This window comes from Oncorhynchus tshawytscha, linkage group LG21 (assembly GCF_018296145.1).
Source record: "Oncorhynchus tshawytscha isolate Ot180627B linkage group LG21, Otsh_v2.0, whole genome shotgun sequence".
NCBI classification, from domain to species: domain Eukaryota; kingdom Metazoa; phylum Chordata; class Actinopteri; order Salmoniformes; family Salmonidae; genus Oncorhynchus; species Oncorhynchus tshawytscha.
In genome coordinates, this window is record NC_056449.1 from 13,931,408 (window position 1) to 14,219,765 (window position 288,358).

At 42.4% G+C, this 288,358-nt stretch overlaps 11 protein-coding genes across 25 annotated transcripts; 6 read left to right on the forward strand and 5 right to left on the reverse strand.

Moving 5' to 3' along the window:
- Window positions 1-52,144: 52,144 nt before the first annotated feature.
- Window positions 52,145-56,400, reverse strand: LOC112220999 (protein rtoA-like). The gene is made up of 3 exons (XM_042303129.1): window positions 56,330-56,400; window positions 56,069-56,126; window positions 52,145-54,063 (listed from the first exon to the last, which is right to left on the reverse strand). Exons 2-3 carry the CDS (start codon window positions 56,115-56,117, stop codon window positions 52,856-52,858), a joined length of 1,257 nt encoding a protein of 418 aa, XP_042159063.1. The 5' UTR covers window positions 56,118-56,126; window positions 56,330-56,400; the 3' UTR covers window positions 52,145-52,855.
- Window positions 56,401-89,012: 32,612 nt separating this feature from the next.
- LOC112221000 (polycomb group RING finger protein 3) lies at window positions 89,013-132,735 on the reverse strand. 3 transcript variants are annotated; one of them, XM_042303131.1, is made up of 11 exons: window positions 132,621-132,735; window positions 118,829-118,962; window positions 116,529-116,632; window positions 114,635-114,752; window positions 114,037-114,133; window positions 110,013-110,068; window positions 109,551-109,658; window positions 104,792-104,880; window positions 97,582-97,719; window positions 95,530-95,610; window positions 89,013-94,188 (listed from the first exon to the last, which is right to left on the reverse strand). In XM_042303131.1, exons 3-11 carry the CDS (start codon window positions 116,541-116,543, stop codon window positions 94,141-94,143), a joined length of 750 nt encoding a protein of 249 aa, XP_042159065.1. In that variant the 5' UTR covers window positions 116,544-116,632; window positions 118,829-118,962; window positions 132,621-132,735; the 3' UTR covers window positions 89,013-94,140. The 3 variants fall into 3 exon arrangements, with proteins under 3 accessions (XP_042159065.1, XP_042159064.1, XP_024238803.1); XM_042303130.1 differs by lacking the exon at window positions 118,829-118,962 and adding an exon at window positions 123,451-123,623; XM_024383035.2 differs by lacking the exon at window positions 118,829-118,962.
- Window positions 132,736-135,820: 3,085 nt separating this feature from the next.
- Window positions 135,821-147,278, forward strand: LOC112221004 (solute carrier family 49 member A3). 3 transcript variants are annotated; one of them, XM_024383043.2, is made up of 11 exons: window positions 136,032-136,169; window positions 136,819-136,895; window positions 141,363-141,521; window positions 142,115-142,331; window positions 142,790-142,866; window positions 142,991-143,128; window positions 144,898-145,014; window positions 145,146-145,298; window positions 145,461-145,618; window positions 145,721-145,830; window positions 146,422-147,278. In XM_024383043.2, exons 3-11 carry the CDS (start codon window positions 141,408-141,410, stop codon window positions 146,655-146,657), a joined length of 1,320 nt encoding a protein of 439 aa, XP_024238811.1. In that variant the 5' UTR covers window positions 136,032-136,169; window positions 136,819-136,895; window positions 141,363-141,407; the 3' UTR covers window positions 146,658-147,278. The 3 variants fall into 3 exon arrangements, with proteins under 3 accessions (XP_024238809.1, XP_024238810.1, XP_024238811.1); XM_024383041.2 differs by lacking the exon at window positions 136,819-136,895 and having other exon boundaries at window positions 135,821-136,169; XM_024383042.2 differs by lacking the exons at window positions 136,819-136,895; window positions 141,363-141,521 and having other exon boundaries at window positions 135,821-136,169.
- A 61-nt stretch (window positions 147,279-147,339) lies between these two features.
- Window positions 147,340-160,307, reverse strand: LOC112221003 (nuclear cap-binding protein subunit 1). 3 transcript variants are annotated; one of them, XR_002948964.2, is made up of 23 exons: window positions 160,130-160,299; window positions 158,783-158,871; window positions 158,572-158,672; window positions 158,310-158,466; window positions 158,083-158,190; window positions 155,332-155,453; window positions 155,021-155,090; window positions 154,549-154,764; window positions 154,331-154,428; window positions 154,128-154,191; window positions 153,930-154,040; window positions 153,556-153,683; window positions 153,386-153,460; window positions 153,143-153,246; window positions 152,693-152,815; window positions 152,499-152,601; window positions 152,184-152,277; window positions 149,373-149,476; window positions 149,080-149,197; window positions 148,548-148,691; window positions 148,255-148,368; window positions 147,963-148,169; window positions 147,340-147,401 (listed from the first exon to the last, which is right to left on the reverse strand). XR_002948964.2 is itself a non-coding variant. In XM_024383039.2 (22 exons), exons 1-22 carry the CDS (start codon window positions 160,161-160,163, stop codon window positions 148,056-148,058), a joined length of 2,391 nt encoding a protein of 796 aa, XP_024238807.1. In that variant the 5' UTR covers window positions 160,164-160,307; the 3' UTR covers window positions 147,340-148,055. The 3 variants fall into 3 exon arrangements, 2 of the variants coding, with proteins under 2 accessions (XP_024238807.1, XP_024238808.1); XM_024383039.2 differs by having other exon boundaries at window positions 147,340-148,169; window positions 160,130-160,307; XM_024383040.2 differs by having other exon boundaries at window positions 147,340-148,169; window positions 148,548-148,688.
- A 19-nt stretch (window positions 160,308-160,326) lies between these two features.
- Window positions 160,327-163,655, forward strand: LOC112221006 (thiosulfate sulfurtransferase/rhodanese-like domain-containing protein 2). 2 transcript variants are annotated; one of them, XM_024383044.2, is made up of 9 exons: window positions 160,327-160,779; window positions 160,881-161,173; window positions 161,279-161,387; window positions 161,481-161,603; window positions 162,232-162,337; window positions 162,459-162,574; window positions 162,689-162,847; window positions 162,962-163,100; window positions 163,276-163,655. In XM_024383044.2, exons 1-9 carry the CDS (start codon window positions 160,642-160,644, stop codon window positions 163,500-163,502), a joined length of 1,410 nt encoding a protein of 469 aa, XP_024238812.1. In that variant the 5' UTR covers window positions 160,327-160,641; the 3' UTR covers window positions 163,503-163,655. The 2 variants fall into 2 exon arrangements, with proteins under 2 accessions (XP_024238812.1, XP_024238813.1); XM_024383045.2 differs by having other exon boundaries at window positions 160,327-160,768.
- Window positions 163,656-165,616: 1,961 nt separating this feature from the next.
- On the forward strand, window positions 165,617-200,518 carry LOC112221007 (protein transport protein Sec24B-like). 4 transcript variants are annotated; one of them, XM_042303134.1, is made up of 25 exons: window positions 165,619-165,850; window positions 165,971-166,081; window positions 166,794-167,465; window positions 167,605-167,763; window positions 175,173-175,295; window positions 177,225-177,308; window positions 177,532-177,659; window positions 178,210-178,394; window positions 178,675-178,777; window positions 179,383-179,509; window positions 179,615-179,724; window positions 179,837-179,949; window positions 186,364-186,482; window positions 186,777-186,832; window positions 187,076-187,282; window positions 189,682-189,805; window positions 189,943-190,101; window positions 191,903-192,076; window positions 192,313-192,423; window positions 192,510-192,685; window positions 195,146-195,283; window positions 198,033-198,137; window positions 198,430-198,522; window positions 199,031-199,134; window positions 199,614-200,518. In XM_042303134.1, exons 2-25 carry the CDS (start codon window positions 165,988-165,990, stop codon window positions 199,726-199,728), a joined length of 3,579 nt encoding a protein of 1,192 aa, XP_042159068.1. In that variant the 5' UTR covers window positions 165,619-165,850; window positions 165,971-165,987; the 3' UTR covers window positions 199,729-200,518. The 4 variants fall into 4 exon arrangements, 3 of the variants coding, with proteins under 3 accessions (XP_042159068.1, XP_042159067.1, XP_042159069.1); XR_006079565.1 differs by having other exon boundaries at window positions 165,617-166,081; window positions 198,430-198,616; XM_042303133.1 differs by having other exon boundaries at window positions 165,619-166,081.
- A 10,000-nt stretch (window positions 200,519-210,518) lies between these two features.
- LOC112221008 (homeodomain-only protein) lies at window positions 210,519-221,796 on the forward strand. 2 transcript variants are annotated; one of them, XR_002948965.2, is made up of 3 exons: window positions 210,519-210,635; window positions 210,914-211,203; window positions 221,476-221,796. XR_002948965.2 is itself a non-coding variant. In XM_024383048.2 (2 exons), the coding sequence occupies exons 1-2, from the start codon at window positions 211,054-211,056 to the stop codon at window positions 221,551-221,553; spliced, it is 228 nt and encodes a 75-aa protein (XP_024238816.1). In that variant the 5' UTR covers window positions 210,785-211,053; the 3' UTR covers window positions 221,554-221,796. The 2 variants fall into 2 exon arrangements, 1 of the variants encoding a protein (XP_024238816.1); XM_024383048.2 differs by lacking the exon at window positions 210,519-210,635 and having other exon boundaries at window positions 210,785-211,203.
- An 11,048-nt stretch (window positions 221,797-232,844) lies between these two features.
- On the reverse strand, window positions 232,845-237,890 carry arl9 (ADP-ribosylation factor-like 9). The gene is made up of 4 exons (XM_024383049.2): window positions 237,481-237,890; window positions 234,991-235,159; window positions 234,564-234,739; window positions 232,845-234,240 (listed from the first exon to the last, which is right to left on the reverse strand). Exons 1-4 carry the CDS (start codon window positions 237,700-237,702, stop codon window positions 234,061-234,063), a joined length of 747 nt encoding a protein of 248 aa, XP_024238817.1. The 5' UTR covers window positions 237,703-237,890; the 3' UTR covers window positions 232,845-234,060.
- Window positions 237,891-238,609: 719 nt separating this feature from the next.
- Window positions 238,610-245,995, reverse strand: LOC112221010 (signal recognition particle subunit SRP72). Its single transcript, XM_024383050.2, has 19 exons — window positions 245,745-245,995; window positions 244,682-244,802; window positions 244,409-244,532; window positions 244,127-244,270; window positions 243,881-243,992; window positions 243,719-243,750; window positions 243,469-243,593; window positions 243,303-243,360; window positions 243,032-243,163; window positions 242,371-242,499; window positions 242,191-242,263; window positions 241,686-241,750; window positions 241,483-241,578; window positions 241,249-241,352; window positions 241,045-241,122; window positions 240,651-240,788; window positions 240,513-240,550; window positions 239,777-239,936; window positions 238,610-239,596 (listed from the first exon to the last, which is right to left on the reverse strand). Exons 1-19 carry the CDS (start codon window positions 245,842-245,844, stop codon window positions 239,404-239,406), a joined length of 2,022 nt encoding a protein of 673 aa, XP_024238818.1. The 5' UTR covers window positions 245,845-245,995; the 3' UTR covers window positions 238,610-239,403.
- A 59-nt stretch (window positions 245,996-246,054) lies between these two features.
- Window positions 246,055-250,135, forward strand: LOC112221012 (leptin receptor overlapping transcript-like 1). Of its 2 annotated transcripts, XM_024383055.2 has the most exons (5): window positions 246,055-246,194; window positions 247,073-247,148; window positions 247,298-247,484; window positions 247,838-247,950; window positions 249,359-250,135. In XM_024383055.2, coding segments are annotated over exons 1-5 (393 nt in total). In that variant the 5' UTR covers window positions 246,055-246,178; the 3' UTR covers window positions 249,360-250,135. The 2 variants fall into 2 exon arrangements, with proteins under 2 accessions (XP_024238823.1, XP_024238822.1); XM_024383054.2 differs by having other exon boundaries at window positions 247,838-250,135.
- On the forward strand, window positions 249,410-256,154 carry LOC112221011 (hyaluronan mediated motility receptor). Of its 3 annotated transcripts, none has more exons than XM_024383051.2 (9): window positions 249,410-249,499; window positions 251,157-251,308; window positions 251,694-251,851; window positions 252,514-252,573; window positions 252,991-253,184; window positions 253,956-254,156; window positions 254,252-254,404; window positions 254,641-254,743; window positions 255,518-256,154. In XM_024383051.2, the coding sequence occupies exons 2-9, from the start codon at window positions 251,212-251,214 to the stop codon at window positions 255,554-255,556; spliced, it is 1,005 nt and encodes a 334-aa protein (XP_024238819.1). In that variant the 5' UTR covers window positions 249,410-249,499; window positions 251,157-251,211; the 3' UTR covers window positions 255,557-256,154. The 3 variants fall into 3 exon arrangements, with proteins under 3 accessions (XP_024238819.1, XP_024238820.1, XP_024238821.1); XM_024383052.2 differs by having other exon boundaries at window positions 251,697-251,851; XM_024383053.2 differs by lacking the exon at window positions 252,514-252,573.
- The last annotated feature ends 32,204 nt before the right edge of the window (window positions 256,155-288,358 follow it).

Genomic DNA, 288,358 nt, shown 5'->3' on the forward strand with positions numbered 1-288,358 from the left:
TGAGGAGTTAAACTTGGCCTTCCAAACATTCCAACATTTCTGCAACTACCTCCCCCTAACAAGCAACGTTTGAAATCTGATCTACCCTCTTGTTGCTATGAGTTAGTGACTCTTATCGTGGTGTGAAATGTACCATGTACAATTGTACATGCCTTTCCCTTGTACACTTTTCCTGAATACAAGAACGTCTGTCCAACACTCAACAACTTCCAGCTATAGTAGCAGTGTACACAGAACACACTGCAACACTACTCCCATAATGTACCCCCTTTCACAGAGGCCAGAGGCTAATGCATAGGGATAGCTCTCATGATCTTTACAGTATACAAACAAATACTATAGGCTTATCCAAACGTTGCTGTTTGTCATTCTACTGTACTAGTCTGGTACTGTGTGACATCAGGGCTAAGTTTGCTACTGTGTGACATCAGGGCTAAGTCTGCTACTGTGTGACATCAGGGCTAAGTCTGCTACTGTGTGACATCAGGGCTAAGTCTGCGTCTGTGTGACATCAGGGCTAAGTCTGCTACTGTGTGACATCAGGGCTAAGTCTGCCACTGTGTGACATCAGGGCTAAGTCTGCTACTGTGTGACATCAGAGCTAAGTCTGCTACTGTGTGACATCAGGGCTAAGTCTGCCACTGTGTGACATCAGGGCTAAGTCTGCCACTGTGTGACATCAGGGCTAAGTCTGCCACTGTGTGACATCAGGGCTAAGTCTGCCACTGTGTGACATCAGGGCTACTGTGTGTCTGCCACTGTGTGACATCAGGGCTAAGTCTGCCACTGTGTGACATCAGGGCTAAGTCTGCCACTGTGTGACATCAGGGCTAAGTCTGCCACTGTGTGACATCAGGGCTAAGTCTGCCACTGTGTGACATCAGGGCTAAGTCTGCCACTGTGCTAAGTCTGCCACTGTGCTACTAGTTTTTATTTTGGTATTATTGTAACGATCTGGGTGTCGTGGGTGTGAAGTCAGGCGCAGGAAACAAAGAGTTCAAGGTAGTGCTCTTTAATTCTCACACGGCGAACATAGGCCACCCCACGAAACACTGGGCGCTAAAAAACAAATGCCCCAAACACGGGGACTAAAACAGTCCAGCAAAAACCCACGAACAGGAACAAACACGTTCGACTCAACATACACAAATGTTACACAAACAATCCCGCACAAAGAAACAGGCTGACTAATAAAGCCCAACTAATCACCACAATGCATAACAGGTGTAACCAATAAACACACAAGGAGGGGGAGGAAAGGATCAGTGGCAGCTAGTAGGCCGGCGACGACGACCGCCAAGCGCCACCCGAACGGGAAGGGGAGCCACCTTCGGTAGGAGTTGTGACAATTATTTTACATGTACCATGGTATCAGTTGTCTTCACTTGTCACCTCTAGAGAAATAGTGCATTGATTGTGGCCCCTGGAAAATAAACCGATTAAATAAGCACATTTGATATGTAGCACATTTACCACAGTGTAGCCAAACTCCACATTTCCTGTTATTTTTAGTGTTAGCACAAAATAATATCATACCCCAATAATAGCTAAGAGGATTCAGTCTTATTTATCTTGGTAATGCGGTGAAAAAATGCCTTATTGGACAGAGAGAACACAAAGCATCCCCTGCAAGTGTCTGATTTTTTTGAAAGTTTAGATGAATCTCGCAGTGCACTCGTCTCGTTTGTACCTTGACACCCGGATTCAACCTGTTTTTCTGTAGATTAAATCGCAGTGTGTTGCTTGGGGGGGGGGCTTTGATTGATTCTTGTTTCACAAACACAACACACCCAACCCATCAAAACACATGGGAGATCTGAGCATTTGCATAGATATATTTCTTCACATACATACTGTGAAATAAAATGGCTGATTCATAATATTTATATGTCTTTGTCAAAGGATAACTTTGTACTTAAACGCACAGAGGAACAGAATTTCAGACAGTAATTAGTTTACTTACGTCAATTAAAGCTAGAATCCTTCATTTAAACAACAACAAATAGCTTAGGGACTGAGATCACCTGATGCAGTGCAAACCTGATGCATGCATAGTACACTCAAAGCACTTTTACATGCCACTTGAACACTATTGGTTTCCAGTGCACTCTATCTTTAAAACCTTACAATAGAGAGTGAGATCACCAGAGCCGTGACGCAGGAAGGAGGACAGCCTATGGCGTTCTAGTCTCCCAGGTGGACACTGGCGAAAGCAGATCTTTAAACATTTATGTGACACACACACACATGCTCGCTGTAAATCACCTTAAAACAAGGCTGAAGGATAAACGAGCTGTCAGACCAAGCCATCACACTCAATAAATCATACCACAATTTACTATTTATCCCACTTCAAAACAGAACGCTATCAAGATTATCTGCAGAAAAGACACCATACCTCTAGCGAAAACTTGGTGGCCTCTACAGGTTTTACAGTAGATCTCTATATCCCAATATTCTTGAAACATATAAATATTACACTGTAATAGGCACATCAGGAGAACTTACAAAACAAGGTGTAATGCAAAATGTATAGAGCCTTCCTCTCAGGGTGACTTCACAAAACTCCTGGTGTGATCATATCTATAATTTTTCAGGCCCTGGGTAAAAAACGAATTCATTTTATTTGAATGAAGCGAGCATAGCTGTCTCAGCCATACTGATTAGTTTCCAAATAAATTATCCCTTTTTGGGGGACAATAATCCAGACTCTTACAAGAAATCCAGCAGCGACCTCCTACGAGCCATCAAACAGGCAAAGCGTCAATACACGACAAAGATCGACTCCTACTGTGCTGGCTCTGACGCTCGTCGGATGTTGCAGGGCTTGTAAACTATCATAGACTACAAAATTATTATTCAATTACTATCACCCCATGGCACTCACATCTGTAGCCATGAAATGTTTTGCAAGGCTGGTCATGGCACACATCAACACCATCATCCCAGACACCCTAGATGCCATCTCTATTGCACTTTACACTGCCCTCTCCCACCTGGACAAGAGGAACACCTATGTGAGAATTATGTTCATTGACTACAACTCAGTGTTCCAGGGACTGAACATCTCCCTCTGCAACTGGATCCTGGATTTCCTGACGGATCTCCCCCAGATGGTGAGGGTCGGCAACAACACATTAGCCAACCTGACCCTAAACACGGGGGCCCCACAGGGGTGTGTGCTTAGTCCCTTTCTGTACTCCCTGTTCACCCACGACTATGTGGCCGCGCACGACTCCTATACCATCATTAACTTTGCTGACGACACTGCGGGTGTAGGCCTGATCACCGACAACGATGAGACCGCCTGTAGGGAGGAGGTCAGCGACCTGGCAGTGTGGTGTCAGGACAACAACCTCTCCCTCAACGTCAGCAAGACAAAGGAGCTGATCGTGGACTATAGAAAACAGAGAGCCGAGCAAGCCCCCATCCACATCGATGGAGCGGGTCGAGAGATTCAAGTTCCATGGTCCACACACATCAACAAAGTCGTGAAGAGGTCACAACAACGACTCTTCCCCTGCACCATTGAGAGAATCTTGACTGGATGTACCAACTGCTTGGCATCTGACTGCAAGGCGCTACAGAGGCTAGTGCGTACGGCCCAGTACATCACTTGGGCCGAGCTCCCTGCCATCAAGGACCTCTATACCAGGCGGTGTCAGAGGAAGGCCCAAAAAATTATCAGACTCCAGCCACCCAAGTAATAGACTGTCCTTTCTGCTATTGCATGCTAACTGCTAATGATGCACCAAGTCTAGAACCAACAGGACCCTAAACAGCTTCTACCCCCAAGCCATAAGACTCCTTAGTAGTTCACCAAATAGCTACATGGACAATCTGCATTGACCATCTTTGCCCTTTTTTGACTCATCACATACGCTACTGCTACTGTTTATTATTTATCCTGTTGCCTAGTCACTTTACTCCTACCTATATGCACATACCTTATCTACCTCAATTACCTCGTACCCTTGCACATCTACTCGGTGCTGGTACCCTGTGCGTATAGCCAAGTTATCATTACTCATTGTGTATTTATTCTTCGTGTTAATATTTTTCTATATTTTCCTCTCTGCATTGTAGCAAAGGGCCCATTAAGAAAGCATTTTTCTGTTAGTCTACACTTGTTGCTTACGAAGCACGTGACAAATAGCATTTGATTTGAATCTCTCTGCATCTGCCTCCAGGCTCTGAGCGATCGCCACTTCCAATGCACCATGGTTAGCTGTCATTGCAGACATTACATGATTTGATTACAATAGGAAAAGATCTGCATGATGTGAGGTGTGCTGAACCACCGAAAGTCCAACTGTGACAAAACCTGTCGACATACTGTACCTCCGACAAGACTCCACAATCTCATTAATTTACCATCTCTGTGCTCCATGGCGATTTGAGATATTCAAGTTTTCTTGTCTGACAGCTGACAATGTTTCTCCCTTCAATGAAGAAAGGAATTCCCTGTGCAGGAGAAACAGTTTTTGTTTGCAGAAAAGTGAGAGATGAAATGTGTTACTCATGTTTCAGGGCTGAGAAAACATGCTTGGTGATCTGGTAGTTTTTAAACATCATTACCACATTAATCAACATTATTAATATATCACAACATACAGTGCATTCGGAAAGTATTCAGACCCCTTGACTTTTTCCACATTTTGTTACATTACAGCCTTATTCTAAAATGCATTAAATAAAAAAAATTCCCTCATCTATCTAAACACAAAACCCCAGAAATGACAAAGCAAAAACAGTTTTTTAGATGCACAGTTGACAGTGCATGTCAGAGCAAAAACCAAGCCATGAGGTCGAAAGAATTGTCAGTAGAGCTCCAAGACAGGATTGTGTCGAAGCACAGATCTGGGGAAGGGTACAAAAAATGGCCTCCATCATTCTTAAATGGAAGAAGTTTGGAACCACCAAGACTCTCCCTAGAGCTGGCCGCCTGGCTAAACTGGGCAATCTGGGGAGAAGCACATTGGTCAGGGAGGTGACCAAGAACCCAATGGTCATTCTGACAGAGCGCCAGAGTTCCTCTGTGGAAATGGGAGAATCTTCCAGAAGGATAATCATCTCTGCAGCACTCCACCAATCAGGCCTTTATGGTAAAAGGCACATGACAGTCCGCTTGGAGTTTGCCAAAAGGCACCTAAAGGACTCTCAGACCATGAGAAACAAGATTCTCTGGTCTGATGAAACCAGTATTGAACTCTTTGGCCTGAATGCCAAGCGTCACGGATTAAGGAAACCTGGCATCATCGCTATGGTGAAGCATGGTGGTGGCTACATCATGCTGTGGGGATGTTTTTCAGCGGCAGGGACTGGGAGACTTGTCAGGCTTGATGGAAAGATGAATGGAGCAAAGTACAGAGAGATCCTTGATGAAAACCTGCTCCAGAGTGCTCAGGACCTCAGACTGGGGTGAAGGTTCAACTTCCCAACAGGACAACGACCCTAAGCACACAGCCAAGACAACGCAGGAGTGGCTTCGGGACATTTCTCTGAATGTCCTTGAGTTGCCCAGCCAGAGCCCGGACTTGAACCCAATTGAACTTCTCTGGAGAGACCTGAAAATAGCAGTGCAGCGATGCTCCCATTCAACCTGACAGAGCTTGAGAGGATCTGCGGAGAAGAATGGAAGAAACTCCCCAAATACAGGTGTGCCAAGATGTAGCGTCAAACCCAAAAAGACTTGAGGCTGTAATCATTGCCAAAGGTGCTTCAACAAAGTACTGAGTAAAGGGTCTGAATACTTAAGTAAATGTTTTTTAAGTTTTTTAAAAAGCTGTTTTTGCTTTGTCATTATGGGGTATTGTGTGTAGATTGATGAGGAAAAGCTGTAACGTAACAAAATGTGGAAAAGGTCAAGGGGTCTGAATACTTTCCGAATGCACTGTATAACTTCCATTTTTAGCATTTTTGAGGTGAATTGATGGTGAGAAACAAGCCCTCAGACTCAGAATGATTGTGCATGCTAACACCACACTAACAAGCAGAGACACACAAAAGGGTCACTCAATTCCTTGCCACAAAATACGACTGCACAGCTTGAACGACTCTTTACTTATTGAACAATCCATTGAACCATGCTGTTGAATATGTCATCTTCAAGGAACAAAATAATAAACCAAACAAAAAAACTATACGTTTTGAATGAATTAATATGGTAAGAAAGGTGCAGTCTAATTCATTGGATAGAATTTCCAGTGCCATGGAATGGTGTTTGGCTGTGTAGTCAGACATGTTGGCCTAGTTACACAAGCTTGACGGTTCATCATATCCCAGAGGAAAGAGTGTGAATAAATTATTTACCAGCTACGCGACTGGAACGGTGCAAGAAGCCGTGCATTCTATGAATCTAAATCCTTACATCCCACTGGGCACAGAAGTCAGTTCAACGTCTAGTTTTTAAAATATATTTGGTTGAGTTGTCAATGAATGTGAATTCAATGTGAAATTAACAAAAAATGTCACCATTTCGTTGGATTTAGATTAAAAGTTAGGTAAAAAAAAGAGACGAAATTCACTTACGTTGATGACTTTTATCAAATTCAATCAGTTTTTCATGTTGATTCAAGGTCATCACATTGAATGTTTTTGTTGAAATGACATGGAAACAACATTGATTCAAGTAGTTTTTGCCCATTGGGATTTCCCTTCTCTATCCAACCCCCACAGTGTTTACTGACCCTATATCACTTTGAATGTCAATATTTCCTTGGCGCAAGACTGATCTGCAAGTAGGGCACCCAAAAAGTGACTGCTGTATAACTCATGCCTTCCCAGCAGAATACCACCCACTCCTCTTTGGCAATGATTACATTTCTGCACTCCAAAAAAAGGGACACTTCAAAAGCCAATAAGCTCTCATCTTATCCACTGGTCACACAAGTTGTCAGTAAAGTCGTTGTTGCTCTGCAAGACTTTTAACAAGTATAACCCTTGTTACTTGTGCATTTTATGTAGTTGGCAAAGAAACTTCTACAAGTTTTTTGGAAAAAATAAGATGCTTTGAAATGCTAATGTGAACTGCTTTAATCAACCGACTGTTGGATTTAAATTTCTCCACCAAAACACACCCTACCAGAGAGCAAAGAGATCTACTCACAATTTAAACTGATATGAAGGAATTTATTAAACACATGATAAAAAGCCATGTTACAGTGGCCACTTCCAACCAACAAGGGACCATGCTGCTTTTGCAGTTGACTACCCATGGTGCCTTAAAGGAAATGTAATTATTTATTTGGATCGTAACAGGATAATTTAAAGGGGGAAATTAATTATGGGTACAACCTTTGGTTCGGTGCATCAATTTGTTTCCCGTTATATTATTTAAGCCATCCCCACAGCGCAACGTTCAAACCACTGTCGGGAGGATAAGATTGAGAAACAGTCACATTTACATTTGACCATTTAAAAGTTGATCTGTGATAAACGATTAGAATAAGCACCTTATTCTAAACCTTTCTCATAATGTATTTTTGGTAGGTAATATAATCTCTTTCTCTCTGCCTCTGCCTCTGCCTCTGTCTCTGTCTCTCTCTCTCTCTGCCTTTGTCTCTCTCTCTCTGTCTCTGTCTCTCTCTCTCTGTCTCTGTCTCTCTCTCTCGAACGTTCTCTCTCTCTAACGCTCTCTCTCTAACGTTCTCTCTAACGTTCTCTCTCTCTAACATTCTCTCTCACTGTTCTTTTCATTTGTGAGTCTCCCTTTTCTGTGACTTTGGCTAAGAACACATTTATGATACATACAACTTTATGTTCCTAGAACCCTGGCAGTTCTAACCATGCTGGATCGGTTAAAGTGAGGAATCTAATGAATGACTGTCTAACAGTCCTTCAGACTGCATTGGGAACAGCACTATATGAATTTATTGTACATGATATCCAACCCTAATGCAGGCATTATTAACTGAGCACAGAGCAACAGATGCTGTTAAGTCCCTGGGACTGCAGAGCAGAAAGATTGTGCGCTTACTGTAGTTGAAAAGCATGTTGGTCTCCTGCTGTTGTCCAGGTCTGCATGTCTTTGATGGGGAGGATTATCGGTGAGGCGAGCAAGGCAGTGGAACATGAAGGACAGCAGTACATCAATCTTTCCTGTCTTTTATCCCCTGAAACAACGCCTGGGGGAGGCCACACAATGTGAGATGGGTACTAAACAGGTAGTACTCTGAAGTTGAGGGGTAGCCTATGTTTGGCAGTCCTTCATTAACCTCACCTTGACACCAGCCAAACCTTCATACACGTTGAGTGGTCTGACATTCACACATGACATTCACATATGGCTGCCAACCTTTCTGATTGTGTTCTTTGTTGCCCTAGAATGGTTGTCCCTGTAAAGGTAAATAACTAATGCACGAAAGGTCAACTGAGAAGTTAATCATTCCCATTTGTAGATGGGAAAAAGGTTAATAAACATAAACTGCAGGAGGAAACCCAAGTGAAAGAAGCCAAAAGGAACATCCCCTAGCAATAGTAATAGGCAACTGGCCAATTAGTTAAATGATGTGATCTTCCTAGAGTTCACAGCTTACTTTCATTGATTCATTTACATGAGGCACACACTTTTTAAATTATGCTTTGGAATGTTGGGGGGGGTACGGCTGAGGGTGGTGATAATGATCTTACATTTGTCCACTGGGTTGAATGGTCCTGATCCTTTTTGAATCCATCTAGTTTTATTCCAGAGATCCTATTGATTTACCCCACACATCATGTATTTCATCAATTTAATGCATCACAAGCTTTCATGGTGTGCTAGACTATAAGGCTGGTGACAGTTACTGATGTCCTCCTGTTGGATCAATGAATAAGGCCTGAGTCTCTGCCAAGTCTTCCACTGGCACAGCATAGCAGATTCCACATCCACATCATCTGAGAGATAGTTGTTTAAAGATTTAAGAACCACAACATCTTGTAGGCTGTTGCATGAACATACCAACATGTACAGCTGTCTATTCAATTCATAACAGCTACTGGCCAAATTGTACTTCAAGTGTGCACTTTGTTCTTACATAACCCAAACAAATTCCATGCAACAGCATGGTATCAGTCCAAACTCAACACAGGGATCACTAAGGGCCAGTCTGCCAGGTGTTTGTTTCACTGCCAACAAGCTGCACCTGACAGAACAAGCCTACATACAGGTTGAATGCTGAGCCAGTGCCCAACAGGAACTTGGTGGGTTTAAAAAAAAATTCAATCAAACTGTCTGCATTTGACAACGAGTGGAGTTGGTCCATGGATCCACCAAAGAGGTCTGGGACAGGGTACACAAGGCCCTCACTGCTGGTAGGGCCTGTGTGCGCTGGGTGTGTAATTGCGCTTGGCAGGAATGCGGGTTCTGTCAGCCGAAGAGATTCTCATGTAATGTGCTGCCAGCTTCAGGAGACAACAGGAAGAGATGATGGCAAAGTAGGTGGTCTTCTCACACTGAGGTATCTTTATACTGTACTTTGTCTTGATGGCTGACATAGCTTCTGGAATTGCACATCCTGGCAGAAACCTCAACATTTGAGTCATCTGACATTTCTTCTCCTAGAAGAAGGAAAGGAAATAAAACTGATGAGTGCTAATCAGATTAAATGTAAACAGGAAGTAAACCAAAAAGAGAAAATACAAATACAAGAAATACAAGATATAAACTGAAATGCTGGGACTTGATCTAATTACTGTACAGTATGCAACACATTTTCCTATTCTGGGCATGTCGGCTTCGTAGTGATTACTGCAGGGCTGTAATGCCATAACAGGTAGACACTTCTCGCCTCTATCTGACACCTAAACAGGAAAGCTACAGCACTGGCCACGGTCCCTGTCATCATGTAGCCTGCGGACAGGGTGCCTCACCAATAAGATGCCTGGCGGATAACAAGTGAGGATGTGTGGGGGTGGAGGTGGGGGGTGGAGGGAGATGTGGAGAGGAAGGGGACATATTCTAGACCTGCAGTAGCAGAGGTCTGGACATCTAGTCATTGTCAAGGCAGAGTTTTTGTATTCGTCACAGAAACCAGAAATGTAACCAATGCAGTAAGATGGCGTGAGGAAAAGAGGACACAGAATCCATAGGCAAGCGAGTAAACTCCCACTGCCATCAATACTTGCTAACATGCAATCATTGGAAAATAAAATTGATGACATACAATTACGATTATCCCACCAACGGGACATTGAGAACTGTAATATCTTATGTTTCACCAAGTCGTGGCTGAACGACGACATGGATAATACAGAGCTGGAGGGATTTTCAATGCACCGGCAGAACAGAGACGCTACGTCTGGTAAGACGAGGGGTGGGGGTGTGTGTCTTTATGTCAATAACAGCTGATGTGCGATGTCTAATATTAAAGAAGTCTCGAGGTATTGCTAGCCTGAGGTAGAATACCTTATGATAAGCTGTAGACCACACTAACTACCAAGAGAGTTCTCATCTATATTATTCGTAGCCATTAATTTACCGCCACAGACCGATGCTGGCACTAAGATCGCACCAACTCTATAAGGCCAAAAGCAAACAAGAAAATGCTCACTCAGAAGAGGCGCTCCTAGTGGCCAGAGACTTTAAAATCAGTTTTAACAACAAAAAAATACCAGCATGTCGCATGTGCAACCAGAGGAAGAAAAACTCTAGACCAGGCTATTCCATGCGAGAAATTGTCAAGAAACTGAAAATCTCGTACAATGCTGTATACTACTCCCTTCACAGAACAGCGCAAACTGGCTCTAACCAGAATAGAAAGAGGAGTGCAAGGCCCCGGTGCACAACTGAGCAGGACAAATACATTAGAGTGTCTCGTTTGAGAAACAAGCCTGAAGAGTTCCTCTGTCCAGTGTCTGTGTTCTTTTGCCCATCTTAATCTTTTATTTTTATTGGCCAGTCTGAGATATGGCTTTATCTTTGCAGCTTTGCCTAGAAGGCCAGCAGGTAGTGTATGTGAGAATGCTGTTCATTGACTACAGCTTGTGTTCAACACCATAATGCCCACGAAGCTCATCACTAAGCTAAGGACACTGGGACTAAACACCTCCCTCTGCAACTGGATCCTGGACTTCCTGACGGGCCGCCCCCAGGTGGTAAGGGTAGGAAACAACACTTCTGCCACGCTGATCCTCAACACTGGGGCCCCTCAGGGGTGTGTGCTTAGTCCCCTCCTGTACTCTCTGCTCATCCTTGACTGAGTGGCCAAATACGACTCCAACACCATCATTAAGTTGGCTGATGACACAACAGTGGTAGGCCTGATCACAGACAGCCTACAGGGAGGAGGTCAGAGAACTGGACAACAACCTCTCCCTCAATGTGAGCAAGACAAAGCAGTTGATCGTAGACTACAGGAAAAGGCGGGCCAAACAGGCCCCTTTAACATCAACGGGGCTGTAGTGGAGCGGGTCCAGAGTTCCTTGGTGTCCACATCACCATCGATCTATTATGGTCCAAACACACCAATACAGTCATGAAGAGGACATGACAAAACCTTTTCCCCCTCAGGACACTAAAAAGCTTTGGCATGGGTCCCCAGATCCTCAAAGTTCTACAGCTGCACCTTCGAGAGCATCTTGACCAGTTGCATTACCGCCTGGTATGGCAACTGCTCGGCATCTGACCGTAAGGCGCTACAGAGGGTAGTGTATACGGCCAAGCTTCCTGCAATCCATGATCTATATAATATGCGGTGTCAGCCCATAAAATTGTCAGAGACTCCAGTCACCCAAGCCATAGACTGTTTTCTCTGCTACCGCACGGCAAGTGGTACCGGAGCGCCAAGTCTAAGACCAAAAGGCTCCTTAACAGCTTCTACCCCCAAGCCATAAGACTGCTGAACAACTAAACAAATTGACCCCACCCCCCCATTTGTTTTGTACACTGCTGCTACTAGCTGTTTATTATGTATGCAATGTCACTTCACCCCTACCTACATGTACAAATTACCTCTAGCCTGTACCCCCGCACACTGACTCAGTACCGCTACCCCCTGCATATAGCCTCGTTGTTGTTATTTTATTGTGTTACTTTTAATATTTTTTACTTTTGTTTATTTGGTAAATATATTAACTCTTCTTGAACTGCACTGTTCGTTAAGGGTGTTTAAGTAAGCATGTATTGTGTGAAAAGTATACACATATAGTTCATTTAAATCATTATTTGTCACATACACGTGTTTAGTATATGTTATTGCAGGTGTAGCGAAATGCGTGTGTTTCTAGCTCTAACAGTGCAGTAAAATCTAACAGTAATATCTAACAATTTCACAACAACAATTTTTTTAATAGCCTCACCAAAGGGTGAAAAGTAGTCCATTTTTATTTTCTTCTCTCTCCTGGGCCAACTTCTTGGGACCTGTCATTGCAGTGTTCCCAGAAAACTTTTGCTCAGAAGCAGACATCCACAATGGATTGATTGAAGAACTCTGCTCCTCAATTTAAATTCAGCTGTCATGCGGTGTGACGGATAACAGCAGCACTTAAAGGCCAAGCTCACCTTCTATTCCTCCTCCTCAGTATCTCTCATCGTCTGCTAGGCATTAGTCTGCCAAACAGTCTTTTTTTCTAACACCACACTGATTCTACATTGACAACAGCCAGACTGTATCTGTTTTATTGAAGATGATTTGAAATACTAATGCACACATCATTTTAATGTATGTTCTGTCATAAAATGCCTGATGCACATCCAATAGACTAGACTGGTAAATAATGATCTTTATAACACCTCAGTGGTTGTTCTTTTGAGGGGTTCCACATCATGAAGAAAATAGTAGATCCAGTAAGTTTGATGAAATCATACTGTGAACGATAAATATGGGTTGTTAGACTGGATACAAGGGGTCATGGTGCTGAGTACGACGAAGTAAATGGAATTAGGCAGTAACAGCATAGCAAATAACTCAAACATAGATTTGTTACTTTTTTTCTAATTTGGCAGACAGAGTCTACAGGCCATGAGTAACTTGTTCAAAAAGAATGTCACCGATTTGGCCTATAGGTGGCACTGTTATAAGCAGTCTCACTTAAAGCCTCATATCCGCTAGCCCATTCGACCTAAAACCATTGTATGTAGGTGTCTTTCCTCATGCTAAAGAAATTTGCCTCAAGGACCCATAAGGTCTGTCAGGATAGATTTTCCTCCATCTTGGCAATTTGGGAAAACTTTAGAAAAATGTATTCTCATGAACCATAAGTCAAAATAACACCCGTACCTGATGTAGGCCCATGGTACATTTCTTAACATAGTTTGAGAAAAGCTAAGGGATTGGTTAAGAGATGGCTGAGTTATAGATATATCAGGAAATCTGATTTTACGTGTCCATTTGAATCCTTTGTAAATCCACTCCACAACGTCCTATCAACTTGAACCTTTTAAGGGTCATCACAGACGTTACTATGATGAACAATGTTAAGTTTGGCATTGATATCAGAAAAAAAGGAAACTATTAAGAATTACCTTTTTTTAAACTATGTAACGCTTAAAATAATCATAAAAAATCTCCTCATGGACTAAAAGTCAGATTCACTCAAAATGTGGTCTTTGTACTCATCATAATAGTCCCTAAAGAGTTTGAGAAAATAACGTTGATGCATTCAAAGATGGCCATACTATACCATAGATGAATATTAGCACGTATGCTAATATGCTAAAATGTGCAAAAAAATACTTATAGTATACTTCTTAGTATACTTCTCATGAACCATAGAACCAAATGACACCATTTGGAATGCAGGTCCATGGTATATGTCTGAACTTAATTTGATAAAATCGAAGGGATCGGTCAAAAGATGGAGTTATTGACAAATCAAAAGTCAGATTTTCTGTGTCCATTGAAACCACTGTAAATCCACTCCAAAGTGCCCTATAAACTTGAAACTTGACATTGCTATTATGGTCATAGCGCATAGTCATAGCGCATGGTCATAGCGCTGATAGCTCTATCACGCTTAACTTCACTTGAGTCATCTTTGTGGTATTGAGAAATAAACATGGTAATGCTTTCACTGATTGCACATAAAGGAAGATAGTACCTACATGATAGACTGCTTGCTTTGTTATCCAACTGATCTTGTGTCCTTTCTGTCATCCTGTGAACCCCAATCATTGCTGCTCGAAGCTATATTTTTTATCTTCTGTTTTAGTTTGTATAAGCAATATTTACTGATACACTTTGTGGGTTGTATTATTGAAAAGAGAAAGGATTCTCTTCTTCATCTATCCCTCTCAAAATTGCTTTGTTTTATTGCATTTTTGGGAAATATGGTAATATAGAATTCATATTCATAATATAAAGTTCAACTCCCTGTTGTAATAATCTTTGTTCAAAATAGTAATGTAATCAACATTCGGACCTGACAAGATACAGTATTATACCCCTAACTTCCAAAATGAGTTGCAGTTTTGTGTTACCAAAAAACAATGTATTCAAGTACATCTATCCCTGTACTAAAAACACATGGGGATTTCTGGAGAGTAAGTGCGATATATATTTTAGGATAGAGCAATGCTTTAAATAAATAGGGTTGTTGAAATGACACAATGTATCGATGATTGAACTAGGACTTGCGTTGAATGAATGGCAGAGAACACAGAGTTCAATATACTAAATAGAGGTGATATCATACATCTTTTTAACCTGTGAATGTTGATACTTTCACTCTGACTTCAGAGAACACTATGTTTACATGCAGTCTTGCCCTTGAATCAGCCCAGATAACAGGGGAAAACATCTGCTCTAACAGAGAGAGAGCGAGAGAATGGAACCTGAGACACTTGGAGAGGCTGTACAGGTGTATGAGAACTGAGAGGGAATTCTCCCTGAAGACACCATGCCACCTTTAAAGTCCGGTGATGGTTTGATAGAAGCACCCAGGGATTCACTGCTGCTCACTGAGCCCAGACATGTCTACTACCCTTTAAGCTAATCTACATGTACCTACCCTTTAAGCTAATGCTAATCATAGCACACTCACCCATCTGCAAAAAGGAGACAGCAATGATATTGGACTATAATTGCAGAAAGACAGTAGTGTACTAGAGGCTACTGAGCCATCACCCTGGCCTGTTTTTCAGTGCATTAATGCCTCACCATCTCGGGGAAGGGACAAAATAATCCAATCAACTCGGTTTCACGGATTTCATTTAGCACTAATTGCCTATCCAGTGACAAGAGGTCATGCGGTGTGTTAGCAGCTAGCCAAGGGCACTACGCTACACCTTCGTAATGGCTGGATTCCCAGTGGGCTCGGCAGTGTGACCTCACCTCGGAGTGTACGCTGCCGCCATTCCACTTCGCTGAGTGCAGCCTACAGCATGTCAAAGAGTGTTATCGCACAACACACTACCCGTCTAGCACCGCTTGCCATCTGCCATTGGGTGTTTAGACACGCATGGTTGTTTGTTGTGTACCTCCGAGCGTTGCCCAACCTGTTACGTGTCTCTATTTTAAAGGTATTTACTTTGTTTCTCTGGTTTCCCCCCAAAGAGATATCACCTCTGATCTACTCTACTCTGATCAAGACTGAAGCCGGATGAAAAAAATGGGGAGTTGGGAGGAATTCTCAACGCACTTCTTGTAACATACTGTATGACTCACCCCTTTGAGACATCATTTTTTATATGCTTCTATTGGGGCCCTCCGGAGCATTTGAAATTATTAAAGTCATGGGAGGATGAATGAAAACTCTTGTTTGCAGGAACTAACTGTACAGATTAGCGTTGATACAACCGCTTTGGTTCTTAGTGGCACTTTTATTCGTATAATTATTAAGTGCGTTGTGTTCTTCTTCCTCTTTGTCCGACAGGCATTTTCATCCTAGAAACACAGGCGTGTTGGACATGGAGGAACGTTACAGGTGCTGCTCGGAGGGCAGTGATTGGGGACATTACCCTGTCTTTTTTGAACATTTGAGTCATTGAGCAGACGGTCTTATCCAGAGCCACTTCCAGTTAGTGCATTCATCTTAAGATAGCTAGGTGGGGCAACCACATAACAACAGGCATAGAAAGTACATTTTCCCTCAATATCGTAGCTATCAGTAGAGTCAGTAGTCGGAGGTGGGGGGGTCAAGGTGAGGAGGAAGATTCATTGAAATACTGTTTGATACTTTTTGATGGCACAATACAATTGTCCAGACTGGAGAGGACAAGTGCCTGGATTAGGACCTGCGCTGCTTCCTGTGTGAGGTAGGGTCGTAATCTAAGGATGTTGTAGAGCATGAACTTGCAGGAGCGGGTCACTGCTTTGATGTTTGCAGAGAATGACAGGGTGTTGTCCAGGGTCACATACGAAGAGCGGTGAGCCATTGTCAGGAAATGAGCTTATCAAAGTGTCAAGCTCTTTGAGGAACTCCCCAAGGGCACCTGGTGGGCAATAGATGACAATAATGTTAAGCTTGAGTGGAAAAGTGACAGTGACAGCATGGAATTCAAATGAGGAGATGGACAGGTGAGAGAGGGAGAAAATAGAAAATCTCCACTTAGGAGAAATGTGTAGACCAGTGCCACCACCGCGACAACCAGATGCTCTCGGACTATGAGAGAAAACATAGTCAGATGAAGAAAGAGTAGCTGGAGTAGCAGTGTTCTCTGGGGTGATCCGTGTCTCCGTCAGGGCCAAACAGTCAAAGGACTGAAGGGCAGCATAGGCTGAGATGAACTTGGTGTTCTTCGACGCAGATCGGCAGTTCCAAAAACAGCAGGGTACACAAAACCGCCACTGACACGATCGCCGCTTACAGCTGCTACTGAGAAACCAGGGGAGACTGAAGAACTAACTCTAATTAATGATGGCCTAGCAGAGGTGGAGAGCACACCTGCCTGTGCAAATTGCTGTTGCCTAAGAGAGGAGAAACCACTCCCCCTCGAATACATCCACTGATTACCAAAACAAGTCACAAATTTACATGCCCCTTGATCCTGGATGATGTGTCAACAACTATCTGCAAATGATGAACAGTCAGCAGTTTACACACTAAGTAGACCACAGGGAAGAGGTAGCACTTAAAGTAGATGGCTGTAGTTAGCAAAAAGACAGTACTAAACCGATAAAGACAAAAAAACTATACTTATCACTCCTGGAGATATCAGGAGTCCTCTAGCTATAGAATGAAGCATGTTAAATGGGTGTCCTGACTCTCTGTGGTCACTAAAGATCCCATGGCACTTATCATAGAGTAGGTGTGTTAACCCCGGTGTCCTGGCTAAATTTCCAATCTGGCCCTCATACCGTCATGGTCACCTAATCATCCCCAGCTTCCAATTGGCTCCTTCATCCTCCCTCCTCTCCCCTGTAACTATTCCCCAGGGCGTTGCTTTAATTTAAAATGTATTCTCCGTCAGTTTACCTGGTAAAATAAGGGTTCAATGAAACTGAATATGGTGTTTAAAGCATATGCTTATTTCACAGTCTACAGAAAAGAGAACAAGTGAAGGGGAACGCTGTCTGCAATGCGCATGTACACAGATAAACTAGATTCTTCTAAATATATTTAATTGTGAACGAAATCCTGAATGAACAGCAAGTCTCCCCCAATCAGAGTAACAATACTGTATTGTGCAGCTTCCAAGGAGCTAGCAAGGTGATATTATAGTAGCTCACATTTAAAGACATAAGCAAGCAATAAACTGGATTATTGCCATAGCAGTTACAGTATGTGATCATATACAGTGGGTAACATAAGTATTCACCCCCATTGGATTTCTTCACATTTTATTGTTACAAATATGGATTAAAATGGATTTAATTGTCTTTTTTTTGTCATTGAGCTACACAAAATACTCCAGAAAAATTCTATTTGATTAGATAAGTATTCACCACCCTGGTTCAAGACATTAGAAACACCGTTAGCAGTGATTACAGTGATTCTTTTGTCAGTCTCTGAGAGCTTAACACATGGATTGTGCAATATTTGCCCATTCATCTTTTCAAAATTCTTCAATCGCTGTCAAGTTGTTGGTGATCATCGGACAGCAATTGTCAAGTCTTGCCAAAAATGTTCAAGCAGGTTTAAAATTATAACTTGGACACTCAGGAACATTCACTATCTCCTTGGTAACCAACTCCAGTGTAGATTTGGCCTTGCGTTTCAGGTTATTTCCTGCTGAAAGGTACATTCCTCTCCCAGATTTTCCTCTAGGATTTTGCATGTGCTTAGCTTCATCCCTTTTCTTTTGATCCTGAAAAACTTCAAAGTCTTTGCCGATGTCAACCATGTGCAGCCACCACCCTGCTTGAAAATAAGGAGGCAGTTACTCAGTCATGTGCTGTGTTGGAATTTCACCAAACAGAAGGCTTTGCATTTAGGCCAAAAAGTGCATTCATTTGCCGTGTTCTTTTTTCCTTTCAGTATTACTTTAGTACCTTGTTGCATGCAGGATGCATGTTTTGGAATATTTTTATTCAAAATGTTTATTCTTCGGTTCACTTTGTCATTTAGGTCATTACAATGTTGCTGATCCATCCTCAGTTTACTCCCATCACAGCCATTGAACTCTCTTTTAAAATCACCAATGGTCTCATGGGGACATCCCTGAGCAGTTTCCTTCCTGTTCTGCAGCTCAGTTCAGAAGGATGACTGTATCTTTGATGTGTCTGGGTGGTTTAATACATAATCCACAGCATAATTATTAACTTGGCCATGCTTAATAAAGAGATATTCAATGTCTGATCTGTTATTGTTAACCATCTAACAATCACTGCCATTCTTTACGAGCCTTTCGAAAACCTCCCTGGCCTTTGTGGTTGAATCTCTGCTTGAAATTCAATACATGAATAGAGGACTTTACAGATGTTGTATGTATGGGGGACAGAAGAAGGGGCAGTCATAAAAAATTATGTAAACCCCTATTATTTCACACAGAGTGAGTCCATGTAAATTATCATGTGATTTGTTAAGCCACATTTTTCTCCTGAACTAATTTAGGCTTACCTAAACAAAGGGTGGGAATACTTACAGTTGAAGTCGGAAGTTTACATACACCTTAGCCAAATACATTTAAACTCCGTTTTTCACAATTCATGACATTTAAACCTAGTAATAATTCCCTGTCTTAGGTCAGTTATTATCATCACTTTATTTTAAGAATGTGAAATGTCAGAATATGTCATCACATTCCCAGTGGGTCAGAAGTTTACATACACTGTAACGATCGTTGTTGGAAGGATGGTCGGACCAAGATGCAGCGTGGGGTAGGTTATTCAATTTTATTTATGATAACCGGCACAAAACAAGAAAGAGTAACAAACAAAACGTACAGCTTTGTATGGCTAAAAAGCTACAATACAAAATCAAGATCCCACACACAACAGGTGGAAAAAGGCTGCCTAAATATGATCCCCAATCAGAGACAACGATAGACAGCTGCTTCTGATTGGGAACCATACCAGGCCAACATGGACATAGAAAAACTAGAGTACCCACCCTAGTCACACCACAACCTAACCAAATAGAGAATAAAAGGCTCTCTAAGTTCAGCGTGTGACATACACTCAATTAGTATTTGGTAGCATTGCCTTTAAATTGTTTAACTTGGGTCAAATGTTTCAGGTAGCCTTCCACAAGCTTCCCACAATAAGTTGGGTGAATTTTGTCCCATTCCTCCTGACAGAGCTGGTGTAACTGAGTCAGGTTTGTAGGTTTCCTTTATTTATAGGATTGAGGTCAGGGCTATGTGATGGCCACTCCAGTACCTTGACTTTGTTGTTCTTAAGCCATTTTGCCACAACTTTGGAAGTATGCTTGGGGTCATTGTCCACTTGGAAGACCCATTTGCATCCAAGCTTTAACTTCCTGACTGATGTCTTGAGATGTTGCTTCAATATATCCACATAATTTTAGTTTCTCATGATACCATCTATTTTGTGAAATGCACCAGTCCCTCCTACAGCAAAGCACCCCCACAACATGATGCTGCCACCCCTGTGCTTCACGGTTGGGATGGTGTTCTTCGGCTTGCAAGCCTCCCCCTTTTTCCTCCAAACTTAACGATGGTCATCAAATCAAATCAAATTTATTTATATAGCCCTTCATACATCAGCTGATATCTCAAAGTGCTGTACAGAAACCCAGCCTAAAACCCCAAACAGCAAGCAATGCAGGTGTAGAAGCACGGTGGCTAGGAAAAACTCCCTAGAAAGGCCAAAACCTAGGAAGAAACCTAGAGAGGAACCAGGCTATGTGGGGTGGCCAGTCGTCTTCTGGCTGTGCCGGGTGGAGATTATAACAGAACATGGCCAAGATGTTCAAATGTTCATAAATGACCAGCATGGTCGTATAATAATAAGGCAGAACAGTTGAAACTGGAGCAGCAGCACAGTCAGGTGGACTGGGGACAGCAAGGAGTCATCATGTCAGGTAGTCCTGGGGCATGGTCCTAGGGCTCAGGTCCTCCGAGAGAGAGAAAGAAAGAGAGAATTAGAGAGGGCATATGTGGGGTGGCCAGTCCTCTTCTGGCTGTGCCGGGTGGAGATTATAACAGAACATGGCCAAGATGTTCAAATGTTCATAAATGACCAGCATGGTCGAATAATAATAAGGCAGAACAGTTGAAACTGGAGCAGCAGCACGGCCAGGTGGACTGGGGACAGCAAGGAGTCATCATGTCAGGTAGTCCTGGGGCATGGTCCTAGGGCTCAGGTCCCCCGAGAGAGAGAGAGAAAGAGAGAATTAGAGAACGCACACTTAGATTCACACAGGACACCGAATAGGACAGGAGAGGTACTCCAGGTATAACAAACTGACCCTAGCCTCCCGACACATAAACTACTGCAGCATAAATACTGGAGGCTGAGACAGGAGGGGTCAGGAGACACTGTGGCCCCATCCGAGGACACCCCCGGACAGGGCCAAACAGGAAGGATATAACCCCACCCACTTTGCCAAAGCACAGCCCCCACACCACTAGAGGGATATCTTCAACCACCATCCTGAGACAAGGCTGAGTATAGCCCACAAAGATCTCCGCCACGGCACAACCCAAGGGGGGCGCCAACCCAGACAGGATGACCACATTATGGCCAAACAGTTCTATTTTTGTTTCATCAGACCAGAGGACATTGCTCCAAAAAGTACGATTTTTGTCCCCATGTTCAGTTGCAAACCGTAGTCTGACTTTTTTATGGGCGGTTTTGGAGCAGTGGCTTCTTCTTGCTGATTGGCCTTTCAGGTTAAGTCAATACAGGACTCGTTTTACTGTGGATATAGATACTTTTGTACCTGTTTCCTCCAGCATCTTCACAAGGTCCTTTGCTGTTGTTCTGGGATTGATTTGTACTTTTTGCACCAAAGTACGTTCATCTGTAGGAGACAGAACGCATCCCCATCCTGAGCGGTAGCGGCTGCATGGTCCCTTGGTGTTTATTATTGCGTACTCTTGTTTGTATAGATGAACATGGCACCTTCAGACATTTGAAAATTGCTCCCAAGGATGAAGCAGACTTGTTAGAGGTCTACTATTTTTTTCTGAGGTCTTGGCTGATTACTTTTGATTTTCACATGATGTCAAGCAAAGAGACAAGAGTTTGAAGGTAGGCCTTGAAAAACATCCACAGGTATATCTTCAATTGACTCAAATGATGTCAATTAGCCAATCAGAAGCTTCTAAAGCCATGACATCATTTTGGGGAATTTTCCAAGCTGTTTAAAGGCACAGTCAACTTAGTGTATGTAAACTTCTGACCCACTGGAATTGTGATACAGTGAATTATAAGTTAAATACCCTAGTCTGTAAACCATTTTTGGAAAAATGACTTGTCATGCACAAAGTAGATGTGCCAAAACTTGCCAAAACTACGACTTGCCAAAACTATAGTTTGTTAACAAGAAATTTGTGGAGTGTTTGAAAAATGAGTTTTAATGACTCCAACCTAAGTGTATGTAAACTTCCGACTTCAACTGTACTCATGCAACAGCTATATTTGAGTTTATTCATTTGTAGAACTTTATTTTCACTTGGACATTATGGAGAATTTTGTGTTGATTAATGATTTTTTTTAAATAACAACTACTACTTTGTAAAGCAACAAAATGGGGTGAATAATTATGATACCCATTGTATACAGACCAATTTAGTCCTTCGAGTTAAAAACAGTTGGGGGGAAATGCCATATAACGAAATCTGGTGTATTTGAATAATGTCTTACAGTACTTAACACAATACTGCTCGTTATTATCAAAAATTACCTGGACCAACATGGGCTAAGTGTTCCTGTAAAAGCCCACAAAAGTATGCCACAAACACGCTGTGGCATCCAAAACAGCAACAGTGTGTTTTGACACACTGAAGCCTGGCAGGAAAACTAAGAGGAATCACTGAGCGGATGTGGCGGTCTCAGGGAGTCCAGGTGAAGAAACAGCATGACAGATAGGTGTATTACAGTTATGAATTCACTGAGGATTCAACAACAATGGCACGAGGGGGAAAAATGCAGGATGTAGACGGAGAAGAAGAGAAATGGGACAAATGGGAGTTGATTAGACGTAAAATTGTGATGGATGGGGGTGTAGGTCAGAGGTCATTGTGATGGATGGTCAAAATGTTCTAAGATAGAGGATTCACACCGAGGGTATACATTACTACTAGGACAATAGGACACTTAAGCGAGTACACATGAGTCAACAGTTGAGTCTTTTTTATGAAATTACAACCTGATGAGCTTGTATCTGTGAATTCAACTTCAATTGTGCTGCGTTTGTGTGTCCGTTTACAGCGTGCAGCGGAGGGGAAGACACATGATTTAGTCCTTGCTAAGCGACCAAAAGGTTGCAGTTTGGCTTCGGTTTTTAAAGCTTGACAATTAATAACCAAAAAACAAAACCTGCAACAAAACAGCATGCACAGGAGAAACATGTGTAGGCCTGTTAGAACAACATTTGATCAACTACAAGATATTTTGAGTGCACCGTACAGCCATGCTGCATTCAACCTCACCATTGTTCCATACAGTGCAAACAAATAGTTCATTTTTTGTTATTTGGAGTTATTAAATACTTTGTGATTTCTCTCGTCTTTTATTTTGATATACTAAAATGCTATATACAGCATCCTATGTACATAAGTGGACATTATAAAGGGCCATATCTTTCCAAATAAAACAATGGCCAGTCTGGCCTGCGAATTTGTTGTGTTTCTTCAATATGCGCTGAGTTTGACACCCCTGCTCTATAGTCGACCACGCTTACCCCTTCAAAGTAGGAGGATACGTATGCAAATAAAGCAAGACTGGTCATTGTTCAGAATAATCCGATCAAATTGTGATGTCGTGATCTGGGCCAAAAAATTCATCCCACCTTAACAGGCTCTTGCACAAAAAGGTAATCATCATAATTTTCAAAATGTCATATGTCATATAAAAAAATGGCATGAAAAATGGAAAAATCACATTTTTGACTGCACTGCCCCTTTATGAGTCCTGATTCAAGATAAACTACCACAATTAAGAGCTCAAACTTGATAATGATCTGGAATTATGTGTTTATTTAAATCAATATTTTTTTTATTTTTTAAGTGGACTATATGAAGTGTGGGCACAGACTTTTTGAATTTGATTGAGCTTGGGGTTTTGACTATCCCCTTGACAGGGGACTAGACTTGAGAGTATTCATGTGCCATAGCTGTCAACTTTCACACCGTGGCTTTTCGCTTTCGCTCTGAGATGCTAGGCAAACCAATCAAAGCTACTGTCTGTCTGCGAGTTTGCAAAATCACCATCAAGGTCAGACTTGGACTCTGCAAGGTGTCGAGAGCATTCCACAGGGATGCTGGCCCATGTTGACTCCAATGCTTCCCACGGTTTTGTTAAGTTGGTTGAATCTCCTTTGGGTGGTGGACCATTCTTGATACACACAGGAAACTGTTGAGTCTGAAAAACCCAGCAGCATTGTTGTTCTTGGCACAAACCGGTGTGCCTGGCACCTACTACCACACCCCGATCAAAGGCACTTAAATATTTTGTCGTGTCCATTTACCCTCTGAATGGCACACATACACAATACATGTCTCAAGGCTTAAAAATCATGTTTTAACCTGTCTCCTCCCTTTCATCTACACTGATTAAATTGGATTTAAGAAGTGACATCAATAAGGGATCACAGCTTTCGCCAAGATCGACTTGGTCAGTCTATGTCATGGAAAGAGCAGGTGTTCTTAATGTTTTGTACACTCAGTGTATGTTCTACCTCTGTGCTTATAGACCTAAATGCAGTATTGTTAACTATTAGGCAAACAAAAGAGCTTGGTGATAAAATGCTAGCTTGGGTGATTTCCCGGTTGCTTGGAACCTACTGTACCAGTCAAAAGTTTAACAGGTGTCTTCTAAAAAGTTAATTTGTGGAAATTCTTTCCTTCTTAATGCGTTTGAGCCAATCAGTTGTGTTGTGACAAGGTACACAGAAAGCAGCCCTAAATTGTAAACGACCAAGTCCATAATAGGGCAAGAACAGCTCAAAAAGGAACTTTAAGACATGAAGGTCAGTCAAAAGTTCTCAAGTGCAGTCACAAAAACCAACAAGCGCTATGATGAAACTGGCTCTCATGAGGACCGCCACAGGAAAGGAAGACCCAGAGTTACATCTGCTGCAGAGGATAAGTTCACTAGAGTTAACTCCACCTCAGATTGCAGCCCAAATAAATGCTTCACAGAGTTCAAGTAACAGACACATCTCAGCATCAACTGTTCAGAGGAGAATGCGTGAATCAGGCCTTCATGGTCGTAATTGCTGCAAAGAAACCACTACTAAAGGACACCAATAAGAAGAAGAGACTTGCTTGGGCCAAGAAACACAAGCAATGGACATTAGACTTTGGTCTGATGAGTCCAAAAGAAGGAGAGTGATGGAGTGCTGCATCAGATGACCTGGCCTCCACAATCACCGACCTCAACCCAATTGAGATGGTTTGGGATGAGTTGGACCGCAGAGTGTAGGAAAAGCAACCAACAAGTACTCAGCATATGTGGGAACTCCTTCAAGACTGTTTGAAAAGCATTCCAGGTGAAGCTGGTTGAGAGAATGCCAAGAGTGTGCAAAGCTGTCATTAAGGTAAAGGGTGGCTACTTTGAAGAATGGAAAATATATTATGATTTGTTTAACACTCTTTTGGTTACTACGTGATTCCATATGTGTTATTTCATAGTGTTGATGTCTTCACTATTATTCTACAATGTAGAAAATAGTTAAAATAAAGGAAAACCCTTGAATGGAGGAGGAGTAGGAGTGTCCAAACTTTTGACTGGTACTGTATAAGCTGAGAGTCACTATTTCAACTTGATCTATGTCTCTATTATGTTGTCCTTCCTCATTGCACGGCCCATATTTCTTCAAATTGTCTCATTGAGACCCTTTGAGTAATGTGACACCTTGAGACACACACACACACACACAACTCTTCCGAACATTAGCTATCGATAATTCACAAAATTATCTATGAGGGGCAGCTGGGTCCTGACGGCTACATCACTTAGCATACAGTCTAGTGACCCATGTCACGCACCAATGACATGTCTCCCTGGTTGAGTCCTGCACGTGTTTCCGCAAAAGACACACACATCTGCATTGTACAGAGGCCGTATTTAGAGGACACATAGAACATTGAAGCTTCTCGTTCCTGTTCTAGAGGCTAACGCAAAAGGGATTAAAGCTCTTATCGATATCTTAACCGCTCTTACCCTTCCTCCAAGGTGACATCAGAGAGAAGGACAGGAAATTATCTGTTGTGAAAATGGAAGTGTACCCCTCAAGCTTAGCAAATAACGTTATGAAAGAAATAGGGAATACTGTATGTTTGTTAATATTCAGCAGTATTCTATTGAGAACTTTTTACACAAAGGTGGCCTCTTATGACTTAGCGCAATCCTCTTCAGAGGCCACTGTTCTGTCGTCTCAGAAAAGCATGACAACCACAGCTGAATGGTTTACTGGAAATATGTGCTTGGGTCATATGCTCACATTCAACCTGCAAAGAATAGTGAAAAGAAGTTGAATGGCTTGCACAAGTTTGTTATTCATCAGTGGGATTCATAAGAGCACTCAGACCCTTTGAAATGTGTTGCATCTGAAAACTGCGGAACATTTGCTTATCCCTGATAGAAGTGCTGAACAATGCCAGTCCTCAGTCAAGACCAGACTGGTTGCAAAAGCACTTCGCTAAGCTGGGATTCTTATTATTGTGCCTGCAATAGTAACAAAAGCCAACAACACTGTAGATATTTTCATACTGTACATAGATGCTGTTTACATTTGACTTCTCACATGAAATAAGTGAAATAAATGGTATTCTCATCACACGTTTTTTTAATGGTCCACTGCATCTTTTTTATCACAATATAAAACATTTCTGGGAAACAATTAAGTACTTACTGTGATGGTTTCAATTGAAATAGTAAACAAAAAATAAACAAAAATAGTTTCTTAGCAAAGGGCAATTTCTCAAGCATGCATTTTGCTTGGACTATCTGGGAGTTGTCTGAGTGGGGAGGGGAAACTGAAAAGTAGCTGTTATTGGCAGAGAGGTTTGGAATTCTCTTTCTTATTGGTCTATTAACTAATTTACCGCATGGTGATGTCACCATGGAAAGCCAAGGTAGTATTTTCAAACAGTTCTTACACTAAAACGGCATTATCATAATTTTCACAATTTCACAGTATTATTCCAACATCATGGTGTGGAAATGTATATAAAACATTTATGGTAAAGCCCTAAGTTCAAAAACAAGGCAAGAAGTTTGCATTTGCTTTGTGAGTCACATAGACATCTGCAACACTTTTATGGAAATATAGTCTTTGTTCTCCTGCAGGACACAAGCCATGACAAAACACAATGAGTGGCATTTCTGCTTTGTCCATGATATTTACAAAGAGCCAGATAAACACTGTGGCATAACCTATCAGACCCCGTTTCAAATAAAAAACAGTTTCAATTGAATTACCACAGAGGGAATAGTGCCATGCTAAAACTCATTTAATTGTGCTCTTTATTTGTTTTCGCTTGCTCACTCTCTTGTCACATTTTCAATGGCTTTGGCAGTTTCACATGGACCGGCTCATGAGAACGACAGGCATGAAATAATGGAAACACCGCAGAACGTTCAAACAGCTGCCGAGCTGCACCTGGGTGTCTCTTGTTATTGGCAATCTTAATTTGAGGTAGAAACCCATGGGTGGAAATACGTCTGGAATACCCTGATCTGGAATATGTCTCCTGTCTCTTTTGCTAGCACAGTTTGTTTTACCCATACATTATGACGAATCACTGCCTGCAGTAAGCCTTGGCAGTTGTTTGTTTCAGGCAAAGACAAATCATTAAGGTCTTGGTGTCACGCCCTGACCTTAGAGAGCCTTTTAATGTCTCTATTTGGTTTGGTCAGGGTGTGATTTGGGGTGGGCAATCTAGGTTTTGTTTTCTATGATTTTGTGTTTCTATGTTTTGGCCGGGTATGATTCAGGGACAGCTGTCTATCGTTGTCTCTGATTGGGAACCATACTAAGGTAGCCCTTTTCCCTCCTTTCTGTGTGGGAAGTTGACTTTGTTTATGGCACATAGCCTTTTGTTTGTTTTTGTAGTGTTTATTGTTTTGCTCGGCGTCTTTTCAAATAAAAAGAAAATGTACGCTCACCACGCTGCGCCTTGGTCGAGTTCTTTCAACGGCCGTGACACTTGGTAATAACGGCTTTGTAACTCTTAGTTGGTATGTCTGGAAGTCAGAACAACCATGGATATAAATGTACTGAATCATCGAATGAGAAAGCGTCCATTTTGACTGTTGATATTCAAAGGCAGGATGATAGGCTAATGGTTAACAGCCCAACTATTTCTCCTCATCAATTTCCTATCCCATGCTACCCGTGGAGATTATAACACATTATATTGATTTGTTTCTCAGGGCTCTGAAATTGGTTTGAATAACAATGAGGAGAAGACCGTTCAGCAGCACCTGAATTTGACCTTTGCTGATAGATTCATCTTGTCAATAATACTAAGAGCAGTTTTAAATTCTTCAGGATGGTTGGCCTCAAATTTTCCAAAATGTTTGAAGACTGAGGGAAGTGAAGATTCACAGCATACTGCTCTTATTCACTTTGGTCAAAGTTAACTCTGTGTGACAAAAATATGTTTATTGGGATGTTCTGGTCTGTAGGAGACTGGAACATGAAATAGAGCAGGTAATTTGAGGTGACAGCTACATCTGGACTGGAAAGAAACAGTTTCCTCAGGGAAATGTGATAAGTAAATCATTAGGATGGGTGCTGATGAACTTCAATAATTCATACTTGTTATGGGGACTGAAACTCTTCACCAGTGGGATCTACATTTCAGAAATTTACCCAACAAAATAGTCTTAAATCATTGGTAAACAGAGATATTTATATAAGATGGATAGTTAAACAAGAAACTAAGATTGTGGTTCAGTATTTTCAGAGATTCTAGGCAACTTGTCGGTTCAGGGTCAAGGGCCTGAGTATTGTGACCCCTTTAGTGCAAGTCACTTAGAATATGTTACTGAACGAATACAAGCTAGCAACTTACAATTGTGTTATGAAGTGTAATTGGGTTATTTGTATTTATATTTATTATGGCTCCCAAGGCAGCCGCTACTCTTCCTGGGGTCCAGCAAAATTAAGGCAGTTATACAATTTTAAAAACATTACAATACATTAATTACAGATTTCACAACACACCAAGTGTGGTGCCCTCAGGCCCCTACTCCACTCCCAGATATCTAAAACACAAAATCCCTGTGTATATGTGTGTATAGTGCGTATGTTATCATGTGTGTGTATGCATGTGTCTGTGCCCATGTTTTTGTTGCTTCACAGTCCCTTTATTTTTTTATTTCACCTTTATTTAACCAGGTAGGCTAGTTGAGAACAAGTTCTCATTTGCAACTACGACCTGGCCAAGATAAGGCATAGCAATTCGACACATACAACAACACAGAGTTACACATGGAATAAACAAAACATAGTCAATAATACAGTAGAACAAAAGAAAACAAAAAGTATACATACAGTGAGTGCAAATGAGGTAAGATAATGGAGTTAAGGCAATAAATAGGCCATGGTGGCGAAGTAATTACAATATAGCAATTAAACACTGGAATGGTAGATGTGCAGAAGATGAATGTGCAAGTAGAGATAATGGGGTGCAAAGGAGCAAGATAAATAAATGAATAAATACTGTATGGGGATGAGGTAGGTAGATAGCCCATCTGTAAACAGCCCATCTATGTACAGGTGCAGTGATCTGTGAGCTGCTCTGACAGCTGGCGCTTAAAGCTAGTGAGGGAGATATGAGTCTCCAGCTTCAGAGATTTTTACAATTTGTTCCAGTCATTGGCAGCAGAGAACTGGAAGGAAAGACGACCAAAGGAGGAATTGGCTTTGGGGGTGACCAGTGAGGTACACCTGCTGGAGCACGTGCTACGAGTGGGTGCTGCTATGGTGACCAGTGAGCTGAGATAAGGCGGGGCCTTACCTAGCAGAGACTTGTAGATAACCTGTAGTGGGTTTGGCGACGAGTATGAAGCGAGGGCCAACCAACGAGAGCGTACAGGTCACAATGGTTGGGTAGTGTATGGGGCTTTGGTTTCAAAACGGGTGGCACTGTGATAACAAACTGGATGCAGTCTGAGTAGAGTGTTGGAGGCTATTTTATAGATGACACCACCGAAGTCGAGGATCGGTAGGATGGTCAGTTTTACGAGGGTATGTTTGGCAGCATGAGTGAAGGATGCTTTGTTGTGATATAGGAAGCCGGATCTAGATTTAATTTTGGATTGGAGATGCTTAATGTGAGTCTGGAGGGAGAGTTTACAGTCTCACCAGACACCTAGGTATTTGTAGTTGTCCACGTATTCTAAGTCAGAGCCGTCCAGAATACTGATGCTGGACGGGCGAGCAGGTGCGGGCAGTGATCGGTTAAATAGCAAGCATTTAGTTTAACTTGCGTTTAAGAGCAGTTGGAGGCCACAGAAGGAGAGTTGTATGGCATTGAAGCTTGTCTGGAGGTAAGCTAACACAGTGTCCAAAGAGGGGCCAGAAGTATACCGAATGGTGTCGTCTGCGTAGAGGTGTACCAGACAATCACCAGCCGCAAGAGCGACATCATTGATGTATACAGAGAAGAGAGTCGGCCCGAGGATTGAACCCTGTGGCACCCCCATAGAGACTGCCAGAGGTCTGGACAACAGGCCCTCCGATTTGACACACTGAACTCTGTCTGAGAAGTAGTTGGTAAACCAGGCGAGGCAATCATTTGAGAAACCAAGGCTGTCGAGTCTGCCAATAAGAATGTGGTGATTGACAGAGTCGAAAGCCTTGGCCAGGTTGATGAATACGGCTGCACAGTAATGTCTCTTATCGATGGCGGTTATGATGTTGTTTAGAACCTTGAGTGTGGCTGAGGTGCACCCATGACCAGCTCTGAAACCAGATTGCATAGCGGAGAAGGTACAGTGGGATTCGAAATGGTCAGTAATCTGTTTGTTAACTTGGCTTTCGAAGACCTTAGAAAGACAGGGTAGGATAGATATAGGTCTGTAGCAGTTTGGGTCTAGAGTGTCACCCCCTTTGAAGAGGGGGATGACCTCGGCAGCTTTCCAATCTTTGGGAATATCAGACGATACGAAAGAGAGGTTGAACAGGCTAGTAATAGGGGTTGCAACAATTTCAGCAGATAATTTTACAAAGAGAGGGTCCAGATTGTCTAGCCCGGCTGATTTGTAGGGGTCCAGATTTTGTAGCTCTTTCAGAACATCAGCTATCTGGATTTGGGTAAAGGAGAAATGGTGGGGGCTTTGGCAAGTTGCTGTGGAGGGTGCCGGGCAGTTGACCGGGGTAGAGGTAGCCAGGTAGAAAGCATGGCCAGCCGTAGAGAAATGCTTATTGAAATTCTCAATTATAGTGGATTTATTGATTGGTGGTGACAGTGTTTCCTAGCTTCAGAGCAGTGGGCAGCTGGGAGGAGATGCTCTTATTCTCCATGGACTTTACTGTGTCCCAGAACCTTTTGGAGTTAGTACTACAGGATGCAAATTTCTGTTTGAAAAAGCTAGCCTTAGCTTTCCTAACTGCCTGTGTATATTTGTTCCTAACTTCGATGCTAATGCAGAACGCCACAGGATGTTTTTGTGCTGGTCAAGGGCAGACAGGTCTGGAGTGAACCAAGGACTATATATATTCCTAGTTCTACATTTTTTGAATGGGCCATGCTTATTTAAGATGGTGAGGAAGGCACTTTTAAAGAATAGCCAGGCATCATCTACTGACGGGATGAGGTCAATGTCATTCCAGGATAACCCGGCCAGGTCAATTAGAAAGGCCTGCTCGCAGAAGTGTTTTAGGGAGTGTTTGACAGTGATGTGGGGTGGTTGTTTGGTCGCAGACCCATTACGGATGCAGGCAATGAGGCAGTGATCGCTGAGATCTTGATTGAAAACAGCAGAGGTGTATTTGGAGGGCGAGTTAGTTAGGATGACATCGATGAGGGTGTCCGTGTTTACGGATTTGGAGTTGTACCTGGTAGGTTCATTGATAATTTGTGTGAGATTGAGGGCATCAAGCTTGGATTGTAGGATGGCCGGGGTGTTAAGCATGTCCCAGTTTAGGTCACCTAGTAGCACAAGCTCAGAAGATAGATGGGGGGCAATCAATTCACATATGGTATCGAGGGCACAGCTGGGGGCAGAGGGAGGTCTATAGCAAGGGGCAACAGTGAGAGACTAGTTTCTGGAAAGGTGAATTTTTAGAAGTAGAATCACGAATTGTTTGGGTACAGACTTGAATAGTAATACAGAACTCTGCAGGCTATCTTTGCAGTAGATTGCAACACCGCCCCCTTTGGCAGTTCTATCTTGGCGGAAAATGTTATAGTTAGCGATGGAGATTAAGGTTTTTGATGGTTTTCCTAAGCCAGAATTCAGACACGACTAAGACAACCGGGTTGGCAGAGTGTGCTAAAGCAGTGAGTAAAACAAACTTAGAGAGTAGACTTCTAATGTTAACATGCATGAAACCATGACTTTTACGGTTACAGAAGTCAACAAATGAGAGCACCTGGGGAGTGGGAGTGGAGCTAGGCACTGCAGGACCTGGATTAACCTCTACATCACCAGAGGAACAGAGGAGAAGTAGGATAAGGGTACGGTTAAATGCTATAAGAACTGACCGTCTAGCACGTTCGGAACAGAGAGTAAAAGGAGCAGGTTTCTGGGTACGACAGCGTAGATTCAATGCATAGTGTACAGACAAAGGTAAAGTAGGATGTGAGTACATTGGAGGTAAACCTAGGCATTGAGTAATGAAGATAGAGATTTTGTCTCTAGAGAGGTTTAAACCAGGTGATGTCATCCAAACGAGCTTCAATGCCATACAACACTCCTTCCGTGGCCTCCAACTGCTCTTAAACGCAAGTAAAACCAAATGCATGCTTTTCAACCATTCACTGCCTGCACCCGCACGCCTGACTAGCATCACCACCCTGGATGGTTCCGACCTAGAATATGTGTACATCTATAAGTATCTAGGTGTCTGGCTATACTGTAAACTCTACTTCCAGACTCACATCAAACATCTCCAATCTAAAATCAAATCTAGAGTAGGCTTTCTATTCCGCAAAACAAAGCCTCCTTCACTCACGCCGCCAAACTTACCCTAGTAAAACTGACTATCCTACCGATCCTCGACTTCGGCGATGTCATCTACAAAATAGCTTCCAATACTCTACGATGGCAACACCCACCCGTAGCACGCGCTCCAGCAGGTGTATCTCACTGATCATCCCTAAAGCCAACACCTCATTTGGCCGCCTTTCCTACCAGTTCTCTGCTGCCTGTGACTGGAACGAATTGCAAAAATCGCTGAAGTTGGAGACTTTTATCTCCCTCACCAACTTTAAACATCTGCTATCTGAGCAGCTAAACGAACGCTGCAGCTGTACATAGTCCATCGGTAAATAGCCCACCCAATTTACCTACCTCATCCCCATACTGTTTTTATTTATTTACTTTTCTGCTCTTTTGCACACCAGTGTGTTTACCTGCACATGACCATCGGATCATTTATCACTCCAGTGTTAATCTGCAAAATTGTAATTATTCGCCTACCTCCTCTTACCTTTTGCACACAATGTATATAGACTCTTTTTTTCTACTGTGTTATTGACTTGTTTTTTGTTTACTCCATGTGTAACTCTGTGTTGTTGTCTGTTCACACTGCTATGCTTTATCTTGGCCAGGTCGCAGTTGTAAATGAGAACTTGTTCTCAACTAGCCTACCTGGTTAAATAAAGGTTAAATAAAATAAAAAATAAAATTGCATATGTAGGAGGTGGAACATCATGGTTGGTTAAGAAATATTGAGCAGGGCTAGAGGCTCTACAGTGAAATAAGACAGTAATCACTAACCAGGACAGTAATGGACGAGGCATATTGATATTAGAGAGAGGCATGCGTAGCCAAGTGAACATATGGGTCCAGTGAGTGGTTGGGCTGACTGGGAATATGGCGATTCAGACAGTTAGCAGGCCGATGCTAACACGCTAACAGTTAGTAGGCCAGGGCTAAACAAGCTAGCAGTTAGCAGACCGGGTTAGCAAGCAAGCAGTTAGCAGGGGCTAGCAGTTAGCAGACAGGGGCAGGCAAGCTAGCAGTTAGTAGAGCAAAGCTAGCAATTTAGCCTTTGGGTGACGTCGCGATGGGGGTAAGTCTGTTTTTGCCTCTTCGTGCGGTGACGTCGATAGACCAGTCGTGGAGTTAGTAGGGTTCCAAGTAGCTCTAGGTAGCTAGCAGGCCTTGCAGGTTAGCAGAATGGGCCTTCAGTGGGCGTAGTGCCTGAGGGGCCTGTTGAATCCTCGGGCAGATTATGTCGGTATTCCAGTCGTAGAGGATCGGCAGGGTTCCGTGCCCCGTACCGGCAGTAGAAGGGGTCCGGATATTGTAGCCCAGGAGTGGGCTTCGGTGGTAGCACAGGAGCCCTGGAGAGAAATAGGTCCGTTATGCTCTGGTTTGAGTCATGTTGTTCGAACTGGAGAAGAGCTTTCCGAGATAAAGGTTTGCTGATGACCGCTAGCAATGGTTTGCTAACTGATAGCTGGTAGGTAGTTAGCTGGCTAGCTTCAGTTGAGGGATTCCAGATCCGAAGTAAATAGAAATCCATGCCACATTGGGTGAGGTGGGTTGCAGGAGAGTATTTAGAAGTTGAGGTTTAGGAAAATATTTTTAAAAAGATATGTGAAGAAAAAGATGTAAAAGATATATACAAGGGACACGACAGGACACAAGACAAAGACGTCTGACTGCTGCTCCATCTTGGAAAAGATCCCTGCTGTTCCATTAGGTGTATTTTATCAGATTTTTTACTGCTTGCATCAGTTACTTGATGTGGAATAGAATTCCATGTAGTCATGGGCTCTATATAGCGTAGACCTGTGTGCCTCCCATAGTCTGTTCTGGACTTGCGGACTGTGAAGAGACCTCTGGTGGCATATCTTGTGGGGTGTGCATGGGTGTTTGAGCTGTGTGCTAGTCCTTTAAACAGACAGCTCGGTGCTTTCAACATGTCAATACCTCTCACAAATACAAGTAGTGATAAAGTCAATCTCCGTTCCACTTTGAGCCAGGAGAGATTGACATGCATTTTATTAATGTTTGCTCTCTGTGTACATCCAAGGGCCAGCCATGCTGGTCTGTTCTGAGCCACAAAGTCCCTCTTTGTGGCACCTGATCACACGACTGAACAGTAGTCCAGGTGCGACAAAACTAGAGGCTGTAGGACCTGCCTTATTGATAGGGCTGTTGAGAAGGTAGAGCAGAGCATTATTATGGACAGACTTCTCCCCATCTTAGCTACTGTTGTATCAATATGTTTTGACCATAACAGTTTACAATCCAGGGTTACTCCGAGCAGTTTAGTCACATCAAATTACTCAATTTACACATTCTTTTTTTACAAGATTTAGTTGAAGTTTTGGTTTAGTGAATGATTTGTCCCAAATACAATGCTTTTAGTTTTGAAATATTAAGGACTAACTTACTCCTTTCCACCCATTCTGAAACTAACTGCATCATTTTGTTAAGTATTGCAGTCATTTCAGTCGTATAGTGTTGTAGTCGTATAGTGTAGTCGTTCAGTCGTATAGTGTTGTCATTTCAGTATAGTGTTGAGTCATCTGCATACATAGACACACCGGATTTACTGAAAGCCAGTGGCATGTAATTAGTAAAGATTGATAAAAGTAAGAGCCCTAGACAGCTGCCCTGGGGAATTCCTGATTCTAGCTGTATTATGTTGGAGATGCTTCAATTAAAGAACACCCTCTGTGTTCTATTAGACCGGTAAATCTTTATCCACAATATAGCAGTGGATGTAATCCCATAACACATACCTTTTTCCAGCAGCAGACTATAATAGATCATGTCAAAAGCCGCACTGAAGTCTAACAAAACAGCCCCCACAATATTTTGATCATCAATTTTCTCTCAGCCAATAGTCAATCATTTGTGTTAATGCTGTGCTTGTTGAATGTCCTTCCCTATAAGCGTTCTGAAAGTCTGTTGTCAATTTGTTTACCAAAAAATAGCATTGTATCTGGTCAAACACTATTTAAAAAAAAACTTTACTAAGGGTTGGTAACAGGCTGATTGGTCGGCTATTTGAGCCAGTAAAGGGGGCTTTATTATTCTTCGGTACTGGAATGACTTTTGCTTCCCTCCAGGCCTGAGGGTACACACTTAGTAGTAGGCTTAAATTGAAGATATGGCAAATAGGAGTGACAATATCATCCTCCATTATGCCTAGTAATTTTCCATCCACATTGTCAGAACCCAGTGGCTTGTATTTGTTGATAGACAACAATAGTTGTTTCACCTCTTCCACATTCACTTTACGGAAATCTTTTATTTCATAATTTGTTAAGATATACTTGGATGTGTAGTGTCAGCATTTGGTTCTGGCATGTCATACCTAAGTGGCATGTCATACCTAAATACCTAAAAACATTAAAGTAGTTGGCAATATCAGTCAGTTTTGTGATGAATGAGCCATCTGATTCAATGAATGATGGAGCTGAGTTTGCCGTTTTCCCAAAAATGTAATTGAAGGTGCTCCAAAGCTTTTTACTATGATTATGTAATTTCTCTTTGTTTCATAGTATAGTTTCTTCTTCTTTTTATTCAGTTTAGTTACATGATTTCTCAATTTGCAGTAGGTGCAGTCAGACTTATTTGCCATTCTGTTTTTCCTCATCCCTCTCAACCATACCATTTTTCAATTCCTCATCAATCCACGGGGATTTAACAGTTTTTTTCTGTCATTGTATTAGTGGGTGCCTGCTTATTAGTAACTGGGATAAGCAATTTCATAAATGAGTCAAGTGCAACATCTGTCTGCTCCTTATTACACACCATGGACTAACAAAATATTATTTACATCAACAACATAGGAATCACTACAAAATGTATTGTATGGCCTCTTATACACTAACTTTCTCCATTTATAGACAATTTGTCTTACCGTGGACTGATGAACATCAAAGCTTTTAGAGATACTTTTGTAACCCTTTCCAGCTTTATGCAAGACAACAATTCTGAGATCTCTTCTGTTCGAGGAATGGTTCACATCAGGCAATGCTTCTTGTGAATAGCAAACTCAAATTTTGTGAGTGTTTTTTTTATAGGGCAGGGCAGCTCTAACCAACATCTCTAATCTTGTCTCATTGATTGGACTCCAGGTTAGCTGACTCCTGACTCCAATTAGCTTTTGGAAAAGTCATTAACCTAGGGGTTCACATACTTTTTCCAACCTACACTGTGAATGTTTCAATGAGGTATTCAATATAGACAAGAAAAATACAATAATTTGTGTGTTATTAGTTTAAGCACACTCTGTGTGTCTATTGTTGTGACTAAGATTAAGATCAGATTAAATGTTATGACTAATTTATGCAGAACTCCAGGTAATTCCAAAGGGTTCACATACTTTGTCTTGCCACTGTATCTGATACTGTCTGGACAGACATAATCAGATACATGGGCTACATATAGTGAGACAGAGGGGCGCTGTTTTGCTCGCTAGTTTCAGCAGAGAGGAAGAGGTGAAGGAGAGGGTTCATTCTCATCCAAATCTGTCCTGATTCCTGAATAAACCCAATGCGTTTCTATGGGAATAATAGGTAGACCTAAGCTTGTCGCCTGCCTTCCTGCCTTTAGGACAACGACTGGCATTGTTAGGGCAGAGACATGAGCATCTCGTCATTGCCAATGTTTACTGACACCAGCCATATTCAACGGTTGTTGAGCGTTCGTAAATTTGTCAGTTATTCTGCGCTCTGGCACACTCAGACGAGAGTGCTCTGAAATCGGAGCAGATAGCCAGGGCGAATGTACCAGCTACGTCTATCGACAGTATCATGAACATTCTATTGAAATTATTACTTGCATAGGGGAGTATTTTGTTTAGACATGTAGCTAGCTAAACAATTATCCATAATCCCAACTCATAACATTACTACCCTGGATGAATCTGCAGGTAACTAACCAACCAGGTTCAAAGTTAGCTAGCTAACATTAGGCTATAACTAACAATGCAAATTACTCTGAGATATGAATAATATTACTACACATATCATACACGTAATGTTAGCTAGCTAGCCAGCCTGCTAAAATTGGCTAGTTAACAGTACACTTTAACTTGAAATGAAAATTACTTTCTGACAAAATTAGAAACGTCTAATATCTGAAAATGTAGCTAGCTAGACTATCTTACCCATATACATGGATGGATGCTACTCCCTATCTGTCACGGTGTCACGCCCTGACCTTAGCTATCTTTGTTTTCTTTATTATTTTGGTTAGGTTAGGGTGTGACGAGGGTGTTATGTGTATTTTTTGTCTTGTCTAGGTTTTTTTGTATATCTATGGGGTTTTGGTATTGTCTAGGTAAATTGAGGTCTATGGTGGCCTGAATTGGTTCCCAATCAAAGACAGATGTTTATCGTTGTCTCTGATTGGGGATCCTATTTAGGTTGCCATTTTGGTTTGTGGGTTATTGTCTATGTGTAGTTGCATGTCAGCACTCGTGTTTATAGCTTCACGGTCGTTTGGTATTTTGTTTAAGTGTTCTTCGTGTAAATAAAGAAGAATGTATTCTTATCACGCTGCGCCTTGGTCTCATCGTTATGACGAACGTGTCACACGGATGCCATGGTTGCCCTTAGTTTGAAGACGTAATCTGGAGACAGGTGTTTTATACAACAGCCTTCTGTGTGTCTTCTTTTCGACTCCCTTTGGATATTTGCAAACAAACGCCAGAATTTTCACCATCTCCTTAGCTATCATATTCTAATTCCACCGGGCATTCCACTGATTTCAAAACTCAGTCCTCCAGAAGGTGGAGAGCAACACTTTTGCAATTCTACTATGTGATATCTTTTTTTGAAGCAGTGTTAGAAAGCATTACCTATACATACTGAACAGCTCATGTTATAGACAGAAGAGTGCTACATGGCAGACCAATCCGAACTCATCTTTCGTTATGTCCAGCCCACCCATTATCTCAGCCAATCATGGCTGCCGGTAATTTAACAATTGTAACACCCATTAACACCCATTAACTAAATTCATGCACAAGGGGTTCTGTGAAAAATATGGCCTGCCTGTAGAAATCAAATGCCCGTCCAACTGATTCGTTCTGACGCCCTGCTTCAGGTGAGTCAACGTCTTTCAATGTTTCTATATAAAGCAGCCAGTGAGTGAGCTCTTTAAGAAACCCATCTAGCCAGGAGGTGGTTAGAAAGCCTGCTGAGACCCTTGGTGCACATGTTTGCCATATGTGTGTGTGTGTGTGTGTGTGTGTGTGTGTGTGTGTGTGTGTGTGTGTGTGTGTGTGTGTGTGTGTGTGTGTGTGTGTGTGTGTGTGTGTGTGTGTGTGTGTGTGTGTGTGTGTGTGTGCATGTGTGTGTGTGTGCGTGTGTGTATGTGTGCATTCTCTGGATACCCGGGGCACTTCATTTCGGCAGGCTGCATGCCATTTCAATCAGACGTGTTAAACCCCACTTTCATCTCCCCACTCTGTGTTGCTACACTTCAATCCGAATAGGCCTCTTTTGTTCTAACTTCAATGTTATACTTGCTCTCTGTGAATGCCGGCTCACTTGTGTGCCCTGAGAAAGAATCTCCTGTTCAATATTTTATGAGGGACTCCTCTGACAGCACGGAGGCAGCATACAAATCATCTTTGGGAAAATGGTGGCAATGAATTCAGACTGTCTCATGTAAGTTCAAAGGTATTTTCTTTCCAATCAAATATCCCGACATCATAAAGAATGCACATGCTTGTTATTGTGACACCGATGTGCAAGTAAAAATACCCCACTGGGCACACACTGGTGGAATCAACTTTGTTTCCATGTCAGTTCACCGACGTGGAATAGGACCAACGTGGAATAGACGTTGTCCCCAGTGGGACTTCCCAATCTATTGTCTTATGTTGCATCTTTATACTGCATATTTATACTGCATATTCATACTGCATATTCATACTGCATATTCGTCTGCTATTTGGAGCACTGGTCTGACGACGTTCCCTATATATTTGACAACGTGGTGGATTGGAAGTGAAAGGGCATTTGTTTAGCTTGCATGATCCTGTCACTGCATGCATAAAGAACATCTCTAATGTGCATGGTTAACTTGACCTTTCCCTGGCTTGAGTGATGTGAACAGTGGGTCTGAAATGTGCAGTCCAGCACTACAAACGAGAGCCCGACCAGGACAAAGCGATTCCGTTCTGTCTGTTGCTCAGTCGTCTGGAAAAAGAGATGCTAACACAACCGGGAGAGAAAGAGAGGAGCGTCTGAGCATGACAAAGGATTCACAATATTCAGCTCAGCGAGATCTGTTCAATGATATCATCCATTCCGGGGATATAGTGAGAAGGTAATGCTCAGCCAAGCAGACAATGGGACATTGTTCATCATTGTATTGTTCAGTCACAGTATGGTATTGAGTCAATGCAAATCAATACCGCAGTGTCATTGTGTTCTTTTTATGAGGGATTTTGGATTTACAGACCCATTTTGCTATTTCTATTGCACATCTTGATATTGTTATTCCAATCACCTTTTTACGTATATATATATATATATATATATATATATATATATATATATATATATAATTTTTTTATTTTTTTTTTTTTTACAGTAAACTCATACATAATAATGTATCGACAAACATACACCTTTTAATGTGCCTTTTACATGCATCCGCTCATTGACAGTCCCTTTGTCGTCTTTGGCTTTGTTGTTGTGGTGTTACAGAGGCCATAAAGGAGGCGTGACTGAGCACTAAGCGAGGGTCCAATTAACAGACTAGAACAAATCATCTGACCACAGTCCAATGGATCATTACGCCTCTTAGGCCGTACCTTACAAAGCTGTTGATAGCAAGAGAGCAGGCTTAAATCCCGCTGCACCGATGGTATTCCATGGAAGGGGTTAGCATGTCAGCATTAGAACACCTATTATGGCACACTCACCTAATACCACCAGGCCTTTATCCACCTGCATCAAGCTGAAGTTGTGTTGCCTGTGGACGGAGCTGGATCCTCTATAGAAATATGGCTGGAGGGGCTTTGAGGCACTACTGTAGATCACCTCCAGGAACACCTCCAGGAATAACCATCTCTGCAGGATTTCATCTCTTCCAGGAGAACAGGTGTTATCAGTCTCACTGTCACCTTCCAGTTCCAGGATAATGTTTGGCCGCACGTTACATTCGTCCCATTACAATCCCATGATACAACCGTTAAGGTTTAGTGTGGTGAATGGTGAACGGCAATACCACATTGACATACTATTTTCTGCTTCCATTATCGAGCTTCACTTCTATACGGGATGATTCATGTACCAGCATATCAACTAACGCTACAGCCTGACAGGATGCTGTGCCATGTTTTGATGCACAGTCCCGGGGTTCACAGTGTGCCGTCTAGATCGGCAGCACAAAGCCAGGGACATCTATCACCGATGCTGTAGTCTTGACCCCTGCACCTTGTCTTCTCTGCCAAAAACTTCACTGACAGCCTGTTATTAGCACAGTTATACCCTCCTTGTGGTGTGCATGTTAATGAATGACCCTAATAGACATTCACAATGTAATACAAATGTAAGACTGCACAGTATGCTTTAGGCGTAGGCATCAGGATATTGTTTTGATTTGGCTGGACTTTATAGGGTCTGTTTACAGAGAGTACCAGTGGTGTATACTTAATACCAGCCAGAAATATATCCTATTCTTGTGTTATTAATGTGCTATTAAACAGTTATTACATTGTTATTACATTAAGTAAACAAACCTTTATGAACTGTGTGCACTAATACTCTCTGTTTGCACTAATTGTTCACCTGTTTAATTTTTTAAATTAATGAATACATTCGGAATGGTTCTTGCATCAAAATAAGAGTTAAATTGGCTGAACTGAGTGATTCGTGAAATTGCACCATGTTGCAGGAGCTTAGTACTCAAGGACGGCTCATTTTCTTCCCTTGTTGCCTCTATTGTGCTGTTGAGAGTTTCTACATTCTTCACTGCATCCTGTCTTTGCGAGCAAGGATGCAGTGAAGAACCTTGTCTGATCGCTGGGTCTCCTTCCAACTTGTTTAGTGGGTGCGGGTATCAATTTGCCATAATTTAAACAGTGACTTGTTGAGTGTTGGATTATTTTTTTATTTAATCATCAAACAATGTTTGTCATAATAGTGACAAGGAGTCGTTTTTGTATTTTTAAATAGGATTTAGATGCGATTCAATTGGTTTAAATCTACACATAGTTTTATCCGGTTTACTCATGTACTGTAATACAAGGTTCTCTTACATTCTAAAGGTTCTCTTACATTTTAATGGTTCTCTTACATTCTAATGGTTCTTTATCATTCTAATGGTTCTCTATCATTCTAATGGTTCTCTATCATTCTAATGGTTCTCTATCATTCTAATGAATCACATCATTTGGGCTGATGTCAGAATGAAAACTACTGCACTGTAGTTTACTTTATCATCTAGGCATTTGAATTGGGGGTAGACCTTGTGGCGTATCCAGCCTTCATGATATTATCCAACTTTCATGATATTTTCATATGTGTAGAAAATTCCAAGGAAATTCTTTGTATTACTCTCTCCCTACCCTTTCAGAAAGGACCAGGCTCAGTCTATGAATTACATCATCCTTCTCTCAAACAACATCTCTTATCTGCTGATGCCTGTAGTGAAAATAATCTCGACTGCAAGCGTATTCCTGTTGATGTGGACAGCATTTTATCTGACATGTTATCTGGCAGGGGAAGTGATTAATTTCCCTTTCATCTGAGTAGCTTCCATCACATAACCTATCTGCTACATGTTACTATAAACACAACAGGACATTTCCACTTGTTTTTTTCTCCCTCTGTTACTGTATCAGTGCCTCTTAGCCATGTCCTCTGTGATTGATCAGCCACTGAGTTGGTATCGATATGAGAAGATATTACACTATATATACAAAAGTATGTGGACACCCCTTCAATTTAGGGATTCAGCTATTTCAGTCACACCCGTTGCTGACAGGTGTATAAAATCGAGCACACAGCCATGAAATCTCAGTAGACAAACACTGACAGTAGTATGGCCTTACTGATGAGCTCCGTGACGTGGCACCGTCATAGGATGCCACCTTCAAACAAGTCAGTTTGTCAAATTTCTGTCCTGTTAGAGATCCCCAGGTCAATTGTAAGTGCTGTTATTGTGAAGTGGAAAAGTCTAGGAGCAACAACAGCTCAGTCACGAAGTGGTAGGCCAACACTCACTACTGAGTTACAAACTGCCTCTGGAAGCAACATCAGCACAAGAACTGTTCATCGGGAGCTTCATGAAATGGGTTTCCATGGCCGAGCAGCCGTACAAGCCTAAGATCACCATGCACAATACCAAACGTTGGTTGGAGGGTGCAAAGCCCACTGCCATTGGACTCTGGAGCAGTGGAAATGTGTCCTCTGGATTGATGAATCACGCTTCACCATCTGGTAGTCTGATGAACTAATCTGGGTTTGGCAGATACCAGGAGAACGCTACCTGCACCAATGCATAATGCCAACTGTAAAGTTTGATGTATGAGGAATAATGGTCTGGGGCTGTTTTCCATGGTTTGGGCTAGACCCCTTAGTTCCAGTGAAGGGAAATCTTAACGCTGCAGCATACAATGATATTCTAGACGGTTCTTTGCACTAATTGTTCATCTGTTTAATCTTTTGAATAAATGAATCAATTCTGAATGGTTCTTGCTTCAAAATAAGAATGAAATTGGCTGAACTTTTGCACCATGTTGCAGGAGCTTAGTACTCAAGGACGGCTGATTTTCTTCCCTTGTTGCCTCTATTGTGCTGTTGAGAGTTTCTACACTCTTCAATGAATTCTGTCTTTGAGAGCAAGGATGCAGTGAAGAACCTTGTCTGATCGCTGGGTCTCCTTCCAACTTGTTTAGTGGGTGCGGGTATCAATTTGCCATAATTTAAACAGTGACTTGTTGAGTGTTGGATTAATTTGTGATGTAATCATCAAACAATGTTTGTCATAATAGTGATGTGCTCCCAACTTTGTGGCAACAGTTTTGGGAAGGCCCTTTCCTGTTTCAGCATGACAATACCCCGTTAACAAAATGAGGTCCATACATAAATGGTTTGTCGAGATTGGTGTGGGAGAACTTGACTGGCCTGCACAAAGCCCTGACCTCAACCCCATCGAACACCTAATTGGAACGCAGACTGCGAGCCAAGGCTAATTGCCCAACATCAGTGTCCGACCTCACTAATGCTCTTGTGGCTGAATGGAAGCAAGTCCCCGCAGAAATGTTCCAACATCTAGTGGAAACCCTTCCCAGAAGAGTGGAGGCTGTTATAGCAGCAAAGCGGGGACCAACTCCATATTAATGCCCATGATTTTGGAAGGAGATGTTTGACAAACAGGTGTCCACATACTTTTGGTCATGTAATTTATTGTTTGCAGTTAGCTAGCTGGCTGTCAAGACAGCTGCACGTTCACTACTTGGCAGGACTGTAGAGAAGATATTACGGCCTTGGAATTTGTGAACATTGTTCAAAAATACACCAGTTGTTTTTTTTAGGCAACAACGGACACTTAAAAGACCTTGCCAGCCAACTTGATTGATATATGATGTGTCACGCCCTGATCTGTTTCACCTGTCCTTGTGATTGTCTCCATCCCCTCCAAGTGTCGCTGATTTTCCCTACTGTATTTATCCCTGTGTTTCCTGTCTCTCTGTGCCAGTTCGTCTTGTATGTTTCCAAGTCAACCAGTGGTTTTCCCATTCTCCTGCTTTTTGCATTTCTTCTTGTTCTAGTTCTCCCGGTTTTTGACCCTTGCCTGTTTCTGGACTTTGTACCCGCCTGCCTGACCATTCTGCCTGCCTGCCATTCTATACCTGCTGGACTTTGATCTGGTTTTGACCTTTTGCCTGTCCACGACCTTTCTCTTGCCTACCCCTTTGGATTAATAAACATTATAATACTCCAACCGTTTACCTCCTGTGTCTGCATCTGGGTCTCGCCTTGTGTCATGATATGATGTCATTGCTGCATGTGTAAAGACCTTTTATACATACATATTACATACATACAGCATGACAGTTACATTTATATTATACACATTTACAATATACAGTTTGACATCAAGTTTTATAAATACATAAATTGCACATGTACTGATGTAACATGCTAGCACTGGGTCAACAAATAGTATAATTTAGTACATTTTGCATGATTGCAACAAGTAACAAAATTGCGATAATTCCTGGTGAAGAAAACAACAATGGAAGCATTTGCCCATTATTTTACCGTGTTAACAAAGACTGACAATTAAACAGCGATGATGGTAAGTGACCTTTCACATCCCATGTGGAGACCACGTAAACATAATGATCTCTGGGATGCCCTGTGGTGGACCAATTAACGAAACAGGGAGGCGGAGCTCTCTCAAAATGAAGGTAAACATGTCAGAAAGGGGTTGGGGGCTCTGTGGGACGTTGAATGTTGGCTTCTGATTGCTTTCTCTTTCCGCACTCAAATCAAAATGTCAGCCAGCATGAAAACAGGGGTCCTGCTATGTTATGTGTTAATTACAGTAGTTTCCATTCCGATGTGGCTACAAAGGAAAACAAAGCCAAAACCTGTTTTAAAAAAGTTTGACCGAGAGCTTTAAAAGAACAGGTCATATGATTGTGCTTTAAGGCTTTGGAAGTTACTGAATGTTGGCAAGCTTTTATTTTTAATGGTCCATTAAAAGGAGACTATCTTCTTGACCCTGTGTACCCTAGTCTTATCATTTCTAGTCAAGCCGAACATTGTCATCGCTTGTTCCCGCTTGCAGAAAATGGTTCATTCAAAGAAAAAGGTCGGCCGGCTGTCTCACAGCTGCATGTCAGTTCCAAATGTATTTGATTTTTTTTTTTATATTCCAAGAAGAATATATCCCACCATGCTCTGTGTACATTTGCCCTCGCGGCAGCCAAACTCACAACCCAGTCAAACACGTGTTTTAACAGTCACAGGGTAGTGATCTCAAAACACCTGTAGTTCTCTATGCTATCCATAACGACACTGCATGGAGGAGCCTGTGTAAAGACCAATGCACTCTGCATGGGCAGAGTCAAGGGATAGGACCCACAACCAAAATGGTAGTTAACTCAACAGGAGGCAAAAGTAGGTCAGAGGCATAATTTTCTAGCACAGCATGGATGGAGAGAAGAAGAACAGCCATGAATTCTAAAGCAGCCAAAGTTTTCCTCCACCTCATGAATCCTTGAATATGTTTTACCTTTCTACCAGACTGATGAAGATGGATCTGTTGTATTAAAGGTGCACTATGCAGAAATCACTCCCCTCATTTCCTTGTTGCTAAAATTTGAATAGTTCACCAAATTTCAGTTCATGTGGCAAAACAGGCAAGTATAGTGTAGAGAATCATTGTACCATCTAAACCACTGTTAGATATATTTTCCTTAACCAAAAATATTGTATTTTCAGCTGTTTCAAGCCAGTGTACAAAGCTGAAAGTAAAAAACTCAAAAATTAAACTTAAGAATGGGAAGCATAGAAATAGCGCACATAGAACAGATCTACCGCGTCATAGACTTGCTTTCGATGAAAATGACAGATCCATAACTCACTCACATTTCTATGTGAATTAAGTCAGCTCGCCCAAAAAGTTCCATATTGCAGCTTTAACTAGGTTAGGGAAAATACTTTCCTTCCTGGTTTAATCTTTGTGGTATACTTAGTAAAAGACGCACACATGCATTATTGTGGTTACACTGTAACATTACTGGAGGCTGATGCTCAACAAGTTGTACAACAAGTCCCACCTGAGTAAAGCGTTAGATTTGGGGGGTTTACCACCGGAGACCAGTACGAAAATTAATGCACTCACTACTGTAAGTCGCTATGGATAAGAGCATTTGCTAAATGAGTAACATGTCAAATGTACATGGTCTCATGGGAACCATGGTGCTTTCTAAGCACTGCTGGTTTGTCTACTCTTTCTTTTTTGTAATGAGCTTCCATTACTCGTCCTTGCAGTTGCAGAGAGAAACTTGTTTTTCGACGGACCAATTCCCTTTCAGTGGTGGTGAGTCAAATGGCTCTGATGATTATCACAGATCACAAGGCCTCATTTATCAAACATGTGGTCGGAAAGTTTGGGTGTTATCTGAATGAAAGCACTGAGGTAATTCAGAGCACACAATTGCACCCATCTAATTTCCCCAGCCTAAAATAAGCATTTATTAACCGATTCTGATTGGCTGAAATCTGTGGTATATGAGACAATATACCATGGGTATGATGCAAAACTACTTGTTTACTGTTCTAATTATGTTGTTAACCAGTTTACAATAGCAATAAGGCACCTCGGGGGTTAGTGGTATATGGCCAATGTACCATAGCTTTATCCAGGCTGTACTCTGCTTTGCGTCGTGCCTAAGAACAGCCCATAGCCGTGGTATATTTGCCATATATCACACCCCATTCGGGCCTTGATGAAAGATTGGACAATTTTGGAGAAATAATTATATGTGTGCTTTTGGCAGTTACTGAACATCACATGCACTTGGCCACACTCATGTGGCAACATAATGATTTCTCATTGGCCAACAGTGTCCACTAAGGTTTGAGGCAAAAAAACATGAAAACGTTCTTAAACATGCCACCAGTAGAACCAAATTCATCCTAACGAGAAGCACCTCTCACTGTCAACTGCGTTTATTTTCAGCAAACTTAACATGTGTAAATATTTGAATGAACATTACAAGATTCAACAACTGAGACATAAACTGAACAAGTTCTACAGACATGTGACTAACAGAAATGGAATAATGTGTCCCTGACCAAAGGAGGGGTCAAAATCAAAGTAACAGTCAGTATCCGGTGTGGCCACCAGCTGCATTAAGTACTGCAGTGCATCTCCTCCTCATGGACTGCACCAGATTTGCCAGATCTTGCTGTGAGATGTTACCCCACTCTTCCACCAAGGCACCTGCAAGTTCCTGGACATTTCTGGGGGAAATGGCCCTAGCCCTCACACTCTGATCCAACAGGTCCCAGACGTGTACAATGGAATTGAGATCCGGGCTCTTCACTGGCCATGGCAGAACACTGACATTTGAGCAGTATGGCTGGTGGCATTGTCATGCTGGAGGGTGATGTCAGGATGAGCCTGCAGGAAGAGTATCACATGAGGGAGGAGGATGTCTTCCCTGTAATGCACAGCATTGAGATTGCCTGCAATGATAACAAGCTTTGTCCGATGATGCTGTGACATACCGCCCCAGACCATGTCAGACCCTCCACCTCCAAATCGATCCCGCTCCAGTGTACAGGCCTCGGTGTAACGCTCATTCCTTCGATGATAAATGCAAATCTGACCATCACCCCTGGTGAGACAAAACTGCGACTCGTCAGTGAAGAGCACTTTTTGCCAGTCCTATCTGGTCCAGCGACGGTGGGTTTGTGCCCATAGGTGATGTTGTTGCCGGTGATGTTTGGTGAGGACCTGCCTTACAACAGTCCTACAAGCCCTCAGTCCAGCCTCTCTCAGCCTATTGCGGACAGTCTGAGCACTGATGGAGGGATTGTGCGTTCCTGGTGTAACTCGGGCAGTTGTTGTTGCCATCCTGTACCTGTCCCGCAGGTGTGATGTTCGGATGTACCGATCCTGCGCAGGTGTTGTTGCACGTGGTCTGCCACTGCAAGGACGATCAGCTGTCCGTCCTGTCTCCCTGTAGCGCTATCTTAGGCGTCTCACAGTACGGACATTGCAATTTATTGCCCTGGCCACATCTGCAGTCCTCATGCCTCCTTGCAGCATGCCTAAGGCACATTCACGCAGATGAGCAGGGACCCTGGGTATCTTTCTTTTGGTGTTTTTCAGAGTCAGTAGAAAGGCCTCTTTAGTGTCCTAAGATTTCATAACTGTGACCTTAACTGCCTACTGTCTTTAAGTTGTTAGTGTCTTAATGACCGTTCCAAAGGTGGATGTTCATTAATTGTTTATGGTTCATTGAACAAGCATGGGAAACAGTGTTGAAACCCTTTACAATGAAGATCTGTGAAGTTATTTGGATTATTACGAATTATCTTTGAAAAGTTTATTAACATGTGTCACACCCATTATCATTCGCCTTCTTGTCTCTAATTATGTTCTGCCTGGCGACACTGCTGGGAAATGCTTCCCCTCTTTTTTTCAACACACTTCTTTCACAGCCTTTTAATTATTCTGAAAATGTGGTCCGATATGAGACGGAGCGTGTCCATATCATTAGATATGATAGATATAGATATTAACCTCAACAAGATGGATGAGGTGGAATATATAGGAACTAGATGATGGTTGTGGTAATTACATACCTGCCGAACTCCCTCTGTTTAATGTTTTACCTGTGGGTTCTTGAGAAGAATCATAAGATTTAGCACCATAGTTGGTTGAGAAAGTGTACCTTTTCACCCTTGGTAGCATTATCACCCCAAGTTAGAACTACTGTCAACAGATGATTGATTACATTGCAACAAAATATGCAAACCGACTACTGGACAGATTATTAGATGTCTGAAAACATAGCCACACTACCGGTCAAAGGTTTTAGAACACCTACTCATTCAAGAGTTTTGCTTTCTTTTACTATTTTATACATTGTAGAATAATAGTTAAGGCATCAAAACTATGAAATAACACATGGAATCATGTAGTAACCAAAAAAGTGTTAAACAAATCAAAATATATTTTATATTTGAGATTCTTCAAATAGCCAACCTTTGCCTGGATGACAGCTTTGCACACTCTTGGAATTTCCTCAACCAGCTTCATGCGGTAGTCACCTGGAATGCATTTCATTTAACAGGTATGCCATGTTAAAAGTTAGTTTGTGGAATTTCTTTCCTTCTTAATGAATTTGAGCCATTCAGTTGTGTTGTAGGGGGGTATACAGAAGATAGCCCTATTTAGTAAAAGACCAAGTCCATATTATGGAAAGAACAGCTCAAAAAGCAAAAAGAAACGACAGTCCATCATTACTTTAAGACATGAAGGTCAGTCAATATGGAACATTTCAAGAACTTTAAAAGTTTCTTCAAATGCAGTCGCAAAAACCATCAAGCGCTATGGTGAAACTGGCTCTCGTGTGGACCGCCACAGGAAAGGAAGACCCAGAGTTACCTCTGCTGCAGAAGATAAGTTCATTAGAGTTACCAGCCTCAGAAATTGCAGCCCAAATAAATGCTTCACAGAGTTCAAGTAACAGACACATCAACATTAACTGTTCAGAGGAGACTGTATGAATCAGGCCTTCTTGGTCAAATTGCTGCGAAGAAACCACTACTAAAGGACACCAATAAGAAGAAGAGACTTGTTTGGGATAAGAAACACAAGCAATGGACGTTAGACCGTTTGTCCTTTGGTCTGGAGTCCAAATTGGAGATTTTTGGTTCCAACCGCCGTGTCTTTGTGAGACGCGGTGTGGGTGAACGGATGATCTCCGGATGTGTATTTTCCACTGTAAAGCATGGAGGAGAAGGTGTTGTGGTGTGGGGGTGCTTTGGTGGTGACATTGTCTGTGATTAATTGAGAATTCAAGGCACACTTAACCAGCAAGGCTACCACAGCATTCAGCGATACGCCATCCCATCTGGTTTTGGCTCAGTGGGACTATCATTTGTTTTTCAACAGGACAATGACCCAACACACCTCCAGGCTGTGTAAGGGATATGTTACCAAGAAGAAGAGTGATGGAGTGCAGCATCAGATGACCTGGCCTCCACAATCACCGACCTCAAACAAATTGAGATGGTTTGGGATGAGTCGGACCGCAGAGTTAAGGACAAGTGCTTAGCATCTATGGGAATTCCTTCAAGACTGTTGGAAAAGCATTCCAGGTGAAGCTGGTTGAGAGAATGCCAAGCGTGTTAGCAAAGCTGTAACCAAGGCAAAGGGTGGCTATTTTAAGAATCTCAAATATAAAACTATTTTTTGGTTACTGCATGATTCCATATGTGTTATTTCATAGTTCTGATGTCTTCACTATTATTCTACAATGTAGAAAATAGTAAGAATGAAGAAAAACCCTTAAATGAGTAGGTGTTCTAAAATCTTTGAATGGTCGTGTACATAACATCCCACTGAATTTGAATAGCATGCTATCCAAATTAAAGGTGAGTGTCGTCAAGAAGCCAGTGCGCTGCAGGCCAGAGCTGCAGTGAGTCATTTAATTGTGTTAGGTAAAGCTGATCACAGGCACACAGCCACTGTTCGCCTGACCTCTGCAGACTTACTCCTCATGGGGCAACCCTTTGTGTCACGTAGAGGATGACTTGGCTAAAGCAGACCTGCAGAAAATAGAAAACAGCAGTACCCAATGGATATTTAATTTAAATGGCCATGGATGTCAGATGCCATAAACCCAAGAGGAATGGGTTATTTTTGTGTCTCTAAGAGAGCTCTGAAACTGTCCCTCAGTGTATCATATCACATCCTCACCAGAGAAACAGAAACACCCCTCAACACTAGCGGGCATGCCATCTGGTCCTCTGGACAGTTTCTGCTCTATTTTGAAGGCAACTGTACTGTATCCTGAATATTCTGGTTCCATCCTCTCCCCCCAAACAACTTGGACGTGAAACCAATTTTTCTCCGCAGTATTTTGATGAAGTTTGAGTCTATTTAGCAAGTATTTATTGGTTTTCCGGTGTAAACTCACAGCTTATATGAGAACTGGAACTCTGGGAGCCAAGTCCCGCCGACGCATTGCTCCAAATAGCGTGTTGGATTACCATCGCTCAACCTACCATCTGTAACCCAACACCCACCAACAGCAGTAGCACACTCACTGGTGGGGGTGGGGGTTAATTAATGAAGCCCCTCACATGGAAATAATGAGCATATGCATTAATCATCTCTTCTTTATTTAATAGTAGCAACACTTCCCCAAAGCCTGGGCGTTTATGCAACTCGACAACTCTTTTTTTCCTCTCTTCATCATACTCGTCTCAAGAGAAGTAAACACTTTTGCGTTTGTATTGCTTGTCCTAATCAAGCAATACATATGCATACACACGCACACACACAGTTCTGGTTCACCGAGTGCAATATGAAGAAGTACAGTACAATAACATTGCCTAGAGAAAACGCAAACATAATATTGATATTGTTAGTACATTATATGTTACCGTGATCTATACAAGTTGGAACCATACACTACTTAATCTTACACTGTATAACCTTGGCAAACATACTGTATATCAATTACAATGTGGGCACACAGTGGAGGCTGCTGTGGGGAGGACGGCTCATAGTAATGCCTGGAATGGAGTCATTGGAATGGTATCAACCACATGGAAACCACGTTTGATAGCGTTCCATTGACTCCATTCCAGCCATTATTATGAGCCGTCCTCCCCTTAGCAGCGTCCACTGGTGGCACAGTCATGAAGTACTTGTCAATTGGGCTATATGCTTTAAGTCTAAAACAACTTTCACAATAGTGACAGAATTGCAAAGAGAGAAAATTGCAAAGAAAAAGAAATGACCCCACCCACCTTCCCAGGAGGGACCTTGCAACTAGGACAAGATGATCTTGATCATATAGATTTATTCCATGACAGAATGCCTCCAAAACAACTACATGATGGGACACAGGGTTTAGATGATGAAACAGAAGATAGAAAGAGTCAAACTCTGTATGAAGTGGTACTACAGAGGTCTTTGACATCTGATAGACCAGAAGCCTGGAAGGCCTCCTGCCCTGTGTAAAGTAGAGGGGGATAAAATAACAAAAACAGGATCTTACATGTATATGTTATGTAATATTTTCTTATGTCCAGACCTGGTTAAAATACTATTTGAAATCATTCCAAATACTTAATCTGTGCTTGAATGAGCCTGCATGGTAAAATTGACCAATACAATTGTCCCAAAACTGCAAACACTGCCCATCCAGCACTTCAGACAGGCTAGATAAAACACTCAAAGTATTTGGAAGATTTCAGATAGTATGTTTGAGCCCAGGTCTGCTAATGACAGTCAGCACAGAGGATAGGAAAGCTTCAGTGAAAGACACACTACAGCATATAAGGCTTTACTGTCTACATAGTTATGGAAAGTTACTAGACAGGATAGCAGAAAAGTTAACAATTATGCTAAATAAATCTGACAAACAATTGCTGTACTTTTCCCTCTCAGGCTGTGTCTGAAATGACACTGCAATATCCATGTAAAAAAATATACCCTGGTCAATATCATGGTAATCAATATTATCAACTCTCCCGTTGCTGTTCATGATCTTCTCACACTCCGGAGGACGGCTCCTCTGTTCCAGATGATGGGGGTTCCAGGGTCCTGTCACCTGAGAAAGACGGCTCCACGGTTCCAGATGATGGGGGTTCCAGGGTCCTGTCACCTGAGAAAGACGGCTCCACGGTTCCAGATGATGGGGGTTCCAGGGTCCTGTCACCTGAGAAAGACGGCTCCACGGTTCCAGATGATGGTGGTTCCAGGGTCCTGTCACCTGAGAAAGACGGCTCCTCGGTTCCAGATGATGGGGGTTCCAGGGTCCTGTTACCTGAGAAGGACGGCTCCTCGGTTCCAGATGATGGGGGTTCCAGGGTCCTATCACCTGAGAAAGACGGCTCCTTGGTTCCAGATGATGGTGGTTCCAGGGTCCTGTCACCTGAGAAGGACGGCTCCACGGTTCCAGATGATGGGGGTTCCAGGGTCCTGTCACCTGAGAAAGACGGCTCCTCTGTTCCAGATGATGGTGGTTCCAGGGTCCTGTTACCTGAGAAGGACGGCTCCTTGGTTCCAGATGATGAAGGTTCCAGGGTCCTGTCAGAAGAGTAGGATGGCTCCTCGGTTCCAGATGATGGGGGTTCCAGGGTCCTGTCACCCGAGTAGGATGGCTCCTCGGTTCCAGATGATGGAGGTTCCAGGGTTCTGTCACCTGAGAAAGACGGCTCCTCGGTTCCAGATGATGGTGGTTCCAGGGTCCTGTCACCTGAGAAGGACGGCTCCTTGGTTCCAGATGATGAAGGTTCCAGGGTCCTGTCACCAGAGTAGGATGGCTCCTCGGTTCCAGATGATGGGGGTTCCAGGGTCCTATCACCTGAGAAGGACGGCTCCTCGGTTCCAGATGATGGAGGTTCCAGGGTCCTGTCACCAGAGTAGGATGGCTCCTCGGTTCCAGATGATGGGGGTTCCAGGGTCCTGTCACCCGAGTAGGATGGCTCCTCGGTTCCAGATGATGGAGGTTCCAGGGTTCTGTTACCTGAGAAGGACGGCTCCTCGGTTCCAGATGATGGTGGTTCCAGGGTCCTATCACCTGAGAAGGACGGCTCCTCGGTTCCAGATGATGGTGGTTCCAGGGTCCTGTCACCTGAGAAGGACGGCTCCTCGGTTCCAGATGATGAGGGTTCCAGGGTCCTGTCACCTGAGAAGGACGGCTCCTCGGTTCCAGATGATGAGGGTTCCAGGGTCCTGTTACCTGAAAAGGACAGGTCTAGACACACATTTTGGTAATAAGCGTGAGCTAAAGAGTGACTGTTGCAATGTATCATTCTGAGTGTTCTTATTCAACATGGCAATGTTTTTTGGGGAACCACCAAACAATCGACTCAACATTTCCCATACATGTGTTAAAGAGGTCAATGGAACGCAGACCGTTGGAGATAAAAGAAACACTGTCATTGGCACCCTGTCAAAAAGAGAATCTATTAAAAAAGTGGATATTCATCAAATCCCTCATTTCTATGTTCGAACAGGCCCACAAGGTGGTTACTAAAATCCTATTTGGACATATTTGGCTGTTTTAGCTGCATAATATTTAGAAGGTGTCCTTTTCCTGTTCATATAAGCTGGTAACATAACTAGCATATATAAATTGGTGGTTGTAGGTGAAGACGTTTTTAATTGTAATACAGTTGATTGGTGATGATGACATGAAAATGCTTCGGGGTTGACATCTATACAAGCATTATACTCCGATTTTTAACCAAACATAGTGTGAAATACCATGTACAGTGGCTTCGGAAAGTACTCAGACCCCTTGACTTTTTCCACATTTTGTTACGTTACAGCCTTATTCTAAAATCCATGAAATAAATACAAATCCTCAGCAATCTACACACAATACCCCATAATGACAAAGTGAAAAAGGGGTTTTATAAACTTCAGCAAATGTATAAAATATACAAACAGAATTACCTTATTTACATAAGTATTCAGTCCCTTTGCTATGAGACTCGAAATTGAGCTCAGGTGCATCCTGTTTCCATTGATTAACCTTGAGATGTTTCTACAACTTGATTGGAGTCCACCTGTGGTAAATTTAATTGATTTGACATGATTTGGAAAGGCACAAAACTGTCTATATAAGGTCCCACAGTTGACAGTGCATGTCAGAGAAAAAAACAAGCCATGAGGTCAAAGGAATTGTTTGTAGGGCTCCGAGACAGGATTGTGTTGAGGTACAGATCTGGAGAAGGGAACCAAAACATTTCTGCAGCATTGGAGGTCCCCAAGAACACAATGGCCATCATTCTTAAAATGGAATACGTTTGGAACCATCAAGACTCTTCCTAGAGCTGGCCGCCCGGCCAAACTGAGCAATTGGGGGAGAAGGGCCTTGGTCAGGGAGGTGACCAAGAACCAGATGGTCACTCTAACAGAGCTCTGGAGAGACCTGAAAATAGCTGTGCAGCAATGCTCCCCATCCAACCTGACAGAGCTTGAGAGGATCTGCAGAGAAGAATGGGAGAAACTCCCCAAATACAGGTGTGCCAAGCTTGTAGTGTCATACCCAAGAAGATTCGAGGCTGTAATCACTGCCAAAGATCCTTCAACAAAGTACAGAGTAAAGGGTTTGAATGCTTAAGTAAATGTGATATTTCAGTTTTTTTATATATATATACACATTTGGAGAAAAAAAATATATAAAAAACAGTTTTTGCTTTGACATTATGGGGTATTGTGTGTAGTTTATTGAGCAAAAAAAAAAATCAATTTTATCCATTTTAGAATAAGGCAGTAACTTATCAAAATGTGGAAAAAGTAATGGGCTCTGAACACTTTCTGAATGCACTGTAAATGTAGGCAAATTATTAAAATGTAGCTTAATTTTGAAGGGTGGCAATAAGGAGATTCTAGATCTATCCCTCACAGGGGGATGCGTGGGAGGTGTTTCCATGGCATTTTCACTGTTTTGGTTGAATTCCATTGACCTGTTTACAGGGGTTGAACAGGCTAGTAATAGGGGTGGCAACAATTTCGGCAGATAATTTTAGAAAGAAAGGGTCCAGATTGTCTAGCCCGGCTGATTTGTAGGGGTCCAGATTTTGCAGCTCTTTCAGAACATCAGCTGAATGGATTTGGGAGAAGGAGAAATGGGGAAGGCTTGGGCGAATTGCTGTTGGGGGTGCAGTACTGTTGACCGGGGTAGGAGTAGCCAGGTGGAAAGCATGGCCAGCCGTAGAAAAATTCTAGTAGTGTGAAGGTGTCTCTCTCACATGCAAAGGCAATGATGAGTAGGATAAGGACAGTCAACATCGTCGCCATGGGGACAGTCTCTTGAAAAGTAGATTGTAAAAGATTTTAAAAACACAACTTATCATACAGTGTACAAAGTAAATATCCAAGACTGACACTTAGGATGGTGTAGATGACTTGACTAAATCACAGGTAGATTCTGTAGGTAGTGTTCAGTTGTGTTGTCTGAACAGCCTTCCAGGACCAAACCAAACCACAAAGAAACAACATTAGTCTCTTACCTTCAAGAACAAGATGCTGGAACCTGACTGTGTGATCAGGAGTCAAGTTAATGTCTTCTCCCCAACAACTCACATTTTTTTATACTATAATTAACACAAGTCATTATGCTTGTGCAACCAAAGGGCATGTCTCTTGAGTGACTTCTTGTAATTCTTGTGAAATGTTGATGAAACTGGTGATCGCTTTCACTAGTTCCAATGCGAGGGGTTGCAGAGTGTCATATGGCAAAATATGGTGTTATCACAAGGAAATGATTTGAACAATTTTAAAAACATTTCTCATGCTGTCCCTTCCCTGGTATGGTTTCAACATGACGATGAGGATGATCATGGTGATTATGATGGTGGTGGTGATGATGGTTTATAAACATTCAATGTTGTTTAGACAAAACTTATGCACTACAGCCAATCTCTTTCCCCATGTCCACATTGTCAGTTTTGTGAGCATGATTGACTAAATCCCTTTAATCGAGGGAGCGACCTTTTTCAAATGCCCAGCTTACTGAGTCTTCCTCATTTTCTCTCTCGAACAACTTCCACAACAGCCTCAAGAAAATACTCCAGTAAACAACTGAACAGCCTTTTATTTCAGTCTCCTCTCTCTCTATGTTGATATCAAATTTATTGCACATTTTCAAGAGGCGTATATCCTCGTAGACAAGTTTGCAATATAAATAGGGTGGACAGGCCTTTCTGTTTTCATCCCATTGCTAGACATTAGCATTGAATAACGGCTCTTTTGCTAAGTGATTGTTGTAGGAAAGAGTAAAAACCATATCAACTCAGCTATTAAACTTCGGAATAAATGATGTGCCAATGCCCATAACAATGCACATTCTTTATCACGCTAACCAGCAGAACTGTGATGCAAACGTGTTTTCTGCAGATCAAAAATAAGATAGTAATTTATTCTCCATTTGTCTGAAATACCAACAGTGTATCAGAAACGCAATTAATGCAACATTTGTTTGCTTACGTCTCTGGAGCAGTAGAGCCTCAGGGAACACTCATTAAACAGAGGATTTTGCTGAACATGTATACAATGAGTTGAACTATCCTTTGTGCTGCACTTCCAATGATATTGGCTCTGATGAAAGCATTCGATTTTATTTTGCTATTTCAACACCACTGGAATGCAATGAGAATGGAAAAGCTGTGAACTGAGTAAGATTATCATACTGCTATAACCTCTCACTCAGTAAGCACAGTCTGCATCTCAATTCAACAATGTTGAAAAGCAAGCCAATGAGATTTGGTAGAGAGAGGTGTTATCACCAACCCACATCATTAATAAATATAAATCAACACCCGAGGGACTCCTACTTCTTCCAGCAACATGTAATGGGGTGGCTGGGTGCATTTTTTACATGAGAAAGCTATAAACTATGTACTGTATACTTCCAGCGGACTTGTTATGTTCCCTGTCAAAATTAGAAAACATTAAGAGAATTATATTATATTCAGTGACCAGTCTGTTATCTTATCACACCCGAGAAAAAATATCACATTTTGTTTTAATTGCCTCACAAGCCAATGTCTCATCTTTTCTTCCCCATGAAGTACTCTTTTAAAATATGCTAACCCCATAGCATATGAAAACAATAATTTAGCAGGCTAGGTCCCTTAGCGTTTCTCAGGACAGAGGGGAGCTGTCTGCTGACAAATGCGACCTACCTTTTGCCAGTTAGCATTACCTTCAACTTCTACATTCTGTATTGGTACACACGCCAGGTTGTTTGGACTCTACTTGAGATTCAGAATATGTTGTTGATGCAGTAGCTAGCTTTTGGAAATATTATTGAAGTTACGCAAAGGTAGGTTACTTGTGTCACGTACCTTTTATTGAGGATAAAATTATACATTTTATATTGAATAACATGACTCGCCCCGTAGAACTCATGTCGGGAGCCATCAAGAGCTGGTCATGGCTCACATCAACACCATCATTCTGGATACCCTAGGCCCACTCCAAATTGCATACTGCCCCAACAGATCCACAGATGACGCAATCTCACTCGCACTCCACACTGCCCTTTCCCACCTGGACAAAAAGAACACCTATGTGAGAATGCTGTTCATTGACTACAGCTCAGTGTTCAACACCATAGTACCCACAAAGCTCATCACTAAGCTAAGATCCCTGGGGCTAAACACCTCCCTCTGCAACTGGATCCTGGACTTCCTGACGGGCCTCCCCACAGGTGGTAAGGGTGGGCAACAACACATCTTCCACACTGATCCTCAACACTGGGTTCCCTCAAGGGTGTGTGCTTAGTCCCCTCCTGTACTCCATGTTCACCCACAACTGCGTGGCCAAACACGACTCCAACACCATTATTAAGTTTATTGACGACCCAACAGTGGTATGCGTGATCACCCACAACGATGAGATAGCCTATAGGGACGAGGTCAGAGGACAGCAACCTCTATCTCAATATGAGCAAGACAACGAACTCTCATGGTCCAAACACACCAAGACAGTCGTGAAGAGGGCACGACAACACCTTGTCCCCCTCAGGACACTGAAAAGATTTGGCATGGGTCCCCAGAGCCTCAAAGTTCTACAGCTGCACCATCGAGAGCATCCTGACCGGTTGCATCACCACCTGGTATGGCAACTGCTCTGCCTCTGACCATAAGGCACTACAGAGGATAGTGCGTACGGCCCAGTACATCACTGGGACCAAGCTTCCTGACATCCAGGACCTATATACTAGGCTGTGTCAGATGGAGGCCCCCAAAAAATTGTCAAAAAGACTCCAGTCACCCGAGTCATAGACTGTTCTCTCTGGCAAGTGGTACCGGAGCGCCAAGTCTGGAACCAAAAGGCTTCTTAATGGCTTCTAACCTCAAGCCATAAGGGTGCTGAACAATTAATAAAATGGCCTCCTGGATAATTTACATTGACTTCCCCCTTTGTTTTTACACTGCTGCCACTCGCTGTTTATTGTCTATGCATAGTCACTTTACCCCTACCCAACCTGTACCCCCGCTCAGTGACTCGGTACCTGTACACCCTGTATATAGACTCATTAATTGTTACTTTTTTTCTTGGACTGCATTGTTGGTTAAGGGCTTGTAAGTGAGCATTTCACAGTAAGGTCTACACTTGTTGCGTTCGGCACATGTGACAAATAAAATTGGATTTGTTACTCCACACACATACCTTGCTACCTTACCATATAAGCTAGCTTGCTGGTACAGTTGCTAACCAATACTCAATTTTCCACTAGATAGCACAGCCACACAGTCAAAATTCCTGAAAACAAAAATGTGGGTTCGGCATAAGGTTAGCAGTGTGGTTAAGGTTAGCCTAAAGGTTAGGGCTGTTGCAGTGACCCTATTACCACCACACAGGCAGTCATGAGTCAATATGGACTGTGACCATTGAGTGCACTCTGAATATGTGTTAGTTGTACCCAACTCGCTAATGATTGTCAAGTCGCTAATGGCCTGGTACTCAGTGCTAATGGCCTGGTACTCATAGTCCCCCTAACCACTCTGACATCAATGTAAATGTTACCAGGGAAAAAAATCACATCAAACACTTAAAAACAGCATGTACTTTTAAAACTCACCTCACAGTAACTGATCCATTTCAAGAATGTTCAACAGGTTGAAACTGAGTGTAAAACATGGTCATTGTGCATGTTGTTTTGCAACCTAACAACAAAATGGACAGCATTTTCTAAGGTGTTGATTAAATTCAAACTACCCATAGGCATACAGTATTAGAGCTGAAACATACGTATAAGCTTATGAGCCAAAGCCCCCCAACCCCAAGAAAACTGAATCAAAATAATAATTGTGCTGTTATACAGTACATAGCCTACAGCTGTTAGGGATTTCCTCCTCTTCTTCCGAAGAGGAGAGGCGAAAAGGATCGGAGGACCAATATGCGGTGTGGTAAGTGTCCATGGTTCTTTTAATATGAAATAGTACACATGAACAACTGAATACAAAAGACCCAATAACCGTGGAAAACCTAAACAGCCTTATCTGGTACAAACAAACACAGAGACAGGAACAAACACCCACGAAACACTCAAAGAATATGGCTGCCTAAATATGGTTCCCAATCAGAGACAACGATAAACACCTGCCTCTGATTGAGAACCACTCCAGGAAGCCATAGACTATTCTAGACAACCCCACTAACCACTATCCCATAACCTACAACAAACCCCTAGACAAAACACACCACATAAAATAACCCATGTCACACCCTGGCCTGATCAAAATAATAAAGAAAACACAAAATAATAAGACCAGGGCGTGACAACAGCTTACTACACACGGCAGAATCATTAAAAAAAAAAAAAAAAAGATATATTTGGTACATAATTGGTCTAGCCTAAATTAAAACAAATTTGGAGTTAGCCTACAATTATAATGAATTTCTATTTGATTATCATAATTAATAGGCTGACACATTACCTTTATTTACACAATATCTCACCACTGTGCATTCGATCTCCTCCCCTCTCTTCTTCATTCTTTTCTTCAGTGCGCAGAGACAGGGTCTGTCAACAGATTAATGAAATGTTTCCTTGTGAAAACATGTTACTATCCATGTTCCCGAACAAATTTCACTTGGTTTCCCAAATTAAGCACTGCGTAGCTGCAGCAACAGGGTTGGTGAGTCCATGGCATACAGAGTTTGGGCGGAATATCACTTGTACCGCAGCAAAATAACCAGAGTAGCCTACTGTTGTGGTCATTTCCTGTATTTCCAAATGAGGAGAGTTACAAACCACACACCAATCAGAGTTATACTTAAACTTCATCTTTAATAATATGAGCTTTACAATAGCCAATTGACTTTCAACAACTCACTATCTATAATGAATTGTTGAGAGTCCCAGCATAATGGCAACTGAGATCTTTTATAGCAAAGATACCCCCCTCTCAACTTACATTACGAACCACAGATCTGAGGAACTCTTCACAAAGGGCCTTTGACTTGAGAAAGGAGTATCCCTTAGCCAGATTGCATTCGCTATAAATTATCGCTCAGTTTGGTCTCTAAAACAAGGTTCTAATCTCGTTCTTGGTACTTCATAGTACCAAAACATTACCTCATCCAAGGCATAACTCAATTGTCAACTCTATATACTCCCATCTCAAGTAAACCCCCTCTTCTCCCCACTCCTGGACAAGCTCACTGATGGGAGTTCCCCCCTTAATCACGCCATCCCTTCACATGGTTTAACAGATACATTCACATATGAAGACAATGTTCCATCCTGTCCTCTTCCCTTTCTGATATTCTACATAGCACCAAAGACATGGAAAAGATAAGCCTGACCTCTTCCCTCTCTGGGCCCCAAATGACTGAGCCCCAGCTTAGAAAAAGTGCAACTGCCAACACTATAGTCCAAAAGGATACATTCTAATGACAAGTATCTCACATAAGCATATTAGATGAATACAACATCTTATTTATCTATGTTACCCAACTAATTCTGATTCCTCCGCCACACCTACCCAACATGAGTGAAATGAACCAGGGGGAAAGTGGCTTCCATTTGCTATTCCAGTGCATAGGGATGTCTTTTTTTCTCTTGCATACGGATGTCTTTTTTCTCTTGCCCCTGTTCCTGCCCATTTGATAATGTGCCATTCTAAATCTAAAACAAATTAGACATATTAGCAAAGACAAGATTAAATTAATATTCTGATGTGTGAAAATATGATCACTTGATGAGAGAACAGCGTGAGCAACTTTCTCAAATCACCATTAGCCTATAGATATAGATATAGAGCGCTCAGGACCTCAGACTGGGGTGAAGGTTCACCATCCAACAGGACAACGACCCTAAGCACACAGCCAAGACAGGAGTGGCTTGAGGACAAGTCTCTGAATGTCCTTGCCAAGCTTGGAGCATCATACCCAAGAAGAATCAAGGCTGTGATCACTGCCAAAGGCGCTTTAACAAAGTACTGAGTAAAGGGTATGAATACTACATTTTGGTTGTAGCATAATGGGCTATTGTGTGTAGATTGATAAGGGGGGTGGGGACTATTTAGTCCATTTTAGAATACAGCTGTAACGTAACAAAATGTGGAAAAAGTCAAGGGGTCTGAATACTTTCCGAAGGTCCTGTATATTCTTCTTACTATAAAATCATATCATTTAAAATAATGGCATGTAACTTAAGTGCATCTTGTCTGCTAAATGAACAAGCCTACGGCAGGGCGCATAGCCAGGTAACATACAGCAGGCCAACTCATATTCTCCTCTTCTGAAATACATTTTCTTCATATCATAATATTTCTTTAGACCTGCCCAAAATAAATAATGGATTCATTGTGATGGTGTATATTTAATTATTAGACTTGTATGCATGAAGGCCTTGAAATGCTAAACTGTTTATGTTAATTGGCGGTCAATTACCGTGGGACCATCAGTCTTTTTGCATGACAATAACCGTCTGACAAAATGTTATGACCCTAGTTAAGGTTAGATTTACAATCACATTGTAAGAAGTTAAAATGTAGTACAATGCAGGGTTTATGACTTTGTGGCTATGGTAACTAGTGACAACCCAATGTGCCTTGTTGGCATCTCTGTTTAGGTAGCTAGCTAAATAGGGTGTGATGCGGAACTTGAGGTTGCTGAAGAGCCTTCATTGTTCGGAGCTGCAGGGCCCGGGCACGCCGCAATGTTTCTCTGTTCTGACGGACACGGGTAAAGTGCTCCTCGTTTCAGAATACTCCGTCACCGAGGTGGACTCACGAGCTGGCCAGGTACTTTACACATAGCAGTGTTCTTCAATCATGGTCCTGGAGTCCCACCGGGTAAAGGTTTTTGTACCAGCCCATCACGAACACACTGTATTCAACTATTAATCTCCCCATCATGTTCAGGTGATGAATGAGGTGTCGTTGACAGCTGAGCGCTACCTTCCAGAGGATGGCAGTGGGACAGTTGTTGGCATCCAGGACTACCAGACCAGGAGTCTGTGTGTGTTGCTACAGCCACTGGTGATGACTTCCTCAACACTAACCAGGTATCAACATTGTAGAAGTGGTCAGGGATGAGTTGATGAGGGAAGTGAGGAATGGGAGAGGGTCTCCAGAGATGCCCTAGTGAAGGTAGGAGGGAATGGGTCGAGCAGGCATGTTGTCGGGCGGCTGGACCTCGCTAGTTGCTGGATTTCATCTGGGGATAAAGAGGTAAAGGCATAGAATAGTTCCGTGTGAGCGGGACCAGTGGACTCAATAGGCTGAACCTGTCATCAATTTCTTTTTCAAAGTGGTTGACAATGTCGCCCGCAGAGAGAGAGGAGGGAGGGTGAAGGGCTGGAGGATTAAGGATGGAGGAGAAGGTGGAAAATAGTTTCCTAGGGTTAGAGGCAAAAGCTTGACATTTAAAGTGAAAGAAAGTCACTTTAGCAGTGGATACAGAAGATAAGGTAGAGAGGAGGGAGTGGAAGGATGATAACTTCCCGAGGAGCTTTCCTTTATTTTCTGCCCTGTTCTGTAATCTAACAGTGAGTCACTTCAGCCACGGAGCAGGGGGGGAGGGCCAAGCCAGCTGGGAGGAAAGGGGACAGTGCTTGTCATAGGATGTGGACAGGGAGGAGACTAGGGTCAAAGAGGCAGAATCAGGATACAGGTGGGAGAAGGATTTAGGGAGAGATGATAGGATAGGAGAGAGTAGTGGGAGAAAGAGAGAGGGAAGATTGTGACAGCGCATGATCATCTGGGTAGTGGAGTGGGTGAGATAAGTAGGAAAACAGCCTCTAGTAAAGATGAGGTTAAGCATATTGCCTGCCTTGTGAATGGGAGGGGACTGGGAAAGGGGGAGGTTAAGCATATTGCCTGCCTTGTGAGTGGGAGGGGACTGGGAATGGGTGAGGTTAAGCATATTGCCTGCCTTGTGAGTGGGAGGGGACTGGGAAAGGGTGAGGTTAAGCATATTGCCTGCCTTGTAAGTGGGAGGGGACTGGGAAAGGGTGAGGTTAAGCATATTGCCTGCCTTGTGAGTGGGGGGGACTGGGAATGGGTGAGGTTAAGCATATTGCCTGCCTTGTGAGTGGGGGGGACTGGGAAAGGGTGAGGTTAAGCATATTGCCTGCCTTGTGAGTGGGAGGGGACTGGGAAAGGGTGAGGTTAAGCATATTGCCTGCCTTGTGAGTGGGAGAGTGGGGGACTGGGAAAGGGGAGGTTAAGCATATTGCCTGCCTTGTGAGTGGGAGGGGACTGGGAAAGGGTGAGGTTAAGCATATTGCCTGCCTTGTGAGTGGGAGGGGACTGGGAAAGGGTGAGGTGAAAAGAGACAAGGAGGGGAAGTTGGAAAGGAATTAATCGATGGCAGACGTCGGGAGGTTGAAGACGCCAGGTACGAAGAGCGGTGAGCCATCGTCAGGAAATTAGCTAATCAAGGTGTCATACTCTTTGAGGAACTCTCCAAGGACACCTGGTGGGCAATAAATTAGAAAATGTTTAAGTTTGAGTGGACAAGTGACAGAGACAGCATGGAATTCAAATGAGGAGATGGACAGGTGAGAGAAAATAGAAGAAATGTGTAGACCAGTGCCACCACCACGACGACCAGATCCTCTCTTACTATGAGAGAACACATAGATGAAGAGGGAGCAGCTGGAGTAGCAGTGTTGTCTGGGGTGAATCCATGTCTCCTTCAGGGCCAAAAAGTCCAGAGACTGAAGGCCAGCATAGGCTGAGATGAACGCAACGTTCTTGACCGCAGATTGGAAGCACTGCCAGAGACCAGGAATTCCATATGGGTTGTCTAGGCAAAGTACACTAAAATAGAAGGGTTGCAGCCAAGGGGTGGGGAGCGTCAGTAAAGCCTACAGGGAGAGGAGCCGACAGGTATAGAAAACACACACATACAGTGAGCTCCAAATGTATTGGGATAGTGACATCTCTTATTTTTACTCTGTACTCCAGCACTTTGGATTTGAAATGCTTAGTATTTGGTCCCATATTCATAGAACACAATGATTACATCAACAAACGTGTTAGATGCATTTGCTGTTTGTTTTGGTTGTGTTTCAGATTATTTTGTGTACAATAGAAGTTAAATGGGAAATAATGTATTGTGTCATTTTGGAGTCACTTTTGTAAATAAGAATAGAATATGTTTCTAAACACTTCCACATTAATGTAGATGCTACCATGGTTACAGATAATCCTGAATGAATAGTGATGAGTGAGAAAGTATTATACCCCCCCCCCAAGACATGCTAGCCTCTCACCATCACAATTCATTCAGGATTATCTGTATTCAGCTCACCCAACGGTTCACCTGAAAATACCCTCAAATTAAAGCTGACAGTCTGCACTTTAACCTCAGTCATTGTATCATTTAAAATACAAAGTGCTGGAGTACAGAGCCAAAACAACAACAAATGTGTCACTGTCCCTGAGCTCGCTGCAGTTGCCAAAGTTACAATAGAGCTAAATGAGATCTGAAAATAACTAGGTAAGATACGAGAGAGAGAGAGAGAGAGAGAGAGGAGCCTTTCTCGCTTTCCTTCCTCGAATAACTCCTCAGAACAACTCGGCAGAACCTTCTTTTTTTCGGCAACGAGAGTGCTGCTGACAAAACAGGGGAGACTGAAGTACTAACACTAATTGCTAATTGCCTAGGAGAGGAGATACCACTCCCCCTCCAATATAGCCACCGATTACGAGAACAACATTAGTCACAAATTGCCCTGCCCCTTAATCCGGGTTGATGTGTCAACAATTATCTGCAAGTTATGAGCAGTCAGCAGTTCAGACGCTAAGTAGGCCACAGGGAAGACAGGTAGCACTTAAAGTAGATGGCTCGAGCTAGCAAAAAGACAGTAATAGAGAACAACAGATTAAAACTAAAATGATACTTGGAGATAGCAGGAGTTCTCTCAGGTTTTACGTGTGGGAGATTCTGCACTCCACCATCCCGTAAGATAAGCAAACACGTCCAGAAGATTCAGAAACAGCATAAAAAGGTAGGCAGCAGGTGGGTGTCCTAGCAACCACTGCTGTAAACAGAGCCTTTTATAGGCTCTTTAAAGCCAATAATTAACCAACAATATGGCTCTGAATAGTGTACTGATTGTGCCAGTAATTTTTTCTAAGGTTTGCACAAAGCAAAATGTTCCCTTCTTGATTAGGTATAGTATAATAACAGGAAAGAATGTAAGGATTCAGACACACAGTAAATTACATACTGTACTAGAACTTCATGTCATCTTAAAGAGCAAAGGTCCTCACATTGACAGATACATGATATACTCTATCTCAGTTTGAAACTACAGACAAACTGAACAAAGAGTTAGCACTTTAATTAAACAAACTCTTTCACACCAGCCAAGAGGAGAGTGGGAGGAGGAAATAGGAAAAGGTATAAGAACGAGTGGGTTTCCTCCATCCTGTATCACCCAAGACATAAACAGGATAAACTGTGACTGTTTGACACCAGTCTGTAGATCGTATCCTTGACAACCAACAGGTTAGACATGGACAGGACATTTGCCCAATACCAAAATGAACCAAAAACAACTGAATATTTTTTTTTGTTAAGACTGCTGTGTAGTAAATGATATGGAAACTGCTCCCATGGGTCCAATCGTCTCCCGCTGATTATAATGTCAGGGAGTGAGGCGGGGATATAATGTGCCAAATTGTTGCCCAGAATGTCTTCTTCGCTGCACAAACCTTTAGGTAATTTGTAACTTTAGGAACTGGGCCCAAAGGGAGAAAGTAATGTCTCTTATACCCATGTGATCTGGTGATAGTATACCTAAAGAAACGTTTGCCAACGAGACATTACTGACTCTCACAGTGAAGTTGTATCTAGCTGATTTATTGCCCCGCTTTGAGAACACAAAGCCGTGTCAATGCAGTCACAAAACGTGAATAAATGTGCTCACTGTAATAAACTTAAAACATATCATGCTTCGGGTTCTTGTATTGCCGTTGCTGGTCATCTGATTAGGTGGAGAGATTATAACTCAGTCTTTCAGATTATCAATATCCATTGTTCAAGATCTAAAGGGAAAGCTACCGACTGCTACGGTAAAGCCCAACCTTTAAGCTACTTTCAAGGTTGATATCTATGGGTATCCAAACACGTCAAAGTGCATCAACATGCTGCTGCTTGTGTCTGCCTACTGTACATTTACAGAACCCGTTTGTTTTCCATTCAGCATCCCATCGTGGGAACACCTCGTCTTGTGCCCGTGCTAATGTGAAACCAATGGAGTGTGTCTGCACATTGTTTCGAGCCACAGAGGTCAGACTCATTAGCTAGTGTGAGAAGAGATAATGAGAGGTATGGACCCGGCGGTTTACCACCATGTATAACATTCTCCCTGTGTATATACCGGTACCCAGGAATGGTATATATCTTATCCAGCTACTCTCTAACCAAAGCAACCAGTCTCTAAAGGTCACATCGAGGCCAGAGCTCGATTGAAATCCTGGGTTTTTTCAGACTACCGTGTGACTCTAATACCCATAATCCCCTTTACCTGTGGGGCCTAATTAGTGGCTGGCGACGATAAGGGAAAGACCGACAAAGACCAACCCTGGATGTCTTTATTACACACCACCCGAGAGCCAGACCGATAAGATCATCACCCAGAGTCTGTGCTAATTACAGTGCGGGGACTCCAGGAAATGGGGCTGCAACAGATACTGTACCCCTGGGACAAACAGAGTTCACTTGTATTTATTCATATCATGGTGTCATTAACCCTCCTGATACTTGCTCCTCAGGTCTGGACACACAGAGCAGGGGCCACCCAGCTACCAGCTACTGTGTAATATGGGTAGACATGTCTTCTTTAACTCAGCCACTTTTGTCTTTTACATTCACTTCTGTGCTGAAGTAATGTTATGTAGACTATGAAAAATACTTAAGTTGATGTGTCTAATTGAAATTATACATGTATAGTATCTGGTGATATATTATGTTTTATGCATAGTGTTATTTTTCTTTGTCCACAAAGAAAGGAACTGTAAATGATTATTCATATGGGCTGTTGTGAAGCCTTTCAAACATACGTGGCAGTGATTTGGTATTCTCTAGAAGTAGACTCATTCATCTTTACCTTTGTTTTTAGATGTTCTTGATTCGATCTAAATAACAACAGATACAAAGCATGCACACAATGTTCTGAAAGACTCAGTAATTACCAATCTGCAAATTCTGAAAAATAACTCCTGTGTTATAGAGCACAAAAATGTATCAAGTATTTTGATGTATTTGGCATGACATTCTAAATTAGCATATATATATACATACAGTGGGGAGAACAAGTATATAATACACTGCCGATTTTGCAGGTTGTCCTACTTACAAAGCATGTAGAGGTCTGTAATTTTTATCATAGTTACACTTCAACTGTGAGAGATGGAATCTAAAACAAAAATCCAGAAAATCAAGTAATTTTAAGTAATTAATTAGCATTTTATTGCATAACATAAGTATTTGATACATCAGAAAAGCAGAATTTAATATTTGGTACAGAAACCATTGTTTGCAATTACAGAGATCATACGTTTCCTGTACTTCTTGACCAGGTTTGCACACACTGCAGCAGGGATTTTGGCCCACTCCTCCGTACAGACCTTCTCCAGATCCTTCAGATTTCGGAGCTGTTGCTGGGCAATACGGACTTTCAGCTCCCTCCAAATATTTTATATTGTGTTCCGGTCTGGAGACTGGCTAGGCCACTCCAGGACCTTGAGATGCTTCTTACGGAGCCACTCCTTAGTTGCCCTGGCTGTGTGTTTCGGGTCGTTGTCATGCTGGAAGACCCATCTTCAATGCTCTTACTGAGGGAAGGAGGTTGTTGGCCAAGATCTCGCGATACATGGCCCCATCCATCCTCCCCTCAATACAGTGCAGTCATCCTGTCATCATCCCCAAAGAATGATGTTTCCACCTCCATGCTTCACAGTTGGGATGGTGTTCTTGGAGTTGTACTCATCCTTCTTCTTCCTCCAAACACGGCGAGTGGAGTTTAGACCAAAAAGCTCTATTTTTGTCTCATCAGACCACATGACCTTCTCCCATTCCTCCTCTGGATCATCCAGATGGTCATTGGCAAACCTCAGACGGGCCTGGACATGCGCTGGCTTGAGCAGGGGGACCTTGGGTGCGCTGTAGGATTTTAATCCATGATGGCGTAGTGTGTTACTAATGGTTTTCTTTGAGACTGTGGTCCCAGCTCTCTTCAGGTCATTGACCAGGTCCTGCCGTGTAGTTCTAGGCTGATCCCTCACCTTCCTCATGATCATTGATGCCCCACGAGGTGAGATCTTGCATGGAGCCCCAGACCGAGGGTAATTGACCGTCATCTTGAACTTCTTCCATTTTCTAATAATTGTGCCAACAGTTGTTGCCTTCTCACCAAGCTGCTTGCCTATTGTCCTGTATTTGGAGAGTTTCTCCCATTCTTCTCTGCAGATCCTCTCTGGCTCTGTCAGGTTGGATGGGGAGTGTCGCTGCACAGCTATTTTCAGATCTCTCCAGACATGTTCGATCAGGTTCAAGTCCAGGCTCTGGCCGGGTCACTCAAGGACATTCAGAGACTTGTCCCAAAGCCAATCCTATGTGGTCTTGTCTGTGTGCTTAGGATCGTTGTCATGTTGGAAGGCGAAACTTCGCCCCAGTCTGAGGTCCTTAGCGCTCTGGAGACGGTTTTCATCAAGGATCTCTCTGTACTTCGCTGGCAGCATCATGCTTCACCGTAGGGCTGGTATTGGCCAGGTGATGAGCAGTGCCTGGTTTCCTCCACATGTGACGCTTGGCATTCAGGCCAAAGTGTTCAATCTTGGTTTCATCAGACCAGAGAATCTTGTTTCTCATGGTCTGAGAGTCCTTTAGGTTCCTTTTGGCAAACTTCAAGCGAGCTGTCATGTGCCTTTTACTGAGGAGTGGCTTCCGTCTGGCCACTCTACCATAACAGCCTCATTGGTGGAGTGCTGCAAAGATGGTTGCCCTTGTGGAAGGTTCTCCAATCTCCACAGAGGAACTCTGGAGCTCTGTCAGAATGAACATCGGGTTCTTGGTCACCTCCCTGACCAAGGCCCTTCTTCCCTGATTACTCAGTTTGGCCAGAAGGCCAGCTCTAGGAAGAGTCTTGGTGGTTCCATTTTAGAATGATGGAGGCCACTGTGTTCTTGGGGACCTTCAATGCTGCGCACATTTTTTGGCACCCTTCCCCAGATCTGTGCCTCAACACAATCCTGTCTCAGAGCTCTACTGACAATTCCTTCGACCTGATGGCTTGGTTTTTGCTCTGACATGCACTGTCAACTGTGGGACCTTATATAGACAGGTGTGTGCCTTTCCAAATCATGTCCAATCAATTGAATTTAACACAGGTGGACTCCAATCCAAGTTGTAGAAGCATCTCAAGGATGATCAATGGAAACAGGATGCACCTGAGCAAACTTTGAAGGAAGTTGCTAGTCAGCAACTTTCTTCAAACTGCATGCAAAGGCATACAAATTGTATGCACGAGTTCATCCCAGTCATGGGAAGTAGATAAAGGGCTTAATTGCCAAAATCCTGAAGTATCTCTTTCATGACTAATCACATTCCTTACAAATTATCATTTACATATATTAACGTCAACTTTGTAATTTTTGTAAAGAATTGATTGACTATGTACAGTTGGTGTAGCTTGCAAACTGCAGTGCCTTCACAGTAACTGAAGTGTCTTCATCTGGACTGGAACATATACCAATTACAATCAGTGTGGTTTAATACAGCACTTGACATTTTCATGAGCAGTCAGGATGAATGAGGAGCCATTGACAGAATAGTGGCTGTCATAAGTGATGCTATTTATCCGTGCCACCCAGGGGGTTGACATCAGGGAAGAGTTCTGCTTTCTAACTCAAATGAACTTTCATCCCCTCTTCCCAAATACCTCTTCTCAGTAGAAAGCCAGAGAGCCTGCCTTTTCAATACGGTGCTTAATTCAAATTCTAAGTTAATTGAATTATTCTGCTTTCTCATGCTCAGTAACACTTGGGTATATACTTTATAAACTACATATAAGCACTTCGTCATATCCACATAAGGAGCGGTTATTATAAATATACATACTTAATGTTAACAACCATAGAAACGGTATATTACAAGGGATCAGTATCAAAGCACTTCAGTCGGGATGGATATTAATCGTGCAAAAAGGTCAAATGAAAAACTCAAGGGAAGGTTTTCTTTGCCTCCATATCAGGCATACTGTACGTGGGTTTTTAATTGGCCACAACGACATAAACTACAGAACAAGCGGAGATCAAAGAAAAGTACATTGGGGCATGCCGAGATCCCTTCTCATCTGATGCCATCTTGAACCATAGTTCCAGTCCAAGGTGTTCCATTCAGTTTTAAGAAGAGAGTCCAATAACAGAGAAGCTCAGGTCTTTTGAAGCCGTGGGTGGACATTGCACCATGCATCGTCACGTCGATACTCCCTTTGATCCAGCTGGCACAGGTTGATGGGAATCCAAGGAGGTATTAGACGACAAAGGGAGCTGAGTGGAGACATGGGCATTAATATTTCGTTCTGAGGAGGCCACAGCTGATGGTACCATCTGGCCGCCGAAGCAGTCTAGGCTGGGGGTCTTCGAAAGCCGCCATGATCCACCATGATCCAATTCTGCGCCAAATGTTTTTGATTCCTGGGCTTGATTGGGATGGTGGGTGTAATGGCCGTTGGTGGAAGAAGGTGAGGACCAAGGTGCAGCGTGGTACATGTTCATATTATTTATGCAAAACAACAAAGAGAACAACCGAAACAGTTCTGTCTGGTGCAGACACAAAAACAGAAAGCAACTACCCACAAAACTCAGGTGGGAAAAGGCTACCTAAGTATGGTTCTCAATCAGAGACAACGATAGACAGCTGCCTCTGATTGAGAACCACACCCGGCCAAACAACAAAGAAAAACAAAACATAGAATATGAACATAGAATGCCCACCCTAGTCACACCCTGGCCTAACCAAAATAGAGATAAAAGTCTCTCTATGGCCAGGGCGTGACAGTATCCCCCGCCCCCAAGGTGCGGACTCCGGCCTCAAAACCTGACTCTAAAGGGGAGGTTCCGGGTGGGCCTTCTTTACGGCGGCGGCTCTGGTGCGGGACCCTCGGGCGACTGGCAGCGTCGGACAGGCGGCAACTCTGGCAGCGCCGGAGAAGGCGGGCGACTCTGGCAGCGCCGGACAGGCGGGCGACTCTGGCAGCGCTGGACAGGCGGGCGACTCTGGCAGCGCCGGACAGGCAGGCGACTCTGGCAGCGCCGGGCTGGAGGGAGACCTGGTTCTGGGAACAGGCACAGGACTCACCAGGCTGGGGAGACATACAGGCGGCCTCTTCCTTGGCTGAGGCACCGGATACACAGGGCCGTGGAGGCGCACTGGCGGTCTCGAACCGCATAGCTGGCCCCACCCGTTCTGGCTGGATGCCAGCTTCCACCCGGCAAATGCGGGACACTGGCACCGAGCACACCGGCCTGTGAATGCTCGGCCGAGATACAGTGCGCATCACCCATAGCACGGGGCCTGATCAGTCACATGCTCTCCCCGGTAAACACGGGGAGTGGGCTCAGGTCTCCAACCTGACTCTGCCACACTCCCCGTGTTTGGGGCTGCCTCTCGGGCTTCCTCGCCAGCCGTGTTCCCTCGTAACGCTGGTTCCCTTCTCCTGCTGCCTCCGCTCTCCTGGCTGCCTCCACCTGTTCCCATGGGAGGCGATCCCTTCCAGCCAGGATCTTCTCCCATGTGTAGGATCCCTTGCCGTTCAGGATGTCCTCCATTGTCCATATCTCCTTTTTACCAAGCTGCTTGGTCAGTTGGTGGTGGGTAGTTCTGTAACGGCCGTTAGTGGAAGAAGGTGAGGACCAAGGTGCAGCGTGGTATGTATTCATATTATTTATTCGAAACTGAACACTAAAATGCAAAACAACAAAGAGAACAACTGAAACAGTTCTGTCTGGTGCAGACACAAATACAGAAAGCAACTACCCACAAAACTCAGGTGGGAAAAGGCTACCTAAGTATGGTTCTCAATCAGAGACAACGATAGACAGCAGCCTCTGATTGAGAACCACACTCGGCCAAACAACAAAGAAAAACAAAACATAGAAAATGAACATAGAAAGCCCACCCTAGTCACACCCTGGCCTAACCAAAATGGTGGGCTTACCTGTTGTTGATTATGAAACCAAGATCTTGGACATTAAAAGCGTGGGGTACAGGACCTTGGACATGAAAAGCTGTGGGTACTGCTTTGTAGAAAGAATAGTTCAATTAAAGCCACACTCTGTAAGATGTAAGACCACCAACAACACTATAATCAATTGAGTAAATATATACAATTAAATGTTTTCATGCAAATATCTACAGTGGGGCAAAAAAGTATTTAGTCAGCCACCAATTGTGCAAGTTCTCCCACTTAAAAAGATGAGAGAGGCCTGTAACTTTCATCATAGGTACACTTCAACTATGACAGACAAAATGAGAAAAAAAACAGAAAATCACATTGTAGGATTTTTAATTAATTAATTTGCAAATTATGGTGGAAAATAAGTATTTGGTCAATAACAAAAGTTTATCTCAATACTTTGTTATATACCTTTTGTTGGCAATGACAGAGGTCAAACGTTTTCTGTAAGTCTTCACAAAGTTTTCACACACTGTTGCTGGTATTTTGGCACATTCCTCCATGCAGATCTCCTCTAGAGCAGTGATGTTTTGGGGCTGTTGCCGGGCAACACGGACTTTCAACTCCCTCCAAAGATTTTCTATGGGGTTGAGATCTGGAGATTGTCTAGGCCACTCCAGGACCTTGAAATGCTTCTTACGAAGCCACTCCTTCGTTGCCCGGGCGGTGTGTTTGGGATCATTGTCATGCTGAAAGACCCAGCCACGTTTCATCTTCAATCCCTTTGCTGATGGAAGGAGGTTTTCACTCAAAATCCCATGATACAAGGCCCCATTCATTCTTTCCTTTACACGGATCAGTCGTCCTGGTCCCTTTGCAGAAAAACAGGCCCAAAGCATGATGTTTCCACCCCCATGCTTCACAGTAGGTATAGTGTTCTTTGGATGCAACTCAGCATTCTTTGTCCCTTAAACACGACGAGTTGAGTTTTTACCAAAAAGTTATATTTTGGTTTCATCTGACCATATGACATTCTCCCAATCTTCTTCTGGATCATCCAAATGCTCTCTAGCAAACTTCAGATGGGCCTGGACATGTACTGGCTTAAGCAGGGGGACACGTCTGGCACTGCAGGATTTGAGTCCCTGGTGGCGTAGTGTGTTACTGATGGTAGGCTTTGTTACTTTGGTCCCAGCTCTCTGCAGGTCATTCACTAGGTCCCCCCGTGTGGTTCTGGGATTTTGCTCACCATTCTTGTGATCATTTTGACCCCACGGGGTTAGATCTTGCGTGGAGCCCCAGATCGAGGGAGATTATCAGTGGTCTTGTATGTCTTCCATTTCCTAATAATTGCTCCCACAGTTGATTTCTTCAAACTAAGCTGCTTACCTATTGCAGATTCAGTCTTCCCAGCCTGGTGCAGGTCTACAATTTTGTTTCTGGTGTCCTTTGACAGCTCTTTGGTCTTGGCCATAGTGGAGTTTGGAGTGTGACTGTTTGAAGTTGTGGACAGGTGTCTTTTATACTGATAACAAGTTCAAACAGGTGCCATTAATACAGGTAATGAGTGAAGGACAGAGGAGCCGCTTAAAGAAGAAGTTACTGGTCTGTGAGAGCCAGAAATCTTGCTTGTTTGTAGGTGACCAAATACTTATTTTCCACCATAATTTGCAAATAAATTCATTAAAAATCCTACAATGTGATTTTCTGGATTTTTTTTCTCATTTTGTCTGTGTATATATATATATATATATATATATAGCACTTGATGTATATGATTACAGCACCTGATATAGGCATATTTTAAAACGACATCTATAGCCTGACTAACTTCAAAGTTAGAGGTTGTTTGCACAGTCATTTCAACTTGCCAAAGGCACTGAGGCGTTTTGCACCAATATTAGTAATAATATGCAACAATATGACAGTAATAATTTTGTCTCGGTCTCTGGTGGTGTATGTGGACTAAACAGAGAGGGAGCCTGTTGATGTGGTGGAAAGCTTTCTGACAGCCGAGTGAGTGAGGCTTCCACACGTGGGAGTCTGCTGGAGGCGGAGTAATCCAAACACCCCACATGAAAAGAAAGTGCAATTATAAAGCCTTATTCCAGATCAATTGGAGGCTACCGCCATTACCGTGTCTCAGAGTGTGTTGTCACGCGTGGGCGGGGGACGGTGTCTGTGTGAAAGGGTAAATAAAGGTGATGAGCTATACTGTAGCTGTGGAATACAAACTAGGTTGTATTCCTCATCTAAATAAAAGGACAGAATGCAATGAGTTCTACCGAAAATCACTGGACAATAGTCATTTTTTCACTGCTCATTTATCTCTAGCAGTAACCTTTCTCTAAATATATTTTTCCATTGGGACTTCTGTCTACCAGGTGATGAAAGCATGCATTCTGCCACTCAAACAATATGACATTTGCAAGACAGGTTAGTCATTCCACTGGTCATTATTGGACTTATCCTCAGCCCAGTGAACGAAGAGGATTAAGTATGTAAAGTAGGTCATCCTAGTGCTGTTCACATGCTGAATGAGAAAGTCCATTTTGAAGATAGGACTCATAACATCTTGTGCATTTTATAGAAATACGTAAGAAGCCAGTCGGGCGCATGCAGATATTTTAATGAAGAAATGGAAATATAAAGATGCCCCCCCAAAAACATCAATCCATATTTCACTCTCACACCTGCACTGTAAAAACACCAAAGAAATAATCCACCCACACTCCACTTAGTTAGCTCATGACAAATCATCTTGATGTACCGTAATTTCCACCGTCTAACTCCTGCAGGAGGAGAACCCACAGATCAAAAGCATCAGCATGATGCAGACCGCCTTATATCTCACAGCAAGAACGTATACAGAGGAAATCTGAGAATACATCCAAGTATGGATGCATATGAAGCATCTCTATGGACAGCATTGAAAGCCTCAGCCCTTCCAGTAAAGGTCATGTGTTTCAAGGTAATGGAACCTCCAGAATCACTGAAGGAGGGGTGTGGTTCGTTTGGAATACGAGGCACTGTGATGATCAAACCTGAAGTAGCAAAAGCGGAGTGTTTTTCTTAACACTGTTTGGCTATGGAAAGAGGTGATGCAACATCAACAACTTATTGAAGATACCAGATGCAATAGACTTCAGTAGCCTAACTCCCTTACTCACTCGACATTGTGAGATAATGAATAATGTTGTTTTTGTACCATGATGGCAAGTATGTGATTCAAACAGGGTGGGATTGGAGTCTTTTCATTTGGAGACTTAGAGCTCTACTCAAATCATTATTTCACTGCTTTGATTTTACTACCCTAATACTGAATGTTCTTATGAAAATGTTCATGCATTTTGCCATTGTAACTCTGGTTTTTGTTTTTGTCCAAATTAGTCTTTCAACAAAAGGTAAAACACCTAATGTAAAGCAACTATAATGAGCTATTCAACAATTGGCGGAGAAGAAGAAAGAGAGAACTGCAAATTCCAATAGTGCTCCGTGCTGATGGCTTTTTCTGCTGAGAAATGATTCAGAGGATGATTTATTAAATAATGACCTTTCGTTCTCCTCGCTCTGTGTTAGTTCTTAATGTAAAAGGGTAGTCGTGAAGAAAAGCATTGGAAATACCTTCATTCCGCGTTATGTTAGCATAGTTTTCTATTTAGGGATGGTACGTTATTTATAATGAGGGATGCCAGGAAAAAATCCTACCTCTCTTAAATGAAAATGGAAAATATATATTTTACAGCCTTTTACAGCCTATATTTTTACAGCCTAAATGCGAAATGTATAGGCATGTTGTTGAAGTGATGACGTTGATGTGTTGTTGAAATGCTGAGTACCAGACTGTAGCGTGTCACAAACACTTTACAACGTATTCCTTAAATGACAGGCTATATATAGCCTTGAAATAATAATAATATAGCCTAAATAATTCATTTCCGTTCCTTCTTAGTTGGCTTGCTCCTGACTGATTTAGAGTTAGTATGATGTTTAAAAGCCTGTTGAAATGTTGAACGTCAATAGATAGTGACAGAATAACATATTAGCCTACTTCTCAAGCAAAGTACATCTTTCTCTCCTCGGCTATAGAAGGTTGTAGCTCAGCCTCAATGTCATAGATGCAAACCAAAGATATCCCATATGCATAAAGTCACGTCTTTCCCCGGCATTTTACAGCTTGTTTCTAACATAAAGAATCAAAATCTTAAGCTAACAAAGGGTAGCCCTATACTTGTAGCCATGTTCTTTATCAAAAGCCACAATGCCCGCACATACATCTCAATTCAAGCCCTGATTTTAACTTAACACACCAAGCCCTTCACTGACACTGCGATATTTAAGGAGTGCATGGTGACTGAAGGAAATGGCTGACAAAATCTATGGATAGCAGACTATCATTTTGTCTGTCAAACATGTAGGCCTGCCTATCTCATGTTTCTTATATAGGAAGAATTAGGCTCCAACACAAAGCCCTCTTGTTGTTAATAGCTTAAAGTTCAAATGAATGAAGACTGTTCAAATGAATCAGGCCTTCTCGAATTAGTCTACTTTCAGCACCCATGCGCTGTCCATCATTTTTGGCTGCCGCTTCATAGTAATGTAAGTTCTGTAAATGACTCCAATATGGCTTATTGTGAGGTCACTAACACTAGCGCCATTTTGGGCAACAAAACATATTGTTTTTATGTTAATCAATTATAGCAGTAGCAAGCTTACTTCCGGTCCTCCTTCTCATCTTCTCAAACTGAACAATACATACGCAGGTCTAGTCCGCGCGCACAGATAATGCTATTTTTTTTAACCAATAAAACACATTTTTGTTAGAAGCCTTTGACTCGCCTCCTGAAGTGCCACTGTACACAGCACACAACCATTGGTTAGGGAGCAACACGGAAGGTTGGAAGGAAGTACATTTTCTTAGAAATATCATTTTTCCCTGTGCTTCTCCAAGCATGCGCTTTGTATAGCCTAGGCCTATAGTATAGGCTATGGATCATTTGATTGGGACTACACTAGGCACATTTGATATTGTGCACCCAGCAGAGAATCGGGGAGTAAAGGCAGCCTTGGGCACACATCGAGACACTATAATAAGCAACTAATTCAAAAATATTTAATCAATTACAAATGACATGACCCTCCCCAGGACCAAATAAAAAAAAAGACTAAACCCTCCCCAAAAAAACCCTCCCCAAAAAAACCCTCCTGACTGAAATTGAACGAGCATGACCGTCCATGTACAAGTCAGAGGTCAGTAAGGTCCTTTTACCAATTTAGCCGAAATGCATTCTATAAACAAACTTACATCATTTTCAGAGGGTGTCGCAGGTGGTTTTATTTAAATGTAAATGAGCTACTTATTGAAATACTTATGAGGTTTGCGAGCACTCCCCTTTCTTTAGGCTGTTGAGAAATCAAAGACTTTCATTTTCCTTCTTTGAAGGGAGGCTAAGTGCATATTTTGAATAATAATTATTATTGAATTCTTCATTTAAATTAACCGATGGGTAAAAAGATGAAGTGACAGTGGCAACATGCTCACCCCCCCCAAGTCTGCCTTATAAATGTATTGATAAATGCACATTTTATGGATACCTCTTCCTCTTAATCTCAGTTATTGGAGCACTGATTGTCAATGGATTTACTGGGGCCAGCTTAATGGCTGTTTATCAAACATATTAAGATAATACATTATGCATAATTTAATTTATATTTAAATAAACACTTTCATTCAAACGAATCCAGTCAATATTTAATTGGACTGTTAATTCATACCATTTCTCGAAAATACATTAAAAGCATAAACTCCCTTCCTCACTGTGGAATATTTTCATTGTATGACTATGTTTGTATATTACTGTGTGATGCATCCCTTGAATACAGGGTAAGGATACATAGCAGTGATGTGTTCCCAGATGAGAAGATAACATAATTACAGTAATATGTTACAGTTACACCTAGTCAGTAAAGCGGACAGCAAGGAGGAACGTGCTCCTATCTGTTCACCAAGTCTATTCTGTCAACTTTGAAACATGGGGAGGCTGTCTGGCTGCCACCGTACACATAGCATACAAACACAGGCATCAACATTATTTTTGATGTTGAAGAACGCTGCAACTTTGATGTTGTTCTGGAGACCCTGTGAGCTGTGCATGTGTGCTGAGCTGGATTTGCACACCAGACAAGCAGCACTTCCAAAAGTATGTGGATCACACGTAGCCTAACGCTTGTCAGGTTGCTCCACTCTTTTTCTGAGACGGTAAACTCAATAGTTTCATGTCGACTTGTCTTCAATGTCATGTTGGAAATGGTCTAAATTACGATTCCTCCCACACCCAATGCAACTGGTCATTAGAATCTACAGAATCTGCATGCTTGGGTTAGAATATGTCCAAACTAGGTACAACCTGCTACATTTCTGTACATTGCATGGCACACAGAGCAGTTTTGTTATACTTAGCCATGGAATTGGGAGAGTTGGCATTAGTTAGTGTTAGCCTTGTGATACCAAGAGGGTATACAGGTCAACACATTTCCCATGGTTGCTATGCAACTACACTGGCAAGCTAAAAGTACTCTATTCAAACAGATCTTACAGTTCATTTGTCATATGGCTCTGCTCTGAAAGCATGTGAATGAAAACACACATAGATTAGAAAAATCCAAACAGAGTATTTAGGGTATGGTATGCAAGTGCATCACACAGTTGATGTGTTTACTGATTCCGTTTAAACTCTCCACCTCAGCAACATGGAACAGCAATGGGCACTCCAATAGGGCCAGACTCTGGTTCACTGGGAGAAGGAACTAAACGGACTGAGGTGAATGAGCCTTCAGCAGGAAAGGTTATAATGGCTGGGGTCATTTTTGCTTGTGTTTGCTGTTTGCAGGGTCTGCTTACGGCCCCGCTAAACACCCAAATCAGAAGGTATCGGTTCCCATAGCTATCTGTGAGATATCAACCATCAAAATAAACACTGAATGGCAGCCAATTGCATCTGCCATGGCTGCTGTATGAAACGTCTGCTAATTACCATTTGTCTAGTGTTGTGAATGCTGCCCTCTTCCCCTTTGCTGAGTTTATCTAGAGACTGCTTATGAAAGAACAGCTGCATACCTTCAAAATAATACATCCCCAAGAGACCTAGCACAACGAGGCAAAGATGGGTCTCGCTGTGGAAAAGTACCTGAGTGCTCGGGGGTGATCATTGCTTTTGAAAATTCCCTTCGCTTGTGACCTTTTCCAACAGTGGTTTATGAGCGTATGTCATTTATTGGGCTAAAGCATGCAGAGGGCTTCCGCAATTAGGTCTCACATTTCAGCCAAACTGAAAAATGCCAGTCACCTTTGCTCGACTGTGTTTTAACCTGCAGAAGTATTTTCTAATAGAGATATTAAACGGTGAGCTTGTTCCTCTGATGATACAAAGATAGCAAGGCAATCTTTGTGTCATTAGAAGAACGTTAGCCATGTTGATTCGTGATACCATGACTGGTACATTTCCAGTGAAAGGTATTCTAGATATGTCTGCATTGACACAGCACGTACATGCAGTAATCTGAGGCGTTGAGCCTCATCCTTTTGGGAATTCCCATGGATGGCTGCCTCATTGTTGCGCACCTTGTTGGATAAATTCTATTACAATCGAGCCTTTGGTGATTTTAATGTGGTGTTGATGCTGACTTTTTTGAAAGCAAATAAATGCTTCTCATTATAGTCTCTTGTTTATCTAAGAAAGCAAGGCATTCAGTATGAGATCACAGCAAGACAAAGATAACCCCCATAGAGGTAGGTACATTTTTTCGGTTTTCCACACAACTCCATCTTGGGTTGGTACTACTGCTTGCCCCCCCATACAACGGAGGAGAAAATAGCCTAGATTGCTTTCCAAGAAAACCTTTTGATCAAAATCTTAAATCAATATGCCACCAGCCACAAAGCTCTAAACAGAAAAGAAAAATGGGTCAGCTGAAAGTACCACCTGAGATCATTCTCAAGGATCTTTTCCGCATGATCATTTTCTCTATCAAAACAGATAGACAATTTATGGACTATGTCCGGCCTTTTTGCTCTGTCTGCATTAGAGATCGGCGAGTACCAAAGTCTCATTGGAGTGCAGCCAAAAAGTTGGAAATGAAATGAAGGGATGGCTGAAGATGTAAAGGGGGGACTGACATGTAGCACATTGAAGATAAATACAGATGGTGTTGCAGTTCTGGATCATAGAGATTACCTCCACCTTAAATAGATATGTAGTCCAACAATAAAACTGGCTAGAGCCCTAAATTATGGTAGGGTTTGATATTGTCACAGGGACAATCAGACACATGTCAGCTTGGATCGAATTTACATTGGCGGATGTGATTGGAGATGCAGAAGAATGACTGTCATCTGTGATATCTGTCAACATTACCATATAATCTATCTCCATACCGGGAGGCACCTCTGACAGGTCATCAACATTACATCAAACATTACATCATCATCAACACCAAAATACATAGATCCAAATACATAGTTCTGCAACATTTAGACTCCTATTTCTATTCTATTCCATTCTTTAGAGACAAAGAGATGTTGGCAACTCTCTGATCAAAACTCTACAGTCAGAGGATTTGATGTTGTCTGATGTCATATAAATAGCCTCCATCATGGTTGATGCTCTTTGACATCACTATATAAAGTACACTAAATCCTTATCGCAGTAGACAAAATTGAGCATTTTATTGTCTGGGTTGGCAGCTTTGGCTTCTCGTGCAATTCGGTCCTGGGCTGTCAAATAAATTGCTTTGGAGCCATCGTCTCTACTGTTGCAGGCAGCAGAAGTAGCCACAGTCTTTTAGAATGGTGCAACAGTGTTAAATTGCTTTAAAACCAAAGTGTGGAAGTACAGGTCAGAAGATAGGGTGGATCAGGTGGATCAATAAAGAGTTGTTAAGGTCACAGAATCAATAGAAAAAACTAAAAGCTGATTCATTGCATTGATGTCTTGACACCCAAAAAGGGCTAGCTCTGAGGAAATTATGGAGTTCAAAGGAAATGGCCGACGTCGTTGGTGTGAGATGGAATGGTTCTCCTCCCTTGGGGAAATGAAGCTCATGGATTCAGGCATGCCTAGTGGTTTCTCATTTATCATATACAGCCCATCGTAACTTCAAAACACTAGAACTAAATAATTATAATGCAGGTGTTTGTCCACATTAAAGTATGATGCTATTTAGTGCCTGTGTGGAAGTTATCTGAATAGTTACATGACTATCTATAATGGCATACAAACATGCATCCTATACTCATCTGCTAGAGCTGCTCTGGTCAACTGTAAGTCCTGTTATTGTGAAGTGGAAATGTCTAGGAGCTACAACGGCTCAGCTGCGAAGTGGTAGGCCACACAATCTCACAGAAAGTGACCGATGAGTGCTGAAGAGCGTAAAAATGGTCTGTCCTCGTTTGCAACACACACTACAAAGTTCCAAACTGCCTCTGGAAGCAACGTCAGCACAATAACTATTTGTCGGGAGCATCATGAAATGGGTTTCCACGGCTTAGCAGCCACACACGAACCTAAGATCACCATGCGCAATGACCAGCATCGGCTGGAGTGGTGTAAAGCTCGCCGCCATTGGACTCTGCAGCAGTGGAAACGCATTCTCTGGAGTGATGAATCACACTTCACCATCTGGCAATCTGACGGACAAATCTGGTTCGGGCTAGGCCCCTTAGTTCTAGTAAATGGAAATCTTAACGCTACAGCATACAATTATATTCTAGACAATTCTGTGTTTCCAACTTTGTGGCAACAGTTTGGGGAAGGACCTTTCCTGTTTCAGCATGACAATGCCCCTTGCACAAAGCGAGGTTCATACATAAATGGTTTTTGAGATCGGTGCGGAAGAACTTGACTGGCCCGCACAGAGCCCTGACCTTAACTCCATCAAACGCCTTTGGGGTGAATTAGAATGCCGATGCGGGCCAGGCCTAATTTCCCAACATCATTGCCTGACTTCACTAATGCTCTTGTGGCTGAATGGAAGCAGGTCCCCGCAGCAATATTCCAACATCTAGTGGAAAGCCTTCCTAGAAGAGTGGAGGCTGTTATAGCAGCAAAGAGGGGACCAATTCCATATTAATGCCCATGATTTTTGAATGAGATGATCGATGAGTTCGTGTCCACATATTTTTGTTCAGTATATAAGCTATAGTTACAGTACATTCGGAAAATATTCAGACCTCTGAACTTTTTCCACATTTTGTTATTATAAAAAAAAAATCCTCATCAATCTACACACAATACCCCATATAGACAAAGCAAAAAAATGTTTTTTAGAAATGTTAGGACATTTATAAAGTAAAAATAACTGAAATATTTCATTTACATAAGTATTCTCACTCTGTACTTTGTTGAAGCACCTTTGGCAGAGATCACAGTCACGAGTCCTCTTGGGTATGACGCTACAAGCTTGGCACACCTGTATTTGGGGAGTTTTTCGCATTCTTCTCTGCAGATCCTCTGAAGCTGTCAGGTTGGTTGGGGAGCATTGCTGCATAGCTATTTTCAGGTCTCTCCAGAGATGTTCGATCAGGTTCAAGTCCAGGCTCTGGCTGGGCCACTCAAAGGCATTCAGAGACTTGTCACAAAGCCACTCCTGCTCTACCATAAAGGCCTGATTGGTGGAGTGCTGTAGAGATGGTTGTTCTTCTGGAAGTTTCTCCCATCTCCACAGAAGAACTCTGGAGCTCTGTCAGAGTGACCATCGAGTTCTTGGTCACCTCCCTGACCAAGGCCATTCTCTCCCGATTGCTCAGTTTGGCCGGGCAGCCAGCTCTAGGAAGAGTCTTGGTGGTTCCAAACTTCTTCCATTTAAGAATGATGGAGGCCACTGTGTTCTTGGGGACCTTCAATGCTGCATACATGTTTTGGGAACCTTCTCCAAATCTGTGCCTCAGCACAACCCTGTCCCGGAGCTCTACTGACAATTCCTTCGACCTCATGGCTTGGTTTTTGCTCTGACATGCAAGTGTCAGCTTTGGGACCTTATATAGACAGTAATTGTGCCTTTGCAAATCATGTCCAATCATCAATTGAATTTACCACAGGTAGACTCCAATCCAAGTTGTAGAAACATCTCAAGGATGATCAATGGAAACAGAATGCACCCAAGCTCAATTTCGAGTCTCATAGCAAAGGGTCTAAATACTTTTTTATGTATATAAATTCGCACAAATTTCTAAAAACCTGTTTTCACTTTGTCATTATGGGTATTGTGTTTCGATTGATGAGGAAAACATGTATTTAATACATTTTATAATAAGGCTGTAATGTAACAATGTGGAGAAATTCAAGGCGTCTGAATGCTTTCCAAATGCACATTTTGAACAGTAATTACAGTAGAGAATTGTGCAGTAGGGGATCACTGACATTTTACGGGCTTCTAACCAATTGTGCTATTTTGTGTGTTTTTTCACATTGTTTGTAACTTATTTTGTACATAACGTTGATGCTACCGTCTCTTATGAACGAACAGTGATTACTCACCTCGAACTGGACAAAGATTTTGTCTTTACTGAGTCTGACGAGAAGGATACAAGTTAGTTCCCGGACAAGGCCCAAATCCTGTCAGTCGCATGAAGAAAATAAGGAAATACAGGGGGCGCAGATGGGGGTGCCGTGAGAGAATTGGTCGGCAAGTGGGTAACACACTTCTACCGTCCGTTCTATTGGCCTTTAAACAGGTCAACATTCACAAAGTCAATTGAATTACCAGGATGTGTACTCAGAGCATGCATGGACATTTTCAACCTCTCCCTGACCGAGTCTGTAATACCTACATGTTTCAATCAGACCACCATAGTCCCTGTGCCCAAGAGAGCGAAGGTAACCTGCTTAAATGACTACTGTCCTGTAGCACTCACGTCGGTAACCATGAAGTGCTTTGAAAGGCTGGTCATGGCTCACATCAACACCATCATCCCGGAAACCCTAGACCCCCTCCAATTCGCATACCGCCTCAGCATATTCACAGATGACGGAAGCTCAATCGCACTCCAAACTACCCTTTCCCATCTGGACAAAAGGAACACCTATGTGAGAATTGACTACAGCTCAGCATTCAACACCATAGTGGCCACAAAGCTCATCACTAAGCTAAGGACCCTGGGACTAAACACCTCCCTCTGCAACTGGATCCTATACTTCCTGACGGGCCACCCCCAGGTGGTAAGGGTAGGCAACAACACTTCTGCCACTCTGATCCTCAACATGGGATCCCCTCAGGGGTGCGTGCTTAGTCCCCTCCTGCACTCCCTGTTCACCCACGACTGCGTGGCCAAGCTCAACTCCAACACCATCATTAAGTTGACTGACAACACAACAGTGGTAGATCTGATCACTGTCAATGATGAGTCGGCATATAGGGAGGAGGTCAGAGACCTGGCAGTGTGGTGCAAAGAAGGTGATCGCGGACTACAGGAAAAGGAGGGCCGAACACCCCCATTCTCATCGACGGGGCTGTAGTAGAGCGGATTGAAAGTGTCAAGTTCCTTGGTGTTCATATCACCAACAAACTATCATCATCCAAACACACCAAGAAAGTTGTGAAGAGGGCACGGCAATGCCTTTTCCCCCTCAGGAGACTGAAAAGTTTTGGCATTGGTCACCAGATCCTCAAAAAGTTCTAGAGCTGCACCATCGAGAGCATCCTGACCGGTTGCATCAGCGCTTGGTATACCAGCTGCTCAGCATCCGACCGTAAGGAACTAGATGGTAGTGCATACGGCCCAGTACATTATTGCGGAGTACATTACTGTGGCCAGTTTTTATATTCTTATTTTATTTAACCTTTATTTAACTAGGCAAGTCAGTTAAGGACAAATTGTTATATACAATGACGGCCTACCAAAAGGCAAAAGGCCTCATGCGGGGAAGGGGGCCTGGGATTAAAAATACAACATTAATACAATATAAATATAGGACAAAATACACATCACAACAAGAGAGACAATACAAATCTACATAAAGAGAGACCGAAGACAACATATTAAGGCAGCAACACATGACACAGCATGGTATCAACACAACATGGTAGCAGCACAAAACATGGAACAAACATTATTGGGCATAGGCAACAGCACAAAGGGTAAGAAGGTAGAGACAGTAATACATCACACAAAGCAGCCACTACTGTCAGTAAGAGTGTCCATGATTGAGTCTTTGAATGAAAATATTGAAATAAAACTGTCCAGTTTGAGTGTTTGTTGCAGCTCGTTCCAATCGCTAGCTGCAGCGAACTGAAAAGAGGAGCGACTCAGGGATGTGTGTGCTTTGGGGACCTTTAACAGAATGTGACTGGCAGAACGGATGTTGTATGTGGAGGATGAGGGCTGCAGTAGATATCTCAGATAGGGGGGAGTGAGGCCTAAGAGGGTTTTATAAATAAGCATCAACCAGTGGGTCTTGTGATGGGTATACAGAGATTACCAGTTTACAGAGGATTATAGAGTGCAGTGATGTGTCCTATAAGGAGCATTGGTGGCAAATTGGATGGCTGAAGGGTAATAAACATCTAGCCGCTCGAGACCACCCTTACTTGCCGATATATAAAATATGTCTCCGTAATCTAGCATGGGTAGGATGGTCATCTGAATCAGGGTTAGTTTGGCAACTGGGATGGAAGAGGAGCGATTACGATAGAGGAAACCAAGTCTAGATTGAACTTTAGTCTGCAGCTTTGATATGTGCTGAGAGAAGGACAGTGCACCGTCTTCCTGCCATCCAGGATCTATATACTAGGCGGTGACAGAGGAAGGCCCAAAAAGACTTCAGTTACCCAAGTCAGACTGTTATCTCTGCTACTGCATGGCTATGTTCAAAAGGCTCCTTAACAGCTTCGGCCCCCAAGCAATAAGTCTGCTGAACAATCAATAAATTGATCACCCTAACTATTTGCATTGACGACCCCCCCCTCTTTGTTCTTCCACTGCTGCTACTCGCTGTTTATTATCTTTGCATAGTCACTTCACCCCTACCTACATGTACAACTAACCTGACTAACCTGTACCCCCGCACATTGAGTCAGTACTGGTACCCTCTGTAAATAGCCTCATTATTGTTTGTTTTTTAATTACTTTTTTAAAGTTTAGTTTACTTTGTGAATATTTTCTTAACTCTATTTTCTTAAAACGGCATTGTTGGTTAAGGGCTTATAAGTAAGCATTTCACGGTAAGGTCTACACACGTCGTTGTATTCAGCGCATGTGACAAATAAAATTTGATTTGATTTTGATACAGTAATTGCAAAGAACAGCAAGTTAAACATGTAACCCAAGTTACCCTCTGTATGTCAAAAGAAACACCTACTGACAGCTTGGAATTCAATTGTATTGGAAATCTGTGAGAGTGGAGACCAGCACCCATCACCGTAGCCTCAGGGAAGAAACACATAAATTCAGTGATAACCTGCAGCACGGGATGGTCTCGGAGGGAATAGTAGATATGTTTACTGAGATTTATGAAAGGTGTATGAGACTCTGATAAACTGTTTCTTCCCGCCAGTCCAGAGGTGTATGAAGTGTTGCTGCCGGTTGGTGTGAGTGTTGACAGCCATTCCCGCAGGGAGACGTACGCCCGGGGCACTGAAGATGATCCACACATCCCCTTGGTGTTTTTACCCAGAATTCACCAGGACTGACACTGAACACAGATTTACATCCAGCACATCGTTTTGCACATCTCTTCTGTCACCACCACATAGAACTTAAAGCTTCCTTCACCGATGTGCTATTTTTTATATTGGGTTTGGACACATTACATAATATATACTCAATGTATCTATTATACATTGAGTCATACACAATACATTCCATAAGATGTGAAGAAGGGGATGAGGATAGGCTGATTGAGGAAGTTGCTTATGGCAACCAGTTACTGTTGGTGATGAACAATTTCATGACCATATGACAGGGCCAACAGAGATGTGAGAATACTAAGTGCACACAGACGCTGTATTCACGTTAGCATTCTAACGTGATTGCGCATGAGGCAAGACAGCATCTCCTTCACATAATAACGGTGAAATGGATATTGTGCAAGAGACTCGTACACATTTGTTCTGTTCCGTTTAATTATTTTAGTCAGTAGTCATTAGCAGTCAAGTAAGGAAACACTCCCCAAAGCATCACTTACCAATGGGGAAACACATAAGCCATATGCCCATCCTTAGAACACTGACACTTCCACTTGCAACGAAGTGCTTTGTTTTTTCTTCAGCGGTTCATTAGATCCCAGCGGTTACAGTATGTCTAGATAAAATGGGCAGATGTGAAATGAGACGGGGCATAACAATGTTATTGGATCATTAACCAAGTCCACATTGGAAAGACTTGTCTGCAGACTCTGGATTCCCAAGTCTTGGGTGTGAGTGTGATTGGTGTCAGCATTTAGTACAGATCTCTAAAACCGTAGTATTGGTATTTATTTGGATGGATGGACATCCCTGTGAGCAATCTCTTAGAGATCAGACAGAGCAAAGACACTCACGGCGTTACAGACACTTTTAAAGGCATTTATTGATGAAATACACACTAGTTTTCAACAAAAAAAAGCGTCCTTAATATTGTGTGTAGGAAATTCCAGCCCAGTTCTCTACCCAAAACTCCTTTAATGTAGCAATGGAAACCAGTTTATTACATGTGCAATAAAGAATCATAATTCAAAAAAGAGGACAAGCACAAAAGACACCTGAATAAGTGCCTGTGTTTAACCCAGAAACACAACTGTGGAAATGTCTGTCACAGAGACAACGGCAAAACAAGAGAAACAAGACCAAAACTAAATCCAGCCATTTCATATCCGGGTGCATTAGTGTAGTCTGAGATTCCTGGTCACCCCCAAGACCAGGAAGGCATTTTTGTGACCTGAGGAATTGACTGGAAAGCAAAACAAAACAAAGTTAAATTGAGTTTTTACGCTGAAGCCTGGAACCATCTGAGAAACTTATATTGCGTATATAACCACATTGCCAGATTTACATTTGTTTTTCTTTTACCCAAAAAGGAGCACAGCTTGTATTGGTCGTTTACAGAGAGCATTGCGCAGAGGTGATCACTTAGAATAATACAAAAGAGGGAGGACAGTTACAAATTCATAATTTAAGCCGTACAATATTATGCATGAGTCTTGTATGTTTTAAACAAACGAAAAGGTCAATCATGAACACGGGGAAGGATATCAAATCTCTTGACATTTTTCAAAAACAAATAAGCTACTGTAAGAGTCATAACTTTACAGTACAAATAAATAATAATTATAATACACAATTCGGACAGATTTATATCGATGACGACCACATTTATGGCTCATGAGGGCCTGCCACTGTGAAGGTTGGTAACTGTGGGCTTACTTCCCTACGCGTTGAGGGAAAATATGACTGTAACTCGTTAGTCTATATCGAACCAACATTTATCTGGCTAATTAACTCGCGTTGACATCCAGACCACATCCCGTTCCTCTTTCTCAGTCTAGGGTCCTAGTTGCAGGGGATAATTTGACGCCTTTGAAATGGACAATTGAAATGGAAATCTCATGTTGAAGTGAAAGCCCATTCCAGACAGTTGCACCTCAATTGGCACCACCTGTGAGACTGTGATTCACTCCACTTAGGCATAGCACCGTCAAGAGCCAAGCTGCCTTTCTGAGTTAGTGCAGTGGTGCGGTGCCACCCTGGCCCGACAATCTGTATTTTTTGAGTGTTTCATCCAGACTAGCCGTCTGAGTGACCCCAGTCACACGTACCTGGTCGCCTGGGTGATTACAGAGCTTGACAGGAGAGCTCAGGGGGCCAGAGTAAAAAAGAGCCATCACACTCAGAGTGAAGACTGTTATTACAGGAACAAGCACGGACATTTTGAGACCACCTGGAATACTTTGATGTCTATCCAGGGTATCCGGTCTAAAATGACTGCCACTGTTAAGACTTATCGCTCTTTAAAAAAAACTGTGTTAAAAGCCTCCTCATGTAGCATGTCTAGTTCTGGTCTTCATAAGTGGCATTATGACAACTCAATTCGCTGTTAGTCAATAAGGCAATTAGACTATTTATCAGTTCCTTATAGCTCGCCCCAACCGCAGTGTGGATAATTCGGAGATAACAAGAAATGAGAAAACAGGAGTTTATGAGTTGAGGCCGTGGTTTCCACACTGGCAACGGTTCAGTCTGGATGCAAACCCCGGTCTGCAGTGAACACTGTGGGGAAGCCTGTAAGCCTCTTAGCCTGGCTGTCAAGTGAAGCAGCACTGATGTCTCAATGTTGGGCTGATAAAAGCGTGAAGATCGATCCAATCCACCGCTTCGGAGGTGGAACCTGCCCCCACGTTACTCCACACACCTCTCAGGCATACTATTATGGTCTCTTGGGTATGAGTTAACTTTGGAAACATTCAAACAACAATACCTCTGCCGACTTTCCTGGCACTGAATGCACCCGACCAATGCCTAAAAACTGCTAGAAGTCATAAAATTGTAGTGAGTGATAAAGAAAACCAACTGTGGAATGAGCTTTCTGTACCAATTACAGAGAGAAGAATGAACAACTACAGCTAGGACTGGAATCCCCATGCTTTTAACTGAGGTTACTGTGGCTCGCATGAAAATACCCCAAAATAAATACACTCTCTCTCTCTCTGAAGCTGAATGATTTGGGTTTATAGCTACCCCAGCTTTTCTGTATTTTCAATAACACTCCTTCACGGTCCACAACTTTATTGACCATTCTCTCTGTTCAATTTCCAGAGCAAGCCTGGACCGTGGGGAAAAGCAAACAAACAAATCAACAAGAAAAAGCCAGCACATTTTTCCTCTGCACAGAGAGAGCGAGAGAGACAGTTGTGACAAGAAAAGACAGGGCTCCGGCACGTAGGCACTAGGCAGGTCGTCACGAAGCCCGACTAGTGAGTGACTGAACTACTATCATCACTCGGAATCCACTGCACTCATTTTAACCCTCTGAAGCTGATCTGCACAAGATTGAGTTAGAGAAAAGAGGTTAGCACCATACTCAGCTCCAAGAAGAGAGAAAAGAAACGCAAGCACCAGCCTTCACGGTGGCAAAGCCCCCAAAACAAGACCCCCTCGCCACCCCCATTCTGTCCCAAAGATCACATCACAGGGATCCTGAACAGTACTCACGTGCATACAAAACAAGTTGAGAAAAGAAGTACTGAGTCTCATAACAACACCATGTAACATGCCTTTGTTCCAATTATACCAGTTCTTAAAGGAAAACTCAACCCGAAAACTCTGCAAAATGCATCACACGGGGGATGATTTATGTCATTTTTAAGTTACATATCTTGAAAACTCGAGTGCCGACAAGCAAAGCATTTTTGGGACTATATCAACAATGGACTAATGAAACAAACACCAAACGACGATATTGGGGTGGAATTTTCCTTTAAGAAGCCATAGATAATGCTGCGAAATAGTGACTACATCGTTTTTCTCTGGTAGCTTTTTTGCAATACGTAATGATTCCATGGCTATTTTGAGGGCGTACCGGCTAATATGCTGTTCAAACAAAGCTAATGTACATGTATGGGGCCTGTAACACAAAATGGATATGTCATTCACACTAGAGACAAGGGGTCAATAATGACAAATAATACATGATTAATACATGATTCGGCTCTTGGATGGAGTAAGCTGGGGTAAGCTAAGGTCAAAGGCTGAAGGTAGTGATAAAAACAAGAAATGAGTCAGACAGAACTTATGCATATTGTGTTGCCATATGCATACCAAATATATTCCACACTATAAGACATCACAACAAATACCAAGGTGACCTGTGTATAGTCAAAGTATGGAAATGATTTTTAAAAAACAAAATACTTATATCAATATATTTATGCATTTACTGATGGGGGGGACTGTTAACCAAATACAAATACATTTTGGTTAAGCTGGATTCCGTAGAGACCTGTATGAAAGTCTTTTTTACATAGTATGCACCTGTAGAAACGTATTTGGACTGTGTACAAGACCGACAGCTTTCCTTGCATAAACACAAGGAGGGGAACGAACAATTATTGACAGAAATATTGACAGTGCAGTGAGGTAATGCTATGTGAGGTCTGAAATGTTATTTTAGGGTCCAGTTCAAGGAAAGGATATTTCAGTTGCACTGACGAAAAAGGTGGCCGTGACTATGAATTAAGACTGTTCCAGTCCCTCCGTGCCTTGGTTCCCGTAATACACAGTTAAGCCATTCAGCTCTGAAGTACTTTCTCCCCCAACTCTCATTAGATACACTCAAATAAGCACTCAAATTAGAGCCACCTCCCAAAGGTCAAAAAGTAGATTTTGATAATATCATATAAAAAAATGAATTTATTTCATATGCTCAAAAGAGTATTACTCTTCAATATCTGAGTGTGCTTCTTTAACATAATGAAGAAACTCGAAGCTCTTGTGATATTAATAACATCTCAATTTCATATTTGACTATCTGTTTCAAACAGCTCTCTATCTCAGGTCACATACTCCTGTGAAATAGATGATATCTCAGCGACTTTCATATAGCTCACCACGTGGAAATACAAGGGGAAGTCAAGGGGTTTTTCAAGCCTTTGGCACTAAAGGTAGCGATGAGATAGGGACAGAAGAAATGATGCCCTGCTGCGCTGTACATAAAGATCACCCAGTGGAATACATTCTACTAAGGAGTAGGGCGCTAATGCTATCAGAAGCTGGCTGCTTTTGTAGACGGTCTCCAATTCATATATTGCTCATACGGCAATGCAACGTAATTTCAGACCCTTTTCTTCTTTTTTTGACACGGCAGAAGATTTGATATATTTATTTTGTTTCTCTCTCAGACAACTATCGGATGCCCTTCTATATACCGACAAGAAGTCTTCTCTGCATTAAAACTCTAACGTACCCTCCAATGCTACATTCGAGTAGCCCAACAATATAGCACTTCTGGAACTTTTCCTAACAGTCTAAAGTCTCTCTCCTACTCCTTTCAATCTCTCTCATAATGACATTTTATGTACAATATTGTTATATAGAACATAAATTACTACACACTTGTTTTTGCCTATTCACAATCAACGTTCAGCAAATCCCCGAAGCAAATAAAAAATCAAATAAAAAAAATCAGAGGACAATTCAACAACTCAATAAACAGCTTAGACACAGTCTTATCATGTAACTTTATATACTTTCTGTGCTCCCAAGACTCACTGAATTTAACCTGAAAAAGAAAACGAATGGTTAAAAATCCTCGTCCTCCCCTTTTTTATCAGTTAATGAATGTCCGAGGAGTGAAGTCTGTAGAAAACAAAAAAGACGGTAGAACGATCACCCGACATCTTGTTCATGTGTAAACAGAGCACCAGTAGTGTCTTGGTTCCATGTCTCTCACCTGTACAAAAGTATAAATATATGCTTTTTCTCTCTAATTTTTCACATATCTAGGACGTATAGTGGACAAAAAAAAAGGTTGTTTTTGATCCAAACCCGCCAGTGGTGCAGTATCTGTGCTGGGGTTCTTTGTTTGCTGGCTTGTGTGTACTTTTGCTCTGGTGTGTTGGTGTTGGGGTTGGGGTTGATCGTCTCTGCATAAATAGTACGTTGCACAGTCCTGGGCCACTGGGCCAAAACAACCGTTCTGTCCGACTACAGCAAATCCATTTTGGGCCTGTAATGCAGCAGGAGGGGGGATTTCTGGAATACAAACAAAACAAATGACAGAGAAAGACTGACTGAAAACCATGCAGCTGGCATCATGTACTTCTAAACAAATGGATAGGCTACTACTTTGTTTCCATCCTTTCTTAGCCTCTAGTATACGTCACCTGGATTTAAAATGACCAGCTTGGATCGTAACATACACTTCACTTTATCTTGGGGTTTTATGTCATCGTAGCAATTCGTGAGAGAAAGGGTCTCAAAATAGTTTCAGGAGAACAAGCTGTTTTCTTAACTGAGACCCCTGTGTGTAGTGATGGGAAAAGCGAGGCTTTCTCGGTCTTTGCGAGGCTTTCTCTGTCTTTGGGGCTTTCCCCAAATTGTGCCGGAAAACGGTTAATGACTCGGAGCTTTTAACACGATCACCTGGTTAGCAATGACAAAGCAGCATGTGACGTTCATATGGAAGTCTTTTCCAGAACATTAATCAAACCTCCGTGGCGCAGCGGTTAGTTGTGGGTGTTAACACCCTACACTTTTAGAGAAAAACTCAAATGGATCTTCTGCTGTCCCCATAGGAGAACCCTTTTGGGGTTCTACTGGAAACCAAGAAGGGTTATCCTATGGGGACAACCGAAGAACCATTTTGCAACCATTTTCCCTAAGAGTGTACAATCAGCTACCATTACAAGTTCGCACCTTCCATCATGGGTCCCTTTTTTGCTGTGAATCCCTTTTTATGCTGTCAAAAATGGTGAATATATGGCATTATTTCGGATGCTTTAGACAGAAGCTTATTCTACACTAAATAAAACAAATTGTTTGAACAACAATGTGCAAACAGCGTGGTGTTGCATAATTTTTTTTGTAAATAATATGTCTTCGCTGGGGTTCGACCCCATTCCCTGTCGTCAGTGAGTGTTCTGGTCTCCGAGACCATGACTCTACATGCTGAGCTGTTCAGGTGACTCGACAAGAAGAAAATCCTAACTACATTGTAGGCCTAAACACGGTGTCCAGTAGAGGTTGGTGTTTTAAAGCAACTTGGAATCGAAGATAGCACTGGAACCACAGCAAAATCTGTGGCATTTTGCAACACACGGTTTGAAAAACCACGTGATCAAACAAAGCTTCGGGTGCCATTGATCATGTGATAATGTTACTTTGAAACGGGCGTCGGTACATTGTGTCAGATCGGTAGTGCTTTGAAAACGGAATCGGAGCACCGGTGCTCCGGGATCAAATGTTCCATCGCTACCTGTCTGCACAGCTTTTCAGCATGCATATCTGTGGATGATCTATGCAGAGTACATACATTCAACAGAACCTGAAAAGCAATATTAAAATGTCAGGAGACTTATATTAAGAAACTATTACCTTAAATCTCCATCTCGTCACGACAACGAATTTCAAAGTGTGGTCCTTCCCCAAGATTTCTTCATTGCATAAAATGTCCAGCTGTGTGAATGGGAGATATAAGAACGCCACATGTATTACCATTTTACTGGAAGGAAAATCGCCAGCAGGGCATGCAGAGAGTAAATCCCTCTTAAGATAGGGGTGTTTAATGCTGTGACAACAACCCGCATGACCAGAAACATGCTCTGCTATGATAACAGTTCATACGTTGTCCTTCTGAATCGGACTTGTGTCTCCCATTTCCGTGGAATTCTAAAATGAACCCTCCAAAAACTGCAGCTTTCCTTTTCCTCTCACTTTCACTCAGCGTCAAACCATCTCCGTTTCTTGGAGAGGAAAGAAAGATGGCACCGTATATTTGACGGTGGGCCCATAGCACCTTGCGCATGGAGGACTTTTGGAAAAGCACAAAAAGCGTATTTGAAGACAACATGAATCAAATGCCGCCTTGCCAATCCACTCCTCCTCCTTGGATTAAAGTTTGATATTCTGTGAGGCTGCTGGCCGCATTTGCATTCGGCCAATCAATACTCTCCCTAACACAGATGCTGAGGGGCTAAGGGGAAAGGGAGAGAGGAGAGGAAGCCAGTGTGAAGCAGCACTGCCATAGCAGCACCTACTGGTAGCTGGCTGTTCCTTCTTTTTATGTTTTTTTTCTCCTTTTTGTCCCCAATTTCAAGGTATCCAATTAATAGTTACAGTCTTGTCTCATCGCTGCAACCCCCATACGGACTCGGGAGAAACAAAGTTCGAGAGCCGTGCGTCCTCCGAAACACAACTCAACCAAGCCGCACTGCTTCTTGACACAATGCCCATTTAACCTGGAAGCCAGCCACACCAATGTGTCGGAGGAAACACTGTACACCTGGCAACCATGTCAGCGTGCACTGCGACCGGCCCACCACAGGAGTCGCTGGTGCGCGATGGGACAAGGACATCCCTGCCGGCCAAACCCTCCCTAACCCGGATGACGCTGGGCCAATCGTGCACCGCCTCGTGGGTCTCCCGGTCCCGGCCGGCGGCGATAGAGCCTGGATGTTCCTTCTAACAGAGAAACAATGTTTCTTCCTTGCTGTTTTTGCCTTGGTGCCAGTTTAAAACTGTCTTGCCACATCAAGACATACAGAAATAATAGACAGCGTGTATTCGAGTAGTGATTCAATTATTGATATTATCATAATATGAAAGAATGGACACAATATCCAAAGATGTGTTTGGGGCCTGGGAGACATGGCAACAAGTTCGAAAACTTACAAGAAAAAATTAATTAATTAAACACACATGGTGTGAATGACGCAACGCATTCAGCTCATGTGGGCTGCTGAAATATCAAGATGGATGCCACAATTATCTTACAGCTATACCAATATAACCCATGGGAAAGTGATGCGCTGTGCTTTGACACAGCGGGGGCTGTTGACGCACACTTCCGCTGTGTGTTTGCCGTTGAAAATAGATTTTGTTGGAACAATGACTCTTAATATTCAATAGACAACAATAGAGCAGCCGACAGCTGTATTGCGCTACGGACGCTGGTGATGGAAGCGGTGAAGACCACCCACACACACTCACACACATCTTCATGACAGATACCAGAGAGAAAAGGCTAAATGAACACCCAGGATCTCCCCCATACAGTTATGACAGGCAACTCACAACGACATGACAGAAAGCAAATTATATTACAAGAGCTTATTTCCTCCAGAACATATGGTGGATGGTAAACGCTTTGTGAAAAATAATGACGGCAGAGAGGCTTTGATAGTGTTTGTGATGGTGCATACAGATTCACTGCCTTCAGAAGAACAAGAATGCCTTGTTAAAAGTGATCACCTTTCAGTTTAAAGTGCATGGGAAGGGCTTAAAGAGACAGCTAGTCAAAACCACATCTTGGGGCCTCCTTAAAAATAGGTCCTTTATCACTGAACAAATGTTACAGAGTCCAGGTCAGTATCAGCAGGTAAACCAGGAAAAATCCCCCCCCCCTGCCATAAAGTGTGTTCGACGTACCTCATTAAACGATGTCAGGTTAAGCTTTTTGGCGATGAATTTCTTGAGGTGAAGGACCGTGGCTTGAGCCGAGCAGCGGATCCACTTGCGCTTCAGGTCGCGGAGCTTGCTGCTGTTGCACTCCAAACAGATGCTGACCTGCAGGAGGGAAGACAAACTACAAAATGACTGAGGTGGAACTTGAATTTTCCTTTCAGGCGTCTCAGTACTGTCATGAAGGCAGACCAGATGACTTATCTTAACTCTCCTGTGCTGAAAATACAGTGCAAAATACCATTCCACATGAGACTTGCCATCCAAATGGAATAGGTATTGTTCGTGGTGACTCTGTGCCATGTCATTGTCTCAGTACGCCAGGAGATGGAGAGTGGACACTTTTGGAGCATGGCAAAACGAAGATGGAGCCGCAGGTGGCTTGGCAAGGCTGTGCCTGAAAGAGTCATGTTGCATTACCAGCAACAGGCCTCTTCCTCAGATTGCAATACAGGCACAGGTAAAGTGCCCTGGTAAAGTGGCTTTCTCGTGCCATTTTCAGGTGATTTCTTGGGATCCGGGGATGGAGTAATAGAAACAGGATATTAACGCCACCATCTTTCTCCCTCAAACATCAAGAGATCCAGAAACAAATAAGGCTCTCCAGAGTTATGCTTTAACATGAAAATCATCTCAACTTGTAAATAAATACTCAGCAGACATGTAACGTATTGAAAGCAAAGACTGCTGTAAAGTGTAAAGACTGCTGTAAAGTGTAAAGACTGCTGTAAAGTGTAAAGACTGCTGTAAAGTGTAAAGACTGCTGTAAAGTGTAAAGACTGCTGTAAAGTGTAAAGACTGCTGTAAAGTGTAAAGATCGCTGTAAAGTGTAAATGGCTGGTTTTCAATGGAACAAGCAATGAAGGAAACGTTATGATGCAAATGAAGGCTTCGCATTGAGAGAGTGAGAGACAGAGTTAATGGTAGTTCAGCAGCAGTCTTCGGGGCCATTACATTAGTGGAATCATTAGGGAACTGCCAAGCTGGTATGACTTGCAGCAAATTCACAGATATGACTGATGCAATAGCCCAGCATATTGAGTAAAGGAAGGTCTTTGGAGCAGCAGAGCACACCTTATTCTCTCTTCTTTTGAGCTGTGTAATGAACAGCAGACGACATCAAACGTTTAAGGAGAAAATGTGAAATGACTTATAGATTCAATGAGTAGAGATTTAAATATTTTACATTTCAGTCAATAGTTATGTCCATATTCAGCAGCCCAACATCACCATCCTGGAGTTAGATAGCATGGTGTCAGTCATTATAGTTTTTCTAAAAAAATAATTTGGGATCGCATAACAGATCAGAGTCTTTGTATCTTTTTTTATCGGGAGCTCATTTCCCTTGAAAATAACTGACACCAAATACACTCTCTCCATTGTCTGGAAATCCTGGATGTGCAAATTCAATTGTTTGTGCCTCGGCCAGATGTGAGCAGACATGGCTCTGATTCATTTTTCTTTCGTGGTTCTTCTTCCTTTCAGTTTCAGTATTGTGCTGCTCTCATTAGCCTGCCTTGGCTTCCCTTCACACCCCAAGGTCAACCTTTAGAAGGTCAGCCAGCAGACATGGCGGGAGAAGTCCAAACCCAGCCATGCATGGCCCTCTCCTGCTGTTATTACTACTACCAACTAGAGTTGAGTTGCTGTTGGAAAACCTCACTTAAAAGAAAAGGTAGTTATCGTCCTCTGTCCTCTTTCCTTCTGTTCTCTTTTCTGTTATCAACCCTTTCTGTACCACCTCTCTCCTCTCTGTCCTCTTTCCTTCTGTTCTCTTTTCTGTTATCAACCCTTTCTGTACCACCTCTCTCCTCTCTGTCCTCTTTCCTTCTGTTCTCTTTTCTGTTATCAACCCTTTCTGTACGACCTCTCTCCTCTCTGTCCTCTTTCCTTCTCTTTTCTGTTATCAACCCTTTCTGTACCACCTCTCTCATCTCTGTCCTCTTTCCTTCTGTTCTCTTTTCTGTTATCAACCCTTTCTGTACCACCTCTCTCCTCTCTGTCCTCTTTCCTTCTGTTCTCTTTTCTGTTATCAACCCTTTCTGTACCACCTCTCTCCTCTCTGTCCTCTTTCCTTCTGTTCTCTTTTCTGTTATCAACCCTTTCTGTACGACCTCTCTCCTCTCTGTCCTCTTTCCTTCTCTTTTCTGTTATCAACCCTTTCTGTACCACCTCTCTCCTCTCTGTCCTCTTTCCTTCTCTTTTCTGTTATCAACCCTTTCTGTACCACCTCTCTCATCTCTGTCCTCTTTCCTTCTGTTCTCTTTTCTGTTATCAACCCTTTCTGTACCACCTCCCTCCTCTCTGTCCTCTTTCCTTCTGTTCTCTTTTCTGTTATCAACCCTTTCTGTACGACCTCTCTCCTCTCTGTCCTCTTTCCTTCTGTTCTCTTTTCTGTTATCAACCCTTTCTGTACGACCTCCCTCCTCTCTGTCCTCTTTCCTTCTGTTCTCTTTTCTGTTATCAACCCTTTCTGTACGACCTCTCTCCTCTCTGTCCTCTTTCCTTCTCTTTTCTGTTATCAACCCTTTCTGTACGACCTCTCTCCTCTCTGTCCTCTTTCCTTCTCTTTACTGTTATCAACCCTTTCTGTACGACCTTTCTCCTCTCTGTCCTCTTTCCTTATGTTCTCTTTTCTGTTATCAACCCTTTCTGTACGACCTCCCTCCTCTCTGTCCTCTTTCATTCTCTTTTCTGTTATCAACCCTTTCTGTACGACCTTTCTCCTCTCTGTCCTCTTTCCTTCTCTTTTCTGTTATCAACCCTTTCTGTACCACCTCTCTCATCTCTGTCCTCTTTCCTTCTCTTTTCTGTTATCAACCCTTTCTGTACGACCTCTCTCCTCTCTGTCCTCTTTCCTTCTCTTTTCTGTTATCAACCCTTTCTGTACGACCTTTCTCCTCTCTGTCCTCTTTCCTTCTCTTTTCTGTTATCAACCCTTTCTGTACCACCTCTCTCATCTCTGTCCTCTTTCCTTCTCTTTTCTGTTATCAACCCTTTCTGTATGACCTCCCTCCTCTCTGTCCTCTTTCCTTCTGTTCTCTTTTCTGTTATCAACCCTTTCTGTACGACCTTTCTCCTCTCTGTCCTCTTTCCTTCTCTTTTCTGTTATCAACCCTTTCTGTACCACCTCCCTCCTCTCTGTCCTCTTTCCTTCTGTTCTCTTTTCTGTTATACCCTTTCACGACCTCTCTCCTCTCTGTCCTCTTTCCCCTTTTCTGTTATCAACCCTTTCTGTACCACCTCCCTCCTCTCTGTCCTCTTTCCTTCTGTTCTCTTTTCTGTTATCAACCCTTTCTGTACGACCTCCCTCCTCTCTGTCCTCTTTCCTTCTGTTCTCTTTTCTGTTATCAACCCTTTCTGTACCACCTCCCTCCTCTCTGTCCTCTTTCCTTCTGTTCTCTTTTCTGTTATCAACCCTTTCTGTACCACCTCCCTCCTCTCTGTCCTCTTTCCTTCTGTTCTCTTTTCTGTTATCAACCCTTTCTGTACGACCTTTCTCCTCTCTGTCCTCTTTCCTTCTCTTTTCCTCTGACCTCCCTCCTCCTCTGTCCTCTTTCCTTCTGTTCTCTTTTCTGTTATCAACCCTTTCTGTACCACCTCCCTCCTCTCTGTCCTCTTTCCTTCTGTTCTCTTTTCTGTTATCAACCCTTTCTGTACCACCTCCTCTGTCCCTCTCTGTCCTCTTTCCTTCTGTTCTCTTTTCTGTTATCAACCCTTTCTGTACGACCCTGTCCTCTTTCCTTCTGTTCTCTTTTCTGTTATCAACCCTTTCTGTACGACCTCCCTCCTCTCTGTCCTCTTTCCTTCTGTTATCAACCCTTTCTGTACCACCTCCCTCCTCTCTGTCCTCTTTTCTGTTATCAACCCTTTCTGTACCACCTCCCTCCTCTCTGTCCTCTTTCCTTCTGTTCTCTTTTCTGTTATCAACCCTTTCTGTACGACCTTTCTCCTCTCTGTCCTCTTTCCTTCTCTTTTCTGTTATCAACCCTTTCTGTACCACCTCTCTCATCTCTGTCCTCTTTCCTTCTGTTCTCTTTTCTGTTATCAACCCTTTCTGTACCACCTCTCTCCTCTCTGTCCTCTTTCCTTCTGTTCTCTTTTCTGTTATCAACCCTTTCTGTATGACCTCCCTCCTCTCTGTCCTCTTTCCTTCTGTTCTCTTTTCTGTTATCAACCCTTTCTGTACCACCTCCCTCCTCTCTGTCCTCTTTCCTTCTGTTCTCTTTTCTGTTATCAACCCTTTCTGTACGACCTTTCTCCTCTCTGTCCTCTTTCCTTCTGTTCTCTTTTCTGTTATCAACCCTTTCTGTATGACCTCCCTCCTCTCTGTCCTCTTTCCTTCTGTTCTCTTTTCTGTTATCAACCCTTTCTGTACCACCTCTCTCATCTCTGTCCTCTTTCCTTCTCTTTTCTGTTATCAACCCTTTCTGTACCACCTCTCTCATCTCTGTCCTCTTTCCTTCTGTTCTCTTTTCTGTTATCAACCCTTTCTGTTTCTCTCCTCTCTGTCCTCTTTCCTTCTGTTCTCTTTTCTGTTATCAACCCTTTCTGTATGACCTCCCTCCTCTCTGTCCTCTTTCCTTCTCTTTTCTGTTATCAACCCTTTCTGTACCACCTCTCTCATCTCTGTCCTCTTTCCTTCTGTTCTCTTTTCTGTTATCAACCCTTTCTGTACCACCTCTCTCATCTCTGTCCTCTTTCCTTCTGTTCTCTTTTCTGTTATCAACCCTTTCTGTATGACCTCCCTCCTCTCTGTCCTCTTTCCTTCTGTTCTCTTTTCTGTTATCAACCCTTTCTGTACCACCTCCCTCCTCTCTGTCCTCTTTCCTTCTGTTCTCTTTTCTGTTATCAACCCTTTCTGTACGACCTTTCTCCTCTCTGTCCTCTTTCCTTCTCTTTTCTGTTATCAACCCTTTCTGTACCACCTCTCTCATCTCTGTCCTCTTTCCTTCTCTTTTCTGTTATCAACCCTTTCTGTATGACCTCCCTCCTCTCTGTCCTCTTTCCTTCTGTTCTCTTTTCTGTTATCAACCCTTTCTGTACGACCTCCCTCCTCTCTGTCCTCTTTCCTTCTGTTCTCTTTTCTGTTATCAACCCTTTCTGTACCACCTCTCTCCTCTCTGTCCTCTTTCCTTCTGTTCTCTTTTCTGTTATCAACCCTTTCTGTACGACCTCCCTCCTCTCTGTCCTCTTTCCTTCTGTTCTCTTTTCTGTTATCAACCCTTTCTGTACGACCTCCCTCCTCTCTGTCCTCTTTCCTTCTCTTTTCTGTTATCAACCCTTTCTGTATGACCTCCCTCCTCTCTGTCCTCTTTCCTTCTGTTCTCTTTTCTGTTATCAACCCTTTCTGTACCACCTCCCTCCTCTCTGTCCTCTTTCCTTCTGTTCTCTTTTCTGTTATCAACCTTTTCTGTACCACCTCCCTCCTCTCTGTCCTCTTTCCTTCTGTTCTCTTTTCTGTTATCAACCCTTTCTGTACCACCTCTCTCCTCTCTGTCCTCTTTCCTTCTGTTCTCTTTTCTGTTATCAACCCTTTCTGTACGACCTCTCTCCTCTCTGTCCTCTTTCCTTCTCTTTTCTGTTATCAACCCTTTCTGTACCACCTCTCTCATCTCTGTCCTCTTTCCTTCTGTTCTCTTTTCTGTTATCAACCCTTTCTGTACGACCTCTCTCCTCTCTGTCCTCTTTCCTTCTCTTTTCTGTTATCAACCCTTTCTGTACCACCTCTCTCATCTCTGTCCTCTTTCCTTCTGTTCTCTTTTCTGTTATCAACCCTTTCTGTACGACCTCCCTCCTCTCTGTCCTCTTTCCTTCTGTTCTCTTTTCTGTTATCAACCCTTTCTGTACGACCTCTCTCCTCTCTGTCCTCTTTCCTTCTCTTTTCTGTTATCAACCCTTTCTGTACCACCTCTCTCATCTCTGTCCTCTTTCCTTCTGTTCTCTTTTCTGTTATCAACCCTTTCTGTACCACCTCTCTCCTCTCTGTCCTCTTTCCTTCTCTTTTCTGTTATCAACCCTTTCTGTACCACCTCTCTCCTCTCTGTCCTCTTTCCTTCTCTTTTCTGTTATCAACCCTTTCTGTACCACCTCTCTCCTCTCTGTCCTCTTTCCTTCTCTTTTCTGTTATCAACCCTTTCTGTACCACCTCTCTCCTCTCTGTCCTCTTTCCTTATGTTCTCTTTTCTGTTATCAACCCTTTCTGTACCACCTCCCTCCTCTGTGTCCTCTCTTTCACTCTCCATTAACCTAATCTCCTGTCTCTCATTCCTCTGTTCACCTTCCATCCTCTCTTTTTCACTCACGCCGTCTTTTCCCTCTCCTCCACAATTTCATAGCAGACTCTCTCATCCACAGTGACTTATAGACCTTCTATCTGCCCTCCAAATATTTGTTTTCTTTTATCTCTTTTTCACATCCTCCCCTCAACTGTCTCCATTTCACCCTCTCCATCTCTCCTGTGTCTCACCTGACACTTGACAGCAGTTCACCCCTCCCTGTATTCTATCCACAGAGCCTAGCTACAGCTGCCCTATTAGCTATTCTTTCCACACTCCATTCCTCTGCTGAATACCAAAAGAGCGGGACCTTGGACCCCTGGTTCAATCTCCCAGCCAAGCGTAGACGACGTGCCGCTTGGCTGGGTGTGGACGGGCATATTTTCAAAAACTGACATGTTGCTCATTGCTCTGTAGGGACAATGGCTAAATGGTAAACAGCCAATCTCCTAAAGCTATACAGTCGTGACGAGTGTGCGACGGCTCCTTTATAGAAATGACTGTTTGTGGATACGACGGCGACATGCAGCTACAATAAAAGCCCTTTATGCATTATTGATATCATCCACAGGGCTGAGAAGTTACCTGAATACAAATGACATCAAGATGGAATTCATGTAAAACCGTCGCCCATTTTGAATGGGTTATCTGTATGTGTGTCATGCTGGGTTGTCTACTTGTAGATTTACGACTCAAAACAACCATAGGCCTAGCATGTTGTGAACTGATAATTACAAAAGATTACCTATTACCCAGGGGAATGTTGATTAGATTACACTTTACATTACGAGGCTCGTAATTTCATGCCATCCAGACATAGGAAATGAAAGATGAGCTTGGAGATGACTCCTTCCTGTCCTGCAGGAAATGAAGGGGGCATGTGGTGGAAGGGCACCTACCTGCTCGTCGCTGCGGTGATAATCGTTATCCTCCTCGGGTTTCTCCTCCTCTGTTTCCTTTTTGTCTGCGTTCTCTGTTTTCACCTCGCCTGTTGTCAACCAATGAGGGAAGTAACAGTTAGTGGTAATAGAGACTATTAAGCCAAAGTTCTTTCGTTTCTATTAAATTCATCATTTGGATGTTTCAACAAATTAACAAATGTAACTTCATCAAGCCATTGCGTTCTACAAAATGACCACAGACAGTTACGAGTGACCGACACTCAGAATCTGTGTTACCTTTAATCTTGTGGACAAGACATAATTGACTTTCATGCCTGCTCTCTTTGTTGGCTAAACACAAGCAACGCTCATTTGATGCCAGAAAATAGGGCATGCTTCTTTCTAATTAACTTAATGGCCTGTATTCAACTATAGTATCCATTCATGCAGAAGCACATTTATTAGACAATTACGTGGCCCAAAGTGTCAAGCAGTTTACTTGACTTGTCCACCGTCGAAGCATATCCCTCCATTACAGGACACCTATTAATCAAGGCAAACCGATTCATTCATTCACTAATTTGCCATTGTGCCAGGGGAGGGGAGACCCCATCAGACCTTTCTTTGGTTTAAATCGGCCTCAGGGAACCATTTGACCCTCTCCTCAAAAAGATGGAAGAAGATGGAGAGTTGGAGCTGGAGAAAGGTTATTAGAGAGTAAGGGCTGATGGTCACTGGCAACAGGAGGAGAGAAAAGAGTCTTCTCCACACACCGGGGTAGCTAAACTGGGGAACATAGTCTTAGAGCGGTGAGGCCAGCTCTTGTTCAACAAAACATACTATTGTTGGCTACAGCGATTTGGATCACTGTGATGGGACACACCTTGGTAGAAAGGGCCATGACAATCTCCCAATCGGGGTCAATTGAGTCAGTTTCGTGACGGCAAAACGAGGGACGTTATCGGAGCTCAGTTGATTAGGTAGCCCCTTGTTTGTGGACAGCCATTTTCTCCATCTCTCTGATTGGTGATGGGACTGGGGCCCATCTTCTATTGTTCTCCCTTCGCTCTTCACAGCCCATCCCAAAGGGGATTGGCGGTAAAGCTTGAGATAATCTCAAGTGTAAACAGAGTGATTGCCGTTCAAGTGAGGAAAAATTGGATACGATTCACCTTCAGCCAATCTGAAAATAACTCAATGACACTAAGTATAAAGTGGACATTGTTTCCATTTTGGGAATAATTCTAGGAATAAGGCGATTGGACAGTGCTCTGATTGTAAACGCTGATATTATCGAGTCTTAAAGACAAGAAACTAGTGGGCTAATATGAATCCTGCATGTGACAGAGAAACTGGTGGGCTAATCTGAGTACTACATGTCACAGAGAAACTGGTGGGCTAATCTGAGTACTACATGTCACAGAGAAACTAGTGTGCTAATCTGAGTATGACATGTCACAGAGAAACTGGTGGGCTAATCTGAGTACTACATGTCACAGAGAAACTGGTGGGCTAATCTGAGTATGACATGTCACAGAGAAACTGGTGGGCTAATCTAAGTACTACATGTCACAGAGAAACTGGTGGGCTAATCTGAGTATGACATGTCACAGAAAAACTGGTGGGCTAATCTAAGTACTACATGTCACAGAGAAACTGGTGGGCTAATCTGAGTACTACATGTCACAGAGAAACTAGTGGGCTAATCTGAGTACGACATGTCACAGAGAAACTAGTGGGCTAATCTGAGTACGACATGTCACAGAGAAACTGGTGTGCTAATCTGAGTACTACATGTCACAGAGAAACTGGTGGGCTAATCTGAGTACTACATGTCACATAGAAACTGGAAAAACTGGTGGGCTAATCTGAGTACGACATGTCACAGAGAAACTGGTGTGCTAATCTGAGTATGACATGTCACAGAGAAACTAGTGGGCTAATCTGAGTATGACATGTCACAGAGAAACTGGTGGGCTAATCTGAGTACTACATGTCACAGTGAAACTAGTGGGCTAATCTGAGTACGACATGTCACAGAGAAACTAGTGGGCTAATCTGAGTACGACATGTCACAGAGAAACTGGTGTGCTAATCTGAGTACTACATGCCACAGAGAAACTGGTGGGCTAATCTGAGTACTACATTTCACAGAGAAACTAGTGGGCTATTCTGAGTACTACATTTCACAGAGAAACTAGTGGGCTAATCTGAGTACGACATGTCACAGAGAAACTGGTGGGCTAATCTGAGTACTACATTTCACAGAGAAACTGGTGTGCTAATCTGGGTACTACATTTCACAGAGAAACTAGTGGGCTAATCTGAGTACTACATGTCACATAGAAACTGGTGTGCTAATCTGGGTACTACATTTCACAGAGAAACTAGTGGGCTAATCTGAGTACTACATGTCACATAGAAACTGGTGGGCTAATCTGAGTACTACATGTCACAGAGAAACTGGTGGGCTAATCTGAGTACTACATGTCACAGAGAAACTAGTGGGCTAATCTGAGTACTACATGTCACATAGAAACTAGTGGGCTAATCTGAGTACTACATGTCACAGAGAAACTGGTGGGCTAATCTGAGTACTACATGTCACAGAGAAACTGGTGGGCTAATCTGAGTACTACATTTCACAGAGAAACTAGTGGGCTATTCTGAGTACTACATTTCACAGAGAAACTAGTGGGCTATTCTGAGTACGACATTTCACAGAGAAACTGGTGTGCTAATCTGGGTACTACATGTCACATAGAAACTAGTGGGCTAATCTGAGTACTACATGTCACAGAGAAACTAGTGGGCTAATCTGAGTACTACATGTCACATAGAAACTGGTGGGCTAATCTGAGTACGACATTTCACAGAGAAACTAGTGGGCTATTCTGAGTACGACATTTCACAGAGAAACTAGTGGGCTAATCTGAGTACTACATGTCACAGAGAAACTAGTGGGCTAATCTGAGTACGACATTTCACAGAGAAACTAGTGGGCTAATCTGAGTACGACATTTCACAGAGAAACTAGTGGGCTAATCTGAGTACGACATTTCACAGAGAAACTAGTGGGCTAATCTGAGTACGACATTTCACAGAGAAACTAGTGGGCTAATCTGAGTACGACATTTCACAGAGAAACTAGTGGGCTAATCTGAGTACTACATGTCACATAGAAACTGGTGGGCTAATCTGAGTACTACATGTCACAGAGAAACTGGTGGGCTAATCTGAGTACTACATTTCACAGAGAAACTGGTGTGCTAATCTGAGTATGACATGTCACAGAGAAACTAGTGGGCTAATCTGAGTACTACATGTCACATAGAAACTGGTGGGCTAATCTGAGTACTACATTTCACAGAGAAACTAGTGGGCTAATCTGAGTATGACATGTCACATAGAAACTGGTGTGCTAATCTGAGTACGACATGTCACAGAGAAACTAGTGGGCTAATCTGAGTATGACATGTCACAGAGAAACTGGTGGGCTAATCTGAGTACTACATTTCACAGAGAAACTGGTGTGCTAATCTGGGTACTACATGTCACAGAGAAACTAGTGGGCTAATCTGAGTACTACATGTCACATAGAAACTGGTGGGCTAATCTGAGTACTACATGTCACAGAGAAACTGGTGGGCTAATCTGAGTACGACATGTCACAGAGAAACTGGTGGGCTAATCTGAGTACTACATGTCACAGAGAAACTGGTGGGCTAATCTGAGTACTACATGTCACAGAGAAACTAGTGGGCTAATCTGAGTATGACATGTCACAGAGAAACTGGTGGGCTAATCTGAGTATGACATGTCACAGAGAAACTAGTGGGCTAATCTGAGTATGACATGTCACAGAGAAACTGGTGGGCTAATCTGAGTATGACATGTCACAGAGAAACTGGTGGGCTAATCTAAGTACTACATGTCACAGAGAAACTGGTGGGCTAATCTGAGTATGACATGTCACAGAGAAACTAGTGGGCTAATCTGAGTATGACATGTCACAGAGAATGTATTTTTCTCAGTGAATTAGCTTTTACATAAATTGTTGACCATCTAAAAAACATATTTGTCTTCACGGAGGATATTGTCGTAAAGAGTCGGCATGTGAAAGAGAAAGAGCGAGAGAGGAAGAAAGAAAGACGAAACGAGAGATAACAAGTAAGAGAAAGAGAACACAACAGTGAGACAAATAGACAGAATAAAAATATGACAGTGAAATTCTTTTTGAGCCCTTGAAGTGAAGGTGCCATTATAGATGCATCCATTAGCACGCTCATGTCATTCCCCGCTTCGGGGTCTGGCTCTCAGGAAATCTGGGAGCAGGAGCTGCCGTCTGTCATTAGCCCACGAGCTCCACACTATCTCTGTTTTGCTGGGCAGAGAGTGCAGACAAGGGTTTAATTTCTGCTAGGATTCTGTCAATGTAAGTGTGTTAGCCATGGCTCAGCCCAACCTACAGCGACAGCGGGGGGGTAGCACGAGAGCAGTTCCACTTCCATTTGAGCGTTAATTACAAGAAATCAGAAAGGTTATTAAGCAAGCGATTAGGTCTGCTCTGTGACGACCCTCTGGGCACCCGTTTACAAAAACCCTCAGTGCCGGCCTGGGATGGAATGCAGCCGTGCATTACAGCCACCGCCACTTTCTCACACTGATTGGGTTGGGCTGAATCAAGAAACAAGGTGATACTAAGTGGTAGGAAAATAGAGGGCGGATATGATGAGATGTGTGTGCCTGGGTTCCGGCAAGGTGAGCTGGGCTGTACCATTGCGTTGAGGATCTAGATGTTTCATGCTGCACAGCTCTCCTTTGATGTCCCCGGGCACTTCCATTCCCAGCTTCTGATAGAAGTCTCTTTGTTTTTTTATCTCCGCTGCAGGAGTGGGGAGGAGGGAATGAGAGAGAGAGACACAAGGGAGAATTAAGGCCTTGCTTTGGCTGAAGGTGCCTGTCACTAGGGATTCTTTAAGTCTGATATGGAGCAGTATTTTTCTCATTACAGTCCCTCAGATACGTCAGTGAATGCACATGTCAAATCCTTGATAGATATTCCAGGGCTATGTGCTTTGGGATGTTAGTTATTCAGTAACTCCGCCTCAATCTCACGGTACAAACAGATTGTAAGGAAACAGGGTTGAGAGATGTGTATGGGCAGAGAATAATAGTGAAAGTTTAATGTTATTGGTGAAGGGACAAGGAAGAAGATAAGCCAATATGAGATAATTACCCTCTTGTAACCCCGGCACCAACTTGTAGACAATGTCTTGCATTGTCCGGTCATGGCTAGAGGAAAAGAGATGAAATCTAGAAATGAGAAATCTAACAATTTATACTGACAGTTTAAGATATGTTATACCCTGCTTACTCGGTCTTGTTCGGAAGCTTTTACTTTACTGTAACTGATGTTGACGAGACAGGTAAGATCATTCGATTTGTAAAAAGATGAAATACATAAATGCTGATCACACACACCTCCTAAATGTCAGCAGCATATGCTTGATGTGTGAACACCCTTTACCATGAAACAGCGAGAGTGACAGCTAAACGCAGCGCCTCAACCACTGCCCAGCACAGCAGTGACCATACTCTATTTCAACAGCTGAAAAGCATTGTGACTAACAGGACCCAGTGGGGTGTGTTGTGATGGCACGAGGACCCTGGAAATATATGTGGCGTTCCTGCCATCTGCAGTGAAGGTCATTCCATCTATTTGCTGCTCAGGACCACAATTAGCTGATTCTCTCCCCAAGGCCGGCGTGAGTCGACCCCTTACCACAGCGGTAGCCAAACTTTGACTCGCCTAAACACATCAAGGTGCGACAACTTTTTGACAGAACCCTTGAATGCACAGGGACGTGGGGGTGGATGGAGCTTCAATTACTTTTTCGCTTAAATATGCAATGTGCAAGATTTCCTAATGCTCGATGATGACACATACCCTTCATTTTTGGGAGAATATGACGTATCAGGAATGTTAATATAATATATATATATATATATATACAGTACCAGTCAAAAGTGTGGACACACCTACTCATTCAAGGGTTTTTCCTTGGGTTTTTCCTTATTTGACTATTTTCTACATTGCAGAATAATAGTGAAGACATCTAAACTATGAAATAACACATATGGAATCATGTAGTAACCAAAAAAGTGTTAAAAAAATCGATATTTTATATTTGAGATTCTTCAAAGTAGCCACCCTTTGCCTTGATGACAGCTTTGCACACTCTTGGCATTCTCTCAACCAGCTTCATGAGGTAGTCACCTGGAATGCATTTCAATTAACAGGTGTGCCTTGTTAAAAGTTCATTTGGGGGATTTCTTTCCTTCTTAACTCTTGATACTACCCATCCCGGGTCCGGGAGCATAATCATCAACTGACACTAATTAGCATAACGCAACGGACATAAATATTACTAGAAAATATTCCTATTCATGAAATCACAAGTGAAATATATTGAAACACAGCTTAGCCTTTTGTTAAATCACCCTGTCATCTCAGATTTTGAAAATATCCTTTACAGCCAAAGCAAGACAAGCATTTGTGTAAGTTTATCGATAGCATAGCATTATGACTAGCTAGCAGCAGGCAACCTGGTCACGAAAATCATAAAAGCAATCAAATTAAATTGTTTACCTTTGATGAGCTTTGGATGTTTTCACTCACGAACCTCCCAGTTAGATAGCAAATGTTCCATTTTTCCAAAAATATTATTTTTGTAGGCGAAATAGCTCCATTTGTTCTTCACGTTTGGCTGAGAAATCAACCGGAAATTGCGGTCACTACAACGCCAAAAATTATTCCAAATTAGCTCCATAATATCGACAGAAACATGGCAAACGTTGTTTATAATCAATCCTCAAGGTGTTTTTCAAATATCTATTCGATAATATATCAACCGGGACTGGTGGCTTCTTAGTAGGAGAGAGAGAAACAATGGCCGCATTTGTCCTTTACGCACCAAACACTCTGAGAGACTTCAGCTGACCACTGACGCAATGTTGATGTTTAGGCTCATTTTTCTAAATAAAAGCCTGAAACTATGTATTGTGACACTAGACACATTAGGGAAGCCATAGAAAAAGGAATATGGTTGATATCTCATTCACTGCTCAATAGGGACGGATAGGAACGCAGAGCTTTCTAAATAAGAGTCCCTTCCTGATAGGATTTTTCTCAGGCTTTCGCCTGCAATATCAGTTCTGTTATACTCATAGACAATATTTTTACAGTTTTGGAAACTTTAGAGTGTTTATCCTAAGCTGTCAATTATATGCATATTCTAGCATCTTGTCCTGACAAAATAGTTGTTTACTTTGGGGATGTTATTTTTCCAAAAATGAAAATAGTGCCCCCTAGATTCAAGAGGTTAATGCGGTTGAGCCAACCAGTTGTGTTGAGACAAGGTAGGGGGAATATACAGAAGATAGCCCTATTTGGTAAAAAACAAAGTCCATATTATGGAAAGAACAGCTCAAATATGCAAAGAGAAACAACTGTCAATCATTAATTTAAGACATGAAGGTCAGTGAATGCAGAAAATTTCAAGAACTTTGAAAGTTTCTTCAAGTGCAGTCGCAAAAACCATCAGGCGCTATGATGAAACTGGCTCTCATGAGGACCGCCACAGGAAAGAAAGACCCAGAGTTACCTCTGCTGCAGAAGATAAGTTCATTAGAGTTAACTGCAACTCAGAATGCAGCCCAAATAAATGCTTCACAGAGTTCAAGTAACAGACACATCTCAACATCAACTGTTCAGAGGAGACTTCGTGAATCAGGCCTTCATGGTTGAATTGCTGCAAAGAAACCACTACTAAAGGACACAAATAAGAAGAGACTTACTTGGGCCAAGAAACACGAGCAATGGACATTAGACTGGTGGAAATCTGTCCTTTAGTCTGATGAGTCCAAATTTTAGATTTTTGGTTCCAACCGCCATGTCTTTGTAAGACGCAGAGTAGCTGAACGGTTGATGGTGGTTCCCACCATGAAGCATGGAAGAGGAGGTGTGATGGTGTGGGGGTGCTTTGCTGGTGACACTGTCAGTGATTTATTTAGAATTGAAGGCACACTTAACCAGCATGGCTACCAAAGCATTCTGCAGCGATACACCATCCAATCTGGTTTACACTTATCATTTGTTTTTCAACAGGACAATAACCCAAAACACACCTCCAGGCTGTGTAAGGGCTATTTGACCAAGGAGAGTGATGGAGTGCTGCATCAGATGACCTGGCCTCCACAATCACCCAACCTCAACCCAATTGAGATGGTTTGGGATGAGTTGGACCGCAGAGTGAAGGAAAAGCAGCCAACAAGTGCTCAGCATATGTGGGAACTCCTTCAAGACTGTTGGTAAAGCATTCCTCATGAAGCTGGTTAAGAGCATGCCAAGAGTGTGCAAAGCTGTCATCAAGGCAAAGGGTGGCTACTTTGAAGAATCTGAAATGTAACATGTATTTGGATTTGTTTAACACTTTTTTGGTTACTACATGATTCCATATGTGTTATTTCGTAGTTTTGGTGTCTTCACTATTATTCTACAAGGTGTGTCCAAACCTTTGACTGGTATTATATATATATATATATATATATATATATATATATACACACACACACACACACACACATATATATATATTAGCGTAGTACAAGTGTATCAGTTCATCATAAGCCCAAAAGTATTTGCATGAAATATGGTTAGATTGCATGTGTTTTCATCCTCTCAGCACCAGTAGTAGTAGAAGTTGTTTTGATCTCTGCCTCTCACACCTAGTTTGAACCTGTTCCATGATTTGTGTTTAAAAAAAATAATGCACTGATGTATCTTTCACCTGTTTAAATGTTTGGCATTCATGAGCTTTTTATTTTAAACAAACAACTACTCCGAGATGGGCCTTTCCATTAAAATAGGGGCATATGCCTAATGACTAAATAGCAGGTAGACATTTAAGCTGGTGAACATCCCAGTGGCCACAATACTAATTAAAACCTACTGCCCCAACACTGGACAACAGATGGACAACAGTCTCTTTAGTGTGTGTGTGTGTGTGTGTGTGTGCATGTATATATGCATGTATTCTGTTGTTGTGTGTTCCCCCTCCACTCCCATCTCCTTTGACACTACATTGTTCATTGGACAGTGCTGCTGCCCCCTAGTGGTGGGTCTCTGTGCCGCACACTGATGAAACCCAACACTGAGCGGGTAAGGGGAAAGTGGTTTAATGTCCAGGCTGCTCACTCACCCGATGTACTGCAGTGGATGGCTCTGGTGAATGACAATCCTGCACGTGGGACAGGTGTTGTTCTCCTCAAGGTACTTCACTAGACAGCTTCTGCAGACTGGAAGACACACAGAGAGACACGCCCCTTCCATGATCAGCATTATGGGTGCCTTGTTCTCCTATCTTTTTAGGTTCTAAAAAAGTGAAGCTTTTTGGAGAGAGAGCTTGTTGGACAATGTGAGTCTCGTTGCTTCATGTCTGGGGGGGTTGAGAGAAAGTCATTTTCAACAGAGGATTATGATTAAAGCTATCTACTGTACACTCTACCTTGACATTTGGTAAATGAAGACTTTCCACGTGTGGTTCAAGGGCTCCCTCTAGGGCATGACTGACCTACTACATTACTTGCGTTGCCACTGACATTCACGCAAATACATCTCTATCATTACTACAACTACTTTGTGGGGAGGTTTGCTTGATTGTTGTGATAATTACACTTTATTGTGACAACGAAAATGTATATTCTTGTATGAAACCTTATGCATGAAGCCCTCATGAAGATACAAGAGCAGTGTTACTATCTGAAGACTGTGTATGAGTTCCATCGGCAGGTACTCACAAGTGTGTAAGCACTCCGTGACAGTAGTGGCATCTATCAGGTACCCCTCACACAGGCGACAAGTGATGTGGGCGTTGATGTCCCACAACTTGATCTTCCTGGTTAGCGTCTCAGGGTTCTGAGGGTGAAGAAGGACAAAAAAAACATGCTGAGTCCAAACTCAAGTTGTTCTGTTTTGTTTATTTTGTACATTCTAGGGGTAACCTCCCAATTCAGTTTTGAAAAAAGACTAAAAGATAAAGACCTGTCAACTGTCCAACTCATTTGTTTCAAGGTCATGCAGAGTACTGCTTTGTACAAAGTGCCTTCAGAAAGTATTCATACCCCTTGACTTAATCCCCATTTTGTGGTGTTACAGACTGAATTGTGTGTTCACACCCATCTACAAACAATACCCCATAATGACAAAGTGAAAACATGTTTTTAGAAAGCTTTGCAAATGTATTGAAAACTAAATACAGAAATATCTCATTTACATAAGTATTCACACCCCCGAGTCAATAACATCTCCTTTGACAATGATTACAGCTGTGAGTCTTTCTGGGTGAGTCTCTAAGAGCTTTCCACACCAGGATTGTGCAACATTTGCACATTATTCTTTTTCCAATTCTTCAAGCTCTGTCAGAATGGTTGTTGATCATTGCCAGACAGGCATTTTCAAGTCTTGCCATAGACTTTCATGACAATTTAAGTCAAAACTGGAACTAGGTCACTCAGGAACATCAATGTAGTATTGGTAAGCAACTGCAGTGTATATTTGGCATTGTGTTTAAGGTTATTGTCCTGTTTAAAGGTGAATTTGTCTCCCAGTATCTGTTGGAAAGCAGACTTAACCAGGTTTTCCTCTAGGATTTTGCCTGATTTTGCCTGCTTAACTCTATTCGGTTTTCGTTTAATAATAAAAAAACTCCCTAGTCCTTGCCGATGATAAGCAAACCCATAACATGATGCAGCCACCACCCTGCTTTTGCACATCTGTCTTATTGCAAACAGGATGCATGTATTGGAATATTTCAATTCTATACAGGCTTCCAACTTTTCACTCTGTCATTTAGCTTAGCATTGTGGAGTAACAACTGAGGTTGGATCAACAACATTGTATTCTCCTATCACAGCCATTAAACTCTGTAACTATTTTAAGGTCAACATTGGCTCATGGTGAAATCCCTGAGCGGTTTCCTTCCTCTCCGGCAACTGAGTTAGAAAGTACGGCTGTATCTTTGTTGTAACTGGGTGTATTGATACACCATCCAAAGTGTAATTAATAACTTCAACATGCTCAAAGGGATATTCAATATATGCTTTTTACATCTTCTTTGTGAGACACTGGAAATCCTCCCTGTCCTTTGTGGTTGAATGTGGGTTTGAAATTCAGTGCTCGACTGAGGGACCTTACAGACAATTGTATGGGTGGGGTACAGAGATGAGGTAGTCATTCAAAAATCATGTTAAACACTATTATTGCACACAGAGTGAGTCCATGTAATATTACGTGACTTGTTAAGCACATTTTAACTCCTGAACGTATTTAGACTTGCCATAACAAAGGATTTGAATACTTATTGACTCAAGACATTTCAGCATTTCATTTATTATTTATTTGTAAAAAATGTCTAAAAACATAATTGTACTGGGATATTATGGGCTATTGTTTGTAGACCAGCGACAGAAAATCTCAATCTGTTTTAAATTCAGGCTGTAACAACAAAACGTGGAAAAGTCAAGGGGTGTGAACACTTACTCAAGGCACTGTCGAGAGAGAAAAACAGACAGACAGACAGAGACAGGCAGGCAGGCAGGGAAACAAGCAGTCAGTCAGACAGACAGACAGACAGAGGCAGAGTGAGGCCGAGACATGAAACTCCATTCATGGAGGGTGATTGTCTTGGCTTACCCCTAATGACGCCATGTGTTGACTGGGGATAATTTGGCAGCCACGTCTCTTCCTGCAGGCACGAGGTGGTGTTAGCTCCGCATCATGGATGCCCTTTCATGTGGCTAGGAGAGAACGCAGAAAGACAACAACACGGTTAGAATTCTTTGTGTTCTTCAGCAGTGGTGGTCCCCCCAAAGTCCCTTGTACCATGGGATGAAACAGTGTTTCTAGCCCAGTGTCCTCCAACTCCTACCCTGGAGAGCAGTGTTGGAATACCGATGTGTTACCACTGGACTGGAACAAAAGCCTGTACTCACCCAGCAGCTCTCCAGGACAGGAGTTAGAGAGGCTCATTCTAGCCTTATCCCAATCAAGAACTAAACTGAGACCAGACAAATATTGGAGCACAGAATTTATCTGCCTGATATCAGGCTTATCTTGAACTGCAACCGCTTAAGAGTTGGCTGTGACCCACCATCTTTGGGACACTGCTCTACAGACCTGAAATGAACCTGGGAAAGTGCTCAGACTATTGAAACAACATTTACACAATGAGACCGTTGTATGAAGTGGAGACGTCCCTGAATTAATTTAACAAAATATGAACCATATTTAAAGTAACTTCAGATCCAGTAAAGCCTAAAAATAAACATTGGACCTAATATTTCCAGGAGAAAAAGTGGTGTCCCCACATGACACGAGGACTGACGTATTGCAGTACTTAGTCACTCTATTAGACAGAGGCCTAGAGATTCACTACCCATTCTGAGCCAGAACGCTTTGAGTAGTGAGCTCCAAAAACCTCTTTGACTTGGCATGAGATGGACTCCCACCGCTTTTTCTAGCCTATTGATCTTAAATGTGAATTCTCTTTTACTCGGTCTGGGACAATACAAGTCTGCCTGTGTGCTTTTGTCTGCTCACCAGACCATGGCATCAGTCCACTTACTCCATTGAGGTGAGTGAAGGAAGGCTGCTGAGCATCTATTAGGGGTTCTCTATCACCTGGGCTGCGCACCAAACCATGTAACACAGTTGCTGTAACAGTTGCCAGACTGTCAGGGTTGAACAACTGCATTCAGTTGCAGAGCACTTGCAAGTGCGTTGACAGGACGTGTTTACCTCCTGCCGTATCAAAATGGCCCAGGACGTGTTTACCTCCTGCTGTATCAAAATGACCCAGGACGTGTTTACCTCCTGCCGTATCAAAATGACCCAGGGCGTGTTTACCTCCTGCCGTATCAAAATGACCCAGGACGTGTTTACCTCCTGCCATATCAAAATGACCCAGGATGTGTTTACCTCCTGCCGTATCAAAATGACCCAGTGTTGTAACCCTGTGTTTTGTTTACTACTGGGTTGTATTTACTACTTGCTTTCAATTACATTTTTCTCAAGACCTGTTCGACTCCGGACCAAGCCTCTTACAGAGACAACTGAACGAGAGTGCTTCATCAATGAATGTAGGACAATTCCAAGGTTCCCGGAATTACGCTTTGACTCAGATTTTTCATTTTAAAATGTACGCCAAACAAAAAACATTGATTTCAAAGTTTAACAAACCATACAATTCTATGCACAAGGACTTTCACAAAAACACATTTACTGAAAGAACTGTGCAAATGCAAAGTTTGGTAACAGAATTACTGTAAAATCTCCCTAAGTGTTTTATGTGACCAAGTTTTCCAGAAACTATGTTAAATATCTTCTCCCAATTAAGATTCAAAAACATCTGCTGAAAGAAAGACACGTTGAGTTTGCAAAAATAAATATTTTGGTTATTGATCTACAGTAGGTGAAGTGGATTTACACCCGGTAACGGTATTACATCATGGGTCCCTGATCTGTACTGTACACAAATGCATCATTCTGGATATGAATGTCATTCTCTTCATGGTGATGTATCCCGAATAGGTAAATGAACGTAGTAATATGGAATATCCTTATTTTGCATATTTAGGTATTATTCTAAACACTGGCATTTATTGTAATGGACTCCGCTCCCAAAAAAGACCACATTTGAAACAATCTGAACCAATCATAGACGTCTATGTTTCACAAGTTTGGACATCACTGTAGAGCACAGTAAAGCACTGAACAACACAGCACAGTAGAGTTCAGTACATTATACTGTACTCTGCTCTAGTGTGCTCTACTGTACTGAACTATACTGTACAGTACTATAATGTACTCTACTTTCCTTTACTGTACTGTTCTGTACTGTTCTCTATTGTGATCTACTGTAAGTGTAGTGTCCTGTACTGTCCAAACTTGTGAAACATCGACGTCTATGATTGGTTCGGCCTGGGCAGACTGACCAAATTTCAACCACTTTTCAACATCCACGGATGTCCATTGTCAGCCGGTGCTCAGTGGGTACGGCTGCTGGTTACAGTAAATGGAAAGAGGGTAGGTGGTAGGTGTCAGGAGGAGCAGGGAGAGGTGGCATTAACTGGAGAGAGAGAGAGAGAGAGAAGAAAAGTGAGAGGGAGAAATTGTCCAGACTGTTTTCATAGTCTTGCTTTGACCACCAGATAACAGAAAGACAAAGAAAACAGTTATGAGCTGAACATAACAGTATGGCAGTGGAAGGGAGGACAGTAGCAGGTGACCCAACTGTGGTTTGTGACTACTATGATTGTATCAAATTTCTTTGCAGTAATTCGATTCCAGATTTTTCTGTAATTCACTTAATAATTCATAAACAAACTTGATATCTTTAAAAACACAAACTAATTGGTAGGTCTACCTTTACTTATAACATAATTACAAGGCAACAATTCTTGAACTTACAGAATGTAAACAATTTCTCTTTGTTGTTATTATTTGACATGGGGTCTTTATTGTCTTTTGATGTATTTCTGATACATTTTAAGACTTATTCAGGTCGAGGTTTTCTAAGACTCCTTTTCCATCTGTTTGACCAGATAACGAAGACTTTGCTTTTCCCTAATGGATGGAAAATGGCTGAAAAATGTACATACGCCTTCATTTCTCAAAAATATAGACTCTTAGCTTTTATTTGACACCCAAATTGACATGATCCTATGAACTTCCCATGTATCAATGAAGGTACTGAAGGTTTGGTTGAACCGCAACACCTGCAGGTTCCTGATGGAGGCACGGCCATTCAACACGACACTGGATGTCAGAGAACACCACATTGACAAGTCAATCTAGCCAATCTAGAGTGAATGCTTGTCCAAACTGCTCCAAGTGAACTGGGCCTATAACTAATGTGGTCCTCAATACACAGGCAATGTGATTGATGCTTCAATAGGTCCCTTATCCAGAAATGAGTGTGGTAGAGATGACAGATGTGCTGTGGTGTTTCAAGCACAACACAGCTTTTCAATTGCAGATTCAGAAGAAAACACTGCAGGTTGATTCAGAATGTTTACGCTGTATCTAAGGTGCTAATGCATAAAACAAACAAACTCCGTAAGCGGTTCCTCTAAGGAAGTCACGTCATTGGATCTTGAGGCAAAACCACACAGTGTAGACATCCTGAGTGATTCCTTTGTGTTTTTGTCCTTTTTCTGTAATGGATTCAATTTGGGCATTTACTGGTTGCATCAAAGTATGTTACAACACTATATACCATCAAATAATAGCCATTCAGCAGACTAATTTATCCAAAGCAACTGTCATGTGTGCATACATTTCCTGTATGGGTGCCCACAGTGGGAATTGAACCCATGACTCTTGGTGTTGCAAGAGCCATGCTCTAATCTCTGGTTGGGTAACAGTAAAACGTCAAGATAGTCAAGGTAAGATAATGGGTTCTTTTTGTTTTTTCTCCAGATCATGAATCTGAGAACATTGATATTTTATGACAAAACATCACTGTACTTTACACAGACTGTGATAAAAGTCACAGCAGTCTACTTTATTCTGAGACGGGAGTGTAAAGGAGCACTTATATCTTGTTTTGCTTGGCTACAACATGAGGATCTTTGTTTTTGTAGATCTGTGTCTGGGGTCAAAGGGCCTCAAAGGTTCCGCAGCATGAAAGACGGCTGACTTCTAGGAATACTAGGATGTGTTGAGTTACAGCATGCCAGATCTGTTATAGTGAGGGAAAGGTATAGCATTGTTGGACATTTTGAATGCACACATTATAGGCCTACTACATTATAGACATTATAGTCACATAAATGTTCCTGATCTATAAGATGAGAACATCCACATATTGCAGTATTGAGTAAAACCATAACTGCTCAATGCACCGCAACTTGCAGCTCGTATCAGTCTTCGATTTCAATTTTGTGTCATCTGAAAATTCAATGAAAGTGAGTGGCTAAAGTCAAATGCTGTCTCATAGAATAGCCTATATGATACAATGATAGAATACATAAATCAAATAGAAAACTAATTTGAATCTGGGTGAGAGGTTTTACGTAGAGTTAGCCTAGTGAGGACGAGACCACACTGCCTGCTAACAGAAATAGGCTAGCAGTGGTGGATTGAGGGTGAATCCATTTGAAATCAATAACTTTTTGACGGCATCACTTTTGATTTAAACAAATCTTTTCATACATGTTTGCCTATGGAAGAAGTGGTCAGAAAGAGACTTGTTGGACCTGAATGCCAAAACATTCAGGAGATAAAGGTGCTCAAGTTGACCCATTTTGCATACCCCACCCTACCATGAGACATCCATGTCTTCATCACTGGGAAAGATCAATGGTTGAGTTTGATATCATTTAGTGTGTGGTCAAACAATTATATTATTTCTTGAATATTTTTTACATTTTTTATCAAAATTGACAGTTTTACATCTTTAACGACGATTATCTAAAAACACGTCAACTCTGTTGTAGCTTAGACCCTATTTCACATCATTTGAGGTTTTTGTGTTGTGCCAACCATCAGTTTAGAGACAACATGTTCTTGAATACAGGTGGGTGTCATTTCAATCATAGAAATGTAATGAATAGAATGGACCTTTCCCTTCAGACCACTGCAATTTGACTGGTACACCATTGAAAGGTACATTTCATTGAAATTTGACCTTCTAATTACTACCACAAAGATGACCGCCGGTCCACCCACCATCGAATGTCAACATAAATGGTCATGTCTGCAGTGATGTAAAGTACTGAAGTAAAAATACTTGAAAGTACTACTTAAGTAGTTTTTGGGAGTATCTGTACTTGACTATTTATATTTTTGACTACTTTTACTTTACTTAACTACATTCCTAAAGAGAATTAAGTACTTTTTACTCCATACATTTTCCCTGACGCATCACTACATTCTTAAAGAAAATTATGTACTTTTTACTCCATACATTTTCCCTGACGCATCACTACATTCTTAAAGAAAATTATGTACTTTTTACTCCATACATTTTCCCTGACACCAATTAGTATAATACTAATAAGTATTATATTTTGAATGCTTAGCAGGACAATAAAATTGTCTAATTCACACACTTATCAAAAGAACATCCCTGGTCATGCCTACCGTTTTTAGATAATTGATGTTAAAAGGTTAAAAAAGTATGGATTGTTTTTTATTTTATTTTAAATCCCAGAAATTATACAATAGTTTGACAGCGCTGTTTGTCACCTTTCAAATGATACCAGTCTCAACCATCTCATATCTCAATCTCTTCCAGTGATGAAGACATGGATGTCTCATGGTAGGGTGGGGTTTGCAAAATGTTGAGCACCTCTATCTCGTGAATGTTTTGTTCTTTCGGGTCCAAAAAGTCACTTTCTGACCTCTTCTACAATGGGCAAATATGTATGGAAGGTTTCGTTTAAAATCAAACGGGGTGCTGTCAAAAAGTTTTGAATTCTAATGGATTTACCCTAGAGACAGTTCATTTCAGGGTACAAGAGCTTGAAGAGTTCAATCAAAGTGCCCTGACTTGACCCTGAGGAGAGCCGACAGGGTGGATCATGTGTCATATCTAAGTTAATAGGAACCTCATAAAGCCTTGCATGGTGCAGACCATGCTCATTCGGAATGACACACACACACACACACACACACACACACACACACACACACACACACACACACACACACACACACACACACACACACACACACACACACACACACACACACACACAATACTAGAGATGTATTTCTCAGAAATAAATAAAGGCTAAGCCTGTAGGTCTACACAAACACACGCGCACACACATCCAGTCATTGATGGGTTGTGTGTCAATGCTGATGATGGCATACACACAGAAACAGACACACACACTTTGGCATCACAAAGAGCCCCTGTTGGCAGCCTGTGGGCAGTGGAGTGTTTGGGTCCAGTGTAGACTGGGTGCCAGCCTGAGAGTCGGACACTGAGGCCTGTTTCAACAGAGAGAGCCAGGATGCATTGGATTCACTTCAAAAACACACACACCACACACGTGCATTCGCGTGTGTACGTACACACACACTCACGGGTAAACACACATGCGTACACAAACACGCGTACACACACACACACTGTTTATTCTACCCTTCTAAATACTCTGAAGGTCTTGACTGACGCGTGAATGAGAGTTGGTGGCAGTAGGGACAGACAGACAATACAAGTGATCAAAAGTGAAGCAAGCTGCACTAACGTCATGGGATGCCAGAAGGCCTTCTTTTATGTAGTACAGTTAGGCCCTAGCTGATTCCCTGGACCGTTTATGTACGGGGTAAGGCAATGGACAGTGATTGCTGTAGTTTGACAATATGGAACCCATCTCGGGTAGCACATAGAACACAGACATAATCAAGGAGATACACAGACATTATCAAGGAGACAAAACCCTATCATCATCATCATCATGATGATGAACACTTCGTTCTTAGGAAACTATGCAGTATTTTGTATTTTTATTTAATATTTCTTACACTGTTACCCCAGGAAATCTGAAGTCTTAATACGTACAGCCGGGAGGAACTATTGGATATAAGAGCAACGTCAACTTACCAACATTACGACCCGGAATACGACTTTCCCGAAGCGGATCCTCTGTTTGGACCACCACCCAGGACAATGGATCGGATCCCAGTAGGCAACCCAAAACAACGGCGCCGCAGAAGGGGCAGACGGAGCGGTCTTCTGGTCAGGCTCCGTAGACGGGCACACCGCCCACGAGTATACTAGGTAGACAAAATTCGAGCAAGGGTTGCCTTCCAGAGAGACATCAGAGATTGTAATATTCTGTTTCACGGAAACATGGCTCACTCGGGATACGTTATCAGAGTCGGTACAACCACCCGGTTTCTTCACGCATCGCGCCGACAGAAACAAACATCTCTCTGGTAAGAAGGGCGTGGGTGTATTGTATGCCTTATGATTAACGAGTCGTGGTGTGATCATAACAACATACAGGAACTAAAGTCCTTTTGTTCACCTGACCTAGAATTCCTTACAATCAAACACCGACCGCATTATCCACCAAGAGAATTCTCTTCGATTATAATCACAGCCGTGTATATCCCCCCCAAGCAGACACCTCGACGGCCCTAAAAGAACTTCATTGGACTCTATGTAAACTGGAAACCACATATGCTGAGGCTGCATTTTTTGTAGCTGGGAATTTTTAACAAGGCTAATCTTAAAACAAGGCTCTCTAAATTTGATCAGCATATCGAATGCTCGACCCGGGCTGGCAAAATTCTGGATCATTGCTACTCTAACTTCCGTGACACATACAAAGCCCCACCGCGCCCTCCTTTCGGCAAATCTGACCACGACTCCATTTTGTTGGTCCCAGCCTATAGACAGAAACTAAAACAGGAAACGCCCATGCTCAGGTCTTTTCAATGCTGGTCCGACCAATCTGATTCCACGCTTCAAGATTGAAGCAATCACGTGGAATGGGATATGTTCCAGATAGCCTCAGACAACAAAATTGATGTATACGCTGATTCGGTGAGCGAGTTTATTAGCAAGTGCATCGGTGATGTTGTACCCACTGAGACTATTAAAACCTTCCCCATCCAGAAACCGTGGATTGATGGGAGCATTCGTGCAAAACTGAAAGCACAAACCACTGCTTTTAATCATGGCAAGGATACCGGAAACATGACCGAATACATACAGAGTAGCTATTCCCTCCGCAAGGCAATCAAACAAGCTAAGCATCAGTATGGAGACAAAGTACAGTTGCAATTCAACGACTCAGACACGAGGCGTATGTGGCTGGGTCTACTGTCAATCACGGATTACAAAAAGAAAACCAGCCCCGTCGCGGACACAGATGTCTTGCTCCCAGACAAACTAAACAACCTCATAGCTCACTTTGAGGAAAATACAGTGCCATTGACCTGGCCCGCTACCAAAACCTGTGTGCTCTCCTTCACCGCAGCTAACGTGTTAACCCTCGCAAGGCTGCAGGCCCAGACGGCATCCCCAGCCGTGTCCTCAGAGCATGCGCAGACCAGCTGGCTGGTGTGTTTATGGACATATTCAATCAATCCCTATCCCAGTCTGCTATTCCCACATGCTTCAAGAGGGACACCATTGTTCCTGTTCCCAAGAAAGCTAAGGTAACTGAGCTAAACGACTATCGTCCCGTAGCACTCACTTCCGTCATCATGAAGTGCTTTGAGAGACTAGTCAAGGATCATATCTACCTGACACCCTAGACCCACTCCAATTTGCTTACCGCCCCAATAGATACACAGACGACGCAATCGCAATCACACTGCACACTGCCCTAACCCATCTGGATAAAAGGAATAACTATGTAAGAATGCTGTTCATCGATTACAGCTCACGGTCCCTGGGTCTCGACCCTGCCCTGTGCAACTGGGTCCTGGACTTTCTGACGGGCCACCCCCAGGTGGTGAGGGTAGGAAACAACATCTCCATCCCGATGGATGACCCTCAACAATGGGGCCCCACAAGGGTGCGTTCTCAGCCCTCTCCTGTACTCCCTGTTCACCCATTACTGCGTGGCCATGCACGCCTCCAACTCAATCATCAAGTTTGCAGATGACACTACAGTGGTAGGCTTGATTACCAACAACGGCGACGAGACGGCCTGCAAGGGAGAAGGTGAGGGCCTTCGGAGTGTGGTGTCAGGAAAATAACCTCACACTCAACATCAACAAAACAAAAGGAGATGATTGTGGATTTCAGGAAATAGCAGAGGGAGCACCCCCCTATCCACATCAATGGGACAGTAGTGGAGAAGATGTAAAGTTAAGTTCCTCGACATACACATCACGGACAAACTGAAATGGTCCCCCCACACAGACAGAGTGGTGAAGAGCGCCTCTGCAACACCGCCTCTTCAACCTCAGGAGGCTGAAGAAATTTGGATTGTCACCAAAAACACTCACAAACTTTTACAGATGCACAATCGAGAGCATCCTGTTGGGCTGTATCACCGCCTGGTATGGAAACTGCACCGCCCACAACCGTAAGGCTCTCCAGAGGGAAGTGTGGTCTGCACAACGCATCACCGGGGGCAAACTACCTGCCCTCCAGGACACCTACACCACCAATGTCACAGGAAGGCCAAAGAGATCATCAAGGACAACAACCACCCGAGCCACTGCCTGTTCACCCCGCTATCATCCAGAAGGCGAGGTCAGTACAGGTGCATCAAAACTCAGACCGAGAGACTGAAAAACAGCTTCTATCTCAAGGCCATTAGACTGTTAAACATCCATCACTAACATTGAGTGGCTGCTGCCAACATACTGCCTCAAATCTCTAGCCACTTTAATAATTCAAAATTGGATGTAATAAATGTATCACAAGTCACTTTAAACAATGCCACTTTATATCATGTTTACATACCCTACATTACTCATCTCATATGTATATACTGTACTCTATACCATCTGCTGCATCTTGCCTATGCTGTTCGGCCATAGCACATTCATATATTTATATGTACATATTCTTATTCCTTCTTTTACACTTGTGTGTATAAGGTAGTTGTTGTGAAATTGTTAGATTACTTGTTAGATATTACTGCACGGTCAGAACTAGAAGCACAAGCATTTCGCTACACTCGCACTAACATCTGCTAACCATGTGTATGTGACCAATAACATTTGATTTGATCAGTCTACTGCAACAGGAGTGATACAGGGGGAGGGGATAAGGAACAAACAAGCCATGTTGTTTTCTTTCATTAACTCAGTAGCACAGACCATCAGCTAAAAACTATGTTTAAGAGAACTTTGGGGGCCTCCCGAGTGGCAAAGAGGTCTAAGGCACTGCATTGCAGTGCTAGAGGCGTCACTACAGACCTGGGTTAGATCCCTGGGTTAGAGCTCTACGAGCAATTCCGTCAACCTCATGGCTTGGTTTTTGCTCTGACATGCACTGTCAGCTGTGGTACCTTATATAGACAGGTGTGTACCTTTCCAAATCAAGTCCAAACAATTAAATTTTCCACGGGTGGACTCTGATGAAGTTGTGGAAACATCTCAAGGATGATCAATGGTAACAGGATGCACCTGAGCTCAATTTCGAGTCTCGTAGCAAAGGGTCTGAATACTTATGTAAATAAGTATCTGTTTTTATTTAATCAATTCTAGAATAAGGCTGTAATGTTACAAAATGTGGAAAAACTCAAGGGATCTGAATACTTTCTGAAAGCACTGTATATAAATATATAAAAATAAGAGAACTTTGATCTAGTGGTTGGGTTTGCCTTGAATCAAATTGCTAGATAGCCAGGGCCCTCTTCTGGGGTACTAGGGCAGGATTCCCCAACTGACGGGCCGTGGGGGTTTTATACGTTTTTTTTGGTTCGAATTTTCATTGTTGGACATGAAAGACTGTAAAAACACCAGGAATACAGCTGCAAGTATTCCGACGCATAATGGAGAGACACGTGATTGTATATAAATGTAAGCTAGGTTTTAAATTATTATGTTTTAGTTCCATATTATAGCTGTTTGGGCTTCTTGTGGTCAATTTGCCCTCCGCTTAAGAAAAAAAACCTCGGCCTGCAGCTGAATCTAGTTGATGGTCCCTGCACTAGGCAATTTTTGTTTAAATGTGTCTTGTAGAGGATGTCGAAGTTGTCAGTATAGTAGAATTCATGCCTAGGCCTACATTTTCAGTCTATAACACAGCTCTCTGTTTTCACTTTTGCGTTAACGAGAAAACAATGTCAACCTTCGAGTTTTGACCTGAAGTAAAGTTTGTATTTTTAAACTAAAATATATGCTGTGGAATCTGCATGTTGAAAACATGTGTATGAATGCCCTAGATTCCATGACACAGTGCATGGCAAAGAGGATGGGGGGGGGGGTATATTTCCACTTATGAAGTGTATCCTAAACCAATTGTTACTTCAAAGATTGTCTGGCATGACACAAACTAAACCATGGCTAGTGTTCCAGATAAGGCTCTATGTTCAGATACACTTGACGAGGCCAGCTGGTGTTATTTAAGCTAATGGAAGGCTATGGCCCTTCAGCATTAATGTATCCTAAATAAATCATTTTCTTGAAACACATGAATGATGTGTGATTGTTCATCAGTTAATTTCAAGGTGTGTTTGCTGTGCCTTTTGAACTGGTATAGGCTTGGTTGTAGGTGGACAGTGCATCAACAATCTCCAATTTGGTGATGCAGCCATAAATAATTTGATAAAGACAACTTTCACTCGCTTTTTTAAAAAAAAAGTCATTTTTGTGACTTCAAGTATAAAACAGTTGTGTTTCGGCTGCCATGGCCTTCGTTTTAATTAGTAAAGTACATGCCAGGCATGATCCCGCTGAATTCAACCTGTCAGAGTGTCAGTCAGCCTCCTTAGGTCCAAGTGCCCTCTCTACTGACCCACAGGGGAATGACACCACTGACCCACCAGTAAAGTAATAACTTGCTATAGAGTCTGGCACCTGAGAGTTCGCTTTAGGTCACTTCACCCTAAATGGGTGCAGCAGTGCAAGTGTCATGACACAGGGTGCTTGACTGTGGATAAAGAGTTTGAAGCTATGAGAACAATGAGAGAGAGAGTAGAAAGCAGCCATTTAAAGGTTCTATATAATCCTTCTCGAGAGCAGGAAACAAAGAAATGCGTTGTATGTCAACACTGTAATGATTTTGTGCAGTCCTCTTGCCATTGTTAAAAAAACAGAGCTATGTTAAACATCAGACTTCAACACCTCCACAAAAAGGCTGTTGTAAACTAACACATCTTAAAACGGAACCTTCAATACAGACATTACACCATAAGAATTTGGAACCGGCACTATATAAGCAAGTCACAACCTATTCGGTTCATGAACACAGACGAAACATCCAATTTGAACAATTTAGCCCGTCTGAAAGCTAACACACAGTTGAATCGTCATCGAGTCTGAATTTGGTAGACTAGCCCCACACGTTTGTCACAGATGTTTCTCAAATAAATCGTATTTGTTACTGAAATTAAGGGAGAACTTTATATTGCAACACAGACTAAAGTGGGAATAACATGGCAATAGTGTGGTAACAAGTTAAAGTGACACACTGAACATGTATTCCTCTCAGACGTCCAGAAGACCATAGGACGTAGGGTCTAGTGTTTGATTTGGGATTGGGTTACTTGAATTGCTTCACACAGCCTTCACATTACCAATCTCAAATTGGCTGAATTGACAAGTGTATCTGGATTCAGTCCAGTGCCCATCAGTACGCTAGAATTCAGAGATGTAGCTAAATGCATGAATGATAGGCCATATTCCAAGGTTTGGGGAAACACTAACAGGCTATAGGCCATCTGTCAAACTTAGTAAGTAACAGCCAGTGGATATAAAATCAGTAGTTGTTCCTTTGATCAAGCCATGAGGTTGAAGGAATTGTCCATAGAGCTCCAAGACAGGATTGTGTCGAGGCATAGATTTGGGGAAGGGTACCAAAACATTTCTGCAGCATTGAAGGTCCCCAAGAACACAGTGGCCATCATTCTTAAATGGAAGAAGCTTGGAACCACCTAGACTCTTCCTAGTGCTGGCTGCCAGACCAAACTGAGCAGTCGGGGAGAAGGGCCTTGGTTAGGGAGGTGACCAAGAACCCAATGGTCCCTCTGACATAGCTCCAGAGTTTCTCTGTGGAGGTGGGAGAACCTTCCAGAAGGACAACCATCTCCACACCACTCCACCAATCAGGCCTGTTTGGTAGAGTGGCCAGACAGAAGCCACTCCTCAGTAAAAGGCACATGACAGCCCTCTTGAAGTTTTCCGAAAGGCACCTAAAGACTCTCAGACCATGAGAAACAAGATTCCCTGGTCTGATGAAATCAAGATTGAACTCTTTGGCCTGGCACCTTCCCTACAGTGAAGCATGTTGGTGGCAGCATCATGTAGTGGGGATGTTTTTCAGCAGCAGGGACTGGGAATCTAGTCAGGATTGAGGCAAAGATGAACGAAGCAAAGTACTGAGAAATACTTGATGAAAACCTGCTCCAGAGCACTCAGGACTTCAGACTGGAGAGAAGGTTCACCTTCCAACAGGACAACGATCCTAAGCACACAGCCAAGACAATGTAGGAGTGGCTTCGTGACAAGTCTCTGAATGTCCTTGAGTGGCCCAGCCAGAGCCCAGACTTGAACCAGATCTAACATCTCTGAAGAGACCTGAAAATAGCTGTGCAGCAACGCTCCCCATCCAACTTGACAGAGCTTGAGAGGATCTGCAGAGAAGAATTTAAGAAACTCCACAAATACAGGTGTTCCAAGCTTGTAGCATCATACCCAAGAAGAATCAAGTCTGTAATCGCTGTCATAGGTGCTTCAACAAAGTACTGAGTAAAGGGTCTGAATGCTGATATTTCAATTTTTCCCCCCAATAAATTAGCTAAATATATTTTTTAACTGTTTTTGCTTTGTCATTATGGGGTATTGTGTGTAGATTGATGAGCAAAAAAACTATTAAACCAGTTTTAGAATAAGGCTGTAATTTAACAAAATGTAGAAAAGGTCAAGGTGTCTGAATACTTTCCAAAGGCACTGTATGTCAAACCACGTATGTGTGTCAAACCACTGAATTTACTTACATAACCTGTTGTGTGAACCAGTTTTCGATATGTTTCTAAGGCTGTGACAATACCAGTATTGCAATATTTTTTCCATTGCAAAAATTAAAACACAAAGCAGACCTAACTCTTCAGTCCTTTAAAAACCTGCTGGATGTAAAATATTGTGTGCTTTAACTTGGAAAATAAATAAATGCGACTCTGGATGAAAGCACAATGCTGTTTGTTTCAAACATTAGGGCTGTTTTCATAAAGAAGTTAAATCTGCTTTGTGTTTTGTTTCCTTGCTACGATACTAACAAGTATCGCGATACTGGTATCGTCCCGGGCCCCAATGTTGACATACAACAGCAACAGTCAGGGAAGTAAACTGTTACAGTTAGGACCTACTTCCCTCTACGGGTGTAATCCTAATCCCCTCTATGGGTGTAATCCTAATCCCCTCACGAGTGTAGAAAAAGTGACAGGCCAACACAGGTCTGGTTTTATTCACAAAATGAATAGGCCTTGTCATTCACCAGGTCTATAACAACAATGTGTGTTACCATTTTCTTGTGTCTGTATATGCTGACATAATTTCAAGAAGGGGTGTAGTGAGATATGGTTCAAGGGGGTGATGTCTGGTTTATGGTTCATCTGTTGTTTTGCTCTGCTGGTCACTGATTGGGATTCTCATTAACAACAGTCAACACACCTTGACAAAGAATTTGGTATGGAATTGAACTTCATGGAACGGACCCTAATCCCAAAATGTTGGTGGATTCCCCAAATTATTTGGAATTTGGCATTTCCGTATAATGTATTTAGGTGGTAGACCCTTGTATAATTACCAAAACCCCTCAACCTCATTACAATGTAATAACTACAATGTAACAACGAGGTTGATGTCATAGTAGGCTAATTACAGTGTTACCACCGGTATAAGAGCAACTTTACACATGGGCTATTCTATACACTGCTGGACATACTAGCCATAACATCATGGACAGAGAGAACAACACGAAGCTGCAGCCTAATGGCCAGTTTTTACACCAGTCGAGGGGCAATCAACACCTTCATGTGGAATTTTTGTATGGCTACTGTGTTTCTTTGTAAAGTGTGAGTGGATTTGTTAGATAAGCCTGTTCATAACAAAGGCTGTGATGAAGAGAAATACAGCCTTCTTTATTGCTCTAATGATACTGGCTCATTGATTGAGTGGACTAGAGATCCTGATCAACAACACTCAACATAGCCAATGAATGGCTCTCTGCAATTCTTCCCTGATTATGACATTTGCATAACCTATGTCAACCAGGAATGAAGAAGCTGTTCATGTTGAGATATATTTATGATTTACAGGTTAAGTAACATACAGAATATTGGCTAGTAATATGCTAAGTAGTTAATTATACAATGAAACTTGAGGATGTTTGTGCCTGCCTGCCTTTGTGATTTATTGTTGTAACAGTAAAAAAACATTGAATCCCTACATAGGCTGAAGCCAGGAAAACCCACCTAAGTTTAGCTTGTATAGCCACTTGGCTCTTGTGGCTTGTCCCTCGGAGCAATTGACATATTGCTGTCCCTTATTACAAGACATCAATCTAGCTACCAAAAGAGAGAGACTTGTTGGCTCGGCCCTTCACCAAAATCCCACAATGTCACAGTTCCATACAGTTAGATGGGGGCGAAATAGCCCCTAAAAATCATAAACTCTCTTTTGTCTAGATTTAATCAGGTGGCTACAACTACACCCTCGTGCATTAACACCGAACTTTCGAAGCCCGAAAGGGTTAATGGTGGATCATGGTTTTTCAAGAACATTCCAGGCAATGGGAAAGATTGGTTTGTCGCTCCAAACAACACAAATATTATGGGAGACATGTGAGCGTCTACGAGAGCTCCCGTATTATAGAACAAAAAGAGAGCTTCACTGCTATCCACACCCTCCCTTCTAATGCACTTTTCCTTGAAAAGGATCCCGGTGTCTAACTGCAGGGCCCGGCGCCGCCATACACTACCACATAGGCACATAAAACAACACGTATAGCATGCCCATACCACCAAGCGGAAAAGGCACAGACAAAAATGAATAAGAACAATACAAATCGCAGCCATAAATCACCAATAGACGCACTAATGCATTAATACGCCTAAAATCCTTCAAGTCAAAAGAACTAACCTGTTTAGGAACAGTACAGTCCACTGGACATTGGGTTGAATCCGATTTAAATCCACTATCAGTAAAACAAAGAGGCGAAAATGTCCGGCCAATCCCGAAACAGGCCGAAACACCTCTTGGAGCTTTGCTGAGCATGCGCTGATTAGTCGAGGGGGAGGAGGGTTGAACGAGAGTAGACGAATAGACAACATTGTATCGAGCTCCCAATTCATTTCGAAGAAACAATTATTGTGATACATTTTTCATATATTTTAGAATTCCGCGAAATTCTGAGTGAAACTCTCAGAAAAAAACTCAGATATAAGGGTTTAGAAAATTGGGGAATCACAATGAAAATCACAATGAAATAAATGTTGGTTTTTGGGCAAGACATGAGGAGAATCTTGTCAGAATAAGTTTCTTTGCTGTAGGCCTAATGTTAGATTTCTGTAATGCCATTACAGTCAACCTACATTTGAAGCCTGAGATGTAGCACATTGCTTATAGGCTACAGTAGGATCTCAAAAGTCAAAGTGCTTATGTGCTAAAATGTACAGTAACGTAGAATGATACTGACAAATAGAGCAATATTTTTGACGTTGGGATTTTTTATTATTACTGTGTAATAAGGTGCTTATAAATGGCCCTGAGGTCTTTCTTACAAGATCACACATTCAATATGTTTCAGATGTGTTCAGTGGATTGGGTTGGAGTATTTCTCCTGTCAACTGACATTTACTCCTGAGGTGCTGACCTGTTGCACCCTCAACAACTACTGTGATCATTATTATTTGACCTTGCTGATCATTTATGAACATTTGAACATCTGGGCCATGTTCTGTTATATTCTCCACCAGGCACAACCAGAAGAGCACTGGCCACCCCTCATAGCCTGGTTCCTCTCTAGGTTTCTTCCTAGGTTTTGGCCTTTCTAGGGAGTTTTTCCTAGCCACCGTGCTTCTACACCTGCATTGCTTGCTGTTTGGGGTTTTAGGCTGGGTTTCTGTACAGCACTTTGAGATATCAGCTGATGTAAGAAGGGCTATATAAATACATTTGATTTGATTTTGATTTGATTGAATTTCACGAAACATTTGATCACTCTGATGTTGCTGAAAATTTTTCTGTGCAGCAGGAAATGCAGATGAATGTTGTGATTTACACTACATGACCAAACGTATGTGGACACCTGCTCATCGAATATCTCATTCCAAAATCATGGTCATTAATGTGGAATTGGTTCCCCCTTTGCTGCTATAACAGCCTCCAATCTTCTGGGAATGCTTTCCACTAGATGTTGGAACATTGCTGCGGGGACTTGCTTCCATTCAGCCACAAGAGCATTAGTGAGGTCGGGCACTGATGTTGGGCAATTAGGCCTGACTCGCAGTCGGCATTCCAATTCATCCCAAATGTGTTCGATGAAGTTAAGGTGCAATCGTTAATTAAACGTATTCTGTGCAGGCCAGTCAAGTTCTTCCACACCGATTTCAACAAACCATTTCTGTATGGACCTCGCTTTGTGCATGGGGGCATTGTCATGCTGAAACAGGAAATCAACTTCCCCAAACTGTTGCCACAAAGTTGGAAGCACAGAATAGTCTAGAATGTAATTGTATGCTGCAGCATTAATATTTCCCTTCACTGGAACTAAGGGGTCTAGCCCAAACCATGAAAAACAGCCCCAGACCATTGTTCCTCCTCCACCAAACATTACAGTTGGCACTATGCATAGGGGAGGTAGCATTCTCCTGGCATCCACCAAACCCAGATTTGTCTGTCGTACTGCCAGATTATGAAGTGAGATTCATCATCTCAGAGAACGCGTTTCCACTGCTCCAGAGTCCAATGGCGGCAAGCTTTAAACCACTCCAACCGACGCTTGGCTTTGAGCATGCTCAGCCATAGCGACCCTTTTCATGAATCTCCCAACGAACAGTTATTGTGCGGCCGTTGCTTCCAGACGCAATTTGGAACTCGTGAGTGAGTGCTAGTGAGTGTGAGTGTTGCATCCGGGGGGCAATTTTTAGATGCGACATGCTTCAACACTCTGCGGTCCCGTTCTGTGAGCTTGTGTGGCCTACCACTTTGTGGCTGAGCTGTTGTTGCTCCTTGATGTTTCCACTTCACAATAACAGCACTTAAAATTGACCGGGGAAGCTCTAGCAGGGCAGAAATTTGAGGAACTGACTGACTTCTTGGAAAGGTGGCATTCTATGACAGTGCCACGTTGAAAGTCTCTGAGCTCTTTAGTACGGTGATTCTACTGCCAATGTTTGTCTATGCAGGTTGCATGGCGGTGTGCTCGATTTGATACACCTGTCAACAACAGGTGTGGCTGAAATATCCGAATCCACTCATTTGAAAAGGTATCCAAATGCTTTTGTATGTATAGAGCACATAAATTCACTCAATAAGACGTAGTAACACACTCTTATAATAACATAATTTCACTTTTCATGTCGACTAATTTTGCCCAGTTAATAGCCTAACCACAGTTCAAGCAACATTATGGACTAAACGCTCAAATCATGTCGCTGCAGAAAATACTGGTTGAATTAAGATCCTAAACCTGTAGGTCAAACTCCAGGTCAAACCTAATCAATAGCACAAGATGAGCTTTTTCATTATCTTTGACTGGAGAAACATGTTGCATCACTGAATTTTGGGTGCACAGTTCACAGGTAGACCTCCACACATCCTTCACTTGAGTGAGCGAGCACCAACATGAGAAGTCTCAAGTAATCAATTGCATAACCCTGACAAGTCACTTCGAGTGGCCTGCCCTACACATTGACCACAGGAGGTTGGTGGCACCTTAATTGGGCAGGACGGGCTTGTGGTAATGGCTGGAGGGGAATGGTATCAAACACATGGTTTCTATGTGTTTGATGCCATTGCATTTGCTCCGTTCCAGACATTATAATGAACCGTCCTCGCCTCAGCAGCCTCCACTGACATTGACATAAATAATCCATATGTGATCTCATATCCTTTATCTGATGGTAACTCCTCAAATTCAGCATGAACATAAATTGTGTAGTTTATAATAATTGAACACTTGAATAATAAAATGAGGTGTGTTAATGCTGAGCTAGAACAAAAACGTGCACATCCCTGTAGGCTCCTAAACCGAATGAGCATTGAACTCGTCTAGCACTAGGACTCCATTTGTGGGGCGAGAAAAAGGGAGCGGATTCTGACTGACTACAGTCTCCTTATTGTCCTCACCGAAATATGGGGCGGATTTGTTGACTGTCAGACCGGCCGGTTGGGTTTCTTTCTCGGAAGGACAAGACAATGTATGTTTATCATAAGCGTTTAATCCACATGACCCTTTAACAATATGATCGTTTGAGATTAATATATTTTTTAAATAAAAAGTCTATTGCACCTGGCTGGATACTACTCATGGAAAATGAAGATAATCTCTCGGATGAATTTCGGGTGCATGTTGTCATTCCGAGTAAACCCAGTCCAATACTTGAAAAACGTATTGTATTCAAAGTATACAAGAGGAGATGGTTCATTTTGTTCGTGCTGTGCTTGCTAAATTGCTCGAACTCTATGGTAAGTAGCCTACATGTCATTTGCTGTCTCCCATATGAAGTTGGCTGTTATCTGTCAAGTAATGAATTATGTGATTAAAAAAAAACTTTTTGTAGGAATGTAACACCTCTGTAGCTAGGTTTCCATCCAATTGGCAACATGTTTTCATTCGAATATTCTCAAATCCGCATAAAGAAAATATGCAAATGTCCCCAAATCCGCATAAAGAAATATGCAAATTTCCCCACCATTGTTGTTGCCACCAAACGGACTTGTTGCTGATAAAAAGCAGTCCGTGAGACCAATGCTTTATATATACACTAGTTGACTGTCAGGGAGCGCTGTTTTGAAGCCTCGGTGCCTCCAGCTTGGCACTCCCTCCCAATCGTTAATTAAACGTATTTTGGAAGCTATAGAAATGCGTTTAATAATGTCTACATTTATTTTGCCACATTTATTCTATTAGAGACACATGAATACATACTTTTAAATTATATTATGTAGCTATACATAAAAATAAAATACATTAAAACATCTTCCTTAAAGTATTTATTTTATAAACTACCTTTGTTACTTTCCCCAATTAAAAAAACAACAACTTAAATACATATTATTTTGCCATTAAAACTTTCAATTGAAATACGTTTGATTGAAATACTTTGCTCCGCAGAGTTTCTAAACCAAGAGGTGCAACATTGAGAGACTTCCGGAACGCTTTCGAAACAAGACCAAACAGACCTGGCCGAGGTTTGGGGGTTGGAAAGTTAATGAAAGAAGTTAACAATTCTTCTTTAGTTGTTAATTTTCTCAAAATCTAAAGGCACAACGTAGGTTGTAGACAATGTATTGTGTAGCTGAACATATTATTACTCCAACCTTGTGAAAGTGACATACTGAAACGTTTTAAGTTTTGTGAAAAACAACGGTATATCGAAGGAGTTCCTTTGATTTGACGGCCTGCACATCAAATCAAATATAATTGTATTTGTCACATGCAGCAAATACAGAAGGTATTCGAATACCTTACAGTGAAACGCTTACTTACAAGCCCTTAACCAACAATGCAGTTTTAAGAAAATACCTACAAAAAAGTAAGAGATAAGAAAAACAAATACTTAAGGAGCAGCAGTAAATAATAATAGTGGGGCTATATACATGGGGTACCGGTTCAGAATCAATATCAACTGCTGGAGCGAGACAACCGTTACGCCTCGATCTCAGCGACAGTGTCATTGCATTTTGGTTCACCAGAAAAACATTAATTTCCACTGCATTTGCCTTGCAGCATTGCGTTGCAGTGGCAGTGCGTTCTGTGTGGTGCATACGTTGGATTTATCAAATTGTGTCAAACTATGTGTAGACGGCTTGAGAGAAATGGTAGCAGAAGGTAAATGTTGAACTTTTGTTGCAAACATATCCAGATGATGCTGCATAACATTTTGCCCAATAACTACAAGGCAAATGAATGTACGTCTGGTGTACCGAAATGCAATGACGCTGTCGCTGTCGCTGTGATCGAGGCATTAGACCCAAAGATGTGTTTCTACGCATTAGCTTTGCTGGCCAACGTTGCTATGACAAGGAGCATCAAACTCATCATTGTGCACTTTCACCACCACGCTGTGAAGTTCATCATAACTTATTTTACCTTTAGCCTAATAAGACTGCATGCTTTCCCAAGTCGTAGTGGGAGGACCACACATTACATCGCGTGACTCCAATTTGACATTAATATGATGGTTATTATATCAATATTTGTGCATACATGCATTTCCACCGCCATTTGTTGCATAATTAAATTTACTGACACGAAAAGATGCCATTTTGTATAGGGTATTTTGTTTTCTTCCATCAGGCCTGTCGGGACATTATTTTTATCGGACATGTACTTTACTTGCATAAAAAGGTTGGATGGAAACAAGGCTCGTGCTACAATGTTCCAACAATGTAACAATCTCTATAGCACATGGAAAAGCACCTGGCATATTGGGTTTCTCAGCTGTTGACAGCTAACATGTCCTGAGAAAAACTTGGCTAGTGCCATGTATTGTAACCCACAGGTTACTTTCTATCGTTTGTGATCCTGATATAATATGGTATATTATGTAATGCCTTACCTCCACTTTGTATAGGTGATGCCTAGTTATCCCTGAAAGAGTAGCCACATTTTTGTGCCAAACATACTGCTGCAGACACACGCATCCAAAATGTGTGTTCGCCTTCACTATGAAATATAATAGCCACAATGAAATACAATAGCCACAATGAAATACAGTAGCCACGATGAAATACAGTAGCCACAATGAAATACAGTAGCCTACACTGAAATTACAGGAGTCATCATGCAACATGAGAACTTCAGCATATCACTCATTGAGTCAAAATGCATTTGGTTCAGACTTCTACAGCTTTCTGACATATTATATGGTGCACCCTAATGTGTCAGAGAATGTAGCTAATGGGGCTATTGATTTAGCCCTGGGGCTATTGATTTAATAGGGCATGTGTGCCTTAGGGCAAGTGTGCCTTAGGGCAAATACCCCCTAAAACCATACACACCATACACCCCCCAAATCAATATTCCATCTTATTATCTGTCATGTCAACAGAGTTGTTTCCACACATCATTACAGAAATCTAAAATAATCCTTTAACCGTTGTAAGTAATACACTGTAATTACACGATACATGTATGTACTACCATCTATATACAGTATGTGCATTGAGGACACTTCGAATTCTACATCCATTCATGGAGGTTATATTTAACGACAACGGTGGAAACCTACAGTGGAAGGCTGTGCTCACGTATGCGGCAGACAGTGGTGGCATTGTGTGCCCATGCCAGCTGACCTACTCCTTCATCTCGGCTGCATAAATGAGATTTTCTTGAATGTCAATTAAAGATAGAATTGTACGGAGTCCCTTTGTTGTTGCAGTGTTTCTGCGAACAACTCACTTCCATCCAATTGGTTATGCCTCTTGTCAAGGCACTGTGTATTGTGTACTAAAACACAATCACACAATGGGATGCTTTGGTTTGCCCCAGAAAATCTCAGTTTATTCAAGTTGAAATTCAGGAGAGTTTTATTTGGTCCTCTTTAAAGTAAAAAAAAGAGTAAATCTTTGAAGGAAACAGTATGGTTAACCTGCTGTGGTTGTATAGGCCTATCACTGTTCATTTGGCTGGGATGGTTGGTCTCACTTCTCAGGATAGGAATTCTCTATGTTCATTTTGACCAGTGAATGCCAATATAAATAGGCCTATGTAAACACTTCATAGTAGCCTCTGATGTGATTAGATCAGCATAAAGCTGGGTCATGTGCTAATGTCTTGTGAGTCATAACTTCTGTTTTCACGTGACTTGGCGTTCCACAAGGCAAGGTTGTGGTTTACTTCCTGCTCAGTGTTGTATCGTTTAATCACATGATCACATACAGTGGGGTCCGAAATCATTGACACCCTTGATAAAGATGGATAAAAATGACTGTATAAATAATTAAATATACTGAGCTATATTGTATGCTCCAAAAATGGGGAAATTATATTATTTTATACTAATAGAATTTCTCAGAGAAAGAGATTTTGTTAAACAAGTAATACTTTTTCTCTCCAAAAGGTAGGAGTCAACGTTTTTGACATACCTCAAGGTGAGGTATTGAAAGCTATGTCAATGAAGGGGGGGTGTCAGTGTAAATAGGCTGTGTGGCCATTTGATTAATTGTTCAGCAGTCTTATGGCTTGGGGGTAAAAGGAGCTTTTTGGACCTAGACTTGGTGCTCCGGTACTGCTTTCCATGTGGTAGCAGAGAGAACAGTCTATGACTTGGGTGACTGGAGTCTGACAATTGTCTCGGCCTTCCTCTGACACTGCCTAGTATATAGGTCCTGGATGGCAGGAAACTTGGCCCCAGTGATGTACTATCTGCCCAAAGTTACAATGCAGAGAGCATACTGTCGGGCTGCACCACAACTCCACCGCCGCTGACTGCAAGGCTCTACAGAGGGTGGTACGCTCAGCCGAACGCACCAGTGTGCACCCAATGGTGTGTTCGATTGAGCGTACTGTTGTGACTTTACTTTAATTCATTTGATGACTGTTATTTATCTAATCAACTAACTATGTTTAATTGTTACCCAATTTTAAACTAATCATGTTTAAAGTGTTACTATCTCCCGAATTAAACTCTTAAGGTCTTTACCTCTCACATCCATAAAACAGTCAATGTATTCATCCTAACCTCGTACCATATCATCATTCTGAACAGTTGTAACCTCATGCATCTGCAAAAAAACAACAACCCAGTCTTACTTATGATTCAGTACTACACAAATTGGTTTAATTATGTATTTACTAATTAACTAAATGATAACACAGGATGAACATACACACATAACACAATAGAAAAGGTCAATAGCGGACTGACACAATATGGCGGCTTTTTACAAAAGACATGGAGAGGGCGAGAGAGAGAGGGACAGAGACATAATACTTGGGTACATTTAGAACTACTCTCGCAGTATTCATATACTTTGCACACAAACCACTGCGCGTTTTGAGTTAGAAATAATGTGTAAATGTCTCCGTTCGCCGCGTATCTATGTCGGAACCAAGCCTTCTTGGAAAGGGTTTGGTTGTGCCTTTCCGCGGCATGCTCGTGGCTCTGATTTGTCCAAAAGGGTCTGGACCCGTCTCTTCTACTGTTCTACCTCTGACCATTCCCCACATTCTATGTTAGAAATTATTCCAGTTTTCGCTTTAGAACGTGTTGAGTTTCAGTGGGAAAACTGAAAAGGAACATTCCTGTGTGAATTTGGAGAGGGATGTTCTCTGGATCTCCTCTCCTTTAGTTTACAACGGGGCGTGAGGTGTCAACCCCCCCCCCCCTCAGCTCCCTCCTCTGTGAGTGAGAAGAGGGTCTGGTTGAAATTATCCATTGCTGAGCTGACCTATTTGGATCCTCACAGGACTGTCATGACAGTACCACCCTCTGTAGAGCCTTGCGGTCAGCGGCGGTGGATTGCTGTACCAGGCTGTGATGCAGCACGACAGCATGCTCTCTGCTTGTAACTTTAGGCAGATAGTACATTTGAGGAAATGAAGAGCAGATATGTCTGTACAAGTAGCACTAAATAAAGATGTAGATTAGATAATGTAATAACCCATTTATTGTATATAATCAAATGTGTTTGTGCCTGTGCTTCAATCCTCAGTTATGGCTGACCTTTGCTCCAGTGGCAGACCAGTCAGCCCAGTTCATGGGTGTCACCCTGGACCAGATCAACTGGCTGTCCATCATTTATATGGTGGTGGCCATACCTCTTAGCTTTGGGACCACATGGATGCTGGACACTTTAGGGCTCCGAATCACAGTATGTACAGATCGGTCAAGGTAGACCCCATACAAGTCTCCCTTGTAAAAGCGGTCTCCTGACCTCAATGGGACTTTGTGGATAATTTAAGGTAAAATAAATAAAACAGACCGTTTAACCTGCCTTTATCTTTGTTTACAAGCCTGTGCACACACGTGTCTGTTTCTGAAAACAGAATCTGTCTACTGTGAGAAGTCTATATCCAGTACTTGAAATGAAAGATCGTTGCATTCAAGATCTCCATGAAAGAGGTGTACGTGGGAAATTCAGTGAAGTGTAAATGAGTCTGAAAAATCTCAGATAGTAAGAAAGTAAGCGTGTGTGCTGTCAGTGATCGAGGAAGCCGCCAATGTGCAGATGGCACTTAGATTTTAAGCGGTTGTACAAGTTTGCACCTGCACAGAGGAGATAAAACATGATAGGAGAACAAACAGTAAAATAAATGTATCATAAGATAACGTAAACGAACATCCACACAAGTGTATAGTTTATTTGTGTTTTGTCCTTTCTTCCAATTGAGGAAAAACATATACAAAGTCAACGCGAACTTAAATCATGCATTCTGTTCACTCCCATGCCTGTTTCCCCTGTAGTTGGTGCTGGGTTCGTGGCTTAACATGTTGGGAGCTGTGCTGCGTTTCGTGAGCGTCCTGGGGAGCCTTGTCAGTGCGGCCAAATTCCCTGTGGTGATGGGGGGCCAGACCCTGTGTGCCCTGGCTCAGCCCCTGGTCATTTTCACACCCACCAAGCTGGCAGCACTCTGGTTCCCAGAGCACCAGCGGGCCACTGCCAATATGATAGCCTCCATGTGTGAGTGAGCTATGGTTGCTGTCCTGTACAAGTTACTCTGTTAAAACCACCTGTGTCAAGTCAACATTATTGGTTGAGTTACCACTTTCCATGTATGTTTAGTACAGTGGAGGCTGGTGGGAGGAGCTATAGGAGGACGGGCTCAGTTTAAAAACTGAAATGGAATGGTATCAAACACATCAGACATGGAAACCACATGTATGACTCTGTACCTTCAATTCCACTCCAGCCATTACAATGGGCCGGTCCTCCTATAACTTATCCCACCAACCTCCACTGGTTTAGTATCGTCAGTTGCTCCTCTTGAGTTTTTAGATTTCAGTTACAGGAACCAAGATTCCTGGAAGTAGGAAGAGAATATCAGATGTCTGGTAGTGTTGGCTTCAAATACAGGACAATACCATGCCAGCCTATTTTAATATATTCTTCTGTGGCTTTTTAAAATGTTCTCCTTTCAGCAAATCCCCTTGGGATTCTTGTTGCTAGCATATTTTCCCCTATGATTGTGGGGACCACCAACAACATCTCTTCATTGGTAAGTTAAGAAAAAGGACAAAGTTTAGCTAGCACCTTATGAAGATAAATTGTCTTCGACTTTAAATTGCCTATACATTTATTAATCTATTACAAACCTTTTCCCAATCCATTGATATTCCCAGCTGTTCATATATGCTGTACCAGCAGCCATCATCTGTTTCCTAGCAACAGTTGGGATCCGTGATAGTTCCCCCCCAACGCCCCCCTCAGCCAGTGCAGAAAGCTCCACCTCTGAGCCCTTCCTGGAGGGAATCATGCTGGTGAGTAGTAATCATATGCACACAAAATGACAATAGTGTACTACTTGATCATATCTTTGGTTACCCCTCAACATTTCAACATTCACTCCTCATTATACAGTCATGGCCAAAAGTTTTGAGAATGACACATATAAATGTTCAAAGTCTGCTGCCTCAGTTTGTATGATGGCAATTTGCATATACTCCAGAATGTTATGAAGAGTGATCAGATTAATTGAAATGAATTGCAAAGTCCGTCTTTGCCATGCAAATGAACTGAATCCCCCAAAAACATTTCCACTGCATTTCAGCCCTGCCACAAAAGGACCAGCTGACATCATGTCAGTGATTCTCTCGTTAACACAGGTGTATGTGTTGACGAGGACAAGGCTGGAGATCACTCTGTCATGCTGATTGAGTTCGGATAACAGACTGGAAGCTTCAAAAAGGAGGGTGGTGCTTGGGATCATAATTCTTGCTCTGTCAGCCATGGTTACCTGCAAGGAAACACGTGCTGTCATCATTGCTTTGCACAAAAAGGGCTTCACCGGCAAGGATATTGCTGCCAGTAAGATTGCACCTAAATCAACCATTTATCGGATCATCAAGAACTTCAAGGAGAGCGGTTCAATTGTTGTGAAGAAAGTCCAGCAAGAGCCAGGACCATCTCCTAAAGTTGATTCAGCTGCGGGATCGGGGCACCACCAGTACAGAGCTTGCTCAGGAATGGCAGAGGGCAGGTGTGAGTGCATCTGCACGCACAGTGAGGCAAAGACTTTTGGAGGATGGCCTGGTGTCAAGAAGGGCAGCAAAGAAGCCACTTCTCTCCAGGAAAAACATAAGGGACGGACTGATATTCTGCAAAAGGTACAGGGATTGGACTGCTGAGGACTGGGGTAAAGTCATTTTCTCTGATGAATCCCCTTTCCGATTGTTTGGGGCATCCGGAAAAAAGCTTGTCCGGGGAAGACAAGGTGTGCGCTACCATCAGTCCTGTGTCATGACAACAGTAAAGCATCCTCCATACATGTGTGGGGTTGCTTCTCAGTCAAGGGAGTGGGCTCACTCACAATTTTGCCTAAGAACACAGCCATGAATAAAGAATGGTACCAACACATCCTCCGAGAACAACTTCTCCCAACCATCCATGAACAGTTTGGTGACAAACAATGCCTTTTCCAGCATGATGACCTTGCCATAAGACAAAAGTGATAGTGATAACTAAGTGGCTCGGGGAACAAAACATTGATATTTTGGGTCCATGGCCAGGAAACTCCCCAGACCTTAATCCCATTGAGAACTTGTGGTCAATCCTCAAGAGGCGGGTGGACAAACAAAACCCCACAAATTCTGACAAACTCCAGGCATTGATTATGCAAGAATGGGCTGCCATCAGTCAGGATGTGGCCCAGAAGTTAATTGACAGCATGCCAGGGCAGATTGCAGAGGTCTTGAAAAATAAGGGTCAACACTGAAAATATTGACTCTATGCATCAACTTCATGTAATTGTCAATAAATGCTTTTGACACTTATGAAATGCTTGTAATTATACTTCAGTATTCCATAGTATCATCTGACAAAAATATCTAAAGACACTAAAGCAGCAAACTTTGTGAAAATTAATATTTGTGTCATTCAAAACTTTTGGCCACGACTGTACATAGATTCAGTTTTAATCATACTTCATCTAAGAGAGGTAGTGGCCTATATCTTGCATTGAATGATCCATTACTGCAATCGTATGAAAGGAGCATCTGACACCCCCCGTTTGCCTCCTGTTCCTTTGTAGTTACTGAGGAACAAGGCTTACATGATTCTCCTGCTGTGCTTCGGCTCGGGGATCGCTGTATTCACCTGCTTCTCTACACTGCTGGAGCAGATCATGTGTGTCCGAGGGTACCCTAATGTAAGCACCCATTTATGATCCCAAATGAACAACAAGATTTGATGATTTGTTTTCTGAACAATATTTTCACCATCTCACCAAAATAATGAATGAAACAATGTGAAACATAACCTCAATGTGTGTTGTGTTAGGACTTTGCAGGACTGTGCGGGGGTCTCTTCATTGTTTTCGGTATTGTCGGGGCTGGTTTCCTTGGACTGTACGTCGACAAAACCAAGAAGTTTATAGAGGCCACCAAGGTTAACATGAGCTTTTCAGCGCTGGCCTGCATAGCCTTTTCAGTGGTGAGTACAGGTCAAAGGTCAGGGTTTTCAGTCTTGTACTTCATGAAGTGCTGTGATGATGAAACAGTTTTCTTCTAAGGTCAAAGAAAATAGGATATTTGCAGTTCTGTGTGTATGCGTGGTGTAGACAACACCTCATCCCTGTGCATTTTCCCCTACCAGGTATCTCAGATGCGGAATCAGAGAATAGCCGTGGCCGTTGTTTGTTCGCTCTTCGGCTTTTTCGGCTTCTCCATTTACCCGGTTGCCATGGAGTTGTCTGTGGAGTGCTCCTACCCGGTTGGAGAGGCCACCTCAGCTGGCCTCATCTTCATATCAGGGTACTGTCTGATACTGGTTCATACAAGGACAACACACACTGAAGATCAAGACTGTAAATACAGGCTTATGTTAAAAAGCATGTGCTTGTTTTTTCCCCCCAGACAGATCCAGTCAGTTATCTATATACTGCTTCTTCAGGGGTTGACCAAACCAATGGCCGACTCGCCCTTCTCTACCTGTTCTGCAGGAGATGCGTCCTTGAGTTGGAGGGGTAAGTTAAGAACTGCCATGTGTATCAGTGGGATATATTAATTGTATGCTAATTGAGGTACAATTGGTTGTCCACCATTAAAATTCTGCAGGCAATTACAGCTATTAGTTGTTTTGTCAGCAGTTTAGACTTTGCATTTGTATGCAAATAACACAGATGGTGGACCAAAATTGTGGCTGAAATTGAAACTGTGTTCTAAACCACACATGCTTTGCCACAGCTAAAAATATTCGTAGCAGATGCATCATGCCCATTGAAATTGAGGGGACAGGTGCCCCCACAAGCTAGTTTGTGACATAGAATTTTGCTATTACTTCCCCCCCCAAAAATAAATGACGTGCATGATGCCTCTGGTAAAGGAAGCAGATCCACTTTTTAGACATTAAGGCCAAAACACAGTGACTATGGATGTTATGTTGCTGCTCTCAATTCTATTTATGGCATAATGAAATCCTCCCAGGCCTTGATGTCATTGATATGGGGCTTTCCTGTGGCTCTAGCGGTGTGATTCTCTCGAGAACACACACACTGTGATTAGTTGCTGGTGGCAATGGGCTTAGCGCGTCATTGACTCTGTGTTTCTCTCCACAGTGCCCATGCTGGTGATGGCAGGTCTGTGCAGTGCCTTTACCTGCTGCTTTGTTATCTTCTTCCACACGGAGTACAGGAGACTGGACGCTGAGGCACAGGCTATTGGAAAAAAGCCAACTCTGACAGCATGCCAAACCGTAACAAGCCAAACTCTGACGACTCGCCAGACTCCAACAACAAGCCAAACTGACAACACACAAGACTCTGACCAAAAGGAGGAACAGGCCAGTGGTTAACTGAACTGCTGTTGAGATGACCACCTCACTGGCATCGTTTCAGAAGGAGGCCAAGTGTATTGACTTACTAATACATTCCTTTATATATAGATAATTTAACTTTATAGTACATATATAGTATCTAGACAGGCGGGTTGCCTCTCACAATGTATCAATGCTCCAGCTTACATGTCTGAAGAAGTTCTGGCGTCAGCTGGGACAGAGGACAAATGGGACGCATAACACCTAGTGCTCTTGCTCCTATGTCTGGGTTTCTAGTAGAAATACCATATACATGTCTGATTACTATTGTAAGGAAGGCATTTAGAATGTAACAGTAATCATCTGAAGTGAATGATTAGATTTTATGGTGGTGGTAAACTGGGCTTTCCTTTTTAATACAGGTTTGCACCGAATAGCACCTTTGCCCTGAGGCAGAGCAGAAGTAATTTCTGCTCTGTAAAAGTGGACATATTTCACATGCAAAAGAAATCCAAAACCTGAATTGACTAGAATTTCAATGGAATTAAACTGATGTAGGTGCTTTTGGGGTGTAAACAAAAAGGTACAGACTAGTTCATAAAAAAAAAAAAACAGATACCTAAATTGCCACATGTCTGTTCCACTTTTCCATCTTTTATACATTGTGTTTTAACTGCCATTTTAAACTACTCCTGTAAATATACAAAAAAAATAAAAGTTATTAAATCAACCACTTTATTGAATTCCATGTCAGTCATTTGTTTTCTTTCCTTGAAGAGGTGGCTAAGAGGAAAGGGATAAGGGCAGGAAATGTAAACGTTACACAGTGGTCAACAGAAGACTACAGTTTTAACTGTTTCCCAATTTCCATTCACATAAAATACATTAAAAAAGAGCACGCTCGCCTGCTGCTTTTTGCCCCTTTGCAACCTCAGGTTTTTAAAAGATCCACTTTAATAGAGCCCCACAGTGGAGGTGTCATAATACCCACAAAACCTAGCGGTCAAACAGGGAAATGGTTCCAAACGTTTATCCACCATTCATTTTTCCCATAGGGAATTTTAGAAACGCTTAATAAAGGCTGTGTTTCGTGTAGGCTGACCCTGGCGTGGCGTTTTGATAACCATGTACATCTCTCGGACAAGGTGACTTGTCAATAGATATGGCTCTATTTATATAAATGCTAACTAGCATCAACGTAGACAGGTTTTATGGGTATTGTGGTACTCTACTCTATAGGACTACTAAACAAAATGGAGGGGGAAAATAGAAAAGAAAACGAAAGGACCTGAAAGAACTTAAAAATATGGTAATTTTACAGTTAATACCTTGAACGGCACTCACCAGACAAAGTCGAAATAACAAAAAAGGTCTAACGAGGAAATCTTGATGCAAGAGCTGGCTATGTGTGTAGTATGGCGTTTGGTGTGTACGGGCTCAGAGCTGCAGGGCACAGAACTGCTGGTACACAGCTAGGATGTGATGGTCGAGCTCGGCGGTGAATAGCAGGTTCTCCAGTGTCCCCATGTACTGCTGGATTGTCACATGGTGCTGCAGAAGGGAAAAACAGAACTAAATTAACATTAATTGAACTTGAATTACATGGAAAATAATTGACTGAAGGAGTAGTAGCTACCATGAGGAAGATTTGCTGCAGCCTCTCAATGCAATTCTTGTACCAGGGCGTGCTGAAGTCCACACTGCCCGTCTCGCAGCGCACCAGGTGCTCCGTCAGCATCATGATGAAGCGCTACGGGGACAGAGGAGAGGAAATAGAAGCGAGAGGGAAAAAAACAAGGTTGAAATTGGTCTGTAATCATACAGAATATCATCACTGAAAGGGCTGAACAGTTGAAAACAATACAGGCAACCATGTTGCTGACAGTCTATTCAAATCCACAAAGCTTTATTGTCCATCCAGACCAGTACCTGGAAGATGACCAGGAAAAGGTTCTTCTGCTCACTCTGGGCCGACTCCACCTTTTCCTGCAGACGCTCTATCTGCTCCTCCAGCTGACCGTCCTCATCCTCACTGTTCTTCTCCATGTCTTCCTCGTCTCCACTGTCCTTCTGCTGAGAGATGGAGAGAGAGACACGAGAGTCCTATTTGATTGTTTTTTGTAATAATGCTGACATGTACTGATGACTTATCAGGAAACAGACCATACTGATAAAAATGTTTGAAAGGGACAGTGTGTCCATTCAAGGCCAAATTCAATTAGTTGGTTTGATAAGATCCCGTGTGACGCAGGTTTAGACAGCAAAACTAGGGCACCATTAAAAAGGTCACTACATAATCAAGGAGGGAACATTCTGCTTTGTGCAAACCTTGGGGCAAAAAAATACTGGCACAATCAGTACAATATTCAGAGTAATATTGTTGGTTAATTCTTGGCTTTAAAAAGTCTATAAGAGGCTCCGCTTACAGCAGTGGTTGCTAGGACACCCTCCTGCTGCCTACCTTTTTATGCTGTTGCCTCTCCAGCTTATCCTTGGCCTCTTCCAGCTCTTTCTGAATCTTCTGGACGTGTTTGTTCATCTTACGGATGGTGGAGTGCAGAATCTCCCACACGTAAAACCTGCCCGCCACAAGGCCACGCATGGATTATCCATGAGTTAATTCACTTCAAAATAGTTATACTGTATTAGGATAACTGAGAAAACTACTTGATCGATATTCACATTATTTAATTTACAGCAAGGGAAGACACAGCAAACGTGTGCGAGTGCACACGCAGAGGGTTTAAGGCCCACCTGGTAAACTCATGAGCCATGCTAGGGGAGAAGAGCCAGTTGGCTACGGCTGCACAATCCACAATCTGTGTACGGATCAACTTGTCCACCAGCACAGAGACCATCTGCACAGACAGACATGTCAACCACACTGAGTTACACCAAAGACTCACCTTTCTCCATACAATGGTCACGGCACAATTCACAACATTATATTACAGGAGAACCCCAAACCAGTGATAGAAGAAGTTAAGATATCTGAATAGAAAATGACTCAAGTAAAAGTCACCCAATAAAATACTACTTGAGTAAAAGTATTTGGTTTTAAATATACTTAAGTATCAAAAGTAAATGTAGTTGCTAAAATATACTTAAGTATCAAAAAGAATAATTTAACATTCCTTATATTAAAACCTCCATGGGATCGGTGTCCCCCCCGTGGGACAGTTGAGCTAACGTAGGCTAATGTGATTAGCATGAGGTTGTAAGTAACAAACAAAAAATCCCAGGACATAAACACATCAGATATGGGTAGAAAGCTTAAATTCCTGTTAATCTAACCCCTGTCCAATTTACAGTAGCTATTGCAGTGAAAGAATACCATGCTACTGTTTGAAGAGAGTGCACAATTATGAACTTGAAAATGTATTAATAAACCAATTAGGCACATTTGGGCAGTCTAGATACAACATTTTGAACAGATATGCAATGGTTAATTGGATCAGTCTAAAACTTTGCACATACACTGCTGCCATCTAGTGACCAAAATCCACATTGTGCCTGGGCATTTCTCTTGAATTTCAAAGATGGTACAAAAAAACGCATGTTTATTTCTTTGTATTATCTTTTACCAGATCTAATGTGTTATATTCTCCTACATTAATTTCACATTTCCACAAACTTCAAAGTGTTTCCTTTCAAATGGTATCAAGAACATGCATATCCTTGCTTCAGGTCCTGAGCTACAGGCAGTTAGATTTGGGGATGACATTTTAGGTGAAATTTGAAAAAAAAGGGTCAGATCCTTAAGAGGTTTTTAAGCAAACTAGACGGCATAATTTGTTGTTTTTTTTACATTTATTTACGGATAGCCAGGGTCACACTCCAACGTCATTTAAAAACAAAGCATTTGCCAGATCAGAGGTAGTAGTAATGACCATGGATGTTCTCTTGATAAGTATATGAATTGGACCATTTTCTGTCCTGCTAAGCATTCAAAATGTAGCGACTACTTTTGGGTGTCAAGGAATATGTATGGAGCAAAAAGTAGCTGATTTTCTTTAGGAATTTATTGAAGTAAAAGTTGTCAAATATAAATAGTAGTGTACAGATACACAAAAAAACACTACTTATGTAGTACTTTTAATTAAGTAATATAAATAGTAAAGTACAGATAATTAAAAATACTACTTAAGTAGTATTTTTAATTAAGTAATTTACACCACTGCCCCAAACAGCAAATCACTTCCTCGTCCTCGTTGTTTAGTATGGGGGCCCTGAAAACACTTAAACCGCAACAAAAACATCCTTTTAGAAACGGCAAAGCTCTCAGTATGGTGATGCAGGTCTTTAGATGTTGTATACATGAAATTGTGTCGTTCCGAACTAAATCCTAAATGTTATATTCCATTTTATGCTCCTCGAGCCGTCTTGAGTGGTTCCATTTTCAGTGGAGCCTGCTGCAACAGGTAACTGCCAAAATAAAGGAAACACCAACATGGTGTCTTAATCGGAGGGCCTGTTGTCTGGACCTCTGGCAGTCTCTATGGGGGTGCCACAGGGTTCAATTCTCGGGTCGACTCCTTTCTCTGTATATATCAATGATGTCGCTCTTGCTGCGGGTGATTCACCTACGCAGACGACACCATTCTGTATACATCTGGCCCTTCTTTGGACACTGTTAACAAACCTCCAAACGAGCTTCAATGCCATACAACACTCCTTCCATGGCCTCCAACTGCTCTTAAATGCTAGTAAAACTAAATTAATGCTTTTTCACACCTGTATTTCTACTTGCACATCCTCATCTGCACACATATCACTCCAGTGTAAATTGCTCAATTGTAATTACTTCGCCACTATTGGCCTATTTATTGCCTTACCTCCTTACTTCATTTTCACACACCGTATACAGATTTTTCTATTGTGTTATTGACTGTTTGTTTATCCCATGTGTAACTCTGTTGTTGTTTTTGTCGCACTGCTTTGCTTTATCTTGGTCAGGTCGCAGTTGTAAATGAGAACTTGTTCTCAACTGGCCTACCTGGTTAAATAAAGGTGAACAAAAAAAATAGGGTGTTGGGCCTCCACAAGCCACCAGAACAGCTTCAATATTCCTTCTACAAGTGTTTGGAACTTCCTGTATGGAAGCACCCCATGCTTTCAATATGCTTTGTATCCCTAATTTACTCAAGTGTTTCCTTTATTTTGGCAGTTACCTGTAAAATGGACAGAGAGGTGTTACTCGAGCCGCAACAAAATGGAATATAGCATTGCGGATAAAGTTCGGACATAATTTAGTGTGTACAACATCTAAAGCCCCGCATCACTATACTGAGAGCTTTGCCATTTCTAAAATTATGTATTTTAGGTGTTTTTGGAGACTTTGTTCAGGGTTTTTCATGGCCCACACACTACACAACGAGGATGAGGAAGCGATTTGCTGTTTGGGGTAAGTTTCTCTAAAACGTGAAATTACAAATAAGGTGTCTGGACTCTTCAATAACATGCCATTTAAAAAAAGAAGAGAGATTTGGTTGTAAAAAATAAACACATTTCTTCTGACTCTAGGGAAATTAGTGTTCTAGTGTAGGTGAATGGGCCGGTTCTAACCTGTGGGTGGTTCTTCCAGACCTCGTAGACCACCCGTAGGATATGCAGCTTGCCCTCGTCACAGTCCGTCAGGGCTTTCAGGATCTCATGGAACCTGAGAGACAGAAATAGGACACTTTAGGTATTGTACACACAGACAAAGCACGTGTGTTCGTTCAACTGCCTAAATCAAATCAAATCAAATTGTAGCATTGCTATGCCTAGTAGCATAGCAATGCTACACTCAAGACTGAACAATGCCACCCTTTTCTGTGGCACGCAGCAGAGGGTGGCACAGGAATGGAAGGTGTGGGTTGGAATAACAGGCACACTCACTTGGCCAGGGCACTGAAGGAGTGACTGAAGGACTTGGCAGCCAGATGGAGGAGGGTCTGCAGGAACACCTCTATCTTCAGTGGGTTGAAGCCCTCGCCCTCATCTGGAAACAGCCAAAGGAGGAGTGAGTGAGAATGAGTAGAACATATCCCAATAGGAACACGGAAGATGAGTGTGTTTGGGGGCTAACTGACCGTCGTCATCTTCCTGGTTGGGGTTCGGCACATCTTTGAGCACGGTGAGTATCTCCTCGTTGGAGGCCCGGTTCTTGATGGCGTTGCCCACCGCTATGGCCACCGCATAGCCTGGCAGCGCACCTGGACAAAGGCAGAGGTGTAGTCATGTTGTATTTCTGATGGTGCTTACGTAAAAGAGTCCAACAGAAAAGGAAGACGGTGCACACCGTATTTAGTTCACTGGGATAACAACACGAATGTGCAGTGGTACCCCTGGGGCTTCTTTGAAGTTGACACTCAAAAGGTAACATCTACAATACAACAGAAAACCAAATGGCAGACCAATACTTTTCAATAAACCAGGCTCACAAAGACAAGCACATTAGAGTCATCTTAGTCCCCTGGCTATGCTGAACCAACAGACAGCATCTTACAGAAATTAAACCTTTGGAGAGGCGGTGTACTTACTGTTGGCCTCATCTTGGTATTTGTAAAAGAAGATGGGGTCGGCTGGGATGAGTCCTGAGAAAGTGGGAGGGACGATGTCCACTATCCGCTGATGATAGGAGAGCCTGGGGGTGAAGAGCAGAAGCTCATTGGTCACTTTCTAGAGACAGACTAAGGAGAGCCATCTCTATACATATCCATCCCTATGTATGCTCTAAAACAAGCTGGGTGCAGCACAGCAGTAGTGGATCTGAATGGAAATACCTCATGCATTTCTCCAGAACCTCCTTGACAAACTTGGGCTTGGGCTTGACTGCATCCAGGGCCAAACAGTCCACCCTTTGGAGATGAACGTGAACAGATTGCCGTAACCATAATAAGGAGTGATTCCAACTACATCAAATAATTCAGTTGAGGAAGACAGCTGATCTTACCAGTCGTCCCAGCTCCATCGGAACTGAAAGTTGCTCAAATGGTGGGAGAACCAGTTGAGTAGTCGGTCTATGCAAATAGTGTTCATGGTGTCCAACCTCACGTACATCATCTCTGTGGCTTGGGCCAACTGGGAGGAGGCTGTTAAGGGGTTAACTATCACTATTTATGTGATGTAAAACAAGTATCCAAGCCCAACAAAAAAAATGGTTGAATCATTGGTTTAAAAAAGTAGGATCTCTGAAAACTGTATTTCTGAATTTCCCCCGTGGTATTTTGTGTACCTTAGTTCCCCGCATTACATTTTTAGGCAGAGAAGAAAAATGCATTCCTGAAGTAGTCAAATATTGTGTCCCAGTAGCGGGGTGAAGGATACAACTTGTGGCAGGGAGCCTGGCTGCAGCTTGCAGAGCTCAATGAGCAGCGTGGTGTACATGACGTCGATGTGGGGGGGACAGGGCAGCTGGAAGAGCTCTCCAAAGATCACCTGGCAGAAGACAGAGGAATGGAAGTGAACTAAGTTCCTGTTCTCCAGTTGATAAAACTCTTTGGTATGAAGCAGTAATGGACTTACCTCCACAATGTGATAGTTGAGTGGGATCTTGTTTTTCCCTGGATAGCTCAGCAACTGCGCAGCACTGATATACATATACAAAAAAAAAAAAAAAAATATATATATATATAAAAATGTTCTCTCACATTTGCTCAATCACAAATGACTAACTCGAACAACAAGAGGACACATTAAGAAGTCCATTAGACTGTACAGCAGCTCACCAGCTCTTCCTCTCTTTCCAGTGGGACTTGATGATGTTGTGAAGGTTATCCTCAATAACAAACCTCTCCACAGAGTGGCTGCCTGGCATGACAGGGCCCTGTGGTCAGGGAGAGGAAGAAAAGCTAGTACAGAGCATTCCAAAAGGCAACCCCATTCCCAAACGTTCCTCTTTCTCTGTACTCTTGACTGGTCTGAGAAAGGGAATGGTACACGGTACCTCGGGGGCATCGGTGTAGTCGAACATGCGAAAGATAACGCGGGGCATGGGGTACTGGCAGTCGGGCATGTGGGCTGGTGGGGTGAAAGGTGGCAGGTTGTGCTGCAGGGCCTCGCACAGCACGCTGTCAAAGGCAATGTACGGCCGCAGGATGTGTCGCTCCTGCCAGCGGTCCTTCTTTAGCTTCTGGATCTGAGCGTACAGGCAGTCCAGGTACTGAGGGAGAGAGAGGTGGTGGAATATAATACTTATCAACACTGGTATCTCCTACTTCAAATCAAAGTGTATTTGTCTGCTTGCACAGGTTAGAACAGGTGTAAGAGGTACAGCAAAATGCTTACTTACAAGCTCATCCTCAACAATGCAGTGTTCAAAGGTAAAAATAGAAAATCCAGAATAGGGTCTTAAAAAACAAACACTGAATCAATACTTGGCCAGACAAATAAAAACACAATAAATAAAAACAACTTACCTCCTCTTGTGGGTGTGGCTTCTCTGCCGTCCAAATCTGAAGCATGGGGACATGAGTCTTCAGTCGCCTCCTGAAAAACAGTAGATCGGTGTCACCACGATCGTCTCATCACTATTTAGTGCAGTTGACAAAGGGGTCTTCCTAAAAAATACTCATGAATTTAAATTGCATTACGTCATTAAACAGTTCCTCAACAAAAGAGCCAGAAAGACACTACTGTAAGTCTCTCTGGATAAGAGCATCTGCTAAATGACTCAAATGTAAAGACATGTAAATACCAAACTATAGTGGAAGACAGAAAGAAAGAGTACTTGAGATAACCGTCAATCTGGTTGAGGAGCCGGTCCATCTCCACGTCCTTCTTCTCATCAAGCTCCTTCCCAACCCAGGGGAGACTGGAGAGTACAGCATAGACAAACCAGTCCGAACGCACCTGGGAAGAGAGAAAACAGTCAAAAATGCAATAGTCAAACAAAACTGTATATACACAGTGGCCAGTTTATTAGGTTCACCACCACGTTCATGCAGTGGTTCGCTCCTACAGACAGTGATCTATGTGGCCGTGGCTTGCTGTATAAAGCAGACACAGACAGACATCCAGTTACTGTTTGATTGAACTTTAGAATGGGCATAACGAGTGTCCTAGACCCCTTGACTTTTTCCACATTTTGTTATGTTTACAGCCTTATTCTAAAATTGATGTTTTCCTCATCAACCTGCACACAACACCCTATAATGACAAAGGGAAAACAGGTTCATTTTTTATTTTTGATAATTGGGGAGAAGGGCCTTGGTCAGGTAGGTGACTAAGAACCCAATGGTCACTCTGACAGAGCTCTAGAGTTCCTCTGTAGAGATGGGAGAACCTTTTAGAAAGACAACAATCTCTGCAGCACACTTTATTGTAGAGTTTGGCAGACAGAAGCGACTCCTCAGTAAAAAAGCACGACAGCCCGCTTGGAGTTTGCCAAAAGGCACCTAAAGACTCTCAGACCATGAGAAACAAGATTCTCTGGTCTGATGAAACCAATAAGTTATATTGGGGCGGCAGGTAGCCTAGTGGTTAGAGCGTTGGGCCAGTAACCGAAAGGTTGCTGGATCGAATCCCCTAGCTGACAAGGTAAAAATCTGTTGTTCTGAACTGTTAGGTAGGCCATCATTGTAAATAAGAATTTCTTAACTGAATTGCCTAGTTAAATAAAAGGTTACACACATCTCAGTTTTATCTCACTCTTCATTCAAAGACTCAATCATGGACACTCTTACTGACAGCTGTGGCTGCTTTGTGTGATGTATTACTGTCTCTACCTTCTTGCCCTTTGTGCTGTTTTCTGTGCCTGCTGCCATGCTGTTGTCATGTTGTGTTGCTACCATGCTGTGTTGTCATGTGTTGCTGCCTTAGGTCTCTCTTTATGTAGCATTGTGTTGTCTCTTGTCGTGATAAAAGAATAAAAACACGTCTCCGCAGGAGGCCATTTGGTAGGCTGTCATTGTAAATAAGAATGTGTTCTTAACTTGCCTAGTTAAATAAAAGATTGAACTCTTTAGGATGAATGCCAAGCATCACGTCTGAAGGAAACCTAGCACCATCCCTACGTGAAGCATGGTAGTGGCAGTGTCAGCATCATGCAGTGGGGATGTTTTTCAGTGGCAGGGACTGGGAGACTAGTCAGGATCGAGGGAAAGATGAACAGAGCAAGGTATAGAGAGATCCTTGATGAAAATCTGCTCCAGAACACTCAGGAACTCAGACTGGGGCAAAGGTTCACCTTCCAACAGGACAACATCCCTAAGCACATAACGCAGGAGTGGCTTCGCAACAAGTCTCTGAAAGTCCTTGAAAGGCCCAGGCAGATCCCGGACTTGAACCTGATCTAACATCTCTGGAGAGACCTGAAAATAGCTGTGCAGCAACGCTCCCCGTCCAACCTGACAGAGCTTGAGAGGATCTGCAGAAATACAGGTGTGCCAAGCTTGTAGCGTTATACCCAAGAAGACTCAAGGCTTTAATCGCTGCCAAAGGTGCTTCAACAAAGTACTGAGTAAAGGCTCTGAATACTTAAGTAAATGTGATATTTTCTTTTTTTTTAAGTAGCAAGAATTTCTACAAACCTGTTTTTGCTTTGTCATTATGGGGTATTGTGTGTAGATTGAGGGGGAAAAAACAATTTAATCAATTTTAGAATAAAGCTGTAATGTAACAAAATGTGAAAAAAGTCAGGGGGTCTGAATACTTTCCAGAGGCACTGTAAGTGACTGAGAGTGGTATGATCGTCGGTACCAGGTGCACCGGTTCTAGTATCTCCAATGGTGCGACAAACAAAAAATATCCAGTCAGTGGCAGTTCTGTGGGCAAAAAAAGCTTGTTGATGAGGTCGGGCGGCAGGGTAGCCTAGTGGTTAGAGCGTTGGACTAGAGCCGGAAGGTTGCAAGTTCAAACCCCTGAGCTGACAAGGTACAAATCTGTCGTTCTGCCCCTGAACAGGCAGTTAACCCACTGTTCCTAGGCTGTCATTGAAAACAAGAATTTGTTCTTAAATGACTTGCCTGGTTAAATAAAGGTAAAAGAAAAAAAATGGCAAGTATCGTGCAAGCTAACAGGTGCTCAGAAAGGCATCTCGGAACGCACAACTTGTGGGCACACAATCACCAACACTGGACAATTGAGGAGTGGAAAGACATTGCCTGGTGCGATTTCTGTCATTACTGGGCTATCACTCTGTCAAGCGTGCGCCTGCACATGGAGTCTTGTTGTGGATGGACCTAGCCTTGGGTGTAATGGCTAGCTTGTAGTGTGTTCATACGGTATAGTAAACTTTGTTAAACTGGAACCTTGTCGCTGTGTCATTTCGAGTTAACACCTGTTGCGTCATGCTGATGGCAGTCAGGATTTGGCGTAAACAGCATGAGTCCATGGCCCCGTACAGGCTGGTGGTGTAATGGTGTGGGGAATGTTTTCCTGGCACACGTTAGGTCCCTTGATACCAACTGAGCAAATAAACTGGCCACTGAGTGAACTTGCATACAATTCATGGCTTTAAAATGTATCAATAACATGTTACCTGCGGAACATCCTCCTCCTGAGTGACGCTAACAAAGTTCTCAAACATGGCCACCATGGAGGGGGCAGCGATCACGTGGCAGTTTACCAGGTCACAGAGGAAGCGCACCTGGAGAGAAAAGTGTGTCAAACATTATTGAAATGCACCTGTAATTGTTTTTGAGAGTCACTTGCTAAATTTGCCTGGTGAATCTGTGGACCAATTATTTTATGGCACCAAACACTTACCAGGTAAAGAGCTTCGGTGTAGAGGTTGGCCTTCAAGGTCTCTTTAAGTTGTCTGATCATGGCCTCCACAAACTCCCCGCCAAAGTTGTAGTTCCTGGCATTGAGAAGGCCCACTAGTGTTGTGTAGACGGTCAGCTTCTCGGGTAGAAGTCGAGCCCTGTCAAAACAAGACACACAATTAGAATGCGGAAACTTTCTGTACTGTACCTATGACTGCACTAAAAGTATTTCAAATGTATTAGAATAACTTGGAATAGCTTACACAGCACACAAGATGCGCAGGATTTTGTTTTTGTAATTGGGGAGGTCTGCTTCCAATACACCTGCGAGACCTTCCAAGTTGCTTTCCAGGGAAGAGGTACTCTGCAAATGAATTAAGAAGTTGGAAAACAGCATATCTGGTGATTTCAGGGGTCAAATCAGACAACAGTGAGACAGAAAACATACCCACACTTACTGCAAAGCCCTATTACCTTTTCTCCCACCCGACATATCAGTGATTCCAGGCGATCCTCAATCTCAACGGGCTCAGATGTTCTCCTTCTTTTGTGAGACTGGACACCTAGAATGAGATGGACACATACATGATGGATGACGGTGAGATGGAACAGATAGTCTGAGATGGACCCTTCCTTCAATTGAACCTTTTGTGCTAACTCACTGACACATGAAATTCTTCTCTCTTTAAAAACATTATCTTACAGTAGTGTAGCTGGCTACTTGTTAATTTCACAAATCATTATTTTGCAGATCCATTATGGGGTAAATGGCAGAGGCTACAAGCCTGCTAGTGAGACAACTATTTGACATCACTAGTTGCAAGCACCAAGATCTGAAATGTGCCCCAAAAACAACATTTAGTTAAAAGGGGCCATCTGCAGTTACTACATCCACTTTTGGACTTATAAATGAATGATATGTACCCATTAATTCTTGACTAATATAACTTATAAACACCTCATGAGCTTAGTTCAACTGCATACCCCATCAAAACCCAAAATACAAACTAGATGAAAAACAAATAAATGCTGATATCATGGATGGTCCTTGCATCCATAGCTCGGTCTATGAATTTCTCCAGCCCCATCCCTCATCTTTGTATTGAAACAGGGGCTGGGAAACCTCTTATTGTTTCAACTGCTGATTATCACTTTATCACAGTGGTTAACAAGACAATATATAAATTATTTTTAGGACAAATATACAATTAAGTGGGTGCATACATTTGTCCCATTTCAAATTGAAAATATAATTTTTGCATATTCCACTCTCCCCGAGACAGCCTCCGCCAGGGATCAACAATTATTGACGGCGACCCTGAAACAATTAGGTTTAAGTGTGTTGCTCAAGGGCACATGTTTCACCTAATCAGCACGGGGATTCGAACCAGAGACCTCTAGGTTATTGGCTTAACCGCTAGACTACTACTTGCCGCTGGTAGGATAGGGCTGCATACGATGGTAGACGACTGGTAGTTAGGTAGCTAACTAGCTAGACCATTTCTAGTTAACCGGCTAAAAGCAAGGGCTATGTTAACCCATCAGGCTAGCCAATCATGGGGTGTTGGAAAACTGCCAATGTGACTAGCAAAATACTTGGTTTGGTGTTTCACATTGATGTATGAACCGATAGTCAAATAACTTCTCACGTTAGTTAATTGAACTGACTATGGTGATTTAACTAGTACGCAAGGTAGCTAGCTAATTTAGCATGCTGCACATTCACTACAGAGCGAGCAGCATCACCTCACGTTGGCTTCAGCGAACGTTAAGCCAACTAACGTACTTTGGCCTCGAATTAGCTAGCTAACGACCACTTACCATCATCTCCGTCACTGTGCCGTCTTCTAGACATTTTATTATTGACACCGTTGGATTAGTAACTGTATGCTGCTTCTTATTGATTATGGTAACAGTATCTTTCGAGATAATGAGATTAGTTATCAAGGTTTTGAGCTTTTCAATCGTGGTCAGATTCAAGTGAAGCACATCCGGAGCGGAGGTTGACCGGACGTACTTGGTTGTGTACTTCATTTGTCTTCCGACATTCTTGTGTTTTGTTCCTTGTTTCTCATCACTGGTGTGGCCTAGCTAGCAACTGTTACTTTTCAGCTAATTTTTTGTTGGTAAACTGATTTCTATGGCAATTTGTATTGCTTCGTTAAATGATTGAATTACTGACATAGTTAAAGTAAAATGGGGTAGCTAGCTATCCACTGGTGTAGCTAAGTAGGCTGGCTAACGTTTCCTAGCAAACCGGAAGAAAATGCAGTCTTGACTTGAGTCTAGAAAAAGTCTAGCTGGTTAGTTTCTTGTCTTAGCAAACCATTGACATGACAACCGATGATGTTATGGCTTGCGATGAGTTAATTAACATAGATGTTGACACCATTGCACCCCATGGTTTTAAACAAGAGAAACCCCAACTTTCTGCAACTTTACGAAGGTACTACTCATTATGTAAGAGGAGGGTGAGTGTAACAAACGTAACGTTAGCTATCTTATTAGCTAGCTATATCCACTCCACTTATTTTCTTAGTATGCCATAATGAAAACATATCTTATCTTGCAGACATTTGGTACATTCGTGGCATCCAAAATAGCTTCATGTCATGAGGCAGAGTCTCCAACAACAGTTTGGAATTGCTGTGGCCAGACCTTTAAGGAACCTCCTTCTATCCACAAACATGTGGCAAGGACTCATGACACTGACATTCAGAAGCTTACCAAGTCCACATTTGAGATTCTACTGAGCCCGAATGAGAAAGAAGCCGCTTCACAACGACAATCAACAGAGAAAGAGCCAGTTGACATCTTCTCCTGGATACCTGACACTAGTCACATCACCGGTGACCAACTACACAAGTAGGGCTTCCTCGTGGGCTCTTTCAGTGTTGAGTCATTACAGTGGATTTTATAGTGCTCTGAAATTAATACATTTTCATGCTCTGTTTCTTGTAACATGTAAAGTGGCCCAGGTGAGGTTCTTCTGCTCTACTGCTACTGTCTGCTGGCAGATCCACCGCTCATCTGTGCTTGGCAGAAGGCCCTTTGTGAAAAACTCCAGTTAACTGGCAAGGTAATAGAATGACACAATCCTGGCATATATAAATATGATGATTTTCCTTTTTATAATTCAGTACTCCATTCAGTTATAATACTATTTCTGTAGGTGAGGGTGGCAACAGAGGGGATAAATGGAACAGTTGGAGGCACAAAAGTGGCGACGGACTTGTACATCAAGGCAATGTGCTCCCATCCCATCTTCAAGATAATGGAAAAAGAAGACTTTAAGGTAAAAACAACATCAAATCAAATTATTTGTCAATGTGCCAAATAAAACATGTGTAGACCTTACCATGCAATGCCTACTTGCGAGCCCTTTCCCAACAATGTAGAGTTAAAAAAAAAGTAAATAGAAATACAATAACGAGGCTATATAAGAGGAGTACCGGTGCCACGTCAATGTGCAGCGGTACAAGGTAATAAGTAGGTAGGGGTAAAAGTGACTATGCAATCAGGATGGATAATAAACAGGGTAGAAGCAGCATATGTGAAGAGTGTGAAAGTGTGTGTGGCGTCAATATATGCGCGCGTGTGTGTGTGTTGGAGTGTCGGTGTAGTATGTGTGGGAAGAGTCCAGTGAGTGCATAGAGCCAGTGCAAAAAAATAAATAAGGGGGTCAATGCTAATAGTCTGGGTAGCCATTTGAATAACTGTTTCGCAGTCTTATGTCTTGGGGGTAGAAGCTATTGAAGAGCCTTTTGGTCCCCGACTTGGCACTCCGGTACTGCTTGCCGTGCGGTAGCAGAGAGAACAGTCTATGACTTGGCTGGAGTCATTGACAACAGAAAAAGGCTTGGGGTAAGGTTTACAAATGTTTCTCTGTGATCCATTCACTATTGTTTTCAATGTCTCCTTAGACCAGTGATGGGGGCGCAGAGTGTTTCTCTAACCTTCGAGTTGGAGTCTACAAGGAAATAGTGCCAATGGGAGTGGACCCAGATGCCCTCTCCTACAGACTAGCAGGTAGGCCTATAACATGTGTCTCGCGTATGTCTGCGTTGGATATGTTATTTGGCGTAATGGAACCAGTAACTGGTAATGGTTGAATATGGCCCTGAGTTAAGCCTCTGTTTTTTCCACTTAGGTGCTCACCTGGAACCTGAAGAATTCCACAAAGAAGTGGAGGCTCTTTTGTCTAAAGGTGACTCTTGCAATGATACAATACTGCTGGACTGCCGGAACTTCTATGAGAGTAAAATTGTAAGTATTGGATTTGACTCCATTTGTCCACTGTGTTCTGTAGGTATATTTGTATTTATCATATAGAGTAATAATAATGACAGTTTAATGTACCAAATATTTTTTTGCTTTCAGGGGCAGTTCAGCCAATGTTTGGCTCCCAACATCCGAAAATTCAGTTACTTCCCCGATTACGTTGACCAGAACCTTGATCTCTTTCGAGACAAGAAGGTCCTGATGTACTGTACCGGCGGCATTCGCTGTGAACGTGGCTCAGCCTATCTCCGCTCAAAAGTAAACTTACCTTTCAGGGACAGTGTCTCATTGAAACATGACAAACATGCTACATCCAACCCAAAAGCTCAACCTAAACAAATGTTTAAAAGTATGTTTCTCTCCTACTTCCAGGATGTGTGTAAGGATGTTTATCAGCTGAAAGGTGGCATTCATAAGTACATGGAACAGTTCCCTGAGGGCTTCTATCGTGGCAAACTGTTTGTGTTTGACGAGCGCTATGCCATCTCCTCCAACAGTGACATCATCTCTGGTCTGTATAAACTGTGAATTGCCCTTAGGACTTTCCGATTATCACAGTGCTTTTTTATGTAAGCAGTAGTCTAGTTTTTGAGCTTATGTGCCAACCCAAAGAAAAAGTTCCTTCCTGTTAGGACGAGAGACCTATTCATCAATAGTCCTCTCCCCTTCCTCCTCTTTGTCTGCAGAGTGCAGATACTGCGGCTCTCCGTGGGACCAGTACCAGCTGTGCTCCACCCACTTCTGCTGCCAGCTGGTCCTTTCCTGCTCTGCCTGCAGACAGGGGGGCCACACCGCCTGCTGTCCCACCTGCCAGACCAAGGGCCAGGGAGAAGAGCCCTCTGCCACACCTACACAGAGAGAGGAGTGTGAGTGCACAGATGGGCGGCCCAGGATCCCCCAGGATGCATTGTGATGTTTTAAAACGTTCAACAGCGCTAAGCAGAGACCTTACCTGGAACTTTACCCTCATGGTTTTGACAATCCTGGTTCAACAGACCCAAATGTGGTTGTTGTGACAAACCGCTAGTGTCTATTTGTATTAAAGGAATCCTCAACATCACAGTTATTTTATGAGCTTGCCTTGAATGGGTCTTGAATGGCTGAAGTAAAAAATGCACTAACATTAGACACTATATATTACATGTGACATGATCAGAGGTGTCATGTATGTCGCAGATATCATGACCTTGTATATTGTTCAATAAAAACCTAGATTTAGAGATTACATATTCAATATTTTGAACATAAAAAAATAGGTGCTGATTTAGCTAGAAGTATACTCTGATTATTCAACACTGATCCATCTCATCTATGGGTGCGTTTGTAAATTCAACCTAGAGTGCGCTCTGGGCGTTTGTAAATTCAAAGCGTTTCGCTCTCTGAGCTTTCAGTGTGCACTGGATGCTCAGGACAGGGAGTAGGGTTAATCCGACAGTCAAGCACCCAAGCTAACAGGACAATGTTGGCTAGCTTGCTAGCTACTTTCAGACACCTGAGAGAACACCTCACTCTGACCATTTCACTCGCACTAGCAGAGCTGGTTAGACTGTTTCATGTTATCTAGAGCGTTAGTGACTAACTGCTGCTGGCAACAATTTAATAACGTTTTTTTGCCAACATTTATTGACACCGGTCATATTCAACGGGTGTTGCGCGTTCGTAAATTCATGTTATTCTGCGCTCTGTTACTCTCAGACGAGAGCGCTCTGAAATAGGAGTAGATAGCCAGAGTGAATTTACGAATGCACCCTATATCTCTTGCACATCTGCCTACTAACAAGCTGGCGCCGTTATGCCAGCTGTAGCTCGTCACATAGAAACAGCAGCTTCACACAGGGTGCGTTTGTAAATTTCCTCTGGCTATATACTCTGATTTCAGTGTTAAAGAGCACAGAATAACTGATGAATTGTTGCACGCGCAACACCTGTGTCAGTAAATGTTGGCAAAAATTGTTGCCAGCAGCACAGTTACAGTCACTAACGCTCTATATAACCTGGGAGTGTGGTGCCAGGAAAATAACCTCTCACTCAACGTCAACAAAACAAAGGAGATGATCGTGGACTTCAGGAAACAGCAGAGGGAGCACCCCCCTATCCACATCGATAGGACTGCAGTGGAGAAGGTAGAAAGCTTCAAGTTCCTCTGCATACACATCACTGACAAGCTCAAATGGTCCACCCACACAGACCATGTGGTGAAGAAGGTGCAACACTGCCTCTTCAACCCCGGGAGGCTGAAGAAATGTGGCTTGGCACCTAAAACCCTCACAAACTTTTACAGATGTACAAATGAGAGCATCCTGTCAGGCTGTATCACCGCCTGGTAAGGCAACTGCACCGCCCACAATCGCAGGGCTCTCCAGAAGGTGGTGTGGTCTTCCCAACAGAACACCGGTGGCAAACTACCTGTCTTCCAGGACACCTACAGCACTAGATGTCACAGGAAGGCCAAAAAGATAATCAAGGACAACAACCTCCCGAGCCACTGCCTGTATCATCCAGAAGGTGAGGTCAGCAGCAAAGCTGGGACAGAGAGACTGAGAAAAAAATCTATCTCAAGGCCATTCTACTTTTAAATAGCCATCACTAGCACATTACAGGCTGCTGTCCTATATACATAGAATGGAAATCACTGGCCACTTTAATAATGGAACACTAGCCATTTTAATAATGTTTACATATTTTGCATTACTTATCTCATATGCATATACTGTATTCTCTCCTATTCTACTGTATATTAGTCTATGCCACTCTGACATTGCTCATCTAAATATGTATATGTTCTTAATTCCATTACTTTATATTTGTGTGTATTGATGTGAAATTGTTAGATATTATGTGTTAGATATTACTGCACGGTTAGAGCTAGAAACACAAGCATTTCGCTACACCCGCAATAACATCTGCTAAACACGTGTATGTGACAAATAAAACTTTGATTTGAAAACAGTTTAACCAACTCTTCTTGGGCGATTAAAATGTTCAGTGAGGTGTTCTCTCATTTGTGTCTGTAAGTAGCCAGCAAGCTAGACAACTTTAGCCAGTTAGCCTGGGTGCTTGATTGCGGTTGTGAGGTCAGAACTCTCGGATCAATCCCAATTCTCCGCAGAGCGTCCAGTGTGCTCTGAAAATACGAACAGACAACAGAACAGCGCACTGAATTTACGCACTCTGACACACTGGAGACAATTTACGAACGCGCCCGAAATCGCCTCAATTGGGATGAACCTCATCATAGCTAGACAACAAGCCGAACAGGAGGTAGCTACGGCAGGGGGTTCACAAAAACACCAGACGAACACCTAGCTAATGGGAATAGTACTGCTCTTGGTGACAGCCTTTCATGTGTCTTTGTCACCCTGTGCCTTTCTGTTGATAAAGGACAGTGGGACCAAGAGATGTCTGCGCCGGGTTTTACGAGCCTGAAAACCTCTCTCGGTCACAGCTTGAATTCAACGCCGAATGGTGGAGCAGCACCCCCCTATCAGAATGGTAAAACAGGCCGTGGAGATTAAACTAGCCAGTGGTTGAAATAACTAGCTAACTAATGTGGCTGTGTGAAAGCCCTGTTGCTTGGATATTTGTTGCGTTTGGTAATTAGCTTAGCTAGCTAACGTTAGTTGCGTAAATTATGACGTTATTACTAAAACCGACAATTCCGATTTTAAAAGAGAAATCGAGAAATTTCTACTTAGCTAACGTAAGCTAGTATCAATTCAAGTTTGCCACACTAGCCAGCTATCTTAAACAAGCAAGTTTATTTGTGCTAATATTTGTTATGTTCACAAATTGATTTGGTATTCTTTGTCTATTTCACTAATGCAGCCAGGATCCACCACGGGGTCCATTGTGGGAGGAATCCTTGGCTAGTTAGCTACTGTAGCTAGATGGTTTACTTGGGCATTTTAAACCTGTCACTAGCTAGTAACGTTAGGGCGTCATCATTACACCGGCAGCTGGCCAGTCAGATCTAAAGTATTTTACTCTTGGGTTGCTGCTTTAGATGACTTTGACATGTTTGATAATTTCTATAGAATATTTATTATGTAACGTTAGCTAGTATTATATATTAAGGTAATACTTTTGATAATAGTTGATCACACTATTTATGATAATTATATATCCTCCTTGTCAATAATCGGCATCAATGTTTAATTTACCCCAAACCGGGGAAGTAACTAACATCAACTCTTATTCTCTTCAGGTCCAGGGGGGCAGACTTACCCATCCACATATCCTTTGACGGGGTACTATGGAGCCGGGCCTCAACAGCAGGGCAACCCAACCATTCCAGGCCAGTGTGCCCCTGCCCCCCCAAAAGCTCCAATCACGAACAATGATCACAGTGCTTACTGCCACCAGCAGCCGCTGCAGCCCACTGCTGCACCTACTGTAGCACCCTCTGCATACGGAGCAACCCAAGGCTCCCACCCTCCCTCTCTGCCCTATGGCACCCCCACCACTCTTCCCACTTCCGCTACCCCTCCAAACCCCCAACATGCACCTTCATTCCAACAACCAGCCCCATACGCACAGCCTGGGGCCTACTATGGACAGCAGCAGTACCCTACCTCCCAAACGCAACACCACCCCCAGCAGCCAAACTTGGTTTTGGCACCCCCCACCAGCCCAGGTGCTCCCCTGTATCCCATTGTCTCGTACCCCTCTGTTCCGGGAAGCAGCCAGTACGGTACATTGCGTTCCTCCCAGGCTCCCACCGGCCCAGCAGCTGTTCCCAACCTGATGGGCGCTCCCCTCCACCAGTACGCCCCAGGAAATGACACCAGTCACCCAGCATCTACTGCAGCGGTTCCCCCTGGGTATAGCATGGCTCCACCTGGCCAACCAGCCACAGTCAACGGCCAGGGTAATGCAGGTACAGTCAACTCCTTGGCACTGTTGAGAATGTCCGTACAGAATACGTTTTGAGACACTTGTCAATCCACTTTTCTTGTCAATTTGTGTATTTGATATATTTGCCTCTGCCTTAATTGGTTTCTTCTCCCCGGTCCAAGACCCAGTCCTCCAGCACTATGACCAAAGTCACCAGGCACCCATGACACATGACCACTACAGAGGAGGAGTCAAACACAACACTGGGGGTGCTGACCGGGACATGCCACCTTTAGGAATCCCATCCACTTCAGTTAATTCCTCCCCAGGGCATCAGCAAGGTAAATGGAGAGGCTTTTAACCTATTGAATTAGCCTGGATCTCTCTATAGTATCTGTATAGGTCATCTGCATTGATGTCATCAATGGCAGGCCCATGTCGGCCATTTTAATGCAAGTTTTATAGGATCCTGCATCGTTACATTTGTGTGGTTCTCCGTCCTCACCTTGATTTAAATGATTGATGAAGGCATCTGTTTTTCATCTTCATATTCTTTTTCTAGGCCTAGTCTAAATAAGTGAATTGAAGAGGGGCATTTCCATCGAAAATAACCGATGAGCACCAACTTAAGTTAATAGGTGCATAACAAATTGGGTGTCAAATGAAAGTTGAGTATGTTTTGCAGAAGTGAAGGCATAGATTCATTTTTTTAAACCATTTTCAATCTTAATTGGGGCATAAGCAAAGGCTTTGATTTCTGGATAAAAATATGTAAAATGTATCAAATGCATCAAAACACACTAATATTGATGTAAACACCCCTGCTAACTAATATCAGCAATTATATTTCGTTCTGGAGAAATTGTTTACCATCTGTAAGTTTAAGAAATATTACCTTGTGCCATGTAATTCCATTACCAAAAATCTGTTACGAAATTAGTAATGATGATACCATTGAAACGGAATTACTGCAATTTAATTGGCTACAATGGGAAATCATAATATTCACAAACCACAGTTGGGTCACCTGCTACTGGCCTCCCTTCCACTGCCATACTGTTATGTTCAGCTCATAACTGTTTTCTTTGTCTTTTTGTTGTCTGGTGGTCAAAGCAAGAGTGTTAAAATTGTCTGAGTCTGGACAACCCCTCCCTCTATCTCTTGCTCTCCAGTTAATGTCACCTCTCTCAGCTCTTACTGACACCTAGCCATGAGAACACTCTTTTTCCATTTACTTTAACCAGCATCCTCACACACTGAGCATCGACCGACACTGGACGCCCATGGACGTTGAAAAGTAGTTGCAATTTGGTCGGTCCACCCTGGCTTTGATGTTAATGTCCACGGACGGACCGTATTGGACCAAATCTGAACCTATCATAGACGTACAGTATCGGTCAAAAGGACACACCTACACATTCAAGTTTTTTTTTTTTTTACTACATTGTAGAATAGTAGTGAAGACATCAAAACTATGAATCTTGTAGTTTAAAAAAAAGTGTTAAACAAATCAAAATATATTTTATATTTGAGATTCTTCAAAGTAGCCAGCTGTGCACACGCTTTGCATTCTCTCAACCAGCTTCATGATGAATGCTTTTTGAAGGAGTTCCCAAATGGTGAGCACTTGTTGGCTGCTTTTCCTTCACTTTGCGGTCCAACTAGAGCTATGGTGGTCACGAAATTACGTCAGCCGGTGATTGTTAAGCAAATAACTGTCGGTCTCATGGTAGTAGACCGTTAATTAACATAAACACATTTAGCATTTCCTGGCTTCCACGCACAGCCTACAAGCCATTTTAAAAAGTTGAATAAATCCATGTAATATAGCCTACACCTTCACAATAAATCCATTATTTATTTTAGACCGGTCTAAAGAAGCATGATATGAAGAAAATGTAGTCTATTTCAGAATAATTTAATTGCGTACCATCAGTTGTCCGTATGTGGATATGCTAAATGGCTGTGGGCTACACTAGTTCATTTAGCAGACTGTTGTAAATATAAGCAATGTGCTTAATATTAGGAAAGTTGAGAATTTAACATAGTAGGTCTAGCCTATAGAACGCTGATGGATCCTCGTCTTTTTATTAGTGGCCATCACTCTGTTTTCTCCCGCAATTGCATAGCCTATATAAATGTTGCGCAACATGAGCTCATGGGCTCTCATGAAGTGTTTGATTAGATTTTCGAATATATTTGCATTGACTTCAGAGTGATTAGTGACAATAGAGTGCTGAGTACCAGACAGTTAGCAAGTTTGGTAGGCTACTAATGACCATCAGCAGCATCAGAGCTTGGAAAAGCCTAATTAGCGACTAAACAGTCATGTGGAATTTGACTGCTTTATGACTCGTGACTAGAGGTCGGCCGATTAATCGGACGGGCCGATTTCAAGTTTACATAACAACCGATTTGGCCGTTTAAAAAAAAAATATATATATATTTTATTTTTTACAGACCTTTATTTAACTAAGCAAGTCAGTTAAAAACACATTCTTATTTTCAATGACGGCCTAGGAATGGTGGGTTAACTGCCTCGTTCAGGGACAGAATGACAGATTTTCACCTTGTCAGCTCGGGGGATCTAATCTTGCAACCTTAGAGTTAACTCGTCCAACGCTATAACCATCTGCCTCTCATTGCACTCCAGAAGGAGACTGCCTGTTACGTGAATGCAGTAAGCAAAGGTAAGTTGCTAGCTAGCATTAAACTTATCTTATAAAAATCAATCAATCAATCATAATCACTAGTTAACTACACGTGGTTGATGATATTACTAGTTTATCTAGCGTGTCCTGCGTTGCATATAATCTGACTGAGCATACAAGTATCTGACTGAGCGGTGGTAGGCAGTAGCAGGCTCGTAAGCATTCATTCAAACAGCACTTTAGTGCGTTTTGCCAGTAGCTCTTCGTTGTACTTCAAGCATTGCGCTGTTTATGACTTCAAGCCTATCAACTCCCGAGATGAGGCTGGTGTAACCGATGTGAAATGGCTAGCTAGTTAGCGGGGTGCGCACTAATAGCGTTTCAAACGTCACTCGCTCTGAGACTTGGAGTAGTTGTTTCCCTTTCTCTGCATGGGTAACGCTGCTTCGAGGGTGGCTGTTGTCGATGTGTTCCTGGTTCGAGCCCAGAGAAGGGACGAGGAGAGGGACTTAAGCTATACTGTTACACTGGCAATACTAAAGTGCCTATAAGAACATCCAATAGTCAAAGGTTAATGAAATACAAATGGTATAGAGGGAAATAGTCCTATAATTCCTATAATAACTACAACCTAAAACTTCTTACCTGGGAATATTGAAGACTCATATTAAAAGGAACCACCAGCTTTCATATGTTCTCATGTTCTGAGCAAGGAACTTAAACTTTAGCTTTCTTACATGGTACATATTTCACTTTTACTTTCTTCTCCAAAACTTTGTTTTTGCATTATTTAAACCAAATTGAACATGTTTCATTATTTATTTGAGGCTAAATTGATTTTATTGATGTATTATATTAAGTTAAAATAAGTCTTCATTCAGTATTGCTGTAATTGTCATTATTACAAATACATTTTTGGAAATCGTCCGATTAATCGGCATCGGCTTTTTTGGTACTCCAATAATCGGTACCGGCATTGAAAAATCATAATCGGTCGACCTCTACTCGTGACCGCCGGTGTGGCGGTAATATGGGGACCGCAACAGTCCTAGGTCCAACTCATCCCAAACTGTCTCAGTTGGGTCAAATCAAATACAATTTTATTGGTCACATACACATGGTTAGCAGATGTTAATGCGAGTGTAGCGAAGTGCTTGTGCTTCTAGTTCTGACCGTGCAGCAATATCTAACAAGTAATCTAACAATTCCACAACAACTACCTAATACACAAGTGTAAAGGAATGAATAAGAATATGTACATATCTAATATTTGGATGAGCGATGGCTGAATGGCATAGGCAACATGTACTAGATGGTATAGAGTACAGTATATACATATGAGATGAGTAATGTAGGGTATGTAAACATTATATAAAGTGGCATTGTTTGAAGTGACTGATAAATTTATTACATCCAAATTTCAATTATTAAAGTGGGTAGAGATTTGAGTCAGAATGTTGGCAGCAGCCACTCAATGTTAGTGATGGCTGTTTAACAGTCTGATGGCCTTGAAATAGAAGCTGTTTTTCAGTCTCTCGGTCCCAGCTTTGATGCACCTGTACTGATCTCGCCTTTCGGATGATAGCGGGGTGAACAGGCAGTGGCTCGGGTGGTTGTTGTCCTTGATGATCTTTTTGGCCTTCCTGTGACATTGGGTGGTGTAGGTGTCCTGGAGGGCAGGCAGTTTGCCCCCGGTGATGTGTTGTGCAGACCTCACTGCCTTCTGGAGAGCCTTACGGTTGTGGGCAGAGAAGTTGCCGTACCAGGCGGTGATAGAGCTCTCGATTGTGCATCTGTTAAAGTTTGAGTGTTTTTGGTGACAAGCCAAATTTCTTCAGCCTCCTGAGGTTGAAGAGGTGCTGTTGCTCCTTCTTCACCACGCTGTCTGTGTGGGTGGACCATTTCAGTTTGTCTGTGATGTGTTCTCCGAGGAACTTAAAACTTACTACCCTCTCCACTACTGTTCCGTCGATGTGGATAGGGGGGTGTTCCCTCTGCTGTTTCCTGAAGTCCACGATCATCTCCTTTGTTTTGTTGACTTTGAGTGTGAGGTTATTTTCCTGACACCACCCTCCGAGGACCCTCGCCTCCTCCCTGTAGGCCGTCTTGTCGGTGTTGGTAATCAAGCCTAACACTGTAGTGTCGTCTGCAAACTTGATGATTGAGTTGGAGGCATGCATGACCACGCAGTCATGGGTGAACAGGGAGTACAGGAGAGGGCTGAGAATGCACCATTGTGGGGCCCCAGTGTTGAGGATCAGCGGGTGGAGATGTTGTTTCCTACCCTCTCCACCTGGGGGCAGCCCGTCAGAAAGTCCAGGACCCAGTTGCACAGGGCGGGGTTGAGACCCAGGGTCTCGAGCTTAATGGCTAATTTGGAGGTTACTGTGGTGGTAAATTCTGAGCTTTAATCGATGAACAGTATTCTTACATAGGTATTCCTCTTGTCTAGATGGGTTAGGGCAGTGTGATTGCGTTTGCGTCGTCTGTGGACCTATTGGGGCGGTAAGTAAATTGGAGTGGGTCTAGGGTGTCAGGTAGGGTGGAGGTGATATGGTCCTTGACTAGTCTCTCAAAGCACTTTGTGGTGACGGAAGTGATTGCTACGGGGCGATAGTCATTTAGCTCAGTTACCTTAGCTTTCTTGGGAACAGGAACAATGGTGGCCCTCTTGAAGCATGTGGGAACAGCAGACTGGGAGAGGGATTGATTGAATATGTCCATAAACACACCAGCCATCTGGTCTGCACATGCTCTGAGGACGTGGCTAGAGATGCTGTCTGGCCCGGCAGTCTTGCGAGGGTTAACATGTTTAAATGTTTTACTCACGTTGGCTGAAGGAGAGCCCGCAGGTTTTGGTAGCGGGCCGTGTCAGTGGCACTGTATTGTCCTCAAAGCAAGTTGAGGTCGGGTGATTGTGGAGGCCAGGTCATCTGATGCAGTACCATCACTCTCCTTCAGCCCTTACACAACCTGGAGTTGTTTTGGGTCATTGTCCTGTTGAAAAACAAATGATTGTCCCACTAAGCGCAAGATGGGATGGCATATAGCTGCAGAATGCTGCTGTAGCCATGCTGGTTAAGTGTGCCTTGAATTCTAAATAAATCACAGTGTCAGCAGCAAAGCAACATCACACCTCCTCCATGCTTCACGGTGGGAACCACATATGCAGAGGTCATCCGTTCACCAACTCTGCATCTCACAAAGACACAGCGGTTGGAACCAAAAATCTCAAATTTGGACTCATCCGACCAAAGGACAGATTGATGTTGAGATGTGTCTGTTACTTGAACTCTGAAGCATTTATCTGTTCTGCAATTTCTGAGGCTGTTAACTAATAATGAACTTATCCTCTTCAGCAGAGGCAACTCTGGGACTTCCTTTCCTGTGGCGGTCCTCATGAGAGCTAGTTTCATCATAGCGCTTGATGGTTTTTGCGACTGGACTTGAAGAAGCATTCAAAGTTCTTGAAATGTTCCATATTGACGGAACTTCATGTCTTAAATTAATGATGGACTGTTTCTCTTTGCTTATTTGAGCTGTTCTTGCCATAATATGGACTTTGTCTTTTACCAAATATGGCTATTTTCTGTATTCCAACCCTACCTTGTCACAACACAACTGATTGGCTCAAACGCATTAAGATGGAAAGAAATTCCACAAATTAACTTTAACAAGGCACACCTGTTAATTGAAATGCATTCCAGGTGACAGCTCATGAAGCTGGTTGAGAGAATGCCAGTAGTGTTCAAAGCTGTCATCAAGGCAAAGGGTGGCTACTTTGAAAAATATAAAATATATTTTGATTTGTTTAACACTTTTGGTTACTACATGATTCCATATGTGTTGTTTCATCAGTATTATTCTACAATGTAGTCAGTAGTAAAAAATAACTAAAAAGCCTTGAATCAGTAGGTGTCCAAACTTTTGACAGGTACTGTATGTTTCACAAGTTTGGATAGTGCAATACATACAGTAGAGTACAGTATATCGTACTGTAATCTGCTGTGCTGCGCAGTGCTGAAACCTGAGGAGAATGACATTCATATCCATAATTATACGTTTTTGTATAGTACAGATCAAGTACACACGATGGAATTTTGTTACCGTAATTCCGTTACCGGGCGTAAACCTTCAGTTACTGTAGTTTAATACCACCCCATTCTTTCTGCAGACGTGTTTGAATCTTAATTCGGGGCAAATATCTTTTAGAAAATAGTGGAAAATAAGTTTTTAGAAAACATGGTCGCATTAAAAACTGAGGGAGATTTTACAGTTATTCTGCACAGTTCTTCCACTAAACTAGTTTTTGTAAAATGTTCAGTGGAAATGGTTAAAAGTTGTCTTTGTGTATAGTTTGTTCAACTTTGAAATAAATGTTGATTTTTAAAAATTCTATAGTGAATGTGCCTACACTGGTATTGTGTGCTCAAGCCAACAGCTGGCAGATGGTGTTGGTATAGCCTACATGATGAGATTATTCTGGACAAAAGAGCCATTTATCAAATGGCAGCCAAGCATCGATCATTATGTCACCAGAATAAGACCCTCAATATTTATTGGAAAGGAACATCAAGCCTGTCACTGCACTTTCACCACCCTGTGAAGTTCATCATTTTTTAAATCTGTAGCCTATTAAACTGCATGTTTTCCAGAGTTGTGTTGTCCTCCCACTACCACGTCATCGCGTGACTCCAAGTTTAAATCTGATATGATGGTTGTATCAATATTTGTTCATAAGCGTTTCCATCACCATTTCTCGCATTATTAATTTTACTGACACAAAAAGATCCCACCTTGTCTTGTGTTTTGTCGACGTTTGGAAAGTTTACTGCCAAATTTGCTGTTTCCATCAGGCCTGTCGTGACACTTTTTTAAACTTGTACTTTACTCGCATAAAAAGCTTGTATGAAAACCTGGTTTGTGTGGTAGAAGCTAGTGAGTAGGGATGTTTTTGCAGGAGAATCGCAACCATCCTCAACAACGTGCCCACCACACAGACACAGATTTCCTGGACTCAGTCCTTTTGGCTCTGTCCTCGCCACCCCCCACATAGTTGATGGTTGTTCTGTCTTGTACCCTCTCCCACCCCCCCACAGGCATGCACTACGGATATTTAGCCAATAGTGGCGCTAGCTCTGCCAACGCCGCCGCCAACGTTGCCCCCTCGTCATCCAGCTCTGATGAGGATGATGAGGAGGAGGAGGAGGATGAGGAAGCAGGTCTGCTTATAGCTTTTATTCCCAACCCAACTCCAATAACCATCAACTAACCTGACCCTCACATCAACCCATGCAGCACTTACTTTCCTTTCAACCCCAGGCACTTTGCATTCATACTCATGTCTCAAAGCCACCTCCGCCCATCTCTAGCAGCTTCTCTGCCCCCCTCTACTGCCCACCTGACGGCCTCCACGCATTCAACAGCTATGCCACATCTTCTCCCAGCATTATCACTGTGTTCCCAATAGATAATGGATGTTAGTGATAGCTCATTGTAACTGAAACCACAGTGAAGCATGTCAGTCAGAAAGGTGCTGATCATTTAACCTCTTCTTGATCAAGATAAGTCTTGATTAAGCTTAATTCATCAGTGAAATCATGTGAGTAGGGTGTAGTGTTTGAGAGCAAATGAGTTGTTTTAGTATCGGTTTAGTCTTCTTGACATGCAGGCTACGCACTCGTTCTTGTGCTGTCCAATCATGTCCTCTCAGCTCTCGCCCACTCACCATTTAGGAACGATTGCATTTCAATTACAGGCACTGATCCAACTGGTTTCTGAATTAAGAAGTGCATTTTTCTTCCCGTTGCAATTTCAGAATTTCATCCTCCTGAAAAACAATTGATTTTGCATGATTGGTTTTGCATTTAGATAAGTGTTTTTTTTCCACTTTTCTGTAGCTCCCTATCTGGGCCAGTTACTAGCCAACACTTTGTTTGGAACCTCTAATCTTAGCACCTAACATAGTTATGCTATGCTGATAACGATGTTATTATACTACATTTCCCATTTTGATTATCAGCATGCACTGTACATGCGCCATTTCAACAAGAAGGTGTTGATGAGTGTCCTAGGGGTGCTGGTGGGTCCCACCCTTGGGTTTTGTGTAATTGGCTAGAGGTTAACAGCTTTTTAAATATAGCAGGTCCCTTGTTGCTGTGGGCCAGCAGGCACTGGTCTCCGCCGGGAGAAGGGTAGAGGCCTAGGCATGTCAGCACTAGCTCTCGCTAGCACCTCCTGCTAAAGGTGTGCTCCTCCTCCCCATCTTACACTCCAAACGCTCTCTATCATTCCATCATTTTCATTGTCATTTTCAAGTTGCAGATGTTTGTCCTGTTTGATCAGGTCCCTTATCATTCTGTCTCTTTCTGTTGCTTGGCCAACATTTTTTGTTTATGCCTACCCTTTTGCTGTTTTGTGTTATGACATGAATTCATACGAGAACAAGGGCATGTCAATCATATCATCCTTGTGTCCCCAGCCAGCCAGTTTCACTAATATCCAGATCACTTAATCCAGTGGGGTGGCAGTCAGATTTAGCTGCCTGGGATAATTGGAGCTCATCCAATGAGCTCTTGGCCTGCGCAGGCAGTGCTATCTTGGTTCACTGTCACAGCCTTCCATTTGGCCCAATTTGATTAATCAACTCCGATGTGCATTTGGCTGAGACTTAAAAGCACCATCTCATAGTGCCCCATAGCCCCTCGACCCAATTACTCAAGAGATGGAAGGCTGTATGTGCACGGCCTAGGGAGATGATGATGATGATGATAACTGCTGTCTGTTTCTCTATAAGTAAGTAGCCTTGGCTTGTGCGAGCCGGAATGGCTCATAGGAGCCGGAGCCTATCTCCTGTTTCTGTAGCGTAAGTAAACATGATGTACAAGTACACCCCCTGACAGGAGGCTAGTCTATCTCCTTAATGCTGAGTGCCATGCAAAGACTCAATGAGTTCCATTTTTACAGTTTTTGGTATGTTTTCAGAGATCCAACTCCCAATCTCAGTGCGGACACTCTACCCATTTCAGCAGCTTTCATGTGTTATTTTTCTCCCGCCAGCATGTCCAAGGCCCTGCAGAGTTGTACTAAACCGTTGAAAGACAACAGCTCCTCACAACTCTGTTTCGTTCTTCACCTCCCTCCTTTCTCAGGCGGGGATAGTTCCTCAACCACCACCGGCAGTGCGTCCCCGGTGCCCAACAGCTACGACTCCCTGGAAGGCGGCAGCTACCCAGGTACATACTTTACTCAGCTCTTAATTAACATCCAATGCTACGTGTACTCTGCATTCTGGAGGCATTTGAAAAATTTGACCCAACCCATCTTGAGGCCAGATCCGTCATCCAATTTAACATTTCTTCTGCCACATATCTCCACTCAACCACAGTCCCAAATGTGCTCAGCGGGCAGCTATCCATTTGGTACATGCAACTTTAATGTTTCTCTCTTTATTTCCAGAGTTCTCCAATCCACCGTCTGCCGACATGCCCAATCAGCCAGTCTATCAGCAGAGGCCGGTCTCCAGGACAGACTCCTCCCCCTCACACGGCGGGTACAACCAAACTGGCTATCAGCATTTGCCACAGGTAAGATGTTCTGGTGCAACCCACCTGGTTGTGTATGACTAAAATGATCAAAATACTATATATTCCTCATTCTAATATGGTCCCTCATGAAATACATGAAAAGGAGTTAGCCTACTAAGTCAATACCAGTGGTGTAAATGACTTAAGTAAAAATGCTTTAAAGTACTACTTAAGTGGTGTTTTGGGCTATCTGTACTTTACTATTTATATTTTTGTCAACTTTTTCTTTTATTTCACTACATTCCTAAATAATATATTTTTAAACAATCTTAAGAAATTTGTGCCGTCTGGTTTTTATATTTAAAACCAAATATTTTTAAACTTACTCAAGTAGTATTTTACTGGGTCACTTTTACTTGAGAAATTTTCTAGTCAGGTGTCTACTTTTCTTTAAGTATGACAATTGAATACTTTTTACCCCACTGGTCAATACATTTCTTATCTGTTCCTTTCTATCATGTTCATCTTTGTTCCACACCGGACCCTTGTGGTAATGATCTACCTGTCTCATTTTACTGTGTGACTAACTGCATCCCATTTGTCCGCGCAGCCCTTCCCTAACATGTCCCAGCTGTCTGCGGCCCTCGGGGGACTGAGCGGTGTACCAGAGCTGGAGGTGGAGGCGCTGCGGCCGGTCAACCTGCTGCAGGAGAGGAACCTGCTGCCCCACCAGCCCCTGGATGCCCCAGAACCCAACCTCAGCGCTGACCTAAAGAAGGCCAACTGCAGCCCGGAGTAAGAGGGAGGGAGAGTTTGTGGGTTTGAGAATATGCTTGTATCTGAGCACAAAACTCACTGACAATATGCAGCATAAACTGAAACACTTTGAATGACAGGTCTCCCAAGCTTATTGATAGGATCAAGCAAAACACATATTGGAAACATTGTTGATTTAAAACGTACTTCTCTATCTCCACACTGCATTGTTCATCCATAGTCTCTGCTATCTCAATGAAATATATTAGCTCATGTCTGGCAAGGCAGTGCTAAACGCTCTTCTCTCTGGCCTCCACAGCACGTTCAGGTGTACTCTGACCAACATCCCCCAGACCCAGGCCCTGCTGAATAAAGCCCGGCTTCCCCTAGGCCTGCTCCTGCACCCCTTCAGAGACCTCGCAGTAAGACATCCAACCCGAACACAACCAGGGCCCTGCGCACAAACATCCCCTGGCTCCTAACTCCTGGTGTAGATCTGAGAGGATTGGATAGGTGTAAGGAACTGACATTTCAGGGAGCTATGAACTCGAAAGGGCAATTTGCAATTTGTACTCCACTGTACCTGTACTCCAGTGTTAATGCTAAATGGTAATAAATGTAGTCGAATTGAATGAATATCTTAGAAAACTTGTCAGTGGCTATTTATATTGACTGGTTTTCAGTGTTGATCTATACTATGCCCCCTAAATAAAACTGTCATTCTGTCATAGGAAGTTAAACTGAGTACAGAAACAGAACAGTAGGAGGCAATGCAGGTTGAGATGGAGGATGAGGAGGTGCAATAATACATTGTTTTAGGGTTAGTCGAAGTGCAAAGTGGTAAAAGTACAAAAAGCCAGTCGGTGTTGACATAAGGTGTTTACAGAAAGGATTCCACTCTTACAAGATGCATATTGCAGGTGCAGGTTAGATCAAATATAGAGTTTAGACCAAATTTTCAGAATAACTTTGTAACAAACCACAGATGAAATAAATAATCTTCATCACAGAATCTCTCTATCCATAGCAACTCCCAGTGATCACGTCCAACACCATAGTGAGATGTCGCTCCTGTCGCACCTACATTAACCCCTTCGTTTCCTTCCTGGACCAGAGGAGATGGAAATGCAATCTCTGTTACAGGGTCAACGATGGTACGGTTCCCTCTATTCAATAGGTGTACAAGGGCAGCACTGTCCAAATGCTGATGTTCAGTAACATCTGCTAAATCACCTGAATGTAAATATTCTCTTCCTCAGTTCCTGATGAGTTTATGTATAACCCAGTGACCCGCTCGTATGGAGAGCCCCACAAGAGGCCAGAGGTACAGAACTCCACTGTGGAGTTCATAGCCTCTTCAGATTACATGGTTAGTATTCATCCATCCAGAAGCAGTTTGCCCTCAGGTCTCCATCAGACACACGTCAGACTGCAGATGTGAACTGGTTGAATGTTTTGAGCAAAGCATGTGTTCTCCCCAGCTGCGTCCCCCTCAGCCTGCAGTGTACCTGTTTGTGCTGGATGTGTCTCACAACGCGGTGGAGGGAGGCTACCTGAACGTCTTCTGTCACACCCTACTGGAAAACCTGGACAAGTGAGTCGCTTTGCCATAGCAACCTTTTAGTTCTCAAAATAAGACTCTCTTTTTGTAGTTTAGGCTCCATTTCAAAGAGGGTGGGAAAAAATAAAATGAGAAATGTAAAACATGGCCGCTTGCATTGGCCTGCTTGCAAGTGCGTAAGAACTGGAGGAATATTGAAATGAATCTCTCTGGTGCAGTCTGTTTTAGCAGTTAAGTCCATCAGCATGCATACATATAAAAGACCCCTTCAGCCCCCAGCTGTGCCCTGGACACCATATGTGAATTGATCGCCCCCCATCTATCTTCAGAGTTCATACTGTTAGGTGACCTAAACTGGGAAATGCTTAAATCAAATCAAATTTATTTATATAGCCCTTCGTACATCAGCTGATATCTCAAAGTGCTGTACAGAAACCCAGCCTAAAACCCCAAACAGCAAGCAATGCAGGTGTAGAAGCACGGTGGCTAGGAAAAACTCCCTAGAAAGGCCAAAACCTAGGAAGAAACCTAGAGAGGAACCAGGCTATGTGGGGTGGCCAGTCCTCTTCTGGCTGTGCCGGGTGGAGATTATAACAGAACATGGCCAAGATGTTCAAATGTTCATAAATGACCAGCATGGTCGAATAATAATAAGGCAGAACAGTTGAAACTGGAGCAGCAACACAGTCAGGTGGAAGTTGAAACTGGAGCAGCAGCATGGCCAGGTGGACTGGGGACAGCAAGGAGTCATGTCAGGTAGTCCTGGGGCATGGTCCTAGGGCTCAGGTCAGTTGAAACTGGAACAGCAGCATGGTCAGGTGGACTGGGGACAGCAAGGAGTCATCATGTCAGGTAGTCCTGGAGCTCAGGTCCTAGGGCTCAGGTCCTCCGAGAGAGAGAAAGAAAGAGAGAAGGAGAGAATTAGAGAACGCACACTTAGATTCACACAGGACACCGAATAGGACAGGAGAAGTACTCCAGATATAACAAACTGACCCCAGCCCCCGACACATAAACTACTGCAGCATAAATACTGGAGGCTGAGACAGGAGGGGTCAGGAGACACTGTGGCCCCATCCGAGGTGCCAAACAGGAAGGATATAACCCCACCCACTTTGCCAAAGCACAGCCCCCACACCACTAGAGGGATATCTTCAACCACCAACTTACCATCCTAAGACAAGGCTGAGTATAGCCCACAAAGATCTCCGCCACGGCACAACCCAAGGGGGCGCCACCCAGACAGGATGACCACAACAGTGAATCAACCCACTCAGGTGACGCACCCCCTCCAGGGACGGCATGAGAGAGCCCCAGTAAGCCAGTGACCCAGCCCCTGTAATAGGGTTAGAGGCAGAGAATCCCAGTGGAAAGAGGGGAACCGGCCAGGCAGAGACAGCAAGGGCGGTTCGTTGCTCCAGAGCCTTTCCGTTCACCTTCCCACTCCTGGGCCAGACTACACTCAATCATATGACCCACTGAAGAGATGAGTCTTCAGTAAAGACTTAAAGGTTGAGACCGAGTTTGCGTCTCTGACATGGGTAGGCAGACCGTTCCATAAAAATGGAGCTCTATAGGAGAAAGCCCTGCCTCCAGCTGTTTGCTTAGAAATTCTAGGGACAATTAGGAGGCCTGCGTTACGTGTAGGTATGTACGGCAGGACCAAATCAGAGAGATAGGTAGGAGCAAGCCCATGTAATGCTTTGTAGGTTAGCAGTAAAACCTTGAAATCAGCCCTTGCTTTGACAGGAAGCCAGTGTAGAGAGGCTAGCACTGGAGTAATATGATCAAATTTTTGGTTCTAGTCAGGATTCTAGCAGCCGTATTTAGCACTAACTGAAGTTTATTTAGTGCTTTATCCGGGTAGCCGGAAAATAGAGCATTGCAGTAGTCTAACCTAGAAGTGACAAAAGCATGGATTAATTTTTCTGCATCATTTTTGGACAGAAAGTTTCTGATTTTTGCAATGTTACGTAGATGGAAAAAGCTGTCCTTGAAATGGTCTTGATATGTTCTTCAAAAAGAGATCAGGGTCCAGAGTAACGCCGAGGTCCTTCACAGTTTTAAACGACTGTAAACCATTAAGATTAATGTCAGATTCAACAGAATATCTCTGTTTCTTGGGACCTAGAACAAGCATCTCTGTTTTGTCCGAGTTTAATAGTAGAAAGTTTGCAGCCATCCACTTCCTTATGTCTGAAACACATGCTTCTAGCGAGGGCAATTTTGGGGCTTCACCATGTTTCATTGAAATGTACAGCTGTGTGTCATCCGCATAGCAGTGAAAGTTTACATTATGTTTTGAATAACATCCCCAAGAGGTAAAATATATAGTGAGAACAATAGTGGTCCTAAAACGGAACCTTGAGGAACACCGAAATTTACAGTTGATTTGTCAGAGGACAAACCATTCACAGAGACAAACTGATATCTTTCCGACAGATAAGATCTAAACCAGGCCAGAACTTGTCCGTGTAGACCAATTTGGGTTTCCAATCTCTCCAAAAGAATGTGGTGATCGATGGTATCAAAAGCGACACTAAGGTCTAGGAGCACGAGGACAGATGCAGAGCCTCGGTCCGATGCCATTAAAATGTCATTTACCACCTTCACAAGTGCCGTCTCAGTGCTATGATGGGGTCTAAAACCAGACTGAAGCATTTCGTATACATTGTTTGTCTTCAGGAAGGCAGTGAGTTGCTGAGCAACAGCCTTCTCTAAAATTTTTGAGAGGAATGGAAGATTCGATATAGGCCGATAGTTTTATATTTTCTGGGTCAAGGTTTGGCTTTTTCAAGAGAGGCTTTATTACTGCCACTTTTAGTGAGTTTGGTACACATCCAGTGGATAGAGAGCCGTTTATTATGTTCAACATAGGAGGGCCAAGCACAGAAAGCAGCTCTTTCAGTAGTTTAGTTGGAATAGGGTCCAGTATGCAGCTTGAAGGTTTAGAGGCCATGATTATTTTCATCATTGTGTCAAGAGATATAGTACTAAAAACTTAACACCCCAGCCGTCCTACAATCTAAGCTAGATGCCCTCAATCTCACACAAATTATCAAGGAACCTACCAGGTACAACCCTAAATCTGTAACCATGGGCATGCTTGTAGATATCGTCCTGACCAACATGCCCTCTAAATACACCTCTGCTGTCTTTAACCAGAGTCTCAGCGATCACTGCCTCATTGTCTGCGTGCGTAATGGGTCTGCGGTCAAACGACCACCCCTCATCACTGTCAAACGCTCCCTTAAACACTTCAGCGAGCAGGCCTTTCTAATCGACCTGGCCCGGGTATCCTGGAATGATATTGACCTCATCCCGTCAGTAGAGGATGCCTGGTTGCTCTTCAAAAGTGTTTTCCTAACCATCTTAATAAGCATGCCCCATTCCAAAAAATGTACACAGTCAGTTAGGAAAGCTAAGGCTAGCTTTTTCAAACAGAAATTTGCTTCCTGTAGCACTAATTCCAAAACGTTTTGGGACACTGTAAAGTCCATGGAGAATAAGAGCACTTCCTCCCAGCTGCCCACTGCACTGAGGATAGGAAACACTGTCACCACCAATAATCTATGATAATTTCAATAAGCATTTTTCTATGGCTGGCCATGCTTTCCACCTGGCTACCCCTTCCCCGGCCAACATCACAGCACCCCCTTCAGCAACTTGCCCTAGAGACTTATATCTCCCTCTCTAATTTTAAGCATCAGCTGTCAGAGCACCTTACCAATCACTGTACCTGTACACAGCCAATCTGCAAATAGCACACCCAACGACCTCATCCCCATATTATTACTTAACCTGTTGCTCTTTTGCACCCCAGTATCTCTACTTGCACATCATCATCTGCACATCTGTCACTCCAGTGTTAATGCTAAATGGTAATTATTTCGCCTATTTATTGCCTAACTCCTTACTCTTCAACATTTGCACACACTATACAATAATTTTTCTATTTTTTTTTCTATTGTGTTATTGACTGTACGTTTATTTGTTTGTTACTCTGTGTTATTGTTTTTGTCGCACTGCTTTACATTATCTTGACCAGGTCGTAGTTGTAAATGAGAACTTGTTCTCAACTGGCCTACCTGGTTAAATAAAGGTGAAATAAAAATAGAATAAGATATGGGGAGCAATAGGATTTTGGCAACCCTGAGGCAAAATCTGCAACAGTTCCACAAGGAGTAGCCCGTTTGAAGTTGATATGCTTCAACTATGAAGTAAAGAAAGATGTATACATGCATACAGTTGAAGTCGGAAGTTTACATACACTTAGGTTGGAGTCATTAAAACTCGTTTTTCAACCACTCCACACATTTCTTGTTGACAAACTATAGTTTTGGCAAGTTGGTTAGGACATCTACTTTGCATGACACAAGTAATTTTTCCAACAATTGTTTAGAGACACATTATTTCACTTAGAATTAATACAACTTACACTTTAGTTGACTGTGCCTTTTAAACAGCCTGGAAAATTCCAGAAAATGATGTCACTGCTTCTGATTGGCTAAGTCACATCATTTGAGTCAATTGGAGGGGTACCTGTGGATGTATTTCAAGGCCTACCTTCAAACTCCGTGCCTCTGCTTGACATCATGGGAAAATCTAAAGAAATCAGCCAAGACCTCAGAAAAAAAGAATTGTAGACCTTCACAAGTCTGGTTCATCCTTGGGAGCAATTTTCAAACTCCTGAAGGTACCACGTTCATCTGTACAAACAATAGTACGCAAGTATTAACAGCACGGGACCACGCAGCCGTCATACCGCTCAGGAAGGAGACGCGTTCTGTCTCCTGGAGATGAACGTACTTTGGTGCGAAAAGTGCAAATCAATCCCAGATCAACAGCAAAGGACCCTGTGAAGATGCTGGAGGAAACGGGTACAAAAGTATCTACAGTAAAACGAGTCTGATATCGACATAACCTGAAAGGCCACTCAGCAAGGAAGAAGCCACTGCTCCAAAACCGCCATAAAAAAGCCAGACTACGGTTTGCAACTGCACATGGGGACAAAGATTGTACTTTTTGGAGAAATGTCCTCTAGTCTGATGAAACAAAAATAGAAATGTTTGGCCATAATGACCATCGTTATGTTTGGAGGAAAAAGGGGGAGGCTTCCAGAAAACCATCCCAACCATGAAGCACGGGGTGGCAACATCATGTTGTGGTGGTGCTTTGCTGCAGCAGGGACTGGTGCACTTCATCAAAATAGATAGCATCATGAGGTAGGAAAATGATGTGGATATATTGAAGCAACATCAAGACATCTGTCAGGAAGTTAAAGCTTGGTCGCAAATGGGTCTTCCAAATGGACAGTGACCCCAAGCAACTTTCCAAAGTTGTGGCAAATTGTCAAGGTATTGGAGTGGCCATCACAAAGCCCTGACTATTCTATAGAATTGTTTTGGGCAGAACTGAAAAAGTGTGTGTGAGCAAGGAGGCCTACAAACCTGACACAGTTACACCAGCTCTGTCAAGAGGAATGGGCCAAAATTCACCCAACTTATTGTGGGAAGCTTGTGCAAGGCTACCCGAAACATTTGAACGAAGTTAAACAATTTAAAGGCAATGCTACCGAATACTAATTGAGTATACAGTGGGGCAAAAAAGTGTGTGAAAACCTTGTGAAGACTTACAGAAAACATTTGACCTCTGTCATTGCCAACAAAGGGTATATAACAAAGTATTGAGAAACTTTTGTTATTGACCAAATACTTATTTTCCACCATAATTTGCAAATAAATTCATTAAAAATCCTACAATGTGATTTTCAGGATTTTTTTAAATTTTTTTTTCATTTTTGTCTCATAGTTGAAGTGTACCTATGATGCAAATTACAGGCCTCTCATCTTTTTAAGTGGGAGAACTTGCACAATTGGTGGCTGACTAAATACTTTTTTGCCCCACTGTATGTAAACTTCTGACCCATTGGGAATGTGATGAAAGAAATAAAAACTGAAATAATTCTCTCTATTATTCTGACATTTCACATTCTTGAGATAAAGTGGCGATCTTAACTGACCTAAGACGGGGCATTTTTACTTGGATTATATGTCAGGAATTGTGAAAAACTGAGTTTAAATCTATTTGGCTAAGGTGTATGTAAACTTCCGACTTCATCTGTATATCTAGTTTTTCTCGCCAGGAAAAGAGACATGGAATACTTGAACAGGACTGTTATTTCAGATTTTCCCAGGAAATTCAATTGTTCTTTGTCGTAACCAAACAAAACTGTCTCTGACAACTGTTCCCTGCTGGTTTCAATGTCTGGAAGATCTGTCACGTCAACTCCATAATGCCAAATCCATAATCCCACTTTTTGACGTGGAAATGAGTTCACCAGAATTCCATTGTCAAAGCCGAGAGAGATTCTGCCATTTCCATTGTCCAGTACTGTTATACGCTGGAGACTAGGGTGACTCTCTGGGGGTTCTGTCTGTGTTTCAGGATGCCTGGGGACACGCGCACCCGAGTTGGCTTCATCACCTTCAACAGCACCATCCACTTCTACAACCTCCACGAGAGCCTCTCACAGCCCCAGATGTTGGTGGTCTCCGACATCGACGGTGTGTGTTCTTTCAGTCAGCTCCCCTTAACCATCTTCAGGTCCACTCCCTAGAAATGTCAGTCGGTTTGTGCTCTAGCCAACATGTTGTTATCTTGCTAAACAACTCTTGGCAAGGCAACAGTGTAGTGTTGATGACTGCATCCCCCCCTCCCTCAAACTGACCTGTCACTTATATACTGATGGTTGAAATAATGATGGTTTTTTTGTTGGTTTTCTCCAAGTTAAATATCTAAGGAAATTGAATTGGAGCTGTGATACATTAAATGATTCCGTCTTGGTTCTGTTTTTGTAGATATCTTCATTCCAACCCACGACAGTCTCCTGGTGAACCTGAAGGAAAGCAGAGTGGTAAAGGTTTTTATGTGACTGAGAATGTGTGCAACTATTTGTGTTTACCGGTGTCATCACAGGCTGGTTTTCTTGACTGGCGTGTGAAGGTGAGAGTCTTGGTGTGTTTTTGACCATGTATGGTTGCTTTAGTGTGATAGTATTTTTTGATTGTGTGTGCCTTTTTTTAGTGATTTGGACTGCTCTTTTTCCCTCCCTTCCTCTCTCTCCTTTCTCCCTCTCCTCCTCTCCCCCCTCTCCCAGCTGGTGAGGGTACTGTTGACCTCCCTACACAGCATGTTTAGCCAGACCAGGGAGACTCACAGTGCCCTGGGCCCGGCACTGCAGGCTGCCTACAAACTCACGTCCCCCACGGGGGGCCGCGTCTCCGTGTTCCAGACCCAGCTACCCACGCTGGGCCCAGGCCTGTTGCAGTCCCGGGAGGACCCCAACCAGAGGTCCAGTACCAAGGTATGAGTGCTGAGTCACACAGGCATGACACACACAAATGTAGTACCAGTCAAAAGTTTGGACACCTACTCATTCAAGGGGTTTTTCTTTATTTATACTATTTTCTACATTGTAGAATAATAGTGAAGACATCAAAACTATGAAATAACACGTATGGAATCATGTAGTAACCAAAAAAGTATATTTGAGATTCTTCAAAGTAGCCACGCTTGGCAATTCTCTCAGCCAGCTTCACCTGGAATGCTTTTCCAACAGCCTTGAAGTAGTTCCCACATATGCTGAGCACTTGTTGGCTGCTTTTCCTTCACTCTGATCCAACTCATCCCAGACCATCTCAATTGGGTTGATGTCGGGTGATTGTGGATACCGGGTCATCTGATGCAGCACTCATCACTCTCCTTCTTGGTCAAATAGCCTTTACATAGCCTGTAGGTGTGTTGGGTCATTGTCCTGATAGTTCCACTAAGTGCAAACCAGATTGGATGGTGTATCGCTGCAGAATGCTGTGGTAGCCATGCTGGTTAAGTGTGCCTTGAATTCTAAATAAATCACTGACGGTGGGTTTTCCTTTCCTGTGGTGGTCCTCATGAGCCAGTTTCATATTAGCGCTTGATGGTTTTCTTGACATTTTCCGGATTGACTGACCTTCATGTCTTAAAGTAATGATGGACTGTCGTTTCTTTTAGCCTTATTTGGTAAAAGACCAAGGCCAAATTATGTGAAGGACGCTCAAATAATAGAAACAACGAAGATATGAAGGTCAGTCAATCCCGAGAATTTTGCGCTAGAATGAAACTGGCTGTCATGAGGACTGCCACAGGAAAGGAAGACCTCTTCCTCAGAGGATACATTCATTAGAGTTATCAGCCTCAGATTGCAGCCAAAACTATTCTTCACTGAATTCAAGTAAGACACATCTCAACATCAACTGTAAAGAGGAGACTGCGTCAATAAGGCCTCCATGGTTGAATTGCTGCACAGAAACCACTACTAAAAACACCAATAAGAGGAAGAGACTTGCTTGGGCCAAGAAACATGAGCAATGGACAATAAACTAGTGGAAATCTGTCCTTTGGTCTGATGAGTCCAAATTGGAGATTTTTGGTTCCAACCGCCGTGTCTTTGTGAGACGCGGAGTAGGTGAACAGATGATCTCCGCATATGTGGTTCCCACCGTGAAACATGGAGGAGGTGGTGTGGGTGTGCTTTGCTAGTGACACTGTTGGTGATTTATTTAGAATTCAAGAAACATTTAACCAGCATGGCTACCACAGCATTCTGCAGCGATACGCCGTCCCATCTGGTTTTGGCTTATTGGCACTATCATTTGTTTTACATATGTGTTATTCATTGTCGTCATTATTATTCTACAATGTAGAAAATAGTAAAAATAAAGAAAAACCCTTGAATCAGTAGGTGTGTCCAAACTTTTGACTGGTAGTGTACACACACAAAATCAAATTAAATGACATTTTATTGGTCACAAACACATGGTTAGCAGATGTTAATGTGAGTGTAGCGAAGTGCTTAGTTCTGACCTTGTAGCAATATCTAACAAGTAATCTAACAATTCCACAACAACTTCCTAATACACACACATCTAAAGGGAGGGCATAGGAATATGTACATATAAATATATGGATGACCGAGCGGCATAGGTAAGATGCAATAGATGGTATAAAATACAGTATATACATTTGAGATGAGTAATATAAGATTTGTAAACATTATTAAAGTGACTAGTGTTCCATTTATTAAAGTGACCAATGAATCGAGTCTGTATGTAGGCTGCATCCTCTCTATGTTAGTGGTGGCTGTTTAACAGTCTGATGGCCTTGAGATAGAAGCTGCTTTTCAGTCTCTCGGTCCCAGCTTTGATGCACCAGCACTGACCTCGCCTTCTGGATGATAGCGGGTGAACAGGCAGTGGCTCAGGTGGTTGTCCTTGATGATCTTTTTGGCCTTCCTGTGACATTGGGTGCTGTAGGTGTCCTGGAGGGCAGGTAGGTTGCCCCCGGTGATGCCTCTGGAGAGACTTGCGGTTGAGGGAGGTGCAGTTGCCTTACCAGGCGGTGATTCAGCACGACAGGATGCTCTCAATTATGCGTCTGTAAAAGTTTGAGGATTTTTGGTGACAAGCCAAATTTCTTTAGCCTCCTGAGGTTGAGGAGGCGCTATTGCACCGCCTTCACCACGCTGTCTGTGTGGGTGGACCATTTCAGTTTGTCTGTGATGTGTACGCCGAGGAAATTGAAGCCTTCTACATTTTCCACTGTTGTCCCATCGATGTGGATAGTGGGGTGCGCCCTCTGCTGTTACAGCCAAATGCAGGAGTATGGTTCTGTGACGTAAGGTTCCAGTTGTCTAAGAAGTCTATTGTGCATGTTATGTTGTGACAGGGGGTCCAACACCTGGGCCCAGCCACAGACTTCTACAAAAAGCTGGCCCTGGACTGTTCTGGCCAACAGATAGGAGTGGACCTGTTCCTCCTCAGCTCCCAGTACTCTGACCTGGCCTCACTAGGTAAGATGTGACCGCCCATTCTTTAGCTGAAAAAAAAACAGACAAAATGTCATGATAAAATAGAATATAGCAGTCTTTAGGGTAAACATTGAACATCAGGCTGACCACAGCATCCTCTGTCCCTCTCCTCGGTCCAGCCTGTATGTCTAAGTTCTCAGCGGGCAGTATCTTCTACTACCCCTCGTTGCACCACGTTCACAACCCGGCCCAGCTGGACAAGTTCCAGAAGGATCTGGAGCGCTACCTCACCAGGAAGATCGGCTTCGAGGCCGTTATGAGGATACGATGCACCAAAGGTAGGTCTCAAAGATGTAGGCAAGTATGTAGTTGTTACGATTTTGCAACCGTAAACTACTTCTAGATTTTTTGTTGTTGTGTGTCTTGTCTTTTAGCGGTTTTATTTCCTTTCTGAAAGTTACTGTTGTCACTCGCCAAAATGAACAGTACCGTAATTTCTGGACTATTAAGCGCACCTGAATATAAACCGCTCCCACTGAATTATTAAAAAATATGTATTTTGTACATAAATAAGCCGCACATGTCTATAAGCCGCAGGTGCCTACCGGTACATTGAAACAAATGAACTTTTACACAGCCTTTAAATCAAACACGGCTTGTAACAAAAATAAATAGGCTTTAACGAAACACGGCTTGTAACAAAAATAAATAGACTTTAACGAAACACGGCTTGTAACAAAAATTAAACAGTAGCCTACCAAGAAAGTCATTGGTCACTATCTTCCTCCTCCTGTACACTGAAACCACTGAAGTCATCTCCTTCGGTGTCGGGAGTTAAATAACCTCAGAATTGCTTCATTTCGATGTTGGATCGTTTTCATTGTCGCTCTCGTCACTTTCATCCGGAGGCAAATTCCCCGCTGAACTGCCCTCAACAACAAGCAGCAGTCCAGCCTTTCGAAACCCGTTGATGATAGTGGATTTTTTGACAATGCTCCCCACTTGTCATCCAAGCCTCCCACTGAACACGGAGTGCCACCTTAAATGCACGATTTACACTGATGTCGAGTGGCTGCAAATACTTTGTTGTGCCCCCAGGAATCACAGCTGGAATTGAGTTTGTCCTCTTGATGGCTTCTTTCACAAAATCTGTTATGTGGGCCCTCATGCTGTCCAACACGAGCAATGCCTTGTTCTTGTGAAAGAATCCTCCCGGTCGCTTGCCGTAACACTCCGTATGCCATTCATGCATTAGGCCTTCCGTCATCCAGCGTGACGGATGATTCACCTTTCCTGTTGATAGTCCGAGTGAGAGGCAGGTCAAACATCAGAGGAACCTCATCCATATTTCTGATGTCGTGTGGGCCGATGGAATGCTCCTCTATCTTTTACATCAGTGAATTTGCAGAAGTTTGAAACTTTTTCCTCGTAGTCGGGAGGGAGCTGCTGACACAGACTCGTCCGTACCCTGATGGACAGGCCTTTACGTCTCATAAATCTTAGACACTACGATAGTCCACCTCTAAAATCCTCAAACTTCATTGCGGTGGCGATTGTTTTGGCTTTCAGTCGGATCTGCACAGTTGAAACACCTCGGCCGTCTGCTTTCTGTGTGTTGACCCAGTCTTCAAGCTCATTTTCTAGTTCGGGCCATCTGCTTTTCTTCCCTCTGAAAGCTTTTGTTGTCTTTTTGCACTGAGTCAGTTCCTCATGCTGCTGTTTCCAACGTCTTATCATCGACTCATTAAGGCCAAGCTCCCGTGCAGCAGCTCTATTTCCTTTTCCAACAGCCAGATCGATCGCCTTCAACTTGAAAGCTGCATCATATGCATTTCTCCGTGTCTTTGCCATGATGAGGGTGACAAAATGACTACCGTAATCAGAATGATGGGAAGTTTGAGCGCGCTTTACGTCACATTATGTGACAGTGCTCAGTTTTTTTTGGCGGCATGAATCTTGTGAAAGCGGGAAAAATCCATAAATTAGCCGCGTCATTGTATAAACCGCGAGGTTCAAAGCGTGGGGAAAAAGTAGCGGCTTATAGTCCGGAAATTATGGTAATACATTTATCGACCATTTCCATATCTATTTAGTGGTTATCATTAGTAAATATGTCGGTCTCCTCTCCTTGGTTGACAGGCTTGTCCATCCACACGTTCCACGGGAACTTCTTTGTGCGCTCGACGGACCTGCTGTCCCTGGCCAACATTAACCCTGACTCGGGCTTCGCCGTGCAGATGTCTATAGAGGAGAGCCTGGCCGACACCTCACTGGCCTGCTTCCAGTCTGCGCTGCTGTACACCTCCAGCAAAGGTACACACATTCGCGCACACACAGTTTAATCTCTTCAACCTTCTCACATTTTAATTGATTGTGGAAATAGTTTTAGTCAAATATTTGAAATGCTCGTAGACAAGTCATTCCACTTTTTTACTTTTACCAAAATTAATAATTTGTTTCTAGACAGTTATTTTAGTATCATCTAACAAAGACTAATGAGTCTACGCCCTTCTCTAATTCTTTCTGTGACCCTCTCTACGTCCTCTTAGGGAAGAGGCGGATCAGGGTCCATACTCTGTGTCTGCCAGTGGTGAGCCAGCTTAGTGATGTATATGCCGGGGCTGACGTTCAGGCCATCACCTGCCTCCTAGCCAACATGGGTGAGTGTGTGTATATCTCTCTCTCTCTCTCTCTCACACACGCTGTATTTGTTCATGGGACCTGATTTTTCCATTTCTATGAACAGCCATTGACCGGTCGATATCGTCAAGCCTGTCGGATGCCCGGGATGCCCTGGTGAATGCGGTGGTGGACTCTCTGAGTGCATACAAGAACACTGTATCTAATATCCAGCAGTCTGGTCTTATCGCCCCTGCAGCCCTGTGTCTCTTCCCCCTCTACGTGCTGGCACTACTCAAACAGGTCAGTCTGTGCCCTACACACACAAACACAGTCTGCAGACAGGACTGTACACATAAAAACATCTTGGGTATGTGTACATATGCCCCAACACACACATACATCTAAGGTCGTCCCGGGGACAATAAAAAATTGTCTGGATGACAGATCCAAAATTCATACAAACCCCAAAAAATGATTTAACCAATGAGGCTGATGCAACAGATCTGAACGTTTAGCTTAACATGTTGGTAAACTATTGTTTATTCGCATAACGGCTCCACTGACTTTTTCAGTTGGTGGCACCAGCCATTATTTGGTCACACCCTAAAATAATTTATTCAATAAATAAGTTATAAAAAAAACAAGTTATTACATTTTAAACAGGTTTATGGTTAAATATTTTTTTAAATTGCGGACTGCCTCTGCTCAGATTGCAAGGTGGGTGATGTGCCGTGTGCAACAGGCACTGGCCTTTCTCTTTTGACCTTTTGATCTGAACGAACCGTGTCGACAGTCAAGCCTTGAGCCAATAATGTTAATTATCCTACATTGTATTTGTCAAACGTGACCTGTGTTTTAGCCTATATTTACAGTGTATTTGGAAAGTATTCAGACCCCTTCCCTTTTTCCACATTTTGTTACGTCAGACTTATTCTAAAATGGATTTAAAAAAGAATAATCCCCTTATCAGTCTACACACAATATCCCATATTGACAAAGCAAAAAACAGGTTTGGAGAAATTTTGGCAAATGTATTAAAAATAAAAAACAGATACCTTATGTACATAAGTATTCAGACCCTTTGCTATGAGACAACATTGCGCTCAGGTGCATCCTGTTTCCTTTGATTATCCTTGATGTTTCTACAACTTGATTAGAGTCAGTCTGTGGTAAATTCAATTGATTGGACATGATTTGGAAAGGCACACACCTGTCTATATAAAGTCCAACAATTGACAGTGCATGTCATTCCAAAAACTAAGCCATGAGGTCGAAGGAATTGTCCGTAGAGCTCAGAGACAGAATGGTGTCGAGGCACAGTTCTGGGGATTGGTACCCAAACATGTCTGCAGCGTTGAAGGTCCCCAAGAACACAGAGGCCTCCATCATTCTTAAATGAAAGAAGTTTGGAACAACCAAGACTCTTCCTATAGCTGGCCAAACTGAGCGATCGGGGGAGAAGGGTCTTGGTCAGGGAGGTGACCAACAATCCGATTCCTCTGGAGATGGGAGAACCTTCCAGAAAGACAACCATCTTTGCAGCACTCCCCCAATCCGGCCTTTATGGTAAAGTGGGCAGACGGAAGCCACTCCTCAGTAGAAGGCACATGACAGCCCTCTTGGAGTTTGCCAAAAGACACCTAAAGACTCTCAGATCATGAGAAACAAGATTCTCTGGTCTGATGACACCAGGATTGAACTCTTAGGCCTGAATGCCAAGCATCACTTCTGGAGGAAACCTGGCACCTTCCCTACGGTGAAGCATGGTGCTGGCAGCGGCATGCTGTGGAGATTTTTTTCAATGGCAGGGACGGGAGGACTAGTCCGGATCGAGGGAAAGATGAACGGAGCAAAGTACAGAGAGATCCTTGATGAATACCTGCTCCAGAGTGCTCAGGACCTCAGACTGGGACGAAGGTTCACCTTCTAACAGGACAATGATCCTAAGCACACAGCCAAGACAACGCAGGAGTGGCTCCGGGACAAGTCTCTGAATGTCTTTGAGTGGCCCAGCCAGAGCCCGCACTTGAACCTGATCGAACATCCTCTGGAGAGACATGAAAATAGCTGTGCAGCGACGCTCCCCATCCAACCTGACAGCTTGAGAGGATCTGCAGAGAAGAATAGGTAAAACGCCCCAAATACAGGTGTGCCAAGCTTGTTGCGTCATACCCAAGAAGACTTGAGGCTGTAATCGCTGCCAAAGGGGCTTCAACAAAGTATTGAGTAAAGGGTCTGAATACTTATTATGGTTTAATATTTCAGTTTTTTTATTTGTAATACATTTGCAAAAATGTCTAAACCTGTTTTTTGCTTTCTCATTATTGTGTTTAAATTGATGAGGGGGGAAAAACTATTTAATACATTTTAGGATAAGGCTGTCACATTTTCCGGGGAAAACAGTCCAGTTGACTTTATAATGTAAATGTATGCTAAATAGATTTGAATATTATTCAAATGTTGTTTTTTAGAGGCAAATATTTGAATGCGAATTTGTGGCTGAGTTGATCTATTTCAGTAGTCCACATATTAGCCTTTCAAATCACTGTGAATGACCTAGGTCCTAGAGTAGAGCCATGTTGGAATATTACTTTATTTTGTATAACTTTGTATATATTTTTTTACAAGTGGGCCTATTTTCGTTTGTATGTACTGTTTATCTCAGTCACTAGTTAAGTTAGAAGGAAGCTGTCAATGCCACCCCTTCTCATGAGTCTGTGTTCCCTCTTCTCCTATTTCCTCTTCCTCTCCACCGAACAGAAAGCACTGCGCATGGGGACCAGCACCAAGCTTGACGAGCGTGTCTTCGCCATGTGTGAGTTCAAGAGCCAGCCGCTGCAACAGATCATGCATGCGGTCCACCCCGACCTCTACCGCCTGGACACCATGTCAGACCAGGTGAGAGATCACACCTACATTCTGCTTTTAACAACTGATCCAAAATCAGCTCTCCACTGACCCCTAGTGTTATGATCTACACAGGTGGGAAATAACTTTTTGGTTCACCTTTAGATGAGGTAAAACCTACCAGCCACTCAGATTTTTTTTTTTACCAGCCAAAATACTTACTCATTCAAGGGGTTTTCTTTGTTTTTACTATTGTCTACATTGTAGAATAATAGTGAAGACATCAAAACTATGAAATAACACATGGAATCATGTAGTAACCAAAAATGTGTTCCAACAAATCAAAATATATATATTGTTTGAGATTCTTCTAAGTAGCCACCCTTTGCCTTGATGACAGCTGCACACTCTTGGCATTCTCTCAACCAGCTTCATGAGGTAGTCACCTGGAATGCATTTCAATTAACAGGTGTGCCTGTTAATTTGTGGAAATTCTTTCCTTCTTAATGCGTTTCAGCAAGTCAATTGTGTTGTGACAGGGTAGAGGGGTATACAGAAGATAGCCCTATTTGGTAAAATGCCAAGTCCATATTAAAGCAAGGACAGCTCAAATAAGTATAGAGAAACAACAGTCTTATCATTACTTTAAGACATGAAGGTCCATCAATATGGAACATTTCAAGAACTTTGAAAGTTCATGTGCAGTCGCAAAAACCATCAAGCACTATGATGCAACTGGCTGTCATGAGGACCGCCACAGGGAAGGAAAACCCAGAGTTACCCAGAGGATAAGATTATTAGCTACTAGCCTCAGAAATTGCAGCCTAAATAAATGCTTCAGAGTTAAAGTAACAGACACATCTCAGGACTGCGTGAATCAGGCCTTCATGGTCGAATTGCTGCAAAGAAACCACTACTAAAGGACACCAATAAGAAGAGACTTGCTTGGGCCAAGAATCACGAGCAATGGACATTAGACCTGTGGAAATTTGTCCCAACCGCTGTGTCTTTGTGAGACGCGGTGTGGGTGAACGGATGATCTCCGCATGGAGGAGGTGGTGTTATGGTGTGGGGGTACTTTGCTGGTGACACTGTCTGTGATTTATTTACAATTCAAGGCACACTTAACCAGCATGGCTACCACAGCATTCTGCAGCGATATGCCATCCCATCTGATTTTGGCTCAGTGGGACTATCATTTGTTTTTCAAAAGGACAATGACCTAACACACCTCTAGGCTGTGTAAGGGCTATTTTACCAAGAAGGAGAGTGATGGAGTGCTGCATCAGATGACCTGGCCTCCACAATCCCCCCGACCTCAACCAAATTGAGATGGTTTGGGATGAGTCTGACTGCGGAGTAAAGGAAAAGCAGCCAACAAGTGCTCAGCATATGTAGAAACTCCAAGATTGTTGGAAAAGCATTCCAGGTGAAGCTGGTTGAGAGAATGCCAAGAGGGTGCAAAGCTGTCAAGGCAAAGGGTTGCTATTTGAATCTGTTTTGTTTAACAGATTTGTTTAACACTCTTTTGGTTACTACATGATTCCATATGTGTTATTTCATAGTTTTGATGTCTTCACTATAATTCTACAATATAGTAAAACTAAAGAAAAACCCTTGAATGAGTAGGTGTTCTAAAACTTTTGACCGGAAGTGTATTTTTCGCCATTATTACACAAAAAATCACAAATAATGGATGTGCGTTCTTTGTAATGTTTCTAAAACAGGAAATGTATTACTAGTTAGAAGTAATGTGGTAGTGATGTTGTAATAATTTAGATACAATTGTATGAACAGTTCCACAACTGAACATCAACAAAGTGCCTACCCTGCCACAAAATGCTGTGATACGGCTAATTTATTATTTGAGTTCAGGCCTCTACGCTGACATTTTTTACAAGGAGCACATAAGTTGAAATTTAGGAGCACACTGAGCATAAGTTGACCTACACACTGAAGCAGTCTGCCAAGCCGAAACATCTGTGTACACTATACCTGCTGCAGTGAAAATAATGAAGAAAACATTTGAAGTAAGCCTTATGCGACATCTTTTGGGGTGCGGAACAATCACACTTGCCTATCTAAATTTACAGTTTTTACGAGCAACCAAACTTCTGGTTCCCTTTTTGATAGTCATTTCTTATCATTAAAACACCTAAGTTCATTAATTCAAGTTTTTTGGGGCGCGCTTCATGCTCAAACAAGCACTATGTACCTGCAAATATTTGAGTCATTAGATACACTTTTTTTCAGTTCCCTCTAAGGGGCGGGCATGATAATGTTAACATGATAAGGTGACACTCCATGTCTGTCAGAGAGGAGAGTCTCTGCTCTCCGCTAGCAGCAGACAGTTGCAGCAAACTCAAACTAATATTGAAAAGCAATCTAGCGTCTGAATAAAACTATGTAACTAGCCAAGAAGCACAAGGACAAAGTCACACTTCAGTAGCCTTTCGGGTCAATTCGACCAACTTCTACATTTGAGCTTTGGATTGAAAGCATACTTTTCTCAAATGTTCTGTGGCCAACGTGGCTGGTGAAATAGTCATTCTTACCTGCCAATGCCAAAATCGACCCGCGGGTGGCAGGTGTTCATTTCCCATCCTGCATATAGCAAATGAGTGAAAACAGTTCTTGGTTCAGTTCTTAGACACAGTGATTCTATAATGGTGGACTGATACTGATTTGTTATGTATTTGCAGCCTTAGACTGGTTCACAGCTGGAAACATTGGTTTTGTTTACCTGGGATGGTGACGAGTATACTAATTACGGATACTGCATTACCCTTTCTGTCCACAGGGGGCTCTCCACCTGAACGACTGCATAGTGCCCCAGCCTCATCTGCTGCACCTCACGGCTGAGAAGCTGACCAGAGAAGGAGCATTCCTCATGGACTGTGGCAGCGTGAGTCCTGCTGTGCTCTCACTCATATGACCAAAGTCCCTGTAAAACGTACCTGTCTCTGTTTGAAGACTTTAGCAATGCACTCCTCCATCCGTTCTTCCATGATAATAACAGATCTGACGAGGTTGGATAGGTGAAGGCAGTACTGGTTGTAACTCCACTTTCACGTATCCAGTCACGTATAGATCAGTGATTACGTCAGAGAAGGGACTGGAGGAAAGAATCTTGTATATGTGACGAAAGATCCTGTTCTGATGTGCACTACAATGGCTGCCTTTGTTCTCTTCTCCAGGTCTTTTACTTGTGGATTGGGAAATGCTGTAATGATGTGTTCATTCGGGACGTGTTGGGATGCCCAAACCATGCTTCTATACCCCCTAGCATGGTTAGTGAGGCACAGACCTTCATTAGACACAATGTGACATATCTACCGCTGTGTGTAACTCAGTGTTTTATCTCCAGCTGGTGCTTCACAACGAGTGAGTACTGTACTCAGTTAGTTAGTTCAGCTAGGGAGTCATTAACTATTCAATCATTTGTTTATGTTTGGTTCTACTTTTTGATAAATGGCCGTGGCTACCTCAAATAATGTGTAATACCACACAACGGGGGTGTTGCAACAACCAACCAACCACGTACGAACCTCACATTCCAAACCACACGTACCTATTTCACTAAACCACACACACACACACACACACACACACACACACACACACACACACACACACACACACACACACACACACACATGAGACATGAAGATCTGGCATTGAAACCAACCACTAGGTCTCTAGAGTCTGTACGCACACAGTCTTTCTTGAGGGTGCAGCAGTAGTAAAAACAATGGTGTGGCTCTTTTTTTCCCCCTGCTTCTCTTTTATGAATACCAGACCCAAATTCCTGAGCTGGAAACCCCTCTGTCTGAACGACTGCGTGCACTCCTCGCCTGGCTACAGGACTCGAGACCCTTCAGCTCAACTCTTCACGTCGTGAAGTAAGTCAAGTGCCCCTGGTCTGATTAATTGGTGTGTGCGTTGCAAATGAAGTGCCTTGGTCCATGTCATGTAGCAAACCATCAGTGGTAAAGCAAACCATCATGTGGTAAAAAAAAGGTACTGTATGTTCAATGTGAACGTGCAGCCACTGCAAGGGTCATTGATGGATGGCTAGGATGGAGGCCCCTTATAGTGAGCGTTGTTTTAATTCATTCTAACGTCATGCCGGTGTGTTGTTGCACTATGACAGGCTGCTGTGAGGATCTGTTTCCTACCAATGTCTAAGGACCATAGGACATTTCTTCACACCAAAAGGAAGTCTTATGAATTGAGAATTGTTTTATTCCCAAAAGAAAGTCTTACAAATTCAAAGAAGCTTTTAGAGCATCAAAAGAATTTCAATAGACTGTACATTTATTCAGACTATGCTCTCATTCCTATTTCACATGCTCATCCATTTCATTACTTCTCCCTATAGGGACGATGCTACAGCGAAGACCAGCTTTTTCCAGCACTTGGTAGAGGACCGGTCGGAGTCGGCCCTCTCCTACTACGAGTTCCTGCTCCACATTCAGCAACAGATGTCCAAGTAGGACACATTGAGCAGAAGGTCCCTTGAATGTGGCACATGACAAACTGAAAGCTCCATCAGACTGACTGTAGTGAGGTAGTAGGACCACCGATGGACAACGCCACCACCCCAACCCCACCGAACCCCTAGCTCTCTGGTCAACCGCGGCCTATGACTGTGGGAGTGGGAGGCTGGTGGAATGACCAAAGTGAAGATGACTTCCGGAGTTGAAGTGAAGGAATTGGCGTTTTGGACTCATAGAGCAAGTTGTGCACTCTGAACAGGCTGCTGCTTCAACCTGCTCGATGGCTTGAACCATTCCCCCTATCATCTCTCAGCCGCTTTCGTAGCTCCACGTGGCATCTCTCCCCAAGAAAAAGCAAGGAGAGGCTGCTACTTCATCTGATTAAGTTGACTCTTCTCCGACACTCCCCCGCACGTTTTGGTATCATAGTTTATCATACATCCTCCCCATCCTTGTTCCATTTTCTCTTATTTTCAAACACATTGACATAATAGTACAGCATCCCCTCTGGTGGTTTGGAGCCGCATCTTTCACCATTGTTTGCTGCTGCTAGTCGGGTGATTGGCTACCCTCTGCTTAACAGGATGCTAGTCAAGTGTTTGAAGATCCTGCCCCCTCCCCCTGCTGTTCAAACCCTGTGTTGTCTAGATTAAACTGAAACCCCTGAACTTCCCCCTTCTTGTTTTTTGAGCCGCTACCAGAAGTTGCTGTCCTCTTTGTAACTATTGAAAATAATATTTTATGTGCGATAATTTATGATGAGCTTATTAAATAAAATGAAACAGTATTTGGCTTGATGATTATTTTTCCCTCTTATAACAGTAGGCTATTTACATGTTTTGCAGATGTTGTCTGTTCTGGTATTTGCACTACAGGATTTCTCAAACTCGGTCCTAGGTACCCCAGGGGGTGCATGTTTAGTTTTTTCCCCCTAGCACTACACAGCCGATTCATATAATCAACTAAACATCAAGTTTTGATCATTTGAATCCGCTGTAGTTTTAGGGCAAAAACCAAAACGTGCACCAATTGGGGTCCCCGGGACCGAGTTTGGGGAAACGTTGGACTAAAGGATGTTCATCTGCTAAAATATATTTAATTCATGGTGTGTGTGGAGAATATTAATAGTTGTATCATGTGACCAAAACAGTTTTGCTTTGGTTGAGGGGACACGACTATGGTCAAGTGATTGGCAGGAACTTTGCATTTCTTTTCATCTTGGCTAAACACATCTATGTTTTCTACTGATTTCTTTAAGATGCCTATCACAGAGAACTGAAAGGCATATCAAAGTTATGTTTTATAAAGGAAATGGAAGGACTGTTTCCTAAATGAAAAGGATAGGAATACAAGATATTTTACATACTCAATGAACCACTTCACTAATGACTATAATCATCTGCACTGTATACTTAAAAAAGCACTTAGTATAGCTGGGAACTTGCTAACATGTCTCAATGTCAATAGTATAAAACTCAAATCATTTAGCTTCATCCCTGAAAAGGAAACTGAATTAACATCCATCACTTTCTGTAATTAGACCAATGTTTTGGAAGACATTCTGCCATTTTACTCACCATATCTCCTCTAGTAAACACATTTTCTAAGATTCGGTTGACTAACTTGAAAAGGGGGCATACCTCACATGTACTCATTTAAAAATATTCTGTAGATATATGGATAATAAATTAACTGTCCTGACTCCCTGCTCCATTTGCAAACATCTGTGGTTCCCACATGGTGAACTTGTTATTTACAAGGGAAATTGCTTTGAACCTCAAATATTCCATCCAATCATGCTTTTAATGTCCGCCAAGAAGGACTATGTCAAGTAGGGAATATGTTGTAGACTACTCTTTCTACTTTTGGGTTAGATACATAATTTGATACAGTCTGGACTAGCAAGCCATAACAGTGCAAGGTATACAGTTTCTTTATCCCCATCCAACTGGAAATAAACATGTTTTCCTTAAACTTTTAACTTTTGAGACTAGCCACAAATAATTTCACATAGAACCTACTTGTTACTTTTCACACAATGGAAATCTGGCCAAAAGTAATTCAATCATTGACTCTGTACACAGATGTTTCTTCCCTGCAGTTTTTTACACACACACACACATGCACGCCTTGAAACAGCAATTCAAGTCAAAGGGTATTTCCTTTACTTTTAAACTCTACCCTGACTGTACGCAGTGAGGTGTTGCAGCACAATTCATGTGCCCCTCACCAACAAACAAAATGATATTTAAACACCCATTTTACTGGCCAGCCCCCACGCACACTTCAACATCCCCTTTCACTTACCAGCACCCCCCCCTTTTTTGTGTGTGTGTGATATCTTCATGGGGCATGATGTCAGTTTCCCATTCAGCCTTGCAACATGATTTAGTTTTCCCATCTTGAAAACCAGAAAAATAAGGGTTTATAACTTTCTATACCTGTTGTCTACTGCTGCAAATGTACATCTTATTTGAGACAGAAGTTTAAAGATTTTCTCCCCTCCACTCTTCAACTGAACTTATTACACACACACAGGCCTCTTGTCTCATGTGGTAGGAATATCTTCTAGTGATATGCTGCTTGTAGTTTTTGGGTATAGTCTTCAACAAAAGGTATTTTCTGTGCTTGTCTTGTAAGCGTACAATGGAGTTTTGTTTGACAGGATGCACTGCAGATAGTAGCGGTAATCAAAATAAAGATGTTTTTCTTTGTAATCCAGTGAAAAACAGTGTGGTTGAACAGTGGAAAATATCCAGAAGTCTCCTTTTTATCCCTATGGTAAAATAAACCTTTCCTCTTCTGCAGCTAAAAGTATCTAATGAGCCATATTTATTTTAACATGGTAGCATATTATGAAAAAACATTTTTTTAACGATAGTAATAGTTTCATGGTAGGAAACATTCTGCTTCCACATCTGCTGTTAGCTATACACAAACAGTGGTGTAAAGTACTTAAGTAAAAATGATTTAAAGTACTAGTTAAGTCGTTTTTGTTGGGGTATCTGTACTTACTATTTATATATTTTCCAACTTTTTAACTTTTACTTCACTACATTCCTAAAGAAAAAAATGTCATTTTTACTCCATACATTTTCCCTGACACTCAAAAGTACTTGTTACATTTTGACAGGAAAATGGTCCAATTCACACACTCATCCCTACTGCCTCTGATCCGGCGGATTCACTGACCACAAATGCTTTGTTTGTAAATGATGTCTGAGTGTTGGAGTGTGCCCCTGGCTATCTGTCAAACCATCTGGTTTGCTTAATATAAGGAATTTAAAATGATTTACACTACTGTTCAAAGGTTTGGGGTCACTTAGACATTTTTTTGTTTTTAAAAGAAAAGCACATTTTTGTCCATTAAAATAACATCAAATTGATCAGCAATACAATGTAGACATTGTTAATGTTGTAAATGACTACTGGAGCTGGAAACTGCTGATTTGTATTTTTATGGAATGTCTACATAGGGGTACAGAGGCCCATTATCAGCAATCATCACTCTTGTGTTCCAATTGCACGTTGTTTGCTAATCCAAGTTTATAATTTTAAAAGGCTAATTGATTGTTAGAAAACCCTTTTGCAATTGTTAGCACAGCTGAAACTGTTGTTCTGATTAAAGAAGCAATAAAACTAGCCTTTTTTAGACTAGTTGAGTAACTGAGCAAGAGGACAAGTACATTAGAAGGTCTAGTTTGAGAAACAGACGCCTCACAAGTCCTCAAATGGCAGCTTCATTAAATCATACCCGCAAAACACCAGTCTCAACATCAACAGTGAAGAGGCGACTCTGGGATGCTGGCCTTCTAGGCAGAGTTGCAATGAAAAGTCATATCTGATTGGCCAATAAAAAGAAAAGATTAAGATGGGCAAAAGAACACAGACACTGGACAGAAGAACTCTGTTTTGCTGGTTTGATTTAATGAAGCTGCCATTTGAGGACTTGTGAGGCGTCTGTTTTTCAAACTAGACCTTCTAATGTACTTGTCCTCTTGCTCAGTTGTGCACCGGAGCCTCCCACTCCTCTTTATATTCTAGTTAGGGCCAGTTTGCGCTGTTCTGTGAAGGGAGTAGTACACAGCGTTGTACGAGATATTCAGTTTAGCTAACACAACATGCCATTGGAACACAGGAGTAATGGTTGCTGATAATGGGTCATCTACAACATTACCAATGTCTACACTATTTCTGATCAATTTGTTATTTTAATTGATAGAAAATGTGCCTTTCTTTGAAAAACAAGGACATTTCTAAATGACCCCAAACTTTTGTACGGTAGTGTATATTTTTACTTTTGATACTTAAGTATATTTTAGAAATTCCATTTATTTGTGATACTTAAGTATATTTAAAACCAAATACTTTATTACTTTTACTCAAGTAATATTTTACTGGGTGACTTTCACTTTTACTTGAGTCATTTTCTATGATGGTATCTTTACTTTTACTCAAGTATGTCGACTGAGTCATTTTCTATGATGGTATCTTTACTTTTACTCAAGTATGGCAATTGAGTTATTTTTCCACCGCTGCAAACAAACTTCTTTACAACACTCTTTTCATTCAGAAATGTATCTTTGCAACACTAAATGTTTGCATTACCGTGAACAAAGGAAATGGTGTTCTCTTTTAGAGGTCTATAGACGCACATTTTGCAAGTCATATCTGCTCCATCTCTATGGTTTTATGGGCAGAATTAACAGCAGTGTTTGTTCAGCTTTCCAATAGCTTGACAGAACACACAAACGAACTAGCTAACAACTAGCCCCCCCTCCCTCAAACTCTCCAACTGTCAGAGAGAGAAAGAGAGAGTCGGCTGCGAGTTTATTTTGATGAGCATTCCTTCTTGAACAGGCCTGACTTATGAACTTGAATCATATGCAGAACGACTTGTGAGAGACTCCCATAGAGACATGGGGCCCCACAGTTTATGAAGTCTGTTGCTTACTCAGTCAATACGATATTTCCCTCACGAAAGGCAGCTTGGATAAATCAAATTGGGTTTAATTTTTGGAATAGATAGCCTATCAAGAATATTTGAATTTCAAAGCCATTTCATTGTGCTAAAACACTACATTGTTTCTTTGTTTTGGAAATACAGCAAAGGAATGATAGTGGTTCCATCTGTGTGACTGTAGCTATTGTTGTACTTGGCCAGCAAAGATAGTAATAGTAAAAGACTCAACTCGGTCCCTTCCCGTAGCCTGTAGTGGCCCCAGCTTGATGTCACAATGAATAAATCTGCCCAATTACGTAAGACATCCTGACTTCGCACTGTATATATATATATATTTTAAAAAGCTACTCTACCCTTTTCCACATCCTCTTCATTGGCCAGCGTTCTGAGCTCACAGGAAGTTGCTTCCTGCCATTTGCACAAAGTCTTGGCTTCCCCCCTTGCCGATTTATTAGAGCCTTCTTTAGTGCTTCCTCTATGAGGGAGCTGAGTGTGACACCGCCGAGAGCCGGCCAAACGGGCAAGCTCCGATGCTTCTCTCTCTGTCCCCAACCCAACACTAATCCATAACCCAGCAGCTTCATTTCCTCCTCCAGGTACAGGCGAATTTGATTCTTAATTTCCAGATGTTTCTGTAGGGGGGCGGCAGGAGGGGAGTTGGAGGGGAGGACCAGACTGTCATGTAACGCCCATGTGATATGGTCCGGCCTCCTTAAATAACTGACTTGTGCAGGAGCTCCTTTCACGGCGACTCCGAGGCCGTTATAGGTGCTCTCTAATGGAAACAAGACGTTTGGATCCTGTGGAAATCAGCGAGTTAAAGCCAGGGGGAGACAAGCAGGAATCTGTTTTTTCAACCTCCCAGAGGACTTAGCGATTTAGTAGTGGTATGGCCTACTACATATCAGTTCATATATAGATTTATTTTGCATACTGTACAACCACATTTCCTTTTCTGGAAATGGATTTGGGTGTTTGTTTTAGGTTTCCTTTTATTCTATTAAAAACACGGGGGGGGGAATACTTAGGTGACCCAAGAGACCTGTCAAAACCATTGGGCTGTCATAACAGTAGAATAATGCAAAACATCTCTGGAGTGAATTGTGCCAGGCCTACTATAACTGTCATAAAACTGTTATGAGAATAAATCATTGAATCATGCACTCATTAACAGGAACTCTTACAGCTGGTAGTAATTGTCATGGAATGTTATGACACAAGCATTGTTTTTCTAACCACAGCATATTGCGTACATCATGTCAGAGTCAAACCGTATAGCGTGTTCCAAACATGGTGACTTAGTTGTGTCTTGTGACATCACCCTCTCATTCATTCACTAGTAAATACTCATATCCTCTATATATACAAAGTATGTGGACACCCCTTCATATTTGTGGATTCGGCTATTTCAGCCACACCCTTTCCTGACAGGTGTATAAAATCGAGCACACAGGCATACACTCTCCATAGACAAACATTGGCAGTAGAATGGCCTCACTGAAGAGCTCAGTGCCACCTTTCCAACAAGTCAGTTCGTAAAATTACTGCCCTGCTAGAGCTGCCCTGGTCAACTGTAACTGCTGTTATTCTGATGTGGAAACGTCTAGGAGCAACAACGTCTCAGCCGCAAAGTGGTAGGCCACACAGCTCACAGAACAGAACCTCCTCGGATGCAACACTCACTCCCGAGTTCCAAACTGCCTCTGGAAGCAACATCAGCACAATAACTGTTTGTCGGGAGCTTCATGACATGGGTTTCCATGGCCAAGCAGCTGCACACAAGCCTAAGATCACCATGGACAATGCCAAGAGTTGGCTCGAGTGGTGTAAAGCTCAACGCCATTGGACTCTGGAGGACTGGAAACGCAGTTGGATCGCAGTGGAAATGCGTTCTCTGGCATCTGACAGTCCGACGAACAAATCTGGGTTTGGCGGGTGCCAGGAGGACACTACTTGCCCCAATGTATAGTTACAACCTTAATTTTTGGTGGAGGAGGAATAATGGTCTGGAGACGTATTTCATGGTTTGGGCTAGGTCCCTTAGTTCCAGTGAATGGAAATCTTGACGCTACAGCACATAATGACATTCTAGACGATTCTGTGCTAACAACTTTGTGGCAACAGTTTGGGGAAGGCCCTTTCCTATTTATGCATGACAATGCCCCCATGCACAAAGCGAGGTCCACACATGAATGGTTTGTCAAGATTGATGTGGAAGAACTTGACTGGCCTGCACAGAGCCCTGACCTCAACCACATCAAACACCTTTGGGATGAATTGGAACACCGACTGCGAGCCAGGTCTAAATGCCCAACATCAGTGCCCGACCTCACGAATGCCCTTGTGCCTGAATGGAAGCAAGTCCCTGCAGCAATGTTCCAACATCTAGTGGAAAGCCTTCCCAGAAGAGTGGAAGCTGTTATAGCAGCGAAGGGGGGACCAACTCCATATTAATGCCTATGATTTTGGAATGAGATTTTTGACGAGCAAGTGTCCAAATTCTTTTGGTCATGTAGTGCATATACTAAAGCATTCTCCTGTCTGTCATAATTCCATGGTCCCAGTGATGGGTGATTATCTTAGGAATTTGCCACCCAATATATAATGATGATGTGTCAACACAACACCTTACCTCTGACCTACATGTAGCAATAGTCTCATTCTGAGCCATAAATATATGACTCTGGTCCCAGTAAAAGTATTTTTGTATTTCATTATTTTTTCATTTCATCATTTCATGCTAAAGCAGCAACTAATCTTCCTGGGGTCGACACAAAACATGACATAATACAGAACATTAATAGACAAGAACAGGACAGAACTACATACATTTAAAATATGACATACACTTTCACTGCTTAGTTCCCCTGACGTGAACAGAGCCGCATACAGTGAGTGTACAAAACATTAAGAACACCTTCCTAATATTTAGGTTTGCTCTGCCTTTTTTTTCCTCAGAATATTCTCAATTCATCAGGGCATGGACTCTACAAGGTGTCCAAAGTGTTCCACAGGGATGCTGGCCCATGTTGACATCAATGCTTACCACAGTTGTATCACGTTGGCTGGATGTCCTTTGGGTGTTGGACCATTCTTGATACACAAGAGAAACTGTTGAGCATGAAAAACCCAGCAACATTGCAGTTCTAGACACAAACCGGTGCGCCTGGTACCTACTACCATACCCTGTTCAAAGGCACTTAAATATTTTGTCTTGCCCATTCACCCTTTGAATGGCACACATACACAATCCATGTCTCAATTGTCCCTAGGCTTAAAAATCCTTCTTTAACCTGTCTCCTCCCCCTTCATCTAAACTTATTGAAGTGGATTTAACAGGTGACATCAATAAGGGATCATAGCTTTTACCTGGATTCACCTGGTCACCATATCTCATGGAAAGAGCAGGTGTTCGTCATGTTTTGTCCACTCGGTGTAGGTCCTAAATTCCTATAGCTGTCATGTCTATCGGGGGCACAGGGGCATGTGCCCCATCAGATTTTTACTGGAAATCTGTTTTTGTTTCTCTGTAATACTACTAGCCATTTAGCTAGACCAGATAGGCTCCCAATCTCCCAACCTCATAACTAGCTACCAAGAAGCCATTTCAGGCTATCAATTGCTTGCATTTCTAAAGTCTACCAACCTTGTCGCGGCATGCCAACTAAGACAATTAGACAAGCTAGGTACTCTAACTTGATTGATAGCCTGAAATGGCTTATTGGTAGCTGGTTATGATGTTGGGAGATTGTGAACCTATCTGGGCTAGCTAAAGCCAACCTCTTAAAACTCAATGTACAAAATAAGACACATTCCTTTAAATGTTTTACCAAAATTTTAGTAGAGAAGCATACTTGTTTAATTTAAAAAATAACTACCAGTCAGGAGGATAGAGAGATCAGAGGTATGCTTAGATATGCAGACAAATATACATATCTTTTATTTTAGATAGAATTAAGCATAATGATTATGGCTCTATATTGCAAGAAAAATAATACGGTAAGTTCTGCCGACGAACAAGTAATTACACATGTAAAAGACGGTAATGAGTGGTGATGAGTCACTCAGCCTCTCTCTATGTGTACTAAGCACAATCGGAGGATCAATACAATGTTATTGCTTTGATTTGATTCATTTGGTCTCAGTGAATAATTGTCGTTATGATACAATATCATTTAATAGTTGAATGTAATTGGACTTGAGAAAACAGAGGGCATTGTCCCATAGGTCAGGAAAGGATATGCTGAGTAGTCACATGCACACAACTCATACTCCTGGCTGGGTGGGGTCCTGACCAAAGATACATTTAGGCAGGCCTCACATTCATTTTGAACTCAAAAGCACTCACCACATCTTTGCATATCTACAGTAGGCCTGGAGGCCTATATGAGGCAAGGCTGAAGTGGACATACTGTTTGTTCGGCTGGGTACATTGGTGTTCCTGAATTCAACAATGCTGCATTTAATATGGTTGCCTTTCAAAACACATAGTGGTTATTTCTATTTGAATTGTTCATATTGTTAATAAACAAAAAGTCTATTCATAATCAGTGCACAATGTTTTAGACACCTGGAAAGAGATGCATATGTTATCAGTTGCTATTAGCTGAACTTTGGATTGACCGATAAGGTTACTACAAATTTGATCAGGGATTGTGGTTTGTACAACCTGTCAAACAGGCTTTTATGTAATACAAATCCCATTCAACTCTAGTTTGTATTACTTGTGGTATAATGATCATAAATTGACAGGTTGATGTCTTTATAACATTTATCAGTAATAAAATATGTCTGTTAACCAATCAAAAATGCTGCTCATAGGTTTATCAGTAATAACTTTTGAATGCATTTGACTTACACTATAGAATAAGGTTTAACAGGTGCAGAGTATTGCAGACACTAAAGTCATGGGCAACATAATGCATAAATTGAGTACCTAAACAGAAGCAAGGCTGGGGTTTTGGCCATCTTATCCAGCTGTTCAGTGAGAGTAACTTATAATTGTGGGCCAAATCTGAGTCTAGCATGAAAAGGAACCTTCTGTTGAAACTGGTGAACGTTTGTGTGCAAGTATTTGCTGTTTATCCCTGAGAAGATCAACACCATAAGGTCATTTCCATTGTAATAGCAAGTATAGCCAAGTCACCACTACTAAGGGAAACATGGGAAAGAATAAATAAATAAATCCTCCAGTGTCAACCTTTTGGGGGACCCAACCAAATTCACATAGACATGTGAGTTATAGATCTGTCATTATCATTGAACGCAAGTCTAAGCAGTGGTATATCTGTTCTATATGCACTATTTAGATGTTTCCCGTCTTAAGTTTAGGTTATGCTCTTTTACTCTTGGTTTTGTACATCGGCTTCAAACAGCTGAAAATACAATATGTTTGGCTATGGGGAAAATATTTTACAGAGGTTTAGATGGTGCAATAGTTCTCTACACCATACTTGCTTGTTATGTCACATAAACTGAAATTTGGTGAACTATTAGAATTTTAGCAACCTGGAAATGGCAGAGACATTTCTGCATAGTGCACCTTTAATGGTTTGTTACAATTTCCTCTTGGTTTATGGCATCCTAAGACTCTAGGGTAGTACCTCCCTGAATGGCAATGTATGATCGATTCCATTACATGTTCCAAGTAAGTAAATGACAAGTAATTACATGTTTATTACAGTTGTAGAAATAAGTTGAGGGGGAAAACTCCAAAACGGTACGATTATTTTACACATTATTTCAAAGCATGTAGCGAATTTCATGGAACGATACTATTTGGTTGAAATAGAATAACCTGATCTGGCAGGTTGCAGGTACAGCTGCGGCAGGGGCTGGAACACACAGCCTCGTGCATTCCTGACGTCACCAGGCATATGTTACATACTGTGAAGAGACCAGAATTGTCAGCAGTTGAGTGGAAGAAGCTGAAGCACTATAGGTATGTTATGGAAATATTTAAACTTTTCTAGTAGACCTACTGTATTCATATATTAATGTGTATGTCACTTTAAAACGTGCTCATATTTTGTTGCTTCAAACTTTAATTAAATTTCACATAAAAGGGGAGTGTTCGGTGAAACTTGCTCTGGGATAACCACTGTTGACAGTAGTAGCGTTTACACGGTCCACATTCTCAGTCAGTGTGACATGCTTTTAGGTTGTTAGTTTCGCAGGGGCTGTACTTGTAAAACGATTTCTGTTTGTTCTTATCTCCAGCATTTCCTAGTTGCCACTGGTGTTTACTGGCCAACGGACGTCATTTGCATTGGAACTTCAAACACGGAGTGTTCTAATTTAGTGCCTAGGCTACGTTATAAAAACGACTTCTGTGGCCGATAGCTCTTTTTGGAGGGAACATGGCTTCAAATGGGATAGAAAGTATGCAGTTAGGGGAGGATCAGATCAAAATTCTGGAGGAGAATTTCAACAGAGTCAGCAAGCATCCGGATGAGTCGACACTCATGTTAATCGCAGCTGAAAGCGGACTAACCGAGGAAGAGACAGCGGTGAGTGTTCACTGTTCAATTATGTTCTCGATGTTGTTTTAGGCCTAATGATAAGGTTACGCTCTCTAGGAACATATACTTTTTCTATGAAGGATACAATGTTGCGAGGAAAGAAACTTTGCTGAGGATGGATAGGCTGGAAACGCTCTATAATGATTGACACCACACACAATTGCCAATACTCTAAATTCAGTTAATATTGCAAATTGAAAATCAACAACAATGTCGACAATCAAATGGCTACCTTATTTATCTTGAACAGAAAAAAGCAATTCAGAGAGTTACACATATTTGGGAACCTATAGGCTATAATGTTGTTGCAGTGTGCTTTCCAATGAGTTTTTTCTTCTTTTTTTCCGCGCACCATTGAACAAATAGGCTGCTATGTAGCAAGCCAATTTTCCAGAGACAATTGGTATTTCACTGAATAGGCGTAATGGGCCGCAGATGAGAGTGGTCAGCAGAATGATCGTTGTTTTGATGAGATATTATCGACCTCTATTATGCTACCGAAATATCTAGCCTTTATTTTTGTATTCAGTGGGAACAATGTCAACAGAGAATAGCGTGATACGGACAGCGCTGACTCTGCGCGCGTCCACGCCTCTTTGCGCGCCTCATTCGGGTCGTATGCCATGCCAGTGCCACTGTCCCCGAAATAACACGATGATGACATTTTTAAATAGAGCATTTACCCATCATCACAGGAATTCCAAACATTCTAATAATAAATACGAACACCAGTGGTCCTAATGAAATTGGGTTACATAACAATGTTGCCAGTTGGATCAGCTTTGGATTCAGTCAAAACATAAATTGTATTAAGTCTATATTTGTTGTTTGACCTTACTCTTGATCATGTAATAACCAAGCCATTGAGTAATTCTACGGCATGACAGAAACGGATATAAAGTGTCATGGTGGGGCCTATCCTTTGTTTGAAGTTATACAGACATCTCTATCTAATAGAATTCCTCTTATGTAGAGGATAGTTATTCTAATTCAGTATTTAAGCTGTTTTATATCCTTGTTGTAATGCACAGTGTTGTTTATTGTCCTTTTTACATAGTCTACTGTAGTTGATGGAGAAACAATATGTTCCGTTTCAGGATTCACAATACTGCCCTACCAAGCAAAAATGCAGTAACTGCTCATAGCGTGGAACTGACAAAAAGGCTTTTATTTACCTTGGTTTCACAGTAACTTTATGCAATTACTGCTAGCATAACCCACATGTTCTCCAGAACACAATACAATAGAGGCAGGATACTTGTCCACATGATTAAGTATGTATTTAATGTAGCAAAAATGACATAACTAATTTTCAACCAAATGAGCAGTTACTGCCTTTTTGCTTGGTAGGGCAGAATACACCTTTGGTGTTGTTTTGGAGGAAGATATGTGAGCTGGGTTCATTTTATAGGGAAATTGTGAGTAGGTACTGTGAGCAGATTTTGTCCCACATATTATTTGCATTAACAAATTGAGGATTATCAAGTACAGGTCATGGCAGCCAGTATGACACATGTTTCTCAAAAGGTTCTCCCTCTCTCCTCTGCAAACCGTTTTGGCATGCTCACCCCACTGCTGTTGTGACTGCATGTTTCCATTGTGAGTGCACAAAGATGGGAGATGCCCAGTCAACTTGACTGGACAAATGTGGTTCTGGGTGTACTTGGCCCTCTGACTTCATTTACAGAGGATGTTTTTAACCACCTACTGTTGGAACATGAATTGGAACATGGCGCTGGCTGTTTAATAGTCATTACAGTACCTTAAGGGAAGGGCACACCCTGTTACCACTCCCTCGCCTGCATAAAGAGCATTTACAACATGTTTCTACCTCTTTACAAAGTGTTTTATACCAGTGGTTCCCGTCCCAACCTTTGTTGAACCTTGGCACATCTTGATGGGACATACTATTCTGCAGCACACCTAAAATGTCCCTGTTCATTTATTAAGTGGTATAATGACCTCTATCTCATCTGGTCCATACTGCAAATATATCTATTTTCTGTAACAAATGTTTTTTAATAGATTAAATAGGGTTCATTTGAAATATTTTCCTTACTCATGATGGCTAATTTGTAGGTACCCCTTTACGAGCATCCTGCGAATCTGTGCCAGAAAGTAGTTCCAAAATAGTTATTTAGTTTTGAACAGTTTGGGCTATAGTCCAGCGGTTTTCTGCATTGTAAAGGTGTAAATACAGACACAAAGCCATGCTCCGTTTGTTTCTTCAGCAGAGGTTGTGGTATAGCTAAGCCCAAAACCATATATTAATAAATAAAAGTATCTGGCTAAACCTAATCAGACTTGCCTGTGCTAATAGTTTTCACAGACCAAATAAAATGCTACAAATGATTTTTGTCATGATGCGCGCCCATCAAATGATACAAATGTATCAACAGCCTGAGTGCACTGGACTTCAAACAAAGATAAAGATCTAACCATGGATGCAACTTTTACTAGGGATGGGGACGAGACTGGACGGACATGCGCCCGCATTCTGAAATTGCATTTTTGTCCTCCCCAGTTTTATTATTGGAATGTGATACAGAATCTGTTACAGTGTGCTTTAGGATCATGTAGAGCGGTTGGGTAGGCTGTTTGGAGTGTTTATTCGTCTCAATAAAATAAAGTAAAAATAATAATAATATATATATATATACAGTGGGGCAGAAAAGTATTTAGTCAGCCACCAATTGTGCAAGTTCTCCCACTTAAAAAGATGAGAGAGGCCTGTAATTTTCATCATAGGTACACTTCAACTGTGACAGACAAAATTAGAAGAAAAAAATCCAGAAAATCACATTGTAGGATTTTTAACGAATTTATTTGCAAATTATGGTGGAAAATAAGTATTGTGGGAGAACTTGCACAATTGGTGGCTGACTAAATACCCCCCCACCCCCCCACTGCTAAAACAAAAGTTGCGCCCCTGGATGCAACCATGTGCCATTTAATGTATTATCTGACCGGCACAAGTGCTCCCAAGTCAAAATGCTATGTGCACTCCACAGGTCACGTTTATAAATTAGTGTCCCAAAAAATGATCAAGATTAGGAAAAGTTCCGCGGCACACCTGACGGGTTTCCACCACTTCTGAATTTGCCCCCATTCATTTTCAACAGGAGCATGCGGAGCAATGCACAGGGGATTGTGGGAAGATGTGCAGAGCGAACCCTGCTAGTGGAGAGATAGAAAATGTTTAGCTCTGGTCTACTTTATGCAACTTGCACACTGCCGTTAACCAATCAGGTGAGGAGCAAATGTTTGCTTGAAAATCTTCCATTCGTGAAACATAGTTCCATCTGTCATTAGTTCCGGGCAACACAACCAAAAAACATGGAGCTAACAGCAATTGAAGAGGGTGAAAGGATTTCCTACTCCAGCTGTCAGAAAAGGGAGTAGGTGTACTAGTTAGAAAGGACAGGTTGTCGGATGACATTATGAAAATATTCCCCCTAAAGAGGAAAACTATCAAGACAGACCGAGAGATAATAGCTATCTAATTAATAAAATTATGCCTGTTTCTTTGTGATGTCTGGGGAGCTGCGAATGCCTGTCTGCAGATGAAGAGGTCCCAGTGAATGTCCCAAGAGAGACTGCTGGCACATCCTTGTATGCCACGGGTTGTATGTGTACTTATGTTAGCAAATGTTGTATCCCAACAATACAGTTAAAAATCGCACACAATGTAGGCTACAAACTCATTACAACTGGAGCAGGTCAATCCTTCTTCTGAAGGTGTGCTGGGTGTTCAGGCTTCTGTCCCAGCCCAGCACTAACACATCTGATTCAACTTATAAAACCTAATAAGTTGACAATAATGAGTATTATTGCTGGGCTGGAATAGAAGTCTGCTCATCCAGTAGAGTAGGGAGTGGAGCAAGGTTGGCCACCTCTGGTATGTTTAATCACCTGAAATTATGCTTTAGTAATAATAGCCTACTTACTAAAATGTCTAACATTTACAAACAAGTTAGATTATGTTGATTCAATGAAGTGAAGTGTTAAAAACATTATACAAGATGAACTAGGGTCGATGTTCATTCATCACAGATCACAATTCTGAAATAAAAAGGTGTGAAAGGAATCTGTCTCTAATTTGTCTCAGGATAAAAGGCCATGTGAACCCATTTTGCAGCTTATCATAGTGGCATGCATCACCAATGCAGCCATAGGCCTTCAGTATGATGGCATAACTGGCCTAATGGGCATGTGCAATTAATGTGTCCCTTGTCAATGTACATATGAAGCAGAGAATAGCTAAACTCACACATCATTTGCATATCGATGAGTTAGCTATACAGTGCCTTGCGAAAGTATTCGGACCCCTTGAACTTTGCGACCTTTTTCCACATTTCAGGCTTCAAACATAAAGATATAAAACTGTATTTGTTTGTGAAGAATCAACAACAAGTGGGACACAATCATGAAGTGGGACGACATTTATTGGATATTTCAAACTTTTTTAACAAATCAAAAACTGAAAAATTGGGCGTGCACTTTCAGTGCAGCAAACTCTCTCCAGAAGTTCAGTGAGGATCTCTGAATGATCCAATGTTGACCTAAATGACTAATGATGATAAATACAATCCACCTGTGTGTAATCAAGTCTCCGTATAAATGCACCTGCACTGTGATAGTCTTAGAGGTCCGTTAAAAGCGCAGAGAGCATCATGAAGAACAAGGAACACACCAGGCAGGTCCGAGATACTGTTGTGAAGAAGTTTAAAGCCGGATTTGGATACAAAAAGATTTCCCAAGCTTTAAACATCCCAAGGAGCACTGTGCAAGCGATAATATTGAAATGGAAGGAGTATCAGACCACTGCAAATCTACCAAGACCTGGCCGTCCCTCTAAACTTTCAGCTCATACAAGGAGAAGACTGATCAGAGATGCAGCCAAGAGGCCCATGATCACTCTGGATGAACTGCAGAGATCTACAGCTGAGGTGGGAGACTCTGTCCATAGGACAACAATCAGTCGTATATTGCACAAATCTGGCCTATATGGAAGAGTGGCAAGAAGAAAGCCATTTCTTAAAGATATCCATAAAAAGTGTTGTTTAAAGTTTGCCACAAGCCACCTGGGAGACACACCAAACATGTGGAAGAAGGTGCTCTGGTCAGATGAAACCAAAATTGAACTTTTTGGCAACAATGCAAAACGTTATGTTTGGCGTAAAAGCAACACAGCTCATCACCCTGAACACCCCATCCCCACTGTCAAACATGGTGGTGGCAGCATCATGGTTTGGGCCTGCTTTTTTTCAGCAGGGACAGGGAAGATGGTTCAAATTGATGGGAAGATGGATGGAGCCAAATACAGGACCATTCTGGAAGAAAACCTGATGGAGTCTGCAAAAGACCTGAGACTGGGATGGAGATTTGTCTTCCAACAAGACAATGATCCAAAACATAAAGCAAAATCTACAATGTAATGGTTAAAAATAAACATATCCAGGTGTTAGAATGGCCAAGTCAAAGTCCAGACCTGAATCCAATCGAGAATCTGTGGAAAGAACTGAAAACTGCTGTTCACAAATGCTCTCCATCCAACCTCACTGAGCTCGAGCTGTTTTGCAAGGAGGAATGGGAAAAAAATTCAGTCTCTCGATGTGCAAAACTGATAGAGACATACCCCAAGCGACTTACAGCTGTAATCGCAGCAAAAGGTGGCGCTACAAAGTATTAACTTAAGGGGGCTGAATAATTTTGCACGCCCAATTTTTCAGTTTTTGATTTGTTAAAAAAGTTTGAAATATCCAATAAATGTCGTTCCACTTCATGATTGTGTCCCACTTGTTGTTGATTCTTCACAAAAAAATACAGTTTTATATCTTTATGTTTGAAGCCTGAAATGTGGCAAAAGGTCGCAAAGTTCAAGGGGGCCGAATACTTTCGCAAGGCACTGTATATTCTCAATTTAAAATGATAGACGTACAGTTGAAGTCGGACGTTTACATACACTTTAGCCAAATACATTTAAACTCGGTTTTTCAAAATTCCTGACATTTAATCCTTGTAAAAATTCCCTGTCTTAGGTCAGTTAGGATAACCACTTTATTTTAAGAGTTTGAAATGTCAGAATAATAGTAGAGAGAATTATTTATTTCAGCTTTTATTTATTTCATCACATTCCCAGTGGGAATGTTTACATACACTCAATTAGTATTTGTTAGCATTGATTTTAAATTGTTTAACTTGATCAAACGTTTCGGGTAGCCTTCCACAAGCTTCCCACAAAAAATGGAGTGAATTTTGGCCAATTTCTTCTGACAGAGCTGGTGTAACTGAGTCAGGTTTGTAGGCCTCCTTGCTCGCACAAGCTTTTTCAGTTCTGCCCACAAATATCGGATTGAGGTCAGGGCTTTGTGATGGCCACTCCAATACCTTGACTTTGTTGTCCTTAAGCCATTTTGCCACAACTTTGGAAGTATGCTTGGGGTCACTGTCCATTTGGAAGACCCATTTGCAACCAAGCTTTATCTTTCCTGACTGATGTCTTGAGATGTTGCTTCAACATAACCACATAATTTTCCTGCCTCATGGTGCCATCTATTTTGTGAAGTGCACCAGTCCCTCCTGCAGCAAAGCACCCGCACAACATGATGCTGCCACCTCCGTGCTTCACGGTTAGGATGGTGTTCTTCGGCTTGCAAGCGTCCCCTTTAACCTCCAAACATAACGATGGTTAGTATGGCCAAACAGTTTTATTTTTGTTTCATTAGACCAGAGGACATTTCTCCAAAAGTACGATCTTTGTCACCATGTGCAGTTGCAAACCGTAGTCTGGCTTTTTTATGGCGATTTTGGAGCAATGGCTTCTTCCTTCCCTGTTTTACTGTGGATATAGATACTTTTGTACCTGTTTCCTCCAGCATCTTCACAAGGTCCTTTGTTGTTGTTCTGGGATTGATTTGCACTTTTCGTACGTTCATCTCTAGGACACAGAACATGTGTGGTATGACGGCTGCGTGGTCCCATTGTGTTTATACTTGCGTATTATTATTTGTACAGATGAACGTGGTACCTTCAGGCGTTTGGAAATTGCTTCCAAGGATGAACCAGACTTGTGGAGGTCTACAATTATTTTGTTGAGGTCTTGGCTGATTTCTTTTGATATTCCCATGATGTCAAGCAAAGAGGCACTGAGTTTGAAGGTAGGCCTTGAAATACATCCACAAGTACACCTCCAATTGACTCAAATGATGTCAATTAGCCTATCAGAAGCTTCTAAAGCCATGACCTCATTTTATGGAATTTTCCAAGCTGTTTAAAGGCAGTCAACTTAGTGTATGTAATCTTCTGACCCAATGGAATTGTGATACAGTGAATTCTAAGTGAAATAATCTGTCTGTAAACAATTGTTGGAAAAATTACTTGTGTAATGCACAAAGTAGATGTCCTAACCGACTTACCAAAACTATAGCTTGTTAAAAAGAAATTTGTGGAGTGGTTGAAAAACGAGTTTTAATGACTCCAACCTAAGTGTATGTAAACTTCCGACTTCAACTGTATATAGAGCCCTTTTGCATGGAACTTCCTTCCATCTCACATTGCTCAAATAAACAGCAAACCTTTGTTTCAAACAAACAGATAAAGCAACATCTCGTGGCACAATGCCTCTCCCCTATTTGACCTAGATAGTTTGTGTGCATGCGTTGATATGTACAGTGCCTTGCGAAAGTATTCGGCCCCCTTGAACTTTGCGACCTTTTGCCACATTTCAGGCTTCAAACATAAAGATATAAAACTGTATTTTTTTGTGAAGAATCAACAACAAGTGGGACACAATCATGAAGTGGAACAACATTTATTGGACATTTCAAACTTTTTTAACAAATCAAAAACTGAAAAATTGGGCGTGCAAAATTATTCAGCCCCTTTACTTTCAGTGCAGCAAACTCTCTCCAGAAGTTCAGTGAGGATCTCTGAATGATCCAATGTTGACCTAAATGACTAATGATGATAAATACAATCCACCTGTGTGTAATCAAGTCTCCGTATAAATGCACCTGCACTGTGATAGTCTCAGAGGTCCGTTAAAAGCGCAGAGAGCATCATGAAGAACAAGGAACACACCAGGCAGGTTCGAGATACTGTTGTGAAGAAGTTTAAAGCCTGATTTGGATACAAAAAGATTTCCCAAGCTTTAAACATCCCAAGGAGCACTGTGCAAGCGATAATATTGAAATGGAAGGAGTATCAGACCACTGCAAATCTACCAAGACCTGGCCGTCCCTCTAAACTTTCTGCTCATACAAGGAGAAGACTGATCAGAGATGCAGCCAAGAGGCCCATGATCACTCTGGATGAACTGCAGAGATCTACAGCTGAGGTGGGAGACTCTGTCCATAGGACAACAATCAGTCGTATATTGCACAAATCTGGCCTTTATGGAAGAGTGGCAAGAAGAAAGCCATTTCTTAAAGATATCCATAAAAAGTGTTGTTTAAAGTTTGCCACAAGCCACCTGGGAGACACACCAAACATGTGGAAGAAGGTGCTCTGGTCAGATGAAACCAAAATTGAACTTTTTGGCAACAATGCAAAACGTTATGTTTGGCGTAAAAGCAACACAGCTCATCACCCTGAACACCCCATCCCCACTGTCAAACATGGTGGTGGCAGCATCATGGTTTGGGCCTGCTTTTCTTCAGCAGGGACAGGGAAGATGGTTCAAATTGATGGGAAGATGGATGGAGCGAAATACAGGACCATTCTGGAAGAAAACCTGATTGAGTCACGGAGATTTGTCTTCCAACAAGACAATGATCCAAAACATAAAGCATGGGACGGAGATTTGTCTTCCAACAAGACAATGATCCAAAACATAAAGCAAAATCTACAATGGAATGGTTAAAAAATAAACATATCCAGGTGTTAGAATGGCCAAGTCAAAGTCCAGACCTGAATCCAATCGAGAATCTGTGGAAAGAACTGAAAACTGCTGTTCACAAATGCTCTCCATCCAACCTCACTGAGCTCGAGCTGTTTTGCAAGGAGGAATGGGAAAAAAATTCAGTATCTCGATGTGCAAAACTGATAGAGACATACCCCAAGCGACTTACAGCTGTAATCGCAGCAAAAGGTGGCGCTACAAAGTATTAACTTAAGGGGGCTGAATAATTTTGCACACCCAATTTTTCAGTTTTTGATTTGTTAAAAAAGTTTGAAATATCCAATAAATGTCGTTCCACTTCATGATTGTGTCCCACTTGTTGTTGATTCTTCACAAAAAAATACAGTTTTATATCTTTATGTTTGAAGCCTGAAATGTGGCAAAAGGTCGCAAAGTTCAAGGGGGCCGAATACTTTCGCAAGGCACTGTGTCAATGTATTATGTTTCATGTTTTGTGTTGGACCCCAGGAAGAGTAGCTGCTGCTTTTGCTTCAGCTAATGGGGATCCTAATAAAATAACAAAATAACAAATACTGTGAGACGACTATTTTGTGTAAAAAAAGCAACAAATGATTTATGCACATCAACTATTGATATTGTTTACATTTATTTGACTCTTTATCTCAACAGATCCGTTAAATATTTGTAAATGATTCAAAATGTTCTATGTGTAATACATAGCATAATAAAGTCTGGGTGTGAGACAAGGCAAAACAGTCCAATCCAGACATTAAATGCTTTAGAAAATAAACAAAAGAACAAAATTGAAAGCTGAAAAAAAAGGTGTGTTTTAATGTCTACTGAAAGGTAGAAATGACGTTGCCTCGAGCAGCACCACAGCTATTGTGAGATGCAAGACTATGCTCGCACACATGGCACGGGTTGTATCCACGCTGTTACAACGTGGCAGCAGTGGGACCTTCGCTCTTCAACTCTCCTAGTTGTTGCGGAAATTGACCCACTATGCTGTTTACTTCGTGCGTTTACATCATATTGCTGAGTCTACCTTTAAGGTTGGGGTTGGGTTTAAAATCAGATTGTATGACTTTCTGGCTCTGCCAGCTAGTGACTACCCTGCAGATCTGCCTCCTGTACATGAGTAATCTCAATAAATGCCAACCTGCCCTGCATAACGGAAAACACCTAGGGGAAATTGCTTAGGAATCTTAATGTCATTATGAGTTTGTTCAGTGTATAACCTACCATTACCTCTCCCAGGTCAGTTTACAGATTCTGTGACTAACGCTCCAATAATAATGCTATTTGGAACTAATACCTGGTGGAACAATAGCAACAATGCCGTGGTGTGACGTCACCTGTCTCTGACACCTATCTTGGGCTCTTTTTGTTTGTTCCAGAAATGGTTCAGGCTACGCAATGCACGGTGGAGACAGGCGGAGGGCCTTCCAGCTCAACTGGGATCAGTGAAAGACTGAAATTGGAGTGGTGAAGGAAACCTCCCCCTCACCCCGTTGCTTCTGACTGATTTGCCACGCCCTTACTGACCAACTCCCAGGACACATCAACCACTCATACCTTCCTTCCATCATTCTCTCTCCTTTGTATCTAAGCTATTTTCATTTAGTGAATGTGTGAAGTGTAATGCGAGTCAATGTTTTTTTGCCAATATAATTGGCATGTTTACAAATAATAATAAATAAACAAACATATATTATAAATGACGTAGATTCTTTCATGCTGCATGTTATCAGTATGAGGGGCCTCCTGAACTTAATGAGGAAGTACTGTAGGGTACAATGGCAGAAAGGTTTGGAGGGGGGGACTTTGTTGTAAGCCTTTGTTTTGTGCATCTCTCAGCAGGGAGCGGGATAACATTGGGCTTTCATGGGACTATAAAACATGTGAGGCAGCGCTCATGTTATGACACATTCAACAGGAATCAGCTGGCCCTGTAACAGAGACTTGGGGTCGATGGCTAATTTGAAGGGAAAGGCTTTACACGTAAGCTGGGATCAGAGCAACCAACTGCCAGCAGGTGATGCCACCTACCTGTCGGTTCAGTTGTCCCTGTTTCTAGGATGTCAGACATCCTTTCTGAATATCTGTCTAGGGAAAACAACAGGCAAAGGAAAGAGAGGGAGACAGAAACCACTGGGCACACACTGGCTGAATCAACGTTGTTTCAACGTCATGTCAATGAAATGACGTTGAATTGACGTCTGTTCCCAGTGGGAAGGGAGTGATATCCTACCAAAGAATCTCGGGTAATGGTGGACTGATCGTGGGAACTGCCTACATAACAGGCCTGATACCAACTCATCAGGTACATACTTCTGGTCCTAATACAACTTATCCCTATCTGACAGTCTGTCTGTTTTACTGTGTGTCGTGACAGATAGCTATTTGGCCTGGCTGGCACACACTGCACACATACACACTGTTTTTGTTCAGCTGACTGTGAAAAAAAGAGTCCCACCCACAGAGGAAAAACAAGTGTGTTTATTTAGAGTTGAACACACCAAATGCAGAACATCATCAAGATTTATTAGTTGTATGTACGGGTTACACATGGTATACACCGTCCAACTAAATGCTTACTTGTAGGTTCCTTCTCGACAATGCAACAACAATAAGAAATCATCAAATATAAAAATACGAACATAAAGTAAATTGCTCAGTAGAGTAAGTATAATACAGTATAAGTATAATACAGGAAGCACAATTTATAGTCCAATATTTACACATGTTTTGAGGAAGGGGGGATTGGGGGGCAATTGTTTAAATTGTACAGTATTTAGGAATCATAATTAGAATCTGGTAGCAGCAGTTGTAATGTATGAATGTATACTGACCAAAAATATAAACACATGCAACAATTTCAAAGATTCTATTGAGTTACAGTTCATATAAGACGTGGATGTCGATTATGGCAGCCCCCCGCACCTCTGATTCAGAGGGGTTGGGTGAAATGCGGAAGACACATTTCAGTTGAATGCATTCAGTTGTACAACTGACTAGGTATCCCCCTTTATAAGGAAATCAGTCAATTTAAATAAATAAATTAGACTCTAAACTCTGGATTTCACATGAATGGGAATACAGGTATGCATCTGTTGGTCACAGATACCTTTATAAAAAAGGTAGGGGCGTGGATCAGAAAATTAGTCAGTATCTGGTTTTACCACCACTTGCCTCATGCAGCGCTATACATCTCCTTCACATAGAGTTGATCAGGCTGTTGATTGTGGTCAGTGGAATGTTGTCCCACTCCTCCTCAATGGCTGTGTGAAGTTGCTGGATATTGGCGGGAACTGAAACAGGCTTACACGTTGTACATGTCGATCCAGAGCATCCCAAACATACTCAATGGGTGACGTTTCTGGTGAGTATGCAGGCCATGGAAGAACTGGTACATTTTCCAGGAATTGTGTACAGATTCTTGTGACACGGGGCCAGTGCATTATCATGCTGAAACATGAGGTGATGGCGGCAGATGAATGGCATGACAATGAGCCTCAGGATCTTGTCACAGTATATCTGTGCATTCCAATTGCCGTCAATAAAATGCAATTGTGTTCGTTGTCAATAGCTTATGCCTGCCCATACCATAAACCCACCATGTGGCACTCTGTTCACAACGTTGAGATCAGCAACCTGCTCGCCCACATCACTCCATACACTTGGTCTGCGGTTGTGAGGCCGGTTGGAGGTACTGCCAAATTCTCTAAAACAACATTGGAGGCGGCTTATGGTAGAGAAATTAACATTCAATTCTCTGGCAACAGCTCTGGTTGACATTTCTGCACAACATTTAAGATAAATAAGCTTTTTGTGTGTATAGAACATTTCTGGGATTTTTTATTTCAGCTCATGAAACATGGGACCAACACTTTACATGTTGCATTTATATTGTTGTTCAGTGTATATGTGTGTGTGTGTGTGTGTGCGTGAGTGAGTGCATGTGTGATAAGGTGTGGAGAATCAGAGCAGGTCTCAGTCCAGTTCAAGTGTTCAGCAGTCCAATGGCTTGTAGATAGAAACTGTTTCTGAGCCTGTTGGTATCAGACCTCATGCTCCGATACCGTCTGCCCAACGATAAGGGAGTGAACAGCTCGTAGATGGGGTGTGTGGTCTCCTTGATGATGCTGTGGGTCTTCCTCAGGCACCGTTTCGAGTAGATGTCCTGGAGGGCCTTGGGGTCGTGGATGGGGTAATTCCCGTACCAGGCCGTGATACAACCGGTCAGGATACTCTCAATGGTGCAGTGGTAGTATTTGGAGAGGACCCGGCATTGCATGCCTAATTTATTCAGTCGCCTTAGGAAATATAGATGCTGTTGCGCCCTCTTGACAAGAGTGGTGATGTTTTTGGTCCATGTCAAGTCCTCGTGATGTGGCTGCCAAGAAACTTAAAACTGCTGACACTCTCTACTGCAGTCTCGTTGATGTGGATTGGGGCATGTTCCTTCCTTTGCTTCCTGAATTCAACAATCAACTCCTTTGTTTTGCTGACGTTAAGGGAGAGTTTGATGTCCTGGTGTATCGGAACATAAGTTGGTCATAGTCATGTGATGAGGTAGCCACGCCTGTTTCTGCCCTCGGCCCAAGAGGGAATTTCCTCTTGGTCTCATGGTCTAAGAAGTTGGTTGCTGCCGTAGGAGACCCGGGTTCACAATGCCAGTTCACTGTACCTCCTCCCTATAGGCTGACTCGTTATTGTTGAACCACACCAGCAAACATGATGGAGTTGGTGTCATGCAAAGCCACGCAGTTGTGGGAGTACAGCATAGGGCTGACGACACACCCCTGGGGAGCCCCTGTGTTAAGAGTCAGTGTGGAGGAGGTGTTGTTGCATTCCTCACAGCCTGTGGTCTGCCCATCAGGAAGCTCCAGCTGAAAGCATACATTGTCCCTTCTTGCACGTCACTATTAAATCATATGATTTGTGTTGCAGCTGAAAAAAACATTAGCAAAACCATGAAGAAATGGACAATTGAAAAAAATGATACCTCACCGCTCCTTTATTGATATGTACCAGTATCAGAAAGATAATGCTAAATTGCTTTTGACGTCATTTCCGAACTACAATTCAATGGAATGAAAGGCTAGCTGGAGTGGTTGTTAGCATGCTATAAGAGGTCCATGAGGTGTGTGTGGAAGTTGAATGGGCCCTGGTATTGTCTGTTGCTAAGGAGACTTAACAGGCCTGTGTGGAATCTGTCACCCCAGGACTGGTGAGCGTCAGAGCCGGGAAGATTCACTGGTCCAGCTGATCCCAGGAACTGACTCCAGAACTTTCCAAACTGCACTCTGTCCAAACCGCACTTTCCAGGACTCGAGAAGCTGCTAGACGAATACGGTTCACATGTGCATCAATGTATGAGCGAAGATAGTTCTCACAAGGACTTTTGTTGTTGATATTCACTTGACTTGAAATTCAACAAAAGATGCAATTGAGGACGTCTTGGTTTGTTCTTATTGCTGGATTAAGAGGAAATGTGCGTTGAGGATGCAGCACATATTTTGCCAACACACTATAAAAAAGGTTAAGAACTTGCAGTGCAACATGAATACTGCCCTTGTCACAGACATTATGTTGAGAGCATGCTAGCTACATATGCTAGCTACATTTCTTTGATCAGAGGGTTTTTGCATGCAGCTTTGAATAGTCAAGGATGATATAACATCTTATCGAAGGCCGATAAGACACAGATTGGAGCATGGAATTTGTTTTCATACTTAGCAATTGAGGCAATGAGTTGATAGGAAAAATATTTGTGCAGACTGAACTTCATAAAGGGTTAATTGGCAAGTTGTTAAAGTAGCTAGTTTCACTCAATAGTGATCTTCATTCATGTGTTTATAATGTGATATATTTACACACACAACTGTTTATTACCAATGACTAAATCAGTAATGAAATGCCTATAAACTACCCATGCACTGTTTATAAACCCTTTATAAACGTGTTGCCTAATGCGTAGCTTAAAATAGTGTTGCAGTTATCTGCCAAAACCAGATCAGTCACACTAATACTCTGCAAGCGTAAGCATCCCATCTAGCCGGCGGGATCCAGACTGAGACAGCCTCCCCACTCACAGCCTATCAGTGTCAGAGCCGGCTGCCACAAACAGACAGATAACCAGCAGCAAAGTTCAGAGCTCCTCTCTAGGCACAGGTGCACCATAGGAACTGAGTCAACTAGCGGGAGCCACCGACAGAGAGATTACACACCCCTCCTTTCTCCTTTGCCTCCTCCACCTTCCACTAACCCTCTTTACCCTACAGTCCCAGGTCACGATCATTGGTGGCTTATCCCAGATTAGGTCCCAGTTGGACGCTTGGATCTGCTTTGAAGTCTAGCCTCTGAGATCCGTACGCCTCTCCACTGGGGCTCTACACCCATGGCGGCTACACCAACCCTCCCGCACCGTTCTAAATCCACATGACCCTTTTGAAAGCCATTGTGTCCACCTTCACATAATGCTCACATGCGCCTGTAGTTGAACCAGAATTATGGTGGATTTCAAAGCGAGCTCACGGCGCCCTTTGTAAAGGATACAGTGGTCATACAGCGAGAGTTGGCTGCGACGCTGACTCTTTAGAAGGAATTTGAAGCTCCTGGGGCGAAAATGTTATTTTTGAATCAATGTATGTGATTTCACTTTCTCAAGGAAAACACATGAGGAATCTTTACAACATGTGGTTATGATATAAACAGAGAACCCAAAATGATTGAAATGTAGAAACACATGTGGATCCTTTTATCATACCTTTGCTTTCATTTCAAAAGACGATAACACATTATTTTGGAACGGGGGCTACTTGATCTTGGAAGTAGCAAAGTAAAGAAAACAACCCCAATGGACAGAAAGGAGACAGTTTGGTTTGGCCATTTGCTAAAGACAATGAAATGTAATGCTTCGATTTCGTTCGAAAGAGCTCCAAGCACACGTCTCATTGCACATGATTGCAAAACCAGTGGGGGACAAAGAGGGGCCAGTTTTACCATCTCAGCCCTGGCGCCAAACAGATTTTAAAAAGCAGAGACCCCTTGAGTCTGTACCCATTTATTTTGCTTTTCGCAGGTGCCATTTTCCCTTGTCCGTTGTGCACCAACATGGACCTCGACGGAGAAGCGAGCACATAAAGATGGCAGGTCTCTCAGAAGAATGTAGTCCTTATTAAGTCCCTTAGGAGCTGATAGAGGTTGAAGGCGTGAGGTCGCTGTAGCCTGCCGGCCTCCCCTTGACACCTGTTGAGAACGCATGTTTCAGAGAGTCCTTTCCAAGGATCTAGAAATCTTCTATGAAAGCATGCCAGTTGTTTTACGTAGCATCTTTCCCCAAATGATCGAGAAGATGAACAATATTGAGGCAATGTTACACATTGCTGGGAAGCATCGTTCTAGGTCTAGGAGCTGAACTGTTTCCCAGCATGTTGTGTGGGTGTCAGTAAAGGCGATGTGCTCATTGGCCAAATGGAGTCTTCTGGACATTTGACTGTCCCTCAACTTGGTTAGCAAGAGCTGGTCCAGCCTAGAAGTGGTCTGGCCAGTTTTGGCAGCACAGGAAATGTATGTCTCCACTTTCTTCAACAAGAAAAGGGTACAGCCGAAGAACCCTTTTAGGTTCTAGATAGCACCTTGTTTTCTAAGAGTGTACCTTTCATTCTAGGCACTTACTGTACCTCTGTTGCTTTTGAAGTTGAGGTGGTTCCCTTTGGGATTAGCTAGCTGTAGTAGATGTGGAGTGGTCTCAGCAGTGTTCACTCTGGGGTCTATGTGCCAGATAGGGCAGATGTACTCATACCACAAAGTGTGAGGAGGCCTGTGGAACCACAGAGATTCTAATATTCCTATTTCTACATGCAGGATCACCGTTAAACATTATGAAGCATCAGGAACAACACAAACACCTCAACATTGCCATCCACCCTGACCTCAAACATCTCCTCTTTTACGGCCATGCCCATTGGAGAGTGTGACACAGAATTATGAAAACAAACAGGCATATTGTTTTTCATATTTGATCTGCTGTGCAGGCTTGAGAATCTTTTCTAGGAGGCTTGAGCCCAAATATGTGCTGTTGCGCTTCAAGAATTATAAAAATACTTATGTGGCTGTCTGTGAATGTCCCAGGGGCCTGAGCTTTGGACAATAACCCCTATTGTCTCACCATCGTTTCCTCACTCCCAGAGCCACAGCTCGCTACTGAAATAACATGTCAAAATATTGACTTCCTAGTCCAAGAAGGAGGCTAATTTTAGATCTGGGCCAAGTGGCATGCTTGCGTATACTCTAGTATTTAACAACATGGACTGGGCATGTTTTGATCACATTTTCCACTTTACTCCATTTCCTGGAAGCTTCGGACCTGGTCTTTGGTGTTGCCAGGCGGACAATGCGCTCATACTGGGCGGTCTTGGAGGAAGGACGTAGTGTCTTCTTGGAGGAGCTCATCACCCCCTCTTTCCTGCAGGAAAATATGAGCACTTACTGTCCATGTCTTTGGGCTAAAGGATGTCTCATCATGCCAGAGTGATAATACATAACCTCTTCTTTCAATGGACAAATGGAAGGGTTAAATGCATCACTAATGATGCAAGTGTTTTAGAGGGGTGAATAGACAGATCTGACTCTGTTGACCCGATCAACATGTCAGTAAAGAGTTTTATTGTTTATCGAGATATGGATTATGACACATTGTGAGGGTGACATGCCCACCTCTCTTGCCTACAGGCAGCACCCAGGGAACTAAATTCACTTTTTCTGTAATCTCATTTAGACTTAATAGTTTAGTCATAAACTGCACATTTGAAGAATATCAAATATTTGTCTCCAATTATCTAGTAGGTTTATGTGGTAGTCTGACGACTCACACTAAATTATTCCACTGCTCTGTCGTTCTGGCTACATACTTTAGTCTGAGACTGCCATCATTGAAGTCATATGTGGTGACGAGGGGCACGAGGGGCGTTGTACGAAACAAAGTCATCAGCGATTGGACCAATCACAATTAACTCACGTGTGTTCTGGCTCTAGCCAAACCCATTGGTTTCTGGACCAATCAGATGGCCACAAATGTGTTTGCATTTTGTGAAGGATCGGGGAGGTACTCAGATCCAGACTCATTGCAGAGATGAAACGAACGTCCATGGGCGTAGTGTAGCGTTTTTCCGGCGCAAGGAGTCTGGGTAGCCAACGTAATGTGGTGCAACTACAACCACTTGGAACACTTGAGAATAGTTTTTTTCTGCAGCACATTAAGACATGAATTCAATGAGCACAGAAACAATGATATCAGCTTGCCTGTGGCCACACTGGCCATTCAATCTCACTTACTGGCAATTGTTGCCTTTTCAATTAATGAATGGCTTATTTAACAAGGCAGGGCTTCCTGAAAATAACTTTGATTGGATTATTGGTCTAATGTTCCTTACAGATTTAGCTTGATAGCTGAGAAACAAAAAAGTAAGTAATCTAATACAGGTTCTGAACCTGACCAACAGATATCTCCTTAATTCGAATGGATGTACTGTATCTGGAGCAGTCACCTCCAATGAGGATGCAGGAAATTGGCAAATAGCCTGAACATCATTTTCAAGTTTTTTTAGTCGTATGTACTGGATACACATGGTATACAACATCCAACGAAATGATTACTTGCAGGTTCCTTCTGGACAATGCAGCAACAATAAGAAATAATCAATGATAAGAATACGAACATAAAGTAAATTGCTCAGTAGAATAGAATAAACATTTTAGCACAAGTATAATACAGGAAGGCACACTTTATAGTCCAGAATGTACACTTGTTTCGTGGAAGGGGGATTGGGGGGACAAGTGTTTAAATTGTGCAGTATTTAGCAATCCTAACAGGAGTCTGGTAGCAGCAGTTGTAATGTGTCGTACCATGAATGTGTGTGTGTGTGGATGTGTGTATGTCACTTTTCATTTGGGAGGAGTATTTCCTGCACTTGATAGGAGCTCAGAGCCAAATTTCCTGTATCTGATGCAAGGTTTTAGGACAGACCAATATTTAGACTTAGCAGACATTTTCACAATTGTGTAGTGACACTGCACAATCATATGGTAATGTATGGAGCACTTAAATGCTTTTCTTCTTACAACAGTTGGCTCATACTTTTGATGGAGTCATCAATAATGTTCAGCCTGGGTGTAATTAGTATACAATTCCCTTAGGTGTTTCTCCCATGCTGAGAAGTCTCTTTTGTGCTTAGCTAGGTATTGGCTTATTTCTGCTGGAACTGCTTCCAGCGCTGAGCAAGACAGGGGCTCCACTCCTGGTTGCCCCGAGTAAGCATTGGATTAGATCAATGAGAAAATAGACTTTCAAGGTGTGAAATTCAATAGGGAAAATGGCTCAAACATGTTCACTATGAATGTTGATGTAACAAAATAGTATTTGGTTGAACTTTTTTCCACTGATAGTTTTATAAAAATACAATTTACAAGTCTATATCTAATGTCATGAGAATAAAAATATCAGCAAATACTGATACTCAAAAAGTAGCCTACTTACCAAGGTGTTGTGACCCCCAGTGTTTTGGACTCTTTGTGTTGTGCCAGTTCCAGGATCCTACAAGAATGTTTCAGTTCATTATCACCTGTTCCAATTTATCCTCACAATACAAAGAAAATCAATAACAACGTAGTAGTTATTGTACCTTGCTTTCAGTTTCATCAGGGAATTCATAAAGAATTCCCTGATGGACGAGATCGGTATTAAAATCCTACAAAAGAGAAAATTGTTTGGAGAATACTATTAATTTGGGTTTATGCCCTTATGATTAAAAGAAAGGGAAATTCTCCATAACATAATGATCAGCATGCGCATTTGGACAACATGCCTCGTCAAACGTAGCTATTTTTCCAGATACCTTGTTTGCCTGATGGAAAGGCTTTATAATGCACCAGGTTGAGTTCAACTGCTGGGTCACAATGGTCTGTGTTGTTGATATGACATTAGAAGTCACATGGCAGGACTGAAGTACAGTTGAAGTCGGAAGTTTACATACACCTTAGCCAAATCTATTTAAACTCAGTTTTTCACAATTCCTGACATTTAATCATAGTAAAAATTCCCTGTGTTAGGTCAGTTAGAATCACCACTTTATTTTATGAACATGAAATGTCAGAATAATAGCAGAAAATAATTTATTTCAGCATTTCCTTCTTTCATTACATTCCCAGTAGGTGAGAAGTTTACATACACTCAATTAGTATTTGGTAGCATTGCCTTTAAATTGTTTAACTTGGGTCAAATGTTTCGGGTAGCCTTCCACAAGCTTCCCACAATAAGTTGGGTGAATTTTGGCACATTCCTCCTGACAGAGCTGGTGTAACTGAGTCAGGCTTTTAGGCCTCCTTGCTCGCACATGCTTTTTCGGTTCTGACCACAAATTTTCTATAGGATTGAGGTCAGGTCTTTGTGATGGCCACTCCATTACCTTGACTTTGTTGTCCTTAAGCCAATTTGCCACAACTTTGGAAGTATGCATGGGGTCATTGTCCATTTGGAAGAACAATTTGCGACCTAGCTTTAACTTCCTGACTGATGTCTGGAGATGGTGCTTCAATATATCCACATACTTTTCCTGCCTCATGATGCCATCTATTTTGTGAAGTGCACCAGTCCACCGTGCTTCACGATTGGGATGGTGTTCTTCGACTTGCAAGCCTCCCCCTTTTTCCTCCAAACATAACGATGGTCATTATGGCCAAACAGTTCAATTTTTGTTTAATCAGACCAGAGGACATTTCTCCAAAAGAACGATCTTTGTCCCCATGTGCAGTCGCAAACCATAGTCTGGCTTTTTTATGGCGGTTTTGGAGCAGTGGCTTCTTCCTTGCTGAGCAGCCTTTCAGGTTATATCGATATAGGAGTCGTTTTACTGTGGATATAGATACTTTTGTACCCATTTCCTCCAGTGTCTTCACAAGGTCCTTTGCTGTTGTTCTGGGATTGAGTTGCACTTTTGCACCAAAGTACGTTCATCTCTAGGAGACAGAACGTGTCTCCATCCTGAGCGGTATGATGGCTGCGTGGTCCCACAGTGTTTATACTTGCGTACCATTGTTTGTATAGATGAACATGGTATCTTCAGGCGTTTGAAAATTGCTCCCAAGGATTAATCAGACTTGTGGAGGACTACATTTTTTGGGGCTGATTTCTTTTGATTTTCCCATGATGTCAAGCAAAGAGGCACTGGGTTTGAAGGTAGGCCTTGAAATACATCCACAGGTACACCTCCAATTGACTCAAATGATGTTAATTAGCCTATCAGAAGCTTCTAAAGCCATTACATTATTTTCTGGAATTTTCCAAGCTTTTTAAAAGGCAGTCAACTTAGTGTATGCAGTGTGATACAGTGAATTCTAAGTGAAATAATCTGTCTGTAAACAATTGTTGGTAAAATTACTTGTGTAATGCACATAGTAGATGTCCTAACCGACTTGCCAAAACTATAGTTTGTTAAAAAGAAAATTGTGGAGTGGTTGAATAACTAGTTTTAATGACTCCAACCTAAGTGTATGTAAACTTCCGACTTCAACTGTACTTGAGTGTGGCAGGTTGAAACCGGAGTGAGTCTATCTTCTCTCTCAAGACTTCCAATAAAGGATGTCAAATTCAAAGTGATATGAGGTCAAAGAATGACTGAAGTATTTATGCTTAGCTGTATTTTAACTCCAAAAATAAGTTATATGTCACCGTAAGCCTATATACAAAACTTTGAGCCACACGGACATTTACAACAAGGGTTTTTATTTACATCACCAGGTGTGACAAAACAGAAAAATAGTTGCAAAAAATGAGTTTTTTGATGCTTAAATGACAGAAATGGTTTGGAGGTCTGTTGTAGTCATGGCATACAAATTAATTGTTCAGTAGTGCACTTCAAACCTGCTTATTACTCAAAATTATACCAGTAGTTTTACCAGTGTTAAACATGAAAACGAGAAGCACTTTTTGTGCTTATATGTAGAGTTATTCCTGCAAAAGCTTCAATTAAGTCCAAGGCAAAACATTGTTAGCCAAATAAACATGCCTAGACACTTGAAAAATTGTACTTTGGCATTTTTAAAATGCTTCAAATAAATATGTGGATGGATTGCTTTGGTTACACAACAATCAAATTGGTTTTAAGAAAATATAACTATGTAGCAAGTTCCCCTTCAAGACGATATAGTCAATACTTAACTTTTATTATGCAAAATAACAAAAATAATTCTACGTACCTTGAAAGAGTCTTCAACATACTACCTAGCAGCACTGACTCTAAACATGTAACCTACATTGTGCTCTACAGTTGTAGATAGCACTAAGAGAAGATCTTTGATGACCACAAAGCATTATCAATTAAATCCCTATAGGTAAGGATGTTGAGACCATCCTTGAAATATTGTGTCTGAATGTGAAAAACAAGTAAATGATCATCAATGAATGAATGAATGTAATTGCCAGTAAATGAGTTTGACCATAAGCACGTTGTCAGCTTTTGGCTTCTCTGGAATCATCATCATTCTACAGATGTGAATGAGGCCTTTCACTATCATGGTGTCTGTCAATAGAGCTTGTAACTAGTGCTATCAAATCAAATGACGGCAAGCCAGAGCAGGAGTAAAATTAAAGTAAGATATCCCGTCAGCCAGCGGGTCATTCATACAGATGTAGAATCTTAATTTGAGCCAGTTTGCTACAGCAGGAAAATAATCCTGCGCAACAGGAAATATGAATTATTATGTGGATTCTAATTCTACATTTTTATAGGAAGTTGACATCTTTTTCATTAGGGCAAATCAAGTCAAACATTTCAAGTGGAAATGACCAACTTTATAAGCCTTTTTAAAATGCAAGTGCACTACAAATTTGCATTTCCTGCTCTGCAGGTAGATTCTCAGTAACAAAATAGTGATCAAATTAAGATCCTACATCTGTATCTGATGACTAGATGGTGAGTCTATCTACCATCCTGCACCATTTGAATGATCAGGTCCCGTGCGTCCTGCACAGCAGAGTTCACCTCCGTGTCCCCCTTCCTGACATGGGTGCCAATGAGGAAGAGCTTGCGCTGGTCCCCCACTTCCTCCAGGGACAGGGCTTCATGGAGCGTTGTGATACTGCAGGCCCCTTGGTTATCCTGGAGATGGAGGAATAACCGGAACAAACCAGAGGTAAGACACTGGAGCAGGTGCAGTATCTCATAGGGATGGAAAAAAAAGAGGCGACGAGGAAAGGAAATGCCCACAAGACTATTGAGATGCAACCCTTTGCCCTTTCTGAATTGTCTTCCCTCGATTTCTCTTGTCCTTTCTGCTTATCTCGTTCTTAAAATGCATTGAAGGAGAAGTTCTAGGGTTACGCCCCTTTGCGTTTTCAATGCGTTTGGAGGAGGAGGCCAGGAGAGAGGACGTGATGAATCAAGGAAAGACACTTGAGATGGGAGTCTTATGTCAGTCTCACCTGCTTGTTGGCTAGTACCACTAAGGGAAGGTAAAGGTCGGTTTCGAGTAGCTCGTGGAGATGCTTCTTAGCCAAAGGGAACTGGGCGGCGTCTGAGGAGTCCACCACAAACACCAGCACCATAGCCTTGCACATGTACCTCTTCCAATAGGGCTGCAGGTTCTCTGTGCCGCCAACTGCAAAATATGCCATGTTTTTTAAATTTAATTTCTTCAACCACAAGGTATCATAGGAGTCATTTTTGTACATTTGTGAAACAAGAAAATACTATGAATGCATATTGAGGGATGAATTAATTTGACATTTTTCATATTTAACAGTTTGAATTAAGGTCTCCACTAATGAGACCCATTTCTTCTTATCATGGTCATCCAGATAATTAACAGTTTCTGTACTCTCATCATTGTTATGTGCAGGTTGCATTCACTTTCTAGGAACTCGATCTGCAGGTCCTCCCTATTGATGGACACAGCGTTAAAGCCCTGTGTTGGGGTCACATCCTGCTCCAGACTCCCCGTGGCAAAGCAGTGCAGCAGGCTGGTCTTCCCTGCCCCTTCAAGGCCGAGCACCAGGACTTGCTTTCCTGTGGGCTTCACCTAAGACACGTAATAACAAAGAGACATCAGATGTAACCATCCAGATGTATAGAGATCACAATGTTGTATCTGTCCCATTATGGCATCAATGAGAGCATGAGAGCACGGGAAGTGCCATTGAGACCATCTCCATTTTGAAGTAGTCGATTTTCTTCTTATTCTACTACTTCTATAAGTTGGTAAACAAACTGAAAGGGTGCACACTGCCACCTGGAGTGTGTTGTTTGAACAGGTATAAAGCCAAGGTTGGCAATTTACTGCCACCATACTTGCTCACAAGTATAATTGAGTTATTCCTTCCTTAAGCCATTGGAAGTCCCACCAAGTTGACTACTTCAAAACGGCGAAATTCCTCAATGGCGATGTCCATTCTAAAACATGCTTTTGGGCACTAGAATCATCTATACATCTCTATGGCTGCTAACCCATAAGCAAAGATAAAGTATATAAAGGCAAAAATGTCACTCATGTGGAAGTATTATCTGCAAGTGCTGATCCAGAGTAATGAGTTAATGTTAATTAAAACCATGATACTGGGACATTCTAGAATCTTGAAAATGTCTACCCACACACTCACACTGACACTAACACACACACAGCTGCTACCCTGTTTATTATATATCCTGATTGCCTAGTCACTTTTACCCCTACCTACATCCACATACTGTATTACCTCAACTACCTCGTACCCCTGCACATTGACTCGGTACTGGTACACTTTGTATATAGCCTCGTTATTGTTTATATTGTGTTACTTTTTCCTTCAGCAAATATTTGTCTTACTTTTTAACTCTGCACTGTTGGGAATGTCATAAATAAGCATTTCACTGTAAAGTCTACACCTGTTGTATTTGGTGCATGTGACCAATCAAATTTGATTTGATTGTGAATAGTGGAATAATTTAGGCCAAAAACAATCATGTTTCTTGCTTTATCTTTACTTCTGCCTTTTATAGCATAGGCCTAAAGAAGTCAATGAGACTGAACTGAACTGTCACATCATGTGGTCAGTACAAGCTGACCCACTGCCTGAGAATAGACTATAGGGCCAGGTTACCACTGTATGATGATACAGTCTGGCAACATTATTATAATGTCAAGCTGACCAGGCGACAATAGTCGTTTCAGCCACTCCAGTGACTAATCTGTCACAGAAAATAAGCTATATCGGAGTGCTTACTTATTACATATTTATAAACATTACGACAGACATATGACACTAGTTTCACAATAAAAATTGTAAAGTTCTTTCAGATCTAGGGTTAGTGCAATTTTGGGACATTTGGGACGTCGCTACCTTAAACCCTAACCTTAAATCCTATTTTTTATTTTTATTAACAACAAATCAATACAGGAAGTACATGGGGGGAACACAAGTATATATGAATAATACACAAAGAACAATTGGGCTAGGGGCGTGGCTAGGGGCGTGGCTAGGGGGTACAATATCACATTACACACGGACCATAAGGGACATACATACACTTAGAATTATAAGATTTTTTGTTAGAGTAATTAATTGTCTTAAAATATAGTTCAATTTATTTTTGTAAGGTAAGAAAATGTGTTTTGTTTGGAAATGTACATTTGTGACTATGAAATTTGCCCAAAAGAATAATGAAATGAATGACATAAAATGGTTTCAACTTATTTCTATCATAGGTAAAGAATCCAAGCAGTACATCTCTCCACAATAGTGTAAGATCTTCATAAATGTGTTCAAATATAAATCTCCTGATGTCTTGCCAGTTTCCTTACATGAATACAATTTTTTCCAACAGATATTATCAATAAAACCGTTCCAAAAAGGCATAACATAAGGTATAGATACAACATCCTGCTAAAACAAGGTTCGTATCGCTCTGTTGTTGAATGGACCAAAAGAGATACAAATCTTTCATACTGATGAGTCAACAGGGTTAATGGAAGGTCGTTTCCGAGGGTCAGGTCTCGACACGTTCCTGAATAATAAAGCAACACCTGAGGGAATGGCATCTTAAAACAATTGCAAAATCTTTAGGTGTTACAGGGATCTTGTAAAGTGATAAGAATTCATTATAACTAAGTAAAAAGCCCTCTGAACCTTAACTCCTACCCTTACCACAACCCTTAACGTTTAACGTTTCAACTTCCAAGTGGGCTAACGTCAGAATTGGGACGTCCCAAGAATCCCATTTAGACTAAACCAAAATCGAGACAATTTGCGGTGAGGTTATTTCTACTAGCAACCACAAACATCCGTCATGTAGGCGTGCCTCATAATCCCTGAGGTATCAAAAATAAATATTTTACAAGCACAAGATGAACAAAAAGTAGCCTACCTCTGTTACTACGACTGTTGGTGTTTGTTTTGCGCGTTCTGGTACTTTTTGTGCAGTTTCATTTCTAGTGTCCTTTTCTATTTTCTCTGGTTCTTGCTCTGGCTTTGGCTTCGCCTTCTTTGCCTTTACCCCCGAAGACACAAAAGTCCAGATGACATACCCAACTCCTCCGGTTACTGCGAGAGTAAAACCTACGACCGCAGCTTCTCTGACACCAGGCATGTTAGAAACAATTTTGCGAAATCTTGAAATACCTGCTTCACATGTCTTTATACATCGTGATAATGGTTATTATCTGGACGTTTGCATCCCCGGTCACAGCCTGGTGATAATGTCTTTGGTTATCGTTACAACAAGTGGATTAGTCAAACTACCTCAACGCGATAGGGGATATCCGGGCGTTTAGGAGCACACAGGAAGGAAGTACAAGACAAGAAAAGATTATGATAGCAGGATCTAGAATATATGGAGATATATAGATATGTATAGAACACATTTTTTAAAATCTAATATTCAACAATTTAGCCAGTTGCTACATTACAAACTTGCTATCCTGTCCACGGTGACTTAATCCCTTCATATACAGTCAATGTTTAATTAATCCTCTCATTTCGGCTCATCAATTTGATTGACACGTAGAGAAACCACCCTATGCACACTTACTTTGCGCATAAAATTGTCAAGGCTAGATGGGATACAGCTAATCTCAAATTTCCGTCAAAAAATGATTGTGTGGATTTCAGCCAAACCTAACCCTTTTCGTAAATGTAACCTAATTCTCATAACCTGCTACGAAAAGTCAATTCTGACAAACTGTATACTATCTAGTCAAAACTATTTAACATGTATTGGCTGGGGAGTGGGGGAATGTAGCGTCACAATTTCAAATGTAAGACTGAAAAACGACTTCAATGACAGAATGGAACAGAAAATGTGCAACACCAATGATGCATAATTGCATCCGAATGATCGATTCTGCTTTGCATTTCCATAGTAAATCCAGCAGGCGGCGCTTGATATTAAAGATGGCACACTGCATACAATGCTGATGAGATGTTCCATGACCATAAATCCAGATAAGACTTTCCAAAGCGAAATTTAAGTTTAAAAAAAACACAAGAAAGCAACATCAGTTTGTCAGTTGTTAAGGAAAACTATTTATTAAGACAACAATGGGACACACATTTTGGCAAAAATAGTTTGCTTCCATCATTGTAAACAGTTCCTAAAACAATGTCCTAATTATGTACTGCTAGCCAATAATTAAAAAGGTAGACTCAGCAAAATTACCACCGATAGAGATGAGCAAGATGCAACACTTCACTCTCACACAGTATCTGTGCACGGGTTCACTTCACACTGTTACAGCGTGGTAGGTAAGGAACCAAAACAGCAGAGAAGTTGAGCAACGTGCTTCAACGCTCTTAGCTGTTGCAGAAATTGACCCACTTTGCAGTGTACTTTCTGCATCATATCACTGACTTTTTACTTTAAGCCGAAAACGATGCAGGGATTTAAAAATAAATATACTTTAACATACACAGCTTGCCCCTTAGGTTGAAAATAAGGTCAAGTGATATTGAAATTGAGTGGGCAAGTCAAGGACTTTTCTGCACAGAAGATATGCATTACAAACTAGTAAGACCCCCCTTGTCTACAACACAAACAAGGTCTCTTAGTTTACAGACATTTGTTTCTGCATCTTAAAAGAAAACCTAACCGTGAACAAAGCATTGGGGCCTTTTACTAAATGTATTGCAACTTATTCAACAACCAGAAATTGGATACCATTATTTGTTTGGTAAAAAAAATAAAAATTGTTATAACCAATTTAAAAAATGACAAAGCTCATGATTCTGTGAGTTCCGGGCCATGTGGTGGTGGTCACCAATGTGTTGCTCAATATCTGCAACGTTCTCCAGGCTACCAGCCACCCTTGCCTCCCTTTTTCTTCTTCTGAGGGGCCTTCTTGCGGGCCCCTGGCCCTGCAGTGGCAGGCTTCTGCTGTCGCGGAGGGACAACGTTGCTGGCAGCGGGGGCCGAGGTGGAGGCAGAGGCTTGGGCTGACCCTGGCCGGGGGGAGGTGGGGGGACTGTTGGCTGTCTTACTGGCATCCCTGGAAACACAGCAAAATGAAGTGATTACCAGCCAAATGCAACACACTGCATGAAAAAGGGTGCCAACTGAATGAATCTGGAGTCAGACAGATGTATTAAATGTTCAACTATTAGATTCATATACCTTTTTAGAGCTAATGAAAGTAACAAATGATAAGAGACAAGGATGCGTTACTCACAGGTCGGACGCGGCTCCTGACGTGGCCCCCTGCGTGCCTTTACCCACTTGTTCCTTCTTCTTGCCCTTCTTCCTGCCCCGGTAGTAGGTGCGCTCTCTCATGGGCAGCCATCTCTCCTGGTCAGGGTTCGCTGTTTGGTCGTAGTTCTTGGGCAATTTTCCTAAACAGAGGCGAGAGAAAAATAGCAATTCCCCATCCAAATCAGAGATGTTGACTTTATAAACCTCCTAAGGATCTGCCCCTTTGCCCCCCAATTTTCACCTAAAATAACATACCCAAATCTAACTGCCTGTAGCAAGGATATGCATGTTCTTGATACCATTTGAAAGGAAACACTTGTGGAAATGTGAAATTAATGTCGGGGAATAACACATTAGATCTGGTAAAAGATAATACAAAGAAAAAAAACGCCATGTTTTTTTTGTACCATCTTTGAAATGCAAGAGAAAGGCCGTAATGTATTATTCCAGCCCAGGCACAATTTAGATTTTGGCCACCAGATGGCAGCAGTGCAAAGTTTTAGACTGATGAGCCATTGCATATAAATTCAAAATCTTGTATCAAGACTGCCCAAATTGGTTTATTAATACATTTTCAAGTTCAAAATGGTGCGCTCTCCTCAAACAAGAGCATGGTATTCTTTCACTGTAATAGCTACTGTAAATTGGACAGCGTACACCGATCCCATGGCCGTTAATAAGATATTCACATAACAACTTGCAACATGAGGACATACCCTTCTTTTTCTTCCTCTTCTTTTTAACATCCCCCTGGCTGTGGAGAGATAATATTGACAGTGAAAGCCTATGTATAAAACAGGTAATACACAGCTTAATTAACACAGCCTTTAATTAAAAGCATTAGGTCTCCTTACCCTTGTTCTTTTGGAAGGTTGTCTCCCGGTACTTTAGCGGCCTTCTTTCTGACGTAGTTGGCGCCATGAGAGTTCTCCAGCTCATCTACGTCCACGTTAAACGACATGCTTTCAAGGGAAGGGAGGTGCTTGCTGAGGCTGGGACAAAAGACTAAGGATATAATAAAATATGCTTTTCCATTCACTAAACAGTTCTAGGCACTTTATGATATCCCTGGTAAAATCACCTTGACTGTGAATGAGAACTGGGCCAAATCAGAGATAGACATTGCAGTTCTGAAAGTTGTGCTATGGTAGTGGCAACTGCATGGACTGCTGGATCAATTGCAAGCATTCGTTCCAAATAAAGTTATTATTTATGTGTGGTTTCAAATACAGAGAGGGAAAAGGATACGACTTGGCTTTATCTTGATCGACCAAAGAATAGGCAGAGATGAGTTGTGCCAAAGTGTGGATGTCATTGGTGTTTTGCCTGTGGAGCAAGGGGATGGATGAGTTGTTACACTGAATACCACACGTAGAGTAAGCAGGACATACACCAGCATCACCACTGCAGAACAACAGTAGAAACAGAACAATCGTTAAGAGCATCACTCACTTCCACAGTTGTTCCAGGTCACTGATGGCTTCCTTTTTCCGTCCATACTTCAGCTTGAAATCGGCGGCCTCTCGTACGAGTGCCAGGTGAATAGAGGAACCAGGCTGGGATGGAGGAAGACAAAGTGGAATAGTGGACAATGCAGTGTTACTATAGAAACAAAGAACAACACACACACTCCAGTATTTAAAAAGTTACATTGACTTTTTTTATAATGTGCTTGTTGACTAATACCTGTTCAGATTGGTAGTGCTGAATAGCTTGGCTGAAGACATCAATTGCGCTGTCGATGTCCTCTTCGTGGTTGTACATCGTTACCAGAGCTGAGATCTGTGAAACAATTTCAATTTGTTAGCAGGAGTGTTATGATGTAATATTTGTTCAGAACATTTTTAATCTATGATTAGATGTAGAATAATAGAAGTGTAACAACTAACCATCCCTTGTTTGTGCTTGAAATCGTCGATCGACCTCAAGATGTCACATGCTTTGGTAACGTGACCTTTGGAGAAGACACCAATGAAGGTTTATTTATTACGAGGTTACCTTCTACTACCTGGTCAGGTGCTCAAACACCTGAATTCTGACAGAACAGGAGTCACTTGCTCATCAAATGACATGATAGCACAGCACTAGGTATCAATCAGTAAGTATACTGTTAAGCACTAATCTAATTCATCATCTTCAATAGGCGGCAGGTAGCCTAGTGGTTAGAGCGTTGGGCCAGGTTGCTGGATCAAATCCCCGAGCTGACAAGGTAAAAATCTGCCGTTCTGCCCATGAACAAGGCAGTTGTTCCCTGTTGGCCATCATTGTAAATAAGAATTTGTTCTTAACTGACTTGCCTAGTTAAAGAAAGGTCCAATAAAAATAAAATAAAGCCTATTTTCTGCTCGTTACCGAGCAAAAAAACTAAATGGGGATATGGAAAGACAACCTTACCTTGAGTCAAATAGAGTTGTGCCATTGTTAATTTGATACCAGATGCACTCTCTGGGTGATGGTCTGCAAAACACTTTAAAACAGAAACACACGCAGCTAGCATTATACATAGAAGAGCTTTCAATGGCTATTTATACATCAACTACACGTATTAGTTAGGCTCTGGTCAACAGGAAGTACCTGAAGCAGCTCCATGGCCTTGGAGTGTTGCTTCTCTCTGCACAGCTGAGCCACCTGGATCAGAACGGGCCGCGGGTGGCCTGGGTTCTGGGACTGGAGGCCTGACGACAGCTTTCTGCACTGGTCCGCCTGTGGGGTGCACGTAACAACTCATCAATGACCGTTGAGATTCCCAGTCTAATCTGTTCACCATTCTCCCTGGTCTGGGACCAAAAGGCTCCTGAACGGCTTCAACCCCAAAGCCACAAGACTGCTGAACAGTTCATTAAACGGCTACCTGGACATTCTGCTTTTCACCCCCTACCTAAATGTACTTCAATCAATCACCTAACCTAATCTATATGTACATATTACCTCAATCACCTGAACTACCTCGTACCCCAGTACAATGACTCAGTACTCCTTGTATATAGCCGTGTTATTTTATTTAGTTACTATTTTCTTTTGAAAAATTTGTCAATTTTCGTACTTTTTAACTGCATTGTTGGGAAGGGGCTCGTAAGTAAGCATTTCATGGTACAGTCTACACTTGTTGTATTTAGCGCATGTGACAAATTACATTTGATTTGACATAAGTATGTAGTGAAATAGTCAAAATAAAGCTATGAATAAAGAGTGTAGGATAATTTTAACAATGAGTTAATGTATTCAAATCCGATACCTGGTTAGTGTACATAGCCAACAGGGCTTTGTTGAATTCGATGGCTTGCAGCTGTTTCTTGGCCAGCTTGTACTCGACACCGTCAGCATTTGTCAGTTTCACCTTCTTCTTAGAGTCAAACACGTTTTGGTCCTGCAGGAGAAAAAGCATATGAGCAACAGCGTCAGCCCACATGGCTTCAACAATAAGAGAACACAGTCAATAACAGCTTAGCCTGTTTCAATGTTTAGTAGTTCCTAGCAGTACGGGGAAGGTTGATGCGTGTATCTACCTTGTTTATTGTAATGATGTTGTTAGCAGTCACAGCTAGAAGTCCCACATCCGATGGCCTAGGATTCAACAAAAAAGGATTCCACTACTCTCTCGTCCTGTGCCTACAATAGCACATACAATTGAATGTAATGGCTTAATTGATTCCACTTTGGAGTAACACTCACTTGAGCTTGATGACTTGGTTATAGAGCTGCAGCGCCACTTCTGTCCGACCCTGTAACTGCATAACGTAGGCCATCTGGGAGTGGATGACGGCCAGCTCTGACTCAATGTCCTCCTCAGTTATATCCTGCACAAACCAGACAAGCAAATTACGATTCACAATTTGAAAAAAAAGAAGACATTTTTAAATCTGTAAGCTCAGCCATGACATTGTGAACTTTTTTATTTATTTCACAGGCATAGAGCACTCACCAAATCCTCAGACAAGGAAACACGACAAAGCTCTGAAAAAAATGACGCAAACAAAAATCGTCAACATTAACCATGAAAGGGCTGGACAAAACCTACCGCACAGCATTACGAATTAAGGCCATGTCTGTAGAATGCAGAATTGCAATTGTCTGTGGTCCTAACCTTCTGCTTCCTGTAGTTTGTTCATAGCCTCCGTGAGTTGGCCTTGACCAATTAGAGTACAGGCAGCGTTGTAGCTCAGCTCATATGTAGTCTCTGACAGGCCAAGATAATCCTGCAAAAACAGGGTGGAATTAAATGTATTATTCAGTGTTAAATTGAGACTCAGGGAAGATGGCTTCAATAACCAAGTGTCTCAGAAGATCAGTACGAATAGAAGTCTGTTCTAATTGGGTGCAGAAGACCCACCGGAGAAGCCTTCTCCCATGTGCTCATAGCAGCCACCACGGCTGAGAGGTTTGTCTTCCTCTCCTCTTCGTATTCATCTTGGGAGTTCCTGATCAGGTCCGTGTAGACAGCCTTGCACTCGTCATAGCGCTCCATACGGTACAGCTATGGTGAGAACAAAGGGGAGGTCAGGGATCAGTACATTGGGCCAGTTTACTGTGGCTGGCAGGATCATCCACTGAAGGGTAGACAGGCAAGCAGTGCAAACATCTAATGTAATTTCTTATTTTCATAAAGTCTTACCACTTGACCATAGAGTTCTTTGAGCTTGTCTGTTTGTTCTGAAACACCTTCAATGGTCTTCAGAGCACTTTCAACTCTGTTCAACCGGTACTCACAGTAGGCCTTTTCAAACACAATGAGTTCACTGAGGTAGCACAAAGAAAGTGTTAAACATTGACCTAAGGGTACAGCCAGGAGTTTCTCAAACCAGATCAAGAATTTATAGATTTTGCATTGCTACAAGATTATCACTATATAACATTATGTTAAAGTCACAAGTCATATTCAACATACCTGCCAAGTATTTTTGAATATGTGTTCATGACATTCAGTGCCTCTTTGAAGCTACCATTTTGCAGCAGGCATACTATTTTACAGTGAAGGGCTGTCACATCTTCCTTGACTTCATGCAAAACTGTGGAAGAAATGAATAATTGAGATTAAAAGGGGCAAACTGCAGTTAACAGTAACAAAGCATACACCCCACCACTGTTTTAGTAGAGTTTAATGATGGGGCTGGAGAAATGTAACCTGTCAAATTCATAGACAGAGCTACAAATGCTAGGACTCACCATCCATGAGATAAAAATGATCATTTCAACCATGTTGAGGTTATATACTGTACAACGTTGGTTTACAATTACATTGTTGACAAACAGAGTAAAACAAGCTTATATTGTGGGTTCTGATGATGTATGACAGTTGAGCTTAGTTCATAGTTTGAGGCATGTATACGTTCTAGTCAAGAATCACTGAGTGTATATAATTAATCTAAAAGTATTTATAAAAAATAAATAAAAGTGATGTAGCAATCGCAGATTGGCCCTTAGTGTAATTACATGCAAAAGTATAATTTTCCTTCAGGTCAGTCACCACCAACGATAACTTAATCAAATCTCAATTTACGGTGTGCAATAGAGAACTCAATAATGTTCCAATGAAAGTGCAAATCTGTGAATCACACTTCCCAGCAGATACAAGGCTGCTAGCTACAGGATAGCTAGAGTAAAACAGTGTAGTTGCTAGCTAGCCAGCTAATTGGGACACGTCACTGTGTTTACAACTCAGATGTGACTGACAATTTTGAAATATTATCCCTAGAGTAAAAATATGCTATTACTGTTCTCAATAAAAATCTACACTATGTTCCGATCATTGGGGGAAAATTGTAATTTAACAAAAACTACCTAATTAGTGATTAGCTTGATTATAGCTGCATATTTATTTTTTAGCTAAGAGTTGTAACTTAACGTTAGCTCGCTAGCCAGCTGGACAGTAATCATTCAGCCCTCAAACAACACAGAGCATCTATTCAGATTTGACAGCTACAAACATGTGAACAAGAGTTAAACCCTACTTTTGTTGACAGCTTTGATAGCCCGAGTAAAATCTCCATTCTGTCCACAACGATTCACTTCTGTCCACAGCGAAGCAACTGTGCCTCCTCCACTCGCCATCTTTCACTCCATGCAGACTGCCAGCGGAGGCACAATTATATTTCTTCCGGATTGATAGAATCACAAAACCGGCTAAATAAAAAAAGTGAAGAACCCGCATGCATTTAAAAAGACAAACATCATATTTAGATACAGGGTGGGTTTCAGCATACACATTGATTAGTCAGATGATCTATTTTATATTTTCTTCTGACTGACGGGATTCCGCGCATGCGTGTTGCTAAATACAGACACAGCTCTGTGGGTGAAATCGAATTCACGGACTGTTTCATGCAGTACTAGTTAAAGGTGTATTGTTGTCGTGGGCTGTGTGACGAGTTTATGTCCTGCAGAAATGGCCGGGATTAAAGGTGAGGAAGTTGCTGTCTTATTTTTAAATAATACATTAATTGGATTACAACAAATGTAGTCAATCACACATAGCGAGCCAACTAGCTATGCTTTGACATGGTGTGCTGCTACCTAACACTGCCTGAGTGCTAGCCAGTTAAGCTAACTCCCTTAGCTAGCCAACTAATTTGATGTCGTCTTATTATCTGCTAGCTATGTAACGTTAGATAAATAACTAGCTAATTATATACGTTAACTAGGCACTGTAGCTAGCTAGCTAATAACTTGATTGGTGTTCTAGTTAGTAACGCTTTAACTAGCTACAGTTAACGTTAGGTAGCTAGATTAGCACCTGGCTAGTTGTGGTATTGATGATGGGCCATTTAACTAGCTCATGATGCAATTACGAATCGATAAAATACACGTTAGAAACTAGCCTTGTCCTGCCAAACCTAATGTTATATTGTTATGGCTAGGCAATTACGACAAGTTAAATTAGCTAACGTTAGACCTCGCAAACAAGTGCGTTGTCTCAAACCTCCTTGGTTAACCTAGAGTTAACCATCTAGCTAGCTAAGTCATCATGACATGCAGAAGTTTACAAATCAATGTTCTAACTAGTTAAATTAATACACTTTAATACTAGCAGCTAGCAACTTTCTAAAAAACATCTATGATAGCTGAAAATACTCTGCATTCCCTCACTCAATCCATCCCAGCCAGGCCCTGAATGTGAAATCATCTGATTTGTCACATGATTATTTCCTCGTTGGAGCTACAGCATTAGGATCATGGTCAGATGATCAATTATGACCTAAGGAATTAGTATTACATGAACACACACACACACACACACACACACACACAGTTGCTTAGTTTATTTCCCTCTCCTTTCTAGCTCTGATCAGCCTGTCCTTTGGTGGGGCTATTGGCCTCATGTTCCTGATGCTAGGATGTGCTCTTCCAGTGTATGAGTAAGTATCTCCATCATATTCATGTTTCATGCGTTAATGTCAAGTGCACAAGTACTGTATAATGCCTTTCTTGCAAGGTTTTATAATATGATGCTGCCCACATCAAGTATTTTCCAAGTCATAACTGACAGGAACTTCTCTCTTCACAGTAAATACTGGCCCTTGTTCCTCCTCTTCTTCTACATCCTCGCCCCAATCCCTTACTGCATCTCCCGGAGAATTATTGATGACACAGACTCGGCCAGCAACGCCTGCAAAGAGCTGGCATTATTTCTCACAACGGGCATAGTGGTTTCAGCCTTTGGCCTGCCCATCATTTTTGCAAGAGCTGATGTTGTAAGTATACATCTTGGTGATTTTACTTGTGTAGGCTAAGGGGTGTTCGACAACACTTTGTCCTCATACCTGTGCAGTAACAACATTGCGTTAGCTTTGTTGTTACAAGTAATTGCTTTCTAAATTGCATACATTTTTGGTGTTACACAAATGGAATAAGGACCATTCCTTATAGGACTGTTGGGCTACATCTTATAGGCTACCATTTGTGTAATAACAAGAAATGCTCAAATCCGTTACTAAACAACACTTAAAAAAGGGCTGTGATTTGCTCAGTCCAAACAGATTGAAAGTATGCAATGCAGAATTTTGTAACATATGTTGACTGAATTATTTATGTTTGTTGTTTACAGATTGCCTGGGGAGCATGTGCGCTTGTGCTAACAGGCAATGTAGTCATCTTCGCAACCATTCTGGGATTCTTTTTGGTCTTCGGCACAAACGACGACTTTAGTTGGCAGCAGTGGTAAAATTGGGGTGTGGGGGGGGGGCTAAGTCAGAATTGTTTATTACTAGCATTGTTATTATTATTGTAATGATTGCAATTATTGTTTGTTGTTATTTATATGACTGCCCGTCCATAGACACACGAAACCAGTGCAATAATCTGTTTTAACTGTCATGCGGAATGTCAGACTGACTTCAGGTGGATGTGCTGACTTTCATTTTGACTTTTATTTTTTGCTCCATGTTTGTGAGTCTTCTCCCTTCATGTACTGTACAGGCTTATTTTTTGAGTGTTGCGATAAAATATTGTTGAGATCATAAATGCCCATCTAATCTGTGCAAATGCAAAAATGTCCACCTGGACTCAGATTGACCTTTGGAAGGGGTCTTTGGCCATCGGTTTGGGATTTTATTCCATTGTCTGAAGGTTGGAAGCTTTTTTTCCTGTGACAAAGATATCTTACTGATAAAATATATGTAACTTTGGGAGTGTGGGTGTATAGTAGTGTGCTGGTCAGTTTCGAGAGGATAGTCTCCCCCTCCAAGTGCTGACATGAAGCTGAAGCACTGGATATTTTGCATGGAGTAAAGGTTGTTTTTGAAGAGCACATTGAAAGCTGAACGCCTGAGTTTCTCTCAGCTTGAAACCATTCAATATGAAGGTAGATACAGCATATAATGCATTATCCAATGCACTGTCCCCCATTGCAGTGATCAAATTTGGATGACTCAGCTATTCACCGACATTCATTTGATTACAGGCCTCTTGTGTTTGGTTGTTTAGCGTAGCATATTCTGCCCCTTTTGAAAATTGTCTAGAAGTCATTGTAACCCTGTGTCATCTTTTCTCTTTGGAATAGAGTCATCAAAAACCTTGGTCAGACAGCCCAGGATTAAGGCTAGCCGGCGTGAAATGTGGCCAACTTAAGATCTAGGCTACTTATAACCCGGGTCACTAATACCGCTAGCCCTAGATTTACCAGGTATCCAAGAGACCAATTGGTTTCAATACCAGTAATTGGAAACCAAGGCTGCACTGTAGTTATATTTCACAAATAAATGTGGATGAACCCTAGTTTTTACCAAGGCATATCATGTTTTGTTCTATATTTAGTACATCCGCACTAAAATGTTCTCCCGTACTCTCCCTGAAAGAAATGAATTTGCCTTATAGGTCTAAACTAATTTTAATGTGGTCATTGTATACTTGCATTGGGTGTGCTGATATCATACATTCACTCAGTGTAGTTTGCTGTTACTTAAAGGTGTCAGAGAACTGTGTCCTGAGCTTTGAAGTGTGCTGTTACATTTAACTGAACTAGTTGTAGCTAAGCAAGGTATTAAGCATCTGTCACCCCGTGTGCACTGGCCTGTTTAGCTGGGTGGAAAGGTTGCGTGTTTAAGATCTCTTTGTTTTTATTTTGCAGATGGAGCAGTTATCTTTGAAAAGTGGTCTCTGGAAGAGGCCCCCCCCCCCCAAAAAGACTGAAATCCATCTAAAAAAATTCCAGAAGTAATCGGAAGCACCGATTCATCCGGTATCTCTTTCTGTCCCACTCAGATTGTGAGTAAGTTTGTCAACTTCTTATTTCCAGTCTTCCAGAGACCACAACCTCCATGAAGATAGTGATCATAATGAAAACCCTTTGGCACCTTTTGTGAGTTTAGCTGAACTTTTTAAATAATCATTGTTACCTTGATTATCAAAGGTAATGTTACAACAAATGGCTTTTGGTGTTTTTGTTATCCTTTTATGTAAGTAAAGTTTAAACTTTCCATACATCAAAACAAATGATAAAATATATATTTGTGCCTACAGCAATGCACTGATGGCATATCTACAGTTTTTGGACATCCAGGTTAGGCTATTTATAGCATTTTGAACCACAATTTAAGTATTATAGACTGAGTATTGCTTAGTGAAAGTTTGAGAAATTTACAAAGACTTTCAATACCGTTCTATCAAACAAATGAACACACACAAACTCCATAATCAGGTCATTCCAGTCATGGGATGGGTTTGTCACTGATCTCTTTTGTGAAAGATGTGTTTCACACAACGGGAAGAATATTTTATTTATTGGTATTAGAGGACGCTTTGTGTAGATGACCAATTGCCACTTTATATCTACAACTGTTGTTTTTGAAGGCAGAGGTCAGCATGGGGGTTTTCTTTTCTAAATAAAAGCCTTTTTTGAACATCCTCTCATTGAATGAATTATGCATAAAATTCCTACAATATCAACACTTCCTAGTTGCATTTGGTATGAGATGTTTGAAGAGACTAAATTATTGGGTTCTAATTTGACTACGAAACTTTCAGATCTCGCAACAGGATCAAACCATTGATTCTATCCAGTTGCTTTGATACGTTCTGCACTGGTGTGTGTATAAGGTAGAGAATGACATGTTCATTAACCTTCACACATGGAAGTGGGTAGTCAAGCACTAACAGGAGGAATAGCTGTGTTTTGTCTCCCCCACCTGGCAAGGAACTGATGTGAAACAAGGCCGTGCATAAGCTGTGACTTCTTAATTAAAGGCCCCAGACTCAGTGCAGTGATGTACCCATTGTTGTGCTCATATTAGCATCAGAACTGTAAATGGATCAATGGTTGTTCAGATGGGTAAAGCCCCCCCCAAACATGTCACTAGATAATTATATAGCAAGTTCAGTCATGGTATAAATGCAAATCCGAGGGAATTATCTGCAGAGGAAATACTTCCTCTTTAGGAACGTTTATGGATTTTACTCCCCTGATATAAGATCCAAAATATAAATGTCAAGTAAAGAGTAAGGTACCTGTTTTAAGGTTGTTTACCAGAAGGTTAGTTAAGTGTATATAGCTCCAGGGAGTAGTTTAGATATGCATCCAAAGGTGCCTGCTAGCTACAACTTGTCCGATTGCCATGTTAGATTTCATAACATTCACAGCCTGAGGGGCACCACAGATTTGCATATAACTTTGGATCCTGTACAAACTAGGCCCTGAAAGGTTAAAAAGGTTAAAATCGTCAATTAAATCCTTAGTATATCCAGTGACATGCACTTTTTGGTATTTATGCAATTCCGTCTCAATGTTAAAGTGACATAGGCCTTTATCGGTGTTATTGCTATTTCTAACACTGACATATGAGAACGGGAGGAGTTTCTCTCTGTCTTTAGGGTGCCACGCAACTAGAAGAAGCTAGTAAATCAGTGGCTTGTTCCTTTGCATCTGACAGTCATGGAAGCTGAACGATACAGGTGAATCACAGTAAAGGAACGAGGGAAGCGGGAATGAGGAGATTTTTCAGAGCGCATAGCTACAGCGATGAAGACAACAGTCAGATCCAGTACCTGACGGCTAAGTGTAACCGCCTGACACATGAAAAAGGTAGGTATTGGTAGTTATTGGGTCATTATGGGACTGGGAGGACTTATAGATCAACTACTTTGGATTATTAGTCTGTTGGCTATTCACTCAAAGAATGCCTGTCATTGAGCAATGTACTGTACACATGTCACCATAATCAATTGCAAACTGGATAAAGTGTAGTTCTACAAGAAAAACAGCAATACACTAACAGTTAGCTATTCTCAGGGTGACTACTGTTTGTAGTTAAGCCATATAACAGGCACCAAGGATTTTACAGGGTTCATAGTCCAAACCTACTGTACAGTGTCTGAGAGAATCATTTGAATAGGTAAGGGAAAGTTGTCCTGATGTGGGGACAATATAACAATTCCAGTCACAGGGCCGTTGTCTTCTTTTGGTACAGTAGTGCTGGAGAGGGAATGCATGGGGGCCAGGGAGAGAGAGAGGAGCCTGCAGAATGAGCTGGAGGCTCTGTCCACACAGCTCTGCCAACAGGAGCAGGTCAACATAGATTTGATGTTCAAACATGATCAAATGCTCGGCAGGGTCCATCATGAACAGGTACTGACGTCTTGTTTCCATCTTTTCACTGGTCAACCACAGATGGCTCTTGTCACTCTGAAGCTGTGTACCTACAGTATAATTACAGTGTATGTGCTAATGTAATGTTGTGTAATTGCATGGATTAGATGTCATGCAATTTTCTACATCTTTCTAATATTCTACTTTCAATTGGCAGAATGTAGAATCTCAATGCAAAAAAACTCTATACATTCCAATGCTAGTGAAGCTAAGCAAAATTGCCTTGACACATTCCTTGTCAAATCCTAATTCTGTTCTCACGTGTGGGCTTGCTAGCCACATTTATCTACACAGTTCCTTGCGAAAGTATTCATCCGCCGTGGCATTTTTCCTATTTTGCTGCATTAAAACCTGTAATTTAAAAATATTTGTATTTCATGTAATGGACATACACAACATAGTCCAAATTGGTGAAGTGAAATGAAAAAAATAACTTGTTTTAAATTATTTAAAACAATAAACTGAAAAGTGTTATATGTATTCGCCCCTTTGCTAAGAAGCCCCCAAATAAGATCTGGTGCAACCAATTACCTTCAGAAGTTACATAATTAGTTAAATAAAGTCCACGTGTGCAATTTAAGTGTCACATGATCTGTCACATGATCTCAGTGTGTGTATATATATAATCTCTGTTCTGAAAGGCCCCAGAGTCTGCAACACCACTAAGCGGCACAATGAAGACAAAGGAGCCCTCCAAACAGGTCAGGGACAAAGTTGTGGAGAAGTACAGATCAGGGTTATGTTATAAAACATATCTGCAGCTTTGAACATCCCATGGAGGACAATTAAACCCATTATTAAACAATTGAAAGAATATGGGGGGGTGGGAATTGTAAGGCAACAAAATAGAAAAAATGCCAAAGGGGGTGAATACTTTCACAAGCCACTGTAGGCTGTTATTGGAAAAGACGTGTAAAATCTCCAGAGTTCGTCAACTGGATGACATGAATACTAACAGTATAATAGAAGAAATGTCATGAAAATTCCTCCTATTTTTGAGGAAAGTCTTACAATAGCATGTGCTGAATACATACAGCATCTGTGTCCTTGTGTTTACCCACGTGTTTCTGTTTGTGTGGACTGTGGCCCTCACCAAGGATCTGGTTGTGTTCTTGCAGCAACGGGTGCATCTTGTGGTGGAGGAGAGCTTCAGAGATGCTGCACTGCTGGGCCTACAGCTGGAACAGGTCAACTCGGAGCTTCTGCACCTGCAAAGTTCTGAGGTGCAGCTGGAAGGCCTGGTGGAAGAGCTGCACACGAAGGACCTGCAGAGAGCTGCATTGACAGAGGACCTTCAGGTGCAGCTGCACAGGTAAGTCTACTGCCCTGCACTGTGGGAAGGAGAAAGTAAATGGTACTATTGTGTGTGTGTACCCAAAGACCCCCTTAATGTTTAAAACATAAGACATACTTTTTTTTAAAGGCAGCGGTATTTAGCTATGGTTTATCCAGCTGTACAAATGGACATACTGTAAAAGTAAAGCCACTCCAGATAAGGCCGTGCACTAAGCAAATAAACATTAAAATTAATGAAACTCCTAACTTTTGATTACCATCTCCTACAAACATGAGCCAAGTGAAGCCGTCCCAACTGTTTTAAAAACACGTTGAACAGATCTCCAACTAGTCAGGTTGTCACACGTCAAATAAACGTTTGGATTTGTGATTTTTAAGTCTGCAAAAACACACGTGCCCTTAAGCATGCTGTGCTACAACTTGCTGACTTTGAATCCCCAGTTTGGAAAATTGGCTGACAGTCAGAATACGTTATCACATCGTGATTGCAGGGGTAGAATTGCACTAGGGGTATGATAAAGGGGAGTTTAACATAAGCTCAGCTCAAACCCTCAAGCTGAGATTCATCGTTTGCCTGTGAAAGATAAACTGGGGAATCATGGAGAAGTACGGTTTCATGATTGCTTGTACACGAAAATGACCAGGAGGTTACATGTTGGTTAGATATATTGGCTGTTCATGCAACATTCAGGAGGGATGATGCATAATAGATTTTTTTTAAGACCACAAATTAGAAACATTTCTAAGCACCTACGTTCAGGGTCTCTTATGTGTCTTCGGCTGACAGTAAGGTATTGGAGTTGGAAGAGCTTCAGTGCGGCTACGCTGCCAACACCCAGGAGCTGGAGGAGCTGCGTAGCGCCAACCAGAGGAAGGTGCAGGGACTGCAGCGGGAGAACGAGTGCAGCCTGAAGAAGCTCCAGGAGACGGCCGCGCAGTTTGAGTGGCTGTGTGAACAGCAGCGCTACTGGATGTGCTGCGTCAAGAGGTAGCTATGCTCTACCATCACTCTGTTGTCATTGGTTATTTAGCACAGACAAACGGTGGATAACACCAGATTTAATCTCTGAATGAAACCTCCAGATTCAAAGACTGCCTGTCAGAGGAGAAGGACTCTCTGGTGCAGCAGGTGAAACGGTTGGAGAAGGAGGTAGCAGAGCTGAGGAAGAGCTCAGAGAGCACTACCCAGATGCTGTGCTGCCCCCTAGAGGACACAGTCAGCCAGCACTGTGACAGGTAACAGCCATTTGTCCTCAGTGACCTGAGGCCTCTACCTAAAACTGATCTGAGACAAGTTGTTATTCTTCCTCAGTCATACCATTAACAGTCAGTTATGTGTGCCACAGCAAAACAGGCCCCATAACAGTTCTCAGACATAGCTAATGTGATTGGTAACAACGGTTACAGACACAGGCTTTTCTCAATCCCACATGTCCATGAGAACTTATTCCCTTCCCTTTCCGATTCTGCAGAATGCCCTCTTGGGAATCCGGTAAGATGGCTGACCTGCAAACCCAGGTGGACAAATGGAGAAAGCTGTATGAGGACCTCTTCAGCCAGTTCACACCCCACCAAGTAAGCATAGCCTACACTAACTTTGACCGAACCAATGGCCGCGTGTTGCACATCTCTAGTCTTCAGGGGCTGCGTCTTGCTGTGTGTTGCCAATCAGTGAGTTTGTTTGCTTGCTGGATTTAGACTGACTACAGACGGGAGTTGTGCTTCACTCGTCTAAATGGTCATGGCAATAGTAATATGACTGCCTGGGATCTGGAGAATCGTATGAACCTTCATTTCTCGGGCATGGATTTCTGTCTGGTTTTCTCAGTCAGTCTGTGCTATGCATGGCTGGGTTCCAGGCAATGGGGTGCTCTTCCAAACCAAGGGAATGAGATGACTAATGACTGGAGGAGGTGTTTCCCAGTGGTCTCTGTGCTTTGTTCCCTTTTGACTAGCTCTGGAGTGCACATTTTGAGATAATTATTCTGATTGAGTGCAGATGATGCAGGCTGCAGTCTCTAGTGAGCCTGAGAGAAGAGGAAGTTAGCCGAAGCAATATGGACTGCCGGAGGAGACGTATAGGACATGAGACAAGTGACCATGCTAAAATGCATTACCGTTTTATGAATTATATGGTTGATTCACACACCAGAGAACAGACTCGTGTTATGACTCTTACATTTGAGGGAGATAAAAACATCATACTGTTCCTTACATGAAGGTTTGGGGAGGGAGCAGATGTTGAATTTTCCAGAATATTCTCACTGTAAATTGTGTAGGCCATGTGTGTGTGGTTTATGTTCATTGCCTTTTGGCCGGACTCACCTATAGTTTACTTTGTATTCTCAGGGGGGGCACGTTGTCGACGGATACCAAAAACCTCCTTGAGGTCAGAAGACCATGAAATCCATCTCTTTTTCTTCAACCCAGTGGAGGCACTCCTAACTTTTGTCTGTTTGTCTCGCTACTCAACTGTTGCTGAGAACCATACAACCTCACCGTTCTATTGTTGTCATGGTTTAAATGTCTTGAAACCACTGCATGACCATGACTGTACTGGAGTGTGATATGCCACTTTGTTACAGTCTATTGTCTATATTTTGGTATGAGTATTAGTGTTCTCCTATTTGGACACACTTTCCTGTCATTGTCTATTTTCAGACACACTGGTGGAACATAGTAAATCAACAAGTAAAAACACCTGAGAATGTCTGTTTTGTTGTTGCTCTGCCAATCCGGATGATGACTCTAGCTGATGAGCAGAGAACCACAACACATGCTAATGTTTTGTCCTGGTGAACATTCCTGACATTCACTCCCATTTACAATTAACCAGATGTGGGGTTAAAAACACAACTCATGTAAAATGTACATAGGTTCAGAACTTTTGTGAAACGGCACAGTTAAAAAATATATGGCAAAATGGAAATCAAACTGGATGCGCTTTAGCGATAGATGGTAGCTGAAGGATGGGATTAAAAACAAACAAGGGAACTATTGTAAAATATGTTGTCTGTAAAGTGTGTGTGTGTGTAGAAGCACTTGTTGGCTGCTTTTCCTTCACTCTGTGGTCCAACTCATCCCAAACCATCTCAATTGGGTTGAGGTCGGGTGATTGTGGAGGCCATGTAAACTGATACAGCACTCCATCACTCTCCTTGGTTAAATAGCCCTTACACAGCCTGGAGGTGTGTTGGGTCATTGTCCTGTTGAAAACAAGTAATTGTCCCACAAAGTGCAAACCAGATGGGATTCAACGGCTGCCATGTGTGAAGTCAGATGACCTGAAGGAGTTCTGGAAGGCGAAGGTGTAGCCAAGGATGAACTGTGTGGCAGCTGGAAACTAGTTGAATTTGCACATAATAAATAGTTAAGAACTCAACCATGCAGAATCCAACCTGGGTTTATTAATGGTACCATTACATTACCAGAATAGCATATTTACGTTTGACCTTGGTCACAACCAGGGAAAACACATTATATACATTCAACACCAGGATATATCCATTAAAAATTAGAATTTTGTTATGTGTGAAATGAATGTTTGTCTACTGACCTGCTTGTCTAAATATTAAGTCCTCACCTAGGGGTTATAAATAGAAATGGCTGAGTCTGGGAGTTGTTTGATTCTTGTAAAAAGGCCACTTTATAGGTACACAGGGTCCATGTAAGGAATGCCTCTACGTGCCTCCTCAGAAAACACTCGTTCCTGAACTCTGGGTCTAACAAGCCACAGACATACGGCTTCTCACAGAGGTTTCTTGCTTAGGAAAGAGAAAACATTGCCAAAATGTTGAGTCCTGTTTGATTCTGCACCATCTTACAGATGAGGTTTCACCCTACCCGAGGTGAAGGTTGTTTACTGAAAGTCCATCCATGTTCTCATGTTTGGTTAGACCAGATTGATTACTATGGATGTTTGGGGGAATTTGCTGTTGCTCTCAGAGGGAAAGAGGAACTTGTCGTTTGCTTGTTAATGCAAAACAGAGTGGAATTATGTGGTTGTTTGACACCGTGTTTAGAAGGATATGTAAATGTTTAACGCTGACGTGAGTAAACACACACAAGGGGTTAGGTGTCAGGGTTTGGAGAGGGGCTGCACGGCCAGACTGACGCCCACGCTCACTACGCTTCTATGAACAGGAACATCTCCGCGACACAACACTACCAAAACAAGATGTTATTCTAAATCTAAAACTCACAAGGACATCGCACGAAGTGACAACAGTTTCTCTGGAAAAACAAGTGGCTCAGTCATTTGAGGATAGTTCTAGTGTTGATGTCGAGTGTGCTAGAAGAAGTAGTCCTCCACAACCCCTCACCCTCAGCAGCTCCCTTTGTCCAGCTTCAATGAGCGCTCTCCAAAGGAAGAGGACAGGGGCTGGGGGGGACTCGTGGCTCGACGGAGGATTATTGACACACCGTTGACCCCTCGTTGGCGAGCGACAGCAGCTTATTTTACAGCCAACGGGGTGACCAGGGGGTCCAGACGCCCGCTATGGGTCAGGCAGCCAGGCCACAGGGTGCAAAGGTGAAGTGACAGAGCTGGTTATTACAACCATCAGCTGGTGGGGAGGAAAGTCTCCCTTTACTGCTGTACAAGATGTATGTTAGCACACCTCCAACTCTTCTAGTGTGTCTGGAAGACAGATGTGCTTTCTACGTTTCACACAGATTACCGTAGGCCTACTTTTAGCACAATTGGGTATTTACCCTGGCAAGAAGTAGTGCGTGATATTACAGCTAACATGTTTCATTGTTATAAATTGCCAATCTCGCATATGATCAGTAAATCACAAGAGAATGTGGTGTTATTTTCGAACTTTAAGATGCCTAACAAAAAGTCTCAGAGGTTATAACCATAGTATAATAGTAGGTTACCATAGTTACCATAGTCTGCAATTTAGCAGGAATGTATGATACATTCCCTTACTTCTGGATTTCTAGTCCTCTAACTTTAGCTTGTTATAATCCTTTTGGATTCACTATGGAGTTGTACCCATCCCTCCATATTCTATTCCAGGCGTTGAGTAACATATACCTCTATGAGACACGTTTGGAACCATGTCTACTACTGTTATGTGTTATGATTTCAACTTGCATTTGAATGTGAAAACAGCAAGGTATCATTCCATCTGTCTGGCACCCATAGAGGATACAAGGTGCACCAGGCTTGAGACATTTCCCCCTGCAACTTTAGGAGCCATCTGTAATCTATTTTCTCACAGGGCCTAAATACCTTAGTGCCAGGCAGCTTCTGAGGCATCATTTCTGCTCAGCTGTGTTTCTTTTCTTTTTATCTTCCCTAGCATCCCACTCCTGATACCCAACTGGGATTTTTTTCTCAACCATAAAAGGAGGAATGAAGGGAAAGGCTGCTAAGTATCCTGGGAAAAAAGCTGAAGTTTCTGTCTTATCTCTCCTCTCCTTTTCCTTTTCTTCCTCCCTCTTCCTCCGCTTGTCCATTAAAACCAGTTGAGCTACCTCTCCTACCACCTGTCCTGTCTTTAGGAAAATCTATCATGGTGGTAGTAAGGCCTCTTCTTCTCAGGGCCCGTTAAATCAAGATGGTAGTCCACCAACCTGTGGAGCATTGATGAAAGCAGGAGGATACTGGGTATCAACGCTTCACTGGGATGACACAGAGCATTCACAAGCATTGAATAACCTTTTTTGAACACTGCGCTGTTACACATGCCAAATGTAATGTTGACATAATGTGTACAGTAGTAAACAAGCCTAAAGGTGTTGGTATACTTACGCCTCTGTCTGCCATAGGGCATGAACATTCATTTATGGGTTACTACTTGTAGAAGAGAGCCGAGAGAATAGCTGTGATAATGACAATATGGTCAGCCAGGTCGTAAGCCTCAAAAGGACTTCATTTGAATGGCATGTATGTGGCATAAACTCCATCTGGCTAGCAGGAAAGACATCTGTACAACAACAATACGTGGGGCTGTTCCAAAATGGTCATGCCAGTAGAGGTCTCTCTTGCACCGGTGTTGCTGTCTGTGGAGCTCTTTGGCAGCCGTTGAGACATCTCTCAAATGTGTCTTCAATTATAGAGCTCTGCTCCACACCATCCACTGAATCGGAATGCCAGTTGAATTCAAGATAACCCAGGATAAGATTTTATTTGATCTCCCTCATAAATATCCAAAAGGTGCAAATTCTATTTGGACATCTTGATACATTTTGTTAAGCATATTCAAACTTATGAAGGCACTATTAAAAACCCTTTTCCCTTTAGCTTACTGATGATGTATGTGAAAACAAAGGAGTTATTTGCTTTATGAAAATAAATAAAGTATGACAGAACATAATATACTTATTTACCCAGTGCACACCAGCTGCCTGATAACCTTGAAGAGAAAATTAACTTTGTGTTCTGAGTGAGATTCTTCAGCAACAGGGTGCTCAGATGAAAGGAGGGTATCAGGACACACACACACACACACACACACACACACACACACACACACACACACACACACACACACACACACACACACACACACACACACACACACACACACACACACACACACACACACACACAGTAGTCTACTCCCCAGCAGTAGAGGGGGCCTTGACTGGCCTGGTGACCGTATCTTCCACCACAAGAATGAGGCCTCCCCTTTCACCCCAAAATGAGGTATGACAACAAACCTTAAAACATTTGCAAAACAATTTGAAAACTTGAGCCTCCCTGAGTCCCTGCATACTTGCACGATGCAGCCCACCCTCTCCCCGAAAGGCATTCAAGGGAAGGCAAGGGAGCCCATTTCCTTTATTGGTCTCCAGAAAACGGGATTCAACAAACTTACTTCCATGCCTTCACACGGTTTCCAAGAAGTATGTTTTGAATAAATCAAATTAGTGGCACAAAATATGGTGCGTGACACAATGACCATGTTAACAATGTGAAACTATGCATGTCATTACAGGGGCGGAGAGGTGGGGGCGGTGGGTGTGAATTCTCCTCCTGTTGCCCCTCTCTGCCACGCAGACGGGGGACTTGAGAATTGAACCATCTGTGTCTTTCTGTCTGTCGGCCTGTCGTTAAGCAGTCTGTAACTCAGCCCAGCTGTCAAAAATGGAAAAGATGCTCTAAACCGATTGGCAAGAGAGGTACAGAAGAAGAAAGAAAGAGTAAGAAAAGAAAAAAAACATGAGACAAGGCAGATGCAGATGTTACTTTCTCTAAGCCATGTTAACTCTGGCTGGATCTCTTCCATCATTCACGTCTGGTACGCGCTGCGTTGACCCAAACAAACCTCTGTAGCAGATGTCAAAATCCTGATCCTTGCTCGGACAAGACGGGAGAGTGTTCAGTTTTGCGGCGGGTAGCCTAGTGGTTAGAGCATAGAGCAAGATTGCTGGATCAAATCCCCGAGCTGACAAGGTAAAAAAACCTGTTGTTCTGCCCCTGAGCAAGGCAGGCAACCAACCCACTGTTTCCCAGAGGGGTTGGATTAAATGTGGAATAAACATTTCAGTTGAATGCATTCAGTTGTACAACTGACTAGGTATCCCCCTTTCCCTTTCTGTCTTAGACATGTTGACACTAACCAGGTCATCAATAGCTGAGAACATAAAAAAACATAAAACCTTCACCCCATTTACTTCTGAACAGTGTTTTGTATCAGGGACTTGGCTAGCCAGTAGTAGAGGTCTTCTCGGGTCCAAAACGTGAGACCCGGGCCCGAGAATAATGAGCCCGAACCCGAATAGACCCGACAACAGCAAGGCCTAGACCTGACGGGCCCTGACGGGTCGGGGTCTAGACCCGAGTGACAGTAAAAATAATGTTTGTCAGCCAAGTTGCTCTTCTGGTTAACAAATACATCTTTATCAGGGCCGGACTACTGCATTTGAGACCCTGGGGCACCGGCTTACTTCCTGCATGTCAACACACAGTGCAGAGAGAAAAAAAATAATCACTGCTCTTTCAACCATTTAATACCACAGCAAAATTCAAAATGGGAATACAATGTCCGATGATATCACTGTGCTTCATCTAATAGCAGAACCACATGACCTGGATTGCAGTTGAGATTACATTAAAAGTACATGGTGCAAGTGATCAATAGCGTTCGAGATTCTGAGCAAATCATTGCAGCAATTGTGAATATCTCCGCAGATCTGCAATGACCTATGCATGCTACTGTATCTTGAACACGCACACTTTATATGATTACATAAGAAGACATTTATAGTTAAAGTAACCTCAAAATGTGGCCATGGATGTGTTACTAATTTTAAGGTTGAATGTAATGTTAGTTTGTAAGATAGCCTTAATGTTTAGACATTTCCTGTATTATAAAAGTAGTGTTGAATTGTTTGGTTGACAACACAACCAAATATCAACATTTAAGGAGATGCATCTACTGCTTGGATAGTTCCATAATCCCATTCTTTAACTTTTATTTTTGGTTGAGTTGGAGACGTGAATCCTACATATAATTTGTTGACAAGTTTAAAGGCTATTTATTGTATTTCAAAAGTGATATTGAATTTTGTTTGGTTTTCAACACAACCAATATCAACATTTGAGGGAGATGTATCTTCTGCTTGGATAGTTCCATCCATGCCAGTGTAGATAGGGTAGCTGTAGATAGATACACTGGCTTTATTCCAATTGATCTAAAAAGTATTAATTGATGGGCATCTCAACCAAAAATGTAAGAATAGGACTAAAATAGGACTAAAATTGAGATTCATTCCTATTCTTTAACTTGGTTGAGATGGAGACGTGAATCCAACAGTAAATTATAAATCTGTAGACAAACTGGAAATAAATCCAGACTAAGTCAGTTGCAGAGATGGAACTATCCAATCAGAAGATATATCTCCTTCAAATGTTGATATTTGGCTGCTTTGACAACCAAACACAATTAAATATCAAATCAAATGTTATTGGTCACATACACGTGTTTAGCAGATGTTATTGTGAGTGTAGCGAAATGCTTGTGTTTCTAGCTCCGACAGTGCAGCAGTATCTAACAAGTATATCTAACAATTTCACAACATATACACAATACACACCAATCTAAGTAAAGGAATTAACCATATATAAATATACAGAGCGGCATAGACTAAGATACGGTAGAATAGAATATAATACAGTACATACATATGAGATGAGTAATGCAAAATATGTAAACATGATTAAAGACACTTGTGTTCCATTTATTAAAGTGGCCAGTGATATTAAGTCTATGTATATAGGCAGCAGCCTCTAAAGTGTTAGTGATGGCTATTTAACAGTCTGATGGCCTTCAGATAGAAGTTGCCTTTCAGTCTCTCGGTCCCAGCTTTGATGCACCTGTACTGACCTCGCCTTCTGGAGGATAGTGGGTGAACAGGCAGTGGCTCAGGTGGTTGTTGTCCTTGATTATCTTTTTTGCCTTCATGTGACATTGGGTGCTGTTGGTGTCCTGGAGGGCAGTGTTGCGTTGGGCAGACTGCACCGCCCACAACCGCAGGGCTTTCCAGAGTTGCCGTACCAGGTGGTGATACAGCCCAACAGGATGCTCTCAATTGTGCATCTGTAAAAGTTTGTGAGGGTTTTAGGTGCCAAGCCACATTTCTTCAAGATTTAAGAGCCGCTGTTGCGCCTTCTTTGCCACTCTGTCTGTGTGGGTGGAACATTTCAGTTTGTCAGTGATGTGTACGCAGAGGAACTTAAAGCTTTCCACCTTCTCCACTCTGCAGTCCTGTTGATGTGGATAGGGGGGTGCTCCCTCTGCTGTTTCCTGAAGTCCACGCAACATATTTTGTTGATGTTGAGTGAGAAGGTATTTTCCTAGCACCACACTCCCAGGGCCCTCACCTCCACCCTGTAGGCTGTCTCGTCATTGTTGGTAATCAAGCCCACTACTGTTGTGTCGTCTGCAAACTTAAGGATTGAGTTGGAGGCGTGCATAGCCATGCAGTCATGGGTGAACAGGGAGCACAGGAGGTGGCTGAGCTTGAGCCCCTGTCTCTGAATCACGCCCTGTGCAACTGGGTCCTGGACTTCTTGACGGGCCACCCCCAGTGTTGAGGATCAGCAAAGTGGAGGTGTTGTTTCCTACCTTCACCACCTGGGGGTGGCCCGTCAGGAAGTCCAGGACCCAGTTGCACAGGGCGTGATTCAGACACAGGGGCTCAAGCTTAATGATGAGCTTGAAGGACCATGCCCCAGGACTACCTGACATGATGACTCCTTGCTGTCCCCAGTCCACCTGACCGTGCTGCTGCTCCAGTTTCAACTGTTCTCATTATTATTCGACCATGCTGGTCATTTATGAACATTTGAACATCTTGGCCATGTTCTGTTATAATCTCCACCTGGCACAGCCAGAAGAGGACTGGCCACCCCACTAGCCTGGTTCCTCTCTAGGTTTCTTCCTAGGTTTTGGCCTTTCTAGGGAGTTTTTCCTAGCCACCGTGCTTCTACACCTGCATTGCTTGCTGTTTGGGGTTTTAGGCTGGGTTTCTGTACAGCACTTTGAGATATCAGCTGATGTACGAAGGGCTATATAAATACATTTGATTTGATTTGATTTGAATGCTGAGCAATAGTCAATGAACAGCAGTCTTACATAGGTATTCCTCTTGTACAGTTGGGATAGGGCAGTGTGCAATGCGATGGCGATTGCATCGTCTGTGGATCTGTTGGGGCGGTAAGCAAATTGAAATGGATCTATGTGACAGGTAAGGTAGAGGTGATATGATCCTTGAGTAGTCTCTCAAAGCACTTCATGATGACAGAAGTGAGTCCTACGGGGCCATAGTCATTTAGTTTAGTTACCTTTGCTTTCTTGGGTACAGGAACAATGGTGTCCATCTTGAAGCATGTCGGGACAGCAGACTGGGCTAGGGAGAGATTGAATATGTCTGTAAACACACAAGCCTGCTGGTCTGCGCATACTCTAATGGATGTTGTCTGGGCCGGCAGCCTTGCGAGGGTTAACAAGCTTAAATGTCTTACTCACGTCGGCCACGGAGAAGGACAGCCCACAGTCCTTGGTAGAGGGCCACGTCGGTGGCACTGTGTTATCCTCAAAGCGGGCGAAGAAAAGGTGTTGGTGTCCACGATGTGACTGGTTATCCTTTTGTAGTCTGTGATTGTCTATAGACCCTGCCACACACGCCTCATGTCTGAGCCGTTGAATTGCGACCACCTTGTCTCTATACTAATGATTTGCCTGTTTGATATCCTTGCGGAGGAAATAACTACACTGTTTGTATTATGCTGTATTCCCAGTCACCTTGCCACAGTTAAATGCATTGGTTCGCGCTTTCAGTCTTGTGTGAATGCTGCCATCTATCCATCGTTTCTGGTTAGGGTAGGTTTTAATAGTTACAATGGGTACAACATCTCCTATACACTTCCTGATAAACTCAGTCACCATATCAGTTTATTTGTCAATGTTATTATCGGAGGCTACCCGGAACATATCTGAGTCCGCAAGATCAAAACAATCTTGAAGCGCGGATTCCAATTGGTCAGACCAGAGTTGAATAGTCCTTAACATGGGTACTTCCTGTTAGAGTTTCTGCCTACAGGAAGGGAGGAGCAAAATGGAATTGTGGTCAGATTTGTCGAAAGGAGGGCGGGGGAGGTGTCACAGATCCCCCCGGTACTAATGCTCAATCTATTCCAGAAGTATACGTCACCACCTTTCTAGGCTTAACTGAATGAGATTCCTTATCATGAACCCCGGACTGTCTTGTCTGATTACACACACCTGGTTCCCATTTCCCCTGATTAGTATGTTATAAAAAAAAAAGTCCTCTCACTGTCAACTGAGTTTATTTTCCGCAAACTTAACATGCGTAAATAATTGTATGAACATAACAAGATTCAGCAACTGAGACATAAACTGAACAAGTTCCACAGACATGTGACTAGCAGAAATGTAATAATGTGTCCCTGAACAAATGGGGGATCAAAATGAAAAGTAACAGTCAGTATCTGGTACGGCCACCAGTTGCATTAAGTACTGCAGTGCATCTCCTCCGCATGGACTGCACCAGCTTTGCCAGTTCCTGCTGTGAGATGTTACCCCACTCTTCCACCAAGGCACCTGCAAATTCCCAGACATTTCTGGGGGGGAAAATGGCCCTAGCCCTCACCCTCCAATCCAACAGGTCCCAGACGTGCTCAATGGGATTGAGATCCGGGCTCTTCGCTGGCCATGGCAGAACACTGACATTCCTGTCTTGCAGGAAATCCCGCACAGAACGAGCAGTATGGTTGGTGGCATTGTCATGCTGAAGGGTCATGTCAGGATGAGCCTGCAGGAGGGGTACCACATGAGGGAGGAGGATGTCTTCCCTGTAACGCATAGCACTGAGATTGCCTGCAATGACAAAAAGCTCAGTCCGATGATGCTGTGACACACCGCCCCAGACCATGACGGACCCTCCACCTCCAAATCAATCACGCTTCAGTGTACAGGCCTCGGTGTAACGCTCATTCCTTCAATGATAAACACGAATCCGACCATCACCCCTGGTGAGACAAAACCGCGACTCGTCAGTGAAGAGCACTTTTTGCCAGTCCTGTCTGGTCCAGCGCCGGTGGGTTTGTGCCCGTAGGCGACGTTGTTCCCGGTGATTTCTGGTGAGGACCTGCCTTACAACAGGCCTACAAGCCCTCGGTCCAGCCTCTCTCAGCCTATTGTGGACAGTCTGAGCACTGATGGAGGGACTGTGCGTTCCCGTCTCACAGTACGGACATCACCTTGGCCATGTTCTGTTATAATCTCCACCAGGCACAACCAGAAGAGGACTGGCCACCCCTCATAGCCTGGTTCCTCTCTAGGTTACTTCCTAGGTTCTGGCCTTTCTAGGGAGTTTTTCCTAGCCACTATGCTTCTACACCTGCATTGCTTGCTGTTTGGGGTTTTAGGCTGGGTTTCTGTACAGCACTTTGAGATATCAGCTGATGTAAGAATCAATTTGATTTAATTGCAATTTATTGCCCTGGCCACATCTGCAGTCCTCATGCCTCCTTTCAGCATGCCTAAGGCACGTTCACGCAGTTCACGCAGAGCAGGGACTCTGGGTATCTTTCTTCTGGTGTTTTTCAGAGTCAGTAGAAAGGCCTCTTTAGTGTCTTAAGTTTTCATAACTGTGACCTTAATTACCTACTGTCTGTAAGCTGTTAGTGTCTTAATGACTGTTCCACAGGTGCATGTTCATTAATTGCATATGGTTCATTTTTTTTAAACATTTTTTTTAAATTTCACCTTTATTTAACCAGGTAGACAAGTTGAGACAAGTTCTCATTTACAATTGTGACCTGGCCAAGATAAAGCAAAGCAGTTCGACACATACAAGACACAGAGTTACACATGGAGTAAAACAAACATACAATCAATAATACAGTATAAACAAGTCTATATACGATGTGAGCAAATGAGGTGAGATAAGGGAAGTAAAGACAAAAAAAGGCCATGGTGGCAAAGTAAATACAATATAGCAAGTAAAACACTGGAATGGTAGATTTGCAGTGGAAGAATGTGCAAAGTAGAAATAAAAATAATGGGGTGCAAAGGAGCAAAATAAATAAATTAAATACAGTAGGGAAAGAGGTAGTTGTTTGGGCTAAATTATAGGTGGGCTATGTACAGGTGCAGTAATCTGTGAGCTGCTCTGACAGTTAATGCTTAAAGCTAGTGAGGGAGATAAGTGTTTCCAGTTTCAGAGATGTTTGTAGTTCGTTCCAGTCATTGGCAGCAGGGTCTTGTAGATGACATGGAGCCGGTAGGTTTGGCGATTGAGCAAACATGGGAAACAGTGTTTAAACCCTTTACAATGAAGATCCGTTGATCGTGTGAGTACCTATGCGTTGGTGCAGCTGTTATGCTGCATGCTTTATATACTGTGTATTACGGGTATTGTCTCGTGTCGTTCAGTGAGGTTTACCCTCGCTCTTTTGTTTGGGTACAGCCCAGTATCTTTGTATACATACTTGTTTTGGGTGTATTAAAAACCCCTATTGTGTATTCCTGCGCCTGTCTCCAAATCCTTTATACCAGCGTGACAGAATAATTGACCCGCAAAATGGAGACAAGGCTGAACTGGCGACCATTGTAGGGACAGTACAGCACCACGAGGACTGTCTTTCCAGTCTCGGAATCACCATGCACAATGTGCTGGCAACCATCCTGCGCTTGGAGGTGAGTGTGCAGTCCCTCCAGTCTCCAGCACCGATCCCGGTAGCAGCTCCCACACCATGACCTACCTCCGTTCCATCGGAGCCGGTCTGTAGAATACCCCTGTCCCTCCCAGAGCGCTTTGATAGCACACCAGCAAGATGCAAGGGGTTCCTTCTACATTGCGATTTGTCCCTCGCTCGCTACACCGGGGCGGTTTCTGTGTGGGTGGACCAATTCAGTTTGTCTGTGATGTGTACGCCGAGGAACTTAAAACTTACTACCCTCTCCACTACTGTCCCGTCGATGTGGATAGGGGGGTGCTCCCTCTGCTGTTTCCTGAAGTCCTTGCTCGGATTTCATCAACCTTGTTGTCAAGAGACTGGACATTGGCGAGTAGTATGCTAGGGAGTGGTGCGCGATTTGCCCGTCTCCGGAGCCTGACCAGAAGTCTGCTTCGTTTGCCCCTTTTAGGACGTCGTTGTTTTGGGTCGCCGGCTGGGATCCGATCCATTGTCCTGGGTGGAAGGCAGAACACAGGATCCACTTCAGGAAAGTCATATTCCTGGTCGTAATGATGGTGAGTTGACTTTGCTCTTATATTCAGTAGTTCCTCCCGACTGTATGTAATGAAACCTAAGATTACCTGGGGTACCAATGTAAGAAATAACACATACCACAAAATACTGCATAGTTTCCTTGGAACGCGAAGCGAGGCGGCCATCTCTGTCGGCGCCGGAAGTGCTGGAACATTGACCTGTTGTCTGACGCAGCCCTCCAGAGAGGACATGTCTATCCCCTCTTCTATGCAGAGACCGAGGCCATGGAGACCTACGTACAGGAGAGTCTCCAGCAGAGTTTTATCCACCCCTCCAAGTCACCAGCCTTCTTTTTTGTCAAGAAGAAAGATGGGGGACTGCGCCCCTACATTGATTATCGAACACTGAACAAGGTCACTGTCAAGTTCAGCTATCCTTTACCACTCATCCCAACCATCATCGAACAAATGCACGGGGCGCAGTACTTTACGAAGCTGAACTTGAGGAGCGCCTACATTCTGGTGCAGATTCGTGCAGGTGATGAATGGAAGACTGCTTTTTCCACGACCACGGGTCATTACGAGTACCTCGCAATGCCCTTTGGCCTGTCTAATGCTCCTTCAGTTTTCCAGGCCTTCATCAACAAAGTGTTTCGGGATATGCTGGGACAGGGCGTAGTGGTCTATATAGACAACATTTTGGTCTATTCTGCTGATGGTCAGTCTCACCCCCGGGTATCGGGCTCAAGCAAATGGGCCGGTTGGAGAGGGTCAACCAGGAGGTGGGCAGGTTCCTGCGGTGTTACTGTCAGGATCGGCCGGGGGAGGGGGCAGATTTTCTACCTTGGGCGGAGTATGCGCAGAATTCCCTCCGCCACTTCTCCACTAACCTCACTCCTTTCCAGTGTGTGTTGGGGTATCATCTGGCCCTTGCACCTTGACATCCGAGCCAGTCCGAGGCTCCTGTGGTGGACGAGTGGTTTCGGCACGCTGAGGAAATCTGGAACCATTTAATTTGAAATCAACCAAAGTTTGACATCCTATGCCTATATGTTTTGTCTATTTTTAGTTGAACCCTGTGTTGAATTTTAACAATAGCTGTTGATGACTTCCTAAATTCTATATAGGCCTAAATAGTAGCATTGATGATATGACTGATAAAGTATGGTTACATTTAATTTGCTCTGTTGAACCTACCTTTTGGAAATCTTTTGATAGCAACAGTGAATCTATTTAGATATATCAACTCTTCAGTAGGAGGTGCTGCCTAGCCTATTGTTTTTTTTTGATAGTAACAATGAAAATCTGACATTGTTTTAAAGGTACAAATTCATTGTATTTTATAGAAGGTTTGTCTATTTTGAAATTTTGTTACCATGATGACATAATCATGTGGTAGAAATTTTACTTTCAAAACAACAGTTTACATTTAGGACTTTTTAAAAATCCAATGTGTTTTTCACGTCTATTACGTGTCACAATACCCTGACAAATTACATTTAAACAACGTTGATTCAACCAGTTTTAGCACAGTGGGTGGACCCTAAAAGCGGATTCCCTTGCTACAGTAAATCCTATATGGTTCTGTCACAGAGCCAAGGCCCAACTCGGCAAAGCCCCCAAGCTTCCCATACATCTGTGCATAAAGAATATCTATTCAACTGAAGGCCAGTGTATTTTCTTTGTGGCATACCATGGTTTTAAAATTCTCCATGTTAGGCTTAAATTTAGATTCATAAAAGGGTGTTTTCTTTCCAGGTATTTTTGTTGTCAATTAACCTTTATGGATTGGAGTCAAGGGGTTGCGTTTGATGTTAGCCACCCCCTGAGTAGCAGACATGGAGGAGACTTTCAGGCAGTAAAACAGATCCACTGGATGCTGAACAGAGAGATGTGGTGGGATTTGGACTCCATATTATGCAAAGGTCCCACCATGGTGGCTTCAAACCTTCAGCTTCTATACACACTGAGAAATTGGGTTTGCTGCAGTTAAGGGTCAACACTAGCAAATATATCAGAACAATACACTCCATGTCTTTCCACAAGAAGACTAGTGTAACAAATTGAAGGCGATTAATGTTAACGACCACAAGAGGGTGTGTCTAGGGTGCATAGCTATTGTATGTCAATCTGGTTAGATCATATGACGTCACACCGTTCCAATCCAAATCTGAGCACAGTATCCATTTGAAGAAAACAGTCACTCCTTATTGTTTATTGCCACCATGCATATCGAAAATTATTTTGCAGTTTCCAAAGAAACAAGTGTTTTCCAAAATAACAGTCACACTCCCAAAAACCGAATTCGTGACTATGGAAACAATCACTGATGGTTTGCATGAGGGACAGAATGTAACATATTGAGAGCTGGTTAAGGATGGAGGACATGCTTTGAAGTTACATGTATTGGAATGGACTGAGGTGGCTGCGTTCCCACTGTAAGCCGTGACCTCTGTGAAGGTCCCTGGTTCAGGCGGATCCAGAGATCTCACAGTGCTCCACTCTCTGTGTGTCTGTCCTCCCAGCGTCTGTCTGTCTGTCTTCCATGTGGGGGGTAGTGGACCCCTCACTTACAAGAACCCAATCTTACCCAATCTCTGTCAAGTATCCTGCTGAGAATGTGGTTTGACATGACAGGAAACTCAATTCTCTATCAAATACACACACACACACACACACACACACACACACACACACACACACACACACACACACACACACACACACACACACACACACACACACACACACACACACACACACACACACACACACACACACACACGCTCTGACAACTCACAATGCCCCATCATAATTACATACACACTTGGCCGGTGAAACATCTCTGGACAATCTGGAGTGTGCATTTCAAAATCCTTTTTCAGTGACCTAATCAAAAAGCCTGGTAATAAAAGTCTCCCTGAACAAGGAGTGTGGAAACAATGAAATGATCACACAGAAGGCTGTAATGAGAAAAATAGAGTTATAATAACACCAAGCAGGGGTTGAAACTGGTTCAGGGAACAGAGACGAAAACTGGAAAATAATGGCATTTTTTGAGGAACAGAATCAGAACTGGAAAATAAAGGGATCAATACTGTTCCGGAAAAAAAACAACGTTATTATAAAAACATGGGAACCGGTTAATAAATGTATTTTACTTTCCGGGTCTATGCAAAGCCCTTACTCTGTCACTCAGAAACCTATTCCAGTGTCTGCCTGTGAGCAGAATATCTTTGCCTGTGTGTGTGTGCCTAGGCAGCCGGCCCCTCCCCCTCCGAAGCTTGGGCTACTATAGCCTACTGACATTACAATTCAGAAATTAGGGAGAGATTTTTTATTAGAGAAGAATGGATTTACTTTTTCAATGCTAGTTATGGATACTATAGTTATCACGTTTCACATTGGATTTTTTAAACTACAAAAAAGGTAAGACGTGTCTTTAATTCTGGTGCCGCTTTGCATACACAAGCTTGTTAGCTAGTTAGCTAGCTCTTGTCCAATGGAAGACAATTCTCAGAGGTTCCAAATTCCTCCATCGAAGCCGCTCCTACGTAGGTATAATTATGTAGGTCTAATTCAGATATTGCATGTAATAACAAGATGCCCAGCACTTCAAGCAAAGCCGACCTGCACCCTCTCTCGTTCTCTCCCCACCCTCACGTTTTTTGTCGCATCTCGCGCAAACACTTGTGTGTCCATTGTGCATGTATACAACTATAGCACATACACTATCTGCCGCCTAGGCTAAAACAACCATAGCTTGCCCACTCCATAGCAAGCTGCTCTATCAGCACTGATTGATGAAGTAATTTAATGTTGAGCTAATGTAGAAAATTTATTTGTATTTATTTTGCAGGTCTGAACAGTGGAATGGAATGGAGCGGAAAAATTATGGTTCAGTTCAAAATGAAATGATTGGAAAATAATTTTGTTTCCAAACCGTCACCAATTGAGTTCTGCTGTAAACCTGTAGTGAGCAATCGGCATCCTGTGATATTGGACGGAAAGCATCAACCCGGACACCAGGTGAGAGGTGTGTATACGAACCCCGGGTGGACCTTTCACCTCTTCAACTTTTCCATCGGAGACAACATGTGAAAGCAAGGGAAAAGTCTCCCATTTTTCTATCACTTGGAACACTTTGGGTACAGATTCATTTCAGTGTTAATATGCGACTCCATTCAGGAAACTAGGCATATGTCGCGCCTCACTACTTCACAGGAGAGGCATTTTAATGTAAACTATTTTTTAAAATCAAAATCTGTTTTTTGTCAGAATTGCCTTCTGGAACATGTGAACTTTCATGTGCCTTAATAACAAACTTGTAAGCCATCTGTAAATAGGAATACAATTGTTAAATTACAAACATAGTTGGTTTAGCCACGGCAAAAGCCAGGACCCTTCCCTCTAGCAATAATTGGCTGAGATAATGGATGGGCTGGCAAAGTGTCAATACAGAACTAAGATTGAATCATACTACACAGACTCTGATGCTCGTCGGATGTGGCAGGGCTTGCAAACTATTACGGGCTACAAAGGGAAACCCAGCCATGAGTTTCCCAATGACACGAGTCTACCAGAGGGGTTAAATGCCTTTTATGCTCGCTTCGAGGCAGGCAACACTGAAGCATGCATGAGTGTTTTCACTGACATTTTCAACCTCTCCTAACCCGAGTCTGCAAAACCTACATGTTTCAAGCAGACCATCACAGTCCCTGTGCCCAAGAAAGCCTAAATGACTACCTCCCAGTAGCACTCACGTCTGTAGCTATGAAGTTATTTGAAAGGCTGGTCATGGCTCACATCAACAGCATCCTCCTGGATACCCTAGACCCACTCCAATTCGCATACTGCCCCAACATATCCACAGATGACGCAATCTCAATCGCACTCCACAGTGCCCTTAACCACCTGGACAAAAGGAACACCTATGTGAGAATGATGTTCATTGACTACAGCTCAGCATTCAACACCATAGTGCCCACAAAGCTCATGACTAAGCTAAGGACCCTGGGATTAAACACCTCCCTCTGCAACTGGATCCTGGACTTCCTGACGGGCCTCCCCCAGGTGGTAAGGGTAGGTAACAACACATCTACCATGCTGATCCTCAACACTGGGGCCCCTCAGGGGTGTGTTCTTAGTCCCCTCCTGTACTACCTGTTCACCCACAACCTCGTTGACCAAACACAACTCCAACACCATCATTAAGTTTGCTTACGATACAACAGTGGTAGGCTTGATCACTGATAATGATGAGACAGCCTATAGGGAGGAGGTCAAAGACCTGGCAGTGTGGTGACAGGACAACAACCTCTCCCTCAATATGAGCAAGACAAAGGAGCTGATCGTGGACTACAGGAAAAGGTGGGCCGAAAAGGCCCCCATTAACATCGACGGGGCTGTAGTGGAGCGGGTCGAGAGTTTCAAGTTCCTTGGTGTCCTCATCACCAACTAACTATCATGGTACAAACACACCAAGACTGTCATTAAGAGGGCACGACAACACCTTTTACCCATCAGGAGACTGAAAAGATCTGGCATAGGTCCCCAGATCTTCAAAAAGTTCTACAGCTGCACCATCAAGAGCATCCTGACCGGTTGCATCACTTCCTGGTATGGCAACAGCTTGGCATCTGACCATAAGGCGCTACAGAGGGTAGTGCGTACGGCCCAGTACATCACTGGGGCAAGCTTCCTGCCATCCAGGAGCTAAACACTAGGTGGCGTCAGAGGAAAGCCCCAAAAATTGTCAAAGACTCCAGTCACCTGAGTCATAGACTGTTCTCTCTGCTACCACCTTTGGACCAAGTCTAGGTCCAAAGGCTCTTTAACAGCTTCTACCCCCAAGCTATAAGACTTTTGAACAATTAATCAAAAGGCCAACCAGACTATTTACGTTGACAAGCCCCGCACCCTTTGCTGCTACTCGCTGTTTATTATCAATGCATAGGCACTTTACCACTACCTACATGTACAAATTACCTCGACTAACCCTTACCTCCACACTTTGACTCGGTACCGGTACCCCCTGCATATAGCCTCGTTATTGTTATTTTAATGTGTTACATTTAATTAAATTTTTTACTTTAGTTTATTTAGTAAATATTTTCTTAACCCTATTTCTTGAATTGCATTGTTGGTTAAGGGCTTGTAAGTAAGCATTTCACGGTTGATTTGATTTGATTTGACATCCCGAGAGATGAGTCCAGATTGGTCTGCAGCCCGCTTCTGTCTATAACATGATCTGGTCAGTATGTGTAGATAATCCTTTCTAACGCAGCTTTTTTTTAAAGATATCCTGTTCTCCCTGTTCACCCATGACTGCGTGGCCAAGCATGCCTCCAACTCAATCATCAAGTTTGCAGATGACACAACAGTAGCAGGCTAGACAGCCTACAGGGAGTGTGTTGCCTGGAAAACAATCTCTCACTCAACGTCAACAAAACAAAGGAAATGATCGTGGACTTCAGGGAGGGTGCACCCCCTTATCTACATCGTCTGGACCGCAGTGGAGAAGGTGGAAAACTTCAAGTTCCTTGGCGTACACATCACTGACAAACTGAAATGGACCACCTACACAGACAGTGTGGTGAAGAAGACGCAACAGAGTCTCTTCCATCTCAGGAGACAAAAGAAATTTGGCTTGTCACCTAAAACCCTCACAGATTTTTACAGACGCACAATTGAAAGCATCCTGTTGGGCTGTATTACCGCCTGGTACGGCAACTGCACCGCCTGTAACCGCAATGCTCTCCAGAGGGTGGTGCGGTCTGCCCAACGCATCACCGGGGGCAAACTACCCCGCCCTCAAGGACAGCAAAAGCACCCAATGTCACAGGAAGGCCAAAAAGATCATCAAGGACATCAACCACCCGAGCCACTGTCTGTTAACCCCGCTATCATCCAGAAGGCGAGGTCAGTACAGGCGTATCAAAGCTGGGACCGAGAGACTGAAAAACAGCTTCTATCTCAAGGCCATCAGACTGTTAAACAGCCATCACTAGCACATTAGAGGCTGCTGCCTATAGGCACAGACTAGGAATCACTGGGTACTTTAATAATGGAACACTAGTCACTTTAATAATGTTTACATATCTGGCATTACTCATCTCGCATGTATATACTGTATTCTATACTATTCTATGGTATCTTAGTCACTTAATGTTTACATATCTGGCATTACTCATCTCATGTGTATATACTGTTTTCTATACTATTTTACTGTATCTTAGTCAGTTCCGCTCTGACATCGCTCATCCATATGTATATAGTATTAACTCATTCCTACTTAGATCTGTATGTATTGGGTATATGTTGTGTAATTTGTTAGATATTACTTGTTAGATATTACTGCACTGTCGGAGCTAGAAGCATAAGCATTTCACTACACCAACATCTGCTAATCAAGTGTATGTGACCAATATAATTTTATTTGATTTGATTAGTAGAAATGCAAAAGTGTTGCTCTCCATTTGAAATCAGTGAAATGCCCGGTGGAATAACAGTACAATAGCTAAGGAGATGGAGAAAATTCTGGCATTTTATTTATTTAACCTTGATTTAACCAGGCAAGTCAGATAAGAAAAAAATCTTATTTACAGTGATGGTCTAGGAACAGTGGGTTAACTGCCTTGTTCAGTGGCAGAATGACTGCAAATCTGATTGATTGCAAATCTGAAGAGGGAGTTGAAAAGAGAACACACAGAAGGCTGTTGTATAAAACACCTGTCTCCAGATTACATCTTCAAACTAAGGGCAACCATGGCATCCGTGACAGAGAGAGAGAAGCGTCCATCCATGCATACGGGTAAGATAGTCTGGCTAGCTACAGTTTTAGATATTACACATTTCTAATTTTGTCAGAAAGAACATTTCATTTCAAGCTGGCTCGCTAGCTAACGTTACGTGTGTGATCTGTGTAGTAACATTATTCCTATCTCAAAGCCATTTGCATTGCTAGATATAGCCTAATGTTAGCTAGCTAACATTGAACCTGGTTGGATAGCTACCTGCAGATTCCTGCAGGGTAGTAACATGATGAGTTGGGAATATGGTACATTATTTAGCCAACTAGCTATATGTCGAAAGAAGACTCCACTATGCAAGTAACCATTTCACTACACCATTTGTATCCTGTGCATGTGACAAATAAACTTTGATTTTATTTGATATAGTACGTGTTTACCAGAGACGGTGATGTGAAGAACTTTACCTGCACCAAAGTCAAATTATGATATAACATTGGGCCTGGTCCCACTCTCCCTTTCTGGCGCATGAGGGCGCCAGGCTGCCCTTTATTACGCACACCTGTCACCATCATTACGCGCTCCTTCTCGTCTCCAGCATCGATCCTCACAGAATGCTGACACCACTAAAGGAAGCATCAGTGAGTTTTGTTTTTTTGTTTCGATTGGTGACGTCTGGTCTGGGTGCCGTCGCCGATGGAACCAGGGGTGCCTCAGCAAGCTTGTTGGGCTTCCACACCTTAGCTGGCTCGAGAGGTCTTTTTTCCTTGGTTGGTTCAGTTGGCGCCCACCCTACGTCATTCTTCAGCCAGCCATCAGGCTCCCACTCCTCAGCCTGGTCGTCAGACTTTCACGCCTCAGCCGAATCATCAGGCTCCCATGCCTCAGCTGACTCGCCAAGATCCCATGCCTCTGCCGGCTCGTCAGGCTTCTACGCCTCAGCCAGCTTGTCCAGCGCCCATGCCTCGGCCGGCCCATCAGGCTCACCCAGGTGGGACGCGAGTCCCTGTTCCTGTTCTGTTTCATGTCCGTGTTTCATTAAATGTTCACTCCCTGTACCTGCCTCTCATCTTCAGCATTGATCCTCACAGTCACACTCACAACTGTAAGCTATTTTCTGTCATTTGTAAATAATGATCTTGTTGTGAGTTTATTTTCCTGTAATTTGAAGACAAATTAGGTAAAGTGAAGACGTTGTCAGCTACAGTATATGATATGGTCATTATTTGAACTGGCTAGCCAGCTAACTATATTGTGCCGTAAGTTCCAAACAAAGAAAGACAAACAATACTCCATCAGTAGGTTTGAGGAAAAATAGAAACAGAAACCTTTGACATGGACCACCTTGGAGGCAAATGGCTTTATTTGTACATACTGGAGCTGATTGATGCTGGAAACCAACGTTTGTTTCGTAGGGTTCTGGGCGCACAGGCACTTTGGGAAGATATCTAAATGGTGGAAGTCCACAGCAGAGTAGCAGTCTTAATGTGAGAGCAAACACCATTGGCTGTGCTACTGCTGGCTTAGCCAAGGTGGTTGAAGGGGAAAGAACAACATGGCTGTAATAATGTGCATACACTTTCCCCACACAACCTATGTTTCTCTGACATCAACCTGTACTCACCCTTATAGTCCTAAACCATTATGGCAGCGGAATCTGAATTCAGACCAACAGCTGCTGTTTTCTTACAAGGAATACATTTCTCAAGCTTCTAAAGCAATAAACAACAGCTAAATATTAACCAGAAGTGTCAAGAATATGGAAATAGCTATTGTAGACAAAGGAGGAAAGTACTGGTAACATAATGTATGTCTATACTCTTGATGCCATATTGGGCTTTCAGTTTGAACAATACACGTATCTAATCCAATTTAACACAATGCACAAAGCCAGTAGGCTCGGCCCAGTCCGTGCTCTTCAAACAAGCAAGGCCTTTTTTCTCCTAATAAGGTAAGATTAGGGGTTGGATCAGAACTGGCTCTCTGTTAGACACATCTGTGCGACAGAATCTCCAAGATAGATTGATGTCACACCTTGAAGCCTTTGTCAAACAGTGTACAGCATATTAGAATCAGGTCTCTTTCGAGTTCAGACTTAGACACTTGGTCATTGAGGAAAGGTCTTCGGACACATTAAGAGATGGAAAAAGTGAATGGTCTCTCTTGTTTCTTACATGTGTCTCTGCTCTGGACTACGAAACATTGAATTCACTGTCCAAGAACTTGGTCTAAATGAGGCAGAACATTCATAAAAATGGTAATGCTGCCAATTAGTTGAATTGGTACATTTCTGCTTTTCCAAGGTTTATTAATGAGAGCCTATGTAGACCCCTTTATTCTGAATTGTCCAAAACCAACTGGACTATTTTTACCCTCTCTTGAGGAGTGAGGACCCCCAGAAAAATACATAATTGAGCAATTGAAAAACATAATTGAGCAATGTTTCTTGCCAGCCATGTTTCTCAGGATTGCTCTTCTACATTTATTTAGTTTGACTGAACCCTGTGGTTGTAAACCAAGGTCCTGTAATGTTTCCATTTCTAAGGGAGCTTCCTCCCAAAATACATAGCATGGTGGGTCTTCCTGTGTTCCCCTCACCAGACTGAGACTAACTTAAAGAGAGAGGGCCCATGTCACCTCACCGTTGACCTGATTTCAGACACAGACATTTCTCAAATTTCACCGAGACAGGTCTTAGTATGTTACCTCATCCTTCTCATTGCCCGGTTACACGTTTGTGTATTCTAAGCCACTGCAGAGACATAGACCTGGACGGTATTTCGGGTGCGCCAGACAAAAGACAAAACGGGTTTAACCCTTTAATAGAGAATTAGTACTAAAAACAACAAACAGACCTAAATACACAGGAGGAAGACAAAATAAGCAACACATGGCAGACACTCGTTAGCTGACAGAAGGGGTTGGATTGACCTAGTTAATCTGCGAGGAAATGTATTGGGCAAGAGAAACAGCTCCTAATGGATAAAAAAAAACATAACTGGTCAAACTGTCTCTCCATAGCTCTCATTATTAAACCACATTTGGAAAATCAGATCAATATGTTTACAATAATTGTTTTGAAATGGACACCCTCATAGCATTGACCTGGAGAAGGTGTCAGATGCTTATCTTTTCTAAACAGGACTATCACAAAGGGGTCTGTCTTCAAGGCTTACCAGATTTCATCAAATTCAATTATCAGCTGTTAGTCAGTACTTCCAAAAAGAAAAAAAAGTCCAATCAAAACCTCTCATTTTGGATGACTCGTGAGAACTGGAAGAATAAGGAAGAATAGGCGTTCTCTCATACAACATGTACTTTTGTAGGTAGGCCATTCAGAGAACAAAAAGTTGCCAGAGGATTTGGGCTTGGAAAACCGATTCGGATATGCCTCCCACAGTAGTATGATGTGGATTTGTTTAATGGGTGGTTTGGGAGTCTGTATGGTGGAGGCCACCTAACATAAAATAAACAGTAGCTCAATAAAAAGGCAAAAGTCCTCTGTTTTCTTGTTAGAAGCTGCTTTGGTGGTTGCATAAGAAACACATTGTCTTGTTCCGTTTCCAAAACAGGTTTTGAACACCAACAACCATCATTACCCCTGGCACCTATTATTAAGCATAAGTACTCCTTTTAAAAAACAGTAGTGTGTGTACATTTTCACATTAGCTGAAAGCAAGCTATTTTCACTATATCGTTGTGTCGTCTCTATGTCAACAGGCAACAGTGTACCCGGGCAGGAAAAGGGCCATGGCTGAGTTATAGCTTTGGAACTTCAGTAGGTCCAATTCAGCGCAGCTTTCAAAAACAAATAACTGAAGTCCCATGTTCTTTGAACCGGACTGCTCCGCAGACCTCCAAGGGTAACCCCACTCTTACTTTGGTATATAGTTTAACATTTGTTGTTTTTATACAGCCTTTTGCTATCGAGGTTATGAGGGGTCATGTCACTCTGTTATTAATTACAGTCAAATAGACATTTACTTTCACACTAATGTGTTCATTTGAAATTGTAATGATCCATGGACTCTTGCCTATTATGGATGGTCTTTTATTTGAGACAAAAGCGCTACCTATTTGGTACTTCATAGTATACTTCAATACAATACAAAAAATGTAGACCAATTAAGTTATTTCAAGTCCTCAATTACGGTGGGCTTGAATGACTGTATGTTTACTCATTACTAGTCTGTTACAGGATAATTACACTGGTTATTACACTGGTATAAGGCCTATATTATGTAAAGTGTGTCCCTTTTCTATGTCATAACCCCAGCAAATACAATCCTCATTTACAACATTTTGTGACTGCTTTCTGACATCATTAATGCCATTAATGCCATAGTGTACAGACTTGTAAAAATACTGCAGGCTCTAGTGTTGTGTATGAGAGAGCAGTATAGTCCATGGAAAAAGGGTGAGTCATGAATTTATGTGAAATGTTTAGAGGAGAAGTTGAACCACAGCGACGTGTTAGAGTACGTGAGGAAATATATGCTCCGAGGAGGCTTCCTAATAGTGGTTGGTGAAGTCATTATACCGCTGCTTGCTATCAACACTGATATACTACTCTTGGATTGGAAAGTTATTAGGGAGACTTCTTGGCTTTCTCAAAGCACGAGATAGCATAGTACAGCATGGGGAATTGTTGGTGGGAAACTGCTCTTAGGTATAACAAATAGCTCAATAACTTTGAACATTAGCTTTTTGGTGAACCAGTACAGCTGCGGTCAGGAAACTGGGGTTATTATCGTGGGGCCTGTTAATGGCCACTCAATCTTGCCATCATTTGTTATGAGGATGCAACGCAGGTGCTCTTCCATCAGTACAATAAAGAACCTATCCGAGGGACTTGAACCAACTCAAGAGGTCCAGAGGGACCTGAAGCTGCAGAGGGTCATTTTCTTGCTACAGTGCATGTGCATCCTGTCTGACTATAGATATAAAATGATTGATAATAACTGATTGATACATTTTTGATAACAACTGATTAATAAATGATTGATAATAACTGATTGATAAATGATTGATAATAACTGATTGATAAATGATTGATACAGCAATAACGGTAATAATAATAGCTGCCACGATGATGTACACTATGATTATGAAAGACACATTTTGACCTTTGAACCCCGGCGGAAGTTTACATCTGACCTCAGTCGCCCCAAAACGATCCTGTTTTCTGCTCCTGTTGTGTGGGCTCAGAAAACCGTGAAAGGGCTGGTCTGGATAAGAGGGAAGCTGCGGTATCAGCAAAATCCATCCCATATGGCAAAGACGTGAGGGCTGGAGGATGATTGTAATAATTGAGGGCCAAGACTTTCTAGCCATTCTGTCTGGTTACAATGAAGTGTAGTGGACTTTGCCTGATGCTACCAAAAGGTTACCACAAGTCATCCTGTGAGGGCTTTTAACCGCCATAGCAATTGGTATTGTGCATTTAAAACAACAGTTTAGTCTTCTCTACAAGGCTTAAGAGTGAGGTTGTTCTCTGGAGAGTGATGGCATACACGCTTGGGGAAAATTGCCAGGGATCTTCTTCCTGTTTCCCTGGTTCATGTCCTGTTTGAATGGAGGCAGGCAAGGAAACCCACAAGGTGCTCGTATCAGCAAACTCCTCTGAGGCAATAAAACAAGAAGAATAAGGGTCTGCTTATAGCAGTGAGGAGGGTTACTCTGATCCGTTGCAGCTGGGCTTATCCCATGCTTTTGCTCTCACTGCACGGAGGAGCACAAATGTCCCTCGTGCTTTGGGAAGAATTATTCTCTTGGACGATACATTTTGACTGGAAATTGTTTGTAAAAAGAGGTAAATGAGCAATAGGGCAAGTATTGGCATAATTACTTAATTCACACACAGCCTCCCCAGGTCTGTTGAGATTGACCAGTGACTGTACTGTGCGTTTGTGACGTGTACAGCTGTTAATGACTGCCTCTAGGCCTGATATCCACAAGCGGAGAGGCTTTTGGCACTGCAACAAGTTCAAGTTGGTGTGGGACAGAGCCCAGGGACTACAGAGAGAAAATGTATCCGTATGATGATTGTCCATTAAGTCCAGACTTCATCTCTCGGGCTTCAGGTATTGTTCTCCAGATTGCTCCTTTGGAATAACGTTCAAAATATTGTTGCGTTTACACATAGTAAAGGCCAGTTGAGTGAAAACTTTGGACTGTGAGATACAGTATTCACCATTACTTACATTGTGCGAACATCCCGTTTCCCTTAGTTTACGAATAAGGCAGTATCACATTATTGTCGTACCAGATATTGCCTAGGTTGGGACAGAAAAACCCTTTCTTAAGCACTGGCTGTGGATCACTTTGAGCGAGGGTGAAATCCCTTGTCTGCAAACAGGACATAGTCCAACCAGACCAGCTCTTCACCCTTAATGGACACCCCCTTTTAATATCCTCTCCCATTGTCTGATCCTGGCCCTCCGACTGCAATTACACTCCAAAAAAACCACCTTCCTTGCACCTCTTTGGAATCATCAGACGTCCAGAACATGTTCATAATAACGACTTGGCATAATGATGGATGGAGGTCGAGACCAGAGTGTTGGCATGGTGTCTGTTTGAATTGGATCGCCTCTCTAAGTCTGTGCACACAGATTCTACCTCCTAGCACGTTAGCTTTCGCTCTCTCTTTGATCGTTTTCATCTACGGCCACAAATCTATCGGAAAGAAGGAAATACTTTGGTTGGAATTGCTAAATTTGACAAATATAGCAGGGAGAATGTTTTTGCATCAAGGTAACACGAAACTGGAGTATTTCTTTAGATTTGTGGTTTTGATATGACAAGGCTTGACAATTAAATCACAAGATAAATGAAAACCTCACAGAAGGTTTCATATTTGAACTTCATACATTTTTATACATTGCTATTGTGGTAAAAGGGGGAAAGTGAGAGCTATAGAGCACCAATGAGTATTAGAAGCAATCAAGAAAGCTGAACTTTGATATTGGATATTTAAATGCCATTTGTGATGTTGATAGTGGTTGGTTGTCTCACGGGTTGGTTGTCACAGTGTTTATTGCTCAAAATTGAGTGGGGCCTCCATGTGGTCAGTTCAGGTCAGGTTCACAAAACATTGAGGTGAGAGGATATTTGAATTGTTCATGGGTGAAAGTAAATATGAATATGCTTGTTATTTCTGTAATAAATAGTTGTATGATGGCAGTAGCCATAAACAAATACTTGTATTACAAAAAGAAAATGGAGAGCTTCATTTCAAGCCTATCTGTGAGTTCCATAGATCAAGCCATGTGGTAACAAGCATCTTAATTAGCATTGGGGATGGTTGTCACGTAAATTTTGTTGTTGCTTGTCACAATCTGACAACCATCCCCATGTACCCAGTAAGCTAAATGATGTTGAAAAGACGCATAGAATACTTATTTTCCAGACATTGAAAAGACTTCTATGTTTCACAAGTTTGGACAATACAGTACAGCACAGTACAGTCCAGTATAGTGTAATTGAGCAGAGTACAGCACAGTGCCGTAGAGTACGTAAACAATTTGCAAACAATTTGGGATTTTCAACACTTTAATGTTTCTTATAAAAAGAAGAATGCAGTCAGTCTCTCCTCAACTCTTAGCCAACAGAGACTTGCATACATAGTATTTATATCAGCCCTCTGATTACAATTAAGAGCAAAACCTGGCACTCTGTTCTGGGCCAGCTGCAGCTTAACTAGGTCTTTCCTTGTAGCACTGGACCACACGACTGGATCAAGATTAGACAAAAATAGAGCCTGTAGAATTTGCTTTTTGGAGTGTGGTGTCAAAAAAGCAGAGCATCTCTTTATTATAGTACAGTACAGTTGAGTTTAATTCAGTAGAGTACAGTAGGATAAAATGCAGTACATTACTGTACTCTACCCTACTGTGCTGTACTGTACTGAATACACTCTACTTTTATTTACTATACTGTATTGTTCTCCACTGTAGACTGTGCTGTCCAAACCTGTGAAACAAAGACGTCTATGATTGGTTCAGATTTGGTCCGGACCTGCTTGTCAAAACTGTGTCACGCGACTCCTGACTGAGATTCTGCAGAATCCTTGGTATCCACATCACCAACAAACTAGAATGGTCCAAACACACCAAGACAGTCGTGAAGAGGGCACGACAAAGCCTATTCCCCCTCAGGAAACCAAAAAGATTTGGCATGGGTCCTGAGATCCTCAAAAGGTTCTACAGCTGCAACATCAAGAGCATACTGGTTGCATCACTGCCTGCTACAGCAATTGCTCGGCCTCCGACCTCAAGGCACTACAGAGGGTAGTGCGTACGGCCCAGCACATCACTGGGGCTAAGCAGCCTGCCATCCAGGACCTCAACACCAGGCGGTGTCAGAGGAAGGCCCTAAAAAGTGTCAAAGACCCCAGCCACCCCAGTCATAGACTGTTTTCTCTACTACCGCATGGCAAGCGGTACTGGAGTGCCAAGTCTAGGACAAAAAGGCTTCTCAACAGTTTTTACCTCCAAGCCATAAGACTCCTGAACAGGTAATCAAATGGCTACCCGGACTATTTGCATTGTGTGCCCCCCCCAACCCCTCTTTTACGCTGCTGCTACTCTCTGTTTATCATATATGCATAGTCACTTTAACTATACATTCATGTACATGTTTACATACTACCTCCATTGGGCCGACCAACCAGTGCTCCCACACATTGGCTAACCAGGCTATCTGCATTGTGTCCCGCCACCCGCCACCCACCACCCGCCAACCCCTCTTTACGCTACTGCTACTCTCTGTTCATCATATATGCATAGTCACTTCCTGTTTCTGCCTTCCAAAGTGTGTCCCCACTGCTACCAGTTGTAGCAGAAACAGGAGCTTTGTGAGGAAAGGTATCACCATATCTACATATACATACTACCTCAATCAGCCTGACTAACCTGTGTCTGTAGGTAGCTCGCTACCTTTATAGCCTCACTTCTGTATATAGCCTCGCTACTGTTTTTCACTGTCATTCTACTGTTGTTTTTATTTCTTTACTTACCTATTGTCCACCTAATACCTTTTTTTGCACTAAACTCTTAGTTCCATTGCATTACACATAATAGTCAATGGACGAAGGTATCTTCTGTAGGGGGAGTTTTGTTAAAAGCCGCGACGCTCAGTCTGAACATTAACACGCATCACTTGTGGTATGATTTTGGAAGCATCAGGACCTCATCTTTCATATAGGCGAGAAATAATAATAATAAAACAAGTTTCTATTGATACACACCTTTATAGGGTTAGTGTTCCCACACAGCCATGTTTCCATATGACAGTGCTGGTTTGTGGAAAACAGACAGAAGACAGAGTGGAATACCTGTGCTAATTTGCTCTCTGCATCTCCAAATGCCTGTGTGTAAACGGAAGACAGACGCTGAAACGTGTTGTCACTGAAAAATACTGTCGGCTGCAACTGTGATAAAGCCTGTAAGTGTAAGTGTATATTTAGCATTTGTGAAATTATTTTGATGTGATATGAAAGTCTAGGGATTTATGTTTCCAGAACCGCACCGCAATTGAGAATCAATTTGTGTTTAGATGGAGTATTTGTCTGTTTATGCTTCCAGTGCCAATTTCCCCTTTAAACCGAACATGTACGTTCCTTGTACTAAAGAGTTAGGCTGCTTTATTAAAATATTGGGCTAAGCCAAGATAAGTGATCTACAGCACGCAAACAACCTTCTGCTATACCAAGTAGGTACCTTTCCTCACAAAGCTCCTGTTTCTGCTACAACTGGTAGCAGTGGGGACACACTTTGGAAGGCAGAAACAGGAATTTTGAATAAAAAATGCTATTTGTGGTAAAATTACAGTAGTAGGATTTTGCATCAGATACACATGTAAGGCGTATGGTCTCCTTGGAGCAGGGCTTCTCAGCACAGCACGAGCCAATGTGTTCTTTATACAGCTGCCAAGCCTAATCAAAGAACCAAAGCTCTGGTGTGATCTGGCATTTATTTATGGCTGCATTCAGAGCCAGCACATATCATCCTTCATTCAAAAAGCATGGTCTTGTCCTTCAATGCTATTGCATGGCTACAATCATCCTGCTACTTTGGACACAACTTAAACATGTGAGCTCATCACAACTGTGGATCTGGTCACGTATCTGGGGATTGCATTGACTGGCTTAGAGCTCCACCACCATGAAATGACCTTGTGAATGCCAAATACTGGTGCTAATACCATTGACACTAGGCGTTTTATCCCCTATTGCCCAAGTCAAGTTTGTGAATCTGATACTTTCGGTAATAAAGAAATGTTCAAACATGGTGAGGCCCAAAACTCCCAAATGACCATCAAATTTAAGTTTAGTCTTAAATATGATGATGGCATATATGATATTCATTTCATGGCTCTTCTAAAATCTATACCATTAGGCGGCCAATTTGAGGATAAACTTTACTACTATAATTTGCATGCACTGAATGTGCAGACATTCACTCTAACCCCATTATACAAAAAAAAGATCTGTAAATTAACATTGTTGATGAGATGCTAGTTTAGGGGGGGATGAGTTTAGCTTGCTAGTTCAGCAGCCTTGAACTTTATAAACATAAGACTTGGAACAATAGCAACTACACCCTCATTCTGCCATGTTTTGCATGATTGGTGAGGTTTGATGCCATAAAGGAAGTATTGCTGTAACAAGGCATATGGGCAATGGAAATGAAATGACTACCTCGCACCTCAGCTTCATCACACAACCTGCAAAGCAAAACAAACCAGTCTACTTTTGCTGTAGAAGGAATGTTTTTTTCTCCATAAAGTTGTTTCAAACAATTGCTCCCACTAGGATAATGTCTGGACAGGTCTTACCAAGACATAGTCCCATTTTGGATTTCCTGTTGTGGTTTACCAGATTGGGCACGACTTTGCTCCTACTTGACTTCTCAGTCTGTATCCATATTGTATAACAGTACACATACACTCTAGGAAGAGTGTTATAAATAGACATTAAAACAATAAATACATATTTTAGCAGCTGAGGAAGGAGACGAGGAGTTGTTGTTGGAACGATCTCATTTCACAGAAATTGAACTCGGGGACAAAACTTCTGCTTTTGGAAATGTTCCTCCTTACCATAATATGACAATACCTCAAAGAGTAAAATGGAAAAATATATTCATCCTCCTACTGACGTCTCACCCATGCTTGCCAGAATTGTAATGTTAACTAGTCTTTGATGCTAAATTCAGCTTATTTGACCACTAAAATATAATTCCATGGCATAAGCCCCAATGTAGCCAATGAAACGCCTGAAAGCAGCCTTTTATTTTGTGAAATCTGTTAAAACATTTGATGATTAATTGCAAATTAATTTGCAGTCACACATCTGTTAATTCTTAGTGTGTGTAATATGATATGACCATCTGCTATACTGTAATCTTAATCATCTGTTGATAACCTCTGCTGGCTTTTTCAATACCCCCAAGCTTATGTGCTTTCTGTAAGTAATTAAGAATCATTTACTCTCTGACTTTATGTAAACCATGTTGATATTCCTCCCTGTTTCCTCTGGAGAAGCGTGCTGGGGAAAAACATGGACTTAAATGTTGTAAACATGAAGAGGAGCCCGTTAGAAGATAATTACAATCATTACGATGATTCATCCATTGTGAAGTATGCAGATCGTATCCATGAACTCAACAACAAAATAATGATACTGATTGATGTGAAGGAATGTTAAGCCTCTTTAATTAATCACATAGACTATAGTAAGGCTAACTGTGTCAAAGTATACGCTGTGGGGGCCGGAGGTAACCAAGCTTCCAATGATGAAAGGACACTTCCCCCTTACTTATGTGGTGCATGACCTCAATATCACATCACTGTGGCACATTCATCTTGTGATCTCAAGAGTATCATTCGGTCAAAGATGCGACCGAGTGCGGTTTGGGATAACAAGATGGTTACTGTGCCATCATAAGTCTGAGGTAGTGCATCTGACTGTAAAGGACTAGTGTCTCACCACACCACATAGTAACCTGCCTTTGCTTCCCCGAAGTGGGGCCCCTATGCTAACCCAGGTCTGTGGCTTCAGGGGTTGTCGTCCTCCCTTTAAAAACGTCATAACTAAGCCGGTCATGTCTGTGCTGTGTCAGGACTTGGAGCCACGTTTCCCATCCCGCGGACCAGGGCATCTTGGCCTAGAGCTGCCTGCTCCCCTCCACAGCACGTCTTTGTTCTTTCAAGGCCGCGTCGGGCCTGCTAATGCAATCAGCGTGAAGCTGAATGTAAAATATAATAGGAAAAGGAGCAGGAAGAGTTATAGGGCTGGGACGAATAGTTTCCCCTTTGAGTTAGTTCCGTCTTCATTCAATTTATTGCCCTCAGCCAGCTCCTGACCAGAGAGTTCTCTGTTTCTGTTTCTGCTCTGAGCCGAAGGGTCCACTTAGTTTGTATCACGGTGAACACATCTGTTTAACTAGACCCATTTTCTACCTGTCCTCCCCCGCCACTGATGTGACTTAGTAGAATCCATTTAATCATAAACACTTCTATATGTTGTCATTTAATGACCTTACTGTAGATGAATGTACGTCTAAAGGTGTTTCGCTCCATGTTTTGTTCTACATTCAATAACATGAATTTTGAGATTTCTTCAATGATTGGATGCATTGTTCCAATTCATGGGAAAACAATTACCTGCAACTCGTCTTGTCCAGTTGCCTTCCTGTAGATTGTAATATAAAGGTGCCATTGATGCAATAATGCATGCTGG

Bases quoted from the DNA above. Each gene is read 5' to 3' on its own strand.
- LOC112221008 (XM_024383048.2), top strand. From the start codon at position 211,054: ATGGCTTCAAATGGGATAGAAAGTATGCAGTTAGGGGAGGATCAGATC. The intron at 211,204-221,475 runs GTGAGTGTTCAC...TGTTTGTTCCAG, and splicing joins TAACCGAGGAAGAGACAGCG to AAATGGTTCAGGCTACGCAA.
- LOC112221004 (XM_024383041.2), top strand. From the start codon at position 136,011: ATGGAAAATGAAGATAATCTCTCGGATGAATTTCGGGTGCATGTTGTC. The intron at 141,522-142,114 runs GTATGTACAGAT...TTTCCCCTGTAG, and splicing joins CTTTAGGGCTCCGAATCACA to TTGGTGCTGGGTTCGTGGCT. The intron at 142,867-142,990 runs GTAAGTTAAGAA...TGATATTCCCAG, and splicing joins CCAACAACATCTCTTCATTG to CTGTTCATATATGCTGTACC.
- LOC112221011 (XM_024383051.2), top strand. From the start codon at position 251,212: ATGAGGAGATTTTTCAGAGCGCATAGCTACAGCGATGAAGACAACAGT. The intron at 251,309-251,693 runs GTAGGTATTGGT...CTTTTGGTACAG, and splicing joins CCGCCTGACACATGAAAAAG to TAGTGCTGGAGAGGGAATGC. The intron at 252,574-252,990 runs GTCAGGGACAAA...GTGTTCTTGCAG, and splicing joins CAAAGGAGCCCTCCAAACAG to CAACGGGTGCATCTTGTGGT.
- LOC112221006 (XM_024383044.2), top strand. From the start codon at position 160,642: ATGACAACCGATGATGTTATGGCTTGCGATGAGTTAATTAACATAGAT. The intron at 161,388-161,480 runs GTAATAGAATGA...CTATTTCTGTAG, and splicing joins AACTCCAGTTAACTGGCAAG to GTGAGGGTGGCAACAGAGGG. The intron at 163,101-163,275 runs GTCTGTATAAAC...CTTTGTCTGCAG, and splicing joins CAACAGTGACATCATCTCTG to AGTGCAGATACTGCGGCTCT.
- arl9 (XM_024383049.2), bottom strand. From the start codon at position 237,702: ATGCCTGGTGTCAGAGAAGCTGCGGTCGTAGGTTTTACTCTCGCAGTA. The intron at 235,160-237,480 runs GTAGGCTACTTT...TACGTGTCTTAG, and splicing joins CAACAGTCGTAGTAACAGAG to GTGAAGCCCACAGGAAAGCA. The intron at 234,241-234,563 runs GTGAGACTGACA...CTCCATCTCCAG, and splicing joins TGGTACTAGCCAACAAGCAG to GATAACCAAGGGGCCTGCAG.
- LOC112220999 (XM_042303129.1), bottom strand. From the start codon at position 56,117: ATGGCGACGATGTTGACTGTCCTTATCCTACTCATCATTGCCTTTGCA. The intron at 54,064-56,068 runs GTGAGAGAGACA...ATGTGTGTCTAG, and splicing joins ACTCATCATTGCCTTTGCAT to ACCTGTCCTTTTCAGGTAAC.
- LOC112221003 (XM_024383039.2), bottom strand. From the start codon at position 160,163: ATGTCTAGAAGACGGCACAGTGACGGAGATGATG. The intron at 158,872-160,129 runs GTAAGTGGTCGT...ATCTCATTCTAG, and splicing joins GCACAGTGACGGAGATGATG to GTGTCCAGTCTCACAAAAGA. The intron at 152,816-153,142 runs GTAAGTACACCG...GCCTTTGTCCAG, and splicing joins ATACCAAGATGAGGCCAACA to GTGCGCTGCCAGGCTATGCG.
- LOC112221012 (XM_024383054.2), top strand. The intron at 247,149-247,297 runs GTAAGTATCTCC...CTCTCTTCACAG, and splicing joins TGTGCTCTTCCAGTGTATGA to TAAATACTGGCCCTTGTTCC. The intron at 247,485-247,837 runs GTAAGTATACAT...TGTTGTTTACAG, and splicing joins TTTTTGCAAGAGCTGATGTT to ATTGCCTGGGGAGCATGTGC.
- LOC112221007 (XM_042303133.1), top strand. From the start codon at position 165,988: ATGTCTGCGCCGGGTTTTACGAGCCTGAAAACCTCTCTCGGTCACAGC. The intron at 166,082-166,793 runs GTAAAACAGGCC...TATTCTCTTCAG, and splicing joins AGCACCCCCCTATCAGAATG to GTCCAGGGGGGCAGACTTAC. The intron at 192,424-192,509 runs GTGAGTGTGTGT...TTCTATGAACAG, and splicing joins CTGCCTCCTAGCCAACATGG to CCATTGACCGGTCGATATCG.
- LOC112221000 (XM_024383035.2), bottom strand. The intron at 114,134-114,634 runs GTGAGTACCTGC...TGTGTCTTCCAG, and splicing joins CACGGAGTGCTTACACACTT to TCTGCAGAAGCTGTCTAGTG. The intron at 94,189-95,529 runs GTAATAGTTTCT...TTTGTATTCCAG, and splicing joins TGACGAGATGGAGATTTAAG to AAATCCCCCCTCCTGCTGCA.
- LOC112221010 (XM_024383050.2), bottom strand. From the start codon at position 245,844: ATGGCGAGTGGAGGAGGCACAGTTGCTTCGCTGTGGACAGAAGTGAAT. The intron at 241,579-241,685 runs GTTAGTTGTTAC...ATTGTTTCACAG, and splicing joins TCAAGCACAAACAAGGGATG to ATCTCAGCTCTGGTAACGAT. The intron at 240,789-241,044 runs GTATCCTTTTCC...CTTTTGTCCCAG, and splicing joins GATCAAGATAAAGCCAAGTC to CCTCAGCAAGCACCTCCCTT.